Source organism: Macaca fascicularis, chromosome 5, assembly GCF_037993035.2.
Source record: "Macaca fascicularis isolate 582-1 chromosome 5, T2T-MFA8v1.1".
Lineage (NCBI taxonomy): Eukaryota > Metazoa > Chordata > Mammalia > Primates > Cercopithecidae > Macaca > Macaca fascicularis.
In genome coordinates this window covers 59,534,129-59,822,486 of record NC_088379.1, presented here as the reverse complement: position 1 = coordinate 59,822,486, position 288,358 = coordinate 59,534,129, and the positions used below count along the sequence as shown (strand labels likewise).

The window sequence follows — 288,358 nt, the reverse complement described above, 5'->3', positions numbered from 1 at the left end:
AAAAGTACATAAATAGTTTTATTGTATAAAATATTTATTTACACTGAGATCCAATGTGCTATAATCATAACAATTGTTTATTGTACTGTGCTTTGTGCCAACATTGCTCTATGAATTTTTGTTAGTTATCTGGAAACTTTGCAAGAGGTATTTCTAACTTATAAAGAAGACATAGAACTATCAGCATGGTGAATGATTAAAAATAGTCATACATTCCTACCAGCTCCTCCCTTTAAAAGGTAGAATCTATTTTCTAATCCCCTTGATTCTGTGCTGACCTTATGACTTGCTTCGGCCAATAGGATGTGGTAAAAGTGACGTTGTAGATGTTCGAGGTCAACAAGGTAAGGAGGCTAGAAGCTTCTACTCCTGCCCTCTTGGAATGCTTCTGCCACCATATGAAGACAGCCAAGTTCATCTACTAGAGACACTACTCCCAGTCACCAACCAGACACATGAGTGAGAAAGGTCCACTCAGTTGCCAAGAAACTAACTGTACCCCATGAGTGACCCAAAGAGACACCATCAGAAGAAACAACTGAGTCCAGCCCAAGTTGTAGTACCACATAGCCCAAATTAATGACCCTCAGAGACATGAAGCAGAGTAAAATGGTTTATTTTAACTCACTGCGTTTTGGGGAGACAATAGGTAACTGATAGAGTAACTCAGCAGGCCACATAAAGTGTCTGAACACATTTTATACTTTAGTTAGTTGCCTACAATATGCACAATATTATCTTTAGACTATCATAAAGTGGCTCATAGCATGAATGGCTGCTAGTTATTAATTTGTACCCTGAGATTGGTTATACAAATTTTACAAAGCTAATCTTATGACCAAGATTCAAGCTAACACTCTTCAGCAGTCCGATAATAATCTACTTTAAGAACATCACCCTATATTAAATATCAGAAAACTGAATTTTAACCCATTTTTATAATAAAATAGTTTTGTGATATTTGAAAATTCTGTGGTGGTCTTCACAGTCCTTCACAGTCCCATCTATAAAAGAAGAAGACTGTTTTTTGTGTGTGTGAGCTCTCAAGTTTTGAACCAAATTCCTGTCTGGCTGCCGAAGGTTTAGTCCCTAGTCTCAACATTTGATTTGCTGTTTCCTCTCCATGTGATCTGGCTTCATTTTTTAGGCATTTTTTTAAAGCAACAGCAACAATTCCAACTAACTTACACTAAAAAAGGAAAGATTTATCACTTTTAATATGAAAGACAAAAATGTCAGTAGGAGTACTAACCTCTTCACAGAGGTCATGGATTCTCTGGAAGGGACTTATTCTAGTCTTATTGTTATTTTATTCTAATCTAAAACAGAGTCTGTATATATTATAAATATATCCTTAATTAAAAGAAAAGAAAGGGAAAAAGAAAGTGAACATGAGAATTTTTGGCATTAATTATACCTGTCCATAATCTCTTTGATAATAGTCATCACCCATGTAGCCTCAGGATACAAACATATTGATTTCCCATCTTTCAGTGTGACTCTGAAAAGAAGAAAGTGTCCTGACTAAATAACAACTATACTTAATTGAACAATGCTTCAAATTTATTCATTCAAATGTTTGAAACATGAAATGCATATGCTGAAAATGAATACTTAGATTTCTCAAACTATGTTTATAATATATTTAGAGTACAACTTTTAGTCACGTGAGTGTGCATAGCTATATTTTTAATCAATTAAATAATAACATCTTTTTTAGAATCTTTTAATATATCAACCATTCAGCATACATTATTGGACTTACGTGCCAGATATATTTCTAAGACTCTGGAAAATCTGGATTACAGGGAGAAGCCCAAAATTGGGGCTCAGCCTGGGAGACCGCATGGGTTCTTGGCTTCATGCAGGAAGGAATTCAAGAGCAACCTGACAGAGTAAAATGGAAGCAAGTTTATTAAGAAAATGAAGGGATGAAAGGGTGACTACTCTATAGGCAGAGCAGCCCCAAGTGCTGCTAATTGGCTATTTTTATGGTTATTTATTGATCATATGCTAAACAAGGGGTGGATTATTCATGAGTTTTCCAGGACAGGGCCCAGGAATTTAGAAGTCAGGGTACCAATCGCATTCAGACTATACAGGGTAATTTCCAGGTATTTCCATGACATTTGTATACTGTCATGGTGCTGGCGATAGTGTATAATGAGCAGTGAGAACTACCGAAGATCACTTTCTTTGCCATCTTGGTTTTGGTGAGTTTTGACTAGCTTCTTTACCACAACCTCTTTTACCAGTAGGATCTTTGTCACCTGTACCTTGTGAAACCAGTCCTGCCAAACTCTTATCTCATCCCCACCTCAGAGATTAAATACACCCCTTAATCTTAAGGGACTGGAAAAGGACAGAGGTTTCATCATCCATAACTATTTAATTCTGAATAGGGACTGTGCCGCCTATCTGCTCTGGAGGTATAGAAATCTCTCACTACCTGATGTCATGATTTATAGAGACTTGATCTTTCCCACAGTGGCACAGGCTAAAACCCTTGGGAAAATATCCTTGGGCATATTTTTCTGGATCTGTTTTAGTTGGGAAAATATAAACTTTAACTATCTGAACCCCTGTGAACATGACAAATAATTATTTAAAAGGAAAATCCAATAGCACCTAGTGATAATTAAATGTTTAAGTCCAATTGAACAATCCTTATAAGAAGTGTAGATGCCATTTGAAATCTAGTAAATAGACTGGAAAACCAGTTTTCTGATGTATGAAATGCAAAGCAAAACAGACTTTTAATAAGAGACATTTTTATGAGAACAGAAGAAAAACAAAGATTTATGGTGACACATCTATCTATATGTTAGTCTCAAAACATCTTTAGTTATACAGGAGGAAGGTGGTGGCAGTCTGACACATTTTTCTCACCTGTCTCACAAGGAATAAGCTTTAGTTTACAGAGCCTCAAGAAAAGGTAGTAATAATTTTATTTAGTTTAGTTGGAAAAAGAGAAGATAAATTTGAAGACATTAGTTTGGGGACTTGTCAGTTTAAATTGCATAAAAAAATGATAAAAACTAACAAACAATGAACAAGACTAGAATCTAACAACAGGCGTATTCTAGTTTTTTTGAAATATAATTTTTCTCTCTTTAGATTCCCATTTTACCAAACACAAATCATGGCAGGACTGATTTTTTGCATAGTAAGTATAGTTTTATTGTTATACTTGGCCTGATTATTTGTACAAAGTGCAAGAAGAATAATGATTTGCCATATAGGCTCTTTTTGATTTGGCTTTGATGTAACTTTGTTCCATAAGGAATCCCAGATTAGACATTTTCAAGCCTTGAGTCCGGCCACAGATTTACTTGTGCCTTCAAATAATTGTATTTGTACGAGTTGGGTGAATTCCTCTCTTCTTGAGGTCACAGGATGACTTGAGCCTCCTGGGCATGTCAGAATGAGACATTTTTTATTGACCAAAGTCAAGAACCCATACAGTAACTGCATAGACAAGGTATGAGACCAGTTTCCCAAGGGGCTTTCATAGGTTCTGTAAGTCAACTTTGATTCCTTAAAGCAGTGTATTCATATTTGAAAGCGCGCCATTCCAGTCAATACCTTAAGTAAAACAACTAGTGTCTCCAATTGCATACAGCTACAAAAGAAAACAGATTCTTATTGCACTTATACAGATTACTATATTGTCATAAGTTAAGAATATTCACAAATTGTTTCTAAATTCTGGAGAAATCAGGTAGGGCAAAAGAAATGTGCTCCAAAATTTGCTCAGAGGAGTATATACCTTACTTAATTGCTAAAAGCTATGAACAGGTCAAAAGAAAATTTTTCTTGACTCTGAAAAATAAAGCAGAAAGGATCATCAATGTTTAAAACAAAACAATTATTAAAAAATTATTTGGTCTTTTATCAGTTTTGTCCATGCTATTAACTCTTGTTTTGCCTATATTGAACCAACTGTCCTTATGAATATATTAGCATTCTGTGAGAGGTTTTATTCCTCTCTGCTTCAATGGGACATTGTCCAAAGTATCAGAGACCTTCAGTTAAGAGGACTCATCAGAGTCCTATAGCTGATTATCAACCACTTTTTGAAGAGGATCAAAACAAGACAAAAATTGTCTGTGGATGAAAAATGTCTTAGGACATCCACAGTTAAAGACACAATTGACAAGGAAATTTGATTTACTCTGTGGCACACAATAATTGTATATAGTATTTATAATTATTACTGATAATGTACACTAAGTTATATCAGAATTATTGGAGTTTTGCATAGTTTTAGAACATATACCGGTAACACATTTAGACAAATACAGCCTAAAGGAAGCCAAACACTATTCTATATCTGACAGTGCTTCCTGTATGATTTTTAATACAACAAATAAGCCAAATATGCCATTTTTGGACTTTAGGGGACCTGATATCTGAGAGGATTAATCAGGTCAGAAAAAGATTTAATGTAGTCTTTGATTTTGCAAAGTTTGTCAAACATCAATGGTTTAAAATACTTGATATTATAAAATAGGACTCCAGGATGCCATAAGTAATTTATTTAGCCATAATGATAACTCAAATATCTGAAAAAGGCAAAAAAACTTTACCCTTCATAAAGAGGAGACTTACCTTCCAAAGTCTATGTCTCTTTTCTCTCCATGATTTTTTCTATAATTATTCAAAAGCCAAAAAAAAATATTTCATTGTCTCTCATTATTCAAAAATCTTGTTCAAAAAGGAAAATCAAATTTCTCCTTTGCATTAATTCATCATTATTGCTAAAGCTAATTTTTAATAAAACCCCAATCAACTTATCATTTACCCAATTTTCATTTGTTTGACCATAAGGTAATATTTCCATAAATCTTTTGTAATCCTTTATAACTTTGTATGAAACAGCAAATCAATGTTTCAGAAAACCCTGTTATTCTGACATATGGGCCAAGATTCTCATCCTGCATCAGGGTGCTTTTATTTTAATATTCAATTTATGGAAAAAATAAATAATACTCATGATTTTGGTCAACTTGCTTACACACAGAATTCTTTACAAGGTTAATGTTTCATAAACCTTCTACAACTTGCTTAAAACTTCGGTTTTATCCTATTTCTTAAATCCTCTAAATTCGACTAGATGACTTTCTTTTAAAAAAAAAAAAAAAAAACCACATTCTCATACCTTTCTATCAAGAATATATAATTTTTATTTTTTAATGTTGCCAAGACCAGCTTGGCTGGGGAGACCTTAACCCAGTGGCGCTAGAGGAATTAAACACACACACATACAGAAATATAGAGGTGTGGAGTGGGAAATCAGGGATCTCACAGCCTTCAGAGCTGAGAGCCTCAAACCGAGATTTACTCGTGTATTTATTGACAGCAAGCCAGTGATAAGCATTGTTTCTATAGATTACAGATTGACTAAAAGTATTCCTTATGGGAAACAAAGATATGGGCCGAAATAAAGGGATGAGTTTGGCTAGTTATCTGTAGCAGGAGCATGTCCTCAAGGCACAGATCGCTCATGCTATTGTTTGTGGTTTAAGAATGACTTTAAGAGGTTGTCCACCCCGGGTGGACCAGGTATTCTTTGTTCTCATTCTAGTGAACCCACAACCTTCCAGCATGCGTGCGCATCATGGCCATCACGGACATGTCACAGTACTGCAGAGATTTTGTTTATGGCCAGTTTTGGGGCCAGTTTATGGCCAGATTTTGAGGGCCTATTCCCAACATAATGTAATCAATTTTAATTGTGGACCAGGTGCAGAGCCTAGAATACAGGACAGAGCTGCAAAGTCATGCTGTTTCCAGCATAGCTAGATGTCATGGGAAATTCTATATGTCCCCAGGCCTTATCTACAATCTAATGGCTCCAAAGCAGGTAAGTTGCACAATTATCAAAAGTCATCAAAGAAAGTTTATGACTTTAAAGCATTTAGCAATCCTAGTGTCTGACCTGTATAATTTAGATCAAATGTCCAAATCTTGAAGACATTTTTATTTTATGTTACTGATAATCTTTAAGTTGTCTTTATTTTTAAAAGATTATTCGAGACATGTGAACTAAAAGGCATGAAAGGTTTTTTTCTTACAAAATATTTAAGTGTTTATTTTATTTAAGCCAAGGATTAAAGCTCTTTTACATAAACATCACACACAAAACATATATAAATACACAGACTGAAGAAGAACCAGTAGTTACAAGGTTTTTCTTTTGCCAGTATTTAAGTTTAAAGCATGCGGTTTCTAGGGCCAAAAAAGCAAACACAACGGGAAGGCAAAATAGAATCCCCAGAATTAAGATTCCATTTTTGTACTCAATCCTGGATTCACAAAAAGAGGGGAACACTGTGAGACCAGAGAGTGCAATGCTTTTACCATGGATTTCACTGCAATGGCTTTTCTCCAAGGCTGGTGGTCAGCCCAAAGCCAATTAACTCATTGTGCAATCAATCCTTCCCCCATTCCATACCTTTTAGATGTCGAATAGCATGCTTGTTTATGCCAGTGTGAGAAGAAAGAAGTATTGGTCTGTAGTATTAACCACTCACTGTAAGCAACTGCCATTGGCCATCCCTAAAAGTATATTCTAGCTCTTACACACCAAGACTAAAAGTTTTCCAAAAATGCAAAGTAATCTCTGACACCCCTAAAAGTCAAAAGGTCAGGTAACACAAAGTACAATAGAGCAAAGCGTTAGATTTTTAAGAGAAACCTATCTGCTTACAATTTTAGGGTTCCATGAGGAGAAAACAGAGGTATTTCCCAAAACTGGGTCTGTGGCTCCTCCTCTGTTTTTCCCAAGAAGTTCCAGGCTGTTAGAAATTACCTTAGATCCTCTCATGTGGGCGTCAGCAGTGGAAAGAAGAAAGACTGGAGAAACGATTCTGATGATTGAGAGGAAGCAAAAATGATTGTTCTCAAAAGAACAGATTTAAGGAAAGAATAAGCATAAAGGCTGCTTAAATATATGTATAGCTTGGATATCCACTTTTAATTAAGCTGACTTTGAACCATATGAATCTACTTTTTTTTTAATCTTTAAAAAAATATTATTTTCACCAGCATCTCCAGGATTGGATCATCTTAGCACACTCTGAGCCAGGGGTGAACATTCCAGGGTTTAAGAAAATAACAAGATTCAATTATAAAAATTAATAATAATACAATGATAAATCCTTAGCAAATTACTAATACAAGGATAGCCACAAAATATCACACATGATGAAATCTTGAAAGTAATCCCTTTGAAGGCCAAAACAAGAAAAGAGTGTAGGTTATTATCGCAGCCATCTCATCAAAGCTAAAGAGATAAATAAAAGGCACAAGGTTTTCAAAAAAGGAAACCAAACTATCATTATCCTCAGATGATATCACTACCCAAGTTAAATGTTGGTTATCAAACTACTACAAAATTTTATGCTTCAACACTAATAGATGGAAAGTTATATTTTATAAAGATACCCTTTACAATAACATCAAACAATATAGAGTAGCAAGAAATAGTTTTTTTATAATTAAAAAATATGGAAAGACTTTATGGAGAAAATTATGAAATTTTAAAGACATTAAATAAGGCCTCAACAAATTGGCGGCGAGTTTATGTTCTTAAAATGGAAAACTCACCATGATAAAGAAGTCAATAATTTAAAAATTAATCTATAACTTCAAAGAAATTCCATTCAAAATTATAATTTATTTCAGTGCAAATTTGCAAGCTATTTCTTAGATTTATGTGGAAGAGCAGAAGTGTAAGAAAAGACACGCTACTCTTGAACAAGATTAAAGAATTTTCCATCCCAGATATTAAAAATTATTATAAAATATTAATAATGAAGACTGTATATATCTATAGACAAACTGATCAATGGGACAGAAAAGAGACATTAGAAACATTCTTTTATTTGCAGGACTTCACTTGCAGAACACAATTTATGGCAGAAATAGCATTGTTGATCAGTGGGGAAATGATATTTTATTAAATAGGGTTGTAACAATTAATGAGTCATGTAGAAGAACAAAACAAAATTGGGTTATTCCCTCACATAATACAAAAACAAATTCCATAAACAGTCATGTCTTAAACACAAAGAAAAAAATTATAAAAACTTTAGAAGATAATATAGAAGAATATTTTTATGAATTGTAAAAGGAAGATTTTTTTCTTTTTGAAATAAGACACTGAAGTTACTAATCAGAAAAGAGTATATTGCTAAACTCAAGAAGAATAAAAATACAAACTTACGTTCACTGTAGACACTATAAAAAGAAAGACTATATGAGCTGCAAATTGGAAAACTAGTTTTGCTACTTATAAAACTGACAAGGTTCTAATATCCAGAATAAATAAAGAACACCTGCGTGCCAATGGGAAAGAGAGAATATACAAATAAGAAAAGTAAAAAAATATATAAATTTTATAAAATAGAGAACACAAATTCTCCTATGCATATAATAATATTCAATCTAATTAATAGTAAAGAGAAGAAAATTAAAAGAATGGCATGATACCATTACATACTCATCAGATTGACAATACTAGGTATTGGCCAATATGTGAAGCAACAGATAATTTTATACAGGAAGTAGTGTCAATTGGTACAGCTATTTTGTGATACAACATGGCATTACTTGGTAAGATTTATGACATGCACATTAAACACAGCAAGTAATTCCTAGAGAAACTCTTATATAACATGAACCAGGAAACATATAAAGAATGTCAGCAATAGTCAAAATCTGAAAAGAACCCAAGTGTGCTCCAACGCAGGATTGGATAAATGAATTTTGCATTTATTTACTTCATATTCCTGCAATGGAATTACTAAAAATCGAATGAACAGCTAAACATATCGAACTCATGGATTGCAAAACATAATGTTAAATAATAGAATCAAGTCACAGAACAATACATTCAGCATTATTCCATTGATCTGAAGTTTAAAAGCAGGCAAAATACGTAATTGTTTAAGGATTCATACCTAGATGGTAAAACTATAAAGAAAAGCAAGAAACAGACAATTCAAAATAGTGATTAATTCTTGGAAAGGGATGGGTGTATGATTTGAGAGATGTATTTGTTTGTTATGTCTGCCATAATAGTATACCATATACTGAGTGGCTGAAACAATAGAAATGTATTTTCTCACAACTCTGAAGGCTGAATATCCAAGGTTAAGGTCCTAGAACGTTTGGTTTCTCCTAAGACCTCCCTTCCTGGCTTGCAGATGGCTATCTTCTCACTGTCTTCACATGGTTACCCCACAGTCTGTGTGTTGTCTGTGTTCTAATCTTCTCTTTCTAGGAAGACACCAGTCATATTGAATTCAGGACCATGCTAATGAACTCCACTTAACCTGGTTACCTCTGTAAAGACTTCATTTCCACATACAGTCTTATTCGGAGGTACTAGGGATTAGGGATTCAACATATGAATTTAGGAAATGCATAGTTCAGCATGCTACAAGAGGTTCATACATGGAGGCTTCTGATGTATTCGTTAGTTCTAAAATTTAGCCTGCATAACAAGAGAGTGGGTATTTACTAGATTACTGCTCTCCAAACTGTATATATGTAATCATATTCTCTTTTGTATTTGTGGCAGGCAGAATCCAAGAAAACACCCATCAGGCTTCCCACCCACTTCCCTAGGAGTGTGAATATGATGAGATATTACAGCCATCATTACGTTATCTTACATAGTGAAAAGGATTTTGCAGATGTAATTAAGGTTATTGATGAGTAGACTAAATAAAAGAAGAGTGATTATTCAAGTGAGCCTAATGAAATGACTTGTACCCTAAAAGCAGAGGGTTTTCTCTGACAGGTAGCAGAAGAAGAAGTAAGAGAGACTTGATGGGTGAGCTCAGTTCAATGCAAGGCAGGTTGTTCATTGCTTATATCGAAGGAGTCACGTGGAAGGAAGTGAGAGCAGCCTCTGGGAGTGCTGAGTGACCCCAAGCCAACAGCCAGGAAGAATATGAGGACCTCAGTCCTATCCTGTAAAAACTGAATTCTACCAACAACCTGAATTGGGAGTGGATTCATCCCTAGAACCTTCAAATGAGAGCTTGGCCCTGCTGTCACCTTGATTTTAGCTTTATGAAATCCCAAGCAGAGAACCTGGTCAAGTCACCTAGACAGCTAATCTACAAAACTGTGAAATATTACGTGGGTTAATTTTAAACCACTAAGTTGTGGTAATTTGTTACCTAGCAATGAACAACTGAAACAGTCTATATTACATAGTAATACTGTAAGTAAACAAAGTTTAATAAAATGCAGAATTGTTTCCCATAGTCTCTAAGCTCTGTATTTGTAGGCTTTGGCCTCAGAAAATTTGTCTTCAGGGCCATCAGGCAATATTGAATTTATTGAGTTATCCATGTGTTCTTACTGATGAATGTGTATCATTGCTTATTGTACATGTTCAACTACTACAAGGTTAACTCCACTCAGAAGAATTCACACCCTATGTTTCCATTTGAAAGCCTCCCTCCCCCCGCTTCTTTTTTTGTTTTTTTGAGAGAGTACATGATGTTTTCATGAATAGGAGCAAAAAGACTGGGCAATTATCTTCCCACATTGTGCAGGAATCATGTCTACAGGCTAAGTTTCCTATACTCTCCGCTTAGCATTCTTTGTAAATAAATGCCAGCTTTGAAAATCACAGTCCTAGAGGCTTCCATACTCCCCCACATCTTCACTACTTACATGATTGATTTTCTGCTAACTTGAAGGCACCTTCAAGTGTCAACTGAACATTTTTAATAAACTGGGAAGAGATAAAGTCAGAATATATCTGAACACACTCATATCACAAGTCTTGACTCTCAGAGGAATCAACTGTGTGAGAAAGGAATAGAAACGTCCTCAGTGAGAACAAACGTAGCCATAACACTTACTTGAAATTTGAAATCAATGTAGCAGGACACTCAACTGGATTTACAAATTCAGAAATATTCAGGGAGAAGTTTACACAAACCTAATGATATGCTATTATCCTGATCAACAAACACTTACTGAACATCTATTATATTTGAAGAACTGGTAGAGACACTAAACCAATAATTGATTGCTTGAAAGTATTCATATGCATGGTCCATAACTTTTCTAATTACAAAAATCAACTTGATCCTTTCTATGAAAAGTTGTAAAAACAAAGATTATATGTAAAATTTATCAGTTGAACGTAGCAATTTCTATCCGCCTACCATCATCAAAACACCCTAAACCTATTTTCAGTGATCTTCCTACTATCACCTATAAAAATAAAAGCACAACTCCTGCAGCCAAATATTTCTTTCTTTTTTTTTTTTTTTGAGTTGGAGTTTTGTTCTTGTTGCCCAGTCTGGAGTGCAACGGTGCAATCTCCGCTCACTGCATCCTCCGCCTCCAGGGTTCACGCGATTCTCCTGCCTCAGCCTCCCGAGTAGTTGGGAAAACATGCATGCGCCACCATGTCTGGCTAATTTTTGTATTTTTATTAGCGACGGAGTTTCACCATGTTGGCCAGGTTGCTCTCAAACTCCTGACCTCAGGTAATCCACCCGCCTCAGCCTCCCAAAGTGCTGGGATTACAGGCGTGAAACACTGCGCCCGGTTGCGCAGCCAGATATTTCTAGGAAGGTAAAAATGTTTTCTTGTTGTGTTTTTTGTTTGTTTGTTTGTTTGTTTTTTAAACAGTTTTACCCTTGTTGCCCAAGCTGGAATGCAATGGCACGATCTCAGCCCACTGTAACCTCCGGCTGATTTTGTGTATTTTTAGTAGAAACGGGATTTCACCATGTTAGCCAGGCTGGTCTCGAAATCCTGACCTCAGGTGATCCGCCCACCTCAGCCTCCCAAAATGCCAGGATTGCAGGCCTGAGCCACCGCGCCTGGCCATAAACACGTTTTTATTTGAGTCAACAATAAATTCTTTGATGCTCCACAATCTAAATAGTATACAGGTCTGCTTACATTTTAATTTCACAGTTTCTATATTTTGCTTAATGTTAAATACAGTCTCATTGCATCTGGAATCTTTTCTGAGTTTTTCCAGTCCCTAGAACGAAAAGCCATAGTTGGCTTACCAAACATGCACAGGACAAGGAAAGCCATCAGGAGGAGTGCTGGTGAGTTCTGAGTACCCATGTCTGTCCTTCATCTTGATCCTGGTTTGGATGGTGGAATCAATTCTGCAGCCCACTTGCATGTGCTCTCTGTAACCCTGAGAATTTTTTATTGCTCTACTTGTACTCTCTCTCTTTGCTAAAGAATAGAAGGTGAAGTTTATCAAGTGGCATACTTGTCACTCTCAAGCCAATAAGGAAGCTGAGTTTGTTTTTCAAACTTTGTTTTAATTGGGGCTTTTGGGGCACGATGAGATGAATTTGTTAACTAGAAAAATGTATCTATTATTTCCTGGGGTAAATGTGTATCTATATTTCCTGGGGTGAAACTACATAATAGTGAAAGGGTCAATGTTAGTTGCGGTTAATGGTGACTTACAGAATGGAGTCTTGAAACTGTCTTGAAACTGTTTGTACAAAACAGGGAATTAAGATGCTTTTCCTTAGCAAGTATTTGCTTTTGAATTTTGTACCTATTTGTGTAATCCTATTTAAAATCTCAATATAGTTTTCCAACCTAAGTCTACTTGCACAGTCTAGATATACTGCAGAAAAAAATTGAGTTCAGAGTACAACTTTTTCCCTCTCAAGAATTGAAAACTACAATTTACTTATTGTTTGAAGATAGCAATTTCCATGTGCTTCAAGCTTAATTAACTAACAGTGAACTATGAGCTTTCATTTTATTTTTTAAACAGTGTCATAAGTGAATTTAATTATTCCATATTGAGTACAGGTTTTGTTTTGTTTTGTTTTGGCATTAACAAATCAAAGAGTCAAATATTTAAACTAATTTTCTAGTGCTACCATAACAAAGTACCACAGAGTGAGTGGCTTAAATAACAGAACTTTTTATCTTACAGGTCTGGAAGCCGGAATTTCACAATCCAGATTTGACAGGTTGTTTATTTCTTAGGACTGTGAGAGAAGTAGTTGATCCAGGCATCTCTGCTTGCTTAGTAGGTGGTCATCTTTATGATTACATGATGTTCTTCTTGTATGCATGTCTGTCTCCAAATTTCCTCTTTTAATCGGAGCACCCATCATATTGAATTAGCAGTTTACCCTAATAACCTCAATTTAACTGGTTTACCTCTTTAAGGACGCTCCTTCCATATAGGGTCACATTCAGAAGTACTAGGGGTTAGGATCTTGGCATATAAATTTGAGTGGGACATAATTCAGCCCATAACAGCATTTAACTGAAGAACTGGTGATAACTAGAGGGTTGATACAGTCTAAAGGTAAAACTAGCCTAAATAGTAACTTCTCTTTTTCTTTTATGCTAATTCTCATTGTGCATTTATTTCTTGCCAGAGCTTTTGCTTGACACTAGGTATTTGAAGATAACAAAAGTTGAATTTCTGCTGTTGACTGTATGCAGAGACAGACAGGTCAACAGATTTATCTAGAGGTGATCTGTATTAAAACAGGTGTATATCTGTGACACTGTGGAGGGAAGGAGGAGGGAGAACTTCCCCAGGGGAGTCAGGGAAGACTTTTCAGGAGAGATAATATTGAACTTGTGAAAAGACAACAAGAAACTCATTATTATTTTTATTTAAAAGTTTGATATGAATTTGGGATAGAGAAATACACAAAGTGGCACTAAGAAGATCCCAACATGTTAAGAAGGGAATACAATCTATTTCAATCTGAAAAGGAGATGTTGTAATAACCTGACAACATTCAATTGACTGATCAGATCTTGGCCTTTCTACAAATCAAGAAGTAGAACAAAAGCTAGAAGTATTACTCAGAAGCAGCCCTGTTTCCATTGAATCCATTTTCCTTCTGTACAAAGTAAACGTAACAGAATTTTGTGCTAACACTGTGTACGTGTACTACCATATAATAAAAAGTACATTTAGATGTTGTATTCTTTAAAATATTTATCTGTACTGAGACCCAATCATAATAACAATTTTTTAATTGTACTCTTCTTTGTGCTAACATTGCTCTATGACTTTTTGTAAGTTATCTGGAAATTTTGCAAGGGGTATTTCTAACTTAGAAGCAAGAAAATAAAATATGAGAAAGGTGAAAGATTAAAAATACCCATGCATTCTTAGCAGCTCCTCACTTAAAGAGGGAGACTCTGTTTTCCAACCCCCTTGATTCTGTGCTGACTTTATGACTTGCTCTGGCACTAGGATATTTTAAAAGTGATGTTGTAGATGTTGAAGGTGAACACGGCAAGAAGCCTAGGAGCTTCTCTTCTGCCCTTTTAGAATGCTGCTGCCAAGCTCATCAACTAGAGACACTAGAACCAGGAAATCGGTAATACCAACAACCAGACACTTGAGTGAGGCAGCCGCAAGCAAGTCACCAAGAAACTACCTACAGCCCCATGAGTGACCCCAGGAGACACCATCAGAAGAACCACCCAGCTGATCCCAAAGCTTTTTCATCACCTCGCCCAAATTGATGACATTCAGAGTCATGTGTCAGAATAAAATGGTGGTTGTTTTAATGCACTGCATTTTGGAGAGACAATAGATCACTGATAAAGTAGCAAGTCAAATAAAGTGGTGTATTACTCTGTTCTAGCACTGCTATAATGAACTATCTGGGACCAGATAATTTATGAAGAAAAGAGGTTTATTGACTCACAGTTCCACAGGCTGTACAGGAGGCATGGTTGGGGAGGCCTCAGGAAAGTTACAATCATGGCAAAAGACAAAGGGGAAGCAAGCACATCTTACATGGTGACAGTAGGGGGAAGTGAGAGAGTCAAGGGAGAAGGGACCATAAACCACCAGATCTCATGAGAACTGACTCACTATCATGAGGACAGCAAGGGGGAACTCTCCTCCATGATCCAAACACGTCCCATGAGGACCCTCTTCCAACACTGAGGATCACAACTCAACATGAGATTTGAGAGAGAGCACAGAGCCAAACCATATCAAGTATCCTAACCCATTTCATCCTTGAATTGTTTGACTACAATGTGCATTGCTTTCTTTAGATTGTCCTAAAGGAGCTCATGGTATAAATGGCTATTAGTTATTACTTAGAACCCTGACATTGGTTCTACAAATTTTAGAAAGCCAATTCTACAACCAGCATTCAAGCTAACAATCTTTAGCAGTCAAGATAATAATCTACTTTTAATGAAAATCTCCCTGTGTTAAACATCAGAAAACTGAAATCTAGCTCAATATTGTAATAAAATAGTTCTGTGACATTGGGTAACTCCTTGCAGGTCTCTGAGACTTCACAATTCCATTTATAATATAAGAAGACTGGTTTTTTATTTATGTGATCTCATATTGTGAACCAAATTCCTGTCTGGCTATCAAGGGATCAGTGTCTGGCCTTAATCTTTGATTGGTTTGTTCATCTCCCATTCAATCTGGCTTCCTTTTTGGGGATTGTTGAAAACAGCAGGAACAATTATAACTAAATTACAGCTATAAAAGAAAAGATTTACCACTTCTAATGTGGAGGACAAAAATGATGATAGGAGTACTAACCTATTCACAGGTCAACATGAGGTCCGGTATGTAGTTCGGTAAACACTCTTTGCCCAACTTGAGGGCCTTATGAATTTAGATTCCAGGTTTTAATATTAGGTATAGCCAAGGAATACAAATCAGAGGCTGATGCCCTGCTAGTAGGGTGATTTATGACTCTCCTGTAAACACAGAACTACAATTCCTTGGTTTGAGTTGCTTACACAGTTTCTGCAGAAGAATTCACACTCACAACCACCCTTTGTGAGGTCAAGAACTCAATTGTGTGCAGCAATGGCCAGTGTGGTTATGCTCTGGCCTATTAGGAGCTTTCACTATTTTCTGCCCCATTTCCCATTTTCTTTCCTCCTGGTTCTCCTTAGAAAAATAGTAGTCGCATTTGGTCCAACAACCCCATTACTCAGTATATATATCCAAAGCATTTTAAATATTCTACTATAAAGACACATGCATAAGTATGTTTATTGCAGCACTCTTCACAATAGCAAAGATTCGAAACCACCCCAACTGCTCATCAGTGATAGACTGCATAAAGAAAATGTGGCACATATACACCACGGAATACTATGCAGCCATAAAAAAGGATGAGTTCATGTCCTTTGCAGGGACATGGATGAAGCTGGAAACCATCATTCTCAGCAAACTAACACAAGAACAGAAAACCAAACAACACATGTTCTCATTCATAAGTAGGAGTTGAAAAATGAGGACACATGGATATGGGGGTGGGGGGACGTCACTCACTGGGGCATGTTGGGGGTTGGCTGGGGGAGGGATAGCATTAGGAGAAGTACCTAATGTAGGTGATGGGTTGAGGGGTACAGCAAACCACCATGGCTCATGTATACCTATGTAACAAACCTGCACGTTCTGCACATGTACCCCAGAACTTAAAATGTAATAAAAATGTAAGTAAATAAATAATAAAATAGTAGTCATAAGCCTTTGCTGTCAGGTATAATTTCTGGGGGGCCCAAAATGTTCAGGCTCCCCCAAAATGGAGTCTGACACAAAGACTTAAGCGCAGTTTGCCTTAGAGATGATTATAGAAAGGAGTGAGGAAGTGGGGGAATGTGAAATAGGCAAGGAAAAATATCTAATAAAGGGTATGTAATTAATGAGATATCACTGTGGGCAATCAGAGCTCAACCTTGCCTGGAGTCTTACACAAACCTTGTGAAGTGTTCCTTAGAATTGTCCCACTAAGACTTCAATTTGGAGTCATGTTGAAGTAAAACAGAAGTTTTAACTTCCTGTCTTAAAGAACTAGAAAATCCAAAGAATATATGAAGCAACTCCTTTTACACATTAGACAACAAGCAGGGGAACATTAGAATCCCTGAGTAAAGGAAATAAACAAGATGAGATCGATGAGCACCCTGGATGTTTTGCTGGTGCAATTCTGGGCCACTGTGCAGGAGGAGAGATCCAAAGTAGACCATGGTAGTCTTGCTGAGTTGAGGGAGCACAGATTTGAATAGAGGATAACTGGAGTGACTAGAAGTTTAGGAAGAGTTGGAGGAAGGAGAGATCTGTGCAGGAAACCTGAGCTCCAGAAATCTGCCTTGAGGTCCCATTGGATCTGTATGATCAATATTATGTCACGCATGTATAGGATGAAACTCCTTAAGTCAAGCAAAGAGTAACCAGAAAATTGTCGGTGGAGCAAGTCTCAGACACAACATGGAGTGGGGAGATATTTGAGGTCTGGCCTGTCAGAGAGAAGAGAACTCGTGAGTGTTCATGGCATCCCTAAAGGCATGGGAAGGACATGACTTACTACTACAGCTAAACAAACCCTAGAGTGAAGAACATTTCTAGACCATCCTAACGAAGCTCAACAACAAGCCTCACACAATTAAGACTGATGCCCTAGTGACTTAACCACTTGACAGAACAAAGCCCAAGACTCTAAAGAATGAAAACAAATATTGACACTCAGCAAGTTGATTCAAAATTTTCTGCAGAAATCAGCATAAGCCATAATAAGTAAAACAAAATCAAGTCAGTATAGAATCAGGCATGATAAAATGATAAACTAGTGGACAAGAATTTTAAAATAATTATTACAAATATGCTCAGTGGCTTAAAAGAAGGTATAATCATAATGAAGAGAGAAGTGGAACATTTTATATATTTATATATTTATTTTATTCTATTTTTATACTCTTTTATTCTAATATAAAATATTTAAAATATATACAGAAATGTAGGAAGAGAGAAAAAGAGAAAGAAACTTCTAGAATTATCTAACCAAGAGACTGGGAAAATTGAATATTCATCCATTAACTTCTGTCCATCCTCTAAGGGTTTGAAATCACAGGCCATCCTGCCTGTGAGCTCTGTCTGCCAAGCCTGCTTTCCCACCACCAGTTGGAGAAAGCCCTCAGGAAGAGAGGCATTGTAACAGGCAGCTAAAATTGCAAAGCTGTTGTCCGTTGCACCCATTGAACTCATTGGTGAGTGGAGGAGATATGCAGTGGAGCATCACTGGCGAAGACAGGACAGGTCATTTTCTTTATTATTTGTATGGGTAGCCAGGAAAGACAAACAGTGTGATCTGTTTTTCTGGATTGCCCCCACTGTGCTATTGCGGGTCTAACACCTCCACCATCCCTCAATGTCTCTTCAGTTACTTCTGGAACACCTGAGAAGGTGTCTCAGGAGGACTCACAAAGAAGGACTCACAATGACAGAATTAGTGTTAGACACGTCTCCTCCTCTCCTTCTCTAGCTGCCACAGTAACATAGTCAGAGGCGTTCGAACCAAAGTGACTCCGTCTTAAATGAGGGCTAGGAAAAATAAGGCTGGGACCTACTGGGCTGCATTTCCAGAAAGTTAGGGATTCCTAGCCTCTAGATGTTTAGAGTTAAGAGAACATATTGATCACATTTACTAAACAGATTGGAATTAGGAGTTTCCTGATATCCCATTATCCTGAGAACAGAAGCATTCCTAATTTTGCTTTAAAGATACCAATATCAATTCTTGCAAAATACAGTAATTAAGAAAATTAATTATTTATCCCAAACTCTTGTAGCAGAGCACGTTTCCCCATGATCATGTTTTGTCCTATACATAAACAAGCATTGTACCTAGGGTGAACACGGGCCTCCTCTTACTTTTGGGAACACCTTACTCTGCCTTGGAGTAGCTGTTCTTACACCACTTTCTTACAAAACTTGCTTTCACTTTGCTCTGTGGGCTCATCCTGAATTCTTTCTGCCCCAGATCCAAGAACCCTCTCTTGCGGTCTGGATTGGGACCGCTTTCTGGTAACATCTTTCTGGCGACCATGAAGGGACAATACTGAGGAGACCCTCGACCCAAAGGATATAGACTGCAGTACCAATTAGCTGATTCTGGGTATGCATTGGAGTTCCAGGGTAAAGGATGGGATTGGGTTAGAGGCCCTATTTAGAGGAGTTAGTCTCTCCTGACAGAGAGGATTAAAGGTTTCTCTTTTTTTTTTGAGACGGAGTCTCGCTCTGTCACCCAGGCTGGAGTGCAGTGGCGCAATGGATAACGCGTCTGACTACGGATCAGAAGATTCTAAAGGTTTCTCTTAATAAAAGGCAAGGACCCTTGACCGAACCTGGGTTCCTGACCCAACTTTGGAGGTTAGAGCCCTTCTTAAGATTTGTGGGGTTAGAGGACCCTCTCAGTAAAGTTCCTCTTGGCTAAGAATAGGTTTGGCCTCAGGGGATGTTAACTGCTATGGTGTCTGTATTTATCTGCCTTGTCCTCTTTGCTTCATGAATCCATTTTTTGGGCACTGTCTCTGTTTACTGTCATTTTCAGGAGAGTTCATTTAACTGATCTTAGAGATTTTAACTTTCTCTAAAATTGCTGATGAAGATTTGGTATTTAAGCAATAAGATTACATAGGTGTGGTTATGTTTTGTTGCAATCACTAGGCGTGATTGAGAATCACTAGGATAGAAATCAGGGGACCTTTCTCCTTGCTTTTTGTTTGATTTGTACATTAAAAACATTTCTTATCTTTTCAAAATTCGGGCAAATCAGCTTTGCTTGTCCAATCCACAGTGCAACTACTGCCCAGAGCCTGCTTGCTCTGGCCATTTCCATCTAACTCCCCTTCATTTCCTTTGCCTTATTTGACATTTCTTTCATTGGATTCTATGTTGTGGTTTATCTAAGAGTCATGGCTCAGCTCATGTATATTATTTGGCTAGTGTGGATAAGAGAATTCCGTTTTCAGCTGCGATCTCCTCATGAATGCAGCTGGCCTTAAAAACGTCTCTTTTCCTTTTTAGTGGAACTTGGCCAGTGGCAATACAATCTCACCAGTTTGGAACTTTTCTTTCAACATCGGCTGCCTCCTTCATGGGAACCACAACATTGATCCCAAAGGACTTATTACAGGATGTATCCTTCCACACTGAGATCAGTTTAAAATAAATGGGAATAATGGAGAAAATTGGTGAAATTGGTGTTTATGTATAATACTGTTTGGCCTCAGTATTATTTGGAAAAACAAAAGAAATTGTCTCCTATTGGAAGTACAGTCTTTAATATTATAGTATATAATTAAATATATAGTATTTAATATTATAATGTATTATATACTATAATAATATAAGTATAATATTCTATTACACTTCCAGTTGGTTTGTTTTGTAAGTGGGATGAAACATGGAATGAAATATCACGTGTTAAGCATTTTTGCTGCTCAGTCAAGATAAAACCCTGCAACAGTCATGTGCATATTTGATGAAAGGAAAGGAAGAAAAAGAACTAGACACACTAGACAATCCCTTGATGCAAGCCCCCACAGTCCAGCAGACACTTTTGGGTGGAGCAGAACCTCCTTCTCTCAGCTAGGAAGGTTCAGGTATGTCAGCCCATTCTCACCTCTGTCCACCTGAAAGTTCTGCTGAGACCCCTTAGTCCCTTCCTCCTTACCCATCTAGTCCTACTCTATTCCCAGCACTCCCTGAGGAACCTAGCCCTGTGGGTACTACTTGTAGTGGAGCCTCTTATCAACCTCCAAAGGGAAATGTTTGTCCACTAAGAGAGGTGGCAAATGGGGAAGAAGGCACTGTAAGAGTACATGTCCCCTTTTCTATGTCTGATTTGGCTCTACGTAAAGAAAAGTTTAGTCATTTCTCTGAAGATCCAGGAAAATTCATAGATGAGTTTGAGAAATTAACTCTGACCTATAGTTTGACTTGGCAGAATCTGCATGTTGGTGTCTCTGTGTTGTACCGTGGGAGAGAAACTTTGCATTTTGGGGACAGCTGGGACCCACACAGATGAGATATTGGCTCATAGCCCTAACCATAATATATATCAGGCAGGAGATACAGAAGTTCCACATCAAGATCTGGAATGCAACTATCATCAAAGGGGCAGTGAGGACTTGGGGAGGGTACTCATATGGTTCCTTGTTCGTTAGAAGGGATGAAGAAGTAGATGAAAAGCCTATTAACTATGAAAAGATTAAGGAAATTTCTAAGGGTAAAGATAAGAATATGGTTTTGCTTCACAGATGTTTAGTTGAGGCAATTAGGAAATGTACTAACACAAATTCTGACTCAAAAAAAAGGACAAACCCCTTTGGGAGCACATTTTATAACCCAATCTGACCCTGATATCCGCATGAAACTACAAAAAGCAGCTATGGGTCCCCAGACTCCTGTGGATCAGTTTTTGTTGTTGTTGTTGTTGTTGTTATTGTTGTGGTTGTAATAACCTTTTATTTTATAGTAAAATGTAATTATACAATGGTTATCAGGGAAGTTAATTCAGTAATAAGTATGTAAGCTAGGGAATAGTTTTCAAATATTCAGCCAATACCAACAAGGTCCTGTATGATTTACAAAACTGATCAAGCAAACACAAGAAAACTCTGATTCAATTTCTATGAACTATCAAAAGGACAAAATGCTCTTCTATCTCAGATAAACCAGATTTGAAAGACAGCTTTTCAATATAAAAAAGACACACACACACACACTCACACACACACAATAAAGACAAAATACCTCTTCTCATTCTGAAACATTTCCTCTTTTAGTCCTTATATACTTTGAATAATCTTGTATGGTAAATTTTTGCTGCAACAGACAATGTTGCAGATCAATCTCTCCTGTTTTGGTGTTCTAAGAAGCCAACAGCCACAGCAGTAAGAGTATTAATACTACTTCCAGAATCTCTAAAATCCCAATGCTACTGCCAGGCAATTAAATAGCGAGACTGCAAGATAACGAACTGTCTCAAGTTTGTTAGACTCCATCAGTGTTTTTAGGAAGCAATTTCTGCATCAGTTTTATTACTGGTCACTGAAATAATACTTTTGGTTTGGGGATCCGTTTTTGTAAATTCTGTAGTTGCTTTCTTCAGTTGCTTTTCTTAATCTGTAAACGTATCTGTAACTCTGCTCCTTTCTAGGTTGATATCCAGTTTATTATCTGCTCTGATTCAACTGATTTCATGTATTAGTGGTTGCTTAACTTGGTCTAATTCAGTTTTCATTTTCTCATTCTCTGCTCTCAGATTTGTGAATTCACTTTTCTCTAGGATGCCCATTTCTTTCCTGATAGAGCCCAAATGAGCCATTGGCTCTTGTACTGTTATTTTCTGTGGAGCTTGAGTGACCATCTTTTTATTGGTAGTATCCAAGCTGACATTTGATAAAGTAGTTAGTGCTGATACTGTAGTTTCTGCTTGTGTTTTGTCAAATCCATGAGTTTCCAAGTCCTGAACCAATGCATGGGTATCAAAAGTTAATTTCCTTTCTTCTAAAGGAGTTATAGCCTCTGGCGGCCTATCATATCCCTCCTTGCTTGTGGTGCTGAAGAAGTCTCTCTCCAGGCTTTTGAATATGGCATTTTTCGTTTTTAATAACAGGGGCAGAACATAGGAAGCAGAAAGAGCAAAAAGGACCTCCCAAAAGGTGCAGCTCTTGGCTGCAGCCTTAAGCTCACCTCCCACATGGGATTGCCCTCCTGGTTCTTAGCCTAAACAAGGGAAGCGAAAAGGTGAAAAACATAAAACTGGGCATCCAAGTCACCATGCCTTGGGCATAAATCAGTGTGTACATTGTAAAAAAACTGGATATTGGAAGAGGAAATGTCCAGCACTCCAAAGGGAACCATTGGCACCTGAACCAATGATGGCTGAAATAGACAGGGAAGCCCACCAGACCTTCTGCCACATCTCCCATTGGACAATGGAACATATCTCCAGAGGAGCCATAGGTAACCTTTGAAGTGGCAGGTAAGAATATTAACTTTTGGGTTGGGTGAGGTGGCTCATGCTACGTGTAATTCCAGCCCGTTGGGAGGCCGAGGTGGGTGGATCACCTGAGGTCAGGAGTTCATGACCAGCCTGGCCAACATGGTGAAACTACTAAAAACACAAAAATTAGCCGGGTATGGTGGCAGGTGACTGTAATTCCAGCTATTCAGGAGACTGAGGCAGGAGAATCACTTGAACGTGGGAGGCGGAGGTTTCAGTGAGCCGAGATTGCACTACTGCACTCTAGCCTGGGGGACAGAGTGAGACTCAGTCTCAAAAAAATAAAATAAAATAAAATATAATAAAATAAGAAAAAAAGAAAAAAGGAAAAGAATATTAACTTCCATTTGGACATGGAGTCGCTTACTTGGTTTTGACCCATTACAATGGGCTTACATCACCCCAAAACTGTATGGTCACGGGGTAGATAAACAAGTTCATACATGCTATTTTACCTACCTTTTAAGCTGCTCTTCAGAGACTTTAGTTTCCTCACAGACATTTCTTTTCATGTCTGAATGCCCCACTCCCTTGTTGGGAAGGAATTTGATGGCTCAACTGCAAACAGTGGTATGTCTCGGAAATCACAAGGCAGATGAGGGTTTGCTCCTTCTGCTTTCCTATGATAAGGGAGGAAAGACAATGGGAAACTTATCTACTTCCCAAGTCAATCCTATAGTATGGGACACTGAGATCACAGGCAAAGTGTTAAATGTTTCCCCCATCTGTATCCAACTTAAACTTGATGTCCTGTACCACTGGAAGAGACAATACCTCTTCAAGCCAGAGGCACAAAGAGGAATCCAACCATTAATAGCTAATAGAACTTTGGGAAGCTGAGGCGGGCGGATCGTGAGGTCAAGAGATCAAGACCATCCTGGTCAACATGGTGAAACACTGTCTCTACTAAAAATACAAAAAAATTAGCTGGGCGCGGTGGCGCGTGCCAGTAGTCCCTGCTACTCTGGAGGCTGAGGCAAGAGAATTGCTTGAATCCAGGAATTGGAGGTTGCAGTGAGCCGAGATCATGCCACTGCACTCCAGCCTAGGCAACAGAGCGAGACTCTGTCTCAGAAAAAAAGAAAAAAAAAAGAAAAAAAGACTCATAGCATATTCAAATTTATACAAGTACATGCCAGTATAAACATTTATAATATAATCCAACTGCAGTGTGAATGTATGTACATACATACTAATATGATTAATCTTCTTTCTTTCCTTTTCTTGTGTTTCATAAAAGAGCAATTTCGTATAAATACCTATTGTTAGGTATTTATATAGTAAATCTGAGGGACAAGGGAAGTTGAAGTACTGATCAGGATTGGGATGAGACAACCTCATTTGTCATTTAGATAGGGAAATATTAAGTAAAAATACCTAAGAATATGTATGCAAATGAAATTGCCCTTTTAATTTTAGAGTGACAAGGGGACTTGTTTAGCCTAGATCACTTGCTTTTTGAATATCTTGTATGTGCTAGGCACTGTCCTAGGAACTGAGATGAAGTTGATAATCATTGTCCCTGCTCTCATGAAGCTTACATGAAGCTAGAATAGAGACACCCTAAACAGATGACAATAAACACATAGACTCAATAAACTCTACAGTTACTTTGGTGAGAAAACATTATGAAGGAAAAGTATAGAGTGCTAGGAGAGGTTATAAAAGGGGCCTCCTCAAAGGTAGGAGTAAGGGTTGGAGAGGTTTCCTCAAGGAAGTAAAAGGCAAGCTCTTCCAAAAGGAAGGATGGTAGTTACCCTGGTAAAAGTGAGGGGAGGTATTATAGATTGAGAGGATTGTGCATGCCAAACCCCTTGTTGGACTACTGCTAGACAAGGAGAAAAGAGGGTAAACAAGTTATAATTTAATTAAAACCAAGCACGGTGACTCTTGTCTGTGATCCCAGTACTTTGGAGGCTGAGGTGGGCCGATGACCTGAGGTCAGGATTTCAAGATCACCCTGGCCAACATGGTGAAATCCTGTCTACAAAAATACAAAAATTAGCCGGCATGCTGGTAGGTGCCTGTGCTCCCACGTACTCAGTAGGCTAAGGTGGGAGAGTCACTTGAACCTGGGAGGTGGAAGTTGCAGTGAGCTGAGGTCATGCCATTGACCTCCAGCCTGGGCATCAGAGCAAGACTCAGTCTCAAAAAACAAACAAACAAACAACAAGAAAAACACCTATTATGAGCCAGGTTATTGAATTTAGAACAGTATCTGACAGCCTGAAGATCAGGATAACTTGTTAATTCATTAAGTCCTGCATTAATGCTACACTGGGGATGCAGAGGTAGATATAATATGGTTAATGCTCTGGGAGAGCTAGAGTGGATGAAGAAACCTATAAATAAGTAAGAGCAATGCAGTATTTTTGTTGTAATTCAGATAATGAGATGTTATGGGAACATCATGTTGGAAGCCATGAGGTCTACCAAGGAAAACACAAAGGAGGTATTACTTGAACTGAGTTATTAAGGATGAGTAAGCCTCCTCTTATATGCAGGTAGTGGCCCTAGCAAATGCAAAGTCACGGGCCTAGGAAAGAACATGCCCAGTTAGGGAACTGAACACCTGACTGTAGTGAATTTGAGGGACAAGGGAAGTTGAAGTGCTGATCAAGAGTGGGATGAGACAGAAAGAACATCATCTGTCATACTTAGAAACCTCTGTTTTATTTCTAGGAAACAATTTAGATAGGGAATAATTTAGAGAAGAAAATCTTTGTGTTTTCCAAAGACCCCAGAGGCCATTGGGGCTGTGAAGGAATAACTGGAAGGGAACTGAGCTTGGAGAAAGGTTGAACCAAAGCAACGGTGTTGGGGAACGACGGCCTTCTCTGCCAGGCACAGAGGAGCAGAGTTAGTGTTTTAAATTATATAGAACTAAAGATAAGTAAAATGTATTGTAACAGTATAGGAAGGAGAAACAATAAAAGTGAAGTTTACAAATGTTTTAATGCTTATTCAAAGGACAAAATAAAGACTATGAACCAATGAGACACATAATAAAAAAGTACAATTTTAGTTTAGTGAATGTAATACATACGTAATTCGTCATAACAAAATGATCAAAACCTTTAAAAGATACACAACAGACATCTAAAAATCTTAGCAATGCTAAATATATAATAAGTATATATTATATATAAGTATATAATATATAAATACAAACACTTTTTACCAAGAAATGTTTTATTTTTCTTGCAGTAGCTTTGTTAATTGCACAAAATTATTATGTTTTGTTTTTGCCATTTAAGTGTTATCACACAATGCTATTCCGAAAGACAAATGTTCATTAAAAGCAAAGCAAAAATAGAAATTCACATCCATTAATTATACCTAGATTTGTCATTTAAAGGTTTAAAGGAAAAAAGGGAGGAGCTTTCCTTCAAGAGTTTTCACAAGGGTCACATTTTCTCCTTAAAAGGGAAAGATTTGCAAACAAAGGTGAAATAGCTTAAACAGAAATATTTATAAAAAGAAACTTTACAGCATTGTCAAGGATATTAAAACTACATTGACTAACCGGTTTCATTACAGCATCTTCCCCCACCCCACCCTCAGTATGTCCCACCAGGACTAGAGCAGGCTTTGCATTCAGAGAGAAATGCTTCAAAATCCCAGTGAAATGAACTGTGCTAAAAACCCGACCAGCATCTTCCCTGCCCTCCCCGCTGGTCTTCTGCAATCCTCTAACCCAGGTTCTACTCTGTGAAAGGGGCCGAAGCTGTGAGTGAGGAGGGACTGTGCCCCAGTGTGGCCACCTTATATATAATTTTGTATTCCACCATAAATGCTGGCCTTCTGCAAATTATGATTTTGGAAAATCTAGCCCATGCAGAGGGATAAAAAATGGACATCCCTTGGACGACTTCTCCTTGTTTTTTTTTTCAACATTCCAAGCCCTCTCTAGTCCCCTGTCCAAAGAGAAATGCTAGGAACTCGAGGATGTCACTATGTATTTTAAAAACTAAATGGTAAATTTATATTCAAATGTTTGAACAAGTTTCCAAAATTTTCAGCGTACAAATCATTGTTAAGTTTGCCTTTGCTTTAAAAACTGAAAGAATACAATTCAATGTAAAGTAGCAGTCAGGAATGTGCCTGTTTTCTAGCTTCTTCATCTATATAAAATATATATTTAGTTACCAGAATTATAGTATTCCTAATAAAATCATTAATAAATAGCATGTAAAATCAAAGTTTAGAAGTAAATGGTGGCAGTTTGCTATACTAAGAAGATAAAGAATGTCTAAAATTATAGGACAATATTAGCCCCTATAGAACTTAAACTTTTAGAAATTCTGAATAAGGAAATATATTCTACATAGATAAGGTGCGATACACTCAGCTTTCTAAAACAAAATAATTAAATAGTATCCCACGATCAAGAGTAAGGAAATTCTCTGACAAGAAACATTAAAATATTTCCTATTTCTTAAAAAGGTGAAGATAACAGTGTATCTCCATCGAAGAATTCTTATGAAACATCATTTCCATATTAAATCCACAGCCTTCTCAGTTAATACCTTAAGGAATATTTCTTGGAGATATAATAGTCACCTTCAATTCAAGACACTGTGATTCAAGACACCTTCAATTTCAAGACACAATTCAAGACACAACCAGTGATTCTTGGCTCACAGAATAGTCAGTTGCCAAAACCTTCAATAGCATAGCAGATAAAATAACAGCAAATAGCAGAGGTACTATGCTAAACACTTCATTAGCTGAGCTGAAAGCTTAAGGGGCAAACATGGGTTTTCCTCACACTCTTCAAAGTGAGGAATCCAGGAAGAAAGCTAACTACTGGAAAAACAAATACACAAACAAACAACAACAAAATCCTTCCTTCTTGTCTTCCCTGGGTCCAGAGACCTGCAGAAAACTGCTCTGCTGAAGACTGGGAAACGTTTCCATGCCTACTCATTTCTCTTCATCAGTTGTCCTTGTTTTCACTGTTGAGAAAAAGGTTATATTAGTTTAACCATTTTTCGCACTCCTTTCTGCTCCACCCTGGTGTCAACACTCAGCGTTTGTAATGCTTGGTAAAAAAGGAGTATACAAAAATCAATACAAGCAATGGGGAAACACAAAGCATAACTAGCTACAAGCTGTGTGTAATTGCTCAAGTAATTACATGTAAGATTGGTAATAAAGATTATCCCAGGACAATCCAGAAAAATGTTCCCAATTTAACAACCTTTTAATTCTAAGCGTGAAAAGTTACTTAAATAGTACAGAGAGTAAAGACCTTGTGAAGTCTATGGTCTCCCTAGATGAGATTTAAAAACCACAAAGATCAAAGTGACAAGTACCCGTCCAAAATTTTCTGGATAACTTTCTTTAGAAAAGGGGCTTGTGGATCGAGACAAACTTCCGTCCCGTTCTTCAGGGAGGCTCTGAAGGAAAGAAAAGGAAGATACACTCATGAGATAGCAAGGTTGAACACCCAGGCTGCGGGACTTCCCTCTTGTTAAGGTCACAGTGGACAGAGCAGCACAGAACTTACACCACTTCCACCTCGGAGCACTGCGGGCCTATGGCGAACACCTGCAGATTACTGATCATTTGGGGTTGAACTCCCTGCGTGGTCTGTAAACAACTGCAACGCAGCTCTCTCAACGCAGCAGCGACAGGACCAGCTGGGGAAGAAAGAGAGAAACCTTTATAGGGCAGGTTGCTTGGTGAGTTCCCTGGAAGGCAGCTGACCCGCAGAGGCTGGGATGCACCGCTGTACTCCAGTGCGTCCCCTGTGCCAGGCGCTCTCACCTGGGCTGAGGGGCCCTGGCGGAGTCAGCAGCAGCAGCAGCGCGAGCAGGGAGCACAAAGAGCCCAAAGGACCCGGGACACGGGCCGCGCGGCTGGACAGGAGGCTCATAGTGGTCTAGAGAGCTCTGCGAGCAGTCGCGGGTTCTTGAACTGAGTGGAGGAGCAGAGATTGGAGGATCCCAAGCACTGAGGCTTCCTAGTGTCTTTTGCACTCCTTTTATAACATTCATCTCTCCCCACTGACAGGAAACTCAAGCTTTGGGACGCTGGAGAAATTCCCTGAATTCAGGGGGCAGTGTGGAAAGAAGAGGTTGGGGGAGGGGGGCTGACAGTGGGGAGGGTGGCCTGGAGGAGCTGCGGGCACCTCTACCTAGAGGGACATTCTGGACCTGCTCCGTGGTGGAGGGAGCTGTGACTCCAGCCAGAAGGGAGCAGTGATTCAGCAGGGCCTCAAGCCCTGGGCCTGAGGGGGCTAGGGTTGCTGGCGTTTCTGAGGTAGGCAGCCCTCTGGGAGATGCTGCTCCTCTCCTTCTAGAGAGAAAAGGTGGAACCAAAGTAGCAGGAGCCTTGATTTGAGAAAAATTTCTCAAAGTCAGTTTTTCTAATTATTATTACTATTAATCCAGGAAATGTTATGCATGTTTGAATTGCTCTAAATTGAAAGTCCTTCCTGTCTTCCTGGCAAGCAGGTCATTCTAGCTTTCTTGAATGACTTTATAATTCCCTGGACTTCAGCCAGGATTGGAAGCCAAGATAACATGATAACAAGAGACCCTTGTCTCTTGCCACTTGAAGTCAGTGGCCTGAAAGGACCACCACTGAATTTTGTTGACTCCCCCACAGATCACCTTCTTTGGTGAGTAAGTCTGCTTACTGAGAATTCTGTACTTGTAGTATAGCAAGTATATGTGTGTCCAGGTGGTTAAGCAAAAATCTTCCAAAATCACCCAGCAAATTGCCATGGAAGATACCTTGCTGTTGGCAGTTGCTATGCTATTGAATTGGAAGAGGTTTTGGTCTACTTGGGGCTGAGGTGTAGCATGGTGAGCACAGGTTAAAGCTTGCTAGGGATCCCAGGCCTGCCCCAGCTCTGGACCCACCCCCAGGTGTGTATTTGACACCATTTGGAGATGCTGTGGGAGGCCGAGGAGTTTGAGAGGCTCTTGTGAAAGCTTCTTGTATGGGTTTGCATCAATTTGGCAGCACAACAGCACCCAGTCTGTTTTCCCTCAAACAACTTCATTGGGGGGTAATGCTCCCCACAGCCTTCTGGATCTCTCGAGTTTCATGATTACTGGTGATCAAGGCTGTTCCCACAGGCCTACTCTAGTCCCCAGTGAGCCCTGCACTGCTGCCTGAAATTGAAGGGTGAAGTAACTTCCAGCTTCCTCTCCCTCTCTCCTTCTGTTATCTGTGGAGCAGTTAAAGCACTGAAGGTTTAAGGGTCTTCCACTGTCTCGCTCCATGCAGGAATGCCTATTGCATAGGAATGACACATCGGCTTTCTTTCACGGAAATCGAACTCAATCCTCTTCTGGCTGGTTCTCAAAACCCTTGCCCTTATGGCAGAGCAAAGATAATCAGTAAACATGATTGCAATGAGAAACAAGTCATGAAACACAACTCTTTCCCTTGTCTCCTATGATTCTGGTAATTTTTTTAACTCCCCCATCCATCATCTCCATTGGTGAGGAAGAAAGAGGTGTCATAGACCTTTCCAACTTTTATTCTGGAAGGAAACTTCAGAAATTCACTAGCTGAGTAAGGTTGGGTGATATGGGCCTTACTCTGTGGGAAACTAAATGAGAAGTCCTCACAGCTTCCTAACATCATCAGCATCATACCTGACTCGGCAAATGGAATTCTTCATTTTTCTGGGGAGTGGCGATCTGTAGAAAACAGCCTGCAGATTTAGTATATTGACATTTTAGAGATTAGAGTGTATCTAACGACAAAAGTTAAGCCTTGGTGAAGTGATAAGACTTCAAAAAATCTTGGGCAATTAAATTCAACTTAACCACAGGGAATAAACCATAATATAAGGTTTTGCTTAAAAAAAAAAAAAAAGTTTGATTACATAGGTTATTGACTTTTAAACTCTGTGTGTGTGTGTGTTTGTGTGTGTGCTTGGGTTAGTTCTAAATAAACTATTTTAAACATAAGTGAACATATGAATTTGTTTTTTGGCACCAAATGGTGAAATCTGAGATGGATCATGAGACAAGATTGCCAATTCCTCCTGACGGTCTTATAAATGTATATATCTCACCTGGTTTGCACTCTGAATCAATTCACTGTAGCTTATTTATGGAACACAAGAAGAAAAACAATACTTCTTTAGCTGACCAGCAGGTGATAGAAAGTCCCCACTAGAAGTGGGCTGTTGGGTTGCCCAACCTAATCAGGAAGCAATATGTCACTTAAACTGGCTTCCCATGGAAATCACTCTGGCCCACTGCCCATGTCTGGCTCCTATATAGGCATCTTGGATGTTGGCTTTGTACTAACGTGAATGGTCCAAAGGTCCTCTGAGGTTGAGTATGACAGCACCAAGAACCACTGAAGACACAGCACTGTAACAGTAGTTGCTTCTTTATCACCAGTTTAAACAAAAACCATTTTTCTTACCTGCACTGTATCCATGTGGTAGAAAAGAACTCTGTTATTTTTGTTCCCAACTAAAATAGAACAATTCATCCAATGATATCAGCATCCTGATAGCCTGAAGGCTTAACTGTCTGTCTAAAGCAGTCCTATTTTGGTCATTATACCACAGTATAACGTAATATAAACTAATACAGTATAAATGATTTTTGCCTTCTGAAACACTTTCATGTTCATTATTGCTTGAGCCTCACATTGATTCTTAGAGAAGAGAAATTTTCTTCCCATTTTGCAGCTAGGCAAAGTAAGTAGAGCATGAGTTAAGTAGTAGAAAATCCAGCACTGGCAGTCAAGCACCAGAGAATCTGCCCCAGTAATTTTTAATGGTTTCCAGATTACAAACCACTTTCTTCACAGTTGCTGGCAAATAACCCCCAGTGTCTTGCCACAATCTGGCTAACCATTTTATTGTGTTTCCCAACAACCATATTTTAAGCTGTTGAGATCCTCAATCCTTCCACTCCTGTGTTTGAGATTGCAGTAATATCAAGGGTCCTAGAGGCTTCCAAGTTATCCCACCTGAAACCGTCCTCTGCTTTCTAAATCCCTCACTGTCTTCCAGGTAGATTCAAAGTCCTTTCTTCTTTGAAAAGGCTTATTGTGGCAAAGTCATTTGTAGGGTATTCCTTCCACCTTTGCTCTTTGAACATCTAGTGTACTTGTAATAACTACCTCATGAGGCAGAGTTTAATTGTTCCTTAATTTTGCCTTTGTCTTCCTCAAGTCAACTATAAACCCCTTAAATCAGTGGTGATGTCATGCATTTCTCACATAACCTCCCATAATTTCTTAGTATAGCAGTTCGCAGTCTGTGAATCCAGCCATTAATAGCTAAGTTTTTGCAATTTGGGTTGTTAAACCTCTGTGATTCTCCTTGTAATACACCAATCTTGCCAGTTAAAAAACCAAACGGATACTATAGATTTGGTCAAGAACTTCGAGCTTTCAATGAGGCTGTCATTCCCATACATCCTATAGTGCCAATCCCTATATGCTGTTAGCCTGGATCCCATCCCTAGGGATGCCAATTAGTTTACAGTCTTAGATCTTAAAGATGTCTTTGTTTGTTTGTTTGTTTTGCATTGCAGTACTCCCTGATTCACAATTCATCTTCGCTTTTGAATGGACTGATCCTGACAGTCATTTGATTTATCAATGAACTTGGACAGTTCTTCCCCAGGTATTTAGGGGCAGCCCTTATCTGTTTGGAAATGCATTGGCTAGAGAATTAAGGATGTTACACTTAAATAAGGGCATCATTATCCAATATGTGCATGATGTGTTGGTTGCTAGCCCAACCGAAGGAAGCTTGGACGAAAATACCTTTAAGTTGCTAAATTTTCTGTGAGCTAATGGGTATAGGGTCTTACAACATAGGGCCCAGATTTCAACTCAAGAGGCTAAATACTTAGGATATTTTCTAACCCCTGGCACCCAGGCAATAGTACCGGAACAAAAAGAAGCTCTCTTGGGCATTCCATAACCCCAAACTAGAAAGCAGCTGCGGGCTTTTCTAGGGGTGTCAGGATTGGAGTGTATGGTCAAGCCTTTATATGATGCCCTGAAAGGAGTGAATGTAGATTCTTTAGAATGGAATAACAATTGTAAACAAGTTTTTAATGCTTTCAAGGAAAAATTGGGATCAGCTCCAGTCCTAGGGATCCCTAATCTTGATAAGCCATTTTTCCTTTAAGTGGCTAAGAAACAAGGAACCACCCTGGGTGTCCTTATCCAGAAACTGGGAGATATCTGAGAACCAGTGATATATTTTTTTTAAAACAATTAGACCATGTCATTTCAGGATGACCTGAATGCCTCAGGGCAGTTGCAGCAACTGCTCTTTTAGGAGACGAAGTCAATAAAATGGCTTTAGGACAACATCTGGAGGTTTTAACCCCACACCAAGTACAAGGAGTCCTAGAAGCTAAAGGACACCAGTAGATGAAAGGAAATACTTATTTATATATCAGGCTTTGTTGCTAAACATTCCTCACGTAACCCTTAAGATATGCTAGACTTTAAATCCAGCTACCTATCTGCCTGAACCCACCGGCACCCTATATCATTCTTGTATACAAGTAATGGAGCAAGTTTATTCTTGCTGGCCGGATTTAAAGGATGAGCCCCTAGATAATCCTGAAGTAGAATGTTCTATAGATGGAAGTAGCTTTGTGCTCGAGGGACACAGAAAAGCTGGGTATGCCGTTGTCAATCAACACAAAGTAATTAAGTCTCAGGCCTCACCAACTTCTACCTCAGCTCAAAAGGCAGAATTAATAGCTCTTGCTAATAGCCCTGCAATTATTAATAGCTCATATTAATAGCCCTGCATTTGGGAAATGACTTAATAATTAATATTTGTACTGTTTCTATGTATGCCGTTCTGGTGCTTCATGCTTGTGGAAGGAATGGAGACTCCTAACTGCTAGGGGTTCCCCTAAGAAACATCACTTAAACATTTTAAATCTATTAGATGCTGTTTTGCTGACCAAGGAAGTAGCTATAATCCACTGCAGAGGGCATCAAAAAGGAGACTCTAGTGTGGCTAAAGGAAACTCCTTTGCAGATGCAGGAGCTAAGGCAGCTGCATTAAAGCAGCCAGTTGGACTTGTAGGCATGTTAGTGCCCTCTGTCCTGGTAATGACAGAACCAAGCTATACTAAAGAGGAATAAGAATGGGCTAAGGTCAGGGTTTAATTCAAGATCCTTCTGGATGACTTATCAATGACAACAAATTATTGATGCCAGGTGCTAATCAGTGGAAAATAGTTAAGCATTTGCATGACTCTATTCATTTGGGATGAGATTCCTTGTTTCAATTAAGGTCTGTCTTTCTCTCTCTCTTTTTTTTTTTTTTTTTTTTTTTTTTGGACAGAGTTTCACTCTTGTTGCCCAGGCTATAGTGCAATGGCACAATCTTGGCTCACCACAACCTCCACCTCCCGGGTTCAAGTTATTCTCCTCCCTCAGCCTCCCGAGTAGCTGGGATTACAGGCATGCGCCACCACATCTGGCTAATTTTGTGTTTTTAGTAGAGACAGGGTTTCTCTGTGTTGGTCAGGCTGGTCTCAAACTCCTGACCTCAGGTGATCCATGTGCCTCACTCTCCCAAAGTGCTAGGATTACAGGCATGAACCACCGTGCCCAGCCAATGTCTCATCTTTTTATAGGAAAAGGCTTACTTACTTAGAACAGTAAAGCAGGTAACTCAGTCCCGTGAACTCTGTGCCCGGAATAATCCAAATAACCAGTCTTTTCCTTCTCCTTTAGTAAGGCCTGTTCAGCATAGTGGAATGTATGCCAGTGAAGATTGACTAGTAGATTATGCTCAGATGTCCCTATGCAAAGGGTTTAAATATTTATTAGTATTCATCAGTCCTTTACTGGTTGGACTGAGGCTTTTCTTACCTGGTCTGAAAATACAAGATTTCTAACCTCCTATGAAAGGCAATAATTCCTAGATTTAGGCTGCCTAAGAGCTTGCAAAACAATAATGGCTTATCTTTCACAGTGACAATTACCCAAAACATATCTTCGACCCTAGGAAGTAAGTACCTCCTTCATTTAGTATGGATGCCACAGTGTTCAGGAAAATTAGAAAGAGCTAATCAAACTCTAAAAAGTACTATGCCAGGAAACATCAGAAACCTGACTATCTATATTGCCTGTAGCCTTGTTATGGGTTCAAGCTGTTCTCAAGAGAAATCTATAGTGCGACACTTTTGAAATGACGTATGGAAAGCCTTTCTTAACTACAGACTTCCTGTTAGACATAGATACTTTCAACTACAAAATTTTGTAATCAACTTAGGACAAATGCAAAAGGCGCTCCTTGAATATAGAAATCAAAGACTCCCTTCCCCTACTAGGGAAAGATAATATTGTTACAACCCAGCCAGGAGACTGGGTCCTATTAAAAACTTGGAAGGAAGGATCCCCAGCAGATCAACTTTCCTCCAAAATGAAAGGGATCCTATCAAGTTCTCCTTAGTACCCCAACTGCAGTTAAACTTCTAGGAATGAACAGCTGGGTTCACTTATCTCGAATGAAACCTGTCTCTTACAAGGTCCCACAGAACAAAAAAGACTGATCCCACTTATTCCTGTGGACCAACTCATGACCTCCAGCTCCTGTTCAGAAACAAAAGGGATGGGTAACATAAAGATATGGATTGGCATTCTAGTTTTGGGTATAAGCTGGAATCACACAAAGAGTAACTTCTTTGCTAAGTGGGCAGACTGTAGCCTCTCTACATAATCCAACAAACTGTTGGGTATGTAGAGAATTGTCATTTTCCTTCACTTCCAGGTTGCCCTGGCATATTCAACCAGCAAACCTAAGTTTATGGGGATTTTATTATTATTGGGAAACTGAGCATTACACATATCATCCCTCTTTTCTCGTGTACCATAGCCACACAGGCCTTAGCCCCTTCCTCTCTTATGGAGAGACAAGAAGGCACCTTTTTCATCTAATTAGGAAACAGTGAAACGGCACCTTGACTTTTGGTTATACTGTACACAATAGACTTGGGTGGATGACAGTTGTTCAAGCACAGGTATCAGGCAAAACACCTCTATGTTTTGAAAGGTGCAATAATAGTCACCACCTGACTGAAACCCATGATATGGGATGGTTGCCACCTCAACAATGTAATCAGACCCTTCTTTCAACAGACCAAATGTGGGTAGGATGGCAACACAGTTTGCAAAAAATGGATGCCCACCCTTCCCCTTGGGGATGGTTACGTGCTTATGGAACTCACGACTGGTTGTATTTACTTTATAATTGGACTTGAAGGTGTACATGGAGTTGTCCTTATCTCCTGGGACTTATCCTCACCAAATTGGACTCTCTCCCGTCTAACTGGGAAACTGTAAAGGCTCACTATACGGCAACAAAAACAGGCTTCTTGGTGGTTCTACCTGCTGGCTAGGTTTTCCCCACAGGCAGCCATAATCAATACCAAGTTACAAGTTAAAGCCTTAGCCAAGCACATGGCTGCAGCTTTCAATAATACACGCCATGTCCTTACCCTCCTAACTGAGGAAACTTCTCAGATTAGGCAGGTGGCCTTACAAAACCATGCGACTTTGAACATTTTAACAGCAGTCCTGGGGGAACTTGTGCTTTGATCAAAACCGAATTTTGGACTGGGTGTGGTGGCTCATGCCTGTAATCCCAGTACTTTGGGAGGCCATGGTAGGCGGATCACCTGAGGTCGGGAGTTTGAGGCCAGCCTGACCAACATGGAGAAACCCCATCTCTACTAAAAATACAAAATTAGCCAGGCACGATAGCACATGCCTGTAATCCCAGCTACTTGGGAAGCTGAGGCAGGAAACTTGCTTGAACCCAGAAGGCGGAGTTTGTGGTGAGTCAAGATCACGCCATTGCATTCCAGCCTGGGCAAGAAGAGTGAAACTCCGTCTCAAACAAACAAATAAAAAACGAATGGTGTGAGTGTGTATCAGACTATTCACATAATATTGCTAGGGCTATGAAAACTCTAGACACTCATATCTCTGCCACTGATGCACTGTCAGTTGACCCTATATCAACTTGGTTCCAACCACTACCCAGTTCTTGGAAGCCTTCCTGTTTAGTTTACTTAGGATGATTTTACTTATTTTGCTTTGCTGTTGTGGAATATTTTGCAATTGTACTCTTTGTGTGGGAAAGCAAGACTAGCTTACTCAATGCTTTCTTAAGTTGGACACATTGATTTTCCGGATTTCTCCTTTTGCTGGGACTCATTTATGAACCTTCACCATACCGATGCTTTCTGACTGAGTTCCTCTCTAACTTGAATACAAGAGATTCTAACAGTTAGGCAGGAATATCATCGTCCCTGTTCAGCCTAAGGAAGTTACAAAAGACTAATCTTTGTCTATCTGCCACCCTTAGGATTAAGGGTCTTCTTGTAAAGGAAGTGGGGAAATATGTCAGAGGCATTCAAACTAGAGTGACTCCATCTTAAGTGAGGGCTAAGAAAACGTAAGACTGGGACTTGCTGGGCTGCATTCCCAGAAAGTTAGGTATTCCTAGCCTCTAGAAGTTTACAGTTAAGGGAACAGATTGATAACATGTACTAAACAGACCCAGGCTTAGGAGTTTCCTGATATCCCAATATCTAGAGAACAGAAGCATTCCTAATTTTGCTTTAAAGATACTAATATCAATTCTTGCAAAACGTAGTAATTAAAAAAATTAAACCTTCGTCACAAACTCTTGTAGCAGAACACATCTCCTCTTGATCTTTTTTTATCTTATACATAAACAAGCATCGTACCTAGGGTGAACACGTTCCTCCTCTTACTTTCAGGAACGTCCTACTTTGTCTATGGAGTAGCTGTTCTTTCACCACTTTACTTTCTTAACAAACTTACTTTCGCTTTGCACTGTTGACTCACCCTGAATTCTTTCTGCTTGAGATCCAAGAACCCTCATTTAAGGTCTAAACTGGGACTCCTTTCTGGTAACATCTTTCTGGCAACCATGAAAGGAAAATACTGAGGAGACCCCCAACCCAAAGGAAATAAACTGAAGTACCAATTAGCTGACTTTGGTTAAGTGGTTGGGTACCCGGGTAAAGGATGGGATTGGGTTAGAGGCCCAACTTAGGGGAGTTAGAGTCTCCCCTGACAGAGAGAGTTAAAGTCCCCTTTTAATAAAAGGCAAGGACACTTGACCGAACCTGGGTTCCAGGCCTAACTTTGGAAGGTTAGAGTCCTTCCTAAGATTTATGGGGTTAGAGGGCCCTCTCAGCAAAGTTCCTCTTGGCTAAGAAGAGGTTTGGCGCCAGGGGATGTTAGCTGCTATGCTGTGTGTATTTATCTGCCTTGCCTCTTTGCTACATGAATCAATTTTTTGGTCACTATCTCTGCTTCACTGTTATTTTCAGGAGATTTCATTTAATTGGTCTTAAGAGATTTTGACTTTCTGTTCCCCTATATGTCTCCTGATTTACATCCGTTTGCTTGTGAAACATTGGGAACAAAAACACTGAAGGTTCCATCTCTAAAATTGCTGATGGAGGTTTGGCATTTAAGCAATAAGATTACATAGATGTGACTGTGTTTTGTTTCTTAATAAACTTGCTTTGGTTTTGCACTGTGGGCTTGCTCTGAACTCTTGTGTGAGGTCCAAAAACCCTCTGTTGGGTCTGGATCCGGACTTTTTTCCGGTAACACATTGGTCAGGAAACTTCAGTCACTGTGGTCATTGCTGTTTCCTGCTGACGGCCTCTCAAAACTGTGATGTATCATGTAGTAGTATTCCCCTACTTCCTTCACCCTGTGACCACCACCTCAAACTGGCTTGTGTCCCACTTCGTGCCATAACACTTTCTACAGGAGACTGCCTGGTACTTGCAACTTCTCAGCAATTTGGTGTGAAAAACACAATTTTCATATCTACTTGATCTAAGATGGAGACCCAGACAATGTCCATGGAGTTGGTCTTAGGACCATGTTTCCAAAGCCTCCATAACATTTAATTCCTGCAATCCTTCAGAAGGCTCATTCCGTTGTTATCCTCATCCTATAGAAGGGGAAATGAGGTTGAGTGAAGTAAAGAAACTTGCCCAAGATCACAGTGACAGAGCTGGAATTTACTCCAAAGTCAATCTGATCCTTTGAAACTTGTCTTTAATCACTATGTAAATAAAAGCATCTCTTTTATTCTTTTCATGTTCCCTGTTCTATATTAGCAAGAGCTAAGTAGCCAGTACAGCAAGCTCCAATGTTAGAGGGTGAGGACTTTGTCTAGGTTTAAGGAGTGGTTTTATTGAACCCTTGGGTGCCACTTGTAAACATTTTCCAGTGTCCTCTAACTTGGGGTTAGGGAGTGAGGACTACCATTTATGCAGCTTCTCTAATGGATTGCATTTTTTGCTTATGTATAGTTTACAAATATTCTTCTTTCTCATCTCATTTATAATTAACTCACAACCTTGGAATTATTAAGAGATTATTGTTTTAACCTTTTTAGCTGTGAGAAAAGCTCACAGAGGTTGTTTCTTGCTACTTAAAGGTTGTTCCCTTATTTACCCAGCTACTTAGGACAGAACTTGATCTCAAGTCCCGAGGCTGCCAGCCTCACCTTCTTGCCTGTGCTAGAGGCAGTTACCCAGGGTTAAGAATACCTGAATGAGTCCTGAATCAGAGACAAGTAGATACCTCATGCATGCACCATTGTGCTTCCTTTTCAGGTTGGGAGTATGGTTTCTTTTAGATTATTGAGGTCTTTCTTCTTTTTTTTTTTTTTGGGAATGAGTTTATTTATTTATTTATTTTATTATACTTTAAGTTCTAGGGTACATGTGCATAACGTGCAGGTTTGTTACATATGTATACTTGTGCCATGTTGCTGTGCTGCACCCATCAACTCGTCAGCACCCAACTACTTTTTGACATGACAATTGTGTTGCTGTCCTGAAAACCTGGCGTGCTGCTGTCATCCTGGGGCAGCACTGAATACAGAGTTCCCCAGAGGGCAAACGCTCTATGAGGTCCCGTCAAAATTCCACTAGGAAGGATGCAGACTAATGCAGTTAAATCTTAAAAGCATTACATTTGGTATATTGCTATAAAGGATTGAAACAACATTAAACTTAGTGCTAGTTACTTCTATCTGAAGGTTAGAACTTTGAGTCCAAAGTTCAATTAGAAGCTTCCACAGGTTAAGTAGTCAGCCACTCACTTTTTATGCTTCTGTTATGACACAAACTACTTGAGTTTTGAAAAACAAAATATTTTAGCCACCATTTTATTTACAACTTCATTAAGTTGTCAACAATTATATAAAAGATTATTTAGCAAGAGCAAACAAATGAGATCCCTTGTTAAGATAACTACAAGAATTTAATTTTTTTTTAAGTGAAAGCATGTTTATTAAGAAAGTAAAGCAATAAAGAATGGCTATTCCATAGGCAAAGCAGCAGCCTGAGCTGCTGGTTGGCTATTTTTGTGGTTATTTCTTGATTATATGAAGGGGTGGATTATTCATGAGTTTTCTAGGAAAGGGGTGGGCAATTTCCTAGAACTGAGGGTTCCTTTCCTTTTTAGACCATATAGGGTAACTTCCTGATGTTGCCATGGCATTTGTAAACTGTCAGGGGGCTGGTAAGATGTCTTTTAGCATATTAATGTATTATAATTAGTGTGTAATGACCAGTGAGGATGACAGAGGTCACTCTCCATCTTGGCTTTGGTGGGTTTCAGCTGGCTTCTTTACTATAACCTGTTTTATCAGCAAGGTCTTTATGACCTGTTTCTTGTGCCAATCTCCTATCTCATCCTGTGACTTCGAATGCCTAACCTACTGGGAATGCAGCCCAGTAAACCTCAACCTCATTTTACTCAGCCCCTATTCAAGATGGAGTTGCTCTGGTTAAAACATCTCTGACATATTTCTCCCCTCTGTATTTTTAAGGAGGTAAATTTGAGTAGTAAGGAATTTCTTGTAAAAATGGCAATATATATCAGTGATTCTCCCATCAGGGGCAAGACCATAGTTTGGTAAAGCACATTGTTTACTAGGTGAGAGCCAAGGGGAGTGACAGCAATCACCACATAAAATTAGGCATAATTCATTGTTTGATTTATGTGTATAGCAGATTGAAAGCCCAGAAAAAAAATTGAGAAATAAATATTGATGTAAATCATCAGATTTTTCAGCAAAGATAGTCCTTGTTTCCCCCAAAATAAAACAAACATTTTATATTTTTAAATATTTTATTTTCTTGTTCTTTGTGAAAACATCAATAAATATCGAAACCTCTCTGTTCTAACACAGAGGGAAACACTGCATAATTAACATTAAACAAGGCAGTATGCCTTACAAGAAAGACATAAAATGTCCAAGGGATATTTAGAACATTTTAGTTCTTAAAGCTTCAACATGAGAAATGTTGACCACACCCTGTGAAATCATTTCAATAAATAACAACTGACATTCATCTTTACAGTTACAAAAATAGATACACATACATTCCCCTGCCCTCACATTGATCTCACTGGCCATTTTCTTGGATCCCCCAGCCTCTATCACAGTGGCTGACGTTTGATATGTCATCCACTCAGAAATATTAACATAATGACTAGAGAATATCTGCAAACCTTCTACCTTCAAATTAAATATGAATCAGGATTGAACTAACTTGAGTTTAACATAAAATAAACAATAAATATAATGGGAGAGTGTGCAAGTAGATTCAATCATAACCTTATTTTACACGTAAAATATTAACATAGAATCTTCTAAAAGAAACAAACAAATAAATAAATAAATAAATAGAAGACTTCTCCTGAGCAATGCTTAAACACATTAGGCTCAATCCAGGTGGCCTCTGCAGCTGAGTCTCTCTTTCCTCTTCTGTTTCTGTAAGGGCAGCTACGCCTCCAGGAACAGCCACCAATGAGCTTCCTCCTTCCTTCTGGTCAGTTGGATTTGCCACTGTAATGAGAAAATGGGTGCCCTGAGTAGGTGCTCAGGAAAGCTGATTGCACAACACTCTTCTCCTGTCCTGTTTCCCCAGACTCTAGAGTTTTCTGAATGCAGTTTCCCCAGCCTGGCACCCAAGCGGCTACTGCCTGTGATAGCTGTGCTGTGTGGCAAGGACCTCTAGGCTTAGGAATGGGGGTTGGGGGCGGGGGCGGCAGTCTCCACTGTATTACTCGCTAAAACAGCCAGAGCCTATTGCTCTTTCTCATACTGGGCCTCACTTAAGCCTCAAAGCAACCTCATGATGTAGCTACCACTATTTTCCCTGTTTTGCTGAGTCTGAGATAAACTAAATAATATTGTCTTTGAGTGACATGGCTAATAGATGGTGGCAACCAGATATGTACCCAGTGCAATATCATTGTGAAATCTCTGCACTTCATCCCTAAACTTTTACAAAAAAAACAGAGGATCTGCTTTTCAGGTCTGAGGTTCAGTAGGAACTAGGGGAAATGAAGCCTGTGTTTTTTAACAGGTGGGAAACACTCCAGCACAACCGGCAAACTTCAATGAGAAGTTTCATGAAAGCAGTTTTATCTACATTGGCTAAAACGAGGGAAGAACCTGGGTGGTGACCCCCGGCACTGGGAATATCCTCTGGCACCAACGCAGATTAATAACCTTAATGGCAACTTTGTGAAAATTATAATTTTTTCAGTCCTGCAGCTAACTCTTGGGTTTTCCTGATTGACTTTTTAGGGAACAGATGCCGGTAATTTCTGACCAACGGCTCCTGTCGCCTGTGTACATGGAAATTACAACTCACTTGTTCAGCATCTTTCCGATGATTTTCTTAACCATGGGGGATGCGGGATTGAGACAAGCTTTCTGCCCATTCTTGAGTGTGGCTCTGCAGAGAGAACGGAATCTCATGAGACAGGAGGTCAGGCTGAGGACAGGGTTGGGGCAGCGGGAGAGTCGGGGACCCCGGCGGTGACAGCGGCAGCGATTGGCCAGACTTACATGACTTCGGTTTGGGCGCAGTGGGGTCCTGGGGCCTTCACATTCACACTTTGGATGTTCTTGGGGTGAATTCCGTGCAGGGTCTGCAAGCACTGGCAGCGCAGTTCAGTGACCAGGGGCGCTCCTAGGGAAGAAAAGACTCGTTGATTGAGCGGGGCTGTCGGCGCCGGGCGCCCATCCCAGCCGCTTCCGGCCCGGGGACCCCAGGGCTCCGGGACCCACCTGCTGCGCGCCGGCTGGCGGCCACCAGGAACAGAAGCAGCAGCGCCACCCGCAGGAGCCGGAGATTGCTAGGGGCGGTGGAGAGAGCGGGGGAGGCCATGGGGCTCAGCAGGCGTTTCGGGCGGCTGTGCGAGGAGAGGGAGAGTTGGCAGGGAGCTGCTTGTGGCCTGGGTTCTGTGGCTCTCTGAGCATGGTGAACTCCTTTTATGCATGGCTGGGGCTGGAAAGCCCGGAGCCCCGGGCCAGGGAAATTCCCGGAGATCCAGATCGATCCCGAGTCCGGAAGGAAGGCGCAGCCCCGCCTTTGGGGTGGAGTGGGGTGGGGGTACTCACGACTGAAGGCCAAGTCTGGCTGTCTTGCGTAACTCCCGCCAACTGTGGAATGTTCGCTTTCTGCTCCAAATCCCTGGAGGGGGAGCGAGAGCCCACCGCTCTCCGAGATACCGAGATTGCGCCTGCGAGGGGCGCTTGGTGAACCCAGTACAGTGCTTCGCGGGTCTGATCTCTTAGAACCACGTAGGGACCGCGCTACATCCTTACCGGGGGGAGTTACTTCTCTGGAAGACATTTCAGTTGTTGGGATTGAAAGAGTTAGGGCAAGAACTGCAGCATATCTTATCTATCTTGTCTTTAGTTTGGGTTTTGCAGATTTCATTCAGCTTTGAAACAAACGCACTCTTTAACAGTACATCTGCCATCTCAGATTACGCGTAAGAGCTTTTGTTTTCCTGACGTTTTATGATCTTAAAAACAAATATCACATGTGTGCTTTTTTTTCTCTTTTCTTTTTTTTTTTGTTGTTTACATAGTGGAGCCAGGTGTTGGGTGTGGGAACAGACAATTGCCAAGGGTCAATTCAGTGTTTATTCAGTGTTGCAATCCCCTATCGTTTCCCTCTTTGAAATTCTGGAACATCTCGAACTCTAGTAATTCCAGTAGCATCACTTTTTTGTTATATGGGAGGCTGTGTTTTGATCCATGGAAGTCACTGGGGAACTGGGAGGGGCCTGTTGGGCTCAGGAGGTCTGTCTTTTCTAGTAGTGTCCCTGGGCAGAAAAGGCCATAGACACCACCAGAAAAAGGAGCAGGGAATGAAACTCTGCTTGTTTACTCCTCTAAGCACAAGCAGACATATCTGATATGTACATACTAGATTACTAACATAATTGCATTTCCATGCCATCTGTATTTACCAGCATCCTGGGATTGGTTCCCTCTAGAGAAACAGCTATTAAGGAAATTTCAGTTCTAGAGGAATGTCAATAAAGCATTTCCAAACCTGTTTAGCTGATGCCTTCTCACTGGATTATTGACTTTTCGTCATCAATTTCAATGTTCCCTCCCTTTAAAAATTAAGCTGTAGGCCTATAATACTCTGTCTTAATTCTTCCTGGTGGATGCAGACTTCAGGGATATGTGAGATATCCTGCCACTGCTATGAGAAAAGCTGGGAGTGGCAGGAGGATGAAGAAGTGGGACTGCCTTAGGAATAGAGTGTTCCCTGGATGCTGCAGCTGTAGAGATCACTGGATAAGAATATCAGGGCTGAAGTCTCAGCCATACCACTAACTTGCTTCATGACCTTTGGTAATTTATGCTTTATTTGTTCATGTTTCTCCCCTGTAGAAGGGCTTATAATAGTGCCTGCCTCACAGGGTTGTTAGAAGTATTGATTGTGAATATGTGTAAACCATCAGTGCATGTAAAGTGTTATGTAAATATTTGTTAAGTAACAAAATAGAAGTGGTGTTTTACAACCGTACTCTTTCAAATTCAGATGTTGAAGCCCTGATGCCCTTACGTGCTAATATTAGAAGACAGGACCATGGGAAGTAATTAGGTTTAGGTGAGGTTATGAAGATATGGCCCCCATGCTGGGATAAGTGCCATTATAGCAAGAAATCAGTGAGCTTTCAATCTTTGGTTCTCTCTCCCTTTCCGCATTGTGAGGACACAGCAAGAAGGCCACCATCTGCAAAATGAGAAGAGGGCCCTCACCAACCATGAAATCTGCCAGCATCTTAATCTTAGACTCCCCAGCCTCCAGAACTGTGAAATAATTGTTGTTTAAGCCACCTAGACTATGGCATTCTGTTATAGCAGCTCAAACTGACTAAGACATTTACTAAACAGAAGCACTCTGATAAAGCCTTTTGAACACACACACACACACACACAAAGAAAGAAATATTTTCAAAGAAATATCTTCTAATTTATCTTTACAATTTTTCAACATCAGAAATTTTAAAGGAGGGTGTATTTATATCCTTATGGGCTCTTAGCATACTTTTTTGGTCTATTGTTTGTTTGAAATTTTAGTTTCAATTACTTTCCATATAAAATGAGAATAAGAGTAAAATTCTACCCTATCCATTTATCAGAAAAGATTTACAAAATGACTCTGCCTTGGGCATTAACAGCTACCTGCCCAAACTTCTTTATTTTGTGCTAAAGAACTAAAGAACAACATAAAACATCAGCTTATAATGATGGCCAGGCCGGGCGCGGTGGCTCAAGCCTGTAATCCCAGCACTTTGGGAGGCCGAGACGGGCGGATCACGAGGTCAGGAGATCAAGACCATCCTGGCTAACACGGTGAAACCCCGTCTCTACTAAAAATACAAAAAACTAGCCGGGCGAGGTGGCGGGCGCCTGTAGTCCCAGCTACTCGGGAGGCTGAGGCAGGAGAATGGTGTAAACCCAGGAGGCGGAGCTTGCAGTGAGCTGAGATCTGGCCACTGCACTCCAGCCTGGGCGACAGAGCGAGACTCCGCCTCAAAAAAAAAAAAAAAAAAAATGATGGCCAGACCCATCCCAAAGTATTGATGTGAGTAAATCGAGTAAAATTTCTATTACTACAGTAACAGCTCCCCCAAAACTTGAGAAATTTCAAGAATCAGCCCATCATTTATAGAATTATGTATGTTATTCCTAGAACTTCTTTACTAAAAATTATTTGCTTTCAGAAGGGAAGAAGAATTCTTTTTTCTTTTTTTAATATACCACTTTCCATGATTTAACTTGCAACAGCCCTAGACCAAGCTTCTGAAGTTTTGAAGCGCACCAGTGTTATGAAACTTAACATAACAAATTCCTTCTTGTCTTAATATGAGTTGAGAGCCACTGTTACAGGCACAAGTTGTAAACCCATGCAATTACTAACTCAAAGATGCTATCTCTAAAATGGAAGCACAGTTTCCTAAATTCCATTCTCCCCTTTAATTTTTATTATATTTTTCAGATTTGACTAGTACAATCTAATAGACCTGAAAAATATAAACTTACTGCTCCATGCCGAGCACTGACATTCTTGCTACTTGGGCAGCAAAATGAGTGGTGTGGCTCTGCTTTCCTGTGACTTGCCTCGAAGACATTGCTGATATAACTTCCAACATAAAGCTTGCTCCTCTAGAGAACAGACTAGAAAGATAAATAAAGAAGTACAACTGATTTTAGAGATAGATCTGGTGGAAGTTGAGATATGGGGCTCTGGAATTACCGAATAGAAGACAGATAACACTGTTCTGATAAGACTTGATAGTCCTCACACTGTTTATGCTTAGCAGCTCCTTTGCTTTCAGGTTTTCCTGCCACACACACAAAGTGGACAGTGGTGCAACCCCTTTGTTGTGTCTGACTCCATGAAGAAATACATAATTGATTTAGTTACATATTATGTGTATTTCTTATTTTTTTCCACTAAAGAATTAAGGCAGTCTCTCAATGATCAGAACCTAGGAATACTTCATAGTATTATAAACATAGCAATTGACATGTTCTGTGGGGCTTTTGTGATTTTTTGAAAACTGTGGTTTATATCCATTGTGCTAAATTTTTCCTTACTGGCTCTGGCACCCCAGCTTTGGGTTGTGACCCTGTGGAAGAAAAATTCTTGCTTGACTGTGGTTCTTTAGTAGATTGCTTGTTAGCTCAGGGATTGTGTCCACCACTCATCAAAACAGGTGCTCTGGAGATAAAGCGCCAAAGGAAGAGAAGGCAAGTAATATTTATTCATTAGGTTCCAATTTTTTATTAGATGCAGTGCCTGAGTTTTTCAGTGTACTGTCATTTTAATAATTTCAAGAATGCTGGGAGTCTGGAATCATGAGTCTTGTTTTATAGGCAAGGAAACTGGAGTACAAGATCTTAGAGGTGGAATTAAATTCAAACCCAAGACTGTCTGACTCAGAAGCTCATAGCCAGTCTTTCTCTAGACAAGGGAGTGATTGGGGAAGAAGAGGACATGTAAAAGAATCTTAATTAAGTCTACGGAGAATATTTTATTATTTTTCAACACTACAAGAAAATAATGCATTTATTAAAATATGTAATACAGTTTTGATCAGGAACCAAACAGACATGTAGAAGTGACAACTAGTAGCCTCCAGAGCCCCAGCAGCCCAGAGAACCTCCTGCTTATTGTGCCATCAGCCCCCAAATTCACTCCGTGAAGTTCCCAGCAACTCTCAACACCATGTCAGAATCTGATATTAGGATTGAAGGCAGGCTGGGAGTGGTGTCTCACACCTGTAATCCCAGCACTCCGGGAAGCAAAGACAGGAGAATCACTTGAGGCCAGGAGTTCAAAACCAGCCTGAGCAAGACAGTGAGACCCTGTCTCTATGGAAAAAAAAAAAAAATTGAAGGCAGATGGTAGCATAGGTAAAGGATCTAGCTAAGCATCATACCTCTAGAAGCTCTCAAAGTATCTTAGAAGGCACTAATAAGAAGGTAGATACCACTATAAACTGTTAAAGCTTGGTCTGTCATCAAGATACTAGAGCAATACTTCAATACATATAAACTACAAGTCATGATCCACTAGAGGGTCATAAAGTCAATTTTGTGGGTTGTAGCCAGTATTTAAAAATTTAATGGGGCCGAGTGCAATGGCTCATGCCTGTAATCCCAGCACTTTGGGAGGCCGAGGTGGGCAGATCATGAGGCCAAGAGATTGAGACCACCCTGGCCAACATAGTGAAACCCTGTCTCTACTAAAAATACAGAAAAAAAATTAGCTGGCATAGTGGCAGGCGCCTGTAGTCCCAGCTAGTCAGGAGGCTGAGGCAGGAGAATCCCTTGAACCCGGGAGGCAGAGGTTGCAGTGAGCCGAGATTGCACCTCTGCATTCCAGTCTGGTGACAGAGCAAGACTCTGTCCCCCCCCACCCAAAAAAAAAAAGTATATATAAATATATGAATAAAATATAATAGGATTATAATAGGATGGAATTTAAAAATACATATGCCATAATGCATCACATATTGTTAGTTTAACTGTTATTTTATAATACTTCTGTGTCTTATACAGATGGGTAACTGTAAAACAACACTTGGTGCACAAGATGCAAAAAAAGAACTTCCAGGAGTGAAAATATCCCTTCAGAGATGTTCTTATATTGATTGAGGCTGTGACTATATAATAAGTTCCAAGTTTGTAGACATTATCTGATGAGAATTTCCAATCAGGAAAAAAAGAAAGTTGAAGCATATTCCATTTTAATGTCATTACTCCCTAAAAGTTTGCACAACAGGCAGCTACAGTAAATTGCTGAGCTTTTCCCAGCAGGAACGCCAGCTTCAGATGTTCCTGCTGATAAGAGTGGCCACTTGGCAGTGTTCTCAGCAGAGTTAAAAGATTAACTTAGTACCAGTATTGGTTTGCTCAGCAGAATTTGTTTCAGTCCTTTGGTCATTTGGGCCACACCGACGGATTATTATATCCAGCTATGAATGTTACTTGTGGCAGGTATAAAAGGGAAATAAAGAAAATATTAAACCTTAATACTTTACCACTGGCACCCTACTTCCTGGTGTGTTAATTTTTCAAAAAAAAATCAATGAACGAACTTGCTCAATTTTAACTTTCTTTGTTTATTTTTGCCAAAATCTTTGTCTTTGCTAAATGTCTAACTCAACCTGCCAAATTGTCTGTGACAGTACACAAAATAACAATATACTAATATGAAAATTATAATTATGAATAACTAATAATAAGAATGTTATTTTGTATATTTTTATATCTGGAAGAGGGCTGAGATTGAACCTGCATGTGCATATGTGAGTGCATGTCTGTGTGTGTGTGTATGTGCATAACATCTCCTTACACATAGACACCAACTCAAGAGATAGGTATTCAAAATATGCCCATTTTCACATTATGAAGCCAAGGTATCTGCCATACTAACAAAATTGGAACTCAAAATGTAGGTGAAAGAGAAACTTTTAATGTTTATACGTAAGTGAGTGACATGGTTGTATTTGTATTTTAGCAAAATAACTTGTGGCATTGAAGGTAAAATATCGGGGAAATATTTAGGTTACCTGGGATCAGTTTGATTCTTTCCAAAATTGTTTCTAAGATTTCTTATTGTGGGTCCACAATACTCTTTAGTTTTGGATTAATTTGGCCCCCACTACTGACGCAATACCTTTCTGAGAAATCCACATTTGAGCCTGAAGCATGCTTTGACCCTTTCAAGACCTATATTAATTTTATATGCTAACAATGTAACCACATTTTTTGTCTCTATTATAGAATTTTATTGAATTTAATAGCATGTATAAATTATTTGTTGGATACAAATTGAAAGTCTTTGTACTACAGAGGAGTTTCTGTAATAATATATTTATCCGGGATGTAATCCTTTTCTGTTACATCTTTATCGTCATTTTTTCTCTACTTTGCATGCCTATCCATGATAAAAATAGATAGAAAATACGGTTTTGTGAAATACAACATTGTTAGCTCTCTTGTATACCTGCAACCATTACACTTGGAACAAAAGCAATGACGGTGGCTATATTTTAAACTTTATGGTTCCAACAATCCCTTATAAAAGTCTAATCTCAACTGTCCTTCAACTCATTTCCTTTAAATCAGATTAAATTTGACCATATGCCTTCATTCCTCCAAGGAGAAAACTATTCAATCTAAGTCATTATTGTAGCTCCCAGACCACACTGAAAGTACAAAAGCTCCCAGGGGATTTATGCAGAGCAAAATATTCAGGGCTGTCCATCTGTACTTTGACTTATGCTTGGTTTCCATAAAAGGACAAACATTGACATGGTCATTTTAAGTGCAGTACTGCAGCTTTTATCCATTCTATAGCACATAAATCTTTGCTAAGATTGGTAATACCAGTGCTTGCTAATCTCTTAAGTACAAAGTACAGTTTTACTTCCAGAGTCCTGTCACCTCCCTGGAAGGAGAGAGCAACAAGGAGAAACAAAACTGTTAATTTTGGCAGTGCGTGAAACACTGTGAAGGCCCCTTTTCCCTTCCCACTCCTCCATCCCTGAGGCACACAGCCAGGAAGCAGATGAAGGATAGTTCATGAGTTCAAAAAGAAGGGGAGACATTGAGACTGGGACGAAAAATAAAACAAAATAATGAATGATTCTCAAGAGAGGGAAAAGAGAGGCACATCCAAGGGATCTGAAGTTACTTAACTAACTTTGAAAGTTTTGCCAACTGGTAGTCCAAGATTCAGGAATGAAGATTTTGAAATGAGAAATAAAATCAAAATAGCTGAAATGGTGGAATGGAGACCAGGAGCTGCTTCTGTGCTCCAGTGCCCTTCTGGTTCTGTATTTTCTTCTTGCCTTATTCAGATGTTTGCCAAACTAACATTCAGGCCACGTGAGACATTGACTACACTGTCTCTCCTCTTCCTCAGAACGGTTCTAAGGCTACACGTATACTCAACCACTGGACCTATTTATTAAACAGCAACCGTATTTCCAGGATTGAGGGAGACACTGAGATCCATAAATCAAAGTGTCTATTCCTTCTCTCACAAGAGCCACACTCTGGTTGAGCAGACAGGGATGTCAACAGGTGATAATAACCCAGTGTTTATGCCAGACATTATGTATGATTACATATGTAAGGAACTGAGATTAAAAATAAGGGTAAAATACTGAACTTGTTCTTAAAGTGCTCAAATTATAAAATGTAGAATAAACAATTTTTTTTTTAAATGTATCATGTTTGGTCAGTTCCGTATGGGATCCATTACTGCTTTTACACCCAGGAAAGAAGGCCTCCCTGTCCCGAGCCTAAGCTTCAGAAGATCTCACTATCACAACCTTGCAAAAAAAAAAAAAAAAAAAAAAACCCACAAATGTATTAGAGAACCTGGGGGCACTTCTTTCACCTGAGGAACCAGAACCTAGAGTGGGCACCAAATGACCCTTAACCTCCTAAACTTCCTTAACACTAGATATTTACTCTCTTGATTAACAAAGTTCAAGTCCAATGCTGAGATCCCATAGGCACATAGTGGGGATCCTAAAGAATAACGATCATGGCGGTTGAGCTCCCTTCTGTTCTCTTTGGCTCTGGAATGACTATGAGGAGCTCGAAGCATATTTAGAAACCAAATTTTCACAGGGAACTTGGCCTAAGAAGCTTGGAAAAAGTCAACAGGACCACGTATCCTTACTGCCGACTACTTCCACATTTTCCACATCTTTTTCTGAGATCAGTTAATGAGCATAACCCTAAGGAATCAGTCCACCAGATGCTTTTTAATTTATTCTGAAAACTCAGTGTATAGGTAACTTACCACAGATGACATATTATAATGTGTGAATATAGCATCAAATGTATGCTTTGTTTCTGCATCCAAGTAATGCTTTAGGAATCTTAGTGTCACTGAATTAGAAGAGTAAAATGTCTCCAAATTTAAATTAATTATAAATAAATGTAAGAATTGATTGAAGCATCATCTAAAATGGCACTATTGTCTATAGAACAAAAATTATGTGACCATTTCTATTATAAAAATGTAATTACTAATTTTACTGAAGTGAAGAAAAATAAATTTTATATAATAAATATAGAGTAATAGAATAAATCTTAAATTATGCACGATTTTATTTTGTATGCATCCAAACAGTGCCTGCACAATAACAGATATGGAATTCCAAATTCACTTTTCTCTGATATTTTGCTGATTCTCATCATACAAATTCCATAACTTTATATATTTAAAAAATGTTATTAATATATAGTCATGTGTCACATGAAGATCAAAATGCATTCTGCAAAATCTGTCATTAGGCTGTTTCCTCCTTGTGTGAACATCTTAGAGTGCACTTATGCAAATCCAGATGGTGTAGCCTACTCCACACCTATTCTATATACTCTATTCTATTCTCCTAGGCTACAAGGCTGTACATCATGTTACTGTACTGAATACTATAGGTAATTGTAACACAATAGTATTTGTGTATCTGAACACACAAAGTATACAGTCAATATATATTAATAGTACTGTCATCCTATGTGTATCCCATCTGTAGTTGTCCAAAATGTCATTATGTAGTGCACAAGTGTATATCTGTGAAGATAGGAAGATCCTTGGACTCATTTTATTTAACATTTTGTTAGCAAGTTAAGAAAACATTAAATATTTAGACAGAGAAATGTGGGCCTCTCTGAACTCTCTCTCAAGACCCCACAATTATTAGATATGGCCTCATGAAGCATTGAAGGAGTACATATGGAGGAAAATTATGAAAAATTGTCCTAGAACAGATGACTTAAAAGATGAATTTGGGAAAAAACCTAGGTTATTATAACATATTTTAATGTGTGCTAATTTTGACACCCCCTCAGATGAATTTTTTTGTTTTTGAAACAAGAATTATTTCTGTTTTTATCTACACATGGAGTTCATTTTATAAGTGCTTGGAACTCAACAGAGCTTAATGAATTGAATAGGACATTCTTGGGAAAGAAAGGAGAGTGCAGATAATATGTTTCAATAGTTAAGACATCAGGTGAGAAAGCCATTAATTTTAGTTAAAATTAGCATTTTAATTAAAGTCATTTTATGATAACATAGAACAATGGAACATGATTAAGAAAAATGAAGAATCAACATTTCTTGATTCTTCAATGGACCCTTGAAAAACTACAACACAAGGAAAAACCACTGTTTGATGGTTTAAGATCCTATCCCACTATGCTGACATTTGTCAAGACACTTAAATTGTTTGGTTTAAAAAAAAAAAACAAAAAAAACCCTTTTTCCCCCACTACTAATACAAATAATATATTTGTGTTTGTTCATTGAAGAGTTTCTAAGTATTAGAATTTCAGCAGCAGGAAATTCATTTCTCAACTTGTACTGTTCACACAAAAGGCATCAAGTGACCCATGAGTTAATAGCCTGAGAGCTATTGTCATTTCCTGGTGGGACACTTTCACAGTTAGAGGGAAAAAAGGCTGAACACCAGATGCTGTTCATCATGTGTTTTGGGACATGTTCTTGAAGGTCTGAGATCTACATTGAATTTGTAAAGCAATGCCATTGACTGAAGTAGAGAGGAATCTAGATTCTAGAACAAGGTTGTGAAGTCAGATGGTTGTGCCAACAGTGACTGCTGTGCTGAACCTTTAGCTACCACTTCTCTCTCACATGCTCTGAGTCAGAAAATGCGATTTTGTGGTCTGTAGCTGCTTCTCAGGTTTATGACTCAACAAACTGAAATATTAGCCAAATGAAATACTGTTGTGCAATTCAGGCTGCTCACTCATAGCACATACAGTGTTGAATATAATCATCTGTAGCTTCAAATGTGTTGGTCATGAGTCCACTAAGAAATGCAGAAAAGAAGCAAGAGGAGAAACAGTCTGACCTCAGCTGCAAAGGGCACCAGGATGCCAGCATGCTAGAGTCATGCTGGTTTCCCCCTTCATGGAAGTGGCAGGCCCATGACAAATTTATGCAAATATGACATGGAAAATAATTTGTCGAGGAAAACTTATTTTGCCATATGTTTCCTGGTTTTCTTCTGGTTTGGCCTGTGAAAGGTATCAGTTTATTTTAGAGTCTAGCATCCAATATTCCTGGAAGCTAGGGCTAAGGAATGTTCATTTCACAGGAAGGCCAAGGTCTGAGATGCAAGGCTGGGAGTGAGTGAGGCCCCAGGGCAGGCTGAGAACAGGAAGTGTTTTCACTGACATTCCATTCCTTTCTCTCCCAGACCACTCCCATCTCAGAGTGGCCAAGGATCACTGAAGAAATAGTAATTGGCATCTAAACCTCAGAACAGGGGTGTCTGGCACTTGAGAGTTGACCCACTTCAATTTATTCAAGCTCCCCTCAAAAAAACTTTTCTTGACTTACAGGATATGAATACCAATTCCCTAAGGCAAAGCATAGTGAGAATTTCAGTAAAAGAAAAGAAAAGAAAACCCCAGAAAAAGTATTCAGTAATTGAAGAGTCATCATCCCGAGGGTCCTATAGGAGCTCACCCTTGGTCAGCGAGAGCTACTCAGTCAGCCTCACTTACCTCATTGCTCTGGCCAGCTCGTACAGGCTTACAGAGCAGGTTATTAAATGGTCTGGAATTTTGATAGCCAGTTATTCACTGTTGGAAGCACAAATTTGGCCACAGTGGGAGTGTTTATGGAAATCAGCAAATGCTACAAATCTGATTTTTTTTAATTTGAAAGCTGTTTTACCAACACACCACTGCTTATAGCTCTGCATAAACATAATCTGCATCAACTTTATCCCCTTTTTCCTCCCCTTACTGTAGCTTCTGTCCTCTGCTCTCATTATCCTCTGCTGGGATCTGTTGGATATTTTTTCCCCTTTAGCTGGTTTTCTCTTTCACTCATTGATTTTTCCTGGGTTTCATCATCTAGGCAACTCTTATAAACAGAAAATTCTTGGGAGTTGTTCTCACTGGACTGATAGCAATACCACTTTTAGTTATTATTATTATTATTATTATTGTTATTGTTATTGTTTTTATTTTGAAACAAGCAAAGGCTCTAGGAATGAAATACTAGAAGGTGAAGGATTTTTTTCCTCTGGATCATAAATCTGGGCACCCCATGCCTACATGTTCTGGGACACATGAGGCATTCTATTGATCCCCAAATTGCTATTAATAGACACCAAGTGAGACTTTGGAATATCTTTCCATCAGCCCTAATCTCAGAATGCATTATCTTTTCTAAGCAACAACTGAAGCCTGTGTGCCCTAGTAGTTAAATGTGTATCTGCAGGAGGTCTAAATATTCCTAAGTGAATGTGGAAAGTGATAGTGTATTTTGGAATTGAAGGGATCTTAGAAATAATCTAGTCAAATTTGCTTATTAGTCTGGTAAATAAATGGAGTTTCAGACAGATTAGTAGTTAGTGGTAGAATCAGTACTAGAATTCCGATCCCTGGCTTCCTCTTGTGGGCATTTTCAAATCTGCAACAATTTCTATCTCAATTAACATTATAATTAGGACCAAGATAATCTTCATTCAACTCAACAAATATTGTAATATTTTTTGACTACCAGATATATTTCTATGTGCACTTATTTTATACTAGGTACTGTTCCAGGAGTTGAGGCTACTGAGAAGTTCTCTGCTTTTTAGAGCATTCTTTGGATAACTAACACTATTTGTATTACTATGACTTAACTCTTTGTTCCAGGAAATTCTTATGTAGAAAATAAAACTAAGCTCATGGAGAACTTTGCCATTTGTTTCAGGAAATTCTTCTAAGTCAGTTTATTCAGGACATCAGTTTGCACATCTGAGCTAGCAGATCACTCCTCAGACAAGTTTGCTTATTCTAGCAAGACCTCACCTCTTTTGTTCACTAGCTCTATTATGTCAGCAGCTGTGCCCAATTCCAGTTCATTCCTTACCTTGTCAGATCAGTTTTAAACATTTTAAGCCCAATTCTCTGAACATTTTCCTTCTGAGACACTAAAATGCTGTCAGAGCATCATTCTTCCTGTTGAGTAATTCTAATAAATTTAACTTTTCCTGATTGAAAGGGTTTTTTTGGTTTTTTGGTTTTTTTTTTTTTTTTTTTTGGTGTTGGTAGTATTTCTGATGAATTGACAGTTGATATATTCTACTGGAGACTAGAACACAAGAATGGGGAAGATGATACTTATAATAATCTATCTGGGTATAGTTAGGATCTTCACATGCCACACTATGTAGTCACATAATTTGACCTGTAAATGGCTGGTCAAATTGGTCATATTGATAGCAACAGGAGATAGACAAATTCTTAGGCAGACAGGGATGTGTCCCTGGTAAAACCTGATCTGCAAGCCAAAGACAGCCAGGAGCCTGAAAATTGAGCTGCCAGTTCTGGGTAGAGCCCATGACCAGAGTGAGAATTTCCTCGATGCCTTTTAGCCAATATAATGATGCTTTTTCCAGGCCTACCCATAGATCAATCAGCCTATACTCCCCCATTCGGAGCCCATAAAAACCCTAGACTCAGCCTTACAGACAGCCACCTGCTTTTGAGTCTCCTCTCACACAGAGGACTATCCACTTCAAGTTCCCTCTTGTATTAAGAGCTTTTCTGACACTCAGGAAAATTATTCTCTGCTTTGCGCACTCTCCAGTGTCTATGTACGTCATTCTTCTTAGTCACAGGACAAGAACCCGGAACCTGCCAAAAGGGTGTAACACATACTCCTGCTCACTGAGTTACAGGAGTGAAAAAAGCCACTGGGTGCCACATCAACCTATTTAGCAGGAACAAATGAGTCATGACACAACACATCTCCATCCTCTAAGCTGCAAGCAGCAGGGAGAGCTGTAACATGTCTCCATCCTCCAAGCTGCAGGCTCAAAGAAGTGAAGCAGTTAGGCACCATTCCCTCCTGGGTGGCTTGCTAAACTACAAAAGCTGCAACATTTCTTGGGAGCTTAGACCTCGGGATTCCCCGGGCTAGAGCTGTAACATCACTTGGGGCTCCACAGTTGCTGGCATCTCTGAGTTTTCAGGTGCCACTGCATTCCCCTTATCTAGACTCCGGCTCCCAATGCAAAAGCTGCCTGTAGCATGCCCAGTTTAGCCACAGGCAAAACACAGAGTCCCTGTTCAGATGTGGGATCCAGGCAGGTAGCACAAGCTGAGTACAGCCCACCAGGCTGAGTGGGAAGAGTGAGCCCAGCAGACCCTGGCAAGACCACAAGCAGAGGTCACAGCAGCCACAGAGATTTTCAGCTGGTGAAGCAGCACCAAAGGAGTCCTGTAACAGTATGTTAGTCTACAAAACTTAGTAAATTCTCATTCTCTGTTTCCTGTGACATTTTGATTTTAAAAATTTTACTCTCCAATGCATTACAAGGACTGGATATCCTGCCCTCTATTTCTGAAAGTATGGTGTCCAGATTCATAGGAGAAAACAAGGGTAGGTGACTCAGAAGGCACACACAAAAAAGAGAGTCATTGGAGGAACAACCCAGGAAGCCATAGAAGAATGTTATCCCAAACTAGATGGAAAAGTTTCATTTTTATGTAATTTTAAAAAACATTCTTATTATTTATTTGCTTAAAGTTTGTCACCATTTTCTCAAAACTTTTTTATAGAATGCCCTCCTATTTAAACTACTATCCACAGCATGAAATATAGTTACCACAAACATAAAAATAGCCAAGTGGTGGAACGGGGAGGAGGGACCCTGAACTGTTGACCAGGAGGTGGCCTCTGTTAAGCCTCACCATACCTTGATGAAAGAGCCCTCAAAATTCTCCATGTCCTTTGCCTTTAACTCTGCACAGTCTTCTAATTTAGATACTGATATAGTTTGGATGTTTGTCCCCTCCAAATCTCATGTGGAAATGTGATTCCCAATGTTGGAGGAGGGGTCTGGTGGGAGGGGAATGCATCTTGGGGACGGATTCCTTATGAATTGCTTAGCACTATCCCCCTTGGTGATAAGTGAGTTCTTGCTCAGTTAGCTCATGTGAGATCTAGTTGCAGAGTCTGGGACCTTCCCTCTTCTCTCTCTTGATCTTTCTCTCACCATGTGACATTCACTGCTCTTGCTTTTTCTTTTGCCATGATTGTAAGTTTTCTGAGGCCCTCACCAGAAGCAGTTGCTGAAGTCATGCTTGCACAGCCTGCAGAACTATGAGCCAATTAAACCTCTTTTCTTTATAAGTTAGCCATTCATGGTTATTCCTTTATAGTGCTTTATAGTCCTTTATAGTAACTCAGAAATGGCCCAATTCAGGTACTTAACCTTTTGGTTAAAAGATACCAACACATAGGTGACTAGATTGCAAATTAAGAAATTGGCATTTTGAATTTTTTTTTTAAAGTACATGTATTACTGTGGTTTAAGCAAATTGAATCTATTATGTAGAAATATGCCTATAAAACTACTTTCAAATTTGTACAAATATCAGTTTCTCAAAGAGTATATATATATATATATATATATATGCATGTACGTGTATGTGTCTGTTTAAAACGCATCTGCTGGGGATTAGCATTGAGCTGAGAGACAAGGCCCAGCCCTTGCCCTATAAAAGTTTGCAGTGTAGATGGAGACCACCTGACACCTCACTTGATCCCTGAGAGCAGTTCCAGGCCAACTTGCCTAAGTACTGTGGGAATTCAGACTAAGGGCCAGATCACAGTTGCCTGAGATTCTGTTGTGATGTTAGAATTCACACTCTCATTCTTATTCAATAGAACTGACTCATTCACCAGAGCACCTACTATGTTCCAGGTAGTATTTTAAGAACTTGGGAGACATCACTAAATAAAATAGAAAAATCCCTGCCCTTATGGAGCTGACATTCTAGTGGGGGCTTGGTTTTTCTCCTTGGGTACTGGGTTTTTTTTTTCCATGATGAGCATATCCTATGATGCACTACAGCACTCAAGCAAGATGCCTGAAGCGAAGGAGGTGAGTCACCGTAACTGGGATAAAAAAACAGGTCAGGGAAGTAGAAGTTATTTTCTCTTATAATTTTAAATTTTCCCTTAAGCTCTTCTTTTGAAATGTTCTAGGTCAAAGTAATAATTCACGGATTCAGCACACTTTCCTTTGTTGAAAAGCGCTGTTTGTTCCCCCTCAAAGCTATGTGAGAGGCTGTGTAGGAGAGAGTGGAGAGCAGGTAGCGTACTGGACCTAGAGTTAACCATTTCAGCCCTGTAATTGATCAGCTGTGGGACCTCAGATAAGCTGGCTTACCAATGGTAGATGAATATGAAAGCTCCAAACTCTCTCGCAAACATGGGAGATTATTAACATACAAATTAATGTCTAGGTTTGTGGGGCTTGAGGCTGCAGTAGAGGTCATGGGCAAAGCTGCAAAGAGTGGGGGAATTAAAATACATATTGAGTATTTGCTCCAGGATAGGCAGTGTGCTGGCTTTTTCTATGGATTAATTCATTTGATTCTCACACCAACCTCAAAAACAAGGGTTATTAGCCCTTGACAGAGGAGGTAACTGGGACTCAGAGAATTGGTGGAGCCAGGATTCTAGATCAAAGCATTAAGCCTTTGCTTCTGTGCTCTTTCAAATTGGCCAGGCAGCTGCCCTTGCCCAGTAAATGGTACATCACAGTAAGTGTTTTATTAAAATGCCATTTCCCTGAAACAAAGAAATGATGGTATTAGGGGGAGGGCAAGGGAGATATTTGGAGAATATTTAAGTATATATGAGGACTATTTCTTCTTCAAATATCTATCTGGTATAAAACTACTATTCAGTTACTCTAATTATTTTTTGACTATAGGAGAGACTGCAACAGAAATTCCATTAGTGGATTTGAGATTGAGTTTAGAATATTTCTTTAAGTAGAGCTAAGTGTGGCAAAAATAATGAATACCTGTCATATCTATTAGTTTGGAGAAATGAAGAAGCTTTTTTAGTTATAGATCCAGATACCAGTGGTAATAACAAATATTATGGCCAGTGTTCTTCCGTCGCCATAGTTATTACAACTGTTAGAGCCTCCCAAGTCATTTATCAATTCAACTCCCTTTTGGTTTTAATGTTGACACATTAGTTTGTATGAACGATGAGCCCACTAGCTCAGAAGAAGACAACAAGAATTAGCGTGCATGGTTCTTCCCCTTCACAGGGTGCTCTCTCAATATGAATATGCCTTCATGGGCAGAAATTAGGAACCCACTAGCTGTTAATGAAGAGTGCCTTGCTTTCCTTTCAGACAGCATAGTTTCCAAAGTTCCTCTTCTCCTTTAACGGCATTGTCCTTTAGTGTGTATTAACCTGTGGTTTGAAAGAAAAACTCTGTATATTAGCAATGTAAATATAAGTGATTAAATTAAATTACATTTATCAATAAAAATAGCTATTATTGATAGCTGAATGCATAAAGTATGCAGCATCGCATATGGATGAACTCATTGTTTGTCATGCTTCTACAGGTACGTGCTCTACAAACACAGAAATTCTGATATTCTCTGAAACATTATTAAATTCCAATTGAACATGATCATTCCAATCAAATAAGGGAAAAAATATAAAGTATTTATAATCAAAGACCCTGTATTATTGAGTATATTCCTGAAGGGGAGGGTTTTTTTAATCTAGGATTGATATAAAGTGAATTATCTGCTTATGATTTTTCACTCTGATTATTAGAATAATATTCCCCAGACTAGCTCCTGGATCTGTGCATTTCAACCTTGTCTTTTCCATACCTGCACCATTTTCGTATTGTGTATATTAGAACACATTCTGATTTCTGCATCAGAATGCTGAGTGAGTGTGCACAGTAAGCAAAGGAGTATACCTGGGAGCCAGTCTCACACCAGGATGGCTAGTAAAAACAGAACCATTCATAAGATAACTGTCAACCAATAAAATACATATCACTAAAGCTAAACTAAATTTGAGTACCCTCAACTCAACTTCCCCCAGCCACATCTCAAAAACATGTCTAGCTACTCCAACATCACCCAATATAAGGAGAACTGTAAAGAAATAAAGTCAGAGTGAGAGAAACAAAAGCAGTCCTAATCAACTTGATTAAATATATGACTTATCAGCAAATTGTATAAAACCATATGACCACATGAGCACATTCCTAGGGCCCTTCCCAAGGCCCTGAAAAAAGCCTGAAAAAGTGAGGGGCTCTAATTAGCTTAATGGTACATTTATCTATGATTGTGATTATGTCTTGATTTATCTTATTGGCATTGTTTTTTAAATTATCTAAAAGTGTTCATCCTTATTTTTTAGGTTAGCAACTGTGACCCTAGTAACTAGTAACAGTAACAAATGAAAGAAGATGCTGTTGTATGGCCAAAACAATGAAACAGACCTACATGATTTTATGAAAAGTTTTCCTTGGCTTCGGTTCAAAGAGATTTTTCTTTCCTTGACACTAAAGTGGTAGTTTGGACTAGGCATATATATATCTTTCTATCTTTCTGGTTCTCCACTCAAATCACACTCATGTCTGCTACATTAAAATTAGCTTATTAGGTTTTATTTCACCAAATTTATAAAGTAAACCACATATTGTTTTCTCTTTTGTAGATGCTATAAGTAAAGTTCATGTGGGAAATGTCTGGCAATTTCCCTCAGGGTTTTACGCTCAGGGTAACAATATTTATCCTCAGGGTAACAATATTCTATAACTCCTTTGATCTTGAGGCCCCTGTGATGGAAATGCTTGGAGAAAGGGATTTTAAAGGGAGATTCTGAAATCCTTGGGAAAGTCCACAAGTGGATGGGGCTTCATAGCCATGCCAACAAATGACATTGTCTAGGAAACAGTGAGTCATGGCATGCTGAGCTTAGAATGGAGCCAACAGAAGGAAACTGGCCTCGGACACAGGATCTTTTGGCTGCTGAGCCAGAATGACTCTGAAAGACTAACACTGTTCAGCAGATTTTTTCTGAGTGTTTACTATGTGTGAGGTGCTTGGGATTCAGATTCAGCTACTATTGTTAACAGGAAAACAACCAGAAAGTCAGTTGAGAAAAGATACAGTGGGTTTCCAGGCTACAGGGTACAGAAAGGTTCCCAGACCGGCAGAACAAACTTTCAGATCTTAATCTGTACAGGGAGGTGGACGGTGAAAGAATGATCTTTCAGGAAGCATTCAAGCAGGGGTGCTGCTTGGGTTGAGTTTTAAAGAATGCATAGGTTATATGCAGGATCTATATATAGATCAATAGCTTCCCTGAGCACATGTTCAAAGGTTCAAATATTTGGGGTCATTTCTTTGCAAGAAGAATCAATCAGTGGCCTGAAAGTCCATGCAGCAACTTCCCTCAGGAGAGCTGCTTCTGCAGAAGGCCTAGAGCTTCTAAAGGAGAGAGCACACAGATGTAAACACTGTTTGGCTCTGAGGACTGTCACCTCTTCTTTTCACCCATCACTTTTGTCTTAAAAACTCTATGCTCAACCCTAATTCTCGGTTTCTATAGCAATTCCCACCAAACAGATGCAAAGTCCTGTCCATTTGCTTCCATGGGCTCTGTATTTATCCATGATATCATACTCTGCTGACTACATTTTACTTGCCAGTTCATATCCTCACTAGACTGAAAGACCGCTAAGGGAAGAAATATCTTATTTATATATCTTTCTTATATATCTTTCCCATATATCCTATTTGGTGTTGTACTTATAACTCCTACCACAGTGCTTAGTACATAGGATGTTGAAAAAGTGTTTGTGAAATTATGAATAACACTGATTCTATTAAATAACATTATTAAGTTAATGAACAAATAAGTTTAGTAAAATATCAAAAGTTAAAGATATAAAAAACTAAACACTTATAGAATAAAAGTTTGCTTTTCTTGTCTAGTGAGCACATTAATACACATTTTAATCCTCTTTTGTCCTCTCCTGACTCACACAAAAAAATACATAGGCCTGAGCTGTTCATTGGTGCTAGATAAAAATAAAGTACTTATTAATTGTAATTACTGCAAAGGCTCTTCAACAGTGCACATTATACCAGAAACTGAAACTTTTCTTATAAAACAAAATAAATAATAGTAGAAATAGAGCAAAGGCATTTCATTAAGTATTATGGACTGAATTGCATTCCCTGTAAATTCATGTGTTAAAGTCTGAACCCTCAGTACACCTCACAATATGACTGCATTTAGAAATAGGGTCTTTAAAGAGGTAGTTAAGGTTAAATGAGGTCATGTGGATTGGTCTTAATCTAAGATGACCGGTGTCATTTTAAGAAGAGGAAAAGACACCAGAGATGCATATGCACAGAGAAAAGGTCATGTGAGCAAGGGTCCCCAGCCCTGAGCCAAGAGCTGATAGTGGTCCATGGCTTGTTAGGAACCATGCCACACAGCAGGAGGTGAGCCACAGGCGAGGGAGCAAAGCTTCATCTGTATTTATAGCCACTCCCCATTGCCCATATTACCTCCTGAGCCCTGCCTCCTGTCAGATCAGTGGTGGCATTAGATTCTCATAGGAGCGCAAACCCTATTGTGAACTGCTCATGAGAAGGATCTAGGTTGCATGCTCCTTATGAGAATCTAATACCTGATGATCTGAGGTGGAGCTGAGGTGGTGATGCTAGCTCTGAGGAGTGGTTGCAAGCACAGACTAACATTAGCAGAGAGGTTTGACTGCCCAGAGACCATAATAAATCAGTTGCCTGCAGACTCATATCAAAACCCTATCAGTGAGTGGCAGGTGATAATCAAGCTGCACCTGGTGGCTGACTTTATAGTGGCAAGGGAGTTGATGTACTTCAACTGTACAGCTGCATCTGGTGGCAGGCTTTAAGTCAGAATCTGACACTTATTTTAGTCCATGTGTGTCCTGCCCATTATTTTATTTACCACTTCCATCCGCACCTCTTTGCAGCACTGCACACCTGTCTCAATCATAGTTTTTGTAAGCCCACAAGCTAACCCTAGCCAAAATGAATAAAAATAATCTTCACTGGAGAGTTTCTTTGAAAAGAGGGAAGACCCAATGATGAGACAGCAGAAGACTCTAAGACTGCCAACAAACAACAAAAAGAAAGCTGCATTTAAGAGGAAATACTATGAGTCCTACTTAAATTACAGGTTCATTGCACCAGACAATTCACATTCTCCAAGACCTCTTTGTATAATATGTGGTGACTGGCTATCCATTGAAGCCATGAAACCTTCAAGACTGCTTCACTGTGTGGAGACCAAGCACCCTGCATTAAACAAGACTTTGGAGTTTTTAAAAAGGAAAAAACAGTATGGACAAGAAGAACAGAAGCAATTATTGAAAGCCAGCATTTTATTAAAGGTGTCTGTACTGACAGCATCATTTGTAGTGGCTAATCACATTGCTAAAGTTAAGAGGCCCTTTACTATTGGTGAAGAGTTGATCCTGCCTGCTGCCAGCACATATGCCATGAACTTTTAGGAGAGGCTGCAGTCAAAAGGCGGCATGTGTTTCTCATTCGGCTAGCACCATAACTAGATGATTTGAAGAAAAAGCAGAGAATGTGGAGGCACAATTGTTACGGAGAGTTAATGAGCCATCACAGTATGTGATCCGGGTTGATGAGTCTACCAATGTTGGTAAGGCAACAATACTTATTTTTGTGCAATATATTTTTCAGAAGATGTACATGAGGATATGTTATGTGCACTTTTGTTGCCAACTAGTATGATAGCTGCAGAACTATTCAAGTCTTTGAATGACTGCATATCAGGAAAACTCAATTGGTCATTTTGTGTTGGTATAAGCATGGAAGGACCAATTGCCATGACTGGACAGCTTTCTGGTTTCACTACTTGGGTCAACGAGGTCACTTCTGAATGTAACTCTTCACACTGTGCCATCCATAGGAAAATGTCAGCTAGCCAAAAAATGTCACCTAAATTTAACAACGTTTTGCAAGGTGTGATTAAAATTAATAACCACATTAAAGTGCATGCCCTTAACTCATGTCTGTTCATGCATCTCTGCAAGGAGATGGACACAGAGCATACAATCTTCTCTTATACACATAAGTGAGATTGCTTTCTTTTTTATTTATTTATTTATTATTATTATTATACTTTAAGTTCAAGGAAACATGTGCATAACGTGCAGATTTGTTACATATGTATATTTGTGCCATGTTGGTGTGCTGCACCCATCAACTCGTCAGCACCCATCAACTCGTCATTTACATCAGGTATAACTCCCATGCAATCCCCCCATGATAGGCCCCGGTGTGTGATGTTCCCCTTCCAGAGTCCAAGTGATCTCATTGTTCAGTTCCCACCTATGAGTGAGAACATGCGGTGTTTGGTTTTCTGTTCTTGTGATAGTTTGCTAAGAATGATGGTTTCCAGCTGCATCCATGTCCCTACAAAGGACACAAACTCATCCTTTTTTATGGCTGCATAGTATTCCACGGTGTATATGTGCCACATTTTCTTAGTCCAGTCTGTCACTGATGGACATTTGGGTTGATTCCAAGTCTTTGCTATTGTGAATAGTGCTGCAATAAACATACGTGTGCATGTGTCTTTACAGCAGCATGATTTATAATCCTTTGGGTATATACCCAGTTATGGGATGGCTGGGTCATATGGTACATCTAGTTCTAGATCCTTGAGGAATCGCCATACTGTTTTCCATAATGGTTGAACTAGTTTACAGTCCCACCAACAGTGTAAAAGTGTTCCTATTTCTCCACATCCTCTCCAGCACCTGTTGTTTCCTGACTTTTTAATGGTTGCCATTCTAACTGGTGTAAGATGGTATCTCATTGTGGTTTTGATTTGCATTTCTCTGATGGCCAGTGATGATGAGCATTTTTTCATGTGTCTGTTGGCTGTATGCATGTCTTCTTTTGAGAAATGTCTGTTCATATCCTTTGCCCACTTTTTGATGGGGTTGTTTGTTTTTTTCTTGTAAATTTGTTTGAGTTCTTTGTAGGTTCTGGATATTAGCCCTTTGTCACATGAGTAGATTGCAAAAATTGTCTCCCATTCTGTAGGTTGCCTGTTCACTCTGATGGTAGTTTCTTTTGCTGTGCAGAAGCTCTTTAGTTTAATTAGATCCCATTTGTCAATTTTGGCTTTTGCTGCCATTGCCTTTGGTGTTTTAGACATGAAGTCTTTGCCCATGCCTATATCCTGAATGGGTTTTCCTCTAGGGTTTTTATGGTATTAGGTCTAACATTTAAGTCTCTAATCCATCTTGAATTAATTTTCGTATAAGGAGTAAGGAAAGGATCCAGTTTCAGCTTTCTCCTTATGGCTAGCCAATTTTCCCAGCACCATTTATTAAATAGGGAATCCTTTCCCTATTTCTTGTTTCTCTCAGGTTTGTCAAAGATCAGATGGCTGTAGATGTGTGGTATTATTTCCGAGGACTCTGTTCTGTTCCATTGGTCTATATCTCTGTTTTGGTACCAGTACCATGCTGTTTTGGCTACTGTAGCCTTGTAGTATAGTTTGAAGTCAGGTAGCGTGATGGCGTGATGCCTCCAGCTTTGTTCTTTTGACTTAGGATTGTTTTGGAGATGCGGGCTCTTTTTTGGTTCCATATGAACTTTACAGCAGTTTTTTCCAATTCTGTGAAGAAACCCATTGGTAGCTTGATGGGGATGGCATTGAATCTATAAATAACCTTGGGCAGTATGGCCATTTTCACGATATTGACTCTTCCTATCCATGAGCATGGTATGTTCTTCCATTTGTTTGTGTCTTCTTTTATTTCACTGAGCAGTGGTTTGTAGTTCTCCTTTACATCCCTTGTAAGATGGATTCCTAGGTATTTTATTCTCTTTGAAGCAATTGTGAATGGAAGTTCATTCCTGATTTGGCTCTCTGTTTGTCTGTTACTGGTGTATAAGAATGCTTGTGATTTTTGCACATTAATTTTGTATCCTGAGACTTTGCTGAAGTTGCTTATCAGCTTAAGGAGATTTTGGGCTGAGACAATGGGGTTTTCTAAATACACAATCATGTCATCTGCAAACAGGGACAATTTGACTTCTTCTTTTCCTAACTGAATATCCTTGATTTCTTTCTCCTGCCTGATTGCCCTAGCCAGAACTTCCAATACTATGTTGAATAGGAGTGTTGAGAGAGGGCATCCCTGTCTTGTGCCAGTTTTCAAAGGGAATTTTTTCAGTTTTTGCCCATTCAGTATGATATTGGCTGTGGGTTTGTCATAAATAGCTCTTATTATTTTGAGGTACGTTACATCAATACCGAATTTATTGAGCGTTTTTAGCATGAAGGGCTGTTGAATTTTGTCAAAGGCCTTTTCTGCATCTATTGAGATAATCATGTGGTTCTTGTCTTTGGTTCTGTTTATATGCTGGATTATGTTTATTGATTTGAGAATGTTGAACCAGCCTTGCATCCCAGGGATGAAGCCCACTTGATCATGGTGGATAAGCTTTTTGATGTGTTGCTGAATCCGGTTTGCCAGTATTTTATTGAGGATTTTTGCATCGATGTTCATCAGGGATATTGGTCTAAAATTCTCTTTTTTTGTTGTGTCTCTGCCAGGCTTTGGTATCAGGATGATGTTGGCCTCATAAAATGAGTTAGGGAGGATTCCCTCTTTTTCCATTGATTGGAATAGCTTCAGAAGGAATGGTACCAGCTCCTCTTTGTACCTCTGGTAGAATTCAGCTGTGAATCCATCTGGTCCTGGAGTTTTTTTGGTTGGTAGGCTACTAATTATTGCCTCAATTTCAGAGCCTGCTATTGGTCTATTCAGGGATTCAACTTCTTCCTGGTTTAGTCTTGGGAGAGTGTAAGGGTCCAGGAAATTATCCATTTCTTCTAGATTTTCTAGTTTATTTGTGTAGAGGTGTTTATAGTATTCTGTGATGGTAGTTTGTATTTCTGTGGGGTCGGTGGTGATATCCCCTTTATCATTTTTTATTGCGTCTATTTGATTCTTCTCTTTTCTTCTTTATTAGTCTTGCTAGCGGTCTGTCAATTTTGTTGATCTTCTCAAAAAACCAACTCCTGGATTCATTGATTTTTTTGGAGGGTTTTTTGTGTCTCTATCTCCTTCAGTTCTTCTCTGATTTTAGTTATTTCTTGCCTTCTGCTAGCTTTCGAATGTGTTTGCTCTTACTTCTCTATTTCTTTTAATTGTGATGTTAGAGTGTCAATTTTAGATCTTTCCTGCTTTCTCTTGTGGGCATTTAGTGCTACAAATTTCGCTCTACACACTGCCTTAAATGTGTCCCAGAGATTCTGGTATGTTGTATCTTTGTTCTCATTGGTTTCAAAGAACATCTTTATTTCTGCCTTCATTTCGTTATGTACCCAGTAGTCATTCAGGAGCAGGTTGTTCAGTTTCCATGTAGTTGAGCGGTTTTGATTGAGTTTCTTAGTCCTGAGTTCTAGTTTGATTGCACTGTGGTCTGAGAGACAGTTTGTTATAATTTCTGTTCTTGTACATTTGCTGAGGAGTGCTTTACTTCCAATTATGTGGTCAATTTTGGAATAAGTGCGATGTGGTGCTGAGAAGAATGTATATTCTGTTGATCTGGGGTGGAGAGTTCTATAGATGTCTATTAGGTCTGCTTGGTGCAGAGATGAGTTCAATTCCTGGATATCCTTGTTAACTTCTGTCTCGTTGATCTGTCTAATGTTGACAGTGGAGTGTTGAAGTCTCCCATTATTATTGTATGGGAGTCTAAATCTCTTTGTAAGTCTCTAAGGACTTGCTTTATGAATCTGGGTGCTCCTGTATTGGGTGCATATATATTTAGGATAGTTAGCTCTTCCTGTTGAATTGTTCTCTTTACCATTATGTAATGGCCTTGTCTGTTTTGATCTTTGATGGTTTAAAGTCTATTTTATCAGAGACTAGTATTGCAACCCCTGCTTTTTTTTGTTCTCCATTTGCTTGGTAGATCTTCCTCCATCCCTTTATTTTGAGCCTATGTATGTCTCTGCATGTGAGATGCGTCTCCTGAATACAGCAGACTGATGGGTCTTGACTCTTTATCCAGTTTGCCAGTCTGTGTCTTTTAATTCGAGCATTGAGTCCATTTACATTTAAGGTTAAGATTGTTATGTGTGAACTTGATCCTGCCATTATGATATTAACTGGTTATTTTGCTCGTTAGTTGATGCAGTTTCTTCCTAGCCTTGATGGTCTTTACATTTTGGCATGTTTTTGCAATGGCTGGTACCAGTTGTTCCTTTCCATGTTTAGTGCTTCCTTCAGGGTCTCTTGTAAGGCAGGCCTGGTGGTGACAAAATCTCTAAGCATTTGCTTATCTGTAAAGGATTTTATTTCTCCTTCACTTATGAAACTTAGTTTGGCTGGATATGAAATTCTGGGTTTAAAATTCTTTTCTTTAAGAATGTTGAATATTGGCCCCCACTCTCTTCTGGCTTGTAGAGTTTCTGCCGAGAGATCTGCTGTTAGTCTGATGGGCTTCCCTTTGTGGGTAACCCGACCTTTCTCTCTGGCTGCCCTTAAGATTTTTTCCTTCATTTCAACTTTGGTGAATCTGGCAATTATGTGTCTTGGAGTTGCTCTTCTCGAGGAGTATCTTTGTGGCGTTCTCTGTATTTCCTGGATTTGAATGTTGGCTTGCCCTACTAGGTCTGGGAAGTTCTCCTGGATGATATCCTGAAGAGTGTTTTCCAACTTGGTTACATTTCCCCCCTCACTTTCAGGCACCCCAATCAGATGTAGATTTGGTCTTTTCACATAATCCCATACTTCTTGCAGGCTTTGTTCATTTCTTTTTCTTCTTTTTTCTTTTGGTGTCTCTTCTCACTTCATTTCATTCATTTGATCCTCAATCTCTGATACTCTTTCTTCCAGTTGATCGAGTCGGTTACTGAAGCTTGTGCATTTGTCACGTATTTCTCATGTCATGGTTTTCATCTCTTTCATTTTATTTATGACCTTCTCTGAATTAATTACTCTAGATATCAATTCTTCCACTCTTTTTCAAGATTTTTAGTTTCTTTGCGCTGGGTACGTAATTCCTCCTTTAGCTCTGAGACGTTTGATGGACTGAAGCCTTCTTCTCTCATCTCCTCAAAGTCATTCTCCGTCCAGCTTTGATCCGTTGCTGGCGATGAGCTGCGCTCCTTTGCTGGGGGAGATGCGCTCTTATTTTTTGAATTTCCAGCTTTTCTGCCCTGCTTTTTCCCCATCTTTGTGGTTTTATCTGCCTCTGGTCTTTGATGATGGTGACGTACTGATGGGGTTTTGGTGTGGGTGTCCTTCCTGTTTGTTATTTTTCCTTCTAACAGTCAGGACCCTCAGCTGTAGGTCTGTTGGAGATTGCTTGAGGTCCACTCCAGACCCTGTTTGCCTGGGTATCAGCAGCAGAGGCTGCAGAAGATAGAATATTGCTGAACAGCGAGGGTACCTGTCTGATTCTTGTTTTGGAAGCTTCCTCTCAGGGGTGTACTCCACCCTGTGAGGTGTGGGGTGTCAGACTGCCCCTAGTGGGGGATGTCTCCCAGTTAGGCTACTCAGGGGTCAGGGACCCACTTGAGCAGGCAGTCTGTCCCTTCTCAGATCTCAACCTCCATGTTGGGAGATCCACTGCTCTCTTCAAAGCTGTCAGAGTCGTTTGCGTCTGCAGAGGTTTCTGCTGCTTTTGTTGTTTAGCTGTGCCCTGTCCCCAGTGGTGGAGTCTACAGAGACAGGCAGGTTCCCTTGAGCTGCTGTGAGCTCCACCCAGTTCGAGCTTCCCAGCGGCTTTGTTTACCTACTTAAGCCTCAGCAATGGCGGGCACCCCTCCCCTAGCCTCGCTGCTGCCTTGCGGTTAGATCAGAGACTGCTGTGCTGGCAATGAGGGAGGCTCCGTGGGCGTGGGACCCTCCTGGCCAGGTGTGGGATATAATCTCCTGGTGTGCCTGTTTGCTTAAAGCACAGTATTGGGGTGGGAGTTACCCGATTTTCCAGGTGTTGTGTGTCTCAGTTCCCCTGGCTAGGAAAAGGGATTCCCTTCCCCCTTGCGCTTCCCAGGTGAGGCGATGCCTCCCCCTGCTTTAGCTCTCGCTGGTCGGCCACAGCAGCTGACCAGCACTGATTGTCCGGCACTCCCTAGGGAGATGAACCCAGGACCTCAGTTGAAAATGCAGAAATCACCGGTCTTCTGTGTCGCTCGCGCTGGGACTTGGTGACTGGAGCTGTTCCTATTCGGCCATCTTGCTCGACATTGCTTTCTAAAGTTAGATCACTGGCCAGAGTGTTTGAGTTATGAGAACCACTCCAGAGATTTATTTTAGAAAAACAGTCACCACTGGCAGCATGTTTCAGTGACACAGAATGGGTTACAAAACTTGCTTACTTGTGGACATATTCAACCTGCTCAGTGAACTCAATCTTTCACTTCAGAGAAGAATGACAGCTGTGTTCAAGTCGGCAGATAGAGGGACTGCATTCAAAGCCAATTTGGAATTATGGGGGCAACAAGTGAACAGTGGGATTTTTGACATGTTCCAAAATTAGCAAAGATTTTGGAAAAGATTGAGCCATGGCCTTCTTTCTCCAAGCTAGTGCATGATCACCTATCTCAGCTTTCAAAAGAGTTTAAGCATTATTTTCTAACTACAAAAACCCTAGGACTGTGAAGAAATGAATCTGTCCCATTTGTGAATAAGCCAAGTGAACTGACTTGTCCGTGCTAGAAGAGGATCAACTGTTTGAGACGGCAAATGACAATGGCCTTAAAAGCATATTTGAGACAACTTCGAATCTCCATACATTCTGGATTAAAGTCAAGGTGGAATATCCCGAGACTGCCACAAAAGTACTGAAAATCCTGCTTCCATTTCCAATATCCAATCTTTGTGAAGCAGGGTTTTCTGCAGTGACAGCAACCAAAATGAGATTATGGAGCCGACTGGGCATAAGCAATATACTTCAGGTGTCACTGCCTCCCATCACCCGCACATGGGACTATCTAGTTGCAGGAAAACAAGCTCAGAGCTCCCACTGATTCTACATTATAGAGTTGTATAATTATTTAATTATATATTGCAGTGTAATAATAATAGAAATAAAGTATACAATAAATGTAAATGCGCTTGAATTATCCCTAAAGCATCCCCTTACCCCAATCCACAGAAAAATAGTCTTCCATGAAATTGGTCCGTGGTGCCAAAGAGGTTGGGGACCATTGCATGTGAGGACACAATGACAAGGCAACTATCTTCAAGCCAAGGAGAGAGTCCTCAGAAAAAATCAAAGCTATTGAAACCTTGATCTTGGACTTCCAGCCTCTAGAACTGTAAGAAAATAAATTCCTGTTATGTAAGCCACCCAGTCTAAGGCATTTTGTTATGGCAGCCCTAGCAAACTAATATATTCAGCAATTTTTTTTCCAGGACATAAACATATTTTAATATCCTACTTCCTGGGGAGAAATCCTTTTAATTATTTTTGTATATTTGGAAATAGGGGTTGTATTCCAAATTGGAGTCTACTATAAAGAACTACCTGAGGCTAGGTAATTTATAAGAAAAAGAGGTTTAATTTTCTCACAGTTCTGCAGGCTGTACAGGAAGCATGACTGGAAAACCACGGGAAACTTATAATCATGGTAGAAGGGTGAAGGGGAAGCAAGCACCTCTTCACACAGTGGCATGAGAGAGAGAGAGAGAGTGAATGGGGAAGTGCCACACACTTTTAAACCATCAGCTCTCAAGATAACTCACTATCATGAGAACAGCAAGGGGGAAATTATCCCCATGATTTAATCACCTCACAGCAGGTACCTCCTCCAACACTGGGAATTACAATTTAACATGGAATTTGGGTGGGGACACAGAACCAAACCATATCAGGGATATATTATAATAAATTGTACTGAGAAGTACACAACAGCACCCTGGAATATTGCTGCCAAAAATGGACCTAATCATAAGGAAACATCATATAAATTCAAATTGAGGAATTACTCCAGAATAAAGAAGACTAAAGAAACATGACAACTAAATGCAATACTTGAACGTGCATTGGACCCTGAAGCAGTTTTATCTACCTATCCATTCATTTATCCACCCATCGAAGTAAAGGATATTATTGGGATAATTGTCATAATTTGAATAAAATCTATAGATTAGGTATTAGCATTGTATCACCATTAATTTCCTAGTTTTGATAGTTGTATTCCGCTTTTATAAGAGAATTTTCTTGTTCTTAGGAAATACTGGAAAATCTGGGCAAAAAACATTCTGGAATTCTTTAGACTCTTCTTTCAACTTTTCTATATAAGTTTTAAGTTTGTTTCAAAATATAAATGCTATAATATTAGAAATTCAAATAAAAATAACAATCAAATTGAGAGGTGTGTACATTTAACAAAATAGTTATACTAAATCAGGTTAAATTTTAAGCATGCTGAAAATTTACTGAGACCTGGGAGTGTTTGTTTCTGTCAGGGTTGGTTTCAAAGTGCATAGTGGCATATTGAATTTTGTGTAATTTCCAGTAACATAGTGCAAGGATGACTATCCATACACATTTAGTGTTGCAATAATATAAAAAGCGTCAGGAGCACTCCAGCCAGCACAACAAGTCCCCAGGGACAGCTAAGCACTCCAGTGTCTAGGGGCTGTGGGAAACTGGAAAGAAACAATCCAGTGTAAATATGACTTCCAAGCTGGCTGTTGCTCTATTGCTCTCTTGGCAGTTGCATGCTTTCTATAGCACTGTGTGAAGGTAGGCTCATCTTTCTAATCAATAGAGTTTTCTTTTATCTAAATATGATTATCCGAAAGCAAGGCTATCCAAAATGCTTTCAGATTTGCTTATTAAAAAAATTAAAACAAAAAAGTTCTCCATTTGCATTCATTTGATGTTGGCATGAGTACAAAATAACTTTTGTGGGCCTTAGACATTTTTACCTTTGTGGGACTCTGCAGCCATCATAATATCAATACTTAAAATCATTTTTGGTGTAACTTAAAATACTTCAACATTTTTCCTGTTTTAGGTAAAATGTAGGAGATTTTTGTGGGTCCTAAAAATTTTATCTTTATTTCTGTTGTGAGAAAAAATAACACTTTCTTAGACTGTAAAACTTCATGTTTTTGTTCTGACTTTAAAGGCAATTAAAACAACTTCATGGGCCCCTAAAATTATTGTAGGCCCTAGGCACTATGCCTACTGTGCCTAATGCATAAGTCAGTTCTCATTTGCATTAAATTTTGAATTATTTAGGTTCTATCTCTATACCTCTCAGAAAAGTGTAATATTTGCATTGATGTAGACATTTAGTTGCTAAAATTCAGAACTTGCCTACAGCACATATTATATATCACTGTATATACTTATATTCATTTATAATTTATATCCCATTCCATTGGGGGGCATTGCTGGTTAATACTGCCTATTAAAATTGAACTAGGTAACCATGTATTTTTACTCAGTGTTCTATTGACAGAGACTCAGATAGTAATCATTTTCTGCCTGTTTTGAAGGCTTCCGATGGGCCTTAGATCATCCTAAGATCCTGCTGCATAACAAATTGTTTGTTTTTAGTATGTGTTTTCTGTATTTGCTTTTTTGTTTCATCACCATTAAAAGATTTTTTTAAAAAATACAAGACATTTCTGTAAAATAGTCATGTTTCTGTTGATTCTTTCTGAAGGTGATGTATCTGTTGATAAGATCATTGTTTGTCTCTTATATATAGCATTTTAGCATCACGAAGAATACTGCAAAATGAAATGGAAGAAAAAGTGCCATATGGACATAAAATATTAATTGTAATAAATATATAGTTTTATATATTTATATATACTTATATATTAGTTTTTATATTGATATTCAAAATAGTCAGTGAGAATCATTTTGAAAGAAAGGAAATTAATTTCAAGGGTTGTTCTAAAATTAGCTTTTCTATTTGTAGCAACCTGTTTCTTTAAGACATTTCCCATGGTCCTCAAAATCATCATATTCAAATTTAAAGGGTATCTAGCAGAGTTGTGCCCTTTTGATGAAAGCAGTCCTTACTTCCTTGCCGTGTTCACTGCTTCCATTGTGCCAAGCATTAGTACAGTACCACAATGCCAGCACATGAGGACACATTTTATACCTTTGCATACCAAATTTGTTCAAGAACTCAGAATTATTCAGAGTGGATTATATTATAAAAATCAAGAAATCATGGAAGTACCTTCAGAAGTTCTTAGTTATTTTGCTTCTGTACACGTAGAATGTTTAGTTGCTGAGAGCACAATGGTGAACAGAACAGCAAAAACAAACAAACAAACAAAAAATTCTGTCTTTACAAATAACATGGTACTGACATCTGGTTAGTTTTAGCTATTGTGTCTCCCTTGCTTCTGAATTCCAGAGCAATACTTTCATTTTTTGCTATAAGCAAATTCTAAAACACAGTGTGGGGAAGTAGATAATCTGACATTTTGCATAATTAAAATAATTAGAGAAGCACAAGAAAGTTTCTAAAATGATAATTAAATTTGAAATGGGAATTAGCACAAGTGAAGCAACTCCAGGTTCATGTTGATTAACATTAACCGTGGGTTAATGTTGATTAACCCATGTAATATGACTCCAGGCATCCTGGGAATTCCTTTTACTGTGAAAGTTGGATTCAGTGGCCTTTGGCAAAGTAAGTGGGGTTCCTGCAGCTCCCAGAAAATTGTGAAAAAATCCTGTTGAAATCATTTTCATTTACCACTGAGCCAAATGACCATGATTTCCAAATGCAAACGGATATCTAAAACCAGATAAGTAATTTACCTCAGTAGTCTTTTCCTCTCTTTAGAGTGAAGCTTATTCATGAAGAGACCGCCTGAACATACAGCAAATGTAAGAAGGTTGTGCAGATAGTCTGAAGGAGGTGAGTTAATTTTTCCCAATTTCTCTAATTTCTCAAATTTCATTTGTCATGAAACTAATAGGAAAGATTCACAAATGGCAGTTGAAGAGTTTTACCTAATGGAAAACTCTTCTTTTTTTTTTTTTTTTTTTTTTTTTTGCTTCTACTTAAAGGCTTTTTTTTCAGTGATAGAAAAAATACTAGCTATAGTAATTTGCTTTTTTAATAATTGAAAATGTAGAGCAATATAGCAAACCTCAAAGAGTATTTCTCAAAACAAAAGCATAACAAAATTTGTTTATTCTCTCTTAATTTGTTTTAAAAATTTTACTTGTCTTTAGAAATAAGGAAAAATGCAAATGAAAAAATCAAAGAGCATTCTTCCATGGTTTCCAGTACTTTCTTATTAAATATGCTAACAAAACTTGAAGTGAATAAAATTCAGAGCTATAGCCTGTGCTATTGGATACCCACCCATATCCACCTGATCTGCACCACTTCAGTGCTCACTGTTTATCTTCCAAGGGCTTTCCCTGGTTACCAGAGTCCACTATACTAGTAAGGCCTAGGTTGGAAATATTGGAAAATTAATGGCCTTGGGAGAAGACTTTGACTAATGACCCACTAAAGCAGTGTACTGTAAGACCTCACTTAACCTCATCAATAAATTCTTAGAAACTGTGACTTTAAATGAAATGAACAACAAAACAGATTTTGCTATAGACTAATTGATAGAAGTAATAGTTATTTTCCTAAGGCATATTTCTGGTCACAAAAACATCATCAAACTTCTAAATAAAGATCAAAATACTTCTAATATTAAACACTGAAATATATGTGAATTATATATACATTTCAGAAAAATTAATGAAAACAAGATAAGTACCCAATTTTTGGTGAATCTGTGAGTGACAGAGGTCATAGTGGTGGTGGGTAATGTGGGGAGGGACGTTTACTCCCTATCCTAGTGAGGGGTAAACATGAGTCTTCCAACATCCACACCTTGCTGTTCATCATCAAACCTCTTTAAAATGTCTAGTTTTGTTTCTAATGTCACACTTTTTCTCTGGGGTGTGTGTGTGTGTGTGTGGCCATAGATGTAAGAGGTGCAACCTTTAAAGTTTATCACAATAAAGTTAAGTCAGGGAATGAATATGTAAGATGCACCCCTTACCAGTATATAATCCAAAAACAAACATAATAAATATGGTACCCTCTCTGAACTTGTACTATATCATTTATTGTCATGTATTTGTATGATTATTGTATACTTTATAATTTTTAAATTTTTCATTAATACATAAAAATGTACAAATTTTGGGGGATACAAGTGATAGTCTGATACATTCATGATATGGTTTGGCTGTTTCCCCATCCAAATCTCATCTTGAATTTCAGTTCCCATAATCCCCACGTGTCAAGGGAGGGAGCAGTGGGAGGTAATTGAATCATGCGATTTCCCCCATGTTGTTCTTGTGATAATGAATGAGTTCTCATGAGGTCTGATGGTTTTACAAGGGGCTTCCCCTTTCACTTGACACTCATTCTCTGTCCTGACGCCCTGTTAAGAGGTGCATTCTGTCATGATTGTAAGTTTCCTGAGGCCTCCCTGGCCCTGCTGAACTGTGAGTCAATCATGCCTCTTTTATTTAAAAATTATCCATTTTGGGGCAGTTTTTTATAGTAGTGTGAGACCGGATTAATACAATCAAATCTGGGTAATTGGGATGTACATCATCTTAAATACTTTTCTTTGTGCTAGGAACATTTGAATCATTCTCTTCTAGCTGTTTTGAAATGTGCAATAGATTGACTCACCCTACTGAACTATGGAACACAATGTCTTATTTCTTTCAATTAACTGTATACTTTTACCCACTATTCAATCTCTGTTCTTCCTCCTCACTCCCAACAATTCTTGGCCTTGGTAACCATCAATCTAGTCTCTATCTTCATGATATCTACTTTTGTGTCTACCACATATGAGTGAGAATAAGCCATGTTTGTCTCTCTGTGCTTGGCTTATTTCACATAGCATAATGACCTCCAGTTCCAGCTATGTTGCTGCAAATGACAGGTTTGCATTAGTTATTGTGGTTGAATAATATTCCATTATGTATACATACCACAGTTTCTTTATACACTCATCCACTGATGGACACTTAGGTTGATTACATATTTTGGCTATTGTGAATAATTCTACAATAAACGTGGGAGTGCAGATATCTCTTTGATATATCAGTTTTATTTCTTTTGGATATATACGCAGTAGTTAATTGCTGGGTCATGTGTAGCTCTATTTTTAGTTTTAGGAGGAACTCCATACCATTTTTCATAGTGGTCATTTTAATTTACATTTCCACCAACATGTATGAGGGTTCCCCTTTCTCTCCATCCTCACCAGCATCTGTTATTACTTGTCATTTTGATAAATGCCATTGTAAGTGGGGTTAGATGATATCTCATTGTGGTTTGGATTTGCATTTCTCTTGTGACTAGTGATGTTGAGCATATTTTCATATAACTGTTGGCCATTTGTATGCCTTCATCTGAGAAATGTCTGTTCAGATTTGTTGTCCATTTTAAAATCAGATTAATTTGTTTTACGCTATTGAATCGTTGGAGCTCCTTATATATTCTAGTTACCAATACTTGTGAAATGGATAGTTTGTAAAAATTTTCTCCCATTCTGAGCTGTCTCTTTACTTTGGTGATTGTTTTCCTTGCTGTACAGAAGCTTTTTAGCTTGATGTAATCTCAATTGTCAATTTTTGTTCTTGTTGCCCGTGCTTTGCCCAGACCAATGTCCTGGAATGTTTCCCCAATGTTTTCTTCTAGTAGCTTCATAGTTTCAGGCATTATATTTAAGTCTTTAATTCATTTTGATTAAATTTTCGTATACACTGAAACATAGGAGTCTAATTTCACTCTTATGCATATGGTTGTCTGGTTTTCCCAGCACCATTTATTAAAGAGACTGCCCTTCCCCCATTGTCTGTTCTTGGTGTCTTTGTAAAAACTGATCTATCTTTAAATGTGTTTACTGATATCTGGGTTCTCTATTCTATTCTACAAGTGTACATGTCTGTTTTTCTACTAGTCATGCTAATTTGGTTACCATACCTTTGTAGTATGTTTTAAAGTTGGATAGTATGATGCTTCCAGCTTTGTTTTTTTGTTTGTTTGGTTTTTTGTTGTTGTTGTTTTTTTGTTTGTTTACTCAGGATTGCTTGGGCTATTCAGGGAATTTTCTAGTGTGTGGTTCTATACAAATTTTGAGGATTTTTGTGTGTGTGTGTGTGTGAAGAAAGTCAGAATTTTGACAGGGATTGCATTGAATCTCTAAATTGCTTGTCATTCTTGAAGGCAGCATGTACTTGGGTCTTGTTTCTTTACCCATTCAGCACCTCTACAACGTTTAATTGGAGAATTGAGAACGTTTGTATTTAGTGCTATTATTGACAAGTAAGGACTTACTACTGACAATTTTTTTCTTATTTTCTGGTTGTTCTCAGACTCTTCCTTTATTACCATCTTCCTTCATGGTTAAGTGATTTTCTCTGATAGTAAGCTTTTAATTCATTGTTTTTTGTTTTTACTGTACTATTATAGGTTTTTGCATTGTGGTTACCTTGAGGCTTACAACAAACATCTTTAAAATATAACAAGTTATTTTAAGGAGATGACAACTTAGAGCACAATAAAATAGAAATAAAAGAAAAAACTAAAAAACAAAACTGCTCACAAGGATATTCAGGACTTGAACTCAGCTCTGGATCAAACAGACCTAATAGACATGTACAGAACTCCCCACCCCAAATCAACAGAATATACATTCTTCTCAGCCCCAGATCGTACTTATTCTAAAATTGACCACATAATTTTACTGAGAAGTAAAACACTCCTCAGCAAATGCAAAATAATGGTAATCATAACAAACAGACTCTAGGACCACAGTGCAATCAAATTAGAACTCAGGATTAAGAAACTCACTCAAAACCACACAACTACATGGAAACTGAACAACCTGCTCCTGAATGACTAAACAAAATAAAGGCATAAATAAATAAGTTATTTAAAACCAATAAGAAGAAAGACACAACATACCAGAATCTCTGGGACACAGCTAAAGAAGTGTTTAGAGGAAAATTTATAGCACTAAATGCCCACAGGAGGAAGTGGGAAAGATCTAAAATCGACACCCTAGTGTTACAATTAAAAGGACTAGAGAAGCAACAACAAACAAATTCAAAAGCTAGCAGAAGACAAGAAATAACTAAAATCAGAATAGAGCTGAAGGAGACAGAGACACAAAAAACCCTTCAAAAAAATCAATGAATCCAGGAGCTGCTTTTTTGAAAGGATTAACAAAATAGATAGACCACTATCCCAACTAATAAAGAAGAAAAGAAAGAAGAATCAAATAGACACAATAAAAAATGACAAAGGGGATATCACCACTGATCCCACAGAAATACAAACTACCATTAGAGAATACTATAAACACCTCTACACAAATAAAATAGAAAATCTAGTAGAAGTGGATACATTCCGAAACACATACACCCTCCCAATACTAACCCAGGAAGAAGTCAAATCCCTGAATAGACCAATAATAAGTTCTGAAATTGAAGCAGTAATTAATAGCCTACCAGCCAAGAAAAGCCCAGGACCAGACAAATTCACAACTGAATTCTACCAGAGGTACAAAGAGGAGCTGGTACCATGCCTTCTGAAACTATTCCAAACAATAGAAAAAAAGAGACTCCTCCCTAACTCATTTTATGAGGTCAGCATCACCCTGATACCAAAACCTGGCAGAGACACAACAACAACAACAAAAAAGAAAACTTCAGGCCAATATCTCTGATGAACATTGATGCAAAAATCCTCAATAAAATACTGGCAAACCTAATCCAGCAGCACATGAAAAAGCTTATCCACCATGATCATGTCAGCTTCATTCCTGAGATGCAAGGCTGGTTCAACATATGCAAAACAATAAACGTAATTCATCATATAAACAGAACCAATGACAAAAACCATATGATTATCTCAATAGATGCAGAAAAGGCCTTCGATAAAATTCTACACCCCTTCCTGCTAAAAACTCTCAATAAACTAGGTATTGATGGAACAAATTAAAAAACAAGAGCTATTTATGACAAACTCACAGCCAATATCATACTGATTGGGCAAAAGCTGGAAGCATTTCCTTTGAAAACTGGCACAAGACAAGGATGCCCTCTCTCACCACTCCTATTCAACATAGTATTGGAAGTTCTGGTCAGGGCAATCAGGCAAGAGAAAGAAATAAAAGTATTCAAATAGGAAGAGAGGAAGTCAAATTGTCTCTATTTGCAGAAGACATGATTGTATATTTAGGAAAACCCATCATATCAGCCCAAAATCCCCTTAAGCTTTATCAGCAACTTCAGCAAAGTCTCAGGATACAAAATCAATGTGCAAAAATCACAAGCATTCCTATACACCAATAATAGACAAACAGAGAGCCAAATCATGAGTGGAATCCCATTCACAATTGCTACAAAGAGAATAAAATACCTAGGAATACAACTTAAAAGGGATGTGAAGGACCCTTCAAGGAGAACTAGAAACCACTGCTCAAGGAAATAAGAGAGGACACAAACAAATGGGAAAACATTCTATGCTCATGGATAGGAAGAATCAATATTGTCAAAAAGACCATACTTCCCAAAGTAATTTATACATTCAATGCTATCCCTATCAAGCTACCATTAACTTTCTTCACAGAATTAGAAAAAACTACTTTAAATTTCATGTGGAAACAAAAAAGAGCCCATATAGCCAAGACAATCCTAAACAAACAGAAAAATGCAGGAGGCATCATGCTACCTGACTTCAAACTATACTACAAGACCACAGTAATCAAAACAGCATGGTACTGGTAACAAAGCAGATATATAGACCAATAGAACAGAACACAGGCCTCAGAAATAACACCACTCATTTACAGCCATCTGATCTTTGACAAATGATAAAAATAAGCAATAGTGAAAGGATTCCTTATTTAATAAGTGGTGTTAGGAAAAGTGGTTAGCTATATGCAGAAAACTGAAGCTGGACCCCTTCCTTATACCTTAAACAAAAATTAACTGAAGATGGATTAAATACTTAAACATAAGGTCTAAAACTATAAGTACCCAATAAGAAAACCTAGGCAGTACCATTCAGGACATAGGCATGGGCAAAGTCTTCATGACTAAAACACCAAAAGCAATGGCAACAAAAGCCAAAATTGACAAATGGGATCTACTTAAATTAAGGAGCTTCTGCACAGCAAAAGACTCTATCATCAGAGTGAACAGGCAACCTACAGAACGAAAGAAAAATTTTGCAATCTATTCATCTGACAAAGGGCTAATATCCAGAATCTACAATGAACTTAAACAAATTTACAAGAAAAACAAACAACCCCATCAAAAAAATGGGTGAAAGACATGAACAGGCACTTCTTAAAAGAAGATATTCAGGCAGCCAAAAAATATATATAAGAAAAAAGCTCATTATCACTGGTCATTAGAGAAATGCAAATCAAAACCACAAGAAGATAACACCTCATACCAGTTAGAATGGCAATCATTAAAAAGTCAGGAAACAACAGATGCTGGAGAGGATGTGGAGAAACAGGGATGCTTTTACACTGTTGGTGGAAGAGTAAATTAGTTCAACCATTATGGAAGACAATGTGGTGATTCCTCAAGGATCTAGAACCAGAAATACCATTTGACCCAGCAATCTCATTACTGGATATATACCTAAAGAATTATAAATCATTCTACTGTAATGACACATGTGCAAGTATATTTCTTGCAGCACTATAGCAATAGCAAAGACTTTGAACCAACCCAAATGCCCATCAATGATAGACTGCATAAAGAAAATGTGGCACATATACACAATGGAATACTATGCAGCCCTAAAAAAGATAAGTTCACATCCTTTGCAGGGACATGGGTGAAGCTGGAAACCATCATTCTCAGCAAACTAACACAAGAACAGAAAACCATACACCACGTGTTCTCACTCATAAGTGGAAGTTGAACAATGAGAACACATGGACACAGGGAGAGGAACATCACACACTGGGGCCTGTCAGAGGCTGGGGGGCTAAGGGAGGGATAGCATTAGGAGAAATACCTAATATAGATGACGGGTTGATGGGTGCAGCAAACCACCATGCCTATGTAACAAACCTGCACATTCTGCACATGTATCTCAGAACTTAAAGTATAATAATAATGAAAAAAAACCACTCTACGCTTTAACTCCATACCCTCACAAACACTTTGAATTTTTATTTTATCAGTTTACATATTTAAAAAATATCTATTTTGAACAGGTTGTCACTATTATTGTTTTTGATAGATTTGTCTTTATAAGCTTCATACTAGAGTTATGATTGGGTTGCATACTACAATTAAATTATTGGCATATTCTGGGGTTGTATTCATACTTAATTTTACCATTGGATTTTATACCTTGAAATGTTTTCTTTTAATTAGTATACTTATATGTTAGCATTTTAAAATTTCAGGTTGAAGAATTCCCTTTAGCATTTCTTGCAAGATGGGTCTAGTAGGGGTGAATTCTCTTAGCTTTTGTCTGTGAAAGACAATTTCTCTTTGCTGATGCTGTCCTATTTCTTTCTGGCCTACATGGTTTCCATTGTGAGTCTATTGCCAGGTGAACTGGAGTTGCTTTGTTATTTTACTCTTTTGCTGCTTTCCGGATCTTCTCTTTGTCTTTGATATTTGAAAGTTCGATTATTATATGCCTTGGTTAGTGTTATTTGGGTTGAATCTATTTGGTGTTCCCTGACCCTTTTATATCTAGATATTTCTGTCTTTCATGAGTTTTGGAAAGTGCTCTGTTATTATTTCTTAGGATAAGCTTTTCTTCCCTTGCTCTTGCTCAGCACCCCCTTTAACACCAATAATTTTAAGATTTGGTCTTTTGAGGTTATTTTCTATATCTTATAGGTGGCCTTCTTTTCTTTTCATTGTTTGTTTTTTCTTTTCTGTCTTTGAACTGTATTTTCTTAATAGCCAGTCTTTGAGCTCACTGATTCTTTTCTCTAACCCATTCTGTTATTGAGATCCTCTAAAGAGTGTTTCAATTCAGCAAGTGTGGTTCTCTGTTCCAAGATTTCTGTTTCATTTTTAAATTATTATTTCCATTTTCTTGTTAAATTTCTCGGATAAGTATCTGAATTGTTTTTCTATGTTATCTTGTAGGTCACTGAGTTTCCTTAAAATTGCTATTTTGAATTCTTAGTTATAAAGTTCACATATTGGTTTTCTAATCCCAAATGGCAGCATAGAAGCAAGCTTGCTTCTCTTCCCTACACCAGAAACCAAAAAGAAATACACAGCAGCAAGATCTTCACCAGCAGCAACCCAGAGATCCTGTATGAGGATGAGACAGTCCCTGTAGCTAGGGAGAAGTGGAAAAATTCTGAGCAAATGGTAGGAGAACCAGATTCTACATCCATGATGCTTCTTCCCTGCATTCCGCCACGCATCGGCAGCATGAAAAATCTGCCCTCAACTCGTGGTTTCTGCACTGAAAAATGTGAAATTGAGATTGTCAATCAGTTTTATCATCTTCTTTGGTTTTCTACCAAGAGACCTGCCTTTGCCTTAAACCACAGGTAGCATTGTGACTACCTGGAGGGAGAAATGTCCGTGACGGCTGGCAGAGACAAATAGGGAAGCCAGGACTACCATCCTCAGCCGTAAAAACTCCTTGTAACTTGACCAAAGGATGCCAAATCAGTAGAAATCATGTAGCAAGTATGTTCCTAAGGTCCCCTGGGCACACACCCGCGGCCGGCCTTCCCACAGTGCTAGGATAATCCCTTTAGACCTCCTCCTTATGGGACAGGCAGTGCTCTGGCCATTTCCTAAAGTCAAAGTAAACATAGGCTTACCGCGCCACCTAGAGCCGAAAACAAGGCAGCAAGCTAGCAGTGAAGATTCATTAAGCAATCGTATTCAATAAAAACCAAACCAAACCAGACAGAAAAAGCTGGAATAAATAACTAATTATTCAATACAAATACATAGATGTATGCCCACAAGAAACAACAGCAAACATGGAACCATAACCTGCTAGACAAAGCAAAGTTCCAGCAACTGACCCTCCTGAGACGGCGATTTGTGAACTCTCTGACCAAGAATTCAAAACAGTTGTTTTAAGGAAACTTTGTTATCTCTAAGATAACACAGAAAAGCAATTCAGATATTTATCAGAGAAATTTAACAAGGAAATTGAAATAATCATAAACAGAAATCTTGTAACTGAGAACTACATTTGCTGAACTAAGAAACTCTTTAGAGGGTCTCAACTGCAGAATAGGTCAAGCAGAGAAGAGAATCAATGAGCTCAAAGACTGACTATTAAAAAATACACGGAGGAGAGAAAAGAAAAAAGAATGAAAATGAGAGAAGGCCACTTAGAAGATACAGAAAATTACCTCAAAGACAAAATCTAAAAATTATTGATGTTCAAGAGAGAGCAGAGCAGGAGCAAGGGTAGAAAGCTTATTCAAAGAAATAATAAGAGAATACTTTCCAAAACATGAGAAAGATATAAATATTCAGGTACAGGAAGGCCTCAGAGCATTACATTAGTCAAATAAGACTGATGAAGGTATTTAATAATCAAACTGTCAAAGATCAAGCACAAATATAAAATTGTAAAGGTAGCAAGAGAAAAGAAGCAAATAGCATATAAAGGAGCTCCAAATCATCCTTAGCCAGAATAAGAAAAAAACAGAGAAGACCCAAATAAATAAAAGTAGGAACAAAAAAGGAGACATGACAACTGAGACCTCAGAAATACTAAGAATCATTAGAAACAATTAGGAACTCTTACATGCCAACAAATTGGAAAATATAGAAGAAATAAATAAATTCCTGGACACATGCAACCTACCAATATTGAACCATCAATAAATAGAAAACCTCAATAAACCAATAATAAGTTATGAAATCAAAACCATAATAAAAGGTCTCCCATCAAAGAAAAGCAAAGGACCTGATAATTTCACTGCTAAGTTCTACCAAACATTTAAAGAACTAATACCAATTCTATTCAAATACTTCAAAACGATTAAAGAGGAGGGAGGGAATACTTACAAACTCATTATACAAGGCCAGTGTTACTGTGATACCAAAACCAGACAAGGACATATTTTTTATAAAAAAAAAAGAAGCTAGAGGCCAATATCACTGATGAACATAGATGTAAAAGTCCTCAGTAAAATACTAGCAAGCCAAATGCAACAATACATTAAAAACATAATTCACCATTGTCAAGTAGAATTCATTCCAGATATACAGGATGGTTCAACATATGCAAATCAATGCATGTTATACACCACGTTAACAGAGTCAAGAACAAGAATCATATAATTATTTCAATAGATATCATAAAGGTAAAGGCATCTGATAAAATTCAACATTCCTTTATGATAAAAACCCTCAACAAACTGGGCATAGAAGAAGCATACCTGAAAATAACAAAAGCAATCTATGACAAACCCATAGCTAACATCACACTTAACAGGAAGAATTGAAGACTTTTCCTCTAAAGGCTAGACCAAGACAAGAATGCCCACTTTCAATACTATTTTGCTGTTATTCAATATAATCCTGGAAGTCCTGGACAGAGCAATTAGATAAGAAAAAGAAATGAAGGAAAACCCAAACTGGAAAGATGGAGGTCAAATTAGCTTTGTTCACAGATGACATGATCTTATATGTCGAAAAACTAAAGATCCTACCGAAAAAAAAACTGTTATAACTCATACAGGAATTTAGTAAAGTTGCAGGATACAAAATCAATGTACAAAAATTAGTAGTGTTTCTATACACCAAGACTGATCTAGCCAAAAATGAAATCAAGAAGGCAATCTCATTTAAAGCTACAAAGAATATGCAATACCTGGGAATCAATGTAACCAAAGATGTGAAACACTTACACAAGGAAAACTATAAAACTCTGCTGAAAGAAATAGAAGAAAGCACCAAAAAACTAGAAAAATATTCTCCACTCATGGATTGGAAAACTTAATATTGTGAAAATGACAATACTACCCCAAGCAATTTCCAGATTCACTGCAATCCCATCAAAATTCCAATGACATTCTTCACAGAAATTTTTTAAAAATCTGAAATTTATGTGGAACTGCAAAAGATCCTAAATAGCCAAAGCAATCCTGAACAAAAAGAACAAAGCCGGAGACATCACACTACCTGACTTCAAATCTATTACAAAGCTATAGTAACCAAAACAGTATGGTACTGGCATAAAAAGGGACACAGAGAGAAATAAAACAGAATAATAATCTGGAAATATATCCATGCATTTGCAGCCAGTTCATCTTCAGCAAACGCATCAAGAACTTAAAATGGGGAAAGGCCAGCCTTTTCAATAGGTGGTGCTGAGAAAATTGCATAACTATATGCAGAAGAATGAAACTAGACCCCTATCTCTTACCATACACAAAAATTAAATCAAAATGAATTAAAGACTTGAATCTAAGACCTAAAACCAAGAATTACTAGATGAAAACTCTGAGGAAATACTTCAGGACAATGATCTGGACAAAGATTTATTGTGTAACCTCTAATGCACAGGCAACCAAAGCAAAAATAGACAATTGGGATTACATCAAACTATAAAACTTCTGAATAGCAAAGGAAATAATCAACAGAGTGAAGAAACAACCCAGAGTGGGAAAAAACAATTGCAAGCTATTTATCTGACTAGGGATTAGTAACTAGAGTATGTAAAAAGCTCAAACAACTCAATAGGAAAACAATTAAAAACTCAATTTAAAAATGGACAAAAGATCTGAATAGACACTTCTCAAAAGCAGATATACAAATGAGTAACAGCTATATTAAAGTAATGGTAAACATCACTATATATCAGATAAATGCAAATTAAAACCACAATGAGATATCATCTCATCCCAGTTAAAATGGCTTGTATCAAAAAGATAGATAATAACAGATGCTGGCAAGGATGTGGAGAAAAGAGAATTCTCATACACAGTTGGTGGGAATTAGTACAGCCGGTACAGAAGATTATACAGAGGTTCTCCAAAATTGAAAATAGAACTACCATTTGATTTCACTACTGAGTATATATATTTAAAAAATCAATGTATCAAGAAGATATCTGCATTCCCATTGTTATTGCAGCACTATTCACAATAGGCAAAATATAGAATCAGTTTAAGTGCCCATAAATGGAGGAATGGATAAAGAAAATGTGGTACATATACACAATGAAATATTATTCAATCATAAGACATATGAAAGCCTGCCATTTGCAGCAACATGGATGGAACTTGAGGTCATGTTAAGAGAAATAAGCCAAGCACAGACAAATATGGTATGTTCTTACTCTTATTTGGGAGCTAAAAAAAGTGGATATTATGAAGATATAGAATGATGGTTACTGGAGACCAAGATATAGAATGATGGTTACTGGAGAATGAGGGAAATAGGAGAGGGGGGAAAAATAATATAAATATATTTATTACCAAGGAGCTTTACACTTAAAAATGGTAAATTTTATACATAAATTTATATATATATATAGACAGACACACACACACACACACTGTCTTTTATTTTAAGAAAAATAAATAAATAAGTAAATTCAGCCTTACCGTTCAAAAAAAAGTTGACATATTTCTGTCTTGTTAGGGTTAGACAATGGTTCCTTGCTTTGTCTGTTTGGGTTGGTCATGGCTCCTCCTTTGTTATTATTTCTTTTGGATGTACATCTATGTCTTCACATGGAAGGATCAATTATTCCAGTCTTCTCTGTCTGGCTTTGTTACAGGTGGGTCTCTGTTCTCAGAGCTCCCAAGATGTAGCAGGCAGCACCCAAGATGGAGGCAGGCCACTCTCAATATGGCAGCAAGCCTTTTGTCCTCTGACCTGGGGTTCTTGGCCTCACGGATTCCAAGGAATGGAACCTTGGGCCATATGGTGAGTGTTATAGCTCTATTAGAAGCCATGGGTCATGGTAGAGAACCATGGAACCCAGTGACCAGTGTTCAGCTCAATTAGGACGAACCTGGGCACTTAGCCATGCAGGAACAATGGCGAGCCTTTAGCCCAATCAGGAGTGGCAATGGGCGCCTCGCTGGATCAGGAGCACAGTAGACACCCTGCCGGATCAGGAGGTGTGGAAGTCAACGAAGGGTCTGAGAGGGCAGCAAACAGCAGTGGTGGATGGCGAGCGAAAGCGCAGTTTGAGTCATAACAAACATGGACCAGAAGAGTGTGCAGTAGCAAGATTTAAGAGTGAAAACAGAGCTCCCATACAATGAGAAAGGACCCAAAGGGGGTTGCCGCTCCCTGCTCGAATGCCTGGCTTTATATCCCGATCATTGTCCTTCCCTCTGTGCTCTCAGGCAATATACGATTTGACTATTTCTTTACCTCCTGCTTTAGCCTAATTCGTATTTTAGTGAGTCTACTTTACTACCTGATTGGTTGGGTGTGAGCTGAGTTACAAGCCCTGTGTTTAAATATAGGTGCGTTCACCTTCCCCAGCCAGGCTTAGGAATTATTAGTTGGCCGAGGAAATCCAGCTAGCCCTGTCTCTCAGCTTGTTTTTGTGTTTATTGGGAATGTTTGCATAGAGAGTCTTTGAAATTTACCTGTTCAATTTCTTGTTTCCTTTTCCACTAGGTCACTTTCTCCTATTTGGCACTAGAATGTGTCTGAAGCTCAGGTTTGCCCTAGCTCTAGAAAAGGATTAGGAGAACCTGAGGAGGTCCCAAAAGTGATATCCTAGGGACTGGCTAGTGAGGATTCATAAGGAGGGAACCTGTGGATGGTACTTCTTACAGCATGGTACTAATGAACAGTTACTCTGATTTGGCATCTCCTTTGGCCAAGTTGCACAGCAGAGTATCCAGGGCTAGGGATGGTAGTGCTGCCTTCTTCGTTTGTGTCTGGCTGTCCTCAGGAGTATTTCTCCCTTCAGGCACTTGCATGCTTCCTGTGGGTTGAAGCAGGAACTGATCTCAGGTAACTTATAATCATGAGAGAAGGGGAAGCAAAAACGTCCTTCTTCACATGGCAGCAGGAAGAAGAATGAGTGCCCAGTGAAGGAGGAAGCCCCTTATAAAACCATCAGCTCTCATGAGAGCTAACTCACTATCACGAGAATAGGATGGGGAAAACCGCCCCCACGATTCAATTATCTCTGATTGAGATAATTGTGGGATTCCTCCCCCAACACATGGGGATTATGGGAATTACAAGATGAGATTTGAGTGGGAATGCAGCCAAACCATATCACGCATGAACATATTTGTGGGTTTTTACATTTATATTGTTAGATGACCTTACCAAATATGACAAGACTCATATTCTCAAAGTTTTATGCTAGTTTTTATGATAGTTTATGAATATACTTAGTGTAGCTTGTTTTTGCCCTAACTTCAAAGATGAAAACAAAACTTCATTATGTGGCAAATTTTCTCATTTTATTAGGGTAGTTTACTGGTGCTCTAGGTAATAACTGAAATATGGTGTTTTCAAGAAGGCCAAAGTTGCTCAGCAAGAATTGAGATAATTGGCTTAAGCAGGGTTGATTACTATTGTAGAAAGGATCAGAGCTAAATAATTATCCATAGGATAACATGAGATAACAGATAAAGTAGTAATCCCAGAAAAACTCACATTCAAAGGCTGAAGTACTAATGCTAGAGAAAGTCAGGCCTGCTGCCAAATGTGAGCTCTCACATTCAGTCTGTCACTAGATTCTATTGCTCTTACCTCTTTAATGAGTTTAATCTGTCTCCTCCTTGCCATCCACAGCGACATAGCCTTAGTTCTGGCCCTTATTGTTTCTCACTTTGATTACTAAAACAGTCTTCTAAGCCTTCAAGGTCTCCCTTCCTTTAGTCTGTTTACTTATTCATTCATTGAGAAGCACTGACTCGACACAAAATTTCTGGCTCTACTCTCTTGTCACTCACTTGACCTCAAGTAAATTACCTAACCTTTTAGTGTTTTAGTTTCCTCATCCATAAAATAGGAATAATAATTTTTGAAATAATATTATTCTTGTAACTAAAAGGGACCAAGAAGCTTTAGGACAAGTTCAAGATTTCATGGAGCAGAAGGGAACAAGGCTGCCCATAAAAAGAGCTTGGAGGACAGTGGAAAAAAAGAATAAAGTTGTTTTATGGGATTATCCCATCCATTAGAGCTTAATTAGGAAAGCAGTTACACAGTTAAACAAATATGTAATGAAATGATGTGTGTTGGCTTTCATTATGAAAAAAATCAACTTAGATGTGAAATGAAATATGTAAATGGGGGAGTCTCAGCTTGAGCCTAAGCTGGGCTCACATTAGAATTTAGGTATGTCTAAAATTCATGGAGTCTCTGCATAAAGAACCAAAGATTCTCCTATGAAAAACTCAGCATAATATCCCAAAAGGCTGAACTGGGTGAGGAAGTGAGGTCATTAGCTAAGAATGTTTGGAGAGCATAGCTGCACTACAAAATTTCCTTGAAGTCTTATGTTTTGCCTTTTAAAATATCCCAAATTTTACACATTTTAAAAAATGTTAGTTAATGTTATGAGCTGAATATGTGTGTTCCCCTAAAATTCATATATTGAAATCTAATCCTTAATTTAACAGTATTTTGAAGTGGGGCCTTGGGGAGGTAGTTAGGCTATGAGAGTGGAGCTCTTATGAATGGGATTAGTTTCCCTCTAACAACAGATCAGTGGGCTAGATTGCCCTCTTTCCACTATGTGAGAATACAACAAGTCAGAAGTCTGTAACCTAGAAGAGATCTCTCACCAGAGCCTAACTATGCTGGCACCCTGACTTCAGAATTTCAGCCTTTAGGACTGTGAGAAATAAATGCTTGTTATTTAAGCCACCCAGTCTGCCATAATTTGTTTTAGCAGCACAAACTAAGACATTTAATATTTTAAAATATTTACTATGAAATAATTGACATGTATTATGGGAAACTGATGTATCAAGATAATGAACATGCTTATTCCATGGCTCCAAGTACCTCCTTGCACATTTCTGCCACCCCTATATGCATTCCAGTTTTAGGAACAATTACATGGTCCTGCAGAATAGGAGAGTCAAGAGGCTTGTTCAAGGTATTATTCAAGGATAATGGGTCAGTCTTAGACCAAAATTCCCTGAATCTTCTTAGTAGATTCTTGGTAGACTCTGCCACTCAAGTAATCTTTCTGTTCCAACCAATGACAGAGGTCTTGCAAATTTAAAAAGTATCAATACTTGAAAGAGGTGTTCGTCTGAAATCACCAATGATCGTGGAGGATGAATGCGTGGGTTACTGGTTCTAGGAGCTTTTGTATGGTGTCAGGGGTTAAGGTGGTAATAGAAGATGATGTCTTTGGTGTAGATGTCCACACTATCTATATATTACCAGCATTAAGGACCTCTTCAAATACAAAAACAAACAAACAAACAAACAAAAGCATCAACGGGGGTATCACAGTAAGTTGGAAAAGAATGCAGGAAAAATTATATGAGCTTAATGGTGACCAAGAGGAGTTGGAAAGCATATGTGCACTGATACCTCACAACCTTCAGAACCATTTGGCTAGAATTTGAGTGTAGAATGGAGTTTTCATATGGCTGGTGACAGTGAAGTCAAAGAAATGTACTCTTTGAGAAAAATATTTGTGACCTTATTCTTTTTGTCTAGGCTGGTGCAGCATGGAAATACAGATTTGAGCTCATTACTCCAGTTTTCACGCTGAGTTTGGAAGGTTCCTAGAGGGTCTGTGGAACTGTCTCAGGGGCCATGGACGGAAGGTGCAGAAGACTAAACAGGCACAGTCCCCTGGAACCCGTGTCAGCCAAAGCAGCTCCATTTTCTATTTTCCTACTTTCCTTTTATAAATTTGAAGTAAGATTTTTCATGTGAAATTTGGTTTGAAAAATGAATTTTGCTGCTTAGAAAAGAAAATCATTTAAAAGTTATAATACTAGAACATTGGCAAGAAAATGGAGAAGAAATTTTTTAGGTTGTGGAAAATAAGATAAATTATACCCAGCAAGAGGACAGTCAAAAATTTTGAGCCCTAGAAGAATATCTTAAGATTATTTTGTGCTCAATAATATATAACTTATGACAAGAAAGAGAAAAGCATTATGTTCAGATAGGATAAGGAGAAACATTTATATGAATATATTTTTAAACTTCTAGTATGTAATTTCAGCGCCAAGTTAGAAGCTGTGCCTAGAATTTTGTTTTTGAGTATGGAATGAAATGGGAAGGTAGAAATTGGAAAAGACTAAATCTAAGAATCATTCCTGGAGAGGTATGGCAGAATAAGTTGGCAATATGCCATGAGTACATGGATTTGTGTATACCGCTCTGTATCCTGCCACTATGCTAAACTATCAATAAATCTGCTGTCCTTATCTGTACTCCTCAGTACATAAGATTTTTTATTCTCTCTGGTTGTTTTTAAGAATTGTTAGATGGCTGGGTGCAGTGGCTCATGCCTGTAATCCCAGCATTTTGGGAGTCTGAGGCAGGTGGATCACCAGAGGTCAGGGGTTCAAGACCAGTCTGACCAATATGGTGAAACCCTGTCTCTACCAAAAATGAAAAAATTAGCTGAGCATGGTGGTGGGTGCCTGTAGTCCCAGCTACTCAGGAGGCTGAGACAGGAGAATTGCTTGAACCCAGGAGGCAGAGATTGCAATAAGCCGAGATTGTGCCACTGCGCTCTAGCCTGAGTGACAAAGTGAGACTATCTCAAAAAACAAAAAACAACAAAAACAAAAACAAAAACAAAAAAGAATTGTTCATTTAGTGGTGTTGGGTAATTTGATTATGATACGCTTTGGTATAGTTCTCTTTATGTTTCTTGTGCTTGGCATTCATTGAGATTCTTAGAGCTGTAGGTTTGTACTTTTCATCAAATCCAGAAAGTATTTTACTAATTTTTCTCCAAAAATTTTTTGGTTTCCACCTCCCCACTTTTGAGAACTTTATTTACATGATATTTGGTGTCTTGGAGATGTCCCATGGCTCACCGTTGGCTTTTTTTTTTTCTCTATACATTTCATTTTTTATAATTTCTATGTCTTCAAGTTCACTAATCTTTATTTCTGTCATGTGAATCTGCAAGCACAGTAGCAGATCAATACCTATATAGAGACTTCCTATAAGAAAGAAGTAGAATTGTAGACAAGAAGAAATGAATGAATTAATAGTAAGTGCTGAAAGTGGTATAATATTGATTATCCATAGCCAACAGCAAAGACATCTGATTCTCACCTCACACTGTTCATTGGAATCATTAGAGGTTTAAATAAGAAAGTCAAAACCTTAAAAGCTCTAGACTAAATGAATGAGAATATATCTATATAAGCTTGAAATAGAGAAAGATTGCTTCAACATTACAGTAGGTTCCAACCATAAAAGATTGATAAACTAGACTACAGTCAACATTCCATATTTGGAAAAAAAAAAAAAAAAAAAAAAAAAAAAACAAATCATTCTGTATTTGCAGGTTTGCATCCTCGAATTCAACCAACTGTGGGTCGAAAATATTTTTAAAAGGCAATAAAAAATAATACAAATAAAAGATACCATACAACTATTTACATAGCATATACATTGTGTTGGTATTATAAGTAATCTAGAGATGATTTAAAATATACAGGAGGATGTGCATAGGCTCTATGCAAATACTTCACCATTTTATATAAAAAGACTTTAGTATCCTTGAGTTTTGGTATCTGTCTGGGAGGCAGGGAGGTGGTGTCCTGGAGTCAGTCTCCCAGAATACCAAGGGATGGCTACACTCTCCAATTAGGAAACTCTAAAAGGTAAATAAAAATAAGCTAAGAAAAAAATACTTGTTATAGATGCACCTAACAATATATTGACATTTGGACATAAATAATTCCTATGGCAATAAAAAAGATACAAACTGATATGGTTTGGGTCTCTGTTCCCCACCCAAATCTCATGTCAAATTGTTACTACCAATGTTGAAGATCAGGCCTGGTGGGATGTAACTGGATCATGGGGGCAGAGCTCATGAATGGATGAACACCATCCCTCCTTGGCACTGTATAGTGAGTTCTCACACGATCTGGTTGTTTGAAAGTTTGCAGCACCTTTTCCCCTGCTCTCTTGGTCCTGCTTCTTCTCCTGTTTTGCCTTCCACCATAAGTAAAAGTTCTCTGAGGCCTCCCGAGAAGGAGAAGCTGCTATGCTGCCTATACTGCCTGCAGAACCTTGAGCCAAGGAAACCTCTTTTCTTCATAAATTACCCAGTCTCAGATATTTGTAACAGTGGGTTTGTATTAGTACAATACAAATTAGTACATTTACACCAACCCATTTAAAAAGACACATATTTCACAGAACAAAAAACTAAAATGATTAATAAATAGAGAGAAAGACGCTTCACACATTAGTAGTCAGGAAAATTTAAATTAAGATTTCTGCAAATACTATTTGTTCTTCATTAAATTGGCTAAAATTTAAAAAGATTGACAAATCAAAATCTTGCTAAAGATGTGACTCAATAATTTATTTCCTGACACTAGGAGTAAACATTTCTAAGTTTTCAAACAAGATCTGGTGTGTTCACGGTGGTCTATGACTCCCAAGTTATCAAGAAAACATTTATTATTAATTTTTAATTTTTAAAATTGTGATAAGTTATACATAAAATAAAGTTCACCATCATAATCATTTTAAGAATTTAGTTTAATACTGTTATGCATATTCAAATTAATTTGTAAGCAATCTCCAGAACTCTTTTTATCTTGCAAAACTGAAATCCTATATACGCATTAACAAAAAGTGGCCAAGCCCCTCTTCCCAAGAACCTGGCAACCACCATTCCATTTTCTCTATGAATTTGACTACCTTATAAAATTAAATCATGCAGCATTTATCTTTTTATACACCTTGGGGTAATCTTATTTTGGTCAAATCCGTTTGGTGTTCTCTGATCTTCCTATATCTAGATATTTAATCTTTCTCATGTTTGAAAAGCTTTTGTTATATCTCTTGATGAGCTTTCTACTCCCTTCTCTTGCACAACTTTTTTTTTTTATATTTCTTTTTTTTTTTATTATTATACTTTAAGTTCTAGGGTACATGTGCATAACGTGCAGGTTTGTTACATATGTATACTTCTGCCATGTTGGTGTGCTGCACCCATCAACTCGTCAGCACCCATCAACTCATCAGGTATAACTCCCAATGCAATCCCCCCGCTTCCCTCTCCCCATAATAGGCCCCGGTGTATGATGTTCCCCTTCCCGAGTACAAGTGATCTCATTGTTCAGTTCCCACCTATGAGTGAGAACATGCAGTGGTGAGTTTTCTGTTCTTGCGATAGTTTGCTGAGAATGATGGTTTCCAGCTGCATCCATGTCCCTACAAAGGACACAAACTCATCCTTTTTTATGGCTGCATAGTATTCCATGGTGTATATGTGCCACATTTTCTTAATCCAGTCTGTCACTGATGGATATTTGGGTTGATTCCAAGTCCTTGCTATTGTGAATAGTGCCGCAATGAACATATGTGTGCATGTGTCTTTATAACAGCATGATTTATAATCCTTTGGGTATATACCCAGTAATGGGGTGGCTGGGTCATATGGTACTTCTAGTTCTAGATCCTTGAGGAATCTCCATACTGTTTTTTCATAATGGTTGAACTAGTTTACAATCCCACCAGCAGTGTAAAAGTGTTCCTATTTCTCCACATCCTCTCCAGCACCTGTTGTTTCCTGACTTTTTAATGATTGCCATTCTAACTGGTGTAAGATGGTATCTCATTGTGGTTTTGATTTGCATTTCTCTGATGGCCAGTGATGATGAGCATTTTTTCATGTATGTGTTGGCTGTATGCATGTCTTCTTTTGAGAAATGTCTGTCATATCCTTTGCTCACTTTTTGATGGGGTTGTTTGTTTTTTTCTTGTAAATTTGTTTGTGTTCTTTATAGGTTCTGGATATTAGCCCTTTGTCAGATGAGTAGATTGCAAAAATTTTCTCCCATTCTGTAAGTTGCCTGTTCACTCTGATGGTAGTTTCTTTTGCTGTGCAGAAGCTCTTTAGTTTAATTAGATCCTATTTGGCAATTTTGGCTTTTGTTGCCATTGCTTTGGTGTTTTAGACATGAAATCCTTGCCCATGCCTATGTCCTGAATGGTATTACCTAGGTTTTCTTCTAGGGTTTTTATGGTATTAGGTCTAACATTTAAGTCTCTAATCCATCTTGAATTAATTTTCATATAAGGAGTAAGGAAAGGATCCAGTTTCAGCTTTCTGTTTATGGCTAGCCAATATTCCCAGCACCATTTATTAAATAGGGAATCCTTTCCCCATTTCTTGTTTTTCACAGGTTTGTCAAAGATCAGATGGCTGTAGATGTGTGGTATTATTTATGAGGACTCTGTTCTGCTCCATTGGTCTATATCTCTGTTTCGGTACCAGTACCTTGCTGTTTTGGTTACTGTAGCCTTGTAGTATAGTTTGAAGTCAGGTAGCGTGATGCCTCCAGCTTTGTTCTTTTGACTTAGGATTGTCTTGGCAAAGCAGGCTCTTTTTTGGTTCCACATGAACTTTAAAGCAGTTTTTTCCAATTCTGTGAAGAAACTCATTGGTAGCTTGATGGGGATGGCATTGAATCTATAAATTACCTTGGGCAGTATGGCCATTTTCACGATATTGATTCTTCCTATCCATGAGCATGGTATGTTCTTCCATTTGTTTATGTCGTCTTTTATTTCACTGAGCAGTGGTTTGTAGTTCTCCTTGAAGAGGTCCTTTACATCCCTTGTAAGTTGGATTCCTAGGTATTTTATTCTCTTTGAAGCAACTGTGAATGGAGTTCATTCATGATTTGGCTCTCTGTTTGTCTGTTACTGGTGTATAAGAATGCTTGTGATTTTTGCACATTAATTTTGTACCCTGAGACTTTGCTGAAGTTGCTTATCAGCTTAAGGAGATTTTGGGCTGAGATGATGGGGTTTTCTAAACATACAATCATGTCATCTGCAAACAGGGACAATTTGACTTCTTCTTTTCCTAACTGAATACCCTTGATTTCTTTCTCTTGCCTGATTGCCCTAGTCAGAACTTCCAACACTATGTTGAATAGGAGTGTTGAGAGAGGGCATCCCTGTCTTGTGCCAGTTTTCAAAGGCAATGCTTCTAGTTTGTGCCCATTCAGTATGATATTGGCTGTGGGTTTGTCACAAATAGCTCTTATTATTTTGAGATACGTTTCATCGATACCAAATTTATTGAGAGTTTTTAGCATGAAGGGCTGTTGAATTTTGTCAAAGGGCTTTCTGCATCTATTGAGATAATCATGTGGCTTTTGTCTTTGGTTCTGTTTATATGCTGGATTACGTTTATTGATTTGCATATGTTGAACCAGTCTTGCATCCCAGGAATGAAGCCCACTTGATCATGGTGGATAAGTTTTTGATGTACTGCTGGATTTGGTTTGCCAGTATTTCATTGAGGATTTTTGCATCAACATTCATGAGGGATATTGGTCTAAAATTCTCTTTTTTTGTTGTGTCTCTGCCAGGCTTTGGTATCAGGATGATGTTGGCCTCATAAAATGAGTTAGGAAGGATTCCCTCTTTTTCTATTGATTGGAATAGTTTCAGAAGGAATGGTACCAGCTCCTCTTTGTACCTCTGGTAGAATTCAGCTGTGAATCCATCTGGTCCTGGAGTTTTTTTGGTTGGTAGGCTATTAATTATTGCCTCAATTTGAGAGCCTGCTATTGGTCTATTCAGGGATTCAACTTCTTCCTGGTTTAGTCTTGGGAGAGTGTAAGGGTCCAGGAAATTATCCATTTCTTCTAGATTTTCCAGTTTATTTGCGTAGAGGTGTTTAGACTATTCTCTGATGGTAGTTTGTATTTCTGTGGGGTCGGTGGTGATATCCCCTTTATCATTTTTTATTGCATCTATTTGATTCTTCTTTCTTTTCTTCTTTATTAGTCTTGCTAGTGGTCTATCAATTTTGTTGATCTTTTCAAAAAACCAACTCCTGGATTCATTGATTTTTTGAAGGGTTTTTTGTGTCTCTATCTCCTTCAGTTCTGCTCTGATCCTAGTTATTTCCTGCCTTCTGCTAGCTTTTGAATGTGTTTGCTCTTACTTCTCTAGTTCGTTTAACTGTGATGTTAGAGTGTCAATTTTAGATCTTTCCAGCTGTCTCTTGTGGGCATTTAGTGCTATAAATTTCTGTCTACACAATGCTTTAAATGTGTCACAGAGATTCTGGTATGTGGTATCTTTGTTCTCATTGGTTTCAAAGAACATCTTTATTTCTGCCTCCATTTCGCTATGTACACAGTAGTCATTCAGGAGCAAGTTGTTCAGTTTCCATGTAGTTGAGCAGTTTTGATTGAGTTTCTTAGTCCTGAGTTCTAGTTTGATTGCACTGTGGTCTGAGAGACAGTTTGTTATAATTTCTGTTCTTGTACATTTGCTGAGGAGTGCTTTACTTCCAATTATGTGGTCAATTTTGGAATAAGTGCAATGTGGTGCTGAGAAGAATGTATATTCTGTTGATTTGGGGTGGAAAGTTCTGTAGATGTCTATTAGGTCTGCTTGGTGCAGAGATGAGTTCAATTCCTGGATATCCTTGTTAACTTTCTGTCTCATTGATCTGTCTAATGTTGACAGTGGAGTGTTGAAGTCTCCCATTATTATTGTATGGGAGTCTAAGTCTCTTTGTAAGTCTCTAAGGACTTGCTTTATGAATCTGTGTGCTCCTGTATTGAGTGCATATATATTTAGGATAGTTAGCTCTTCCTGTTAAATTGATCCCTTTACCATTATGTAATGGCCTTCTTTGTCTCTTTTGATCTTTGATGGTTTAAAGTCTGTTTTATCAGAGACTAGTATTGCAACCCCTGCTTTTTTTTGTTCTCCATTTGCTTGGTAGATCCTCCTCTATCCCTTTATTTTGAGTATATATGTGTCTCTGCATGTGAGATGGGTCTCCTGAATACAGCAAACTGATGGGTCTTGACTCTTTATCCAGTTTGCCAGTCTGTGTCTTTTAATTGGAGCATTTAGTACTTTTATATTTAAGGTTAATATTGTTATGTGTGAACTTGATCCTGTCATTATGATATTAACTGGTTATTTTGCTCGTTAGTTGATGCAGTTTCTTCCTATCATCGATGGTCTCTACATTTTGGCATGTTTTTGCAATGACTGGTAATGGTTTTTCCTTTCCATGTTTAGTGCTTCCTTCAGGGTCTCTTGTAAGGCAGGCCTGGTGGTGACAAAATCTCTAAGCATTTGCTTGTCTGTAAAGGATTTTATTTCTCCTTCACTTATGAAACTTAGTTTGGCTGGATATGAAATTCTGGGTTTAAAATTATTTTCTTTAAGAATGTTGAATATTGGCCCCCACTCTCTTCTGGCTTGTAGAGTTTCTGCCGAGAGATCTGCTGTTAGTCTGATGGGCTTCCCTTTATGGGTAACCCGACTTTTCTCTCTGGCTGCCCTTAACAGTTTTTCCTTCATGTCAACTTTAGTGAATCTGACAATTATGTGTCTTGGAGTTGCTCTTCTCGAGGAGTATCTTTGTGGCGTTCTCTGTATTTCCTGAATTTGAATGTTGGCCTGCCTTACTAGGTTGGAGAAGTTCTCCTGGATGATATCCTGAAGAGTGTTTTCCAACTTGGTTCCATTTTCCCCCTCACTTTCAGGCACCCCAATCAGACGTAGATTTGGTCTTTTCACATAATCCCATACTTCTTGAAGGCTTTGTTGATTTCTTTTTCCTCCTTTTTCTTTAGACTTCTCTTCTCGCTTCATTTTATTCATTTGATCCTCAATCACTGATACTCTTTCTTCCAGTTGATCGAGTCGGTTACTGAAGCTTGTGCATTTGTCACATATTTCTCGTGCCATGGTTTTTATCTCTGTCAGTTCATTTATGGCCTTCTCTGCATTGATTATTCTAGTTATCCATTCTTCCATTCTTTTTACAAGATTTTTAGTTTCTTTGCGCTGGGTATGTGATTCCCCCTTTAGCTCTGAGAACTTTGATGGACTGAAACCTTCTTCTCTCAACTCGTCAAAGTCATTCTCCATCCAGCTTTGATCCGTTGCTGGTGATGAGCTGTGTTCCTTTGGAGGGGGAGATGCACTCTTATTTTTTGAATTTCCAGCTTTTCTGCCCTGCTTTTTCCCCATCTTTGTAGTTTTATCTGCCTCTGGTCTTTGATGATGGTGAAGTACTGATGGGGTTTTGGTGTGTGTGTCCTTCCTGTTTGTTATTTTTTCTTCTAACAGTCAGGACCCTCAGCTGTAGGTCTGTTGGAGATTGCTTTGAGGTCCACTTCAGACCCTGTTTGCCTGGGTATCAGCAGCAGAGGCTGCAGAAGATAGAATATTGCTGAACAGCAAGTGTACCTGTCTGATTCTTGCTTTGGAAGCTTTGTCTCAGGGGTGTACCCCACCATGTGAGGGGTGGGGTGTCGGTCTGCCCCTAGTGGGGGATGTCTCCCAGTTAGGCTACTCAGGGGTCAGGGACCCACTTAAACAGGCAGTCTGTCCGTTCTCAGATCTCAACCTCCTTGTTTGGAGATTCACTGCTCTCTTCAAAGCTGTCAGACAGGGTCGTTTGCGTCTGCAGAGGTTTCTGCTGATTTTTTTGTTTGTTTGTTTAGCTGTGCCCTGTCTGCAAAGGTGGAGTCTACAGAGACAGGCAGGGCTGCTGTGAGCTCAACCCAGTTCGAGCTTCCCAGCAGCTTTGTTTACCTACTTAAGCCTCAGCAATGGTGGGTGCCCCTCCCCCAGCCTCACTGCTGCCTTGCTGTTAGATCGCAGACTGCTGTGCTAGCAATGAGGGAGGCTCTGTTTTAGTGGGACCCTCCCGGCCAGGTGTGGGATATAATCTCCAGGTGTGCCATTTGCTAAGACCCTTGGTAAAGCACAGTATTGTGGTGGGAGTTACCCAATTTTCCAGGTGTTGTGTGTCTCAGTTCCCCTGGCTATGAAAAGGGATTCCCTTCCCCCTTGCACTTCCCAGGTGAGGTGATGCCTCACCCTGCTTCAGTTCTCCCTGGTTGGGCTGCAGCAGCTGACCAGCACTGATTGTCCCGCACTCCCTAGTGAGATGAAACCGGTACCTCAGTTGAAAATGCAGAAATCACCAGTCTTCTGTGTCACTGGCGCTGGGAGCTGGAGACTGGAGCTGTTCCTATTTGGCCATCTTGCTCCGCCCCGAGACAACTTTTTCTTGAACAGCTGTAATTCCAGATTTGGTCTTTTGAGGTAGTTTTTTTATATCTTATAGTCAATCTTCATTTGTTTTCATTCTATTTTCTTTTTCCTCCTCTGACTGTGTATTTTCCAATAGTCTGTCTTTGAGTTCATTTATTATTTCTTCTGCTTGACCTATTCTGCTGTTGAGAACTTCTAATGAATTCTTCAGTTCAGCAAATGAATCTCTCAGTTTTAAGATTTCTGTGTTCTTTTAAAATTTCAATCTCTTTGTTAATTTTCTCTAATAAATTTCTGAATTGCTTTTCTGTGCTATCTTGGAGAATACTGAGTTTCCTTAAAAACGTTTTCCTGTTTGCTGTTGTTTCTTGTGGATGTACATCTATGTATTTTCATTGAAGGATTAGTTATTTATTCCAGTCTTCTCTGTCTGGTTGCTTTGGGTTTGTGTTTGATATGTTTGCTTAGAGGTTCTTTTATTTTTTTTTCTCCCATACTCTCCTGAATAGAGGTTCTTTACCAGTAAGTCTTTGTCTCCTTTTGGGTTCTAGGTCTGCTCTTCAAGTCCAGGTTCCCCTTGGCTCTAATAAACTCAGAGCCCTGCCCCTCTATGATAGGAGTTCAAAAGGTTATGCCCTGGCAGTGTGGGAAGACTGGCTAGGGGTTCTTGTCTAGGGGATGTGTGGGAAGAATCTTCTACCACCTTGTGGTGCTAAACAGCCACTCTAATTTGGCATCTCCTTTGGACGAGTTCCAGAGCAGAGTTTCTACATCCCCACTTTTGTCTTTGGCTGTCTTCAGGGATATTTCTCCATTCAGGCATTTATAATGCTTCCTGCAGGTTAACTCAGGGATATGTCTCCTGCCAGGGAATCCAAGATGGTGAAAAATCTGGTTGTCTGCCTCAATCTTATCTTTCCAATTTCTCCACATGCTCCCAACACTTGTTGTTTTCTGTTTGTTTGTTTGTTTTTATAATAGCTATCCTAACGGACCTGAGGTGGTATCATATTGCAATTTGGATTTGCATTCCCTTAATAATTAGTGATGTTCAGCATCTTGTTTTATTGGCCATTTGGAAAAATGTCAGTGTAAGTCCTTTGCCCAATTTTAATTGAGTTGTTTTCTGTTGAGCTATAAAAGTTTTCTTTTTAATATATTCTGAATATTAACCATTTATCAAATATATAATTTGTTAATATTTTCTCCTGTTCTCTTGGTTGCCTTTTCACTCTGTTGATCATGTCCTCTGCTGCACAGAAGTTTCTTGTAATCCATTTCTTTGATCCATTTTAAGTTGATTTTTGTATGGTATAAGGGTCCAACTTCATTCTTTTGGTTATGGATATCCAGTTTTCCTAACACTATTTATTGAAAAGACTATCTTTTCCCCATCAAATGATATTGGCACCATGTCAAAAATCAATTAATCATATATGCAAAGGTTTATTTTTAAGCTCTTTGGTCTATATGTCAGCTTCTATGCCAGTGCCACTCTGTTTTGTCTAGGGTAGCTTTCTGATAAGTTTGAAATCAGGAAGTGTGAGACCTCCAACATTGTTCTTTTCATGATAGTTTTGGCTATTTGTTTTCCCCCCCACTTTTTATTGCCTTTTCCCACACATTTTATTTATTTAGACAGAGTTTTGCTCTGTCGCACAGACTGGAGCGCAGTGGCATGGTTTCTGCTCACTGCAACCTCTACCTCCCAGGCTCGAGTGATTCTCCTGTCTCAACCTCCCCAGTAGCTGGGACTACCATGCCACCATACCCAGCCAATTTTTGTATTTTTTGTAGAGATAGGGTTTCAAATTCTTGGGCTCAAGTGATTCACCCACCTCAGCCTCCCAAAGTGCTGGCATTATAGTCCCTTAATATTCCACATGAATTTTAGGAGAGTGCTACTAACTTTTAAAATTGAGTATGAACATATCTTATGACCCTACAAATCTACTTACAGAGAAACTCTTGCATAAGTGCATCAAGAGTCATATACATGAATGCTCATGGCCACATTTTTATTTTTACTGTCATAAATAACTGGAGAACTCACTGGATCTGGCTTGTTTACATTTAGATTAATCCCATTGCCTTTCCCTTACCGAGTCTTTTCTGTGTCCCAAAAGACTATATTTCTTAGGCCTCTTTGCTTTTTGGTTTCCTGGTAGGTTTGACCAATGGGAAACAGTAGCCAAATATTGGAGCGTGGGAGAAGGGGAAGCCCAGTGTATTTTTCTTCTTATCTTTCTGCTGTCTCCCTTGTGGACGTAGCTTTCTCTGTCCATCATTGCTTAGATAGTTCCAGGTCCTGCAAGGAAGACTTTGCCATGATTCCAGCTCTCATTAGATAGTTTTATCTTCTCAGTTCTGACAGTGTCACCTGCTCCATCCAGTTGTCTCACCAGATTTAGCAGTTTTAGTGCTTTCCTGCTGTTGGGTTATTTTGTATCCTTTTTGGCTTCTAAGTTCTTCCATTATCTACATAATTAAATCCCTATATTACATTTCTTTTATTTGAAGTACCTACGGTGGTTTCTGTTTCCTCCTAGATTCTGCCTAACACAAACTCAGACATTTGTTGATAGGCTGGTGAAAAAATAATGCCCCCAATTTAATAACATTTAGCAGAAAAAATGAATGAATTATAGCTACATGCAACAAAATGAATATGTTTTGGAAACACAGAGTAAAAGGGAAAAAAACAAGTGCTTGAAGACTGCATCCAGCTCAATATCATATCTTAAAGCTCAAATAACAAAAACCAAGCAAGACTGAGCATTATGTTGTTAAAAGATGTATTTGTGATTAAATTATTTTTAAAGCAAAGGATTAAACTACAAAATTCAAGACAATGATTACTTCTGATTAAAAAAATTTGGGGCCGGGCGCGGTGGCTCAAGCCTGTAATCCCAGCACTTTGGGAGGCCGAGACGGGCGGATCACGAGGTCAAGAGATCGAGACCATCCTGGCTAACACGGTGAAACCCCGTCTCTACTAAAAAAATACAAAAAACTAGCAGGCGAGGTGGCGGGCGCCTGTAGTCCCAGCTACTCGGGAGGCTGAGGCAGGAGAATGGTGTAAACCTGGGAGGCGGAGCTTGCAGTGAGTTGAGATCTGGCCACTGCACTCCAGCCTGGGCGACAGAGCGAGACTCCATCTCAAAAAAAAAAAAAAAAAAAAAAAAATTTGGGATATGAAAGATGGATTTATTTATTGAGATCGGAAAGGTCTTAAGTTTTAATTCTTACATTGGGTGGTAGGCTCAGGAATATTCTTCTTGTTGTTATGCTTCATAATTTGCAAGGGTGTTGTGTGTTGTGGTAGGTAGAATAGTGCTCCCCCCCAAAAAAAGAGTTTATATCCTAGGTTTCGAAACTTGTGAATATATCACCTTACATGACAAATGGTACTTTTACAGATGTGATTATAGTTTGTAACTTTTGAGATATGGAGATTTTCTTGAATTAACCTAGTGGGCTCAATCAAATCATGAGGCCTTTAGAATAGAGACCGTCTCCTGGCTGTAGTAAGTAAAAGAGAGAGAGAGAGAAAAAGAGAGAAATAATGGAAGAAGAGTAAGAGAGGGATTTCGACATTGTTGGCTTTAAAGATGGGGGAAGGGTGCCAACAAGCCAAAGGAAGTAGGTAGGTTGTCTATAGAAGATGCAAAAAGGAAGGAGATGGATTCTCCTTAGAGGCTCCAGAAGGAATACAACCCTAATTGACTATAGCCCTGTGAGACCCACACCACACTTCTAACTTAAAGAAATGTAACACCATAAGTTTTTGTTTGTTTGTTTGTTTGTTTTGAACAGAGTTTCACTCTTGTTGCCCAGGCTGGAGTGCAATGGTGCGATCTCGGCTCACTGCAACTTCCACTTCCTGGGTTCAAGTGATTCTCCTGCCTTAGCCTCCTGAGTAGCTGGGATTACAGGCATGTGCCACCATGCCCGGCTAATTTTGTATTTCTTAGTAGAGACGGGGTTTCTCTATGTTGGTCAGGCTGGTCTCAAACTCCCGACCTCAGGTGATCCACCTGCCTCGGCCTCCCAAAGTTCTGGGATTACAGGCGTGAGCCACCGCGCCTGGCCAAGTTTGTATTATTTAAACCACTAAATTTGTGATAATTTGTTATAACAGCAATCGAAAGTCAATACATATATATTATATGCATATTATTTTCTGCTCCAAACATTATCCAATAACTTAAAAAAATTAACATATGTTGTTTTAAATGACACACATCAAAACAAAATGAAACAAAATTTAAATGTAAAAAGATACAGGTATACCTATGTATATGTATACGTGTGTGTGTGTGTGTATATATATATATATAGAAAATACATGTGAGACTTTTCATATTAAAACTAAGCAAGGATAGGAGTAGTAATGTCTAACAATTACCATGGAAAACAAGAAGCCTTAACAAAATAAAGAAGACCATTATATAATGATAATAGATAAACTATATGGAATCTGTTACAATCATCTTCTCATATTCACTGATGAAATAATGATATAATATGTGATAAAAAAATAAAGAAAAATTGAGTTCTTTACATCATTCTTAGTCTTTAATAAGTTGAGCAGAGGAATTAGAAAAAAGACAATCATTGTAACATTGATTATATATTGACATGTATATAGACACATACAGTATATATAGTGAACATTATATTCTAAACCAGGTGCACTTTTTATGTAGTTAATGGCATTATAAGACCACAAATAAATTATCAATAAGTTATTAAAATATGAAATTGGTAGTCACATTAATTGATAATCATGAAATAAAACTTGGTAATCAATTTTTCAATAGAATCCACCAGTCATTTGAAAATTAAAAATTGTTTTCTCCTTATTACATAGATTTAAATCAAAAATCAATTTTATACTTACAGAAGATTGTATAAATGACTAAAATGCAGACACTTGGATGAGTTCTCTGTATCTTAACGATATAGCATGCCAACTTTTCCAGAAGAACATTAGATTTAGAAAAGCACTGCAGTTAGAAGTGTGGGCACTGGTTTCACACTACCTGGGACTTGAACTTCACTTTTATCACTTGGTAGCTGTAGGTCTTAGCAAGTAATCCAGCCTATTTTACCTGGTTCCTCATATCTTCATTGTGATGAGGGGTAAAAGAATAACTTCTGAAAAGTGTTCGGCACAGCCTTGGCACAAAGAAAATTCTGGGAAACATATGCTGTTATTATTATATTAAATATTCCCCCATTTGACTAAAAACTGAAATATTTTATTGGGTATTGGATTAATAGATTATTTTAGTGAAAGGTGACATATTTACAATATTAAGCATCTTGGGGCTTTCTATTAATTCAAGTCTTTGCATACATTACTCATCAGAGTCTTAATGTTTACTTCATAGGTTTTCCAGATTTTTATTGGAATGTCTCTACAGGTTGATTGTTAGGAATGCTATTGGCTGTTGATATGAAATATTTTTATATCTAGTTTATTAAGTGTTATTAGGAAAGGTTATTGAATTTTATCAAATACTCTTTTATTTTCCATATTTATGTGATATATTAACTGACATATTTCCAATATTATCCTAATTAACCTGTCTTTGTATTATCATTTAGTTGTGGTAGTCTTTTGTTTTATAATGACATCAAATTATATCAACAATGTTTTCTTTAATATCTTAATAATTACATTTATCAGTTATATTGTTCAATAGTTTTCTTTTTCTGTATTCCTTTAAATCGGGTTTGAATATAATACTTGGGAAATTCTTTCTCTATGATTTGGAAAGATTTTTAAGTATGAATTATACTTTGAGGGCATAAAAAAACTCTGCTTTAGGAAGCTTTATAGTTATTTTTGATTCATAGCTTCTTTTCCATTTCTGTCTGTTTTGGTTTTCTACTTTATGAATCAGTTTTAATAATTTATATAAATATCAGGTTTTTAAAAAACATATGCTGTAAAGTTGTTTATATTTTTATTGAGAATTCCCTTACAGAAAATATCATTTGGAAGAGCTCATGGAAAATTTTGTTTGATAGACAAGCACAATATTTTTTTTTCTTTTTTTTTCTTTTTTTTTACTTTAAGTTCTGGGATACATATGCAGAACATGCAGGTTTGTTATATAGGTATACATGTGCCATGGTAGTTTGCTGCACCTGTCAATCCGCCATCTAGGTTTTAAGCCCTGCATGCATTAGGTATTTGTTCTAATGCTCTCCCACCCCTTATCACCACCCATTGACAGGCCCCAGTGTATGATGTTCCCCTCCCTGTATCCATGTGTTCTGATTGTTCAATCCCACTTATGAATGAGAACTTGCAGTGTTTGGTTTTCTGTTCCTGAAGCACAAACTTCTTTAAGAGCAGCTAGTGACAAGCAGGATACATCAATACATACATTATACAATATAATGAATCAATATTTATACATTACTATTAACAAAAGTCTATACTTTATTCAGATCTTCGTTTTTATGTAAAGCCATTCATCTGTTCCAGGATCCAATCCAAGATAGCACATTATATTTAGTTGTCATGGTTTTCTAGGTTCTTCTTGCTTCTGACAGTTCCTTAGACTTTCCTTGTTTTTGATTATCTTTATGGTTTTGAGACATATTCTTCAGGTATATTGTAGGATGTCCCTCTATTGGGATTTGTTTAATTGTTTTTCTCATTACCAGACTGGGGTTATGGGTTTTGCAGGAAGACTGCAGAGGTAAAGTACAATTCTCATCACATTATATCAAGTATCCATCCTATCAGTATGATGTGTCAGTGTTGATGTTAATCCTCATCACTGTCTGAGGTAGTGTTTGTCAGGTTTCTCCACAGGCAAGTTACTCTCATTTTCTAAACTGAACTCTGAAAGAAAGTCACTATGATCAGTTCCCATTTAAGAAGTGAAGAATTCTACTCCTCCTTCAGAGTGGAGTATCTACAGAAACTGTAGGAATTCTGCATCATGTTTCTTCTTTCCCCCATTTATTTATTTATTCAATCACATATTTATTTATATGAGTGTGGGCTCATGGCTATTAATTTTATACTTTGGGTTATAATCCAATACTACAATATTTTGCTACTCAAATTGTTCCATCTTTGGACATTAGGAACTCTTTCAGTTGGCTCCTGTCCCTGACACATCCCCATCAATGTGGGATTTATTTGAGTTCCTTACCTTCCAGAATTACACGATGCTCTAGGATCATCTAATATATTTCCTGAGCCTAGAATCAGCCATTTTTCCAAGGAGTCCTGGTTCCTGTTATTGTAGAATGACACTAGAAACCAATATCTAGGCTGAAGATGTGCTTATTGCTTTCAGGTGTTGTTTTAGGCATTCTCAGCTGGCAAAGCAAATAAATATATATATATAGGTAAACTAACTCCTGAATATTCATACATCCATAAATATTTCTATACGTAACCATCCGTATTTATATTAAGCTAAAACTGATGTTCCCAACTCTAATCTATTATCATAAGGATTACATCCTCCTCTCATTGCTTATCTGTATATAGCCACTTCAAAAATGAGGAACCTGGCTCCTATCATCCACTTCCATTTAAATAACTGTTTAATTGCAGTATACATGTATAGCCATGTCAGAATTGGTAATGTAAATCAACAACTTTATTAACTAGAGCACAGCGCCTATGTGCAGTTTCTTCTATTGTTAGATTTTTAACCTTGCAATTCCAAAGTTATTTAGGTCGGCACCTTTTCCCTAGCCTTTCCAGTGAGATTGTTTCATATAAGTGTAATGCAGTTAGATTCTCTTCTCACAACCTTCATTCCTTCCTGGTAACCACCAACCTGCTAAATAACATATTTTTTTCCATTCTTCACAGCACATTTATTTCAGTAATTTTGTTATATCGGTTCTTAGCATGAGCATAGTGTTACACGATTTTTGTACCTATAATCACATCCAAAACAAGTTCAAAACTTTAAATTGTAAACATTCTCATCATATGTAGAAATATTTTAATTAGTGTATTAAGTTTTGCTAACTGATAAAATTTGGAAGATATCATAAAAGAATGTCTATTCTTAATTGTGTAGTGAGAATTATTTGTTAATTACATTTCTACAATGTTAAATAAAGAGGCAAATCTGTTCTGAAAGCATGTCAAATTTTAGGTAAAACGTTAAAAACAAACAAATCTGTTAACAAATGAATGTCTGCAATAAAGAACATTAGATTTTCAAAATATATTGATACAAAAATGTAAAGGGTAAATAGTATCTTTGTTGACAAAATAGGAGGCAGCACGGATTCACCACTTTGTCTGAGAAATGCAACGGGAGTGAAGAATATTTCCTTACCACAAATAATTTTCTGGATGATGTACATATTACTTTTTGAAATATTTGTTTAAGCAAATGTCCCTCCACTTTTTAGTATTGAAAAAGCCATTCCATGTGATTTTTTAAAAAACACTTTTACACATCTAGATAAAATGTGTAAAATGTTTGTATGTATTTAGAACATACAAACAAAATATAATAGCTTATTTTTCTATGCAAGTCTTACGGAGAATAAACAGAGCCCTGATTCTGGTAACACTGCAGAAAACATAATTTTCCAATGTGAATAGTATTTTTTAATATGGTATACATTGTTTCCCTCTTTGTGTTGTAAAGTTCTGTAGGTTTTGACAAATGCATAGTGTCATGTGTCTAACATTACAGTATCATATAAAATAGTCGTACGGTCCTAAAAACCCTCTGTGCTACACTACTCAAATCTCTGCCCTATCCTCTGAACCTTTGGCAACCACTGATCTTTTAACTGTCTCTATAATTTTGCCTTTTGTAGAATGACATACAATAAAAATCATGCAGTATGTAGCCTTTTCAGACAACCTTCCTTCACTTATCAGTATGTATTTAAGGTTCATCCATGTCTTTTTATGGCTTGGTAGCTTGCTCCTTTTGATTGATGAATAACATCGCATTGTATGGATATTCCACGATTTGTTTATCTATTGCTTCTTTAAGAACATCTTGGTTTCTGGAGAATATGAATAAAGATGCTATAAACATTCATATGATGGTTTATTGCAGACATGTTTTAAAATCAATTGGGTAAATATATAAGAACATGGTTGCTGGATTGCATGGTTAAATGATATTTAACTTTGTAAGAATCTGCCACACTGTCTTCCAAAGTGACTGAACCATTTTTTATTCACCAACAATGAATGAAAGTTCCTGTTGCTGCACATCCTTACTAGCATTTGGTATTACCAGTTTTTTGGACTTCAGCCGTTCTAATGTGAGTGTAGTGGTATCTCATTGTTGTTTTAATTTGTATTTCCTTAATGATAAAAGATATTGAACGTTTTTCCTTTTCTTTTGACCTCTGAATATCTGCTTTGCTGGGTGTTTTCAGATCTTTCGCTCACTTTTAACTGACTTGCTTGTTTTCCTTTTATCTTTTTTTAAAATTGTTGAGTTTCAAGAGTTCTTTGTACACTTTGGGTGTAAGCCCTTGCAAAAATGTTTTGCAAATATTTTCTCCCAGTATGTGATTTGTTTCTTTATCTTAAAAGTGTCTTTTGCATGGCAGAAGTTTAAATTGTTTTTTCTTTTATGAATTGTGATTTAGGTGTTGTATCTAAAGTCTCCTTGCCAAACCCAAAGCCACCTAGATTTTTTTCCTGTATTTTCTTCTAGGCTGCTTATTTGTGTTAAATGGATTTAGATCAGCCAGGCAAGAGTAGGGTATCCCATTCTTGTTGATATGATTTTAAAGAGAAAACTTTCTGACAGTCTATGATTTAAAAAAAAAATTTTTTTCTCAGTAAAAGTGCAGCTATGAAAGAGGTTGTTCTGACTCAACAGCAGCAGCCTGACCTTGGGAGAAAAGTTGTTTCCTGTTAACTTTGCAGCTGGTTTTATCTGTGACTGTTTTTTGTGTGTCTGCTTTAATTTGCACAATGAAAGGACAGTCTAATGTTTTACTTTTCCAGAGGGAGCAGATATTTTGCTTCCTCACCACACAAGCTCACCACACAATGCAGGGTTCTTAGCCTGCATCGACTTGATCATAAACTCCGGAAAAGACAGATATTGGTCAATATTTCCTTCCAAAAGTGGAGATGATAAAGTAGAAGTATAGAAATCCTAAAGTCCAGACCTTCCTTGTTCAGCCAGGTTTTGCTCCTTCTCCACACACCTTTGTTCTTTTCTCCAGCTTCCAAGGAATCTCACAAAGGGAGTGGGACACAATGAACCTATTCTTTCCTGCTTTAAATCCAATTCCACGTAGTCACGGACACTGCTGGGCAGGATCTCTGGCTTGGTGGAAAGTGGGGCGTGCTGCCTAAAGTGATTAGTTTGGAGACCTTCTCTGTGCCGTCGGTATGGGAATGCCAGCTGTGTGTGCTCTGGGTGCGGAGCGGAGTCGCCAGGCCACACGCAAGCCTCCACATCCTCAGCTGGCCCGGGGCTTGGATCCTGGCCCCGCCCCCTGCGGACCCGGCGCCCCGTCAGTTCCGTCCCCGGCCCTGGGAACTGCTCTTGACCCCTCTCTGCGTATCTGCCGGAACCTGGCTGGCAGCGCTACTTGCTGCCCCGCCAGGCCGAGTGAGGGCGGAGCCGGGCCTCCAGCCGCGAGGACTGGAGCCGCGGGAGGTGGAGCCCCGGTCCGGAAACCGGGAATCCGCGGCCATGACGGTGCCGGTACGCGGCTTCTTGCTGCTCCGGGGCCGCCTCGGCCGAGTGACGGCGCTGGACAGAAGCACAGCACCCTCCGTAAGGGCACCGGGAGAGCCCGGGAGCGAGTTCCGCGGCTTTCGGAGCAGCAGTGTGAGGTACGAGGGCTGCCGGCGCCGGTTGCAGAGCCGCTGGCGGTGGGAGGGCGGCGGGGGCGCGGGCGGCGATAGCGCGCGTGGGGCCCAAGGCTTGTGGGCGGCCGCGCGGCGGCGGGCTGGGTGGAGGACCGCGTTGGCTATGAGGTGGCTTTGCGGGTCGCGCGGTCAATTCGCGGATACCTCAGCTCGGGGAACGAAACCGTGCTCCGCTCTGGGCTCTCGCACCAGAATGTGCCATCTTTGCAGCAGGTGCAGTTGATTTAGGAAGACATTTGAGGCACTAAGAAAAGGTACCGTAAAAACACGTGGTCGGCTTTGGCTAAACATTTGTTTTTGCTTTGGTTATTTTAGTGTTTCGTAAATAAAGGAGTAGACGTTGTCCAGATGACTTACTAATGTTTGCGTTTCTGAATTCCTTTGTTAATGGTTTTGTCGAGGTCTTTTCCAACCCTAAAATTATTTATGGTTTCACAAAACCAGGTATCAATGCAGATTTCTCAGTCTTTTCATGTATGGCTGTCCCTAAACCTCTGTCAGGTGATGAGACTTAGATTCATTACATCTCTTGGGACTTGGTTGCTGGGGAAGAACCATGCAAATACAAAAGGGTACGCACTCTTCTGTCTTCTACTTTGCTTGTTTTACTTGCAAAATCCGTCTTAACAAGATGAAAATATATCTTCTTGACCCAGAGCCTGTGAGTCCAGAAGAACCTCTGTTTTCAGACTTTCAGGGCTTCCAGAAATGCGCTTTCATTGCTATTTTATGTCCGAAGATTGTATCTCACTCGAGTTTTTGTATCCCCCAGTGCCCAGCACAATCCCGAGAAAAAAGCAATGATAAACACACTGTTTATTTAATTTAAATCAATTAGCTCCCTATTGTGTACATTTAGATCTTAGTCTTGAGTGGCTGAATTTAAAAATTACTTCCTATAGCGTTTGCTTCGGACATAGTTTCTAGTGACTAGGTCCTCCACAAGGATATGTGAGAAAATAACTGAATCAGAGTTGTGTAAGCTGTAGTAGGGTGGGTAAGAATGTGCCACTTAGTTTGGAACTACCAGCTAGCTCTACTACCTAGGAAAAGCAGATTCTGTAGAATTCTATTTGTATTAAAGAATTGAGGGAGTTATTTGTCGTCACTCTAAATTACTTGTTTGTATTATTATTTTTTGAATTTCAGTTGTTTTAGGGGTGCTTTTCAGGGTGAGGATAACTTGTTTCAAATAGTACAACTTGATTAATTTCCCTTTGTCAGCTTGCTGTAAACAACTCCATCTCCCCATCTTCTCCATGACCTGCATACATTGAATGGAAGTCATTACAAACAACAGTTACAACCCCAAAATTTGGTTGTAGCCACTTGCTTTGTACACACACACACACACACACACCCCCTCAACTCATGTAGAATTCAGAACTTTTAAGTAATACGTAATGACCTCCTTATAATTTAAGATAGTTGAGTGCAAAGGTTTTGGAAAGCTATTATCCCCGTGGACGATAACAGTTACTAATTTCAGCCCGGCTGCTTTCAATTCCCCTTGATGCGTATTATAATTATAAAAATAAGTAATATATTTTGATAGTTTTTATTTTTTAAAGACGGCACTAGGCAAGTTAAGATAAGGCAGGGGTTTTGACGCCCTCTTTGTACTGAATACCATCTCCGAAGGTGAGGTTGGCCCCAAGGTTGAGAAACACCTGTGGACTTGTGGGTCTCGGGTGGGGAGGAATTCGGACAGTGTGTTGATGCTTATTGGTGTCTCTTTTCTCTTCTAGGACCAGCAGAGAGAAGAGATTCCATCTTCCAGAGGTTGCCACTGTCTGCCTCCCCACTTGTCCCCATCCACAGTCATCTTTTTTATATATATAGACACACATTAGTTGTCTAGTTCTTCATAGTTAATGTGATTTAAGTCTGACATCATTTCTTTTGCCATGAAATTTACACCTTAGTGTTACTCTCACTGAAAATTGCCTTTAAGTTTGATAAACTCTTATCCCAGTGATATTGACTGTTTTAAATTAACAGATTTGTCACGATTTCTGAGCTATGTAGAGCCTTAATTGAAAAAGTATCTTTGATTATTTTTTCATATTTTGGCCACATACCTATAATAATGGAATATTTACAATGCTTTTTAGTGGAGAATTTTTTTAAGTAGAATTTCAATAAATAATGTTTGATGGAGTTTGGAAGTTACCGTATTTTGAAGTATCATTTAACATTTTCCTCTCAATGAGTTTTCCTTTAAAATTTGCAATGAATTTGTTTTCCTGTTTATGCATGAGAATTTAGGTCTTATTAATTGGAGGAAATTAATGTTAAAGTAGTAAATAAGCCCTTCTTGTTGCAGCTTATTGTTTCTTGAAATGAATTAACTATCCAGGCAAAAGGTTAAAAATGAAAAAAAAAGTCTTTGTAACTAAATTCTTCCCATTTTGTTGTGGTGTGTGAGCAGTTTACAAATCAAAATGTCCTTGGTTAAAAGTCATCACCTGAGTTTGTGCGCAGTGCTTTTCAGTGTGAGAAGCCTGGTAGCAGCCCATCCCATTTGGGTGGGAAGGTTATAGACCTTGCCATGCTCAAAGCAGATTTGTAGGTATCCTGCAATATGGGCACTTTCACAAACCCCGCTTTGGCTTATTCTACCTGAACTACTTATTTTAATTAACTAAATGGATATCTCAAGCATTCCATGTTTATCCTGTTGCTCAGTGAATCCTCAGATCGTTAATTTGGTAGATTCTCTTTTTTCTCCTCATCCTATTCTTTTAGCTTTAAAAAAAACTGTGTACTGCCTACAGGTCTTTTGGAAGTTTCACCTTTCTCTTTGTCGCACTGGCATTGGCTTTATAATTTTTGCAGCTAGACCACATTTTTAAAAAATCTACATTTTTGGACCTAGTAAAAGATACTTATTTGTTTTATTTAAGTATTCATGTCTTTTACCATGGGTAGTTAAGTTTAATAATTAAAAAAGACACACTTTATCAGTAACAATGTTCATTTTTTTTCAGACTCTTCCCTCTACTACTTACTCTGTATTTCTGTCTCTTCTAATGACTAGGAAAGGCTGTTTCTCAAAATCATCTTCTATTTAGTTGGCAAATTTGATAATGTGGTGGTGTTCCTATCTTCCTGCTATACCTGTTCTACTGAAAATGAGATATAATAGCCATCTGGCTACAATTTTGATTTCCAAGAAATTCTTATGTCATTTTAAATTCAAAAACTAAATATTTCAACATTTGGTCTCATAAGTTTTCTTTGTTCCAGCTGTTTAGAAATAGTGTGTTCTAATATTTCCACAATCAAGATTTTTGACTAAAATGGATCAGTAGATGAAAAAGAGGGACTAGTAGTAATTTTAGATCTCGTTAGTTAATCATGATCTTACTAATAATTTGGCAATTTATTTAATGACCCAAATCTTTGTTGTTCAAATGCCTTGAAGTTGTTATTCTTTCATATTAGTACTCTGATGGGAGGATGAAAACAGCAGAAAGGAGCAACACCAGATGATCTTTCCATGGGCACATACTCTTTCAAGGAATCCCACGGAACTTGTGAAATTACGCTTTGGCTTAGAGATAATTAAGTTGTGGAGGGAGGTTTAAGAGAGGAGCTTGGGTGAAATTTGAGCTGTAAATGAGTATGCTAAATTAAAGAAATGATTAGTAATAAGTGATATTTGCTGTTAAGAAATTCACTTGGGATTTGAGAAGACATTGTACATGCAAGGTAGAAAACTTTATGGTCAGAATAGAACACAATCTGAACCTAAATTAACAGTAGTGTTAAAGAATTCAGGGCAGGGTATTATCCAAGAAGGCTTAGCCAGCTGCTCCACTTAAGGTTACATCATAAGTGGTTTCTGTGTTGCTATTGTTTTTATTAACATTTCAATGACTGCATCATGTTATATTAAATCAATTGGCCCTAACTTACCTAACCATCTTGCTGTTTTTTAATGTCTAGTTCTTGGAAAATATGTAATAATTTACTCTCAGATTGAGGTCATGTTCTTGTCAACATCATACCAACCAGGTTTGTTCACTTCATCATCTGAACTCTATGTAGGTTTCTATAATTAGGCTCATTAGAGTGTTCCTAGATCCAAAGACTATCTAAAGATCTAAAGATTCATAATTCTAAAGTGAGGGCGTGAGTATAGTTTGCAACAGATGTTCTCTCCCCACTTTTTTTTTTTTTTTTTTTTGCTGTTTGTAATTAACTGGAACTGCAATGAATGCCATCATGCTTTTAAGGAATTCAGTTGTATTGTTGAAAAAGACATTTTTCTTAATATCTAAGGAGCTCTTGATGTTAAGCACTTTGCTGAGATTTTGCACATACAGTATGTCCTTCCATCCTCACAACAACTAAAGGAGGTAGATAGACACTATCTATTTCCAGTTAACAGATTGAGAAATTGAGGCTTAAAGAAATTAAACTTGTCCAAGTTGACACAGTAAATACATGGTGAAGACAAGGCCTGAACCCACATCATCTTTCCAGTGTTCTTCTCTACAGGCAGTTTATAATTATTGACTTATCTCACTTTTGCTTTTTCTTCTTTTTGAAACATTTATTAATATTAAATCTCATAGAACTTTTGTGAATCTCGAAAGCTAATTTGCATGTATATTTTACAAATTATTTTGTTAGATTCCCTCAGTTTGAGATGTTCTTAACCTAGGACCTTATGGATAGAATTCAGGGGATTCATAAACTTGGATTGGAGGTGACTAACTTCTAATAAATTTAGCTTTTCTTTTTTCCATTGTCAGTGTTGGCAACAAATACATAATATCATTAGTACATGTGACTTGCTAATATAATTTACAAATACTTCAGTATCACGAAGTTGAGGCAGATACCACAAAACATCATCTGCACATCACTATTTTGTTATGGTAGTTAGACCTACCACTAGATTCTGTTATTTAATACTTTTTAAAAAAAGCATTTGATAGTATTTCAGTAAAATTGGTTTTCCTTGTACTTTGTATTTTATATTGAATGTTTAAAGGGATTGTTCTGGGAAAGAGTCCACAGGTTTCAGCAAACAGGCCAAGAGCTTTTGTGGCACAAAGCTTAGCATCTAAGGTTCTTTCTGACAAAGTTCGTTTGAAAATGAATGGATATTGTTTAAGTAGTACAGAGTCAGAAAGTTAACTAATTAAAAAACTGAGTATCAAGAAGAGTCATATTTAATGAAAATAAGTTATTTTACTTTTTATTGATTTGCAAATGTAATTTCTAGTAAAATTACTTCCAGATGTGAATATGGTACTTGGGGTATGAAACGAATTTTTTTTAAAGAGGCCATAAACGTAACATAGGTATACATTTATTTTAACAAGATACCTCAAAAGACTCCCTATACTGGTGATTGGTTTTATTCCCTATGGAATTTTGCCGTTTTTGGGGGGTTTCATTTCTCTTGTGCAAACTCAAAATACCAAAGATATGCCCTAAGGTGTAAAGCAATTAAACTGTATGTTAGGTCCTGGGTAGAGCTTGGAATTGTCAGTCATTGTATTAGGATTTTTCATCTTTATAGAGATAAAATGGTTCATTGCAGCTCTAGTTGAAGTTGTGAATAAAGATGAGATTGAAACTAAGATGTAGATATTTCAAGTATACGAATTATAAAGATGTAGATTTTTCAAGTATACAAATTAAATAAACTATTGATCTTGACTAAGTTTTATTTGTTGTTATGCTACTTTTTTGTGGAAGAGTATTTTGATACATAGAAATAATCCCCCCCCTTTGTTACTTTGCTCTAGTTTATTAAATACATCATTTGATTCTAACAAGCATAGATAAGGTGGTTAGTTTATTTTCTGGAAGTACAAGTAAACAAGCCCATGGAAACAGCACTAAGTGCTGAAGACTTTCTGCCTCATAATGTTTCTGGTTATCGAAATATGTTTCCATCTGTTATTTAGCAGAAACTAGCAGAGAGAGCCACTTTTGCAAACCAGCCAATGAACTTTTAGCTAAATCCTCTTATGTAATGTAAGGTCAACAAGAGAGTATTCCTATTAAGTAGATGAAGAAATTGCATGCCGTTGAGAGAAGCTAAGTTGCTTGCCTAACTTTATTATTGCTACTAATGGTGACCCAGAGCTCTGATGCTCAGGACTTCTGATTTCAGGTGAGTAATTTGTACTACATAGTGCTGCCCTGCTGCTCACTAGCTGCCACCTCCCTTCTTTAATTTTTGCCTCCTGATGAAGCCATATTTCATGGCTAGCCCAGCAGTAGGCAGGGCTCCTTTTCTTGCAGCCTTTGGGGGAAGGTCGTTTCTGCCTTTGTGGGAAACCACCTGAGCAAGTAATGACAGGGCACATCATGTAAATAATATCTAAGGGGTCAAATGGATTTTGTTTTGATATGTCAAGGTCACTATATAATTTGTTGACCAAACTAGCACATTTTTTAGAGTAAAAAGGGGCATGAATGTAATGAAAATTATATATCTGGAATATTTATTGGCTTACAAATATATTAATGAACTTATAGTTTCAAACCATTTTCAAAATTAACATTTTAAGAGATAATTTATGTCCTTATATGCTAAAATAAAAATTTATATTACATGAATATTCAGCATGAATAATTATTCCTGGTGCATATTCACTTACTTGAATCAATTTCTTAGCTGTATCTTTTAACACCTTGATACTGATAATTTTCTGAAAAAAGTTAATAAGATCTTATGCTTTATTATTATTATTATTTTTGAGATGCAGTCTTTCTCTGTCACCCAGGCTGGAGTGCAGTGGCGTGATCTCGGCTCACTGCAACCTCCGCCTCCTGGGTTCAAGCAATTCTCCTGCCTCAGCATCCTGAGTAGCTGGGACTACAGGCGTGCGCCACCACGCCCAGCTAATTTTTGTATTTTTAGTAGAGACAGGGTTTCACCATATTAGTCAGGCTGGTCTTGAACTCCTGACCTCATGATCTGCCCCGCCTCGGCCTCCCAAAGTGCTGGAATTACAGGCATGAGCCACTAGGCCCGGCCCTTATGCTTAATTTTAAAATTAAATTTTCTGCAGTTTTCTTAACAGTTGCAAATAGAGTCTTTGCTTTAGACAATGGTTATTTTAGTTTTAAAAGTACTGTCTCTATAGATGCTGAAGCACACATAAATTGCTAAATGGAACAGTCTTAATTCTACGTTTTGCACATTGAAATGGGAAGATATTTTAGCCTAAATATTTTCAAAGGTGCTATCTTGGTGTATCTTTTCAAAGTACTTTTCTTTGACAAATACCTACATAAAAGTCATCAAATAAGTTGTTTTTGTGTACGGTTTTAAAACTAGTTTGCCATATTTAGATATGGGAAAATTAAAGTTTTTCTCAATTATATTCCAACATTTTGCAAAATAGTAATTTATTCAATGAAATTTTATTCAGTAAAAAATATGAGCTCCATTAGAAGATTCTTTTCAGACATTGAACTATTAATTACCATTATAGATGTATTTATTTACTAATTCTACTGTACACAAAGTTCCACAAACTAGCTGGCTTGAAACAGCAGAAATCTGTTTTCACACTTCTGGAGGCTGGAAGTCTGAAATCAAAGTATCTGTAGGCCCATGCTCTGTCGACTAGCTTCTGGTTATTGCCAGCAGCCCTTCGTGTTCCTAAGGAGTTTGCAGCTGCATAACTCCAGTCTTTGCTTTTGCCTCTGTTGTCAAATGGTTGTCTTCCCTCTCTGTCTTCACTTCCCTTCTGTGTGTATGGGTCTCTGTGTCTCTTCTCGTAAGGACAGAAATTAAAATTACTTGTGCATTGTTTGAGCTATCATTTTTTAAACTGGTTTACTTCTTCCCTTCTTTTTGAAGAGATAACGTTTCTGTTTGTAAGCTTTGGTTTCACTGATTACAATTCAATAAAAACTTTAAATCTGAAGGTGTCCTTACCCCCATTTAGTCTATTTGTTGAATATGTTGCTTAATAGTTTCCAACAACTTTTGAAAAAAATGCAACCAGTGTTGCCCATCCCAGTGCTAGGCCAGCCCCCACAGACACAGCCTGTAGGCTACTCCTTGCAGACCCAGGCTCTAGGCCTGCACTAATGCCGGGGCAGCATCCTAGGATTCCAGCTTAGCCACTGCAGACTTAGGCATCAGGTAGAAACTCATGGACCCGCACTCTAAGCCTGCCCCAGTACCAGGTCAGCCTCCATAAATTCAGGTCCAAGCCTGTCCCCAGGGACCCAAACTCGGGACCCAACCCCATGGTTCCAGGTACGAGGTCTTCCCCTGCAGATCTAGGCACCAGGCCCATTCCAGGGGACCCTGTGCCAGCCAAGTCCCTACAGACTTGGGACCAGGACCATTCCAGTGCCAGGCTGGTCCCCATGGGCTCAGCCTCAAGACCTACCCCAGTGCCGGGATGGTCCCTTTGAACCTAGGCTTCAGGTCTGTGTTTGCAGGCCCAGGCTCCAGGACTGCTCCTATATACCCAAATGACAGCCCATCCCAGTGGACCCACACACCAGATTAGCCCCCTGTGAGTTGAAGTATTAGACCCACCACCTGCTGACCTAGGCATCACCTGCCAACCAATCCAAGGGATTTAGCAACAAGCCCACCCATGGACCATGCCGGATGGCCCATCAAGAATCTCTAGACCCACTGACTGTGAAAGGCTTTCCCTACTGAAGCCAGCTTATAAAGACTGGAATAGATGCCTACTTCTTCAAGTGATAGACACCAATGAAAGGCCACAAAGATTATGAGCCATTAGGGAAACATGGCACCACAAAAAGAACAAAATAAAGTAACAATTGACATAAAGAAATGGAGAGCTACAGGCTGCCTATCCAGAGAACACAGACAACTAGACAATATCAATGATTTAAAATACTTCAAAAGGGTAAAAACAAGGTACTGTGGGAGCTCATAGCAGAGTCCCAGGGTACAGGGTTCGGAAAACATTACCAGAGTGTTTTACGAGCTGAGACTTGAGCAATGTGTGGGACAGACTTGGAAAAGTGGTTGGAGAGGTGAGAAAGAGAAGAAGGAGTTTCAGGCAGAGGGAAAATTATATGTGAAGGCCCAGAGAGAACATGGTGCAGTTCATGAATTAAAATATGACTGGTGTGTAGTATGCGACTCACTAAGCATAGTGTTCTTTAGCAATGAGGCTAAAGTAGCTTATGCAGAACTTTGTAACCCATAGGGAATTTGGATTTTAGTTAATTTTCCCAATTTCTCATGTCAAAAATGTTGGAGTCATGTTTGCCTTCTGTTTTTCTTTTTTTCATATCCTACACCCAATCTCAGTAACTCCCAATGGTTCCACTCTCAAAATAGATTCAGAATCAGACTACTTAGCTCCTCCAAGGCTACCCCTTTGCCTAACTCCCCATCATCCCTTGCCTGTTATACTATACTAGCTTCTTAGCTGGAGTCTCCATTTCTCCACTTGATCTCATAGAGTCTATCCTCCATATTTTCACCAGTTATTTTAAAAATGAAAGTCACGTCAAAATCTCTGAATGGCTTCCTGTCTCACAGTAAAAGCCAACATCCTTTCAAAGGCCTGCAGGGCCTTATGTAATCTGATGTCCCGCTCCTTCTCTGACTTCATGTCTTATCCCAGTTCACTTGTTCTTTCCACTGCAACCATTGACTTGTTGCTATTTCTCAAATATTTCAGGTATGCTCCTTGCTAAAGGCCTCCATACTTGCTGTCCACTTCCCTTGGCTTAGAATGCTTTTCTCCCAGAAATCTACATGACTTATTTCATTTCCTTCATTTCTGCCCACATGTTACCTGATTTATCAGAGAAGTGATACCTTAACCCACCCATATAAAATAACTCTGGCCCTCAGATAAGTTGTTTCTCTGCCTCATGTCACACATGATATATTAAATACCTGTTGTTTTTCAATATGCTTATATCTTCTTCAACTAGAATATTGTTTCCATAAAAGTAGGTAATGGTTTTGCGCCCTATTATTTATATGCCCAGTGCCTAAAATAGTTTTCAGTGAATAGGAGGCTTTCAACATGTGTTTATTAAGTGAATAAACAATTAGCATGTGGAGAGGAGTTTTAACCAGGGAGATGATGTAATTGAATTAGAAAACAATCACTCTGGCTGCAGTATGGAAAATGGATTAGAGGAGATCAAGACAAGCCAGAGAGAAATTTTAGGAAATGTATTATTCAGTGGCTGAACATTTGAATTGTTGCTGATGTTTAACCTATTTAGCTTTTCAAGAATTTTCATGTTGAAAATCTAATTTGTTTATGTGCTAAAGTAATGAGAATGTATGAGTTGACCAGTTCTTCCAGCACATGGACTGATACAGGCACTCTCCCATTGGACCTGCATTAATTTGAGGTTGCTTCATTTTTCTTCTTATAGTGACTCCTACGGAGCTAGGCTTGCTGAGTTCTACAGTGACTGATGGAGTCAGCTGGAGGGGCCAGTTGCTACTAAAAATGCTCAGAAACCTAACTCCTAATTTACCCATAAACACCAGCTAGCCAGGCTGTATCACGTCTGCTATAATTAGTTAGCAAGCTGACTTAGCACCTCAGTGCTATAATTTAAAGTAAACCCTGAACAGTCTTAGACATGAGTATACATGGTACAGTTAAGTTTAATCTGTATAAAGGTGTCTCTTTGGAGTCTGGGAATCCGTTTATGCTACTGGTCTTCTCTGACACTCTCCAGGTCATGCAGGTTACTGTCTAGGTCATAATTAGCCTGGATTATATTCAGTGATTGCCAGCTTCCCAGTGGCCTGTGAACAAATTATTTTGTTTAATAGTGAGTGAATCAATAATGTCAGCAGTAGCATCACTACTCACATGCTATAAAATGCAAGACAGAGTTCAGATGTTTTTATATTTTAAAATAAAATGTATATTCCTTACCGTGTTAGGTGATTTCTAGTTTCTTAACAGATAAATCTGCTTCTATAATAGTGTTCTACCCTAAGAAAATATTCCTGACACAAATTGATTTATGGAAAGTTTTTTTTTTGTTATTACTTATAAATGAGTTGTGCTGGAATTTGTTGCTGTGTCTGCAGTACTTAGTATTTGCTAATATACAAGGTCCTTGTTTTCTTAGTGCCAAAAGGCTGCTTAAATGAATTCATAAAATGTCATCACCAGAAATTCATAGGAAACAGTGAAAAAAGTTTGTTACTTTACTTTGAAAAATAAAGACCTCAAAAGTTTTATTTTATTTTAACTTGATTTATCTATAATTACACACAAAGTGTAGGAAGGTACAAAGCAGAAACTACAAAAGATCACTCAAGAAATAATAGCTAACCTGAATAGCCCTCTATATTAAGGAATTTAAGTTTGTAGGTTTAAACCTTCCCAGAAAGAAAACTCCAGAATCAGATAGCTTAATGGGTGAATCATACCAAACATTTAAGGGAGAAAAAAATGCCAATTCTTTACACACTCTTCTGGAAATTTGAAGAGGATAGAATTCTTCCTAACTCATTCTATGAAGCCAGCATCATCCTGGTATCAAAGCTACTTGATAACATTATAAGAAAAGAAAACTACAAAGACCTCTTACGCACTTTTATGCAACAATTTTAACAAAATTTCAGATGAAATCCATGATAATCTGGAAAGGATAGATACATAATAACCAAGTGGGATGTATCCCAGGAATGCAAGGTTGGTTTAACATTTGAATATTATTCAGTTACCATATTAACAGACTAACACTCGAGAAAAACATATGATCATCTCAATAGACATAAAAAACATTTGGCAATATCCTCATACAAATTCTCATCAAACTAAAAATAGACATAAATCATAAACTGAATGTATGACTTAGGCCCATAAAATCTAGAAGAAAACACTGGAGAAAACCTTTGTGACCTCGAGTTAGGCAAATATTTCTTTTATACAACACTAAAAGCATGGTCCATAAAAGGAAAAATTAATAAATTGGAGTACTTTAAAATTAAGAACTGTTCTAAAAACACAAGAGGATAGAAAGGCAAAGTGCAGACTGGGAGACAATATTTCAAACCCCATATCTGATAAAGGACTTGAATCTAGGATATACAAAGAACTTCAAACATTCAAAATAGGAAACAACCTACTAAACAATGGGCAAAAGATTTAATTATTTAATTTACCAAAGAAGATCACAGATGGCAAATAAGCATATGACAAGATCTTCAACATCAGTATTCATTAAGGGAATGTAAATTTAAAGCACAATGACATACCACCATATGTCCACTAAAATGTCAACAATTTTAAAACCTGACCATCTTAAGTGATGACAAGTATATGGAGCAACCAGAACTCATGTACTGTTTGAAGGAACACAAAGTCATACAGTGTCTTTGTAACATGGTCTAACAGTTTTTAACATATTTCAACATACACTTACAATATGACCTTGCCATTCTACTTTGAGATATTTGCTCAAAAGAAATTAAAGCAGCCAGGAATGGTGGCTCACACCTGTAATCCCAGTGTTTTGGGAGGCTGAGAGGGGCAGATCACTTGTGGCCAGGAGTTCAAGGCCAGCCTGGCCCACATAGCGAAACCCCATCTCTACTAAATATACAAAAGTTAGGCATGATGGCATATGCCTGTAATTCCAGCTACTCGGGAGGCTGAGGCATCAGAATTATTTGAACCCAGGAGGCGGAGGTTGTAGTGAGCTGAGATCTTGCCACCGAACTCCAACCTGGGTGATAGATTGAGACTCTGACCCCCCACAAAAAATATATTAAAACATATGTGTTATAAAATTACAGCTGTATTTGTCATGATCAAAAACTGGAAAGAACCCAAATATCTGTTAATAATTACCATTGAATGGATAAACAAATATTGGTATATCCATACAGTGTAATACTACTCAGCGATAAAAAAGAAATGAACCATTCAAACATGCAACTACGTGAATTAAAAAATAATTATGCTGAGTGGAATTAGCTGGCCAAAAAAGAGTATATAGTATTTGATTCAATTTTTATAAAATTCTTGATAATACAAACTCATATATAATGAACAAAAGAGATTGATTGTTGCCTGGAATGGTGAATTGAGGAGTGGAATCTGGCAGAGACAGGTGAAATGGCAAAATTTTAAAGGTGCACCTGGAAAGTTTTGGGAATGATAGACACGTTCATTTTCTTGACTATAGTGATTTCTCAGGCATATACATATATTAAAACTTGTACACGTTAAATATGTCCAGTTTATTTTACAGCAATTATACTGAATAACACAGAAATGAGACAGCAGAACAAGATTGATATATTGAATTTATCATGACATCATGTCTTGAAAGCTATTAAAATTTTAAGAGTAGACAAAATTAGAATCAAAAGTAGAGTTTACTTAGAATGTCTAGTTGTGATTGTATTGTCTATCCAATTTGCTCAGTTATTTACTCATAAATTATGATTGTTATTAAAATACACTTTTGTGTTAAACTAAAGTGGTTTTCAAACATGGTCATACACAAGAACCACATGTAGGAAATTATTAGATGTGCAGATTTCCAGGTTTTACCCCTACCCCCAGGAATTCTGAATTGTAGATGAGGTTGTGGGGTCTTGAAATCTGCTTGTTGGATATTTATAGCACCTGCCCTCATTAGAAAATTAAAAGTGTACAGGTACCACAAAGAATTAAGGTTTATAAGGCTTCCTTTCCTCCTCCTCTTTCTCTTCTGCGTCCTACTCTTTCTCCTTTTCTTCTTTTTCGTAACATTTATTGACCTACATTTGTTGTTTTTTGTTGTGATCATGTTTTCACCAGGCCGTTCAATAGTGAAAGGACAGGGGCAGAAGGAAGAAGGGACCACCTTCTACTTTATCAGATACCTTTAAAAAATAAACACACAGTAAGAGCAATGTAACTCACCACTTTCAAGTTTGAGGTCATGGAGAGCAGAAAAGCCTTTCTGGGAAGTATTTCTTTGTGCCTTTCCGGAGATAGTTTATATCATCTATCAAAATATAGCACTTCTTACCTTCTGAAATACATATAAACTGCCAGGAAGTAACCTTCTGTGGAAACTTATTCCATTAGAAATGATGCCATTGCATCGGGGAGGTACTGAACTATCTGTTTACTGACCTGATCCCCACCATAATCAGTGACAAGCGTGGCAAGACTCACAGCTGTTGTCCGGGGCCATGCCTGGGGCCATGGAATAACATTTTTCTTTGAGTAAGTTATAAGAGTTGTGTAGTATAAAGCTTATGACTTCAGCGTCTTTTGTAGGATATGCTAACCAAAAACGAACTGATTTCACCTTAGGGTCGCAAGATTGTGGGGCTACGTGTATACACAGTGGAGTCCAGTCTTCAAGATGGTTACCAGTTTTAACTAGGCTGTACTGATCTGCCTCTTTAGAAAAAATAGCAGAACTTTAAATTTATGCAATATTATAGTCCGGATTTTGGGTATGTGGTTTGATAATTTATATGAATACATAAATGTGTGTATATGTATATGCATATGTATGCATATGTGTGTATAATATATATGTTTTATATATATATGTAGTACATAAGTGAAAGTTGTGAAGAAATGTACACTGTAGTTAGCATCTTAGTCTATTTGAGCTGCTATAACAATACCATAGACTGGTTGGCTTATACAAAAACAGAAATTTATTTCTCATAGTTCTGTAGACTGGGAGGTCCAAGGTCAATACACCAGAAGGTTCAGTGTCTGGTGTGGGCCTACTTTTTGGTTAATAGATAGCTGTCTTCTTGCTATGTACTCACATAGCAGAAGGCACAAGGGAGATCTCTGAAATTTCTTAAAAGAACACTAATGTCACTTATGAGGGCTCTATCCTCATGGTATAATCACCACCCAAAGGACTTGCCTCCTAATATCATAACATTTGGGGTTAGGATTTCAACATATGAATTTTGAAGAGACATGCACATTCATTCTACAGCAGATAGATTATACTGTAGAACTAAATAACAGAGTTGCAATCCTTCACAAAATTATAAAATATTTATGAACCTGAAGAGTAGGTGTCACTATAATTGAAAAAAAAAATCAAACTTTGGGTGCTTGGAGAATCATGGTGGTTTTGTTGATTTTTGTACCTTAAATTTGCACAGTTGAATATTTCTTATTTTCTTTTAAGTATTACATTTATTGTTTTGCTTTCCACAGACATGAAGCCATTATTATATCAGGAACTGAAATGGCCAAGCGTATCCAGAAAGAAATACAGCGAGGTGTGGAATCATGGGTTTCCCTTGGAAACAGAAGACCTCACCTCAGTATAATTTTAGTGGGAGATAACCCAGCAAGCCATACATATGTCAGGAATAAGATAAGAGCTGCCTCTGCTGTAGGTGGGTATGTGTTTTAGTTGTAATTACTACTAAATATGTTTTCTGTTTTTACTTCAAATTGTGATAATTATGAATGATAATGATCAAATAAGTGCCATTTGAATTGCATGTGTTATTATTAAAGATTATTCAGTTACCAAAGCTTTATGTTAATTTCATATGATTTTTTCTTCCAATTTCTTGTAGGGTTAATTCAGTGTGTTTTATATTCTATGGCAAGATATGCAAAGAATAGTTTACATCTAAAAGGCCTGCTTTCATTATATTTGCTTTAATTAAATAATAAACCTGGCTTGTTCACTCTGTTAAACTCGGCCTAATAGTTGTGTGGTAGCGATATTTTTATTCTCTTCAAATCTACTAACAGTAGCTTATCTCAAACAAGAACAAATTGTCACCTGGCATTCCAGGTCAAAGAATGCATGTGAATCAAGAGAAAACACTTGTACTATTGGAACAATCCTTCCTGGTGATGCATGGAACATCAGAACCTTTCATTGCAGTAGAAACAGTCCCACACTGTGTTAGACACTATTGATGAAAAACCATATTCAGTTAGTCAAGTGACCTTCTCTGCCTGTTTTTCTTCTAGGTATTTACAGTGAGCTCATTCTAAAACCGAAGGATGTTTCTCAGGAAGAGCTTTTGGACATAACTGATCAATTGAATATGGACCCAAGAGTCAGTGGTATATTAGTTCAGTTACCACTACCAGGTACATAATGCTCTTCTATTTATCTGGTTTTGTTAAAAGTGAAACAAAGGGCATCTTTCAACATCATATCATGATACTGCAAGTAATTTATAAAATACATTCAGAAGGGGACTAGCTATTATACTAGTAATAGGTGTAATAGTGATTTCTGAATGATTTGTGCTTATATTGACAAAATCCTTGAAAGTAAAATATAGGCATTGGCAATACATACACTCCTTGCTTTGCACAGTAGTATGGGACCCTAAAAACCACGATGTAAGATGAAACCAGGTAATGTGATCTTAATAATCAAAGGTAAAAACGACAATTTTCTGTGACCTTTAAAACTTCTTATCGAAGCATTAAAAACTCTCCTACTGTGGTTCATAAATGTATAGGGAAATGAATAATTAGTAAAACTAAACTAATGTTTTTTAGTACACTGTAATTTAGAACATTAGAAACATTGAGAAAGTGTATGATATCATTGCAAAAACTTGTCAGAAGTAGTTGGAACAGTGTTTGCCTTCTATCTAATTCTATAACTTATCATATGGAATGAGCATCTTTTCTATGTCTTGGTGAATTGAGCTGTTATGTTCCTTTCAAAGTTTAGATTAGTTCCCAGTATTTTGTCTGTTGTACTTTAAATGTTGTGAAATTTCTCTGAGAGTTCCTTAACATTTAAAGGAACTTCAATGTGAAGTTTCACGTTGGTGTCACTTCCTCTGAGATGTTGTCGTCTTTTTTGTTTCGATCACTTTCCTCATTTGTGTGGTGGATTCACCCTCATTAAGTTCCTCTGGCTGCATAACTACATCTCTCCAAAGGATTCAGTGTCAGCATTCTATGGTCAGCTATTTCTCCTACAACTCCATTTACATTAAATTAGAATCCTGTTGAAATGACTTTGTTTTTTATATTTATCAGGCTTTTTCAACACAGTACTTACCTTCGCTTTTCATGTGGGCCTAGGTTTCTCTTGTCTTTGTTTGTTGTTACCATTTTCAGATCTCCTACTCACATCCAGTTTCCATCCCAGCATTATCACATTTTTTTTCTTTGCTATACTTTCACTTTTATAGGCTAATCCCCTTTGTCTGTTATCAACTTTTGTAAAATATCATGTGGGTTTATCTCTGGGAAACATGGAGAAAACACACTTTCCTATCTATGTTTGAAGATTGCAAATGTGCAGTGACCAATCATTTGAAAGAAGTGCTATGATTGGTCACTGATCATCATGTCATCTGTTATTTCTCTAGTGATTTGTGGGCTAAAGAGCCAGCAGCTCTTGTGTAATTACTATGAAATTTGAAATGTGTTATTGGAGGACTAGTACCATTTAACTAAATTGTGGTTCTGAAATTTGTGCATATTTAAAGTGCACAAAATGAGGACTGCAGGTATAGTATAGGTTACAATAGCTTTGTAGTTTTGAGTTCTGTAAGCTTTGATTAACAATCATGTGATGTGCAAAAAGTAAAGCTATATAATTCTATTATATGGGGTCTTTATGTGGTATTAATATTTTTCTTTATCCAACAATATAATATCTTAGCGTATGTTATAGCTTTTGTGCTGTTTACATTATATCAAAAATTCATACTTCTAATTCTTTTCCTCCAATATAGCTGCACTGACAAAAATCATCAAGTTGATAAGAATCTTAGAAGCTATCAGAGTTTCCCCCAAGAAAAACACTTTGACAGATAATGCTTAGATTAATGATGTTAAAGTTAGTATAGTGATAGTATCACTTACCTTTAAAACTAGAAAAAAAATTCAATACATGCAGCACTCTCGTATCATTGGAAAATGAGGTCTAGAGAAGATCAGGAGTTTATTAACATCACAAATCTGTCCAAAAAATTTTAACAGTGTTTCTCAATTGTTTGACTCACGCAAAATGAGTCTCTTTTTGGTACTGTGTTTATCAAGCAATCTTCTTATAGTTTGCAGTTTTTGAAATTTTCTCTACTTGGCATTTGCATGACATTTCGATAGCTGTATAAACATGTCACAACCTTAATTCTTAACATGTCCTTTCTACACAAAGTGACCTGAAAAGACATTTCTTGAGAGAAGACATACAAATGGCCAACAGGTATATGAAAATGATAAACATCACTAATTATCAAGGAAAGGCAAATTAAAACCACAATGAGATATCACCTCACACTTGTTAGGATGGCTGTTATCAAGAAAATGAGGTAAGTGTTGAGGATGTAGAGAAAAGGAACCCTTGCTCACTGCTGTTTAGAATGTAAATTGGTACAGCCATTTTAGAAAACAGCATGACAATTCCTCAAAAAATTAAACATAGAACACCATATGATCAAAAAATTCCATTTCTGTGTATATATCCAAATGACATGATATCAGTCATGTCAAAGAGATACCTGCATCCTAAAGTAATGCTGCACATTGTGGCATTACTTTAAGATACATAATCAACTTTAGTGTCTATCAGTGGCTGAATGGATAAAGTAAATGTTGTTGTGTATATACGCAATGAAATAAGAATCAACTTTTTAAAAGAATGAAATCCTCTACACACTGCTTTAAATGTGTCCCAGAGATTCTGGTATGTTGTATCTTTGTTCTCATTGGTTTCAAAGAACATCTTTATTTCTGCCTTCATTTCGTTATGTACCCAGTAGTCATTCAGGAGCAGGTTGTTCAGTTTCCATGTAGTTGAGCAGTTTTGATTGAGTTTCTTAGTCCTGAGTTCTAGTTTGATTGCACTGTGGTCTGAGAGACAGTTTGTTATAATTTCTGTTCTTGTACATTTGCTGAGGAATGCTTTACTTCCAATTATGTGGTCAATTTTGGAATAAGTACGATGTGGTGCTGAGAAGAATGTATATTCTGTTGATTTGGGGTGGAAAGTTCTGTAGATGTCTATTAGGTCTGCTTGGTGCAGAGATGAGTTCAATTCCTGGATATCCTTGTTAACTTTCTGTCTCGTTGATCTGTCTAATGTTGACAGTGGGGTGTTGAAGTCTCCCATTATTACTGTATGGGAGTCTAAGTCTCTTTGTAAGTCTCTAAGGACTTGCTTTATGAATCTGGGTGCTCCTGTATTGGGCGCATATATATTTAGGATAGTTAGCTCTTCCTGTTGAATTGATCCCTTTACTATTATGTAATGGCCTTCTTTGTCTCTTTTGATCTTTGATGGTTTAAAGTCTGTTTTATCAGAGACTAGTATTGCAACCCCTGATTTTTTTTGTTCTCCATTTGCTTGATAAATCTTCCTCCATCCCTTTATTTTGAGCCTATGTGTGTCTCTGCATGTGAGATAGGTCTCCTGAATACAGCAAACTGATGGGTCTTGACTCTTTATCCAGTTTGCCAGTCTGTGTCTTTTAATTTTAGGGAAATTTATAGCACTAAATGCCCACAAGAGAAAGCTGGAAAGATCTAAAATTGACACTCGAACATCACAATTGAAAGAACTAGAGAAGCAAGAGCAAACACATTCAAAAGCTAGCAGAAGGCAAGAAGTAACTAAGATCAGAGCAGAACTGAAGGAGATAGAGACACAAAAAACCCTCCAAAAAATCAATGGATCCAGGAGTTGGTTTTTTGAAAAGATCAACAAAATTGATAGACCGCTAGCAAGACTAATAAAGAAGAAAAGAGAGAAGAATCAAATAGATGCAATAAAAAGTGATAAAGGGGATATCACCACCAACCCCACAGAAATACAAACTACCATCAGTGAATACTATAAACACCTGTATGCAAATAAACTAGAAAATCTAGAAGAAATGGATAATTTCCTGGACCCTTACACTCTCCAAAGACTAAACCAGGAAGAAGTTGAATCCCTGAATAGACCAATAGTAGGCTCTGAAATTGAGGCAATAATTAATAGCCTACCAACGAAAAAAAGTCCAGGACCAGATGGAGTCACAGCTGAATTCTACCAGAGGTACAAGGAGGAACTGGTACCATTCCTTCTGAAACTATTCCAATCAATGGAAAAAGAGGGAATCCTCCCTAACTCATTTTATGAGGCCAACATCAACCTGATACCAAAGCCTGGCAGAGACACAACACAAAAGGAGAATTTTAGACCAATATCCCTGATGAACATTGATGCAAAAATCCTCAATAAAATACTGGCAAACCGAATCCAGCAGCACCTCAAAAGCTTATCCACCATAGTCAAGTGGGCTTCATCCCTGGGATACAAGGCTGGTTCAACATACGCAAATCAATAAACGTAATCCAGCATATAAACAGAACCAAAGACAAAAACCACATGATTATCTCAATAGATGCAGAAAAGGCTTTTGACAAAATTCAACAGCCCTTCATGCTAAAAACTCTCAATAAATTCGGTATTGATGGAAAGTATCTCAAAATTGTAAGAGCTATTTATGACAAACTCACAGCCAATATCATACTGAATGGGCACAAACTAGAAGCATTCCCTTTGAAAACTGGCACAAGACAGGGATGCCCTCTCTCAACACTCCTATTCAACATAGTGTTGGAAGTTCTGGCTAGGGCAATCAGGCAAGAGAAAGAAATCAAGGGTATTCAGTTAGGAAAAGAAGAAGTCAAATTGTCCCTGTTTGCAGATGACATGATTGTATGTTTAGAAAACCCCATCATCTCAGCCCAAAATCTCCTTAAGCTGATAAGCAACTTCAGCAAAGTCTCAGGATACAAAATTAATGTGCAAAAATCACAAGCATTCTTATACACCAGTAATAGACAAACAGAGAGCCAAATCAGGAATGAACTTCCATTCACAGTTGCTTCAAAGAGAATAAAATACCTAGGAATCCAACTTCCAAGGGATGTAAAGGACCTCTTAAAGGAGAACTACAAACCACTGCTCAGTGAAATAAAAGAAGACACAAACAAATGGAAGAACATACCATGCTCATGGATAGGAAGAATCAATATTGTGAAAATGGCCATACTGCCCAAGGTAATTTATAGATTCAATGCCATCCCCATCAAGCTACCAATGAGTTTCTTCACAGAATTGGAAAAAACTGCTGTAAAGTTCATATGGAACCAAAAAAGAGCCCGCATTTCCAAGACAATCCTTAGTCAAAAGAACAAAGCTGGAGGCATCACGCTACCTGACTTCAAACTATACTACAAGGCTACAGTAACCAAAACAGCATGGTACTGGTACCGAAACAGAGATATAGACCAATGGAGCAGAACAGAGTCCTCATAAATAATACCACACATCTACAGCCATCTGATCTTTGACAAACCTGTGAAAAACAAGAAATGGGGAAAGGATTCCCTATTTAATAAATGGTGCTGGGAATATTGGCTAGCCATAAGTAGAAAGCTGAAACTGGATCCTTTCCTTACTCCTTATACGAAAATTAATTCAAGATGGATTAGACACTTAAATGTTAGACCTAATACCATAAAAACCCTAGAAGAAAACCTAGGTAATACCATTCAGGACATAGGCATGGGCAAGGACTTCATGTCTAAAACACCAAAAGCAATGGCAACAAAAGCCAAAATTGCCAAATAGGATCTAACTAAACTAAAGAGCTTCTGCACAGCAAAAGAAACTACCATCAGAGTGAACAGGCAACCTACAAAATGGGAGAAAATGTTTGCAATCTGTCCATCTGACAAAGGGCTAATATCCAGAACCTACAAAGAACTCAAACAAATTTACAAGAAGAAAAACAAACAGCCCCATCAAAAAGTGGGCAAAGGATATGAACAGACATTTCTCAAAAAAGACATGCTTACAGCCAACAGACGTATGAAAAAATGCTCATCATCACTGGCCATCAGAGAAATGCAAATCAAAACCACAATGAGATACCATCTCACACCAGTTAGAATGGCAATCATTAAAAAGTCAGGAAACAACAGGTGCTGGAGAGGATGTGGAGAAATAGGAACACTTTTACACTGTTGGTGGGTTTGTAAACTAGTTCAACCATTATGGGAAACAGTATGGTGATTCCTCAAGGATCTAGAACTAGAAGTACCATATGACCCAGCCATTCCATTACTGGGTATTTACCCAAAGGATTATAAATCATGCTGCTATAAAGACACATGCATATGTATGTTCATTGCGGCATTATTCACAATAGCAAAGACTTGGAATCAACCCAAATGTCCATCAGTGACAGACTGGATTAAGAAAATGTGGCACATATACACACCATGGACTACTATGCAGCCATAAAAAAGGATGAGTTTGTGTCCTTTGTAGTAACATGGATGCAGCTGGAAACCATCATTCTCAGCAAACTATTGCAAGAACAGAAAACCAAACACCGCATGTTCTCACTCATAGGTGGGAACAATGAGATCACTTGTACTCGGGAAGGGGAACATCACACACCGGGGCCTATTATGGAGAGGCGGGAGTGTGGAGGGATTGCATTGGGAGTTATATCTGATGTAAATGACGAGTTGATGGGTGCAGCACACCAACATGGCACAAGTTTACATATGTAACAAACCTGCACGTTATGCACATGTACCCTAGAAGTTAAAGTATAATAATAATAATAATAAAAAGTTTGTAGCAAAAAATAAAAAAAAGAATGAAATCCTGTCATTTGCTATAACATGGAAGCTGAAGTATATTATACTAAATAGAATGACCTAGGCACAAAAAGAAAAACCCGCATGATCTTACCTGTAGAATTTTTAAAATAAACTCATGGAAACACAGAGTAAATGGTGGTTACTGGGGACTGAGGACTGGGGAAGGGATCGTGGAGATGTTGGTTAAAGGATGCAACAGTTTAGTTAGAAAGGAATAAGTTTTGGAGGTTTATTGTACAACATGGTGACTTAGGTAATAACAACATACTGTATACTTGCAAATTGCTGAGAAAGTACATTTTAAATGTTCTTACCATGAAAATACATATCTGATGTATTATATATGTTAATTAGCTTGACTTAGCTATTTCATAATGTATACATATATATATCAAAACATATTGTATACCACACATATATACAATTTTTGTTTGTTAATTTTCAACTAAAATAGTCATAGTTTTCAAACTACATTATATTTAGTTTGTCACAGATTTCTAACTACATTAGATTGTTTGTCTTAATAAATTTATATCTGTAGAAATTTTACCCCTTTTTAGCAACATTCCTTATTTGGTGAATTTATTAACAGCTTGCTGCTTAGATGGCACTGGTGATTTGTCTGTATTAAATACTAAATTGCTTGAGTCCTGTACTAGAGACTAAATTGTTTGAGTGTCTCAAACAGAGAGTGAGAAGCATAGAGCTAAAATGACCATGGTAATATGTATATATATGTTCTGAGAAACAGCAGTTTTCTATGTAGCCAAAAAACCAATAATGCCAAAATTGTGGCTAACGTTGATTACATTATGGCACTTTATATGCCATGTATATTACACATGACACTTTGTATTTATTAACCCATTGGATCCTCACAATAATCCTGCGAAGCTGGAGCTATTACGTATTTTTTACTGATGAGAAATTTGAGGCATGAAGAGGATAAGTAACTTCTCCCAGGTTCACAGAGTTGCTAAGTAACTGAGTTGGGATTTCAATCTGGGCAGACTGGCCCCCATGCCAGGAATACTCTTACTTACTATGTTAGCACCCTCACTGGCACATCAATGTTAGCTAGTGAGTCATGTGTGCTTACTATGTAGCAGGTACTCCCTTACATGGATTATTTTATTGAATCCTACAAACACCCTTATATGATAAGAATTATCTTCTTCATTTTACAGATAAGGAGACTGAGACACATGGAGGTTAAGTGAATTGACCAGTATTACCTGTTAATAAATGGTAGAGCCAAGACCCAAATCCAAGTCAACTGATTTCAGAACCTACCTTTTAAACTTCTCCTTACGTTACACTATCTCTCAGAACATAGTAAGGCATAACATAAGCACATATATTTCAAACATTAAGATACAAATTTGTAGCACATGTAACCACCAAGTTGCTGATCATCTGGTTTCCCTGTTTCTACACTTGTAACCTATATTTTTTTTATGGTTTTTACCTTGCTCAATAATAGAATTCCTACTTTGATTCATAATTTCTTTTTGGTAAGGTTTAAAAATGATAGCAATGGGATTAAAGACATAGTAAATATACTGTTCCTTTCAAAGTAACCTCTATTTTAGTAATTGAGCTATGGTACATTTTTGCTAGCAGAAGATATTCAAATATAGGTATATACAGTCTGAATTTGTAATGTGGCTTTGTGATTTACTGACTGTTACTTAACTTTGATGAGTTTTATTTTCCTCATAAAAAGAGAATTGAAAATCGATCTTTTATACTACATATTGGGAACATATAGTTTGTTAGTTAATAGAAAATGTTAGTTAAAGTAGAAAATTGTAAAACAATACATATGTACCTTAAACATTGTATTGTATAATAAATAATTTAAATATCCATTCATCAATCTTTAATGTAGATTAAAAGCTTTCTGGAGCCCACTGATTGGACTTCTGCATCATCTTCTGGCATTAATAATACTTATAATTCATTGCCTGTAATTTTCAGGTTGCAGTGAAACAGTGAAAATTCATCTAGAATTTCAAAATGTCTCTCAGTCTTCAAAGTTGCCTTACTGTTATCTAAGTCATACTAATTCTTTTTAGTTCTTGAGAGTCTTTCCAGATCATTCAGCTTAGTTTTCTTACAAATAAGAACTGTTCCCTTTTGCACTCAATTTTCATTTATTTATATCATTTTTACCTGTGTTATAGAATTTACTATGAAAAAACTGGCAAAGACAGGCTGGGAAATACAAAAATTGTCTCATGGTTATGAAATGCAACCATAGGATTAGGAATAGTTTATTAACTATTCTCTGATATGTCCAGCAAGTGCTGGGCATCAGCCTTCATGTTTTACGGAATAAATGGAGCTCATTAGTTATTTTGATAGATTGGCTATGTAGAAGTAGATGAATACAGCCTCTCCTATGTATATTTCATAGGATTGTTATAATGAACAAATTAAACAATAAGCAAATGAAAAAATGAATGAGTCTAGTTGATTTAACCTTCAAGCTTAATAATATAAAATTATTTTCTATAATTTGGTTAGTAAGTGTGTATTTCATGATTAGAAATCTGAGATTATTTCTCACAATTAGGGCAATGTCTTGAGTAAAATAAATCCCAAGTTAGAATTATAATTCTCATGTTTGAAGGCAGGTTTGCATAAGGATTAAACAGAATGTGCAAGGAGTTTCCATGCATGTTATTTGGGCAAGAAGCAAAGAAATGAGATAGAATTCTGTCCTGTTTAATGGTACCGGGCCTGTCACAAGCTAAGCCTTGTTTATGTTCAGAAGCTGTGCAACTTTGTTCAGGATTTGAAATACTCGGGATATAACAGTACACAGCCTTGCTGTTTGTCCAGTAGCTAACCCTAAAGCTAAGGAGAAATAAAAATGACCAAATGCAGATGCTTTCCTACTCCTGTCCTGACTGTGCATAGATTCTTATCGGTAAGTGATCACTTTGTCGAGGTGAGAAAGAGATCTATTATTTATGTTATATTCTTTTTTTCTTCTAAGTAGGCATTTTATTTTTTTTTAGCTTTTATTGAGTTATGTGTATTAAACTGATATCATATTAAAAGTTAAATTTTTTGGAATATGTATCTTTATATAGAGTAAAAAAATTAGAAAAATAGTCATTTAAAACTGGAACCAGTGGCATCTTTTTCAAACTAGAATAATAAAAGGGAAATTATAATATTCACAGACTTGAAGCACACTGGAATTCTGCTATAAATATTTGTTATATAATAGAATTTGGTGCAGGATGAATTTGATTTAAGAGGGTTTAAATTATATTAACTGTGTGAAAACATTTAGATCTAAGCCTGAAAAACAGTTATCAAGTCAGTGAAATTTTAATATGGTATTTTACAACTGTGACTTCATGATAGCTGTTACAAGTGTCAGGAATGGTAAATATGTACTATTTATTAATGCCAGCACTGTACAAAAGTGCTTTATATACAATAAATCATTTAATACTGACAACAATCCATACCAGTAGATGCTATTTCTTTTGAGATTTGTGGTTAAGGAAAAAGAGTGAACTGAGTAACTTGTGTGAGTTCACTCAGTGAGTAAGTACCAGAGCGTTGTCAAGAGAACCAAGTATAGCATCCTTTGTACCATAGTCACAGTCCTATAGCAGAAATTTAAGAGAGCATAAGGAGAGATGCTTGCTTACCCACTTTGTATTTACTTGCTCTTTGAGAAGTCTACTTCTCATTTATTTCTGGAACACAATTAGATAAACTCTATCTTATCTATCTTTTTCTGAAATAGTTTTTCAAATGTTCCCTTCAGTTGTCTAGTTTGAAGCCTTTGAGGATTAACACCTTCCAGTTCGTGCAAGGGAATTGGACAAAGAAATGAGAATGAACTATAGGATTAAAAGATAAAAGTAAAGAAGGTGAGTTAGAAGAATTTGAGTTCAAGGTGCAGATTTAACATAAATAAAATATTAGAGTAATTAGTAGGCATGAAAATGTGGATATCGACCTAACTAATAAGCATGGAGATATGTGTATTTGTCTAAAACTCATTTTTTCATTTGAAGAAAAAAAGTATTGTTATAATTACTTTTCATGAGAATTTACCAAATTTATGTATCCAGAATACTGATTATTATTAAAATGTTTGACCAGAGTGAGAATTTTTTTTATCATTCTAAACTCTTTCCTATTTTATTCTGTTTAATTCAATATAAATTTTAATTTGACTTTGTTTTAGAATTTATTTTTCATTTCACTATGGGAGAAACCCCAGTTCTGTGTTTGAGTGTATAGAATAATTCCACATAGGGAGAATTGCAGTAAACATTATATCCCTGTAATCTACCTTTTATCTGTTAGACAATTAGTGAATGCTGTTGAAGAAATGAGTGAATCCTGTAGTTTCTCAGCACCACTTTTTTTGTGTTAAGTCTTATCTTTCTGCATATATTTCTACATGTAAGAGATTAGTGCATAAACAATTTAACTGAACAAGATTGGTGAAGATCTCGTGCCCGCACCCATGAAAGTTTTCTATAGCTCTATAGTATCTATTATATAGAGCCCACATTACGAATGCATATTTTATTACTTCACTAATGTGTTAGCCTCTGACCTCTTCACTATATTGGTTATCTTTCAAACATACAAGGGCTGAGTTCTTTTTTCCCTTTAGATCTTAGCATAAATGTCATTGCTTTGGGGAGCCTTTTCCAGCCTATGCCCCCTAAGTTGTTTTCATTCTGTTGTTCTCTATTTGGAACCGCCTTTCTTGTGTGACAGAGACAATTTAAGTTCTCCAAATACCCACATGTCCTCTTATATTTTGGGGCTTCTCTTAGCAATTAGATTGAGGTCATGTGACTACTGGACAATAGATTGTAAAAGGAAGAGATTTTTGGAGCCACTTCCAGACTGAGATGGTTAAAAGCTGTTGTGCCCTCCTCCTTGACTTCTGTTTTTGTTGCATTGTTCTTGGAAACTAGGTGTTACAGATGGTTGTAAATTACAAAAAGTAGGGCAATAGAATTCTTATTGGACTTGGCATGAATAAGAAATAAACACCCTTTTATAAATGACTGGGATTTCAGATTTTTTTAAACCTATAAACTCACAGATCAAAGAAGCTCACCAAACTCTCAAGGTCATGAAACATGAAGAAAACTATGCCAAAGAACACCATAATCAAATTATTCAAAACCACTGATAAAAAAAAAGAAAAAAGCAATGAGGGAGTTGGGGGAGGGCATTACATACAAAGGAATAAAGAGGACAGTGACAGAATATTTATTGATAGAAACAATGCCAGCAAGAAGACAATGGAACAATATCTTTAAGTATTAAGAGGAAAAAACAAAAAACTCTGCAAACCCAAAATTCTATACCCAGGGGAAAATACCTTCAAAAACAAAGACAAAAAGTCTTTTTATCAGACATGTGAGGAAGAGAGCTCAAAACTAAAAACAATTACTTACTAGGAGACCTATGCTATAAGAAATATTTAAAGACCCGGGTGTGGTTGCTCATGCCTGTAATCCCTGCACTTTGGGGTGGATCACTTGAGATCAGGAGTTTGAGACCAGCCTGGCCAACATCGGGAAACCCCATCTCTACTAAAAACACAAAAATTAGCTGGGCATTGTGGTGCACACCTGTAATCACAGCTACTCAGGAGGATGAGACAGGAGGATTGCTTGGACCTGGGAAGTGGAGGTGGCAGTAAGCCAAGATCATGCCACTGTACTCCAGCCTGGGCAGCAGAGCAAGACTCCATCTTAACAACAACAACAAAAAAGTGATGTTAAAGGAAGTCCTTCACCTAGATGGAAATGATACTAGATGGAAATATGGATCTGTCCAAGGAATTAAGAGCTCTGGAAGTGGTAACTACCTGAGTAAATACATACTATTCATGTATATATATGTTATAATATATTGTTCTTATTCTTATTACTCAGATTATTTTAGAAGATAATTAATGTTTAGCCAAAACCAAAAACAATGTAGTTTTTGGTTTGTAACATACAATTAAAACATGTGGCAACAATAGCACAAAAGTTTGTATAGAAGAAATGCTGGAATATTATTGTTTGATTCATGTAATATATGTGAAATGACATAATATTGCTTAAAGGTAGCCTGTGATAAGTTAAACATGTATAATATGAAACCAAAAGCAACCACGAAAATAACACAACAAAGAGTTGTAACTAATAAGCCAACAAAGAAGAAAAAGTAGAATGATCACAGATATTCAGTTAATCTAAAGGAATACAGAACAATGGAGAAAAGACAACAAAGATGTTAAATTTATTCCTAGAAAATGTAATGTAAATAATCCAATTAAACATCAGAGGTTGTCAAATTGGATAAAAATCAAGTCCCAACTGTATGTTGCTTACATGAAACTACACCTTAACTATAGGGACACAGGGAGGTTAAAGCAAAAGAGTGGGAAATCGAAAGCTGGAAGAGCTATTTAATGTGAAAGTATATTTCAGAGCAGAAAGTATTACTCGGGATAAAGAGGTCATTTGATAATAATTAAGGAGCTGGTTTATCAAAAGTAAATAACAATCTTAATATCTTATATACCTAATAAGAAAACTTCAAATTATGTGAAACAAAAGCTAATATAATTGCAAAGAAAAATAATCAAATAAAAAATTATAGCCATGTTTCAAAACCTCTTAATAATGGAGAAAACAAGTAGACAGAAAATCAGTAAAGATATAGAATACTTGTATGATATCAACCAATTTGATATAATTAAAATTTATAGAATACTCTCTGCCAAATGGCAGATAATACCCTTTCTTCAAGTTAATGTAGAATATTTACCAGTATATACCACATTCCAGGCCATAAAACTAATCTCAATTTTAAGAGAATTCATGTCACATAAAGCATGTTCTCTGACCACAGTGGAATTAAAAATGAGTAACAAAAACATCTGGAAGGCCGGGCGTGGTGACTCATGTCTATAATCCCAGCACTTTGGGAGGCCGAGACGGGCAGATCACGAGATCAAGAGATCCAGACTATCCTGGCTAACAAGGTGAAACCCCATCTCTACTGAAAATACAAAAAAAAAAAAAAAAAAAATCAGCTGGGCGTGGTGGCAGATGCCTGTAGTCCCAGCTACTCCAGAGGCTGATGCAGGAGAATGGCGTGAACCCGGGAGGCAGAGCTTGCAGTGAGCCGAGATCACACCACTGCACTCCAGCCTGGGCAGCAGAGTGAGACTCCGTCTCAAACAAAACAAAACAAAACAAAACAAAAAATCTGGAAAATCCCTAAATACTTGAAAAGTAAATAGCACACTTCTAAATAACCCCTGTGTCAAATAAGAAAGTAAAAGAGAAATTTGAAATTGTTTTGAACTTTTTATGAAAATGTAATATCAAAGTTTGTGGGATTCTATTAAAGCAGTACTTAAGGGAAATGCACAGCACTAAACACATATCTTAGAAAAGAGGAAAGGTCAGAAATCAGTAATCTCGTCTTATACTTTAAGATGGTAGGAACATCAGAGCAAAACACAACATAAAGACAAAAAAAGAGAAATAATAAAGATCAGAGCAGAAATTAATGAAATGTAAAATAGAAAATTAATAAAATCAGTAAAACCAAAAGTTGGACCCATCAAGGAAAAGAATAGATACAAATGACCAATACCAGGACTTAGGGAGGTAGTATCACTACAGATTCTACAGATGTTGAAAGGGCAATAAGGGAATATTCTGAATACTGAATAACATTATGGCAATTAATTTGACAAGTTAGATGAAATGGACAACTTCCTTGAAAGATATACATTACCAAAGCTCATTCAAAAAGAAATGTCTTAATAGCACTGTTAAGCAATTGACTTTGTAGTTCAAATCCATTCCACAGTGAAAGCTCTATGTCCAGATGGCATCCCTGGTGAATTCTACCAAATATTTAAGGAAGAATGGTGATAAAGAGGAGGGAATGCTTTCTAACATATTGTATGAGCCAGCATTACTCTGATACTAAAAACCTTGCAAAGACATTACAAGAAAGGAAAATTACAAGTCGGTATCCTTCATGAAGATAGATTCAAAAGATATTAGTAAAACATTAACAAATCAAATCTAACAATTTAGAAAACAATTCATCATGACCAAATGTGTTTTATTTCAGGAATCCAATGTGATTTAACATTAGAACAGTAAACAATGTATTTCACCATATTAACAAGCTAAAAATGAAAATCATATAATCATTTCCATAGATACAGATAAAGTACTGAATAAATTTCATCATCAATTCCTGATGAGAAACTTTCAAGTAGCTAGTAATAGAAGAGAACTCTTTCAAGCTGATAAAGGGAATGTATGAAAAATCTGTAGGCAACATCACAATTGATTATGGAACACTGAATGTTTTCCTCTTACAATCAGAAAGGTCAAGGATGTCCACTATTACCATGTCTATTTAACATTGCATTGGAAATTCTAACTAGCACAATAAGACAAGAAAAGCAGATGACATGATTGTCTATGTGGAAAATTCAAGGGAATCCATGAAAAAAAAAAAAAACAGGTACTAGTACTAATAAGTGAGTTTAGCAAGATTGAATGATACAAGCTTAATATAGAGGAATTGATTTTCTGTATACTTTCAATCAGATATTGAAATTTTAAATATACAGTTATAATAGCATCAAAAATATGAAATCTTTAGGCATTAATTTGACAAAAGATGGGAAAAATCTGTATATTAAAAACTACAGAACTTCCTGAGACAAACTAAAGGAGACTAAATAAATGAATCAATAAACCGTGTTATGAAACAGAAGATTAAATATTGTTAAAATACCAATTTTCCTCAAACTGATTTGTAGGTTCAAGGTGACCTTAGTAAAAACTTGGGAGAAACCGAGTAAAATTCATATGGAACTGCAAATGACCTAAAATGGTCCACACAATTTTGAAAATGAGTAACATGGAGGATTAACACTGCCTGGTGTCAAAATGAGTTATAAAGCTACAGTAAGCAAAGTCATGTAGTATTGGAATCAAGATAGAAAAACAGATCAATGAAACAGAATAGAAAGTCTAGAAAGAGATTCACACTTATATTGATAACTGATTTCTGACAAAAGTGGAAAGGCAAATAGTACAGAAAGAATGTGATTTTCAACAAATAGTGCTGGCTGGAACAATCAGATATTCAAATGCAAAAGAATATCTAGAAAAGAAATGCTAGAAATTAAAAACGCTCCAACAGAAATGAAGAATGCTTTGATGGGCTCAGCTGTAGACTGGAAATGGCCAGGAAAAGAATCAGTAAGCTTGAAGTTATGCCAGTAGAAATTTCTCAAAATGAAATGCAAAGAGGAAGAAAACCCCAAACCCCTCCAGAATAGAATGTCAAAGAACTGTGGGATATTTTCAAAAGGTACATGCATTTGGAATAGCAGGAGAAAACAGAACAGAAAACACTTTTGGAATAATCGTGGCTGAAACTTTCTAAAAATAATGACAGACACAGAGAATATCAAGAGCAAAAATGGTAAAAGTATTTGAACAGACACTTGGAAGAAGAAATACAAATGGTAAATAAGCATATGAATAGATGTTCAACATCATTAGTCATTAGGGAAATTCAAATGAAAAGTATTAAGATACTACTGCAAACCCATTAGAATGGCTGAAATTAAAATATCAACTGACTATACTATGCGTTGGTGATGATGTGGAGGGAAAGTAACCCTCATGTTCTCCTGTAGTGGAGATGCAAAATGGTACATTTTGGAAAATTGGAAAATAGTTTGGCAGTATCTTAAAATGTTAAATACACACACACACACACACACACACACACACACACACACACACACACACATGTTGGTCCAGCCATTCCATACCTGTGTATTTCCCCAAAAGAAAATGAAACATGTCCATACAAGTATTTGTATATGAATGTTCATAGAATCTTTATTTGTGATAACTAAAAACTAGAAACAACCCAAATGTTCATTAACAGGTCGATGGATAAAGAAACTGTGATATTCCATACAATAGAATACTACTCAGCAATATTAAGGAATAAAATATGGATGCATATTATAATATAGATTAATCTCAAAGTAATTATGCTGAGTGAAAGTATCTAGACAAATAAGAGTGTATATTCTATGATTCCATTTAAATAAAATTCTGTGAAATGAAAACTAATGAAGTGATACCATATCCATGGTGTATTAGTCTGCTTGATCTATCATAAGAAAATACCATAGAATGAGAGGCTTAAACAACAGAAATGTATTTTCTCACAGTCTGGAGGCTGAAAATGTGCGATCACGGTGCCAGCATGGTTGGGTTCTAGTGAGAAGTTTCTTCCTAGCTTGCAGACAGAGCTTTCTCATTGTGTCCTCACATGATGAAGAAAGCCAGCAAGTTTTCTGGTTTCTCTTCTTATAAGGACACTAAATCATATCACAAAGGCCCTACCCTCATGACCTCGTCTAAACCTAATTGTCTCCCAGAGGTCCTATCTCTAAATACCATCACATTAAGTGTTAGAGCTTTAATATATAAAGTTCGGGGGGACATAATTCAGTACATAGCAAATGTTTATAGGTAGTTGGGTCTGAGGGGATAGGAAAGGGCTAGGAAAGGATTATGAAGAGAGTAGGAGGAAAGTTTTCAGAATGGTAAATATGTTCATTATCTTGACTAGGATTATGGTTTTATAGGTATATATACGTATATATATGTGTATATATTTGTATATATCTGTATATGTATATATCAAAGCCTATCAAATTGTACACTCTAAATGTATGCAGTCTATTATATTCAAATATTCTTCAACAAAGCTGTTTTTTGAAAACCCAAATTTACTGGAAATAGAAAAAATGCAATAAAACTATACAGTAAAGGACTCAAAAGAATGACAAGCACAGGACACAGGATGCAGTTTACATCTGTTTGGAGCAGGACAGAGGATAAACTAATTGGGTAGACTATAAGGTTAACTATAGATTAAGGTTAAATATAGATCAAGGTCATAACTTTTGTTTGGGGTAGTAGATTTGCATATGCCTAATTTATTATGAAAAACTAATTTAATTGCATTGTGTTTGGACCAATATTGAGGTTGTGTCATAAGCCCATGAATTACGATTAATCCAATTTCTGCATTTGAAGTTCATTCAAAGAAAAAATACCCGATATTTTGTTTCAAATTCTTTTTGACATTATTTGTGTAGTCACATAGAAACAAAGACATCCTCACAATATTATTTATCCAACTTAAAAAAAAAAACTTTCTCAGAGGGAGGTTTATATCAAAGAATTTATGAGCAAGGGGAAGAAAAGTGGAACACTCTCTTGCATGTAAAGTATGTTAACCACATGATGGCAGCATTGAGCAATCAGTGTTTCTCTTCCCTTTTTTTTTTTTTTTTTTTTTTTTTTTTTTTTTTTAAAGATTAATGGTTTACACTGGAAGGTGAGTAAATCACTGAGATATAATTTACATAACAGTGAGACTGGTTGGTGTCCGTAGCCACTTCTGTCTCTCTCTGTCATTCATATTCATGTGGAAACCATGCCCAGAGATTTTTAGTCACTCAACTCTATAGAATTACATCTTTTTGAACAGTTATTATCAACATTTTGTTCGTTTTGTTAAAATGAACTTGTGTTCCAGCATAGTTATTATTAATGAGATGAATTTGACATTACAGAAAAAAATTACTTGAGGTTAGCCCAAATTGGTAGTTATTTTTAAAAATATATATACGCAAACATAATAATTCTTTTCATAAAACTTAAAGTGAAAGTTCTGAAATAAACTATCTACATATTTATTAAGACAAAAAATCAGAAGTGATTATTAAGAATTCTCAAATAAGGCCGGGCGCGGTGGCTCAAGCCTGTAATCCCAGCACTTTGGGAGGCCGAGGCGGGCGGATCACAAGGTCAGGAGATCGAGACCACAGTGAAACCCCGTCTCTACTAAAAATACAAAAAAAAATTAGCCGGGCGCGGTGGCGGGCGCCTGTAGTCCCAGCTACTCAGGAGGCTGAGGCAGGAGAATGGCGTGAACCCAGGAGGCGGAGCTTGCAGTGAGCCGAGATCGCGCCACTGCACTCCAGCCTGGGCCACAGCGTGAGACTCCGTCTCAAAAAAAAAAAAAAAAAAAAAAAAAAAAAAAAAAAAGAATTCTCAAATAAGCCCATGTAACACGGTGAAACCCTGTCTCTATTATATCATCTAACTTGAGATGATTTACTTTTCACAATGTCTTCAAAATCATGAATTTTTTGAACAACAATAGTTACTTTTTTATTTTTCATATTTTGTTTTTTCTTTACCATTATATCCTCATCTGTTTTTGAGTGTGTTCAGCTTGAAATGATGACAAAGCATTTATCCAAATAAAAAGGCCCTATGGAAGATGGATATTTCTCTGTAGAAAGTATTTTAAAATATCTAGTTATATGATAGTTTTCTGACCCTCATCATTCATTTACCAGGTCAATGAATATTTACCTAGAATTTATTTAACTCTGTAGTAGGTACTGGGGGGAAAGGTACCTTTTAGTCAGGGTACTGACCAAATAGTCAGAAAGCAGTTTGAGACTAAATCACTGTCCTTGAAAAGTTTGCAAACACGGTTCTCAAAACAACATCTTTTCTTTCTCCTTGTGTGTTTAAAAGACGCTTATTAGAATTGGCATGTTCACTAATCTCAGTGTTTTCCTGTATAGAATATACACTATTTCAAGGACAGTACTGTATATTTGACAGAAGTTACCAAGGGCTCAATAAATCAAGCTGTCCTTAACATTGCTTACAAGAACAAGATAATTTTAAGGTCTCCATATACTCTTCAGGTCACTTAAGAGAATTATATAGGGTAAAGGTTAGCAACCTTTGCATGATGTGTAGGTTCCAACTTCATTAATTTTTTTTTTTTTTTTTTTTTTTTTTTTTACATCCTATGAACTAAGCCTGCCTGGGGACATCCTGGGGTAGTTTTCATGGCTATAGGAGAGGCTCAGCAGGGTGGAGAGCCAGACCCACCTTTTTCCGGCCTAGAGAACACCTTCTGGTCCACCTCCAAACTTCACTATGTTCTCAGATTTCAGGGTGGAGTAGCTCAGCAAGGTTAGAGTCTGTTCCCATTCCTTTTCTGTCCCCTTGTCCCTTGATGATGAAACAACTCTTAAATAATATTGGGAAAGCGGTAGGCATCTGATAAGTATTTGCTGTCTTGAAATCTTGATGTAGATCCTAGAGGGTGTAGCTTAAATATTTATTGACTTGAGAATAGTGAGCACAGTTTCCAAAAGTATCTCTCATTTACTCCTAGAAAATAAACCATGAGAAACTGTAGGTAGTTTGAGTAGGCAGACCTTTATTCCATTAAAATATAAATTCCAGAGGCAAGAATTTTGTCTCTTTGCCTCACTTATATATTCATTTTTGTTTTCTGTTTTTTTGAGACAGAGTCTCGCTCTATTGCCCAGGCTGGAGTGCAGTGGTGTGATCTCGGCTCCCGGGTTCAAGTGATTCTCCTGACTCAGCTTCCCGAGTAGCTGGGATTACAGGTGACGGCCACCATGCCCATCTTAATTTTAGTATTTTTAGTAGAGATGGGGCTTCACCATGTTGGCCAGGCTGGTCTCGAACTTCTAACCCCAGGTGATCCTCCAACCTCAGCCTCCTGAAGTGTTGGGATTACAGACATGAGCCACTGCACCTGGCCCTCACTTATATATTCTAAACCCCTACTGGTAATATGGTAGACATTCAGTAAATATTTGTTGAGTAAATAAATGAGTGAATTTTCAAGGGCATTGTATACACACTAGGGATGTGGACTTTGATCTATTAGCATAAAGCTTTACCTGTATTTTTTTTTTCATGTCCAGAAAGGAAGAAGTAAATGAAAAATAAGAAACATGAATCTTTCACCTTAAATTTATGTTGGAGGATGTAATAGTACCAGATAGCCAATAAGGTAGATGCAACAATATAAAAAAAACTATGATTTTAAATGTAAGCCACCTTTGGTTTTTCTTTATATTTATATTTTTATTTATTTATTTATTTATTTATTTATTTATTTTGAGATGGAGTCTCACATTGTTGCCCGGGCTGGAGTGCATTGGCTTGATCTTAGCTCACTGCAATCTTTGCCTCCCGGGTTCAAGCGATTCTCCTGCCTCAGCCTCCCGAATAGCTGGGATTACAGGCATCTGCCACCACGCCCAGGTCATTTTTTTGTATTTTTAAGGTTTTGTATTTTTAGGGTTTCACCATGTTGGCCAGGCTGGTCTCGAACTCCTGACCACATGATTCACCAGCCTCGGCCTCCCAAACTGCTGGGATTACAGGCATGAGCCTCCATGCCTGACACCTTTATATTTTTAAAAGGAGAATGTTAGAGGATATAGAAGGATCAGACATGTTTTCCTTATGGCAGCCTGTTTTTCTAACTGTGTCCAGCTGCCCACTAATTTTGTCTCAGTTTCTTCATCTATAAATTAGAGTTAATAGTAGCCATGTATTCAATAAGTATTTATTGAGTGCCTCTATGGTCCAGGCAGTATTATTTGTACTGCGGATCAGTGAAAAAAAAAAAAAAAAAGACAGGAATTTCTGTCCTTGTGAGTAGCAGAGGAGGCGGTAATAAAAAATAAATATAATAAATAAACAAATATATTTACTAGATGTTGATATGCTATCGGAAAAAAGAAGTATAGCATGGTAGGAGGGATCAGGATGTTGGAGGAGAGGTTGTATTTTTATCTGACCCCCTCCCAACATGTTGTTATAAAAAATTCAAACTTACAGAAAAACTGAAAGACTGGTACAATGAACACTCATGCCTTCAAACTAGATTCTGTAGTTGTTATGCTATATTTGTTTTGTCACATTATGCTATATTTGTTTTGTCACGTACCTGTCCATTTATTCATTCACCTATCCATTTTATTTTTGAAGCAGTTAAAGGTAAGAACACTTAATGTACCCCTAAAACTTTAGTGTATACATAATTAAGGTTCATTATTTATGTTATGTGAAATTTACATGAATTGAAAGGTATGCGTCTTATATGTACTATTCCATAAGTTTTGAAAAATGCAGACTCTCTTGTAATCTAAATCCCTATCATATTATAGAACATTTTTATCAACTGAGTTTCCTCATGCCCCTTCCCAGTCAGTTGCTATCTCTGTCTTTCATCCTCACACTCAGGTAACCACTGTTCTGATTTTTTTTTTTTTTCTTTTTTTTGAGACGGAGTCTCCCTCTGTCACCCAGGCTGGAGTGCAGTGGCCAGATCTCAGCTCACTGCAAGCTCCGCCTCCCAGGTTTACGCCATTCTCCTGCCTCAGCCTCCCGAGTAGCTGGGACTACAGGCGCCTGCCACCTCGCCCGGCTAAGTTTTTGTATTTTTAGTAGAGACGGGGTTTCACTGTGTTAGCCAGGATGGTCTCGATCTCCTGACCTCATGATCCGCCCGTCTCAGCCTCCCAAAGTGCTGGGATTACAGGCTTGAGCCACCGCGCCCGGCCTGTTCTGATTTTTTTTTATCACATACATATTCCATTTGAATATCTTACTTTGTAAAGTGGCTGTTTAAGTATTTAGCTTTTCTAAAAATGTTATTTATCTTTTAATGATTTAACTTTGAGTGGTTTTTTTTTTATATATATATATCTGGTTACAAGTTCCTTAACTGATAGGTGTTTTGCGAGTCTTTTCTCGCAGTCTTTGGCTTACCTGTACATTTTCTTAATGGTGCCTTTTGATGAGTATAAGATTTTAATTTTTCTTAAGTTTAATTGGTAATATTTTTATTTTATACTTTATGTGTTTTGTGTTATTTTTAAGAAATCTTTGCTTACACCCAGCACACAATGATATTCTTCTAAATTTTCACCTAGAAACTATATAATTTTAACTTTTATGTTTAGATTTCTAATTGATTTCTAGTTAATTTTTCTGTGTAGCATGAAATAGTCATCATAGTAAGTTTTGCCTCCCAACCCCTACAATATAGCTGCCTAGCTGTTTAAGTACTATTTGTTGAAAACACTTTCCTTTCACATTGAATTACTATGGCATTTTTGTAGCATTCACATTTTATAAGCGTGTCTCTAAAGCTGGGCTCTCTTTTCTTACTCCATTGCTCTATTTGTCTGTTCTTATGCCAGTATCACACTGTCTAGATTACTGTAGCTTTGTAGCAAGTCTTGAAGTCAGGTGTAGTAAATCTTCTAACTCTGTTTTCAAGATTGCTTTGGATATTCTAAGTCCTTTAAATCTTCATATACATTTAAGAATCTAACAAAAAACCATATGGGATTATGATTGAGATGATTGCAATGACTCTGTAAATCAGTTTGGGAATTGACATCTTACCATTATTGATTCTTCCAATCTATGAACATGGTATGCCTTTTATTTATTTATGTCATTTGTCAGCAATCTTTTGTAGTTCTTATTCTCAAATTTTTAAAAATTTACTCCTAAGCATTTTATGATTTGTCAGCTACTGTAAAGAGTATTTAGAATATTTCATTTTTCTGAGAGTTACTGCTTGTATCAGGAAATCAATTGTTTTCTTATATTGACTTTGTAATATTGCTTAATTCACTTTATTAGTTCTATTAATTGTTTTATAAATTTTTAAGCACGCTCTGCATAAACAACTATGCCATCTGTGATCAGAGAGTTTTACTTTTTCTATTCTGATCTCTATGCCTCTTTATTTTTTCATTATCTTGTTGCACCCACTAGGCCCTCCAACAAAGCATTAACTAGAAATTGTGGGAGTGGACCTTATTCAGATCTTGAGGGAAAAGGTTCAGTATTTCAGTATTAAGTAGGATGTTAACTGTAAAGTTTTTTGTAAATGCCTGTATCAGATTCAGGACTTAAAGATTTGTTTCTCCTCTGGTGAACCACAGGTAGAATCTCTGGTAAGTTCTCTTATCCGTAGATGAGCTCCTTGGGATTTGTTTCCTGTGTGTTTGTTCAGGGGTCATTCAGAGATACAGAATTTGTATACAATGCATGGGTCTCCTCTCTGTGGCTTTCTCGTTTCCTGGATATACTGCTTCAATTTTCAACTATGATATTAGCCCCAAACTTCATCTTTTGATTTCTTAAGCAAGTAGGACTGAATATTTCTGTCCAAATTCTAGCTGTCCTGTGGCTAGAAAAGTTTTTAAAGTGGAGAACTCTTTCAGTGATTTTTTTTTCTTTCAGCTATCTACTTTCCTCTACATCTGTTTGTTTTTAGTGACTTTCCTTTTTTTTCAGATAGTTGTTTTTGTATTTTTTTCAAAAATGATTTTACTGAAGTTTGCAGTTGTTTTCTGTAAGAAGTTTAGTCCAACATAAGCTACTTCATAATCACTAGAAACTGAACCTATAGTTTTAAATAGTGTGGTCAGAATTGTCCTCACTGATGATAAGTTTAGCCTAAAGCTGCCTCCTTACATATTTAAGTTCAGCCTAAAGGTTTTTCTGTATATTGTGAACTATACCAAGTGGAGGTGTAAACCAATCGTGGCCCACACCTGTGCCAGTCGCTGAGTTTTAGTCAATCAAATGTAGCCAGCTGCACGAACCATGTTCAAATAAGGCAAACACTGAGCTGTAACCAATCCAGTTGTTTCTGTACCTCACTTCTGATTTCTGTGTATCATGTCCCTTTTTTGTATATAAATCTTCTTCTACCACGTGGCTATGCTGGAGTCTCTCTGAATCTGCTGTGATTCTGGGGACTGCCCAATTCATTAATTGTTCATTGCTCAATTAAACCTCTTTAAATTTAATTTGGCTGAAGTGTTTCTTTTAACAGTGAGAATGTGGTATTTAAGAAAACATTTGAAAGAAGGGAGGGATTTAGCCCATGTGACAGTTCTTTTTTAGAAAAGCCTTCCAGGCAAATAGAAAGCTATAGCTAAGGTGGCAAAATGCCTCATATTTTCAAGGAGCATCAGCTTGATGTATACTAACAGCTTGATGCTCACAGACTGAGAGAAGAGGAGAGTAACCAGTGATGGAATTAGACACATAGTTATAGTTTTGGTGTAGTAAAAATCATGTAGAGCCTTGTTTGCAATTGTTAAGGTAATAACATTACAGGGTTTTGAGAAAAGCAGTGTGATCAAATATGCATTTCAAAGGTATAACTCTATTGCTGTTTTGTGAATAAATTGTATGGTTGCACATATAGAAGAAGGAAACTAATTAGGAAGCTGTTTCAAGAATTGACAGGAAGAATAATGTTCACTCAAAGTAGAGTAGTATCATGAACATGGTGAGACTGATAAAGTGCTAGATATATTATTATGAAGAAAGCCAACAGATTTTCCAATGGTTTGGTTGTTAGGTGTAAGAGAAAGAGGGATATTTAAGATGACTCCAGGTTTTCTTGGCAAGTAGCATAGAAGGATGGGTTTCCCATTGTGAACCCTGAAAATTTGAGACAAGTCTCAGTTTATTTTGCCAAGGTTGAAGACAGGCATCCATAACACAGACTCAGAGTCCTGACAACATGTGCCCAAGGTAGTTGGGCCACACCTTGGGTTTATACATTTTAGGGAGACATGAGACATCAATCAACATATGTAAGAAGTACATTGGCTCCATCCAGAAAGGCGGGGACAACTTGAAGTGGGGGAGGAGTCTTCCAGGTCACAGGTAGGTGAGAGACAAATGGTTGTATTCTTTTGAGTTTCTGATAAGCCTTTCCAAAAGAAGCAATCAGAACATGCATCTATGTCAGTGAGCAGAGGGATGACTTTGAATAGAATGGGAGGCAGATTTGCCCTGAGCAGTTCCCAGCTTGAATTTTCCCTTTAGCTTAGTGATTTTGGGGGCCCAAGATATTTTTTTTTCACACCGTCTACTGAGATGGAGTAGTTATAAGTGAATCAGTTTAAGACAGACTGTGTCCTAAAAGGCTCACATTCATAAATGATAGAGATAATTAAACAACTAATATCATTAACTGAACTAGTGTGCTAAGTATTTTTTATAGCCATTCCATGGGAAAACAGAGGAAAAAAATATTATTTCTATTTGTGATCATTTCAAAAGGGAGCAATTGATCAATGCATTGAAGAATGAATAGGATATGAAAAAAACTGAGAGGAGAGAATTACTAGTGAAAAAAATCATCATGAGCAATAACAGTGCAGAAGTTAATGGTAAGGGCTTGGGAAAAGGACATGGTTTGGTGTGACTAGAGTGCAGAGCATGTGATGATGATGGTTGGTAAAGGTATGGAACACAGAGAAGAGACTATAGGAAGAATAAGCTAAAGGACACAATATTTACTATACTGATGAGCTTGCACTTATCCAACAGATGTGGGGGAAGTGGAAGGTGGTATTTTTAAACAGTAATGTAAAAATCTATAGGTGGAAAATAAGCCAGTAATTTGTTTGTTCCTTTTTTTTCTGTTCATTGTCCAAAGGCAATTAAGCATATTATAAATAAATCACGAAAATATGTATTCAGTGGCCAGGTGCGGTGGCTCATGCCTGTAATCCCAGCACTTTGGGAGGCCGAGGTGGGTGGATCACAAGGTCAGGAGTTTGAGACCAGCCTGGCCAATATGGTAAAACCCCGTCTCTACTAAAAATACAAAAATTAGCCAGGCATGGTGGCACGTGCCTATAGTCCCAGCTGCTTGGGAGGCTGAGGCAGAAGAATCTACTGAACCCAGGAGGCAGAGGTTGCAGTGACCTGAGATCACACCACTATACTCCAGTCTGGACGACAGAGTGAGACTCTGTCTCAAAAAAAATAAATAAATAAAATAAATAAATAAATAAATAAATACCCATACAAAATGTATATTCATGCAGCATAGTAAATCTACAGTGAAGTCCCTGAAGGTATTATATCTAAGCTGTTTTATTGCAGTGGTTCATATTTTGATTTGATGAGTTCTGTTTTTCCTATCATGATTTAATGACTTTTCATAACTTTAAATAGAAGGGGGAAAAACACAAAGTGAATAAAACCAGTTTTATCATTCATTTGGGTAAGATGTTAAGTGGTGTGTCGTTTACCATTGTATCCTGTGAATTGCAGGGGCCTTTGAAAACAGTATGCTGAGAATAGATAGGGCTCAAGGACAGTATCTCCAATTGAACTTTTAATGAACTCCCGTAGGCGCCAAGAAGGCGGGCAGATAAGGAAGAGCATAGAAACAAGGAACTGAGTAGAAGGTTACATGTGGGAAAGAAAGTTTGTTTTGCATTGCATTCTTTCTGCTGACGTGGGGTTTATGGGGTATAAATAAAGTGAGGCGGAGGCTCTGAGTGCGGCCGCCATGTTCTCTGTGTGTCTTTGTCTTTTGTGTGTTCTTTCATTCTCCACCACCCCCGGCACGGACCCCAACAGTGAATCAAACATGTTGTATAACTGTTGTGAGAAAATTATGCTATTGAGTCTCGCGATTGTTTTTTCTGTTCAAGTCATGTGCCCCAAGGGTGAGATTTTGGGAGACTTTTAGTAACAGTCAGTCACAAACAGGAAATGTATTTATTTCTCTTACTCATATAACAAAAGGAAGTAGGATTACCTGTAATCCTAAATGTAAAATGTTTGATGCTTTTTTGTATGTGTTTAGACAAGTATTCATCTAGGAACAGTGTTATATTTGGAGCCCTAGGAGAAACAATACATTTCTTGGGATATTTTAGAGCTATCAAATGTCTTATTAGGAGTTGGGAGGGATGCCTCTGTGATTTAAATTTTTGAATGGTATTTAAAATGATTAATATTTATTATGACTTCTCTATAATACAAAAGGAAAAACTGATCTTAAAAGGATATGGATTTAAATTCTGGATTCTTAGTAGTAATGTGAGATTGACTGTAACTGCTTGAGCTTGTCTTTAAAATGGGCATGATCATATCTTTTTTACTTTCATCCCCAGTAACTATGAAGATTAAAAGGAAATTGATATAAAACTAATATAATCATTGTAAAGCACTTTTTAAATGTTAGAGTAGTTCAGATTATTGCTATATACTGTATACTATATAATAATAGGTAGATCTCTCCTGGAAAAAGATATATGTTAGATTTAATATACTGCTGAGATAACAGAGTTACATAAAAATGATAAATGAATTGGTTTTCTTGACTTTTATGATCTTCACTTTTTTCATCTACTCATATGAAGCTCTTTTCCTTTTAGATTCAGGTTTTATGAATCCACTGTACCTTTTGTATGTCCACTCATCTGTCTTTTAAACTACTAATACTTAAATACTTAAGACAAACCAAAATGGTGATCTGAATTATGATCTGGGTTGAAGTTGGCATATACAAGAGGACAGATCTGTACCACTAGTCTCTAATTCTGGCTTCCGGATTTTCAGATGCTTACACTTCTTCTCAAGTATTTCAGCTGGTGTGTGAAATGAAATATTTGTTATAGCTTTAATGTTATTTCCCTGAATGGGAGCGCAAACAATGGTAGATGGCAAAATTCAGTGTAATTCAGGCTTATTATTTGGAGAATGGTTCTTAAAATCTACAAAGAGTCCTTGTTGAGTTCTTTTCAATCAGTAGCACAGCCCATGCATATATTTGCCAGTTTTGAACTTAGAAATAAACTAATTTGAGTCCTAGCTGAAAATAGATACTTCAAATATGGTTGTTTTTCTTTTCATATATACAACTTTTCATTTCATTGTAAAAAATATCCATGTCATGAAGATTCTGCATGAATGATAGGTGATTTAAAAATGACTTATCATCATCATCACCTAGATTTTTTTATAAAAGAACCACTATTTTTGCCCTTATGTAATAAGTTAAATATGTATTCTTTTAAAAGTTTGACTAGAATCTATATGATGATCTTGTAGCTATAGAGAAAATAGATGGAGGCCCTGCTAAAACATTATAGACTGAATGCAGTTATTACAAGTGAAAAACTATTGAATGAAGAGACTTTCCAAAGACTCAGTTTCTATTTGAATAAGATTCAAATGAATACTTTTATATATTTAAAGGACTTTTGTCCTTTAAAATTAATTAATTAATTAATTATGGTTAATTGACTTGACTTATAGTAAAGTAGCAGTAGCACACTTTTAGAATACAAAATATATAAAGCCCAAGGCATAGCTCTCTGAAAAGTTTGAACTTGGACTTTTATAATGTTTTAAGGAATTATGTCTAAATCGCATTATATAATGGCCAAAGAAACTTTTACATAGAAAATATACTTTTAATATATTAGGCACATGGCTTAATTGTTAGGTTAGTGGTAAGTTAAACTACTCTGCATAGAGTAATAGGAGGCTGTTTTATATTTCTATACTTGCTTTTAAAAAATGAGATGACTGGCATCCCATATTTCATTTGATGAGTTTATTACTCAGGTTGTGTTATTTTTCTTCCATATAGCAAATCGTAGTAATATTTTTTGTTTTACTGTGACAATGCTTTAGAGAAAAGATGTGTGTGTATGCATATGTTTTATATTAACTTTTTTGTTAAGTCATTTAAGAGGAAGCTATGAACTCGTGATGTTATGACTATTCTTAACACTAACAAACCCCTTTTAATCTCCAGAGGTCAAAGTATTTAATAGAAGGTTATTAGTATAACTGTTTTGTGTCAGAGAAATGTGGATTCAAACCCTGTAAATATACAGACTTACTGAAACAAAGACATGACACCTGGCTATTACCAGATCTTATTGGTATTTTTTAATTCACAATTTTTTTTCTTTCACTGGTCCAGCCACTTTGACTCTGGAATAGCATATACTCCAGCTGCAGTTCATTACAGGTATCAGTCAAGAGCACTTTGGCTTACTATTTTAGTGGCAAATAGTAATAATAATAGTGACTTTACACCTTTCTTGGAACTAAATTATAAGTGATGTGGCTTTAGATTCTCAGATTTCATTTTTCAGACTACCAAATAAATAACGATTTTAAAATTAGACAAATTTTATTCATTTTTCAGACCACGTTGATGAGCGAACGATATGCAATGGAATTGCCCCAGAAAAAGATGTAGATGGATTTCATATTATCAATATTGGAAGATTGTGCCTTGATCAGCATTCTCTCATACCTGCCACTGCCAGTGCTGTTTGGGAAATAATAAAAAGAACAGGTTGGTAACTTGTGGTCTGCAGGACATGGATGCTAGGTGCTGAGCTGAGCATTTGTGCACTGAGACTTGATGGGACCACCTCAGTCCTGTAGAGTGGCAGAAAATCATAAGCCATAAAACATCAGTCTATAGAGAGATATAAAATTATAGAAGTCAAAACATAATCCAATCCTGGCTAACAGGGTGAAACCCCATCTCTACTGAAAATACAAAAAATTAGCTGGGCATGGTGGTGGGCACCTGTAGTCCCAGCTACTCAGGAGGCTGAGGAAGGAGAATGGCATGAACCTGGGAGGTGGAGCTTGCAGTGAGCCGAGATCACACCACTGCACTCCAGCCTGGGTGACAGAGCAAGACTCTGTCTCAAAAACAAAACAATCAAACAGAAAAAAAATCCAAAATAAAATGAAGAACATTAGCCAGGCTATATATAACTGCAGTTGCAACTTATAGGAAGTGAATTTTCCACATAGTGGTGGTATATATCTACCTTTAAAATATAAACTTCATGCATTATGATGAAAACTTTTCTAAAATATATTTTTCTGTACCTTTAAAAATATGTGCTGATCACATAGTTATCATTTCTATTGACTTGGGTTTTCATTTTAAACATTTACTCTTGTACTGTACTGGATCAGGTAATGCTCTTACAGTGTATACAGATGTTTACCTCTATGTTAATTAACCCAAATTGCCTTATATGTTAATGATTTTCCTACCTCCATCATTGTTACTTCTATTTTTGGCAGCATTTTCTCCTTTCTAATCTGTTTTCTGAGAAAGAAAAACTTCCAAGAGAAAACTGATCCTAGAATCATACTCTTACAGTGTTAGTATTGGAAAATCCTTAGTTCTAACTTCTTTGCTTTACTTCTGAAGAAACTTAGTGGAAAAGAAGTAGAAGGTTCTACAGGCTTTATTTTTTAAATCTTTCTAAGTCTGTAAGTTTAATGCTTCTTTCCTATGGAGTAAAATGCATGAGCTTTGTGAAAAATGCCTGTTTTGTTCCAGTGTTGCTCAAAATTTGATTGCCAATTATGTTTGACATTGTTGTACTTTGCTTATTTTATAATTAGCGGTTAACATAGGTTAAGACTCTACTCTTCTAACTCTTAATGTGAATCTCAGTGTTTAATAGTAACTTAACGTCAACTTAAGAATGTCTGTGTTTTTTAATGAGGACATAATCAGAGAAGTGCCAAATCAAAGAAGCATAAAATGAATTATTTATAAATAATGAATGTGCTCATATTATAGATAAGTCACATAATAATTCAGATTCAATTAGAAATATTTAAAAGAATGTTTCAGTTGACTGTACAAATGTTTAATTTACTTCTTGTTATCAATTCTGTATTTAAACCTAACTCTGTATTTTAAGGAATTCAGACGTTTGGAAAAAATGTGGTTGTGGCTGGAAGATCCAAGAATGTAGGGATGCCCATTGCCATGCTTTTACACACTGATGGAGAGCATGAACGGCCAGGAGGTAGGTAGGACCTTGCAGATTCTACACTCTCTCGCAATGTTCTTCTTACATCATCAAGAAAACACTTTTGATAATGCAACTTATTATATTTGTGGGTTTATGCAGTTCAAAGTCTCCTTTATTCCTCATTTAGTGATGTGAGAGTCTTGAAAGTGACTATAGGAATTACTGAAAATATGTGGCCTTTTTCTCTATTTCTTTTCTTTTGGCTATATGTACTTTGTCTAAATAATTAATGATCAGACATTAAGAAAGGTGCAAAGCTACTAGATACAAAAAATTCACGTGCCTCAGGAAATAGAAAACAAGACATCTCTTGGATGTAGAATTCCTATAGTGGCAAGGTCTTAACACTTTAGAAATTAGCTAGTTAGTTTATTTTACAGACAAGAAAGCTGAGGCTTAGAGTTGTTATCTGATTATATAGGTTAAACAAATAGTCATTGTCCTATGAGTAGTAGTGACACTCCAAGTCACTGACAAAGCCCAGGAATATGTGTTAGCCTTAGAGAACATGCAGCCATTCCAGGTGTTGGTCATCTGAACATCATCCCAAGACCTTGGTGTCTTCAGCAGCCTAATAGCTAGATACAGAATAGCTCCCCAGAAATGTGTGGGGGTCTATCCTACAGACCCTGACCCAATGATGGATGAATAAAGTACACTGACACACAGATATTCTGCTTTGCCAGTCCAGCTGAGCATCTGGGCCGCTTACAGACTCCACGCAAATTGCTGTAAACAGTTTTGACTGTGATCTCAATCAGTCAGCAAGACTTGCATTTATTCAGTAAAGATTAATTGACAAAGGCTTGAGTCAACACCACCAGAGTGTAATTGACATTGTGGACTTCCCAAGTAGAAGGCAATTAAGCACCCACGTTAGATCAAAGGTTAGTCTTAGGACCACATGAGTAAACAAGCTAGTTAGGTAAACTCTCCACATTCCTTTGTTTCTACTCTAGTTTACTTAACTAAAGGTAAGGGGACAAGGTTGCCTTCAGACAGATTTATTACTGAAGTTATGCAAACCCTCAGACCTTCCAAGAGGGTTTGTGGCTATTAAAACTAAAATTTTTTCCACCAGCCTGACTGAACCACCACAGAGATGGAAATGGGGATGGAATGAAAAGGAAATCCAGCAAAGAGGTGATGGGGCATTGTTCGTGGTTGTCTGAGCCAGTGCTGTGGGAGGAGGGCACAAGGGTAATTCACCTCATCACTGTCTGCTAAATTCTGCATCTTGTTCTAATCTAGGTAAAACACCAAGTTCATGTTCTTAATAGAAGTAGTTATTGGTCTATCTATGTGTTAGAGACGTTTTGTACTTTCTTTACCATTTATTACTTCTCATCTTTCTCCCCCTAATTTTTGATACAGTACTTCATTGGTTTCTCTAATTCCAAAGAAGAGGATGGGCTACTTTTTTGCTTTCTAATATTTAACCAGAATGATCGACACCTATGTGCTCATCATGTACAACACATGCACACATGCATGCACATATACAGCATATATAGATATACAGATTTATTATTAACCTTGTTGAATTCGAGTTTCCTGATCTCAAACTTGCAATAATACTTGTTTTAGGATTTTGATTGACATGATACTTACAACATAATTTTTAAAACACAAAGCCCTGTAGAAAAATAATCCCAGTAATAACATCTAAAATGATGATGACACTTTTGAATATTATTTTCCCTTTCTATGCCTAAAGAGCTAAATATTGCCAGAAATCAATACATATATGTATATGAATCACAGTAAATTAAGACTTGATAATGACTCCAGATAACTTTAAAAAGCCTTAGTTTTGAAGAGCTCTTAGATATCCCAAATCCAGTGGTATGACAGTTTTCATGGTACACATCTCCAAAGTTGCATTCCTAGTTTCACTGTTCACTTCCAGCTTAGTCTATTGTTGCTTATCTCTTTCTCTCTCTCTGTATAATAAAGATATTGATTCCTATTTGCCTTTATGTAATAATTTCTGTGTCTTACCTAAGCAAGGTGCATTAGTCTGTTCTCACATGACTGTAAAGACATACCTAAGACTGGGTAGTTTCTAAAGAAAAGATGCTTAATTTGCTCACAGTTCTGCAGGCTGTACCAGAAGCTTGGAGGCATCTCCTTGGCCTTTATGAAGGCCTCAGGAAGTGTATAATTGTGGCAGAAGGCAAAGGGGAAGCCAGTATTTCTTATGGCTGGAGCAGGAAGAAGAGAAGAGGGAGGTGCCGTACACTTTTAAACAACCAGATATCATGAGAACTCACTGTTGCAACAACAGCACCAAGGGAGATGGTGTTAAATCATGAGAAAGTGCTCCCATGATCCAGTTAACTCCCACCAGGCCCCACCTCCAACACTGGGGATTACAATTGAAAGTGAGATTTGGGTGAGATTCCTGCTCCAGTCATATCACAAAATAAAACAATCATTAATGTTTACCTAAGTAAACTATTTCTTCTTGGAAAATTTTGACCAAGAGCCAATTTGCAGGGTTTTTTTTTTTTTTTTTTTTCCATTTGCAACGTTGTTTTTATCTGTAACATGACAAGCAACAGTGTATTGCTCCGTGATTTGCTCAGTACTTTCTCTTAAACCATCCTAATTAATTCTCAGTAATTCTAGCATGTATTAATGTTATTCCCATTTTACAGCTAAAGGAAATGAGCTTTAGAGAATTTAAAGGACTCATCTAAGGCCATGCAAGGCAACAGGCATTCTGGGGAGCTGGATTCTGACTTTGTAGTTAAGAGGATAGACATGGAGTCAAACCCCCTCCATTATCAAACCCTGTGACCTTGAGCAAGTCATTTAATCTCTGTAGGCCTCCCCTTTCCTCATCTATAAAATGTCAATAATATTAATATCTCAACTTGGTTATTGTGAAAAGTAAATGAAATATTAATGTAAATTACTAATTACTGTGCCTAACATATAGTAAGTTAAATAAGCTATTGGTGCACGTAACTGTGGCAATTACCATTATTACTATTATTACAGTTAAGTCAATAATAATCTGTAGCTGTTCTAACAATGGTGTGTGAAGTAACATGATCTGAGATTAATGATGTGATTTTTACCTTTATTTGAATTTTATTCTCTTCTGGTGGATTTTGTATTTGCATTTTTTGGATCATATCTGATCTTTTCTGTAAAAGATTGAATAAACTCAAAATTTATAAAAGTTTATAATGTATTTGATTAGAAATAGGACATCATAACTATCCAAATATTACTTTACAATGTATTTTTAATAGGCATCAATATATTGCATGCTAATTTCTTGATAAATTTCAATCTTGAATTATATATTTGTCTATAAAATACCTATCAAAATTAATTTACCTCTTTTATATGCAATTTTAAACTAGGTTATCCTGTGAATTAAACATATTACTTTATTTTTTATCATCTGTGATTTATTTATAGATACATACATATGCAGTAAAAGCAGTAAAGGAAGCATTAGAAAGATAAACACAAATTCATGGTGGCAGTGACCTCTGGGGAAAGAATTATAGGATAAAATCATATATACTTTAAAAAGTATTATACTTTGTGTTATGAAATATTCTCATTTGAATGCATGTTAAAATGGAATAAAAGTGGAATAAGTTATAATACTGGTTACTTAGAAACCAGATAATTAAACTTACCTTTATTATAGTGGTACCTGGTTGCCGTTAGAATTACAGTATCTAAAAGGTAACAAATTATACTAAAAATGATATTGGAAGATTTGCAACATGGGTGGTTTTTAATCTCATGCATATTTAAGAGGAGTATGATGACATATATTATTAATGTAATGAATCATTGAGAGCTGCTTACTGAAGGTTTGGAGTCTGTGGGAAAGTTAATATTTCAAACATGCATGTCTGTTAGGGCAATAATTATGGGCAGTGACTCCATGTGCATTGTTAGCTAATGAAGATAATGAAGGAGGATTAACTCGGCAAATGCATATCTATAGAACTTGTTCTAATGACACAATGTTGAGCATTCAGCTCACACTGTGTATTTATTTCTTTGCCAGAAGACATGCAGAACGCTAATGATTCATTTTTGTCTTAAAGCCAAAGGTAATTGTACTAGAAGAAAAATGGCCATACTGTAATTTAGCTCGATTAATATGTGTCTACCTATGGCTAGCTTTTAGTTTTGTTATTAAGGACATGGATCCTAGCTGTTTTTTGAGTATTTTTTTTTTTAATTCCCCAAGGGCTTGAAATATTTAGCGGAGTGAGAATGTGCTAAAATCTTAAAGTAAAGGGGTAGTGCTGACACTCAATACAACAAGGAGGCAAGGAAGGAGTTACCTTCTGGTGAGAACAGACTGTCACAGAAGGCTTTGCAGAGGATGTAGCACTTTAGCTGCTATGTAGCTTATAAAGAGTAGGTGAGAGATGGTTCCTGTCCTCCTAGTGCTATAGTCTTGGTGGTGGTGATGGGGGAGCAAGGGGATATGATATACAAGTATGGGTAATTTAAATTTTATATAGTCAGTGGCACAAAATAAAATTTGGCATCCCCAAGTAAACATTCTATGTGCTTCTCAAAACTCATGGCTAATTAAGGTAACATAAAGAGAATGAGCTCCACTAATTATTAGAATGTTTGAGTACCATTGTGACCACCTATAGATCATTGTATATTTGTAATCAAACACAAGTCCAGATGCTCTCTGCTTGTATAGTCCGATTAACAATAGCAAGACCTTGTAGAAAGACAGTAACTTTATTAACCAAAGCTAGTAAAAAAAAAAAAAAAAAAAAAAAAGAGAGAGAAGCCGCCAGATTCCTATCCAAAGTAACTGCTCTGATTTGGGGTGGGGTGGTGGTGGAAGGCAGAGATTTAAAAAGGGAAAACTTGATAAAGCAGGCATGCAAGAATTGGGCAGAGTAAATGTCTATGTGTCTTGTTCTGATGGCTAACTTGGGTCCCAGTCCAGCTGGAACATGGGCTGATGTCATTTCAACAATGACTGGATTGTTAACTAGCAGCCTTGAAGTAACCTCTGGAATTTTGCGGCTGGGTCTCCAGACTTGGTCTATCTGTCTCAAGATTAGCTCCTGGGATTTCTAAGAAGGCACATAATTAGATATTAGCATATGGTTAGATAGATATGAAGGGAGGATATACCATGAGAAAGGGAGAGATGTGGAGTCTTTTTTAAGGCTAAGTAAAGGCTTCTGCAGTTTTCCTCAAGGTTGTATCTTGAAACCCAAGAGAAAGAAAAAGAAGTTGAAAATACATTTTAAAGTTAAGCTGCCCAGTTGCATTTTTTTTTTTTTTTTTTTTTTTTTTTACTTCTTTGTATGTAGCCATCTACCAGTTTCACTTTCTTTCAGAATGAAAACTGAATACCGTTGGTTTTAGCATAGTGTCTTTATTTTTAGATTTAAAATGGGGAAGTAAGAAAGTCTCCAATTTCTCTAAAACATTTTTTTTCCCTTCAAGATTACAAAGTGCCATAATGATCAAGGCATTATGGTTACTAACTGTCATGAGAGGATATAGAATCAGATTTTATTTCTAATACTTTTATTTTAATTTTGAATTTTTATTTTTGAGACAGGGCCTCACTCTGTCACCCAGACTGCAGTTAATGGCATGATCACGGCTCACTGCAGCCTCAACTTCCTGGGCACAAGTGATCCTCCTGTTGGGAGCACAGTTGTTGGGACCACAGGCGCACACCACCGCACCCAGATAATTGTTTGTATTTTTTGTAGAGATGGGGTCTCCTTATGTTGCCCAGGCTGGTCTCGAACTCCTGAGCTCAAGCAATCTGCCTGCCTCAACCTCTCAAAATGTTGAGATTACAGACGTGAGCCACCGCACCAACCCTCATATTCTTAGAGTAAGTTTCTCTTGGCATACTTTTATTTCTAAGTAGGACATGTCATCTAATTAGGTGAGATTTCCTTAATTAGCCACAACATGGAATTGTATGCTGCTCCTTTGACTAAAAAGTTCTGGCATCATTGGAGTAACATTGATGCTGGCTCATTTTTAAAGAGTATTTTGACAGGGCCAGCAACCACCTGGTTTTGCTTAGAGTCCAGTGAGTCTGGTGTTCTTGATTTCATCCAGCCAGTACTCATCTAGTACTTATTCTCTGGGAAACACTGTGTGATACAGCTGCATCCCACAGAAAAAGACTTAGTCCTGCCTCTCCAGAAGTTGACAGTCTGAATCATCAGGATTCATCTTTGCAGTGAGTGTTTTCTGAAGGCACTGCCTCTGCATTGGCATTCAGTTTTCACACTCGAGCTGTGCTGCTACAGCAACTTACTCTATCTCAGGTAGTTTTTCTTCAAGAGGCACCCTATCTAAATGGAACATGACAATAATTTTTGCCAGTTGAATGCCTTCCCTTTGTGAGAATTAACCCCAGTTGTGAAAAAGTTTTTTTTTTTTTTTTTTCCCCAGCCTGGAAGTTTTATCTCCCACCTACAGGACATAATAACACAGTAGTGGAAGCTTGAGGCAGTGCAACGTGATGTGAGTGGTATGCGTGATTAAGCTCAGCCTGGTGGCAGGTTGGGCCAAGCTCTTTTAGGTTTCAAAGAGAGGAGCCAAATAGGAACGCCTAGGAATGCAGGAGTCATGCAAAGTGATCACACCACTGAGACTGACACTCTTAGTCTTATTGGCAGTGGAGTGGAGTGGGATGTTTGCTGCCTCTGAGGAAGGAACCATTGTCTAACTGGGGCCGGGGATGGCAAGTATTTAGTCTCTGCCACTCTCATCCCACTACCCCCAGCTTAGAAGGAAAAGATGTTGGGGATATTATGTTCTGTGATGTCTCTACGTTGATTAGACTTTACTGCATTACATATTTGAATTTGGGTAGTGGAAGACTGTAGAAAAGACCAAATGATAGTTCTATTCTCATTTTCTAAATTGAATAATAGAAGCACTGTTTCATTTTCAGTGTCTTCTAAATTCAGCCATTTAGTATCTGCACAGCACTGCACCTGGAAATTACGTATTATTATCAGACAACTGGGACTATTACACTGTTGAAAAGAACAGTAAAGCTTATTTTAAATGGAGAGTGGAGTCCAAATCTTTTTCTTTCAATTCCTCTCTTTCTCCATGACTTCATAGTATTGTAGGACATTTTTCTTAATTCAGCTAAAAGCCAAGTTCTTGTCACACAACCAGGAAAAATTAGGTTTGTGGACACATAAAAGGGTGAGAAAAATGGAATTTACTGAGTGAAAAGGAAAAACTCAGCAAAGTGAGAAGGATTCCTGTTAACAGGCCCAAATCTCACCAGTTGAATCCCAAGTTACCACCCAGGAAAAGAAGAGGCCAGACTCCTCCCATCTGCAAACGACATGAACTTCCATGGCTCCAACCCATTCCCCCAGAGCGCCACCCAGTAAGAGGTTCTCCAAGGAGCCCTTTTTGCTTGGCTGATTCATTTCCCCCTCTAAAGTACATCTAACTGCCGTTAGAATAAGGATAGTGATAAGGGCAAAGACTGATCTTAACTGCTTGCTGCTGACAGGGGGTGCTGTTTTGAGGAAATGTCAGTCCAGTCTGCCTCAGAAGCTTATCTAAGGGTCCCCAGCAGAAGAGACCATTGTATGAGGCTCCAGTTGCATGACCGTTTAGAGTTTGATGGCCTGCAGGGGAAAAGAGATAAACTGGATTATTAGAAAACATGTATCAAAACAAAACAAGTGGGGGCAAGGACAGCTCACAAATCCTAGACCTTTTACTGGTTTGCACAGGGAGAGTGAGGCCAAAAGCCTGACATTAAAAAACAAAAAACAAAACAATACAAAAACACCCTTTAAGTTCTGGGATACATGTGCAGAACATGCAGGTTTCTTACATAGGTGTACATGTGCCATGGTGGTTTGCTGCACCCATTAACCCGTCATCTACATTAGGTATTTCTCCTAATGTTATCCCTCACCTTGCCCCCCACCACCCAACAGGCCCTGGTGTGTGATGTTTCCCTCCGTGTGTACATGTGTTCTCATTGTTCAACTCCCACTTATGAGTGGGAACATGCGGTGTTTGGTTTTCTGTTCCTGTGTTAGTTTGCTGAGAATGATGGTTTCTAGCTTCATCCATGTCCCTGCAAAGAACATGAACTCATTCCTTTTTATGGCTGCATAGTATTCCATGGTGTATATGTGCCACATTTTCTTTATCGAGTATATCATTGATGGGCATTTGGGTTGGTTCCAAGTCTTTGCTGTTATGAGTAATGCTGCAATAAATATATGTGTGCATGTGTCTTTATAACAGAATGATTTATAATCCTTTGGGTATATGCCCAGTAATGGGATTGCTGGGTCAAATGGTATTTCTGGTCCTAGATCCTTGGGGAATCGCCACACTGTCTTCCACAATGGTTGAACTAATTTACACTCCCACCAACAGTGTAAAAACGTTTCTATTTCTCCACATCCTCTCCAGTATCTGTTGTTTCCTGACTTTGTAATGATCTCCATTCTAACTGGTGTGAGATTGGTATCTCATTATGGTTTTGATTTGCATTTCTCTAATGACTAGTGATGGTGAACTTTTTAAAAATGTTTTTTGGCCACATAAATGTCTTCTTTTGAGAAGTGTCTGTTCATATACTTCACCCACTTTTTGATGGGGTTGTTTTTTCTTTCTTGTAAAGTTGTTTAAGTTTCTTGTAGATTCTGTATATTAGCCCTTTGTCAGATGGATAGATTGCAAAATCTCCCATTCTGTAGGTTGCCTGTTCACTCTAATGACAGTGTCTTTTGCTGTGGAGAAGCTCGTTAGTTTAATTAGATCCCATTTTTCTGTTTTGGCTCTTGTTGCCATTGCTTTTGGTGTTTCAGTCACGAAGACTTTGCCCACGCCTATGTCCTGAATGGTATTGCCTAGGTTTTCTTCTAGGGCTTTTATGGTTTTAGGCCTTATGTTTAAGTCTTTAATCCATCTTGAGTTAATTTTTGTATGAGGTGTAAGGAAAGATTCCAGTTTCAGTTTTCTGCATATGGCTAGCCAGTTTTCCCAACACCATTGATTAAATAGGGAATCCTTTCCCTATTACTTTTTTTTTTTTTGGTCAGGTTTGTCACAGATCAGATGGTTGTAGATGTGTGGCGTTATTTCTGAGGCCTCTGTTCTGTTCCATTGGTCTATATATCTGTTTTGGTACCAGTACCATGCTGTTTTGATTACTGTGGCCTTGTAGTATAGTTTGAAGACATGTAGTATGATGCCTCTAGCTTTGTTCTTTTTGCTTAGGATTGTCTTGGCTATACGGGCTTTTTGTTGGTTCCATATGAAATATTTTTTTGTCTAATTTTGTGAAGAAAGTCAGTGATAGCTTGATGGGGATAGCATTGAATCTTTAAATTACTTTGGGCAGTATGGCCATTTTCATGATATTGATTCTTCCTATCTATGAGCATGGAATATTTTTCCATTTGTTTGTGTCCTCTCTTATTTCCTTGAGCAGTGGTTTGTAGTTCTCCTTGAAGAGGTCCTTCATATCCCTTTAAGTTGTATTCCTAGGTATTTCATTCTCTTTGTAGCAATAGTCAATGGGAGTTCGCTCATTATTTGGTTGTTTGTCTATTATTGGTGTATAGGAATACTTGTTATTTTTTCACATTGATTTTGTATCCTGAGACTTTGCTGAAGTTGCTTATCAGCTTAAGGAGATTTGGGGCTGAGGTGATAGGGTTTTCTAAATATATAATCACGTCATCTGCAAACAGAGACAATTTGACTTCCTCTCTTCCTATTTGAATACCCTTTATTTTTTTTTCTCTTGCCTGATTTCCCTGGCCAGAACTTATAATATTATATTCAGTGGGAATGGTGAGAGAGGGCATCCTTGTCTTGTGCCAGTTTTCAAAGGGAATGTTTCCAGCTTTTGCCCAATCAGTATGATATTGACTGTGGGTTTGTCATAAATAGCTCTTATTATTTTGAGATGTGTTCCATCAATATCTAGTTTATTGAGAGTTTTTAGCATGAAGTCATGCTGAATTTTATTGAAGGCCTTTTCTGCATCTATTGAGATAATCATGTGGTTTTTGTCTTTGGTTCTGTTTATGTGATGGATTCTGTTTGTTGATTCGCATATATTGAACCAGCCTTGCATCCCATTGATGAAGCCAACTTGATTGTGCTGGATAAGCTTTTTCATGTGCTGTTGGATTTGGTTTGCCAGTATTTTACTGAGAACTTTCACATTGATATTTATCAGGGATGTTGGCATGAAATTTTCTTTTTTTGTTGTGTCTCTGCCAGGTTTTGGTATCAGGATGATGCCGGCCTCATAAAATGAATTAGGGAGGAGTCCCTCTTTTTCTAGTGTGTGGAATTTGCACATGAGATGGGTCTCCTGAATGCAGCACACTGATGGGTCTTGACTCTTTATCCAATTTGCCAGTCTGTGCCTTTTAATTGGGGCATTTAACCCTTTTACATTTAAGTTTAATATTGTTATATGTGAATTAGATCCTGTCATTATGATGCTAGCTGGTTATTTTGCCCATTAGTTGATGCTATTTCTTCATAGTGTTGATGGTCTTTACAATTTGGTATGTTTTTGCAGTGGGTGATATTGGTTTTTACTTTCCATATTTAGTGCTTTCTTCAGGAGCTCTTGTAAGGCAAGCCTGGTGGTGACAAAATCTCTCAGCATTTACTTGTCTGTAAAGGATTTTATTTCTTCTTCTCTTATGAAGCTTAGTTTGGCTGGGTATGAAATTCTGGATTGAAATTTTTTTTCTTTAAGAATGTTGAATATTTGCCCCTACTCTCTTCTGGCCTATAGTGTTTCTGCAGAGAGATCTGTTGTTAGTCTGATGGGCTTCCCTTTGTGCCTTTGTGGGTAACCCAACATTTCTCTCTGGCTGCCCTTAACATTTTTTCCTTCATTTTAACCTTGTTGAATGTGATGGTTATGTGTCTTGGTATTGCTCTTCTCTTGGAGTATCTTTGTGGTGTTCTCTGTGTTTCCTGAATTTGAATGTTGGCCTGTCTTGCTAGGGTGGGGAAGTTCTCCTGGATAATATTCTGAAGAGTGTTTTCCAACTTGGTTCCATTCTCCCTGCCACTTTTAGGTATAGCAGTCAAACATAGGTTTGGTCTTTTCACATAGTCCCATATTTCTTAGAGGTTTTGTTCCTTCCTTTTCTTTTTTTTTTTTTTTTTTTTTTTTTTTTTTGAGACGGAGTCTCGCTCTGCCACCCAGGCTGGAGTGCAGTGGCCGGATCTCAGCTCACTGCAAGCTCCGCCTCCCGGGTTCACACCATTCTCCTGCCTCAGCCTCCCGAGTAGCCAGGACTACAGGCGCCTGCCACCTCGCCCGGCTAGTTTTTTTGTATTTTTTATTAGAGACGGGGTTTCACCGTGTTAGCCAGGATGGTCTCGATCTCCTGACCTCGTGATCCGCCCATCTCGGCCTCCCAAAGTGCTGGGATTACAGGCTTGAGCCACCGCGCCCAGCCAATTCCTTTTCATTCTTTTTTCTCTAATCTTGTGTTCTTGCTTTATTTAATTAAGTTGATCTTTAATCTCTGATATCCTTTCTTCTGCTTGATCAATCTGCTATTGATTCTTGTGTATGGTTCACAAAGTTCTCGTGCCATGTTTTTCAGCTCCATCAGGTCATTTATGTTCATCCCTAAATTGGTTATTCTAGTTAGCAATTCCTGTAACCCCTTTTCAAGGTTCTTGTCTTCCTTACATTGGGTTAGAACATGCTCCTTTAGCTCAGAGGAGTTTGTTATTACCCACCTTCTGAAGCCTACTTCTGTCAATTCGTCAAACTCATCCTTCATCTAGTTTTGTTCCCTTGGTGGTGAGGGGTTGTGATCCTTTGGAGTAGAAGAGGCGTTCTTGTTTTTGGAATTTTCAGCCTTTTTGCGCTGGTTTTTCCTCATCTTTGTGAACTTATTTACCTTTGGTCTTTGATGTTGGTGACCTTCGGATAGGGTTTTTGTGTGGACGTCCTTTTTGTTGATGTTGGTGCTACTCCTTTCTGTTTGGTAGTTTTCCTTCTAACAGGCCCCTCTGCTGCAGGTCTACTGGAGTTTGCTGAAAGTCCACTCCAATCCCTCTTTGCCTGGGTATCACCAGTGGAGGCTGCAGAACATCAAAGATTGCTGCCTGTTCTTTCCTCTAGAAGCTTCATCCCAGAGGGGCCCCTGCTAGATGCCAGCCAGAGCTCTCCTGTATGAGGTGTCTATCGACCCCTGCTGGGAGGTGTCTCCCAGTCAGGAGGCACGAGGGTCAGGGATCCACTTGAGGAGGCAGTCTGTCCTTTAGCAGAGCTCGAATGCTATGCTGGGAGATCCACTACTCTCTTAAGAGCTGGCAGGCAGGAATGTTTAAGTCTGCTGAAGCCGTACCCACAGTCACCCCTTCCCCCAGGTGCTCTGTCCCAGGGAATGAGAGTTTTATCTATAAGCCCCTGACAGGGGCTGCTGCCTTTCTTTCAGAGATGCCCTGCCCAGTGAGGAGGAATCCAGTGAGACAGTCTGGCAACAGCAGCTTTGTTGGCTCCATCTCAGTCGAACTTCCCTGTGGCTTTGTTTACACTGTGAGGGGAAACTGCCTACTTAAGCCTCAGTAATGACAGAATGCCCCCCTGCCATCCTGAACAAGCTCGAGTATCCCAGGTCAACTTCAGACTGCTTTGCTGGCAGTGAGAATTTCAAGCTAGTGGATCTTAGCTTGCTGTGCTCTGTGGGATGGGATCTGTTGAACTAGACCACTTGGCTCCCTGGCTTCAGCCCCTGCAGAGTGAACGGTTCTGTCTTGCTGGCATTCCAAGCGACACTGGGATATGAGAAAAAAACTCCTGCAGCTAGCTTGGTGACTGCCCAAACGGCCGCCCGATTTTGTGCTTGAAACCCAGGGCCCTGGTGGTGTAGGCACCTGGGGGAATCTCCTGGTCTGCAGGTTGCAAAGACTGTGGGAAAAGCATAGTACCTGGGCTGGAATGCACCGTCCCTCACATCACAGTTTCTCATAGCTTCCCTTGGTTAGGGAAGGGAATTCCTCGACCCCTTGTGCTTCCTGGGTGAGATGACACCCCACCCTGCTTCAGCTCACCTCTGTAGGCTGAACCCACTGTCTAACCTGTCCCAATGAGATGAGCCAGGTATCTCAGTTGGAAATGCAGAAATCACCCACCTTCTGCATTGATCTCGCTGGGAGCTGCAGACTAGAGCTGCTCCTATTCAGCCATCTTGCCAGTTACCTTCTTGTTACTGTTCTTAACTTAAAACTAAAAATTCCACCCTCATGAGCACATAGCAATGTTTAAAACACAATGCAAATGAGAATAGTGAAGAAAAAGGGGAGGGGAGGGCTGGAACTAAAAGTAGAGCCAAAAACTTCTACTAAAGATAGGCATATTATTAGGTCTGCATGGATATATTCCTACTGCCAAGCACACTGCATTTTATATAATGGTGCTGAATGTATGTTTGGTGAATTTATTTAATTGAGTTTAAACTAGATGTGCTATGATTGGGTCACTAATTTTATCCTGAGAACTTGTTAGCAGGAAAATAAATGACAGTTATCCAATGAATTGTCTTTAAGATTAAAAATAAACATGTGCTCAATAAAAATAAAACACTTTTCTAACATTAAAACTAAAAAAGTATTTCTCCTGAGGGATTTTATAAACAGAAAACTATAAAATAAATTGAATAATATTCATAAAATGCTTGTTAAGTTAACAAAAGGGCCACATTTTAGAGGGTAATTTCTTTTATCATTTAAGCATAGATTAAAGCTATTATTGGCAGCATTACTCTTACCTCACTAAACATTTCTTCTCATTTTCCGTTTCTGGGACATTCTTAGTCTCCCAACTTTTAAACCAGTAGTTCTCAAGCTTAGCTGCCCACTAGAATCATCAGGAGGCTTTAAAAATAGAACTGCCTATGCCCAACACAGATAAAAATTAAATCAGAATCATTAGAAGTAGAACCTGAGTGTCAGCAAGTATATTTTAGAAGACTCCATGGAAAAATCCCAGTGTGGTCAGTGTTGAGAATGATTTCTCAAGGAAACATTGGAATGACACCAGGACTTTTTTTATTCATAGCAAGTCCCTCAGTGGGCCTTTGCAGCCCTATGGCTTTAAATATCATTTCTGTCTCCTGTATGCTTTAGACCCATATAACCATGAAGCACTTGAGAACTCCAGTTGCATGGCTAATACCCATTTCAATCTTATATGCAAACCTTCACTCATAATTTTACTCCCCTTAGTTTTCCCCATCTTAATGAGTGGTACCATCAATTTTTCTGATTGATCAGTCAATCCTTGACTTCTTTCTTTCTCTCACATCCTTTGTCTAACATTAGCAATCTGTGTAAAATATGCCTGTGATATCACCACCTGGACTAATAAGATCCTAGTTGAGACAACTTCTGTTTCTCACTTGGAACACTGAAATATTTATGAACTAGTTTCCCTTCATCCACCCTTGTCCCATCTTTCATTCACAGTCTGTTTTCCACATGGTAGGTCTTGATCACCCATGTCTTCCTGTAACACCCATCACAACATGACACCAGAATAACATCCAGGTTCCTTACCATGATATGCAAGACCTTATATGGTCTGTCCCTGGGCTGTATCTCCTAAATCACTTCCTAGCATTCTCATGCCCCATCACTGCCCACTGCCCCACCATATCTGCTTTCCTGGAATATGTCTTATGTGCTCATGTCTCAGTGTCTTTGCACCTGATTTCCTTTCTTCCTGGAATACTTTTTTCCCCAAGTTACTTCCTTCAGGTTTTTGTCCAAATGTCACCTCAGGTTGCCCCTGACCACCTTACCAAAATTGCATTTAATGTCTGTAGTAGAAAGCTTATTTTTAGTTTGTTTTTATAATTTATTTATTCATTGCTTAAAGTTGCAGTAGTAGCTTGCAGAGATCAAGAAATATTCAAATCTAGAATTTTTGGCTTCATTTGTCTAAAACAGAACTCAGGCTTGTTTTTTTCCATTGCTGTTCTGTGCATGATTACTGAGTTTTCCTTCCTGTGATTTTCTCTCACTGATTTCTCCTTTAAACCAGACCATGACATGAACTAATATATTGGGAATGACTCAGATTCTCCTTATCCCGAGAAAGAGACAAAACAAAACTCTACATGTGAGGTTCTAGCTCAGATTGGTTTGCCGTTTTGCTTTACCTCCTGATTCAGGATCAGGCAGATGTTTGAAGATTTGCCTCATGGGAGAGGAAGTTGAGACTTATTTTGTGTTTCTGTTGAAGACAGATCTAGAATCATGATAGAAGCAGCAAAAAGGTAGACTTTAGCTCTTATAATGAAGAAATTTCTTACAGTCAAGACTAAGTAATATGCTCTCCTCATATTTTTCTGGAAAGTAGTTTTATCAATGGGAAAGGATACCAAAAGTATATTTAAAGGGGAATTGAAGAAGCAAAACAAATCTGTACTCACATTAACAATCTGTCTTCTCTGACACCTTCAGCTGCCCCATGCCCTTCTCAGATGGAGTAAATAATGATGCTTTTGACAACACTGTAACTTCTACCTCCTTCTAACATGAAGCCTAGCACACTGTATTATGATTCTTATTTGTGTATCTGCTTTCCATATGATAACAGAGAATTGTGTATTCTTGTTGCCTAGCATGATTCTAGTATGCTTTCTATAAATTTTTTTTTAGTCATGATTTTTAGTTCTTTATTCTTCAATAAAATGAATTATTTTCCAGAGAGAATAGTTAGAATGCTTGTGAAATCTTTCTATAATTAAAACAGAAGAATCATGTTTTCAGTGATGGCTGTAGAGTTGCAGAGGAAAACATCTTACTATAGGAGTAAAAGACACAGAACCCAGAGTTGAAAGCTGGCACATGGACAGTGCTACTCATTGCCAGTCTTACCAGGAACGTTCCTTAGGGGCTGGTTTTTTAGTTTACTCAGCAAATAACTATTTCATTCTGCTCGGAGTGAGGCTAGAGAGCCACTGAAAAAGTATATGCAAGTTTTTCAAGGGCGCGGCCAAGACACAACCAGAGAATCCTGTTTAAGGGATTTATAGGATCATTTATTGATTATTGAATAAATGAAGGTAGAGAATGGCCCAGAAATGTCCAAGAACAGTGAATTCCTCATTAAGGTAATTTCAAGCTCCCCCTCACCCACCTAAAAAAAAAATGATACTAACAAATGAAGCACATTGTGCTGTTTGTTCCAGCTTTTTTTTTTTTTTTAAATAGCAAATATTATTTGCTTCAAATTGGCATTCTGTGCTAATTACTAACAACTGTTTGCTACAATATGTTTTTTTGCATAAACTACAGAGGTAATGATAGCCTAGAAAACTGCTCAGGTGGGTCCTAGTTGATAATTCTTGGTTGAATCTAGATTTTTATACAATAAAAAAAACACATTTTGTCTCTCTATTAATTATTTATTTCTAAGAAAACTCTAAGATTCTAGAAGATAGAGTCTAAGTACAGAAGGCCCTCTGTATCTGTGGGTTCCACATCTGTGGATTCAACTGTCTATGATTAAAAATATTTAGAGAAAATAATATTAAAACAACAAAAATAATATAAAAATAGTATAAAACTGTTTACATAGCATTTACATTGTATTAGGTATTACTTATAATACCTAAGTAATAAGTAATCTAAAGATGATTTAAAGTATGTGGGAGGGTATGCATAGGTTAGATGCAAATACTATGTTATTTTATATCAGAAACTTGAGCATTTGTGGATTTTAGTATCTGCCAGTGCATCAGGGGCCCTGGAACCAGTCCCTCCCAGATACTGACAGATACTGAGGGACAACTGTATTTTATTCTTCCTGTGTCTTAGAAACTTATTATAAAACACTAGGCACAAAATAGTTACTTATAGACTCTGCTTATCTAGTTCTGTGTGATAGAAAATGAGGCCCTAGCGCACACTGTTCTCATATGTACTCTAGAAGGATATAACTGAGAGTATGAGAAAAAGTCATCTGAAGGTCAGAGATATGCATCATTCTTGAGTACCTGCTGTGACTTGCTAGTACTAGCTGCCATTGGGAAAAAGCTGAGAAGACAGAAAAAAAATAGGTGCAGCAAGCCAGAGGATTAGTTGAAGAAAATTAATGGACAATAAGAATTGAATATAGGAATGACAAGAATTTTCACATGCCAAGGAAGATGAGTTAAATAAGAATAGGTTTAACAGGAAAGCTAGGTGTCAGGACCAGGAACAGGCATTCAGGTGCTCACCAGCAAAGGTCAGAAGAGTCTGAGGTATTATTTGAACACATTTGCTTTTAGCTGTTTGGTTCACCTCTCTTCATCATCAGGTCTTCCAAATAACAGGCTGAATGCCTTTCCGTGGTTTGGTATTGGTATAGTCATAAACTCTGATCAATCAAGTTCAAATATGACTTCGATAAGTTTCCATAGACATCAACAGCCAAACTCACTGAGGAATATCAAGTTAACCTGATAGTATTGAAAAGGGAATGAAATTACCTACAAGGATTTTCCATGCAGATTGAAATTTATCCTGATATACTTTTCTTTTGCCTGAAATTTTACAGATTGTTACTTATATGTGTGTACAAATCACTGGATTTCATGTCTCTGTCAATTTCTTGATGAAATAATCAGTACCGATAGAAATGGGAAGTTTCAGTTTCATTTTGGTTTTGATTTTTTTTTTTTTTGGTGGGGATTTGGGAGGCTCTCATTTGGAATTAGAGAACACTTGAGTGAGTTGTTAAGGTATTAAGGAACCTTTTCAAATGTAGGAGACCAGGACTAAAGCAGAGATGGGTGGGTGTTTTATAACTTTGATAACCTTGAGGTGGTTGTAAATGTATACTCGACATTCTTGATGGTTTATAGTGAGTGAAAGAAAGAGAATAACCAAGGAGACTTTTAGACTTTTACTGTAAATAACTGGGCAGAAGGTGGTACCAACTAAAATAAAAAAGGCTGCTAGTTGCCTCTCATTGTTCTTCCTTTTCAAAGTTTTCCTGATTATCTTTTATTTTTCCATATTAAACTTAGTATCAAATTACATACTTCCAAAAGTCCACTTTTATTGGACTTTAATTATATTTGTAATGAATATAGGTAGAATTCTAATCTTTATGATATTAAACATTCCTATCCAAGGACATGGTTTATCTTTCTAGTTTCTTGGTCTTATCTTGGTATTATTCTGGAGATTTTCTTTTACTACATGGATTTTGCACATTTTTTGTTAAGCTTATTTTAAGTATTTTACCTTTTGTACTGCTATTATAATGGGGCCTTTTCTTACAATGTATTTTCTAAGATGTTATATATGAAAGCAATTTACTTCTGTATATTTGATTTTTACTTGATTAATTTATGGAATTATCTCAATGTTTCTTATAGTAGTCTAGTTTTTTAGATTTCTCAAATACATTTTAACTTTTATAGTTTTTTTCTAGTTTCATTTGTTTATTGTTCTTTAATTTCTGAAGTTAAATGATTCATTTTATTATTTCTGTTTTATTGATATAATAATTTGTCCACAATTTTTTTAACATATTTATTTCTATATTTACTTTATAGGATCTAATATGAAATGTCTTCATTATAAATCTTTCTAAAACTTTTGCAATTTTTTAAATTTTGACCCAGTAATTATTTAAAATAGAATTTTTAAAATCTTCCAATAGAAGGGTCTCTTTATGAAGGATATTTTTTCCGATTTTGTCAATAATTATAATTTTGTTGAGTTGTAATCAAATAAAATTATAGTCTATCTAATTATTACTTTTTGGTATTAAATTTTCTTTGTAACCAAGTTTATACCATTTGCATGAGAAGAAAATGTATTATTTTCTGCGTTTGATATAGTCATATATCTGTCATTCGCTAAGTTATTGACATTTTCTGTAGCCTTGATCTGTCATGAACGGAGAAAGTTATTCAAAAATAAATTAAACAAATACAATATATTTTGTTTCTATATGTATCTCCTGTAATTTCTGCTTATAAGAATTCTATTTCTTTTTCTTATGTATTTATTATTTTTCTATCTTTATTTGAATCACTCTTTTACTTTATAATATGTGCTTCTTTGTTTTATTTAGTGCTGACTTTTTGTTTGACAAAAAGCATTATTTTTTGGCATTTTCCTGCTACATGTTTGCTTTCAACATTTCTGAATTCTGAATAACTTTGTTTTATGTGTATAATATATATTGTATAGAATTAGCAAAACATATAATTAGATTTGGCTTTGTAAGTCAATTTGAAAATATCGTTCTTTTACATAAATGACTTAGGGAAATTTATATTTGTTTTTAAGATAAGTATATATGGTACAACTATTATTATTTTCTGTTCTGTTTATTGTTTTTTTTTTTTTTACAATTTTTTTCTTTGTGCATTTAAAAAATATTTAAGAAGGTTTTCCTTACCTTAATAATTACAACATTATATAGTACTCTTAATTCTCTATTTATTTATAGGGTGGCTACTGATACTCTAGTAAAATAAATAAATGATAAAATTTTTTATTTTCTCCCCTCATTCCATTTCTTTTGTCTCCGACCTGCTATTTGGCAGTAAAAATTATTTGAAAATATATTTTTTAATTTTTTACTTTATACTCTTAAATATTCTTATACTTTTATTATCTGGTTGGTCAGCTTTTAAACATTTGTTGATTCCTATTATTATATATTAGGGAATCAACAAACTTTCTCATCTTTGCCCTTTCTCATTCTAATTTTGTTAGTTGCATTATTTCTGCATAGTGAAAGCAAAGACCATTTACATTTGTCTGCATTTTAGTCTGTTTTGTTCTGCCATAGCAGATTATCACAGACTGGGTAATTTATGAAGAATAGAAATTTATTTCTGAACAGTTACAGAGGTTGAAAGTCCAAGATCAAGGTGCCAGCATCTGGTGAGGGCCTTCTTACTGCATCATCTCATGATGGAAGGCAGAATGGAAAGAGAGGGCAAGAGCAAGACAGAAGTGGGCTGAACTTGTTCATTTAGAAGGAACTCACTCCTGCAATAACAGCATGAATCCATTCATGAGGGCAGAGGACTGGTGTCCTAATCACCTCTTAAAGGTTTCACCTCTTAATATTGTTAGATTGCAATTCCATTTCAACATGAGTTTGGGAGAGGACAAACATTCAAACCATAGCAGTCTGTCACCCCAATCCTCACACTTTTTTAAAGTCTTGGTCCTATAATTATAATCAAAACGTTCAGCAGTCCTTTTGCTAGTTTCCTCAGACATATTTTGATTAAGTAAACCGTGTCTTTTAGCATGTTCCTTAGGAAATACTTATGGGAACAATATTTCCTGAGTTCTTGCATTTTCAAAATTGTTTGCAACTTTTAATCTTGGAGGCAGATTTGACTGGCTATAAAATCCTTTACTATCATTTTTTTACATGAATCACTTGTAGATACACAATGAGATGCCATCATCTCACACCAATCAGAATGACTATTATTTAAAAAGTTAAAAAATAACAGATTTTGGCGAGGTCGTGGAAGAAAAAGAATGTTTATACACCATTGGTGGGAGTGTAAATTAGTTCAACCCTTGTGGAAAACAGCAGGGTAATTCTTCAGAGACCTAAAAACAGAACTACCGTTGGACCCAGCAATCCCATTCCTGGGCATACACCCAAAGGAATATAAATTGTTCTATCATAGACACATACACACATTCATTGCAGCACTATTCACAGTCACAAAGACATGAAATCAACCTAAATGCCCATTAATGGTAGACTAGATAAAGAAAATGTGGTGTGTTTGTGTATATATACACACACACTACACACACACACACACACACACACACCATGGAATACTATGCAGCCATAAAAAAAGAATGAGATCACATCCTTTACAGGAACGTGGATGGCCATTATCTTTAGCAAATTAATGCAGGAACAGAAATCCAAATACTGCATGCTGTCACTTATAAGTAGGAGCTAAATGATGAGGGCAGATGGACCCAGAGAGGGGAACAACAGACACTGAGGCTTACTGGTGGGTGGAGGTTGGGAGGAGGGAGGGAATTAGGAAAACTAATTAATGGGTACTAGGCTTCATACTTTAGTGATGAAATAATCTGTACAATAAACCCTCGTGACATGAGCTTACCTATATAGCCAACTTGCACATGTACCCTTGAACTTAAAATAAAAGTTAAAAACACATAAAAATAAATAAATAAGTATTTTTGTATAATATTTGGTCATAATGTTCAACTTTTCCATGCCATTTTTTGAGTTTATTGGTACATTGCTAAGTTCTTAAATTTTTTTATCTTTATTTTGCCTTTTGTCTTGGTTCTGACACTTTTTAAATGTATCTTTTTATTGAATTTTTTAAAATTTGCATATGGTAAAATTTACTCTTTTTGGTGTGCAGTTTCATTAATTTAGACAAATGCATATAGTCATCTATTAAATTAATTAGTCTAACACCACTAGAATCAGAACAGCTTCATCACTCCCCAAATTCCCCTGGGTTTGCCCTTACATACTATCCTTTTGTTGATGCTGTGTCACATCCATTTTTATTACTCATCATTGAATGAGTTGGATGTTTTTAGATCTACTATTTACAGGACACTTCTGCTGGGGGTTAGAGGAGGTCCTGTGCAGCCTTCTGACTCCTTTATTACTTTCACAGAGTCAGATTGCTTTCTTCTAAAATAGCCCCTCTATGTAAATGTGTTCCCACCCACTCTAAACTCTACTGGGTCCCGGAAGTCTCTTCTGTCTTTATTTCTTTTCTCACTGCCCCAATTAGGAAAGCTATATTTTTTTGCACTTTGGGATAAACTTTTCATAGAAGTGTATTTTTGCAGTCAATTTCAGAGATATGCCACTGCCGGCCTTGTTGTCATTCTCCTCATTTCTTAGATGCCTTTCTCCCTGTATGGTATCTACTAATTGTTGCTTTTGGTAACTCTTAACATGTTTTTGGAGTCTGTAGAAATTAGGTCTTCCAGTTTTTCTAAAAATGGGGATCATGTAACTTTTGTTGTTTTGGTTAACTGTGTAGCATTTGCACATCTTCCAGAAGATAAGATGCAGTCTTAGCCATATTCTTACCAGAAGTCCTCTTGACTGCTCTTTACCACCAACTTTCCCTCACTCCCCTTTCATGGCTCACACTTTAAATATTGGAGTCTCTTGCCTCTCTTGTTCATTCATCACTTCCTTAAGGTTTTCATATAAAAACTTCCTGTGATGTACCTTAACCTATGACAAAAAATTTCGCTATATTCTAAATACCCACTTTCAAAGTTGGTTAGTTTTTTCCTACTATTCTTTAGCTTGGACTGCCTTTTTCTTCCTTACCTGATTGGAATACTTCTGCTCATGCATTAAGACCTAAAAAATGTATTTCCTCCTTTAGGAATCCTTCCTAGACACCTTCTCAAGACAATTAATCTCTCAGTTATGCTCCCATAATATATTTTCCCATTTTTTGTTCACTTATCTTGTTGCTTTTAGTATTTGTTTGCCTGTCATTATGAAGACAGTGAGTATCCCGTATCCTAATGTATTAACCAGTCAACACAGAATTTTCAAACTCTTTGTTTCAGGGACTCTACTCATAGCTCTCCGATGATGATCGGCACTTACCCTGATTTGGTCTCATTTGATTTTCCTTTCATTTAATTGAAGGGTACAATATTTTGGTTCCTCTTGGTTTTCTGGTCTAGCTTTTGTGCTCAATGTGATTTAGTCATGTCAAAGTATCTTTTCTACTCTTAGGAAATAAGGGAAACTCTTATAGGTTTAGAGCATTTGTAAAATTTTTAAAAGTTCAGTAATCATTGATAGAAATTTTTCTGTATTCCAGGTGATGCAACTGTGACAATAGCTCACAGATACACCCCCAAAGAACAACTGAAGATTCATACGCAGCTGGCAGATATTATCATAGTTGCTGCAGGTAAGTCCTTAGTGACTGTTATTTTTTGGAATGTCATCAGCAGAATAATTCCTGTCCTAAATGCTGACATGTTTGAAAGCTTTTTGAGAGAGTAAGGTGTATGTATGACTAACTTCTGTTGATTGGATTGTGTCTCTTGGCAATCATTGTATCAGTCCATTGTGCCTATGTTAGCATTTGTTACTTCATTATGGAAAACCCAAACAGCTTTTGGGATGACAGATTAAGCACAAGAACAATGTGCACTTTGCTAATTGCTTTGACAAACATGGTTTAACAGCATTTACAGAAAAAGGTTGGTGCAGGTAAATAATACATTATAGCTATGGAGAACAATAAAACTGGTACTTTCAAGTTGTATCAAGGAACATAGAATGTTCAGGTGAGGGTAACAGATAGTCACTATGCTGCCCTAAACACAGTCAGGCTGAAGAATTATGTTCTGAAGTCTAGACTTTAGGGGAAAAGTTGATGGATGAGACCATGTCCAAAGAAGAGTATCTGGGATAAGAATCTTTCCAAAAAAGATGACATGAAATTTGGTCTGATGAGCTGAGGATGTTTGGTCTGGAAGAAAGAAAGAATTACCTAAGGAGATACAACAACTTTTTTTTTTTTTAACATAAAGAAAAAAACTCAAGCCCAAACTTTTATAATAATAAAAGCTGCCTCAAAGTCACCAGTTCTTGAGATAGTAAGTTCCTTGTCTCTACAGTGATTAACAAAATAGATAAAAACAAGTGGGATTTCATAGAGCATTATTTGCCAACGTTTATTGGATTTTGCCCCATTTTGGTTGACAAAAAAATCATCCTCTTTCAACATTATCAAAATATTTCAATAAATTCAACAACATAGCTAAAAATTCATGTAAACAGTTGTAATTATTTTGAACATATGTTCTTTGGAGAAGGAATTACTTCTTTCTTTACTCCCTACCATTTAAAGGACCATTGTAGATAATGTCTATGTACTGAGTACTAGGTTGGGTTCATTGCATTTTAATGCTTCCTTCAATGATGAAACTCGTTCTCTATTTTAATATGTAAAAGAAAGCTTTATGAAATATATGTATATGTATACTTATATTTCATAAGATTAAATTTATTTAAATTTATTTGTGTTTTCATACAGGGTAAGTTAACAAGAAAGATATTTTAGAACATAGAAAAGGCTGGAATATGGGGCTTATGTATGGATAATTCACTTACAGATATTTGAGAGTTTATCATGTGCTCTGATTTTAATTAAACGTGTACTGTTGAATAGCAAAGATAGTACTAAATTCATTCATTCATTCAATAAATATTGGACCCTTCCTATGCAGCAGTATCTGTTTTAAATTTTAGGAATATAGCAATGAATACAAATGATGAAGTGCTAGCCCTTGTAGAACTTACATCTTAGTGGGAGAGAGAGCAAATAAACAGTAAAATATAATATCAGATAATGATAAGTGCTATAATGAAATTGGCTGAAGAAATAGTGTTTTGGGGATACTGTTTTAGATTGATTGATTGGTGAAGATCTTTTTTGGGAGGTGACCTTTTGAGTAGAGTTCTTGTCCTGGCCATTCTCCATTTGTCCACCAACCCCAGTGTTTGCCTTTCCCTGTCCTGGTCTGGCCCTGAGAGGCTGACTGATGAAGATGGACTCACCTGTGTTCCTTTGACACTGGCTCCCAACAAGGTTTGGCACTAGTAGGATATCTGAAGGAGAATAAGAGAAACGTCAAGTCATGGTGTTTCTTCTCTACTCTCTCCTTCTTCTACTCTCTTTCTCCTTTCTCCTGCATCGATAGCTTTTGCTCAGCATCCTTTCCCCTACAGCTAAGGCTCTCACCGGGCTGCAGTAACACTGTTTCTTCCCTTACCCCTACAGATCTAGGAATGGTACAAGCTTCCTCCAGTTTCTAATCTCTAAGAGTAGCAACAGCTTTTATTTTTCTCTTACCCTGGATATATCCCTGTAAAAATTATTTCATTACTGTATGTGGTAGATTCTGCTTGCCATGGAGATACTGACAGAAGCAGATCTGTATGAAGTAAAGGCACAAATCAAGAACCATTCCTGGGGAAGAGCATTCCGAGCAGAGGGAACAGCACATACCAAAGTCCTTAAGCAGGAGCATGCTTGATGTGTTCCAGAACACAGGTCTTTGAGGATTTATTATATTACTCTGATTTTACTTAAATATTAATAAATTATGAGGATACTAGCAGGAAATGTTGTTGGGAAGGTAGCCAGGGTTAGCTCATGTAGGACGTTGTTGGCATGGTTAGGATTTTGATATAAGCCAAGAACGACTGACAGCAGATCAACATGGTCTGACTTAGGTTTTAAAGGAGTGATCACACCTTTAGAAACGTGTCAGACCTTATGTCTGCAGTTGCGTCAAGAACTGACTCTAGGGGGTGAAAGTAGAAACAGAGAGGAAAGGTATTGCAATTTCATTTAACGGATCTAGATTTTGCTGTAATTTGTTTTGTATTTGAACACATAGTTTCAATCAAATTTAATAAAATATCTGATTCTTCTGTAGGCCCTTTTCTGGAACCTAGAATGTGTACATGACTGCAGGAACAATAATTGGCTCCTAATAGAGTAAAAATAGAAATGTTCTTTTTCCCAGAAAAAAAAAAAATCAGTAAGCTGGTACAGATAACCATACCACATTTCCTCTTTTTCTGAGAAATTATATTTGGGTGATATCAAATGCAAATTTTTGAACTGCATTGACAGAAGTCAGGCATGTTTAGAGAATTAGTAAACTTTTTCAGACCACAGATCAACATTAAGTGAAATAGTGTTTCAGCTACTGATGCCTTCATGGCAGATAAATACTATACTGATTTCTTTTTATAGACACTTGTGTTCACACACAAGACACAGAATTTGTTGAGTAAAGAGGAATTTGAATGCTCATCTTTATCCATTTCTAACCTTAGGCAGAATGAAGTTTACATTATCCTTAAAAGGTATTATTTGACTAATGTTAACAACTTATACAGAATATTTGACAATTACCCTTAGATAACATTTATCAAATATAATATTGAATGAATATTTTATGCTAGTGGAGGAAAATGTCTCAGCATGCCTTCCTACTCATGGTTTGTTTTATTATTATGACAAATGGCACATGGGTGGTCACAATCCACTTGCAAGAAACACTGATATTCTCTTGTGATTAAGTCAAAGCTTACACCATAATGCCAACACTGTTGTCCTCCTTGAGTTTATCCTCTAGCTTCATTTGTAAAGACCTAAATCAGCATTGAGTCCAGATATTTAAAAAGAAGACAGGAAAAGGAAAAGAAAAGGAAAATAAAGGAAGAGAGGGACAAGGAAGACTCAAGCCTATATAAAATAAACAAGACAGAAGCCAGGAGGTACTCAAGCCTCTAGGTGTGGTGGGTGTTGAGGCTCTCCCACAACCATCCCGTGAGGGTATTTTCTTACCACCAGAGGGCGCCAGTCAGGTGAGCCGCTACTTTAGATGTAGCCAAGTTGGCCACACACCATCCTAATCCTAGTTAGAAGACATTTTAAACAAAGGCAGTGGGAACAAGTCCTGTTCCTTGCTTTTTTATTTCACCTTTAATGCCTCTTACTAAATACAAAAGTATGTTGAACGTAGAAGACAGATTTGTATATAGTTCTGCAGTCTTCTTGAAGAAATAAATATTTAGCCAATGGGAAATTTAGGGCCAGAAAATTGAGAATTTATAAGAAATAACTAAAGACTGCTATATGTCCAGTTAATTAATAATCACCTGGAAAAGTTAGGGATAAAACATGTAGATATTTATAAATTATAGAAAAAAATGTGAGTTAATATAAAAAAGAAATCCCATATAACCAGACAATAGGAATAAAGTATTACCAGAATGACCATATCATGCATTGTGTGTGGGAAATAAACAAATACAAATAGCAGTGGGTATTTAAAAAGGAGATAGTGATCTAATGGCAGAGGTAGCCAGAACGGGGAGGGCTAGATCACTGTCATAATGAGAATGTCAGCATATATGGAAACAACCTCATCTAGGAGAACTCAGAGTAGAAGGAGGAGGATTGCGTGATATATATCAGAAAGAATAATGTCTGAGACATGAGAATGAAGAATGTGGTGATGAAATCTTGATGCGAGCTTGAAAAAAGTAAAAGAGGAAATCCTGTGTGAAGATCCTGAGACATGAATAATATTAGCTTATGTTAATATTAATGTCATCCCTCCAGTTTCTCATAGTACTAATCCTACAGGCTTAACTATATATCACTCACCTTTTTAAACTTGCCCCCCAAAATTGAGATTTAGACTCAGTTAGCAGCTTAGATCTGCAGAATCAGACCCTGTCACACTATGCAATTAGAAGTAAGAAGCTTCAAGTCCCTACTCAAAGCCACATCTCTGAGTTCACAGAGAGAGTTAACAAGTTTCCAGGGTACTTTAGTGTACCATGGTTATAGCACATAGTACCTGTTTATAGTTGTTATCTTCATCAGACTACAGCAGGGAAAGGGCTGTTTTTTTTGTTTGTTTGTTTGTTTTTTAAGTTTGCTAGGTACGTACTTAGAACAATATGTAACACATAGTGGTTGCCCAATAAATGTGAGCTGTGTTGATTTTGAGATTATAACTAAAATAAGGACTTTTTCAAATTGATACACATTTAGTCGATATATTTTAAATATAATATAATTTTTTTAAGATGGAATTATTCTAGTTGTTGGATTTACATAGTGTAGCATTATTTTTGGGAACTACCAGATATTTCCAGTTGGTCATAAAGTAGTTGCTAAAGCAATAAAAAGTGAAATATTCATTAATGAAAGAGTAGTTCATGTCATTAAGTGTATGAATGGAGTGATTTAAGTGTAAATGTTAAGATTAAGAAATGATGGGAAAGGGGGCTGCGCACAGTGGCTTACACCTGTAATCCTAGCACTTTGGGAGGCTGAGATGGGTGGATTGCCTGTGATCAGGAGTTCAAGACCAGCCTGGCCAACATGGTGAAACCCTGTCTCTACTAAAAATACAAAAATTAGCCAGGTATGGTGGTGGGTGCCTGTAATCCCAGCTACTCAGGACGCTGAGGCAGGAGAATCGTTTGAACCTGGGAGGCAGAGGTTGCAGTGAGCCGAGATCACACCACTGCACTCCAGCCTGGACAACAGAGCAAGACTCGGTCTCAGAAAGAAAAAAGAAATTACAGGAAAGGTGAAGAAAGAGTAAAGAGACTATTACTGACATCTAAAGCACAGTCAGAGTATTGGATGGTTGAAAGGGGAGGAGCAGTTTAGGGAAAGGCTAAATCAGCTTTGTACAAGCTACTGATGAAGAAGGGAAAGCTGGCCAGTATCAGTTCTAAGATCATCCTGGAGATCATTGGGCTTTGTCATATCTCATGCTGTGAGGAAACTGTAGGCTATCCTAAGTCTGTAAAATTCTAGGAATCTTCATTATTCAGCAGGATAGGCAAGTTTTTTTTGACATTGTCCACATTACCCTCCACCCATCTGAGTAAACTCTGAAACTACCTATATTCAGGAAATGAGCTGCTGAGTCAATGCCACTTGCATGTCAAGCTCTGGATGCAGTGTCACGGTGGTGAAAGCTGGCGTTTTTGGCCACTAAACCATCCCTTCCAGCGTGATGAATGAACCTTCACAGTTGTAACTTTAGAGTCTCTATTGCAACACTTTTAATGACAGATACCATGATATAAAACAGGATAAATGGGCAATTTAGTAATTCAGAATATTCATACTTACTTGTCATAAAGTACAAAGTGACCAACTAATTTCCTTTCACCACTTCTCCAATCATATTATCAAGTCTTAGAAACGCTTCCATCAAACATTATCCTAGGGCTCAATAGGGTTTTCCCCCGGGTGTATTTCCTCCTCCTTGAAACAGGACTTGTAATTTTCAGGAAACCAGGACATTGAGAAGTTCCAAGGGGTGGGGCGTGGAAATAGCTCCACCATCCCCACAGCTCATGCAACCCGGGAGTGGAACTTGCTCACTTACAGCCCTGAGTGCTTCCTGAGTGATGCCAGCACATTTCATGGCTTCACTCATGCTATTGTCCTTTCTGTATCTCACTTCTTATTTCGTTATTGTCCAGCTTGTCCTCTTTTGCTAGCCTCTGCTACTCCACTTACGAGTTCCTTCCCTCCTTCCTAAAAGTTGCCATTATTTTCATGGTACAGAGTAGTGAAAATGCACAGGCCTTTCTAAAGTAAGAATTTCGGGATTTAAATTCCAGCTCTGAGGCTTGCTAATTGTGAGCTTGTTCTCATCTCTGAATCTCAATTCAGAGATGTGATTTCAATGATAATAATAAAAATAACCTTTCATAGCAATGTCTACTTTATATGTTTGATCTTAACTATGCTGATCTAAGTAGAATTTCCCATGTCTAAAATGATGCCTTTTACTTATTGAAAGGCATTTTAGTGTGGTTTATGTGTAATACCAAGTACAGAATATTTAACACTTCTCAAAAAAAAAAATTTTGCATAGTGCAATCAAGCTAGCCCATCCATGTAAAGAGCACAGCACAGTGCCCAGTATATGGCAAATATTCAGTAAGTGTTATGTGTTAATGTATTCTATGTTAGGCATTGCATGTGAATATTTAAACAATTTAGAAATGATAAATCAGTTGATTATTAAGCCACAACTAAACTAAAAGAATATACTTCTTGGTTGCTTTAGATACTAATATAGTATCAGAGTAGAGTAGTTATTATAAGTATAAATAAATTAAGAAGTGACTTACACATGAGGGACCAACTTTATAGAAACTTTATTTTTACACTTAAGATGTATGGCTTCTCAGGATGACATCAGCACTTGTTCATAGATGTGTATTCTGTTGTTCCCTGGATGAATTCCTTATTGCCTCTCCCTCCTTTGGAACAACCTGACTTTGAGAGGGGAGACAGGGAAGGTTGAGGCACTTAGATGAAAGGGATTTTTTTCTCTCAGACCTTTATCCGCCCTCCCAGTCTCCCTCCTTCTCTGTTTCTACCTCATCTTCCCACCTCAGTCTATTCTGGCCCTCACAACCCAGGCCCAAAGCCTAAGTTACTAAGTAAGCAAAGCTCCCCTGGTCTGCAGTGAACTTTGTCAATACCTGAGAGGGCAGCTTGACTACTGATACTTTTCTTGGTGTCAGCAATACATCCTTACTGCAAAGACTTAGAAAACTTGGACAATAGAGAGGGAGGGAAAGAACCTTAATCCCAACCAAAGTGAAATATGGTAAACAATTTGATGTTTGACCTTGTAATGTTTTATATTTATACACGGATCTAAATATTTAAATAATTATTTTGCCTTGTATATACTGTTTGTATTTAGCAGCTCTACACTGTATACATGTTTCTTTATAAAATGCTTTCTTCCAAAACAGACTTCTTCTAATGACTCCATAGTATTGAGCGCTATGGATATACTATAATTTATTTATTCGGTTCTTGACTGTTGGACATTTAGATTGTTCCCTGAGTTTTACTGTTACGATAATGAAGCAAACAGCTGTAAACATCTTAGATTATTTGTACAAGTAACCTATAATATTTATCATATTGGTCTTAAGTTTATTTTCTTAGTAATTGTTACTTATATTCTAAAAACTAATGAACATTTAAGCTTGGTGTATGATAAAAGCTCACATGTGTATTTAATATTAAAGCATATTTCATACCTTACCTGTGCATTTATGTAAAGTTTTAATAGAAAGAGGAGATAGATTTGTCTCGTTTGTAACCCATTCTCTAGGCCTTTTATCATTACCAATCAGTATACTATGAAGCTCTAGATCCTTATCTTTCCACAAGAGAAGATAGAAGCCTGGTGTATGGGGAAAGGGACTCAAATATGAAGTAGGGTGTCGTATCAAAAGAAACATGGTCTTTAAAGTAAGGAGGATTTGGTTTTAAATTCAATTTTAACTTTAAAAATCACATCTAACTCTCTGGGCTTTATTTTCAGCTATTGCAAAATGGAGGTAGTAATACTAGTGTTTATAAACTGTCATAAGGATTACATGCTTAGCACATAATGGCTACTAAGTGAATGTAGTTTCCCTTCCCTTCGTTCTCCTATTGTGTGGTGAACCTATCACTAAAATTACAATATGTTTTAAATGAAAATATGTAAAAATGTATTATCTATTACGAAAAGTCTTTGTCTTTAACTTTCTGATACTTTGGTAATACAGACTGTACAAAAACGTGTACAAACTTTTATCTGTTTCCTTGATGCTCATTAGCCTCAAATAAGCAAAAACATTTTCCCAAGATTGATCACCTCAGAACCATCCCAAAGTTTTATTTTTTTTCTTCATTTGCTGAGACCCTTGCATTTTTCTCCTCAACTTGTTCTAATTACAGAGACTTTTGAAAAGGGGGGTTTAATCTTTTCATCTCTAGGTGTTTTCAATCTATGGTATTAGTACATGGTTAGCTGAGGTTGATTTTTTTTTCTTTTGAGGCTGTTCTCTCAACACACATATATATATGTGTGTGTATGTGTATATATATATGTATATACATATGTGTATATATTATATGTGTGTGTGTATATATATACTACTTCTGATTTTTCATGAGTAAAACAAGCATTGATAGCAATATCCAAAAAAACTTCAGTAAAGAACAGTTTAGATCAAAGATATTTCACTGTGGAGAATTACAGACTTCCTTGGAAATATACTTTAGATGGTCAAATGATACATCATTTAAACTTAATTCTACTTGGGTCCATGCATGTATAACATGGGCTTAGGAAGAAGTGAGGTTCCTCCTTTCAAGTTATGTCTGTAGCTTTTAATATTATCACTTTGTTATATTTTTATGTCAGGTCTTTAAAAGGTTTATATTAGGAAATATTTAAATATACCCAAAAGTGTATAAAAAGAACATTAATAAAAATGTTAACACTTATCAGTACCTAAATTTGTCAGATATGAATACTATGTATATTTTCATTCTACCTGTTTTATATTTCTATAACTTGCTTTGTTTTGATTAATGTTATGACTTGAAAATTTGCCCATGCTAATAGATGTAGCACTCAATTGCTCAATAATACTCAATTGCTGAGTATCCATTTTCTGTTGATGAATATACATGTTATTTCCAATTTATTGCTATTATGAACAGTTCTGTAATGTTTAAGTTTATACATATTTTCTTGAAGACTTATTCATTCATCTATCCAACAAATACTATTTTTGCCACTGGTATATATTAGGCCATATAGCAGGCAATAGAAAAAAATATATATATAAATTTGGTTCAGCTCTTGAGAAGTCCAGACACTAGTACACTAGTAGAGGAGAAAGATGTACAAACAAATTAGTGTAATACAGCTTGCCAGTGCAATATTAGATATATGTGTGTATACATATGTATATGTCTGTCTAGAAAAGGAGCCTCTGTGTGTGTGTGTGTGTGTGTGTGTGTGTCTGTGTGTGTGTGTGTGTGTAAGAGGCACAGATAGGTTGAGAGAGAAAAACAGAGACAGAGAGAGAGCATCATTGGAGAGGTTTTCCTCTGACTCTGAAGAGTAAATGAATGAGTTGGGTTCCATCCCACAGAATGAACAGAAATTCACTATACAGAATAAAAGGTAATGAGACTTCTGGAAGCTTAGAGCTATAAAATCCTATGCATATAGCAAAGAAAATATTTACTCTTTCAGAATGACAGGTGCCTGTGTGTGATTTGTGAAAGATGAAGCATAACATTTAGGAAAAACCAGACATCATAATAAATTTAAAAAAATTAATTTTATCCTGTAGGTCATGAGCAACCTTTAAATAATTAGAAGCACTGGAATAACTTCATATTTGAATTTTAGAAAGATCACTTGGATAGCCCCTGTGCGGGGATAAAACTAGAAGTAGCATTGATGTGGTTCTACAGTAATACAGGAGTAGATGAAAGTGAGAAGGAAAAACAGGAAGGAAAGACTTACCGGCTTTAGAGACTAAGTATATGGTGTTGCCATTAACAAGGAAGGGCATATAGAAAGGAAGCAAGGTTTGGGAGACATAAAGATGAGTGGGTGGGAGGAGATAATTAATTCAATGTGAACGTGTTGAGTTGATGACACTAGGTGTTATATTCAGGCGGAAAAGTCCAGGAGAGGGATGAGATATGTCGGCGTGGGGTTTGGGAGAGAGCTCTGTTCTGGAGTGGTAATTTTGGAAGTCATTAATATCCGGGGTATTGGACACAAATGCATGGATAAAACCATCTAGAATAAGTCTGTTTATAGTGCATGGACTGAATTTCTGTTTCAGATATATTTGAAGTGTTTTGGTTGACATGGTTACTTCTATAACATTGCCTTCTTTCTTCTGTATAACTAGTGCCAATGACAGCCTATTCTTATTCCAGCATTGACTTTGATTGTATAAGAAAAAACTGGTATTTTTTTGAAGCTTTGTTGTTTCATACCTGTTGTTCTTTTGTAACCCCAACCTTTATCACCTTTAAAGCATTGTTTGAGCAACATGAGAGAATGTATTTGATAAACCAAAATGTACCATATAGTGGAGACAAAATTGTGTCCTGAAAATAAAATGATGGACTTAACTTCATAAATATTAAATTTTTTTCATGTAAAAGATTAAATTTAACTTCTTTAATGTAATGTAAACTTCTTTAATAAATGTTTCCAGCAGGCTGAATTTTTTGTTTATGCTTGCATTTGTAGTCTTTGCATAGTGGATTTACTGTGACCATCTAATGCTCAGTTAATTTCCATTATCTGACTTGTCCAGGTTACCAATTTGACCTGATTTTTACAGTTTTATTGCTCACAGCCTATTGTATCTTCACAGCATTTTTTTCTGTGACCAACAGCCTGATTTTAGTAACTCTGGATTTCCCATGTCCATTATTTGATTATGTTAATGCTTTCTAAAGCACAAATAAATTGTTTTCTCAATCCCTTATGCCTTGATTATTTGATTTCTAAACCAAATTGCCTAAATTTTGCTTGAAACATCTATTGACTTATTCACTCTTATTCTTTAAAAACTAGGACCTCAAAATGAAAGTTCTGCATGCTATGGATGTGCTTGGTAGATTTTTCTAGCCATCCAGTGTATTCCCTATGGTCTTACCTTGTCCTTTATTCCTTCACACTTGTGGTGACCATTCAACTTCCCTGAGTCTCTGGTCAGGGAAGGCAACTTATGACATGCCAGAGTCTACATTGCTACTATGGATTGAAAGCTTTCTCTCTCTAGCTCAGTCACGCCAGTAAACGATTATCTCCGCATGAAAAACAGGATAGACTTTAAATATCTAATAAAGAGTGGTGTGTAACGCACATATATTTTTCCTAGCATGTCAGTAGATGATTTAAAATCATGCTTTAAGTTTTATGTGCCTTTTGGGATATGTCCCATGAATATTATCACTCACTTCCTCAACAGACTCCAATACATGCTATCTGAACCTACACCAAAGAGGAGGTATAAAGCATTTTTCCCCACCGTACTTTCAGTGGATGTACCTCTTTTTAGTTTTTTTTTTTAAATAAACCTTACTTTGTATGGGATTATATGAAGTTGTACTATATAGTTGTTAAAAAACCGTTTAATAATATCCATGTCAGGCATAAAATATGCCTTTACATTTTGTAAAATTTAAATATGTTGTGGTAGCATGGGATGACAAGGGTGCTGTCATATAAAGTATAAAAGTCCTCACTCAAAAATCATATTGTGAAGTATACAAAATAATAAAAAGGAGAAGGAAGAAGGAAATACAAAGAAAGGACCTACATGACATATGTGATGAGTAGGGAATAGTAAGAATTATAGTAGGACAGCACTGGAGTGAAATCCACTGTTCTGTGATCTCCAGCAGCCAGGACCATGTCTTATTTATATTTGTGTTTCTTGTACCTGGTTAAGAACCTGGGCTTTAGGACTAGAAAACTCACTGTTCAATGAATGAATTCCTTTCTTCAGAAGTCAAGTGCTTAACCGGTCAGGCACCATGGCTCAAGCCTATAATCCCAACATTTTGGGAGGCCAAGATGGGCAGATCATTTGAAGTCAGGAGCTCAAGACCAGGCTGACCAACATGGTGAAACCCATTCTCTATGAAAAATACAAAAATTAGCTGGGCATGGTGGTGCACACCTGTAATCTCAGCTACTTGAGAGGCTGAGGCACGAGAATCGCTTGAGAGAATGGCTTCAACCCGGGAGGCAGAGGTTGCAGTGAGCCGAGATCATGCCACTGCACTCCTGCCTGGGTGACAGAGTGAGACTTTGGGGGGAAAAAAAAAAGTCAAGTGCTTATCTTGGTCTTAGTTTAAGCTTTTTTCCTAGAAGGTAAGGAAGGTCTTCATAGGGGGAGATGATCCTTTCAGGACTCATTCAGCCTTAGATTCTCTTTCATACCTTGTTTGGGGCTGTTCCACTTCATGAAAGCTTAATATGGCATTGCATCAGCACCACTGACTCAGAGCTTGCACCTGCAGAGTTCAAAGAAAGGTAGGGAAGAGGCAAAGAAACAACTGAGAAATTACTGTCTTCAATGAAAAAACTAGAAAATACCATTGCTTTACTTTCTACTATGGGTAGGAATATAAGCCTTTCTATAGGTGAAGTCATCATTCCAATAGTGTTTTCAGAGCATGGTATTGTCGAATGTCTGTTCCAGACATGTGTTGACTATCAGAAAGTGAAACAATTTTATTAAATCTATAGTCATTATTAGTTGTGTCATTTAAATAGCATCAGCATACCTAATTAATACCTAGGAAAATTAATATTTAAAAAATGTAATGATCAAAATGTTACATGTCAGTGCTTATGTAATAATCCACACAGAGGTGGTGTTTGAAATGTACTTTGGAGACTCTGACGGAGCACCTGGCTACCTGCTTTAGGTGTGGCTTTGGTTCTGAAGGAGAGCAGTGAGAAGGAAGGAATGTGTATTGGTGGTGTCTGTGGCAACACCAATATATCTGTGGTGTCTTCTAAGGCAACTTTCTATGAAAGGCCTTTCGTTTTACTCATTTATGTAATTAAAGACTTAAATGTTAGACCTAAAACCATAAAAACCCTAGAAGAAAACCTAGGCAATACCATTCAGGACATAGGCATGGGCAAGGATTTCATGACCAAAACACCAAAAGCAATGACAACAAAAGCTAAAATAAACAAACGGGATCTAATTAAACTAAAGAGCTTCTGCACAGCAAAAGACACTGTCATCAGAGTGAACAGGCAACCTACAGAATGGGAGAAAATTTTTGCAATCTACCTTTCTGACAAAGGGCTTATATCCAGAATCTGCAAGGAACTTAAACAAATTTACAAGAAAAAAGCAACCACATCAAAAGGTGGACAAAGGATATGAACAGACACTTCTCAAAAAAAGACATTTATGCAGCCAACAGACACATGAAAAATGCTCATCATCACTGGTCATCAGAGAAGTGCAAATCAAAACCACAATGAGATGCCATCTCACACCAGCTAGAATAGTGATTATTAAAAAATCAGGAAACAACAGATGCTGGAGAGGATATGGAGAAATAGGAACACTTTTACACTGTTGGTGGGAGTGTAAACTAGTTCAACCATTGTGGAAGGCAGTGTGACAATTCCTCAAGGATCTAGAACCAGAAATAAGATTTGACCCAGCAATCCCATTACTGGGTATATACCCAAAGGATTATAAATTATAAATCATGCTACTATAAAGACACATGCACACGTATGTTCGTTGCGGCAGTATTCACAATAACAAAAAATTGGAACCAACCCAAATGTCCATCAATGATAGACTGGATTAAGAAAATGTGGCACATATACACCATGGAATACTATGCAGCCATAAAAAAGGATGAGTTCATTTTCTTTACAGGGATATGGATGTAGCTGGAAACCATCATTCTGAGCAAACTATCACAAGGACAGAAAACCAAACACTGCATGTTCTCACTCATAGGTGGGAACTGAACAATGAGAACACTTGGACACAGGATGGGGAACATCACACCCCGGGGCCTGTCATGGGGTGGGGAGCAGGAGGAGGGATAGCATTAGGAGAAATACCTAATATAAATGACGAGTTAGTGGGTGCAGCAAACCAACATGGCACACGTATACCTATGTAACAAACCTGCACGTTTTGCACATGTACCCTAGAACTTAAAGTATGATTAAAAAAAAGAAAAAAGAAAAAAAGGCTTCTGGCTCTATCTTTTACTGAAGCACATCTCTCCTACATTTATTTTTGTTTAATTCCTAATTGCTCGTTTTAAAAATGACTTACCTTTGTTACAAAACGTGAGAAGTAACGAGTACTGTGCAGAAGTGTTGGCTTTATGACTGTGGTTGGAACAAATTCAAATAACTCATAGTTTTTCTCTGAGTGTGCAGATTGCAGGCAATTCACTCAATATTTTATTAATATGTGCCTTTCAAGTGAAGATAATAATATAAGAATCAGATATTACATTGTAAAAAAGGGCAAGTGCATTGCAATAATGTTTTTGTTAAGATTCTATTATGTGTTTCATAATTCCTGCTTATATTTATTTTAACAAAAATCAGAAGGATTCCTTGTCTCTGTAAAATAGACATACACATACAACCCCAAATCCACATTACCATATATATCTTTCCCAGGGTAGTTGGTCAGGATATTCTTAAAAATAATGTGGTGCACCATATCAAAAGGAGTGAGAATCCCTCCGTGTGTACTAAGAGTAACATACATCCTTGTAGGTCACTAAGATAGCACCCCCAAATTTACTTCTCTCGAATAAAAAAATTTGAAGGGGTTACCCCTCCTCTACTTAATGATGAATTTTATAACGTTTTCATGAAAGCTCTGCAGAAGGGTTTTGAGCAGTTTGGAAAGAACTCTGGAAATGGCATTAGTTTTACTGCAGCCTAGCTACAGAATTAGATAGTAAACATAAGTACATTTCTGCAAATACAAATAAATAATTTTTTAAACTTTTTTAGGAGACGAGCTTGTTAACTAACATTATCGCAGGTCCCAAAATACTACATTTAGAAATTTATCCTAAAGAGAATTGTATTGAGGCTTACAGAGATAATATACAAAGATATCTGTTATAAATTTATTTATGATAGCAAAAAGTGGAAACACTCTAACCATTCAACAGTGTCGGAACATTTAATGGATGATGGATGATGTTGTATATCTATAGGAATTCTATAGATCCAATAAAATTATATTTTTAAAAACATATGCATTTGATTATATTCATTATGGAAAGAGATATGACCACATACAGTCATGCATACACACTCACAAATAGAAAACAGATAATTAAAAAATACAACTTGAGACGTTATCTCTGATAGATAAATATAGATTCCTTTTTATCGTTTGCTGAATTCTCTAAGTGAATTTTCTAAAATGTATTGATTTCACATTACAAAGCAAAATAAAGAATATTTAGATGACCCATTTCCAATCACTGGCAAGATTCTGCCTGCCGTCATGTTGTTTTCTGCAGCTGTTACTTTTTAATATAGAGGAGCATGGAAACAATGTATTAAACTGAAATGGCTAGTCTCCTACAAACTACCAAACACCTTGAATTATTTGGCTTTTCTTGGGACAAAGAAGAAATATGAATTAAATGGATAAATCATGTAGTATGTGAATTATTCCTCAATAAAGCTTTTTAAAAAAGATATGGGAAACTGGAAGCCCTGGGGATACTAAAATAGAGGATAATTTCGGCTTTCAAATTTATTTCCATATATGTAGGAGGAAGAAGTCATCTACTTTTTAATTAGCATCAAGAGGAAGGAGTGGTGCAAGAATATGAGGGAAAGAGAGAGAAAAGGAATCCCTCTACCTGCTCTCACTTTAGTTCCTTACTTTTACCATTACCAAATGACTTTTACTATTCTCTGTCTTGGACATTCCTTATTGCTGAGCTCTTTCCTCAAGCCCGTAGAATTATCCAGATGACATTAATAACTTGTTCTATAATGTTATGGTCTGCCAAGGATAAATCTATATTTTAACTGAAGCATGTTTTGTAATAAATAGGTCCAGATTCATTTTCCCCCAATATCATTATTTAATTTTTAATTTTTTGTTTTATTTATAGGGTCTCTCTCTGTTTCCCAGGCTGGAGTGCAGTGGCACGATCATGGCTCACTGTAGCCTTGACCTCCTGGGCTAGAGTGATCCTCCCACCTCAGCCTCCTGAGTAGCTGGGCCTGCAAGGTGCACATCACCATGCCCAGCTAATTTTTGTATTTTTTTTGTAGAGACGGAATTTCACCATTTTGCCCAGGTGGTCTCCAACTCCTGAACTCAAGCAATCTGTCTGCCTCAGCTTCCCAAAGTGCTGGGATTACAGGCATCAGCCACCACATCCGACACTATATAAGTATTTTAGACCTTATAAAAACCTATCTACTTTAAAGTTTGTCTTATTAATTTTCTTGACATTGCTAAAAAAAAAAAAAAAAGCATGTATATCCATTCATGCAATGTTCCTCAGCAATGAAAAGGAATGAACTATGATACAGCAACCTGAATGAATTTCCAGCAAATTATGAAGTAAAAAAGCCAATCTCACATGTTCCATGTTCAATTATAGAATATATGATTCCATTTATATAGCATTCTTGAAAGTGACAAAATTAGTGGAGTCAAGGATGGGATGACATGGGAGGGAACTGGGTGTGGCTGTAATAAGGCAACATGAGGGAACCTTATGATGATGGAAATGTTCTATATCTTAACTGTATCAATGTCAATATCCTGGGTATAATATTGTCCTATAGTTTGGCAGGATATTACCATCGTATAGTATCTTGTATTATTACTTACAATGGCATGTGAATCTATAATTATTTAAAAATGACAATTTAAAGCATATAGCAAATAAGTAAAAGAATAAAATAAAAACAGACTACAAAAATGGTCAGAAATGGCGGGCGCCTATAGTCCCAGCTACTCGGGAGGCTGAGGCAGGAGAATGGCATAAACCCGGGAGGCAGAGCTTGCAGTGAGCCGAGATCCAGCCACTGCACTCCAGCCTGGGTGACATGACAGAGCGAGACTCTGTCTCAAAAAAAAAAAAAAAAGGTCAAAAAAGCATGTATAGGGACATTTAATAATCTTTTCTGTATGATTAAATAATTAAAATATTCTCATTTTTGAGTATCATGGTACATTATTTTTAAAAACTTAGTGGTTGGTTGCAAACAGATTTTAATGTAATCTTTCAGTATAGAGTTTTAGTATAGGCTGATCATCATTTCTTTATTTAAATATCAGTGTTTACAATGTTTATTATAATAAGGATGACTAATATTTTTTGAACATTTCTGAAACATCATCTTATTTAAATCTTACAACATTCTTATGGGGTCAGTAAGGTTATTATTTCTATATTATAGATGCAAAAAGTTGAGGCTTAAAGTGAATTGATTTGCTTATGATCATATAATAAAGTAGCTTAATTAGGACTGGAAACCAAGCCTGTCTTACTCTAAAGCTCCTGGTATTGATTCTTTATTCTGTTTTTGGCTATTGCTGCCATGATTTTGGACAGTGGGATGTGCTTTTAATTTTTCTTGTTTGTTTGCTTTATATCAAGTGTAAGTGTTAACATATTTGAAAGAGTAGGCATCAGCCTTAGATAACTGTTGCTTAGGAATTTATAGTTATGTTGGTCACATGTCTCTTTTTCCTTGGCAATACTTTTTAATAGAACCGAAAGGGCATATTTAAAGAAAACAAAAAACCAGCATGTGTTTAAATTTACAAAAAGTTTGCAAAGTTCTAACTACAATTCTATAACTGTCTTCTAATGTATAACGTTTCACATTCATATTTTTAAATAGAGCTTATAGTCTAATAGACACTAATCAAGTAACAACATACAAATGTAACAGCAAAATTTGAAAATTGGTGAGAGAAAGAGGTGCAGGATGCTATAGGTACCTATAGAAGGGGACTTGGTCTAGTGTTAGGATTGCTGTGGCACAGAAGGCCTCCCAAAGGATGTGGCCCCTCAGCTGCCATATGCTTTTTAAGGGTTTATGATTAATAGCCAAGAAAGACTTTTGTAGTTTTCTTTTACCGGTTTTAACTATGCATAAATCAGATACATTTTTATCACAGCGCATTTCAGTTATGCCAGCCATCTTCCAAATAGTATGTTTCAAGCTCCCTGAGGACAGGAACTCTGCAGGTTATCTTTGTACTCCCAAATGTGAGGATACTATCTCATCACATTCATATTAGGCTAAATGGAATGGGATTGTTATGGTAGCCAAAAAACTCTGCCATGAAGACCTTTGACATATTTGAGGCAAAGTCTTGAAGTTTTCTTAAATCCACATTTGTAAATTTTGCTGATTTTTAAAAACAAATATTTGGTTTATTTTGATATTTTATTGTTTTATTGATTATAATAAACATTTTTTTTACTTTAAAAAATTATTCCTTTGATTTACAAGATTCCATCTCAGGATTGTTCAGAGTATCTTTCTCTGCATGTTTTTCATATTGCTAAATGAATACGAATATGTTGTTTTATTTTTTGTTTGGTCCTTACATCACAAATATATCATAAGCACCTATGAATTCTCCCAAAACAAAGCTTGTAGGCAAGGTAACAGAGCCACGCGTTAAATCCCTAGGAGTAAAGAGAGCTTTTTTATTTTCTCAAAGCACCCATTCTTTCCTGACTTTGGCTTGTACACAGACCTCACCTATTACAGTGGGCTTTGTGAGATTTGGCCCAAAACACTGTTGTTTTTATGCTTTGTGGAGGATCAAAATGATAAATAACACTGCTCAATCTGTTGGTAGGTGTGACAGAACAACCTCTTGTTACTATTTGTTCCTACTGTTGTTATGTGATTATTATATGTTTAAGGTTGAGCCTGTGGGAGAAAATGCCACTCCCTGTTTGTTGGGGGTGGGGTCTCAAATGAAGAGTGAAGTCATTTGTTACATTCATCACCACAATCTTTCCAGTCTTCTGAGAAGTGGTATAATCCTCAGATCAGAAAGATAGATGAGTGGGTAGTCTTCGCTTGAGGGCAGAGATAGAGCCGTCTATTGGCTTTGCAGGAAATGGCTCAGAGTGCCGAATCATCTGCTTTTGTCAATGGGAAGAAAGATATAAAAGCAAAGTCTAGTAATAGGTGCCAAAGGCACCCAGGTGAGTTTTAGTGAATTTATACCAGCCCTCTGTACTACACTATAGTTTGATTTCAAGCAAAAGCAGTATCCCCGCTGTGAGCTTGACAGCTTTCCAATACTTAATGTTTATTTCTCATGAGGTCAATAGTGCTATTAATGAATGTAATTTTTATATTGTATAATGATAGGTGGCAATGTGGAATACCCACAAAACTCAATGAAGTGCTATTTTCCAAATATGTAATACATAATGTCATGGAATCCATTCAAAATGCAAGACAGACCAATGGATTTTAGCATCACAGATTATGGAGTATGAATATTACAGAGTTCATTGAAGTGGCTTCAAATTCTACATTGCAATTAACCTTTAAGAAACTATCACTTGTCAAGTTTTGGTATAGAATCAAAAAAGATATCCCCAATTATCATAAAAGACTATTAAAACACTCCTGCCTTTTCCAACTACATATGTATGTGAAACGGAATACAGAAGAAGATTTAAGAATCCTGCTGTTGGCCGGGCGCGGTAGCTCACGCCTGTAATCCCAGCACTTTGGGAGGCCGAGGCGAGCGGATCACAAGGTCAGTAGTTCGCGACCATCCTGCCTAACACAGTGAAACCCCGTCTCTACTAAAAATACAAAAAAATTGGCCGGGCGTGGTGGCGGGCGCCTGTAGTCCCAGCTACTTGGGATGCGGAGGCAGGAGAATGGCGTGAACCCAGGAGGCAGAACTTGCAGTGAGCCGAGATCGCGCCACTGCACTCAGCCTGGGCGAGACTCGGTCTCAAAAAAAAAAAAAAAAAAAAAGAATCCAGCTGGCTTTCTGTTAAGTTGGACCTTAAAGATTTTCAAAATTGTAAGACAGTTCTTTTTTTTCTCATTTTTTAAAAATTTAGGAATATATAGTTATTTGAAATGTGTTATTCATTTTAAAATGTAATAGACATTGTTTTTCAAAATATTTAAATAATTCATCAATTTTAATTGCTTATATGATATCATTAAATATAAGTCATTAAGTAATTATATGTTAATATCATTAGATATAATTATTGGATTTTCAATAATTTTTGAGAACATAAAGGAGTTCTGAAACCAAAAAGTTTGAAAATCACTAACTTGCATAATCACAATCTCTAATTCATGTCTCTGTTTAAATGGTCTATGTGTAGAGAAGCCTATTTGAAAATAGCAGACTTTTTTGTTTTTCTAACACTTATCATTACCCGACATTGTATTATGTATCTATTTATTTGTATGGTTACTGGTCATCTTCCCTATGAAAATGTAGACTCCATTACGGAAGGAATTTTTGGCTGCCTTGTTGATGGTTTTATCCCTCACACCTGCTATAGTACCTAGCACATAGTAGCTATTCAGCAAATTTCTACTGAAATAATGGAAATATTTTTCTGTCTGGATATTGTCCTACTATTTCCTGGATAGTGCTAAAACTTGAAAGGTTCTGTGTGCAGTTCCTCTTAATTATGACTTGCACCTTTGCTAATGAAATTTTTGAGAGCTTCTAATAGGTTGCTTCACTCCCTAGCAATCCAGTCATTTATTACATGGTGTTCTCTTCTCTTGCTTCAGCCCCTTCATAACTGTTTCCCTACAACACACATCCATATGTGTGTGTTAAGATGAGGTTCTATTATTGTTGCCAAGAACAGCTGCCACTGCAGCCAGACACAGTCTCCCAACTGCACACTCCATTTTAGGTATGCTGAAGCCCTTTTAAGTGGAGCTGCCTAGAGTTCTGTGGCAAAATGAGAAAAATGCCTCTCCTTCATGGTATTCCCTCTCAGAGTTGCACCAACATATTACAGAATTTTAGGGAAATCGCCCTTGTATTTTTTATTTTTGTCTTCTCCTACTCTGCAACTTCAAATTGACTCCGTAGGAGCCCAGAATAGAGTCCAATCTAAGTGATGAACTCTAAGATCTACTCAGACTCATCTCCCCTCTAATAAACAGTATGCTGGGTGAAGCCTATCATGTGGATTTCTGTCATGTTCATTTCTTCAAAATCATTAGATACATTCAGTCATGGTTTTTTACAAGAATTCAGTGTAATGCAAAACTTGCAGTTCTTGACATTTTCATTGGATAAACGAAGTCTCTTGTAAATAGAGGATGTACCTGAACTGTAATGTGGTCATTTGCACATGAATCAGCCTTTCTCTTCTCCTAAGTACATGATGAGAATGAAATGTCTCTATCGTTTCGTGGTTGTGTTTGTACTCCAGCATCATCACCAACCATTGTCTTCAACTTATATTCTATATTCTAATTATCTCAAACTCTTTTTAGCTTCCTAAACCTTTCCAAGTTTATTGGAAATCCCTGCTTTTTTGTGTAGTAAGATTTTTCTGTTCAGAGTGGTTTTTTCACCTCATTCATCTGATGTACTTATAGCTCTCAAGAATCAGCTCATGCCCTCACTTCCACAAACATGCCTGAAAAACATGCCCTCACTGCCACAAGCCAGGCTAGGTATCCCCCTCCCTAAACCCCATTGTGCTTGATTTCTTCCACACCTTGGGCATTTCTATATCATAATGCCATATTCTGTTATAACTATCTGACTCTCTTTTGCGACAATGAACTTCTAAAACAGACCATATAATTTTCTCAATTTCTGAATTTCCAGTAGCAAACAAAGCTTTGCATAATAAACTAGCAATAAGTGCTTGTTAGACAGATGAACAGACAAATGGATAAGTATATTATATATTGTGAAGGGTTAGTGAATATTCTATGAAATACTCATATTTGAAGTGTTCTCATGGGTTAGGTGTCCATAACTCTAATGTTATATATAATCCCCAGAGTCACATAACTAATCTTGGATCATACTCCTAATTGCTGTGTTCCTAGCACTAGAACTAAGAATTTCTAGCTTCTAGTCCAGTTCTCTTGCTGTTTAAAATTTGCTGTAGGTTTTGTTGTTGATTTTGTGTTGCTTGGCTTTAATGTGGGTTGATTAGTAATGATTTGAAAAGTGTTAGGTGAGAAAGCACATTCCTGAGTATAGGTGAGACATTTCAGGGAAGTGCTTAAATTCTTAAGCTGTTTATTTACCATTGTCCAAGCTATCTTCCATAATGTTGAAACCATTGCCTGTGGCTATCCCATAGTAAATGCTCAAATAGTTACTTTGAAATGGAGCAGAGATTTTAATATGTCTAAAACATGGTAAGACAAGTTGCATAGTAATTATACTTAACCTAAAGTTTTAAAGCAATAGCAAAATAGAAAAAAAGAGCCAGAAATAGTAATTTAAATAATGCAGGGTATGTTACCTGACATTCCACTTAATTAGGTTATGTTCAGGATTGAACACGAGATGGGAAATATAAATATGTTCATCCTTCAGACTGTCTTAGTTCCTGCATGTCTCTGAGAATTCAAGTTTCATGCTGCATTGTGTGTGAGTCTAGAGTTGAAAGATATGATCTACTTTTCATTCAGTATGGCCTCTAAACCTGAGCCAGCAACCTCTGGTATCAACCAGAGAAACTGTGATTTGATCAAATGCTGGAGAGAGAACTGCCAATGTTGGATTTATTGAAAGGCAATTATTCTCCTTTTAAAGTCTATTAACTTTAAAACCTATCATTCCATTGGATATGATTCTGTATATGGGAAAATAATATATCTGCACATATTGTAATATATATTGCATGTCATCCATACTGCATATATTATATAATATATAATATAGGACATTATATGTAAAGAAATTATTTTCATGGTTTCCTTGTCAATAATAGTGATTGAGCACATACTGGCACATATTCCATTCCATCTGTTCCATACTCAGACATAAGAGTAAACTATTTTTAAAATTAATACACATAGTTGTTCTAGAAAGCAAGAAAGAGAGGTCTCTATAGACTAGAATAAGGATGTCATCTTAATAAAAAGCAGTGGGGGACAAATGAGTTCAGAACACCCTGAAGCTGTGAAGCTAGTCCACAGGCAAGGTGGGTGATGGGACCCAGGTGAATGCTTGGAAAAACTATTCTTTATGCCCACACAAGTTGGGCATATAGCTCAGAGCCATGTGTGCACAACTTGTATGGAGCTGGGTGCTGAGTGCTGGGAAAGATGCCACCTCTTTTTCTACTCTTGGCTACTTGGAATAGCAGCACCTTCTGCCATATAGCTTGGGGCTCCTGCAGCAAATTTTGTACAGTTATGGGAGTCTAAAGCTAAGCAAGGACAAGTCTAGAAATGAATATTTGAAGATTGACAGCCATGACTGCAAGGCCTCTTCTGTACCAGACCATTATTGGAGCCTTGGCTAAGGCCACTGCAAACTTACTGCAAGAGACCAGGATCCCGTAGGATGAGATATCTCAGGGGTCATAACAACATAGGCACTTAACAAAGACGTGGACAAACAACAAACTTGACAAACAGAAAACCTGAGGGTGAGGAAAATAGGCATACAAGTGCAAACAAAATGGATTTTAAGTATTTTAATGCCATTATGAAAATTAAAAAAAGGGATTACAGCAATGAGAGAAAAATAACAGTTTATAAAACAAGAATATGGGGTTATATAAAATTGATAATTATGAAAATGAATGAATTAGAAATGTTTAAAATGAAAAATATAATTAAAGTTAAAAAATAAAACTTTAAAGTAACACTAAATAGCAATATGAACACAACAGAAAAATAAATCTTCTGGAGTAATAAACTGAACTCATTCCAGAATTCAGCACAGAGAAATAAGTATCTGGAAAACATGGCTTGTGATATGGAACGTAAGAAATTCTGACATAAGAGTTTCAGAAGGTGATACTAGAGATTATTAAGATGAATATAGACATAACATTTTAAGGGAAAGCACTGATAACTTCACAAAGCTAAAAGATGTGAGTCCTGAAGTGAAAAAATTTATTTCTGAGAAATATTAAATAATTATTTTTAGATACATATATTAAAATTTCAGAACATTAACAATCCTAGAATTTATAAGGGGTAAGGAGAATATCTACAAATAAACTAAGATCTAAGTGAAACCTAATACTTAATGATGGCTTTAGATGTTAGAAGATGATAGAGTAATAGCTTCAAAAGTTTGAGGAAAAAAAAAATAATTTAGAATTTTATGCCCAGCTAAACTGTCACTCAGTAGAATGGTGCAATGAAGAAATTTCCAGCTATAGAAGGAAACAGAAGTCTGATTTCCTTTAGAATGATTCTAGTAAGCAGTAGTAGAAGAGAAGATGCAAAAGTGAGCCACTCCCCCACCAAAATATATATGTTCATCTGAGTGCTGACTTGTAAAATAACATTAATAATTATATTTGGGGTGACATCTACAAGATTTCAAGATAGGAGTTTCTAGTACTTGCTTCCTCACAGAAATATGAATTTGAACAAACATCCATGCAAGAAAATATCTTCATAAGAGCTGAGGAATGTGGGTAAGATGTTATAGCACATCGGTGGAACATACAAATAAGAAAAGACAAATTAGAGAGGGTAGGAAGGAAATTTTTACATTACCCACATCACATCTTCCCCAAACCTCCCTCTCTATGGAAGAAGGAGAGTGAAGTGAGCCCCCAACTTTGCTGCAAATCCCAGCACCAACCTCACCCCAGTGAACCCCAAAGCTAGGCCACCTCCCACAAGCGTCAGGCTTCAGGCCACCACCATGGCCCCAGGCTGCGGGCAAGCACCAGAGGACCATAACTCAGACTTGCTAATGCTGACATAGGTTTCATGCCCACCCCAGAACCATGCTAGCTCCTGTCGACCTAGGGTCCAAGCTACCCCATGGCCCTAGGCTCGAGGCCAGTACCAGAAGACCAGGACCTAGGCCTGCCCATGTAGACTCAAGTCCCAGGTCTACCTCACCACCATGCTGGCTCCCATAGACCCAAGCCCCTTGCTTACCTCTGTATGTCCAGACTCTAGGCCTGTCCCCCTAGTCATAGGCACCAGATCTGCCTTGTGAACCCAGGTGCCAAGACTTCCTCAGTGGACCCCAGTACCAAGACAGGGTTCATGGACTCAGGATGAGGTCCATGCCTTCAGATCCAGGCACCAGGACTGCCATACAGAAAACCAATAAATGCATTTGGGGAGGTCTAGAAGGAACAGAAAACAAAATTTGGGCAGAAAGCTTATTTAAAGAAATATTAACAGACAACTTCTAAAATCTGCAGAGGGAAATGAATATCAAGATCCATGAATCCTAAGGAACCCCAAATAAATTAAACATAAAGAGAAATATTGGGTGAAAAATTTTCAAATCTGCAGAGGGAAATGGGCATGCAGTTTCATGAAGCCCTAAAAATCTCCAAATAGATTGAACCAAAAGAGGTCTATACCAAAACACATTAAAATATAATTTTCAAATGTCAAATGTAAAAAAGAAAATCTTGAAAACCACAAAAGAAAAGTGAATCATCTTAAACAAGAGAACCCCCATAAGATTTCTCAGCACTGGATTTCTTAGCAAACCTTGCAGGCTAAGAGAGTGTCATGGTATATTCAAAGTGCTCAATAAAAACAAACAAAACTATCAACTAATTATAATATATCAGCACAACTGTCCTTAAACAATAAAAGAAAGAAAAAATTCCCCCACCTCCAAAAAAAAAAAAAAAAATGCGGAGGGAGTTTATCACCAGTAGACATGCCTTAAAAGAAATGATAAATTGAGTTCTTCAAGTTGAAATGAAAGTATACTAAGAACATAAAAACAAGTATAAAACTCATTGTAAAGGTAAGCATATAGTCAAGTTCAAAATACTCTAATACTCTAACAGTGGTGTGTAAATCACTTTTAACTTCAGTATGAAGATTAAAAGAGAAAGGTATTTAAAAAGTAAAAGTAATTATAGCTACAAGAATTAGTTAATGGGCTGGATGCAGTGGCTCCTGCCTGTAATCCTGGCACTTTGGGAAACTGAGGCAGATGGATCACCTGAGGTCAGGAGTTTGAGACCAGCCTAGCCAACATAGTGAAACCCCATCTCTACTAAGAATAAAAAATTAGCCAGGCATGGTGGCAGGCGCCTGTAATCCCAGCTACTCGGGAGGCTGAGGCAGGAGAATCGCTTGAATCAGGGAGGCAGAGGTTGCAGTGAGCTGAGATCATGCCATTGCACTCCAGCCTAGGCAACAAGAGTGAGATTCCATCTCCAAAAAAAAAAAAAAAAAAAAAAGAATTAGTTAATGGGTAGTATACAGTATAAAAAGATGTAAATTGTGACATCAATAACATAAAATGTGGGGTATGGAGAAGTTAAAGTGTGGAGGTTTTGTATACAGCTAAAGTTAAGCTGTTATCAGCTTAAATACACAGTTGTAACTGTAAGATATTTTATGTAAGCTTCATGGTAACCACAAAGAAAAAACCATGTAGTAAGTAGATATAGAAAAGTTAAAGGAATCAAAGCATAATACTACAAATATCATTAGTCACAGAGGAAGACAGCAAAAAATGGAGAAAGCAGAAAGGAACTAGAAAACAGTAAGAATATATATTTTTTTTAAACAGTAAGTTTATTTTTTAAATAATTTCAACTTTTAGATTCAGGGGATACCTGTCCAGAATTTTTACGTGGGTATATTGTATGGTGCTGAGGTTTGGGGTATGAAATGATTCCATCATTCAGATAGTGAGCATAGTACCAATAATCACTTTTTCAGGCCTTATTTCCCCCTTCTCTTCCACTTCTAGTAGTCCCCATTGTCTACTGTTGCCATCTTTATGTTAATGATTTTCTAATATTTAACTCCCCCTTTTATTAATAAATAAGGAGATGTGGTATTTGGCTTCCTGTTCTTGAGTTAATTCACTTAAGATAATGGCTAAAGCTTCATCCATGTTGCTGCAAAGGACATTGTTTCATTCTTTTTTTATGGCTGTGTACCATTCCATGGTGTATATGTAGTATGTTTTCTTTATCCAGTCCATTCTTTATGGACACCTAGGTTGATTCCATGTCTGCTACTATGAAGAGTGCTGCAATGAACATATGAGTGTATGTCTTTTTACTAGAATGATTTGTTTCCTTTTGGATAATACCCAGTAATGGAACTGCTGGGTCAAATGGTAGTTCTGTTTCTGTTTTAAGTTATTTGAGAAATCTCCAAACTGCTTTCCACAGTGGCTAAACTAATTTACATTCCCACCAACAGTATATAGGTGTTCCTTTTTCCCCCCAGCCTCACCAGCATCTGTTGTCTTTTGACTTTTTAATAATAGCCATTCTGTCTGGTATAAATGGTATCTCTTTCCTCTCAGCCTCCTGAGTAGCTGGGACTATAGACACGTGCCACCACACCCAGCTATTGTTATGCATTTTTAATAGAGATGGGTTTCACCATGTTGGCCAGGCTGGTCTTGAACTCCTGACCTCAAGTGATATGTCTGCCTTGGTACCTCCCAAAGGGCTGGGATTACAGGTGTGAGCCACCACACCCAGCCTTTTTATTAATAAAAGGGGGAGTTAAATGTTTATTTTTGTTGCAATTGCTTTTGAGGACTTAGTCATAAATTCCTTCCCAAGGCCAATGTTCAGGATGGTGTTTCCTAGATTTTCTTCTAGGATTCTTAGAGTTTGAGACCTTACATTTAAATCTTTAATCCATTTTGAATATGGTAAAAGGTAGCCAGTTTCATTCTTCTGCATATAGCTAGCCAGCTATCTCAGCAACATTTATGGAACAGGAAGTCCTTTCCCCGTTGCTTATTTTTGTCAATGGGGACATCTATAACCATTTGTCGTAATCGAATGATTGTCAGTGGGGAAACGTATAACTATTTGCGATAATCAAATGGTTATATGCGTGCAGCTTTATTTCTGGGTTCTCTATTCTGTTCCATTGGTCTCTGTTTTTGTACCAGCATCATGCTGTTTTGGTTACTATGGTTGTATAGGTTGAAGTTGAGTAATATATAGTTTGAAATCAGATAATGTGATGTTTCTGGCTTTGTTCTTTTTGCTTAGGATTTCTTTGGCTATTCAGGCTCTTTATTGGTTCCATATGGATTATATATATATATTTTTTCTAATTATGTGAAAAGGTGACATTGGTAGTTTCATAGGAATAGCAATGAATCTGCAGATTGTTTTAAGCAGTATGGCCATTTTAATGATAATGATATTTCCAATCCATGAGCGCAGAATGTTTTCCCATTTGTTTGTGTCACCTCTGATTTCTTTCAGCAGTATTTTGTAATTCTCTTTGTACAGATCTTTCACCTCTTGTTTATATGTATTTCTAAGTATTTTGTATGCAGTGGCTATTGTAAATGGGATTGCATTCTTGACTGATTCTCAGCTTGAATGTAATAGTAAGTTCTTACCTATAAAAATTACTTTAAATATAATTGACTTAATCCAATCAAAAAACATACAGTGGATGAATAAATAAAAAAATATAAGTTCAACTATATTCTGTCTGCAGGAGACTCACTTTATCTTTAAGGACACACAGAGGCTGAAAATGAAATGATGGGGAAAGATGTTTCATGAAAATTGTACCTAAAAGGGAGCAGAATGGACTATCTTAGTAACAGAAAAAAATAGACTTTAAGTCAAAAACTTCAGTTAATTATATCAAGAATTGGGATTCCATTAATTAGAGGATATAACAATTATAACTATGTATGTATCAAACTTTAGCGAACCTAAACATGTAATATAAAGCAAATATTAACAGAACTGAATGGATAAATATAGTTTGGGAAAAAGCTTCTAGATTTTGGTTTGGGCATTAATTTTTGGGATATGACCTCCAAAGCACAGGCAACAAAAATGAAAATAGACAAACGGGATTTTATCAACTTAAAAAGCTTCTTCACAGCAAAGAAGACACTCAGAATGAGAGATTTTTCAAATCATATAAGAGGTTATAATCTGATAAGAGGTTAATATCCAAAATATATAAGTAATTCATACAACTCATTAGCAACAAATTCACATACACACACACACACACATAATGTGATTTTCTTAGTGAGCAAAGGACTTGACTAGACATTTCTCTGAAAAAGGCATACAAATGGCCATTGGGTATATACTAATTAAGGAAATACAGATCAAAACTGTAATGAGATATTACCTCACTTCTGTTAGGTTGGCTATGATGGAAAAAAATAAAAAAAAGATTACAAATGTTAGCAAGGATGTGGAAAAAGAAATCCTTGTTCTGTTAGTTTAAATGTAAATTGGTTAAGCCATGATGGAAAACAGTATGGAGGTTCCTTAAAAAATTAAAAATAGAACTACCATATTAACTAATAATCACCCTTCTAAGTATGTAGCCTATGGAATTGAAATCAGTATCATGAAGAGATAACTGAAATCCTGTGTCCCTTGCAGCATGATTCACAATAGCCAAAATATGCCATCAACTCAGACATTAACTGATGGATGAATGTATAAAGAAAATATGAGATAGTTAGCTAAAAGGTAGATAGGCACATACACACACACACACACAGTTGACCCTTAAACAACATGGTTTTGAACTGCACAGGTCCATTTATACAGATTTTTTTTAACCAAATGAAGATTGAAAATATGGTATTCTTGGATGTGAAATCAACAAGGGCTGTTTATATATATATGGGTTTTTCAGGACTAACTGCAGGACTTGAGTATATGAAGATTTTGGTATACGTAAGGGGTTCTAGAACAAATATTAGATGTGTTTCAAGGGATGGCTGTATATATATATACACACATAAAATTTATGGAATCAATATAAAGTTTTTAGAATTTTGTTTATAAAATATGAAACATCTAACATCATATATATTATAGCAAATTTGATTTAAACATTCATTAAAAATGAAATAATTAGTTGGGTGACAATATGAACATAAATATCAGTGCAGAACAATATTTTTATTAAGTCAGGAAAACTATGGACAGGGAGATACTTCCAGAATGGTGGTGTAACCAGTCTGTGAACCCAGTCCCCAGTAAAAAAAAAAAACAACTTGTGAAAAATATTTTAAAATCATTTTAAAACTTTAGAAATTCATCATGGTCATATACCAAATGCATAAACATTTACTGAAGAAAATCTACTAAATCTCTGTAAGATAAATGTAAGTCTGTGGCATTTGAGCCATGACCCACTACCTCTTTCCACCTATCCTCTACCAGCACAGCGTGACAAAAACTTTATTCCAGGCAGTTGCATCTAAGAACACAAGGCTCTCTCTCAGATCCCAGTCTGGTATCTCTCCAGAAGGAGCAGGCTGCCAGAACTGTTTATCTCCCAAGTCTGTGTTACAGAAGTTCCTATTTAAACAAAGCAGCTACATCTAGCGCTCCATTTTCCCACCCAGCGTCCACTCATAGGGTAGAAGTTATACGTTACATGTTGCAAGCCAATAATGTTGGGTCTAATTCATCCTCATCTCAGCACATTGGTAGGGTAAAGGTTTTGTTCCAGAAGACAGAAGCTGGGAAGACCAGGGGATACCACCATTCATGCCCACCCCCCACACCCAGCATGAACTAGTAACAGGATTATCATTATAGCAGCACTGGGCCACTGCACCTGCCCCTGAGGCACAGATCTGCAGAAGTGTCTAAGAGTTTTGCTTTGAAAAACAGGTAGTCTGCAAAAACAGAGAGCTCCATAGTTCTTCCTAAGAGAAGTTTCTTTATTTGAAACAGACCATAGGTACATTCAAGCCTGAGGACCCTGTCAAAAACAATGACAATTTTGATATAAGATAATTTGGAGGAGACTGGCAGTCCGTGAGCACAGCAAGCTAAACATTTAACAGAGAGAAGTAGGGAATGAAAAAGCCAAGAAAAACCCTCTTTGGGTTAGAAAAAAGACTGACCTCAAGGATTGCCCTACAAAGAAGCTTGAATACAATTGTTAGACATTGGAGCCATTTATCCCCTAAGGAATTGTTGAAACAGTAGAGCAATCAATTGACAATGGAGCCTAAAATTAGGTGTGATACCAATAGAGTTAGACTAGCTAGCATCTTACAGAGAGAACAGGGAAAGATAAAACCACCTTGAGGAGTATGATGAGCCTTGGGGAATGGGCACTCATGATCATGCTCCACTGCAGCCATTCCCATGCCAAACCCTCTGGGCTCTAGACAGACCGTAGTTCTGGCTCTGCCATCTCTCCTGGCAGTTCTCTGTGGCAACTCAATTGCCTGTGGAGATTGTGGGGCCTCCTATAGCTAGGATCCCAAAGGTCTGTGGCAAGAGTGGGCCACTCTATGTCTGTTGTATTCACTCCTTCTCTTGGAGCCACTTGGGGCCAGGAATGAGTCTTGGTGTTAGGGCAACTGGATTGGGAGTTCCCAGTTTTCTGCACTGTAAACCCCCGGCTCTGAATCCTCCCTGTGTCCCCTCTCAATGCCTTCTTTCTGCAAATCTGTTTGGAGTATGCCAGCCTACTTGATGGTCTTGTCTCTCTTGGTGGAAGAAGCTCTTCCTGTCTGTCTAGTCAGCCACCTTGGCTCTCTGGTCTCTAGGTTAAATATTAAAGCCTAGAAAATATTACCAAATTTGGCCCAAACAGTACGAAAGCTATTAAGGCACTCACTATGGAATGAATTAAAATAGTAAGCAGAATACTTTATGTTAAAGACATAAATACTAGGTAGTTTCAAGATTATTTGTATTGATTCTTCAAACAATAAATTATTTGTGTCTTATGAAATGTGATTCATGAGAAGTGAAGGAGGAGGAGGAGCAGAAACATTATTTCATTCAATTTATAAAACTAAGATAGTCATATCAAAACAAGACAGGGACATCAGGAGAATTTAAAAACCTTTGTTCTAGTGTTATTACATATATTAGCAAATTTAAACCATAGTGTATGAAAAGAATACAAAACAAGAATTCAAAGTTTTTAAAATATTACTCTTATAACCTTCTATAATGCAGAAAAAAAGCAGTTAGTAAAAGTGTATACCCATTTGTGTTTAAAAAAAAAAAAAAAAGAAACAATTTTTAAAAAAATCTCATTTCAAGTATCAATATTTGGTGCTTTTAAAAAATCTAATAAAGGGTATCAACTGAAAATAAATAGAAAAATATATATAATCTATTATAAAACACTAGAGTTATTCCCATTTATATAAAGGTGGGACAGAGATAACAACTATTACTTGTATTTTCCAGCATTGTATTATTGGTGTTCCTGGCTAATACAACAAGTTGACAGACATGAGTTAGGAGACAAAGACTTGTAAGAGGAGACGAGGTGGTGTTCTTTGACGGTATGATAATTTATCCTTAAAACTCAAGATAATCAACTGATAAAATATTAGAACTAATGAGAAAGTTCAGGAAGGTTGCTGAATACAAGAACAAATATAGGTAGTATCTACAGATATCAATAATATATAATTAGAAAATGTAATAGAAAATAATATTCCACTCACAGTAGTAATAAAACTATAAAATTCATTGGAATAAAACTAAACAGAAACAAGAATATAGAAAGAACTTTTCAAATATATAATCAAAGGGAAAAGTCTGAGCAAGTAGGGATCTAGCCCATGTTTTTGCATGGGGGAATTTATTCACATAAGAATGCTATCATTACCAAATAAAGCAATAAATTCCATACCATCCAAAGGCTCACGATTTTGCACAGGAGTGGAAAGATTTATTCCACAAAAGCATTATCTTACAAATAGTGTGACCATATGTCACGATTTATTTGAAATAGTTCAAAATTATGCCTAGCAACTTGTAATTATTATTAGCATCCACATATTTATAAGAATAAAGATTAATTGGAAGGAAAAGCATAAGATGACTTTTTTTTCCTTCTGCTTCTTAGCTTTCCTACTTTCTAGTTGTGTGAGCTTACTACCTAAGTTATAAGTTACTCAACCTCTCTGTTCCTCAGTTTCCTTATCTCCTAAGTGGGGATAATAACATCTGCATCATATATTGTTCTAAGGTCAAATAGAGATAATACATGTAAAACACTTAGAACGCTGACTGACTCAACAAATGTTAATTATTCTGAACAGGAGTACTTTATTCTGCCTCAAATCATATTATAAAGAACTGGGTAATTAAAATTAAAGCATAGACATAAGAAAAGACAAATATATTAATGGGAAAGGATGGAAAAAAACAGAAACACATTCATATGTATGAATCTGTGTAAATAGGGTAGTGTCATTAAACACTGGGGAAAAACTAAATACTTCAATCAATTTGACTTCCCATTTAGGAAAAAAATCTAATTAAATTCCTACCTTACCCCGTACATACAAATCTATTTCAGATGAGATAAAGAACATAAATTAAAAACAACAAAAATAAAAATTATTGGAGAACTTAATAGAACTTGGTCATAAATTTAGAGCAGGTAAGATTTTCTTATAAAAGATACACACACACACACAGACAAATATGTGAGTAAAAATAAGCAGAAAACCTGGACATAAATACATCTAATTTTCTAAAATCTATAGAACAAATAAGTGCCTGTTAGAGTTAAAATTTTTGCATTTTATTGGGGGAAAATATTTGCATTATACATAACAAAGAATTAGTATCCAGCATATATAAATGTTTTTAAAAATATGGTTAAATATACAAATACCTAACTTTTAAAATAACAATTTATAGGAAAGGATATTTAAATGGCTAATACACATATAAAAATTGCTCAGTGTCACTAATAATCAGACAATTGCAAATTAAAATGAGACACTGTTTGCACACATCAGATTGGCAAAAAATGAAAAGCTTGATGATATCAAATGTTGGCAAGGATCTGGGGAAGCACATACTTGCATACACTGCTGATGAAGTTATGCTTTATTATAGTCCCTTTAGAAGGTAATTTGACAATGTTATGAAATCTGAAAATGTGCACTTCATATGACCTAGAGATTCCATTATTTTTCTAGATGTCTAAAAAAACCTGGCCTGTATTTTCAGAAATGTTTATTAAAGCTTGTTGGTGATAGTAAATAATTGAAAGCAGCTAAAACATTCACCAATAGAGGAATAGAGTGTGTACTTATCTCTCAACTCACCAAGTTGTTTACATTAAATATGGACAGCTTTTTGTATGTCAGTTACACCTTATTAGTTTCAAAATTTCAATCCAAATGTAATCCTATATATGTGTGTGTATGTATACATATATATGTATATTTATGTGTGTGTGTGTGCTGTCTTATTTCTAGGATCTCTATTCTGTTCCACTGGTCTGTGTGTCTGTTTTTATACCAGTACCATGTTGTTTTGGTTACTGTAACCCTGTAAATATAATTTGAAGTCAGGTAGCAAACTGAAACAAACAAAAATAAAAATACATTAATAATCTCAGAAATCACATTTGACAAGATCTATCATCCATTCCTGATAAAAAAAAAAATTCTCAACAAACTGGGAATAGAAGGGGACTTCTCAACTTGATAGAGAGCATCTGTGTGGTGAAACCCAGTCTCTACTAAAAATACAAAAAAAATTACGCAGGTGTGATGGCAGGCCCCTGTAATCCCAGCTACTCGGGAAGCTGAGGCAGGAGAATGGTGTGAACCTGGGAGGTGGAGCTTGCAGTGAACCAAAATAGCACCACTGCACTTTAGCCTGGCCGACAGAGCGAGACTCCGTCTCAAAAAAAAAAAAAAAAAAAGAGCATCTGTGAAAACCGTACAGTTAACATCATACTTAATGGTGAAAGAATAAATGCTTCCCCCTAAGATCAGGAATAAAACAAAGATTTTCCTTCCCACCATATCTGTTAACATTGTATTGGCAGTCCTATTCTGTACCATCAAGTAAAGAAAAGTAATACAATGTATACAGACTAGGAAGGAGGAAGTAAAACTGTCTTTGTTTTCAGACATGATTATCTATGTAGAAAATCTAATGGAATCTATGAAAAAACTACTAAAATTATAAATTAGCAAGCTTACAGAATATATGATCAACATAATGAAGTAATTATGAATATCTATGTACTCAACCCCTCCAACCCAAGAACTAGACTATTCCAAGTAACTTATATCTAGTGTGTGCTTCTCCCTTATTCCATTCTCATGCTTTAAAAACATCTCAGTATTTCATATATATATTTCATGGGTGCATAATATAGATAAAGGAATGAGAAAAAATTAGAGTGTTAGAATATATATCCGCTTAGTAGGAGATAAGAATGGGGATTAAGTTTGAGAGATGCTTTATCTATATCTGTTATTCTAATATTTTTAAGGGCAATGAATTTATAGTTCAATTGTTTTAATATTTTTAGGTACAAACTTAAAAAAAAGACTTGAGGTAAATATTCCCAAGTGCTTATTATTGGTTGAGTTTCAGCAGTGTTAATATTAATGGATTTCTTTTTTTTTTTAACTAATTTCTGTGTTATTTATTTGTTTCTATACCTTAATATGTTATTTAATTTTCTAGAAATAAAAAGTAAATTGATTTATTTGGGATTATGAATGAGAAGTTCTTGTGTATAGTGATTTGAAGGAGTAATAAGAAACCTTCCATATTATCACATGTGGCGATATTAGGATCTATTGGAAAACAAATTCACTGCACATGTGTAACACCTTACAATTGATATAATATATATCAATTTATAACCCGTATTTCAAGTGTTTTAGTTATAACTGATAGAATTTTTTTTTTTTTTTTACTTCATGCTGTTGCTGTGGAAGAAATCATGTCAAAACTCAGTGGCTTAAAACAATAGTCATCATTATTCTAACCCACAAGTCTATAGTTTGGTGGGGGATTGACACATTGGGCTGAGCTCAGCTAATCTCAGATTGATTCATTCATTTGTTTATAATTAAACTGGTTTATTTATGTATCTGCAAATCTGCCAGGGCTCTGCTCTAACATGGGTTTGTATGATGCATTGTAGCTGTTCCATAATTATCCAGAGACCAGCATACAGGCCCAGATATGACCTTCTCATGGCCATGGCAGAAATGGCAGAGGGCAAGTGGAAACATGCAAGACCTCTGAATAATGTGTGAATAACTGTAGCATACTCTGAATATGGATTGGCTATGATATTTTTGATGTGCCAGGCAATGTGCTAAGTACTTTATATATATTATTCATTTACTTCTCTATCCAGTCTTATGAAGGACTGCTATTATCCCAATTACACAGAGAAGGAGAGAGGATTACATGGACACTTGTCCAAGGTTATTGAGTTATTAAGCTGGAAAACCTGAAACCTGAACTTAGGCCTTAGATTTTAGCCAGGGAACAAAGGTACCTAGGCAAGTACTTAAAATTGCCATGGCTAGTATTTTTATCATGGATACTATTTTTGTCATGAATAATATTAAAATACATTGTAAAATAGTACTTTGGTATATCTTGTGATTTGCTAAGCTTAATATTCTCTATATCAACATTTGTCTAGCAAGATTTCAAGGGCAATATTTTGTATGATGGGTGCAGAAGAAATGAAGTTTTCCTAATTTACAGATGTGGAGACGTCATTACTTTTTTTCTTTTAACAAACAAAGCACCATTTAATTTTTCTTTCAAAGTACTTTAAATATGTTGAAGTCAATTATTTATGTGTTAGATTCTGATATTTGTAGATCTGATTTAATTTTTAAAACAGTTCAGTAATTTGGTAACCAATTATTCAGACCATTGTATCTGTATACATCCATTAAATATCCCTCTCAAACTTTATTGACTTTTTCATTAAAATCTTTGAAAGTTACTTGAACATAGTAGAAACTCAGACTTATCTGTGCAGACTCTTCTGTTGCTCCAGAGATTTCATGTAAGTATCAAGACATGGTAGGGGCATTTAGTTTTCACTATTATGTTTCTAAACTCCCATCAAATGATTGGTCCTTATCCAACTGCCTACACATGCACTTACAGAAGTGCCCCTTTTTGCCCAATTGCTTTAATCTCTCTACTACTTCCCTGTCATCCTTAGGTATATAGGAAATGCTAAGACAGTGTCTAAGGCATCTGCCTCAGCCATCCTTCCATCTATTTCATTATTTGGGACCATACCACCTTTCCAACCACTACACAGGCTATAGGAAAAATATATTTTTGTTTTTGGATTTCTGAAACCAAAACTAGGGATTTTGCCAGTTCTCCAAGACACAGTCCAGGGAGCATTGACTAGCAACATCTCCCTGGGAACCTCTGACATCTAAGATCTCACCACTTCTCCAACTCTCCTGACTTTTCTAACTCAACCCTTCCATTTTCTTGTTTGAGTCTGTTCTTCTGAAGTACTAGGCTTTAGAAATCTTGAAGCTAAGAAGTAAGGTCTCCACTTCTCTTTCCTGTCTCTGTTACTTTTCTGAGTCAATCAGCACTGAATGCCTTAGCTGCTGCTAGAATGCTTAACGTTGTAGGAGAAGGGAAAATCTAAGACTGCCTAAGAAGGGAATACTAGGGATAGTAAAAAAGTAATTCACTTTCTAAATATCAGGCCTCATTTCTTTGTATTATCTAGACTATGTGGCTTTCAGGAAGTACAACTTTAAAAGAAAGAAATTGGACTAATTGGTTTTTCAAGTTGAGCTCTGAGGAACCTAAGGGGATTTGGCTGGTAGCAGAGCTCCCCTCCACCTCTTTTCAACTAATATGTTTCTCCTTGCTTTGATTCTTTTACATACTGAGCTTCATAAACAATTTTCCTTTAAATAAATGGTTCTAAAATGTTTGAAACCCATTCCATTCGACTTTAATACTCTGTGAATAACGTGGCAGTTGGTAATATAGACCCGTGCCTATTGTCCCCACTGGCCTGCAGGCTCTCCTCATTCCCCAAATGCACTGGTGTCTGTTTGCAGGAAATTCTTTTTTATTTTTTCTTTTCTTTTCTTTGGTTTTCTTTTCTTTTCTTTCTCTCTTTTTCTCTCTCTCTCTCTTTTCTTTCTTTCTTTTTCTTTTTTTTTTTTTGACAGCATATCACTTTGTTGCCCAGGCTGGTGGTACCGTCATGGCTCACTATAGCCTCAACCCACCCCCCACTCCCGCCCACCCTGGCTTAAGCAATCTTCCCACCTCAGCCTCCCAAGTAGTTGGGACCACAACCATGCACCACCATGTCCAGCGTTGTTTGCTTGTTTGTTTGTTTGATTGTTTTGTGGCAACAAGGTTTCTCTATGTTGCCCAGGCTGGTTTTGAACTACTGGGCTCTAGCGATCCTCCCACCTTGGCCTCTTGAAGTGCTGGGATTACAGGTGCCCTCAGAGAATAAAGTTTGATTGATGGGAGGAAGAAAAGAGAAGCACACATTTGGACCCCGCAGGTCCATTGACTCTGAAGAAATATGGTCCAAGGCAGAAGGTGATGGAACTACTTGAATGATCATATGAATTTCTGAATATAAAAGGATTCCAAAGTCCTAGATGATCAAATATGGCACAGAGCAGGGCCCTACTGGCCCTGAGCTCTGTAAGGAACCTAGCATCATCCTGGTACCACAAGGAGTAGAAGCTTTGGGGGCATTCAGATATTGTCCTTGGCGTGAATATTATTCTCATGACAGGCATCGTAGGCATATCAGTTCAGATAGGAACCAAAGAAGCCAGGGGAAAGAAAAAGAACAGGGAATGTTCTGTGGTCACTGCCACTGACTCACTGGGTTGTAAACACTTCTTGAGGATTTCTAGAAATAACAGGAGGATAACTGGGAGAAGACACTGAGGTAGTTGTACTATTAATGTAGGCTCTATTTAGCTAGGATGCATTTTAGCCATTATATTACTGTCTGCAAAGCAAATAATGCTGAAGAAACTTTTTCTAATCTAGAAAGAAGCATACATTCATACAAATTCCATTCTAATTATTATCTTTATTTATGTAGTAGGATAATTTCCAGCTGAAGAAGTGATCCACCTGAGTAAGCATTTCCATAGTGTTCCTTTTATACCTGAGTTAGAGTTCTGGTTTTGTTCCCAGCCTTACCTCTGACTCATCATTGTGAAACTAAGAAATCATTTAGCCTCTCAGCACCTCAAAATCTTTCTTCTGTGAATGAGGATAATGGGTAAACCTTTTCTTGCTTCACTGAATTGTTGTGAAGTTTAATTAGATAATGTTTACACAGCCCTTTGAACTCTACTAATTAAAGTGATGTGTAAATATGGTGCTTCCTTTTATCAGGATGGCTTGACTGAGCCATTTCATGAAGAGTTACAGATGACTATGATAGGAGTATCCATGGGGAAGTGATTAATTTTTTTTTAATTCATGTGAACTCAATTCTGAGATTATCAAATACACATATGAAAATACTCAGTTGGGGCTGTAATTAGTGAGAATAAGGACATAGCCTCCCACTAGCTGAAGAGCTAATGGTCACACCTTCACTTTAGGGAAAGCTTAAAGCTTAGCTCCTAGGGTGTAGACTAGTGCTCTGTTTGCTTTAGGTATTGCTATCATTTTTTTCTATGTTACCTTTATTCGGTCTATTTTTGTCTAGGCAATATTGGTGATTTATTTTGTATTTGTCATATAATGAACCATAAAATAGCATATTTACAGTCCTTTGATGAGAAAGACATAAGCCTTAAAGTAATGTGAATCTGTTTAGATTATCCATTGGTTCATTTACTTATCAAAGAGATTTTCACCTGAAACAGAAAAATCTTAGATAAATCAGAAATCTTCTTACTAAGTTTCCCAAGGAGACTATTTGACCCTAATATTATCTTCTCAATTACTTTTGAAATTCTGCATTAATAAGAGACCCTTTCTTTTGCCAGAAATAAGTTCATAAAAGGATTAATTAGCTTGGAGGGAAAAAACACAAGTTTTTCTTCATAAGCCTTCTTTGTGTGTTAGCGTATAATATTTTTGTTAGATAGAATTTTCTAAATGATAATATTATAAGTATGTAGCAATTCAATTTCGTATGCTACTGAATGACTCAGAATTTAGAGTTAACATAGTTTATTGGAAACTTAGAAAACTAATGGGGAGTTTTGAAAACTGCTAAATATCAAAATTGGAGTTTATAGCAGGAAATGTTTCTGTACAATCTAGTAGCTAGTTTTTAATACTTGTATTGCATAATGAATACATTATATATAATAATAAATAATATATAAATAATGTATGAATAAATTATGTGTACTTTCATTACCTATGTACTTCAGGGATATGTCTGCTGATGGACCAGCATAACATAAAAGCCCTTTGAACTGTTTGAAACTTCAAATTCAGAGTCTTGATTTTGTATCTTCTGAAATATGTTTTCTGCCTCAAATCCTCACCAGTATGATATGAGTAGAATTGCAGAAAAATTTCAAATTATTTAGGTCCTGGTTAAATACTTGTGAAAAGTGTGACTTTGCTTTAGTAAACTCTAAGGCATAATAGCAGGAGGTATATAATTGGATATTTCTAGAAGAAGGCAGATAAGTATAGATTATTTTGATCTAAGGAGACACTAAAGAAAACAAAATACAGATCCAAAACTGTAAAACATATAGCCTTAGGGTACACAAAGATAAAATAGAATTCAAATTTGCTACCATGGAGAATGAATATTCTATTTATAGATCTAAGGTCCTGAATGAATCTGTATCCCTACACAATAGGGTTTTTAGGTATTCTTTTTTAAAATAGAAAAATAAATGTTAGTTTTCATCATTAGCTAGTGGTTTTAAGAGGGTATTATGTAAGTTCAGATACAGGTCAATCTGAACCTGGATAGGTGTAGTCCCAATAATGTTGATGATAATATCAAAGTTTTACCCACAAAAATTCTGGCATCTCTTTGATATCTTCAATTTGGGCTTGATTTGGATACAAAGGCATTAGTTAAGTCTACGTCCTTATCCAAACTAGCTATGAATAGGGCATCCTAAGGGATTTTAAGAAAGAGATAATCAGGACATCATTTAATCTGGCAACTCCACTCTCAGAGTATCAAATTAACAGGTGTGGAATCACAGAGGAGGAAAGACTGTATTTCTGTTCTAGGCCTGGACATAAGGAATGTTTAGGAATTATTAGAAATGCCCACCACCTGCATAGTATGTTTATTCCAAGGGGAATGTTGAATAAGAATAGAAGAGTTTAAGGCTAATATGGTTGTACCTGTATCAATCAAAATGTTGTTCTTTAACATTATAAGAAATTTCTCCTTGTGAATTTAAGGGTAAAATGAGAAACTGGGCATTTGATTTCCTTTAAAGCACTTTCATTTTTACATCCTTCATTTTTTTCCTTTATTTTTAATATACTAACTTTTTTTTCAGTGTTCTTTCTGTTTACAGTATCTGTAAATGTCTTTACCGAGTGATTCCCTCTTTAGGGGGTGTTTAATGATTGCTAATGTCTGATTGTTTTATCTGTAGGGGCCTGAATTTGATTTAAGTCTTATTTGATTTTTGTGCCAAGTCCCTTTCAAAATGTTCAAGAGGATGCTAGAAGTCTGGCAATGGCTGTTTCCCATTTCTGCTTTTTCTTGTGTTTTAATTCTTTTATTTCTGGCTTAAGGTTATTCACAAGAAAATGAGAGGAAGCGAGGCTTCATCTGAATCAGTGTTTACTTCTGAATTTTGTCAAAAGGTGTCAAATAACCTATCCTTGAACTCCCTAATGAATTGATTCTTTTTTTGCTTATAGGACTGAATCAGAGTCCAATCTATGTTCACAGGAATGATTTGGGGGATAGCCAAAAGGCATTCAAAATCTACAGCTTGCAAAATACCTCTGATTTCTTATGCAATTAAGAATCTTTGTGTTATGCCTTTTTTTATCCAGTTCTTTTGTATCTGAGCATATGAGCATAATAGATATCGATTTGAGAAGTATGGGTTGTACATTCCTGAAACTATTCCTGATGTCTCTGCAAATTTTATCATGGTGAGGCTTTGGGTACATTTTAATAGTGGCTTTTAGCTCAGAATCGGATGAAGTCTTAAAATTAACAATAAGAGTGTTTTTTTCTTTTTCTGTTCTGACAGGGGCTTAGCTTTATAAGATAATGCACTTTAGGGGTTTCTGGACAGCCAGAAGAAAGGGGGAACAAGCCAGAAGGAGAAGGAGAAACAGGCTGGGAGAAGAAGAATCATAGGATAAAGGTCATTAAGTTTCTGTTGAAGTTTAAAGGAATCTAAAACAGATTAAGTATTTCACTTTTATTTTTTTGCCTCAATAAAGGCATCTTTTAAGGGAACAATTTTGACGTCTGAATAATTTTAGATACTTCCTCAAACACATTAACAATGCAGATTATTGCATGTTTAGAATTTTATTCCTTTATGTTCTAAGGCATCTCTCAAATGAACACTTTTGTTCATACCCAAACTCCTTGAAAATGTCTATTATAATTCTAAATTATCTTTAGTGAAACCAAGCTATTTAGAAAGATAATATAAGAATTTGGGTTAGGGCATAAATACATGTGCAAAGCAAGAGTCTGTCAGAAGGGGAATGGTCTTTGGTTTAAACTGAGCCAAGTCCAGCAGAGTCTAGGAACCATCAGGTGAAAATACCGCTGTGTACCTCCGGCCTCAGCCCCGCATGGCCTGATGGCTGGGCCTTCTCCAGCTGCAAACCTCACACATGTGCAGTTTTCACAGACAGTAAAGTTTGGAGAAATTTCACAAGACACACTGAGAAAAGCACTCATAAGATTTTGGTAAGTGACCTGAGACAAAGTTTTTCCAGAGTTTTGCAAAGTTCAGAGGAGCTCTCTGAATTTCTTGGTCCTCAAGATCAGTTTGATTTTTTTTTTCTATTTTTTTTTTCCAAGTAGAAATGGGGTATCACCGTGTTGGTCAGGCTGATCTCAAACTCCTGACCTCAAGTGATACACATCCTTCAGCCTCCCAAAGTGCTGGGATTATAGGCATAAGCCACCATGCCCAGCCTGTCAAGGTCAGTTTGAGGATGGATTTGTCTGGTTTACATCCATTTCCTTTCTGTGAAGTTTGCTTTTATAGAGATACAAAAAAAATGATAGGGATAGAGATATATAGTGTAGTTAGTAATAAAACTGATTTCTACCAAGGATAAAACTTATTCAAATCTGATCAATCGAAGGATTCCTTAAAAAGGGCTTTTTATTCATAGAAGACAAAATAAATGCAGTGCATGGGGAACTTTATGTAACAAAATATGGAAGAGGTCAGACTCAATGTGAGCCATACCTCATCACAACAGTCAGAGAGACCAACAGCTCCTTACCCTAGCAGGAATTTCAGTAGACCACAAGGCACTCATGCTTTTTGACTCAAGGTCTGGGATCATGTACAAGAGAAGTTTTTGACTAGATCTTTGTGGATCTTTAAGATTATTGAATGCTGGTTCCCCAAAAATATTACCCGAACAATTCAATGATATGACAAATCTTAGTTTATGGTTACTGTAGCATGGGTGAGAACTGCATTGACAGAGTCTTAGTAGCAGTGGTATGCTGAAGCTTGCTCCACCAGCCTGTGAGATTGTTTCTGAGCATCTCTTCCCCAATCCATGTTCAGTGAGTTCACATTAGTAGCTTGAAGTCAGCCATGGTAGGACTATTTATGTTATAGAAATCATCAAATTCTACACATCAGAGGTATTTTTTCTCTTGGAGAACCAGTTAAACTTAGTAACATGTTAGGGTGTGGGGGCAAAGTTGAAGCATTTATAAGATGTTAGAGTTTGTTTCAAAGCAAGTCTTTATTTTTTTTATTTGTCTACTTTAAGTTCCAGGATACATGTGCAGAATGTGCAGATTTGTTACATAGGTATCTGTGTGCCATGGTAGTTTGCTGCACCTATCAAGCCATCACCTAGGTTTTAAGCCCTGCATAGGTTAGCTATTTGTCCTGATGCTTACCCCACCCCCAACAGGCCCCAATGTTTGTTGTTCCCCTCCCTGTGTCCATGTGTTCTCATTATTCAACTCCCACTTATGAATGAGAACATGCAGTGTTTGATTTTCTGTTCCTGTGCTAGTTTGCTGAGGATGATGGCTTCCAGCTTCATCCATGTCCCTGCAAAGGACATGATCTCTTTCCCTTTTGTGGCTGCATAGTATTCCATGGTGTATATGTACCACGTTTTCTTTATCCAGTCTATCGTTGATGGGCATTTGGATTGTTTCCAAGTCTTTGCTTTTGTAAATAGTGCTGCAATAAACATACGTGTGCATGTGTCTTTATAGTAGAATGATTTATAATCCTTGAATATATATCCAGTAATGGGATTGCTGGGTCAAATGGTATTTCTGGTTCTGGATCCTCGAGGAATCACCACTCTGTCTTGCACAATGGTTGAACTAATTTATAGTCCCACTAACAATGTAAAAGGGTTCCTATCTCTCCACAGCCTCACCAGCATGTTGTTTCTTGACTTTTTAGTAATTGCCTTTCTGACCGGTGTGAGATGGTATCTCACTGTGCTTTTGATTTGCATTTCTCTAATGATCAGTGATGTTGAGCTTTTTTTTCATATGGATGATGGACATATAAATGTCTTTTTTTTTGAGGAACACCTGTTCATATCCTTTGCCTACTTTTTGATGGGGTTGTTTTTTTCTTGCAAATTTTTTTAAATTCCTTGTAAATTCTGAATATTAGACCTTTGTCATATGGTGGATTGCAAAAATTTTCTCCTATTCTGTAGGTTGCCTGTTCACTTTGATGATAGTTTCTTTTGTTGTGCAGGAGCTCTTTAGTTTTAGATCCCATTTGTTGATTTTAGCTTTTGTTGCAACTGCTTTTGGTGGTTTAATTATAAGTCTCTGTCCATGCCTGTGTCCTGAGTTGTATTGCAAGGCAAGTCTTTTAACATGCCTTATGGAGGCTTGCTTAGAATTGGATGATTATAATATGAAAGTTTAGGATTGGTGGATACAAAGAGAGGATTTTGAAGCAAGGGTTTCAAAACATCCTACAGAATCAGCTATTTGATGCTACCTACTGAAAAATCAAAAGGTTTAATATTCATTAAATGAGTTTTTCATAAGTTCCTGAGACAAAATCACTTTCAGATTTCATCTTTCTGAGCAAGACTTTCCTGGAGTAAGAAAGTTATGTAGATGAAGACAGCTGAATAATAAAATAATGTTAATATTACAGCTTATAATATATAAGCTATGTGAGCGGAGATGGTTTTGGTTCTCACATATAATGCTTGAGCCCTCAAATTATGTATAAAAATTAAGAATTGGTTCCCATGGAATTATGACAGCAACAACAGAAAAAGTAAACTCATAGGAATCATTCACTTGAAATCATTCATTTTCAACTCTAACAAAAAGAAAAATATCCTGACTGTGCATCCTAATGATATATGTCTTTTATTTATCTAATATTTAAGTAGATTTTAATTCTATGTTATCACATGACAAGAATTTATATTGCATTTGTATACTTGGGAAATTAAACACATCAAGTCTTAGAAATTTCTTTTCAATATCTATAAAAATACACTAATTGAGCAACTATGTGCTTCCAATCATTTGCCTGTACAAGACAGCAATGTAAGTGGACTACTCAGTGTATTTAGCCTAACTAAAATAGAGATTTTGAATGTTTGTCATAATTCCAACCATTAAATGTAATTTATATAATTTCTCTATCTTCTTAAGTAGAATGAATGATAGAGTCAAAGGTCAACACAACTTCAGAGATGAATTACTTGGAAAAAGAAAGAAGAGATTTTTTTTTTATTATTTGAAAGGACAAAGGAGAATGTTTAAGTCATAGAATTGAAAGGCATAACTAATGCAGAAGTTTATAAGTCTGACAGAAGCTTAGAGAAGACCTAGATGCTTCCGTAGTCCCAACACCATGACGACAGCATGGAGGAGCAAAAGGGGTCCCAGTACCTCTATCACTTGCATAAGAATGGTGAGACAGAACACTCACACAAATCAACCAATGCAGATATGCAGCAAGAATAAACAGAAGCCTAGAATCCTTGGTGAGCCAGCTTCCCAAGGCTCAGGAAACTGCCCAGGGCGAATGGAGTGTCATCGGTGCTTGCCCCATTGTGACACAGCTGAGGGAACTCAGTACACCCTAGACACCACTTGAATTGCTGAGCTCAAGCACTGGGGAACATCCCATTCTAGGAGGGAGGAGGACATAGCCTAGACTGTACCCAACACTTTCTCTTTATCTCAAGATGCCCCATTCTAGAACTAGAACGGGATAAAGAGAAAGTCTCTGTTAAGTGGCAGGGGAAAGAGCTGCGGCAGCCAAGGTAATCTGGGGACTTGTCTTCCTACAACTAACCTTCCCAGTTCAATCCCTTCTTTATTTTGAATATTGCTGGTAAGAAATAAGGACACTTTACAGTTTCTCTTTGTGGTATATTATCCTTAGAATATCTTTTACTGAGCTAAAAGATCCTCCCTCCCTTTGTGTTTTTTCCTTTCTTCTCTCTGAAACCATATAGAGTAAAATCTTCCTGATTTGCAGTTTTTAGCATATTGAAGAAACTACTCTAGTTATTGGGGTTTTCTTGTTTTGTTTTTAGGTGTATGCATTTGTTTGTTTGTTTCTGAGATAGGTAGCCTAAGTTCATTTAACCATTCCTCTTGTGCAGAGGTTTTCACTGTGTGGTCAGTGCACTGATGATGGTCAGTGACTATTTCTTACCCTCTGCTCACTGTATGTTATAGGTCTGCAAGAAGATAGGAAGCTTGCACCAAACTATAAATCAACACACCACTTATTTCATTGAAAAATTCGGCCGGGCACGGTGGCTCAAGCCTGTAATCCCAGCACTTTGGGAGGCCGAGACGGGCGGATCACAAGGTCAGGAGATCGAGACCATCCTGGCTAATCCGGTGAAATCCCGTCTCTACTAAAAAATACAAAAAACTAGCCGGGCGAGGTGGCGGATGCCTGTAGTCCCAGCTGCTCCGGAGGCTGAGGCAGGAGAAGGGCGTGAACCCGGGAGGCGGAGCTTGCAGTGAGCTGAGATCCGGCCACTGCACTCCAGCCTGGGTGACAGAGTGAGACTCCATCTCAAAAAAAAAAAAAAAAGATTCTTCCTACAAAAAGTATAATAAAGTTAGCTGAATTAAACTGTGTTTACTGAGATAGTTGCTTTATATTGTGGCACAAGATTTTATCTTATTGCAGATCAGTAATAATTAATTGAGCCAGCTAGTTTGATAGCAAGTGATAAGAATTTGACATGATTTCTAGACTGGTTCTAATCATTCTTCCCTACACCAGCCTCTGAAGTACAACCAACTATTCCAGAGAGTTTGCTAAAAATATAATGGAAAATATTACATCCTTGTATCTGGAGGCCATCTTAGTTTTGTATTGAGTTTTTAATCAAGTACAGCACTTCATGAGAATTATACATTGTTCCCATTCAGATTATTCTTGATACTTATAATCCATCATTCCAAAATTACAACCCAGTAGCCATTCTGTCCAATTTTGTGTCATTTGCAAATATGGGCTATGTAGCTACTGGTATGTTAAAAAAAAAAAAATAATAAGTCACTTAGACACCACCTTTAAAAAATTTTTTTCCTGAGTCCATGGTTCAGCTGATCAGTTATAGTAACCTTGACTCACTCATTTCTGATGATCTTTCTGGGGCCTGATCAAGCATCTGCCATTACTGGTTGTTGACAGGGAACTGATCAGTCTATTATGGCCTCAGCTAAAGTAACTCAGCTTTCCTCTACAGTACTTGTATCCTTCAGCAGACTAGCTTGAATTTGTTCTCATGGCCGTGATGTGGTTCCAAGAGAGGCAAGAAGCACACAACACCCTTGTAAGGATCAGTCCCACCGCTGGCCTAGAGTAAAGCAGAAAAAAGGTGAAAATGGATCTGGAGGAGAACAAAGATAAAACCATCACAATGCCAATGTGTTCTTCCAAATTATTTATTAAAATTTGAACATGGTATTGACAAATACTTTTCACAGAAGATCTCAATAGACCTTACAAATGCATTGGTCAACAGTTTCGTAATATGTTATTTAACTACCTATGATTCTACCAATAGATGCTTTCATCTAACTTATATTTTTCCATTCATAAGAGTGCAGTGAAAAGTTTTCTAAAATTTGATGCTGTAATTAAGAAGTTGCCCATCGTTTTCTGAACATAAATGACCATCACTGCATTATTTATAATAGCAAAATATTAGAAACACTGCAGGAATGAATACATTTTTATGGTAATCCATATAATGAATTAGTTCATATAGCTTCTAATTTTCAAATAAAATGAAATGGGAAAATGCTCACATTTTAATGTAAGAACAGAGTGGTGAGATACATAGTGAGACACAACATTAAGGAAATGCAGGTTTCATATTTTATATTTAATATGTAAATATTTTGAAATCCTAGAAAGGAATACACTAAAAATACAAATACTTATTTTCTTTGGAGACTAAGATAATAGTGATTTTTATTTTCATATTAAATTTTTACATATTTTCCAAATTTTCTACAGTGGACATATAAAGCATCACTATCCAAAAAAGATAAACATTTAAAGTTTTTTTTCCATATTGTAATTTCCCTGGGAATTAAAATCAAGCTCACACTTTCCTCTATTTTGAAAATTTTGCCATTTTTTCATTGCCATTTAATATTCTCTGAGATGTTATAATAATCAGAGGGAAATTGGGATCTTTGCCATTAGCATAGAGGCTGGACAATAATAACTATTTTATGAATATTTTTATCTTGAATTTTTTTTTCTGCAGCTATACTCAATGTATGTCTTCTTTTTCTATTGGATACCAAGAAGAAAGAGGATTTTATGACTATTTGGAGCGAGGCATAGTACCTATGTCAGAACCAATAAAAAAGATAAGTTCTATATCACAGGATAGGAATGCAAGGGAAAAATACATCTCAAACATTGGTGACTCTTCTGTCACATCATTATGAGACTAAAGAAGCTATCCCATAGCTACATCTATGTTGACATTGACCATTTGTTTATAGCCTTTAAACTCTTGCTAGCAGTAAAAATCATGTTACAAGGTGACATTTAAGCCATCCGTAATGCTTAAATGGATAGTACAGGTGCTAGAATGTCTCTAACAACACAGTGGGTAGGCTTTTCCCGCAAGAGATCTAGAATCCGAATGTGAGCAAATAACCTACCAGACACCATGTCCATCAGAAGCATTGTGATAGAATAATAAAGATGAGCACAGAGTCTTTGATTCTCCTCCCACTGAGAAGTGGAGTCTCTGTTCCTCCTCCTGATCTGAGTGGACTGTGTTACTTCTTGACCAATAGTATATGACAGAAGTGACATTATGCTAGTTTCCCGGTCCAAGCATTAAGAGGCTGGTAACTAATACTTCTTGTCTCCTGGAACACTCACTCTTGGAAACCAGCTGCCAGTCTGTGAGAAACTAAGCCCCATGGAGAGTTCATGCATATGTGTTCCGTTGACAGCCTTAACTATGCTCCTAACCAATCACAAGCATCCTCTGCAACCATGTAAGTGAGTCCTTTTAGCCTGTCATGTCTTTAGATGACTCTAGCTTCAGACACTATCTGACTCCAATTACATGAAAGATCCTAAGCTAAATACATCCAGATGAACTCAGTCAACCCACAGAATCATAAGACATAGTAAAAATTGTTGCTTTAATCTACTAAATTTGTGGTTGGATTGTTCAATGTTATTTTTTTTAAAACTGGAACATTAATCTTAGCCGGTACTGTTGTACTTGAAACAAAATTTTAAAATAATTGCAGGAAATAGATGATGACATAAGATCTCTGTAGATCTGTCTTTTAAACTGGAACAGACCAATAGTGAGGAGAGCTTACTATACATTACACCTTTCAGAATCATACAGACATCGTGATCCAAAGAAACCAAGAAAAAATAAAATGAAAGCTCAAGATAGCACTTAGAACTTCATGTTTGGAGTTGATGAGATGCCATTATGAGTATGGCACTTTACTGTTTATGACAAACCTGGGGAATATGAATTATTATTATCCTCATTCTTTTCTTTCCCCCTCCCTTCCTTTCTATCTCTCTCCCTTCCTCCCTCCCTTCCTCCCTTTCTTTCTTTCCCTCCTTCCAATTTCCAAGTTGCTTTCACTGTGCTCCACTCCACCACACCTCAGCAGGAGCCTGTCTCATGTCCGCAATCTCCCCATGCCATTCATAGTATGTGACATACAAAAGGATGCTGCTCAAGCAGGTATCCCTGCGATGTCAGGTGAGCGATCTCTGAGGTGAGAGGGTAACTCCTGCAGGATTTCATCCTCAGAAGCCCTTATGTGCTGCCTTAATCATCTTTGTTCTTCTCTCAGATCAGAAATGATCAATGGCCTGTTTTTTAAGGAACAACGTATTACACACACATATATATGTGTGTTATACACACATATATACACACATATATATACACACAGATATATATACACACATATATATGTGTGTGTGTGTATATATATATAAGCCTACCAAACATATTTATAAACATGTGTTATGCTGAAGGACAAACAACTCTTTTTGTTTTCAGGTATTCCAAAGTTGATTACGTCTGATATGGTTAAAGAAGGTGCTGCTGTAATTGATGTGGGTATCAACTACGTCCGTGATCCACTGACAGGAAAGACAAAATTAGTTGGAGATGTGGACTTTGAAGGTAATAAACCAATATCTTTTGATAAGTGAAGATTTAAAAAAATTCCACCTTACATATTTTAAAAATAGAGAAGTTTCATTTATGGGGGAATTATTAACTTATTAATCATCACCTCTTTCTTCTGAGGGAAAAGAGTTCAATCAGACTTAAATATTTACTCTCTCCCTCCCTCTCTCTTTCCCTCCCTTTTATCCTTCCTTTCTTCCTTTTCTCCCTCTCTTCTAATTGTATCATTAATATTTGGTTTAGGGATCAAATTTCTTGTAGTACAGTTTTTGTTGATAGAATACAGCTGGCCTTTTATAGACCTGGGCATTGTTTTGAATTTTGGGAGTTGTCATCTTACTCTACGCTTAGTCAAATATGCTCTATTCTCAGCCATTCACTCTTAGAGCCAGAAGGCACCTTAGGATGTGTCTGCCAACCTTAACTATATTTCAGATCTAAATAGTTATCTAGATAGTTGAAGTCAGTGTTTTTCACTTGTGTTTTAGAGAGAATAAAGAAAAGGAACTATGCTAGTTATTGTGGTCAATGAAAGATATAAGGCAACAAATACGTAGCAATAAAAAAAAATTCTAACCCAGTCTTCTCTTTACAAAAGGGGAAACTGGGCCCCAAGACTGATGTATTTCTAGGTGCCTGACCTTCTAATCTGATTTTACTTCCATTATCTTTGTCAGATGTTTACCTGCATTCAGATTTTCAGTGTCACCTAGGAATCTTAGATGTCTATGAAGGCACAAATATGGTTAAGCAAGTGGTGACATTTTTATGTTAGAAATATTTTTTGTATAAGACTGATTATTCTGGCCAAAAAATACAGTGCCACATCAAGAACTTCGTTAGTTATAGGTGTGCCCTTCTTACAGGGAAACTGAAAAGAATGGGTGGTGCCATTTTAAAAATAATTTAGATTTTGAATTTTCACTTAGAACCTGCTCATCAGCTGAGAGTTTACCCAAATTCTAGCATATCGTTGAATAAAATAGAAAATGCAGTTAGAAGTGTCCTAGGATACTGGCCTTATATATGTGAGATTCTAAGATACATCAGGGACCAGATCCAAGTAAGCCATTTGAGCCTAAAAGAAAAAGAAAACCCTGAGGACACATATGTGCAACAATGCATTCTAGAGACAAAATGGTGTAAACAAGAGCAGAGTACAGATGTACCTTACCAAAGAAAACACTGCTGCCCTCATTGGCTCTAATACATAGCGTCCCTGACATGGTTGGAACTCTATTCTAGCAGTGATGGCTCTCGACATGAACATGTGTATCTGTATGCGTATACCTATGTATGTGTGTGTGTTGTGTACATGCTGAAATCAGTAGGGAATGACCTCATTTATTTATTTAATCTTTCATGTTCAGTCACTTAGGTCAAATATGAGTAACTTATTTGAATTTCTCAACTTGAAAGAGTAAAGTGCATTTTATTTTAAAACCTGGCCTTATTTATTTTCTTTACTGTCATTCTGTTTCTTGATAACATTATAGTTATGCGTTCATTGCAAAATTACCACATTTGTGATGCACCCAGATGGCATTGACAACATGAGATAACCAGCTTGAGGCAAGAAAAGCAGGGATGTTTGCAGTTCACAGCCTTGACCGCCTGTAAGGCAAGCTTACCCAGCAGTTCAGTTTAGCACGTTTTATAAGACTCTTCTCTCATAGAGTATTTTTTTGGTCTCATATCACTTCCATGCTTTCTTATTTTTAAGTTAGAATGTTTTTTGCTGAAAGTAAAAAGTATTCTGAAAGCAAATTTTACATAAGCATTTTTGGTGGGTGTGTACACTTAGTAGCACGTATAGATACTCCATGTCACATGAAGTCTAACTTGGTAATGACTATTAAATCAAGTTGTAGTTCTGTGTATCTAAGTATATATAAAACATTTAAAAAGGAAATGGAAAAGAGACAAAGATATGAGATGAACAGGGCTGGGAGACCTAGCCTGTTGCCCTATAGCTTTACCACCTCACTAGCTGTCAGTGTTATCAGTTAAATGATAGCAATTATATTAGTGGCTCCATTCAGCTCTGCTGTTTGAGGTATCTTGGACATCCAACAGAGCATTACCAAATAATCATGTAAAAGCACAGAAACTTTCACCTGGAAGGTCAAGATTTTCTAATCCTATCATAAAAGACACCCATATTATTAGTTGTATCTAGCTTGCCAGCTTGCTGGTTCATGGAGCCAGAGTACTAATGAGGACCTGGACTTGGTAAAGAAGGCTTTGCCAGTGAGGCCATGACTCAGCCACCCATAGGAGCAGGCAAGTGATAGGTTTTGACATGTTGCTCTTCAAGTTGTTCATCAGGACTTAACCTGAGGTGAGGGATGATCCCCCAACTGAGAGGGAAGAACTTTAAGATGGGTTATGCTACAAAACTCGTAAGTAACATTTGGCTTCAAATTGCCACAGGGAAATTGTGGTGGCTGCTTTGTGAGTATCGGTGAAAAGTTTCACTATAACTATAGCCAAGATAAACAAAATAGATGTAGATAAAATCAATCGTTGAAGTAAATTGTCCTTGCAGAAATATTTGTTTCATTAGTAAAGAAAACTGGGTGACCCAGTTAAAGTAGATAACATTGATGGGAGTGATTTATCTACATAAATGAGCAAAATGGCTGTGATGGAAAGGATGGCAATGTCCCAGAGGATGTAAAAAACTTCACATTAAAGGAAACTGCAGAGAAATTTCATGCCATTGAAAGGGCAAAGGATAAAATGTTGGAAGCTGATTCATACTTAGAAAGGAATCTGCCAGTTCACCAAGGCATAGAAAAGATGCTTGCTCCTAATCATCAGTTGTATGACCAAGAAAAGGCAAGAACCATTCAAACTATACTTCGCAAAATGTTTACAGAGAAAAAAACAGTTCAGTTCTCAATGTTTTCAGCATTTTAAGTTGCATTCTTTTTTTAAATATTAGTTTAATTTTGCTAGTAGTTTTACTATTAGTGGATACTAGTTTTACTATTAGTTTTACTACTAGTAAATAGTAATATTTGTTTTACTATTATCAGTAATATTAATTTTACTGTTATTTTTATCCACTATATATTTATAAAACACAGTAAGAGAACTTTTAATGTTTTGACAAAATAATTTTAAAGGTCACTAAACAAATATAATTTCTCCCATTGACTATTAAAATTGCTTTGCACTGTTTCAACAGTCATCTTTGTGGTCTTACACCCCTGTGAAAATTGAGCACTGCCTGTATTTTTCTCTGTGTCCAATTAAGTCTCATAAAATTAGTGATCATATAGTTCAAATCAATATCCAATGCCATAATCACTTCTACTACATGATTATTCAGTTGTTTGGTTACAGTTTCTCACTATTACTATTACTGTCCAGGTAGGTTGTTCACTGTGGAAGGTAATGTGTGCTAAGCACCTTGCCAACCAGTATGTTCTTTTCCTCAACACATATCCAAGTTAGGCCTTTCCTGCAATGCCATGCCTCTCTGGATGTTTTGGGAAATAAATAGGGCTTTAAAGTTATTACTAAATTGAAGTGCTATTTTGTTTTGTATTGATTTCCAATTAAGAACTTGACAGTTCATCAATATGTCCAGCTTCTGACAAACGCTTAACATTCCTCTTCTGTTACTTGAACATACTTCCTCCCTCCTAACTTATGACATTAAAAGAAGAAACAGTATTTAAAAGCATCTGTGATAAAATTATTTTGCATGTCTAAGAATTATTTTTCATTACTAATAATCATACAGTGAATAATCTATTAATTTATAAATTTATATTTGCTATATAGATTATTACTTTTTACATTTAGGTATACCTACTTTCATGGGCATTTTTTTTAAACCATTTTCTATTGTAGCTTTGAAAGAAACTTCATACACTTCTGACAAAGACGGCTGTATTCTCAAAAGATATAAATGAGATTATGTGCTATGAGTAGTAAATAGCTTCTTATGAATAATACATCGGAAAATAGTGTATAGTTCTAGGCTCAAAAACTCGTAATTGTACTGTTCTTAATTCATCAAATGGATTTGTTCAGCTGAACAGTCTAATTAATTACTTCCATGCTGTTAATTCAATTAACCGTGCTCTTATAGGTGAATTCTCGGGCCTCATTTATTTCTCATAACTAACACAAAGACATTTCTCTACACTTTTGAAGCTTTAGTAGCTTTGCTTCAATTTTATGATGCTTCCTGCAGGGATTGAGGTGGAATAAGAAGAACTGGAGTGTCTATTCCCTGTTGTCTGCCATCTCTCCTCCCTGTCTTCCAACTCTGACAATGCTTTTCCACTCATTGGTTTATACTAAAACAAGGAATAAAATAAGACAAGAAAGAATTGGTGTTGTAAAGAAAGCAAAAAGATAGGAAAGAGAAATGGCATGTAGGCATTTTTGTTAAAATCAAAATAGATGAGATTAATGTCTAAGAGTGACTTTCGTCTCTCTACTGTCTTAACATAATTGGATAGTAAGATTTAAAGTGATAAGTCTTTGTAAAGGTGGTAAGTCTAATGTAAAGGTACATTATATTGTTGATGACACTGGTTTAAATTACAAAAGTAAAGAAGTCACACTTTATGGAAAAGAATGTCTACTCCTCTAACGCAACTGACATTATCATTATATTTTGTACTAAAGTTGCTTCCAGATATTTTATGTATGCATCAACTATATAGTTTGAGGAATATATATGACTTATGCACTTAAACTTGTTTTACTGATTTGCCTTGCTGAGGTTCTGGTTTATGGTTATGTTCAGTGAATATATCATTATTTGGTTCACCCTTTCTCTATTGTTAAACTCTTAGGTTGTTTCCTTTTTTTTCCTTTTAAGTATTATACTTGAGTATAGGTGAAGGGCTGTAACAAAGGGAAACCAAAATGCATAGCCAAGATAATTTGGCTAGCCAGGCATGGTGGCTCACACCTGTAATCCCAACACTTTGGGAGACGGAGGCAGGTGGATCACTTGAGTGCAGGAGTTGGGGACCAGTCTGGCCAATGTGGTGAAACCCCGCCTCTACTAAAAATACAAAAATTCGCTGGATGTGGTGGCGCACTCCTGTAATCCCAGCTACTCAAGAGGCTGATGAAGGAGAATTGCTTAAACCCGGGAGGCAGAGGTTGCAGTGAGCCAAGATTGTGCCACTGCACTCTAGCCTAGGTGACACAGTGAGACTGTGTCTGAAAAAAAAGATAATTTTGCTATTTCCCACGAAAGTCTGAATTAGGGAGGCAGTCAATGGAGTTAGGCAGCTATGCATCATTCAGGGATACTGTTTTCTCCTATCCTACTGTTTCTATTAGTTTGCCATAGCTGCCATAACAAAGTACCACAGACAGAATGGTTTATACAACAGAAATTTACTTCTTAAAATTCTAGAGGCTGAAAGTCCAGGATCAGGGGATTCGTAGGGTTGTTTCTTCTGAGGCAACCTTGCCAGGTAGATGGCCATTTTCTCCCTGTGTCTTCTCATTGTCTTCCCTCTGTGTGTGTCTATGTCCAAGTTTCCTCTTCTTAGAAGGTTGGATTAGACCCCATGCTAATGACCTCATTTTAACTTAATTTTATTTTTAAAGACCATGTCTCCGGAAACAGTCACATTCTGAGGTACTGGGGTTAAGACTTCAACATCTGAATTTAGAGGGGATGCAATTCATCCCATAACATCGTTCCACCTGAGTGTTGTCCTTATCCACGTGGTTGAAGTTGAATTGCCTCTTCATTTATGTTATCTTCTAAGGAAAAGTGAAAGAGAGAGCCCAGAACAAGAAAATCCATCTTTAATAAAGTTCAACTAGAAGGTACATGCATCACATCTGCTAGCTTTCTACAGACCCGAATGTAGTCATGTGTGGAGTACAAGGGATGTGGAATCCATAGTCGCTGAATGGGAGGCTATACTTTGGTAAATAATAATCTACCATTTACATAAGAACTTGAAGACTAATCTCTTACTTAGGATAGAAAAGAAAGATATTTATTTATCTTTTTTATTATAATATCCACATATCATTCAGCTTACCTATCTGAATTCATTTTGTTCTGAAAACCTCAGGGAACTATCTCATCATTGTATGATTGCTTTCTAATTGGTTTCAAAGCATACTCCACTTACTAACTTTTTTCTGGGGTTATGATGAAATCCTGGTGTCACTGAAGTTATATCTTGGCTCAAATCTTACCCTGAGCTTTCCATAGATCTTAGATACACAGATTTGCAATAAAATTTGTGCAAGTATTACAACTTCACCTAAATGTCTTTAATTCTAACTAAACTGTTTATTATTCAATCATTGATAGAGATTTGATACTTTTTGACCATGTTATACAATTTTGACAGTTGTGTCAGGTCCCTTTGTGACTTTCATTTTTTATATCTCTATCTTCACTGGATTATTTTCAGTCTCTTAATTATTACTGTTTTTAGGGTAGCCCTTCAGATGCTTCAAATTTGGTTCATTCATTTAGTTGTTCAATGCTATTAAGCATTTGCTATGTGTCAGGCATTTTTATAGTCACTTGGGATACAACAGTGACCTAAAGAGACAAAGTACTTACCCACCAGTAGCTTCCATTTTGGTTAGAGGAGACAGATAATAAACAAATACATACATATCTATGTAACAAGGCAGTGTCTTAGTGATACAAAAATAAAACAAACTAAGAGGGCTAGAGAATGATGGCATTGAGTTTCTTAGAAAGGGTGGTCAGGGAAGGCTTATGCTAACCTGAACAAACAAAGAAGGGAGTCATGTGGACAGGTGAGGGAGCAGCATTCCAGGCAAGTGGAGAAGCAAATGCAAAGACCCTGAGGAGGGCCTGCTTGGTGGTTTTTATGATCTGCAAGGGGGCCATTGTAACTGAAACAGTAAGTAAGGAAGCGAGTGATAGAGAATAAAGTCAAAGAGGTAGCAGCAATCCTGTCTTATAGACCAAGGAAGTATATTTGGATTTTACTCTAAGGCAGTGAAAATCCATTGGAGGATTTGGGGCAAAGAAATGACATTTGGCTTGTATTTTAACAACGCACTGTGGCTACTGAATGACACACAGGCTGTATAGAGGTTAAGGGTATAAATAGGGATAGCTGTTAAGAAGCTATTGTAATTATCCAAGTAAGAAATGATGGGGCGTGGAGCAGCTTATAATGGGTGAAGATGTTAAGCGGTGGTTAGATGGTAGATATAATTTTAAAGGAGAGTTGAAATGATTGGTTAAACAATTAGATATGAGGGAAAGAGAAGAATCAATCAAGTATGACTCAAAGGATTTTGGAATAAGCAAGAGTGGAGGCGCCAGTTCTGGAATCCTCTTGAGATGAATTTTACTCAAGTATGCGTATTTAGGGTAGAGAATGGGCAAAAGAGAGGAAGGGGCTCTTTCCTGGTAGAGGGAACAGAGAATCAAAGGAAAGGAGGAAACATTATAAAAGGCTTTATGTGCTCAATAGCAGGCCCAACGTGGTCTGTTGAAAAAGGGAAGTATGATATTGTATACAATTGTGAATTTTCCCCAAATATCTGGTGCCTTACTTTGAATTTTTCAAAAGAATCTCCACCAGGCAGGAAATCTCCCCTATAAAGGGACCTTTTAATTTGAGACTCCATCTGGCCAAACCATTCCTCAAAATTCCAACCCAATAGTCAAACATAAGGTCAGGAAAGGGTTTGGAATTAAATAGAAGCTCAGTATCATTCTCCTGAGAAATTACTAGAGATGGGGTGAAAACCGCTGGAGTGCTTTGTAAGCAGCTTTCCGTTTATGTTTTCTTTTAATGCTCTGCATTTGAAAGTCTGGATTCATCTTTTACTCCCTGCTCTTTTTGTATTATGTTCAACCTTTCATAAAAGACTATGCTTTGGAGTCAAGCTAACTTGGATTTGAATCCCAACTCTACTGCTTAAAACAATTGTGATCTTAGGTAAATCATTTCACCACTCTGAGACTCAATTATATCATCTGAAAAATTGTGATAATTCTATCTTATAAAGTTGTTGTGAAGATTAAATGAAATAATCACCTTACATAAGCTAGTTAATGTAGGTGAATTGCCAAGCATAATGCCTGGTGAAAAACTGTGTGTGTGTGTGTGTGTGTGTGTGTGTGTGTGTGTGTACGAGCGAGCACACATTGCTCACGTTTTCTCTCCATTCCCACTAAACTACTAACCCAGAAGTATACAACTTCACACTTCAATTACCACCATCCTCCTCATTACTTTTCTGGCCTAAACTCTCTTCCAGTGTAGTCTGTTCTTTGCCCAACTCTTATATGAATCAACTTTAAAGCACTCATGCTTATTCCCATCTTTTCCAGACTCTCCTTACAGGTTTCATTTGCCTTACTCATCTTGCTCTTAATCCTATCCTTTCACTTTTACTTAGTTATTCCTAACTAGATTGGATGCCTCTGTAAGGTTAGCTTCCTATCTTACATTTATTTTTCCTTTATTTATTTATTTATTTATTTATTTATTTATTTATTTATTTTTGAGATGGAGTCTCACTCTGTCACCCAGGCCGGAGTGCAGTGGTGCAATCTCAGCTCACTGCAGCCTCCACCTCCCGGGTGGGAACAATTCTCCTGCCTCAGCCTCCTGAGTAGCTGGGACTACAGATACACTTACCACACCCAGCTAATTTTTGCATTTTTAGTAGAGACAGGGTTTCACCATGTTGGCCAGGATGGTCTTGATCTCCTAACCTCGTGATCTGCCCTCCTCGGCCTCCCAAAGTGCTGGAATTACAGGCGTGAGCTATCGTGTCTGGCCCATTTCTTTTATATCTCTGTCCCACACCAGATTTCAGCCTTCTTATTCAGGCCACTGGTTATCTGTATGAACATTCTCTGTATTTAAAAACCTATGGTATCATTCTTACATTACAGAAATACTCCCCTCAAGTTAACTTAATGGGAACAAAAGCTTTCTTGCAGAGTAACAGCAAATACATCATTAATTCAACAACACATATTCATTAATGATACATCCATTGATTCTTCATTGATTTACTCAGCACATATTTTGTGAGTGCTGCTTCATACTAGGCACTATTTGAGGTCCTGGTGTATCGTGCACACAACAAATAATTCCGGGTGTACACCCGGAATTTATGTTTTCCAGATTATGCAAAGTAAGCTTATTTGGAAAGTAGTTTAGGCACTGCTTACTCCCAATTGTGTGTTCTACAACATGGGAAAGTACGTGTATATAATCAGTTTCTAAGTAAACAAGGATGGTTTTTAATTGTATCACTTTCACAAAACTATTAATCTGTGATTACAAAGAACCAAATTAAAGTGACTCCCAACCACCTCAGTTTTCAGTGTCAATCATTTAGTTTGATGATATGGCTAATCAGTCTGACTCAAAACATCTACATTTTGTGGTAGATAATTATAAAGTAGTTCAAAGCTCTAGCTTTTACTATAAGAGAAGATCTTATACTTTAACCCAGAGGTAACTTGTTCCAATCATTTAGAAAAGTTGATGAACACTGTAAAAGCCCCTCTGGGAGATTATTATTAACACTGTGATCATAGAATCCACACAGATCATTTCACGAAACAGGTAGAACCACTGATGGTCACTATGAGATTCCTATCATCAGTAAGCCAGCTGCCTCCATTGTGGCTTACAACATGGACAGAATATTTACTGTGAAGTCTAGGGCTTTGAAATCAAGTCAACTTCTAGAGACCTCTATTTAGTAGAATGTCCTTGACATTGGATCATCTACCTTTGTAGAGAAGAGTTAAAGTTGAGACACAAAAAATACTTTCATAGGAACAAGAGAGGTGACTAATACCTCTGCAAGTTTTTCTTCTTTGCTTGAACTGTGATGAGTTGTTTTTTTGTTGTTGTTGTTTGTTTGTTTGTTTGTTTTTAATAGTTGTTTCTCAGTGATCCATATTAAGACCAACTACGTACGGAAGGGAGATTTTTATCTTCTCCTATCTTGGGTTGATTATGGCAGACTATAGAAATTAAGGCCCTGCCAAGAGATTTGGAAGATACTCCAGAAAGCTTTATCTAGTTTACAGATTTGCCACTCTGATACGAATGTTCAGTGACTTGAGGAAAAAGGGATTGGGGGTAGAGGAAAGGATTGGAGAGGATGACAAGAGTGTATGATGATCTTGTATTTTTAAAGACATCATGAAAGGGAGATATTTTTAGTAATTTTCCCAGCTCTCAATAGAACTACCAGAAATATCAAGGCAGTATTGTTACTCCTGCCTACTAAAATAGAATCTGACAATGACAGCTGGCAGCATCCATGGTGAGAAAGAAGGTTTCACTGATATGTCATAGCTAGAGTTCACAGAAAGCAATTTCAAACTCTCTCCAGGTGACTGACTTGCTATTTGGTTCCACTAATTGTCTTCTAAGTGGTATGAGTGGTATTTTTTTTCTAAGTGGTGTGAGTGGTATGTTTTTTCTTTTTTTATGGTTTTTTTGAATAGGTTTTTAAATTATTATACTTTAAGCTCTGGGGTACATGTGCAGAAAGTGCAGGTTTGTTACATAGATATACACGCGCCATGGTGGCTGGATGCACCCATCAACCCATTGTCTACATTAAGTATTTCTCCAAATGCTATCCCTCCTCTTGCCCTCCACCTGCCAACAGGCCCCAGTATGTGATATTCCCCTCCCTGTGTCCATGTGTTCTCATTGTTCAACTCCCACTTATGAGTGAGAACATGCAGTGTTTAGTTTTCTGTTCCTGTGTTAGTTTGCTGAGAATGATGGTATACATCTATAACATATATTACCAGATATATATTTAACTTAATATAAAGGAAAATAAAACTTAGCCACCCTACAAATACAAGTTGCAAAGTAAATAGTTGAGAGAAGTCCTTGTAGGTACAGCTTACCAAGGTAATGAAGTCAACACAATTTGTACAGAAATATAGATCAGTCTCATACATTTCTACCACATTAGGGCAATAATCCTCTCTATTTCATTACTGACCACAGGATGCCATGATAATGAACATCTCAATATATTTAAAAAACTTGTAGAAGCCTAAAGATTCAGCAACCAGATGAATGTAAGAAGAAATATAGTAAATTCCCTTTGGAGCACTTGATTCCTGGTTACCTTCCAAGTTTAGTGTCAAACTACTGACTTGTTGAGGAGCCCTTTGCTTTCTGGTTCACCATGTTTTTAAGTGTCATTTTTCTATCAACCATATGAGAAAGTGGAGTGTTTTCTGTATTATCTCCTGAGTCATACTATTTCTCCCGTCCTATGTCATTCAGGTTTTTCTGGTTGTTATTCCTGTACTTCATTTTCCTGAAGCTTGTCTCCCCTTCATTAGAGTGGATGTTTGAGAGGCTACGCTTAAGTGGCTTGCATTTAGAAGCATGGGAAAATTCTTCAAGCATTTAATTTAGACAATTACATATGTATACCAGGAAGATGAAATTCACATGAGAGAAGCAAGAAATTTTTGTTCTGCTGCCTTGCCACAGATAAAGAATCATCCATCTTCTTTTTGGGGGAGGGTGTTGATTTTAAAAAATAATTATAGCATTGTGGAGAACTGACATGGGCCATAGAGTACTTCTTTAAAAGAGACAGTGGATCAGACAAAATAGAAAGACAAATAAAACAATACTATAGGAACATGAGACATCAGTTCTTCTTTCTCCACTCCAAAAATAAATTTATAGAGCACAAATGTATTCTTTAACTTTGCCAGAATATACAATTTCAAAAATATACTAGCAAAATTAATTCTGTTTAGATACATCTGGAAATGCCATTATTTGGGATCTTTGGAGTATGTATAATCTACTGAAGTAGAAATTTACTATTTGCCAAGGAATTAGAGAGTATTCCAACCAAGTATCTTAAATAAGAATCTGAATTGTTCGGTTCTTGACCCTGGGAACCTGAGAACATAAAGTTTCCAAATGAAGCAATGACAGAACACACCAGCTGGAAACACCCTGTCGTGAAGGATGGATTGATGGTGCCAAAAGATTCATGACCACATACTTTCTATTTTATTCTTACTTAAGATTTTAAAGGGCATTTTAGTGTCCTTTATGTTGCTATTAGTATCCTTCATGAGTAAATTTTATGCACCCTGTCATCTATGCCACCCTTGGATTTTTTTGGAGGCGTTCATAAAAACTGGATGATTAGTTTATTCCATTATCTCTGTCATCACCTCAAATTTTAAATATGAAAGAGCCTCTGCCCTGTACCTATTGTTCTTATACTGACGTTGAAAAATGGTTGTCTTCAAGTAAGAATAATGTAAATGATGTCAAGCCAAGTCTTAGTTCTTCCTTTTAGAAATCTGAAGCCAATAACGTAGAGGGGGAAGTCATCAGCCACATAGGGGAGAAGAGAGAACACAGATTAGACATGCATGCCAGGCTGAAAGAGGATTTCTTGAGTAATGATTTAGTGGCATGCAATAGCCTGAAACTTTATGAAAATGCAAGATGAATTTCTCCTTTACTACTTTCTTCTAAAATTATTTAGTAGTATACATTTTTCTCACAAGTTTTTCATATTACAAAAGATCACTCCTAAATATGTAAATAGCCAAGTTTATTCATGAAAGACTCTTTAAAAAGCTTATTCACCCTGAACACAGTAACTACAGCTACCATCACCCAACCTAAGTTTCTTGACCCCATGTGCCCATGACCACCTCCCCAGGCTTCTCTCTCTCTTCTCGCTGTTTTCATCATGTGCTTTGGTCATAATGAACTCATTTTACCTCCTCCATTATATTAGATTTATTGTCAAATCCAGCCCACTTTTGCTTTTACTCTTCCCTGTGTCTGCATTGCTTTCTCTCTCCCTTTCTTCCCTGCTCAGGTGTCCATTAATCTTGCAGCTTTTCTGCAACTTTACAATATTTCTCTGATCCCCATATCTGATTTATATTTTCTCTTTGAGGTACTCCTACAAAAGCCTGAATTTATTCCCACCTTAGAATCTCAATTTATTTTGTAATTTTTGTGTTTATCTCCTTTCCTTTCACCCCAGATATTAAACTCACTTCATTAGAGAAATGTGCAAACACAGAACAGTTTCTTCATTTAATTTTATGCTGCCTCAAAATATGTTTTTCTAAATGTTAAAAATACTTTAACCATTGCTCTTAAGTTAATATGCAAAATGCTTGATATTTTTTATGAGTCTCTACATAACCAGACACTGCCTATCTCTTCCATGTCATCTCCTGCAACTCTGCTTTACTCCTACATCTCAGCTATACTGGCCTTCTTACAGTGTTTCCGAGAGTTCAGGCTGCTTTCTACCTGAGGGAAGCTTCTTGCCACCTTTATCACATTGTCTCCCCTACACAGAACACTGTCTATTCTACACCTCTCTCTTCCCATGGAAAAACTTGGCATGGATATGCCACATGAATACACAGTGCTGTTCAGACCCAGATCCTCTTGACACCTTCACAGTGCAGCACACATTTCATGTGTAGCACACATCACTGCCGTAGCTCAATTATTATTTAGGCAATTGCCTTTTTAATGTCCATTTTCCCAACTAGGCTAAAAGCTCCACAAGGCAGTAACTATGTCTTGCTCAAGGAATATTTGTTATGAATCTTGCTCAAGGAATATTTGTTATGAATCTATCTGGTCCAGTTTATGGCATGTGTGGGAACAGTGACTAATTGAGTATAGGGCTAGAAAATGATACAAAATAAAGATGTTGGGTCAGAAGATAAAAGACCTTGATTGCCATAACAAAGAATTTATATTTTATCCTAGAGACAGTGAAGATCCATCAAATGTTTATAAGCTAAGATAATCAAATCTGTGTTTTAAAGAATAACACTGGCAGCAAATTATATGGCTGACATGGTGGACTGGGAGCCAAGAGGCTACTATAGTAGATTATAAAAAATGGCCATACATTTATTTTGTCCCCATGTGTATGCCCCCTTTGCTGGGTGACTTGGCCACTGTTCTTACTCCAAGTCTTTGAATTTCAACTTGATCATGTGCCCTGCCTTGGTCGATGGCACATTAACAACTCTTATGTAAGCAGAAGTGTGAAAACCATTTGCACATTGGGGTTTGACTGGTACTTTCCTGGGAACCTGAGGCCATCATGTAAAGTAGCCATAGTACCGCAGTGAATTCCAACCAGATTTTAAATTTTCTCCATCCCATTTATATGTATAACATTCCCTTCCCACTATTAGAAATACCTCTCACTTCAAACATTAATTCTCAGTGGTGCATACTGACAATGTGCAATATTGGGGTAGGAGGAGGCATATGCAGTATGACTTAATCTCACAAGAGATTCCAATATGCTCTATGAATGCAAATTGAAAATCACTCTACTAAGTCTCACTGATACATGAATGAACAGTTAACTTAGCCTGGGGAGTTAACAGGCTCCACAAAGAAAGTGACATTTACCCTGGATCTGAGAAGGAAGAATAAATATTCATCAACTGGAAAAGTGAAAGAAGGGCATGTTAGACAAAGAGAATAGTATGTACAAAGGCAAATCTTACATCCCAAATGGATGATTTTAAATCTCTTTTATTTCTCTACAACTGAACACACACCCTAACGTTCTTAATCTTGCTGACAAAGTTATAGCACTTTCAAGGAAATCTATGGAATTACTTTACAGAGTCTGAAGTTTGCAAAGAGATCATCCAAATAAATTATTATGATAATTATTTATATTTATTATAAGAATAATAAAACATTCTTATTTTCAGGAACTTACTTTAAACATTTCCATGTCATTTTCATCTAAGTCTCATTCTCCAGAGCAAGTTTAATGTGGACAACAGGATTTGGTGATTGTTTATTTGTCTCAATTGTCAAATAGTTTCAGTAGGTCTAAAATCACGTTGATTTTATGAAATTGAATCTAAGCCTGGTTTTACCATATGTGTTCATTAATCTCATATGAAAGGGCTGATATCAATCAAGATCTCGTACCTGATTCCCATATATACTGAACTTCTGGAATTCCCTTAAACAGACACACATATGCCCTCACACCTACACCCACAGTAAATTAAGTCGCTGAAGGAAATTAGTGTCCTATAATGCTTCTATATTTTTCTTTAATGGAGCAGGTAGAACACCTTTTCTCTACACATAATAGGATTAATATTTAAAAGCATCATCTTCAACTAAGTGCAAACCTTTGTCTGCCCTCAGGGAAAGAATAGCCAATGAGAGGTTATTCTGGTGATGTAATGCTTGTTACCTTGCTCTCTTTCAGACATGATTGGGGAAAATGCTTTTCAGAGCATCGAATATGAATAAAATGTAATTCTTTCTCACATGACTAATTTTAGCACATAAGCCACCTTCAGTATTTCATAAATGTGTTGCTTAGGATTGCCCTGAGATATTATGCAAAATCATTAGAGTAGACAATTTTTGTTAAGCATTGACATCTGTATCCACTGGCACTTGCCAATAACTCCCCACATTTCTTGAGAGATCACTTACTTCTGTATCCTGATCCTTATGTAAATAGACAAAGAATATATTAACACTAGCCAGCAGCAGATAAGCTTATTATTTCTTTCTCAGACGTAGATACTCATGAAAGTCAAATCAAAAGGAATAGAAACCTAATATGTGTTTTCTAAAGTCAGATTAATCACTCTGTCTCTCATGAGCATGTACAGGGTTTAATCTTCATATCCATATACTTTATTTCAAAAACAAAAAAAAAAGATTAAAGCAAGTATTTGAATAACAAGGTGTGTTTACAATGATATTATAATCTTCTGCCTCGTGAATAATTTTCAGGTCTCTATTGATGCTACTATATGTTTATTAATGTTCAGAGAAGCCCTAGCCCAGGTCAGGTGAAGACCTATTACGCCTTACATAGTCTAATTCTATGAAAACTGATAGGCAGGACACGGTGAATGTGTGTTGGTTTCCACCAGCAAAGTATGCAAAAATGCAGACACTGAGCTAAAAAAATTTCAGGCAGATATTATTTCATGCAGTATCTCATTCACATTCCCTCCTCCTCTACTCAAACCTCACTTTTTGAGCAAAAGAATGCAGTAGTAAGCATGTTGTCTGAAAAACATAATTGGGAGGAGGAAGATAATGATGCCTGAGCAGACCAGTGGTTTATCTGATCTGACACCAGGAATAAAGTGACTCCAACTGCTAAGCCAGCTGTGTAATTTAAAGTGTAATATGTAGTTCAGAGATGATGAGCTATGGGAACTCATAGTCAAAATGTTGGAAAATTAATATATTAGAACCTTTTCCTCTTCATTTCTTTTTTCCAGAATATCCTGCTAACACTTTGAGAAAACTGAGTTAATTTCTGGCACTTGAGCCATTCTTTGGACTTTTCTACTTGTTCAGGTCATGATAATACAGTTGCATTGGAATGGGGTGAAAGTATGGAATTATAGAATATTTCAAACCTGGCTGTGAATAATGTCTCTACCATATAGGAGAGTGATAAGTCACTGTAACTTCACTGAGCCACAGTTTCCTCATCTATTAAAAGGAAATAATTAAATATTAATTATTAAAACAATGTATATAATTCTTGGCAAGTAATTAATAGGTATTCAATTGATAGTAGCTATGTGTTTTACTATTTTTTCATAGACAAATAATATCAAAGCCATTTTACCTTTCGAAGTTAGAAACCAAACTATATAAAAATAATTTTATACCCACAATAGATTTTCTGATATAATAAATTGTATGCCACTTTTAAATTTTGAAATAAATCATTTTGTTTTCCATTGAAGATTCAATTTGTACTTGATTTTTACTTTCCCATATTATTTAGCAGAATTTTATTTTTATATATGAATATTTCAGAGTTAGTGCTTTACAAATATATGACTTTATGTTCTATTAGTATAAATGGTAGTAGTAGTATAAATAGTAGTCGTATGGTAAGGAGGAGGAGGAGGAGGGGGGGAGGAGGAGTAGGAGGAGGAGGAGGGGGAGGGGGAGGGAGGGGGGGGAGGAGGAGGAGGAGGAGGGGGAGGAGTATAAATGTTTCTTCTAAAGACCTGCCAAGTTTTAAAGGCATTGCTTCTCCAATGCTTGAGAAAAGGTCCTGGAAGGCATTTCTCAGGCCATTAAGTCAGCTTATTGAAAAGTAGAAAATGCAGTTTATCACCCTAAAGCAAAATGAGTAGCTCGAGTTTTTCAGTAAATTAGCTTAAACTAAATTGATATCGTTTACATCCAGTCAAAAGCACATTTCTGCCAATTGATTTTAGATTTTAAGTAAGGGCAATTTAGGTTCACTTTCTCAAAATCTGCTGAGTGCCTAAGCTGTGCACCTTCTAAGAATTAAAAACAACCACCACAGTGACTTGGCTTCTGCCTTCTAGACGCTGGTGTCTAGTTAAGGGAACAGACAGTGCACAGTGTATTAAGTTCCATAATGGAGGTAGGTATAAAATTATTGGAAATATAGATGGTGGGACTTTCGATTCAACACTGGAGGAATGAGTTTTTCAGGAAAATTATAGACAGGTGACGTTTCATTGGCTTTCAAAAAATAATGAGTTTCTTGTTTGGATAAGATGGAATAATGATCCGAGTAGAAGGAACAGTTAGAGCAAAGGAAGAAAGGACTAAAAATTCATAGCTATTTGTTGAATGACTATTGACCCATTCTAATGTTTGTACAGAATAGAATGCATTAGATGTAAATGTGGCAATGGAAAGGTTGTGCTTTCTGTATAGAGAGGCTGTCTGAAAAACTGAAATATTACCTTCCAAATCACAGTATTCTTATCTTTTCTTTCTAACATGCCATCAGAAAATTCATAACACATGTTAACTATATATATTTGTGATATATTTAAGCTTACTGGACCTTTCTTCAAGTAAAGCAATATTATTCCTTTGCTTCTCCTCTAATTTAAAAAATTATTCCAATGTACTGTTCACTTCAAATAAAGTAAAGGCAAATTCCACAAATCATCTTCCAAAAGGACGACATAAGTTGTGCAAAAATAATACTAAAGATATAGACAACATCTATTGATTTTGATTCATGCAGAAGCCTATATGAGCTAATTGTAAAAGGCAATACATCTAAATAGCATGTGGTTAATAATGTCAGATTATACATTAAAGAAATACTGTCTATGCTAACTTTTTACTAAAAGTTATTTAGAAAAACTTCATTGCTCTTATTTCACACACACACAGTAAACCACCATACCATCAAGTAAATGAATGCAGTAAGTCATTCACCTTTCATACTGTGGGTGTGAAAACATTCTTAAATATAACTTGCTGAAAGTTATCTGCCATTTTCTTTAAGTATACAGATTCTCCATGATTTATGATGGGATTACATCCCGGTAATCCTAAGTTGAAAATATCATTAGGTCAGAAATGCATTTAATACACCAAACATCATACCTTAGTCTAGGCTACCATAAACATGCTCAGAACACTTACATTAGCCTATATTTGGACAAATAATCTCATAATGCAGTACATTATAGAGTATTGGTTGATCATGGTTGATCATTGGTTGATCTCATAGCTGACTGGGAGCTTTGGCTTATTCCCACTACTCAGCATCTTGAGAAGTATTCTATCACATATCACTACCTGGGAGAAAGGGCAAAATTCAAAATTTGAAGTATAATTCCCACTGAATCTGTATAGCTTTTGCACAGTTGAAAAATCAAAAAATTTTAAGTGAAACCATTGCAAGCTGGGGACGATCTGTATTCACTGAATAAGTTTCCATACCTCTGAAGGGGACTATGTATGTGTTCATAATTCACGTATATTTAATGATACTTATTAGACTTGAATTGAAATGTATTATCCACATATACATTGTGATATTGTTTTAACAGGAATAATTCTACTTAATAAATGGTATGTGCTGAACTTTCTATATTCTGTGTCCCTTTTGTGACCAGTATCATGTATTTTAGAATTAGTTAACTAGAATTACAGGTAACTGGGTCAATTATGGGTTTCATTATATAAAACAAACTGAGCTGCATGGAGCTTGAACCTACAGTGTTGGTCCATTGTGGTCTTTCTGTCCACCTTAGATACCATCCACAGAATTTTTCGTCTAAGTGAGCGTGCTGTTTGTGTGTGTGTGTTTGTCTGTTTATTACAGCCTACTTGATTCTAAAACTTAGTTGAATATATAACGAAGAAAGAAGCACTATATTCAGCATGTTTAAAAATATTAAAATCTCAGATAATTTTAAAATAAAGAATATTCTGTTTGTTTTTTTTTCCCTCATCAGCTGTTAAGAAAAAAGCTGGCTTTATCACTCCAGTTCCAGGAGGTGTGGGACCCATGACAGTGGCAATGCTTCTGAAGAACACCCTTCTGGCAGCTAAACAAATCATTTACTAGATCACATGAAAGGATGAAGCAAACTGAAGTCATGCTATTTGTTTATTTGACAAAGGGTAAAACCTTTATATTTTACTACAAAGCTATTTATTTCTACATGGTATTTATTTTTTCATGGGTGAAATCATTGTGAATCAAATGATTCACATAATTTTATGCATTTCCTGCTAATTTATTTTGAGTTTTAAGAAAACAACCAAAACAATTCCAATGAAAATTTTAGTAACAATTGTTTATTTTGAGGATATTTGTTCTTAACATTAAAACAATAAAGGGCTCATAATAAATAAATATATTTTTGACACAATTAAATATTACATATAATATGTTTTCAACAAATGTCCTGTCAGCCAAATGGGTACCCATATAAAATGTAATTTAGGTTTCGCTATTTGCATGCTCACATTTTCAGTATATTTTATGATCTATGTCATATGCTGAAAAAGAGCTTGCTTGCTGCAAGAAAAATAGAATATTGAAAATAAAATATTGATCTCAACTATCCCCCAAATGCATCCTATAAGTCCATCCTAATGAGAAATGATGTTCTATTTAAGGAAAGGAAAATATTCCAGGAAGGCAAAAAATGCAATGCTATTTGGAAGGGTAATGATTTTATCACATTGTGAGTGACTACTAAGAGTAATGATTATATCACATTGTGAATGACTACTTGCCACAGTAAAAATACATGAAGAATGTCTTAGGCTTAAATGTGGTTTATTTCTTCTTCTAAAAAATATTTGGATAGTACCTTCACTGAGAAATAATGGAAAAATCAAAAAATAAGTAAACAGACAAAACTAAAGTTGTATTTTCCCACAAATATCGTATGAATTAGGTCATATTAAAGAACAGCAGCTGTTAATGTTTGTTCACAAATTCAGAAATCTAATAGGAAAACATGATACTTTCAATGTGCCAAAACTAAACCTTAGTATACAACTAAAAATCTCCTGCCTTCTTGCCTACATGTCTTCCCTCTTCTGTTACAGCATTTGTTCCTCAAAGTAGACACAACGTTTCTAACACAATTTAAATTAGGAAATATATATGAATGTCATTGAAGTCTATTTTGAGACTGCTAAAGCTGTTTAATTGATACTGTGTTTTCATGCCCAAATCCCAGTATGTTTATGTACCAATAATGACTCTTACCCAGCGCATGTCTTTATCAGTGTGTACTCATGACTATTTGTGTGAAAATAGACTAGATGTTTATAATTAATACCATTGCAACTGTATAATAAAAGCAATTTGAAGAAAAGCTATATTCTTTTTTTCTTCAGATAGATATAAATTTCTTACCCATTTCCTTACTACATCCTGGAGAAATGTACAAGTTTCTAAAATGTGAAAGAAAAGGTTATATAGCATATTCCACAGTCAATTCAGACCAATTGTTGTCTGATAACCCTGACAGAAGTTTAAATTTAAAGCTTCCAAGCAAACATTCAGAAAGGGCCTCTTTAATTTTTAAGGGTTCCTAACTCCCAAAACAAAGTGACTAAAATACATGTATGTGGAAAATGTGAAGACTGTAATTTTGAGCTCTACCCCAGCAGAGGTGCAGGAATAGTTCCTTTGGAATAACATTCAGAATTTAGACTTCCTGTAAACTAATTAAAATGCTGTAGAAGAAAAATTACTCTGACACTTGTTTAAAACAGTCAAGAAGATGTGAAGACCATTGCAGTAGATGAAAGAGATCTAACTAATTCTGAATACAACATGGACAGCTAGGGATTTATAGCCAATGAGCAGAGCTAGGGGATTGGTGGATGGAAAATTACTAAGAGGAACTTTAGATATTCAGGGCAGGGGGATTCTCACTGAACTGGCTTGTCAGGATGCTTGGTAACAGCAGGCCAAATGCTTAGATATCAAGGGAAGGGGATCAGAAACTAGATAAAATAGCAAGGGTGAGGGACTCTCTATAAACTGACTTAGCAGGATTCTTTGCTAAAACTGGGCTCGATGGGTCTAGATCAAGATCTGATCAGGGAGAGAGCTCAGAGGAACCTAAGGTTTGGTGACAGAGTCAACATATTACAGAGGTAAAGTCAATTTATTGGAATCATAACTTCATAGTTATTTGATGTCCTTGAAAGATAGACATGTCGGCCTTATGAAGTAGCATAGAGATTGTTTTCTTCTCCTACCACATCTGTATCTGTAAAGTATCTGTAAAGAGCACCCTAAAGAACATAATAAAGTTACAGAAATTATTATGAGTTAGCATATATGTATGAAAGCAAGAGTTGCAATTAGACAAAGTGAAAGGTTTGTTTTGGAGAGTGATACAGCTGGATAAGTAAGCAAAAATAAATTAGAGGAGTGGATAAATCAGAATTTGGCAGTATTCAGCAAGTTACGAGAATTGTAGTTAGAGATCAGAAGTTGTTATCATTGACTAACATGAGGAAATTGTGAAAGGGAGCTGACTTTGGAGTAATGATAATATGTTCAGTTTAAAATATGTTAAGTTTGAGGTGATGACATAATACATAGATAAGAATTCTGAAGTAGTATCAGTCTAGGAAGAGGTTAAGAATTCATAGTTAGTGATAAGAATTTAGGACTCGTCCGCATATACTGTCACACTAAATTCCTGGCCTTGGTGACCATTATACACACTGTGTGTCTTTCTACACTTACTCAGTAGTAACAACTATCCTTAACTGAGCACTTAGCATGTGCTAAATACTTTCCTCTTCTGTTCTTTTTTTTTTTTTTTTTTTTTTTTGACAGGGTCTCGCTCTGTTTCCCAGGCTGGGGTACAGTGGTGTGATCACTGCTCACTGCAGCCTCCATTTCTGAGGCTCAAGCAATCCTCCCACCTCAACCTCAAGTAGCTGGCACTGCAGGCGAGTGCCACCATGCCCAGCTAAGTTTTTAATTTTTTGTAGAGAGGGGTCTCACTGTATTGCCTAAACTGGTCTCAAACTCCTGGGATCAAGCGATTCTTCTGACTTGGCCTCCCAAAGTGCCTTTTTTTTTTTTTTGTCTTTGCTCATTATTGACAATCTCCACTTAATAGATGAGAAAATTATTGACCCTCCTGATTATTAAAAAGCCTCAGCCAAGGCCAAATAGATAGAAAAGGTGGAATTTGAATTCACAACAAAATCTATTGGGATGATGTGAGTCAGAAGCCACTCCTTTTACTACTCCACTCTGCCTTCCCTCAGATCCCACCCCCAACCCCAAGTCCTTTCTCTTATCACTGGGTGTCTAAATCCTACTTGTTACTTAAGATTCACTTCAAATGAAACTTGTCCATGAAAAATGCCATCCCTTAGTTCTCAGAGCCCTTTATGCACACATTCATGGCAGTTGTCACTCTCTACCCAGTACTGCAGTTATGTATGTACTTTGCCTAGATCCCTTTAGTTCCTTGAAGTCAAAATCTATGCATGATTTATCTATTTGTCTTACAAATATCATCTCACCCAGCCCAGTGCCATGGATATAGTAGTCATTCAATATTTTGTGAATGAATGCAACTGAATCCATGAAAGTGACAGAATATACCTAGAGAGAGAATCAATGAACTGATCACCATTCTCTGCCAATGACCAGCAATAAATTTTGGTTGAGTTAGTGAAACAGCAAGGAAAAAAAGATAGAAAGGGGAGGGAAGAATAAACTTTCAGATATTCTCTCTTCTAAAATAAACTTCTAGAAGAAGAAAGATAAGTACATTTAAAAACCCGAAAACATGGCCTGAGGGAAAAGTAATAGTGGAGCTCTTAGCCTTTCATTTCCTTCTCCTTTCTCACCCTAACCTACTTTAATGCATATTAAGAATGAATAAAGATATCAGAAAAACCACCTTACAGTATCCATCTCCCGTATTCTTTAGGATTTAGAGAAAGGACTTTTGGGTGAGAGGTTTGAAGACGTGAAGGGAGTGGACTTTCCTGTAAAGACTGTGAGTGGGAGCCATGAGTACGGACCCCAGAGGAAAGGCAACATGTTTGATGACTTAGAGTTACTTTCTAGTGTACACCATAAACTAAAGCAGAAGATGGGTTTCTATATTAAGTGGCCCAGTTTATCAGAGAGGCTGCAGTTCCATCTCTCAGCCCAGATGTGAGTGAAAATCACAGTTTATTAAATATTTAGTTTTTTTCTAATAAAGGTAATTTATTTAAAGCTTGATTTTAGGAGATAATTAAGGGAATTCTTTTGAGATCACTTCAACAACTCAAAGAGGACACAGCTAGGAAACAGTATATGATTTAGAATGTGAAAATATAGAATTGAAGTCCTTTTTTTGTTTGTTTGTTTTGTTTTGTTTTGTTTGAGACAGGGTCTGTAGCACAGGCTGGGGTGACATGATATAATCATGGCTCATTGCAGCCTTGACCTCCCAGGCTCAAGTGATCCTCCTACTGAGCCTCTCAAGTAACTCAGACTACCATGCCCAGCTAATTTATTTTTTGTAGAGTCAGGGTCTTGCTCTGTTGCCCAGGCTGGTCTCAAACTCCTGGGCTCAAGCAGTCCTCCTCCCTCAGCCTCTGAAAGTGCTGAGATTACAGGTATGAGCCACTGCACCTGGCCAGGATTGAAGTCCTGACTCTAGAAATGTCCTTTGGCAAGTCACTTAATTCTTTTGAGCCTCAATTTGTCATTTGTCATGTGAGAATAGAAATAATGCCTGTTATTTATTTCCTTATTCTCTGAAGACAGATTCATTAAGTATTTACTAGATGTTAGGCACTGGATTTGTATGGGCCAGGGTTACTGAAGAAAGAATTGAGATGTGTGGGGAAACCTGTAAAGTGCAAAGGACTGCACCAGCTACAGTTAAGAGTTTTTACAAAGATAATCTTTGTACCTTGGTGTCTCAGTCTTAGAAATAAAGTATTAAATCCCAGCACTTTGGGAGACCAAAGTGGGTGGATCACAAGGTCAGGAGATCGAGACCATCCTGGCTAACATGGTGAAACCCTGTCTCTACTAAAAATACAAAAAATTATCGGGGCATGATGGTGGGCACCTGTAGTCCCAGCTACTCAGGAGACTGAAGCAGAAGAATGGCGTGAACTCGGCAGGCAGAGCTGGCAGTGAGCCGAGATCGCACCACTGCACTCCAGACCGGGCAACAGAGTGAGACTCCATCTCAAAAAAAAACAAATAAATAAATAAAAATAAAAAAGAAAGGAAAAAAAGAACTAAACATCTCCCTAGGAGGGAGTCCTAACATCTCCCTCCAGAAACTACAAAAAGAATTGTGATGGTTTATTTAATCTTTTGTAAATGATTTCTTCTTAAATACTCAGCAATGGTGCAAAGAAGATGGTTCAATTTATAATTCAAATGTTATTTGCCTGGGAAATATATTATCGAGAAATTGACTTAGTAATCAACAGGTTTTAAGAAACCTACAAAAGTAGAAATGCAAAATGTAGACACATTTAAAGTGAGTCAAGTACTATTATTTTAACTTTAAAATGATGACTCCTGTGGTAAGTGATTGCCCAAGTTATAATGAGTTCAACAAGCTTGTTCTTGTGTGATTTCTAACACCGCATTTATATTCGAATAGTGAAAGGGCTCCTTTCTGGTAAATCTAATTTGCTGGCTGGACATGATGCAAAAGATAACCTATCTTGACTTGAATATGTTTTTAGGGTTTTGAGGTTTCAAATTTCAAGAAAATACAAGCAATTGAAATTCCAGGCAGAAAGACTCAATGCCTCAGGAAGATATATTTATAAATTATTTATAGTAATTTGGGGCAAGTGAAAATTTCTGTAGTTGTAAAATATAGTAGCTGTAATGGCATATTTTGGCCTTTAAAGTGCCACTTTAATCATTACAACTAGATGAACATTGAGAAATAATTTGAATGTCGTATTAACTTAGAATCTTTCTAGTCATTGGATGTATCCAAACTAAATGTCATCTTAATTTTCTCTTAATGGAGAATTTTAATATTATTATTATTGCTATTATCATTATGTTGGTACTTTACTGTTCTCTGTAGCTTAATCATTGGGATGCAGATTTAAGCATTGTTGTTTCTGGAACATGGTAGCCCATTTCATTTGCTCATAAAAATGTTAAATAGCAGGAGGACAGAAAGGTGAATGTTACACTATTACAAATAATTTTATTTACAGCACTTATCATAGTAAAACTAAGAAACAAACACTAAAATGGAATATGAAATGTCCGTGTTTTCACAAATGTAACTGTTCCCTGCAACTAAATTAACAAGTTATCTTGATTTGAAATAGAACTCATAGTCTGTAACAAAAGGTGGTATAACCAACTACAGTTTCAGGGATGTTTCTTTTAGAAACAGGTTATGCTGCTTCCTAATTTGCAGTTATGTTTGTTGAACTCCCGTATAGGTTTCTAGCATTGTTGGAGCTGGTATAGTTCTCTTCACACCAATTGGAGCCTTTCCTGAAATCACATTTTGTTCTTGTTGTTTTAAGTACTTTTACATACATGATTATGCCCACAGGTAACAGGAAACCAATGTTTCAAAAGAAAAGTTGATTGCATTGCTAGATAATACAGGTATCCTAAACAAGTGCGTGAGCGCCCAGAGGCTTTCTGCTGCTGCCAGAAGTACATATTTTTTTGATTGGTAAGAACTGCCAGATGACGCTTCATGAAATATAAATGCCACAAAGACTCAGAGCTCAATAAAAACCTTCCACTCGTCAGTCTAGAAGGATAAGAGAAGGAAAGTTAAGCAACTACAGGAAATGGCTTTGGAAGTTCCAATATCAGTCTATCTTTTATTCAACGGTAGGTAATTTCCTTTTGTTTTGTTAACTTTATATCAGTGTAAAATGTGAATAGAATTTATTTTCTCTGCATTAGAGAGAAGTTGGCTTCTAATAGTTGTTCTTTACGGCAAAGATCAGAGTAATGAATCTGTGACTTAATTTAGTTTCTTATGTCCTGTATGTTTCTTTCCTAATATATTTTGACACCTTTTTTGAGACCTCCAGAATGTTTGCTTTATACAATTGAAGAGTGATTGATACATTTAGTTATTATACTATAGTGTTCTTATTTTTGGATTAATATGTAAATGTATCAATGGTCTTAAAAATTGGGTTTTTATTTGCTCTAAGCCTAATATAGTCAATGGAATGGATGAGAAACTCTAAGGATGTTGCCCTAGTCACATTATGGATTTCAACTGAAATAAATTAAAAAAAAATAGAAATAGGAATAAACAGAATAAGAATACTTTCCATCTGTTGCTTGTACATAGAAGGAGGCTCTCTGTTAAAGATGCTTTTGCCCCCTTAATACAGCAATGACAGCACTGACTGAAGAGGCAGCCGTGACTGTAACACCTCCAATCACAGCCCAGCAAAGTAACTGGACAGTTAACAAAACAGAAGGTATTTTCTTCCCATTTTCATATTTCACAAGACTTTTCTGAAACTTGGGAGAGAAATTTGGAGTGTGATAAAAGCAACATTGGCCATTTTTAATACATATTTTATTATTAGATAATCAACTCTTTTAGCAGGATGCTATTAAATTGAAGTGACAGATAAATGTGCCAGCAAATAATTGCCCTTTTAAAAGGAGGAAGTGAAGCAAATGAGACAAAAGCTGTCTTCAGTTACTGTCTTGAATGTGAAACAGGCCACATTTTCTGCTTCATTTCTGCTTGGTTCCCAATAACCCCTGTGTGTTCAGAGACAGTTTGTCCCCATTTTGGCATTCTTGATGAGCAACATTATATTTTGATCTGTGATTATAAGCTTTGCTGCCAAAGACATTATGGCTACAAGATGAAAAGCACTTTCCCTAATCTTTGGAATGATCTTTTTTTCTTGTTTGCTTTGGGGTTTTTGTTGTTATTTTAGCATATGCTCTACTTCCTAACCACTTGTACCCAATTTTTGTTATTGATGGTGATGATATATTTTCTTTCATATTTAATTATTATCATGGTGGCTTCTGGATGCTCTTGAGCATCAGCGTTCTTTCTCAAATCTGTTTAAACTCTTAGAGGTGAAACTTGGAAAGCTTGCTGCTTACCAAGTGACTGAGTGGTTATGATTCTTTCGCAAATTGCATCCTGATTGTTATGTGAAGGCTGGCAATGTGATTTAGGACAGAGGAAACAATATCTTGTACTCAGAGTCAGGCAAATAAAGGAAGATTGTCATATGTCAGTGTTCTTCATTTCCTCAATAATTTAAAATTTTAAATAACTGTCTCAAAATATTTTACCCATTTGATTTTGTGAATATCTGTTGATTTGCAAAACGAGATCAATGTGGTTTTTAGAGCAACTTTTAGCCAACTATTTGTCTTCTAAGCCTTTGAACAAAGAGGAAACAGCTTATTAGAATATAATATACTGGCCTGGCGCAGTGGCTCATGCCTGTAATCCCAGCACTTTGGGAGGCTGAGGCGGGCAGATCATCTGAGGTCAGGGGTTTGAGACCAGCCTGGCCAACATGGTGAAACCCCGTCTCTACTAAAAATACAAAAATTAGCTGGGCATGGTGGCACATGCCTGTAATCCCAGCTACTCAGGAGGCTGATGAAGGAGAATTGCTTGAACCCGGGAGGGGGAGGCTGCAGTGAGCTGAGATGGGGCCATTGCACTCCAGCCTGGGTGACAGAGCGAGAGTCCGTCTGAAAAAAAAATAAAATAAAATAAAAAAAGAAAAAAGAATATAATATACTGCAGAAAATTAAAGAAGCATAGTTTTCTCTCAATGACTGACTTCGTAATAGCATGCTCAGTACTATATTTTTGTTCTTCCTTAATGGTGAACAGCAAATAAAATTTTTTGAGTTACAAGTAATAATAACATTAAAAAGGAATCCAATGCAGTCATCCTTCATAATTGGTTCAACATTGGTTCCAAGACCTCTTCTTCCTGCCCAGAGGGTACCAAAATCCACAGATGCTCAAATCCCTTATATAAAATAGCAGAATATTTGCATATAACCTATAGACACACACCCATGTACTTTGAATCATCCCTTGATTAGTTATGCCTAAAACATTGTAAACACCATATAAATAGTTGTTATACTGCATTGTTTAGGGAATAATGACAAGAAAAGAAGTCTGTACATGTTATGTACAGATGCTTTTTTTTTCAAATATTTTCCATATGAGTTTGGTTGAATTCACAGATGTGGAGCCTATGAATATGGAGGTACAACTGTATATCATTTCTGTATTTTTCCTTTACTTTCTTGATGGAGAACTTTAATTTTTCCTTTTGCTTTTTATCTAACTTAAAAATATCAATCTAGTATCTTAGAAAAATTTTTATAAAGTTATGATCATTCTCCTCATTCTTAGGGGAAAGATGAGTCTGGTATAACTTTTCTTCAGAAATGGCTTAATTCTCACATTTTTCTGCAAAATCTAGTTTCAGGCTTAGTTAATCGAACTTGTTTAGTCTTGAAATAGAAAGCACCCAGCACAGTTTATAATGGAAAATTCTCACTGCCTGAGAATTAATTATTAAAATGATAAATTGTATTCATCCTATTCAACAAAATGAATGTGAATTAGAAGGTAATGTGTGTTCTCACCAAAATAAAGTAATACAGCATAGTATCTTGTCTGTAATCTTCGAATGCCTCTTAAAACTGTTTTTTCCCTAAAAACAAGTAAGATTCGCCTAATCTTAGCAAGGCAAATATGGTGTACCTTTATCATAATGATGAGGAAATACGTTTATTTCTAAAAATGACAAGTAAACTGCCATTGATTCTGCTTGAGAAAAATTTAAGAATCAAAAAGTATACCCCAAAGGACTCAATTATGCAATTTTACCCAAGGGTCATTCCCACTGCATAAACACCAACAATGGCATAGGTATGTCTTTTGTACATCAGAGAATCAGGAATAAGAATCTTGTTTATTATCTCACAAGTGTAAATTCAAATCTTCCCAAGTGCTGACTTCTCAGGTGTAAAGGAAGAAAATGGAAATATTATGTGAGACCTTCTATATTAATTAGTACTCAGGCACAAGTCTGGGAAGCATTGCTCATAATAACCTGCTAAGACTAGAACCAATGCTGCCACCTTTTGGCGAATTTGTTGCCTTTTCTGTCTTACCACGCTGCTTTAAAAAATGAAACAATCATCAATCCACCTCCATCCCCTAATTAATTAATAATATGTCGTATGTCTAGATGATATTAACCCAGCCCTTGTGAATACAACCTGCTAAGAGAATCAGTAGTTTAAAGGACACAGCACCACCCCCAAATATCCTTAAAATTAAAAATTTATTTACATATGTATTAAAATTTTACCATAAAAGTAAGACACATTTCATTTGCTAATATTGTATCTCCTTTTCCTAGCTGACAACGTAGAAGGACCCATAGCCTTGAAGTTCTCACACCTTTGCCTGGAAGATCATAACAGTTACTGCATCAATGGTGCTTGTGCATTCCACCATGAACTAGAGAAAGCCATCTGCAGGTAAATGCAAAGAACTTTCCAAGTCCTAGAGACAGGAGATGATTTTATGCCTCTGTTGTTTCATATAGTACATTTCCACACTTTTCTCTCTTTAGTTTAAAAGGGTGCATAATCTGAACATGACTTGACAGGCCTCTACATATTTGAGTATCTAAGGAGTCTTTTGTCTAAACTATTTAATCCTCATTAATTAAAAACATGGTTGCCAGATTAGAAGCATCTCTTGAACCTGGTGCTTTTTAGAAATGCAGGATCTATGCTCTACCCCAGAACTACTGAATCAGAATCTGCATTTTTAACAACATGCAAAGGTGATTTTAAGTTTTGGAGTTGTTTTCAAGATGAAATGAAGGAAACTAAGGCAAAAACATTACAGGAATATGAAGTTCTAGAGCAACTAAGATACTATTTTTATGATCATGATTTGCTCAGTATTCTCCTATGGAAGAATAGACTAATGATTTTGCTAGAGTAAATTGTGCAAGCATACTACCTTTTCCCTCTACTAATGAAGGGAAAATATGGGGCCTTCATGATTATTGGAAAATTCACAGCTGCTTCATTGCCCTTAACAGATTGGCTTTCATTTGGTATTTGCCTCTTCAAATTAAATTCCTTATTTCCATTTATTTTTTTAAATTTATTGAAACAGCTTATTTATTTGTATTTCTACCACCATAGGTTTTAAAATTAAACTTTTTTTCTTTTTTTAAAGGTGTTTTACTGGTTATACTGGAGAAAGGTGTGAGCACTTGACTTTAACTTCATATGCTGTGGATTCTTATGAAAAATACATTGCAATTGGGATTGGTGTTGGATTACTATTAAGTGGTTTTCTTGTTATTTTTTACTGCTATATAAGAAAAAGGTATGAAAAAGACAAAATATGAAGTCACTTCATATGCATTCGTTTGACAAATATTTATTCAGCCTCTATAATGTGCCAGGAATTGACATGTAAATTTTTTTTTTAATTAAAAAAGAGCTGTAAATCTGGCAAAAAGTTTCTATGTAATATTTTTCATGCCTTTTCTCATAAACCCAGATGAGTGGTAAAAATTTGCTTCAGTTGTAATAGGAGAGTTTAAAAGTACAGTCTCCCTTCATCCTATCTCTGTCTGCCCACATTAAAATTATAAATGACGAGGACAGCAGGCCCCAAGAAAGTAGAGACTAAGTATATCTTGTTCAAAATTGTGTATTCAGTGCCTTACACTATGCCTAGCACACAACACACTCTGAGTAAATATTTGCTGAGTGAAATAAAATTAAGAAACAAGTAAAAACTGAATAAAAATGTGTGACAAACACTAGCCATTTCTTCCCAGACATCAACTGGGGGTATCTTCAGAAGATACTGTCTTTTGCTAAAAACCTAAGAAGATAATCTACAAATAATTGTAATTATTTACATATTCATTCTTAATTCTTGTTTTTTTCCACATAAGTAATTTTTCCTTAAATCCGTGTAACTAGGATAAAGTCAAGAAATAAAGTGAGATACCCTAACAAAAAAATACAAATACATCATTTCCCTTGCTGTACTCTAAAAAGTTGTCATTTCTGAATGACCAAAACTGCCTGTTCAAAATTAGAAAAGTTTATTTTGCTTAACAAATACATCTTAGAGAGAATCAAATCTATATTATATCAGTTGTAGATTTGCCTAACAGACCAAGAAATGTAATAATAAGGAGGAGGAGGAGGAGGAGGTAAGACTTTTCCACATTACTAAGGTGGCTCTCTGAGGTCAGATTTCCTAGGAGCAGAGCCTTCAGATGGAAATTGCTGTGCATATGATTGGTTGAGGGAGTACTCTACCTTTATTTTAGGTGAAACCCGTAATAAAGTAAGGAAAGCAGATGGAGCACAAGAAGAAGCTAAGCAAAGATGTGGCTTTAACTGAAGTGTAGCCCCAGTCTGATTCCACAGGGAGATCTAGAATGTGAATAGCAGTGTAGACTTCTCGCAAGGAGAAGAGGCATCTGGATTTCAATATCCCATATTATTCAATCATGGACTCATGTGGGGTAAGGAACAGGGGCTTGTAATCTCCCAGCAATCTCCTGCCAGGGCGCTCAGTTGGCCATGCGCAGACCCTGGGAGAAAACTGCTGCCAATGAGCCTGTTAATGCCCACAGCTGCTGAGGGATGGGTTGACCAATGGGTAAAGGCGATCTGGGAGGGACACCAAGAGCAACTGCTGCAGGGTGCATTTATGTAAGCTTCAATGACCTATATGAACCACAGTCAAATTCATATGGAAACCAATGCTCTGTTTCAGGTGTCTAAAATTGAAATCACCTTACAATGTCTGTTCTGGAGAAAGACGACCGCTGTGAGGCCTTTGTGAAGAATTTTCATCAAGGCATCTGTAGAGATCAGTGAGCTCAAAATTAAAGTTTTCACATGAAACAACAAAACTTGTCAAGCTGACTAGACTCGAAAATAACGAAAGTTGGGATCACAATGAATTGAGAAGATAAACTTCAGCGTTGGCCTTTAGACTTTGCCATCCTTAAGGAGTGATGGAAGCCAAGTGAACAAGCTGCGGTGACAGAAGTCAAGTTCATTGTTTCACTCTGGGTTTTTGTTGTTGTGTGGTTATTATTCTCACTACAGAAAGACTGAGTTTCATGTCCCTGGCTGTGTCAGATGTGAATTTTCATGGGAATAATAATCAACTTTGCAGCAAGCCAAAGCAATGCCTTGCTTGGGTTCTTCATGTTCTTACTACCCAGCATTTTTTACCACCTAGATGGACCTAATTCTATTTGCTCAATGAACCTTATCCCAAACTTGTTGTTTTCATGGTGTCTAAAAGAATGTGATGTCAGCTTTTAGAATGAAATCAGTGTTAAGGTACCTCCAGTGAACCAAACATGTGTCTTAAATCTAAGCCACTGAAAACAGAATGGAAATTCCAAGGCAAATACAAATCATACACAGCTTGTAACAACATACAGCCTTTATATGTAAAATATGGAATAAACTAGAGTTTCTGAAGACTGAAGCTATCTGGATATCAAGCCTGGAGTAGGCAAAGCATTTCCATTTCTACATGGATTATAAAACTTTGTGTTGGACTCACTGGTCCCTAATGCTTTTGTTCATCACTTCCTCCAGTTATCAGTGGAATTACCCGGTGACCGATTCATTTGGACCGAGATCCTAGAACTCTCCTACTGAATAAAAGTCTACAATTGGCCCTAAAATAGAAACTGAAAACAGGATATAGAATTATTTCACCAGACCACAGCATGTGGAAACTTTCTTTATCATTTTTGAACACTTGTTAACAGATTTGCACATAAGAGGGAGAGGGAAAAAAAATGGAGTAACAGTCAAAATAATAAGAATCAGTATCCAGGCCAAGCGCAGTGTTTCACGCCTGTAATCCCAGCACTTTCTTTTTCTTTTTTTTTTTTTTTTTTTTGAGACAGAGTCTCGCTCTGTAGCCCGGGCTGGAGTGCAGTGGCCAGATCTCAGCTCACTGCAAGCTCCGCCTCCCAGGTTTACGCCATTCTCCTGCCTCAGCCTCCCGAGTAGCTGGGACTACAGGCGCCCGCCACCTCGCCCGGCTAGTTTTTTGTATTTTTTAGTAGAGACGGGGTTTCACGATGTTCGCCAGGATGGTCTCGATCTCCTGACCTCGTGATCCCCCCGTCTCGGCCTCCCAAAGTGCTGGGATTACAGGCTTGAGCCACCGCGCCCGGCCAATCCCAGCACTTTCGAAGGCCGAGGCGGATGGATCACCTGAGGTCAAGAGTTTGAGACCAGCCTGGCCAACGTGGTAAAACCCCATCTCTACTAAAAATACAAAAATTAGCTGGGTGTGGTGGTGCATGCCTGTAATCCCAGCTACTGTGGAGGCTAACACAAGAGAATCGCTTGAACCTGGGAGGCAGAGGTTGTAGTAAGCCGAGATGGCCACCCTGCGCTCCAACCTGGGCGACAAGAACGAAACTCCATCTGAAAAAAAAAAAAAATCAGTATCCTTCCTCTTAGTTATATTTCTGCCACTTAATTCAAACAGTCATATGCAGGTTGCTTAATTTATTTGGGCTTTGGTTTCATTTTCTACAAGGCCCTGGTAGCTCTAAAACTTGACAGTGGAATAAGGAAATGTTTTTCCAAATGTGCATTGCCGGTGAGATCCTCAACATCAGTATATCGAGATGGACCTCAACCCCACCTCTAACCCTGAAACACACCACTCGATATTATCTAAGGTGTATATTTTAGTGTTTAGTTTGTGAAATAATTTATTTTTGAAGGAAATATAAAATATTAAAGAGTAATAATAGCTATCATTTTTTAAGATTCAATCTAAAACAATGGACTCTTTTTTTTTCCATTTGTGATGTAGATAAGCAAGACAATTTTGATCATGAGTGGTGAAAACAGGACCAAACTTGACTATTCTTGCAATGACAGTCCAGCAACAAGCCTTTCATTTACATTAAATTATAACTTTTCATTCATTCCTAAACCAAACTTAAAATTCTGCTTCCCTTTGTGTAGAAGGTATTTAACTTGTTTTGTTTTTCCTTCAGAAGGAATTTAATGCAAATGGACTGCAGTCAGCACTTTCTGAATGTTTTCACACAGTATGCAAAGCTTACATCATACCAAGGAGTGGAGAATTGAAGTTTCCTCCCAATGACTCCAGTGACAGACCACACCTAGAAAGCGATTCTCTTCCTGAGTATTTCAAAAAGATGTAAAATAGCTGGGGAGAGTATGGGAAGAAATAATACAGGATTGCCTTTAATTAATTAAGAACTGCCTCCTGATAAAAGGAGAAAGAAATTAATGCTGGAGTCTGGAGGGGTGATAACTTTAAAGATTATAAATATTTGTTGTCTATAAATACTTATAAATTACAAACACAATATAATTAAAATTAGAACATCAGGAAGAGAATTAAAATCCTCAGGTTGCAAAACCAAAATGTTAACCAAAACAAATACAGAGATTCAACTTTTTTCATCTATAGAATAGCACTTATTTAACAACATAAAATCTAGCCTGTGAGATTGTATAGAAACTCAGAGTGTGGCTTGTGATAACCATCTGTTTATGATATTTCATATAAAACAATCTTGTGATCCTGTAGTTCCTAGCATTAATTTTGTAGGAAGGCATTTCTGACATTCCTATGGAGCTAGAGCCACATCTGGCAATATTTAAGTACCTAAGCAGAACTTAAGTGGGAAAATGCATAAGTATAAGATATTTGGAAATTGTTTCATTTTTTTTTCTATATGCAAGAAGACCCTAAAAAGAGCCTTTCAGTAAAGTTTGTGCTTCAGAACTACACTTTCAGCTATCAATCAATGTATCATTAACTGGGGGTGGATTATTTAGGAAACAAATGCCAACATGTTTCTGGCATCTTTAACTGCATTACACTAGCCAAGAGGTTCATCAATTTCTTTCATTCCCCATTTTGTCTCTTCCCTTTGTCTATCCTTCAATTATTTGAGAACACATTTTTAAGTCATCAATATTCATGAGTGCTTTATTATTTAGCATTTCAGAGTATAATGAGGACGGGGCACAGAAAATAATCTCAGCCATCCTGGAGTCAGTAAATTCGCAAAAAAAGTAATTGCAATGCTTGTCATTATATTCTTATATTCATTATATTATATTTCCCAAGGTAACTTTTCGTATAGTTGTGTTTTCATAAAGTTTGAAAAGGATGAAATTATAACTTAGTTCATCTTTTAGTCTTTCCTGGCACAATATGAATCTAATCCTTTAATTTTAACATGTTCATTTTGGTAATGTCAAGATTTCCATTCATTATATTTAATTGAGAAAAAAGTCATAAGAAAATAACAAACATCAGCAATTTAAGCTTTTGATTTAAACATGAAGACGATTCATCTATGCAGAGGACCATAAGGAAGCCATTTAATGTCTCTGCATTACAAAATGTAACATGCTTTCTCTGAAGTGATATACATATTGATATCCTGCAACCCACACTCATGGGAAGGGTTACCAAAATCCCTCTATTGCAAAACATCACTCTTTCTCGCTTACATCATGGCTGCATGACATCAGGACATGAGCAGCTGCCAAGATGAACTATAAATGTTGAAACTTAATTTACCAGTGTCTAGCACTGCTAATCTGGGTGAGCCCACATTTTCGTCCAAACCTTTGGCTCAGACTTATTCAGTAGCACATTCACAAATGTCTTTTCTAAATTCTGAATTTTTATTAAGTATTCAATTTTTATTAATTATTTAATCCATCAATGCCCAGTTCAGAGTATAAGAGCTTAAACAGTTAATTTTCTAAGAATTGTAAGGCTAGGCCCCTTAAGAATATCCATGTGAATACATGCATCCCATCATTATATTTTACTTCTCTTCCAAAACTAAACATGATGGATGTTCCAGATTGTCGGCAACACCCACAGCTTCCAAAGAAACATCTCATAAAGATGAGAAATGTGATTATATGTTTAAGTTCTTTGTAAGTTCTAGATATTAGCCCTTTGTCAGATGAGTAGATTGCAAAAATTTTCTCCCATTCTGTAGGTTGTCTGTTCACTCTGATGGTAGTTTCTTTTGCTGTGCAGAAGCTCTTTAGTTTAATTAGATCCCATTTGTCAATTCTGGCTTTTGTTGCCATTGCCTTTGGTGTTTTAGTCGTGAAGTCCTTGCCCGTGCCTGTGGCCTGAATGGTATTGCCTAGTTTTCTTCTGGGATTTTTACAGTTTTAGGTCTAACATTTAAGTCTTTAATCCATCTTGAATTAATTTTTGTATAAGGTGTAAGGGAGGGATCCAGTTTCAGCTTTCTACATATGGCTAGCCAGTTTTCCCAGCACCATTTATTAAATAAGGAATCCTTTCCCCATTTCTTGTTTTTGTCAAAGATCAGATGGTTGTAGATGTGTGGTATTATTTCCGAAGGCTCTGTTCTGTTCCATTGGTCTATATTTCTGTTTTGGTACCAGTACCGTGCAGTTTTGGTTACTGTACCCTTGTAGTGTAGTTTGAAGTCAGGTAGTGTGATGCCTCCAGCTTTGTTCTTTTGGCTTAGGATTGTCTTGGCAATGTGGGCTCTTTTTTGGTTCCATATGAACTTTAAAGCAGTTTTTTTTTTCCAATTCTGTGAAGAAAGTCATTGGTAGCTTGATGGAAATGGCATTGAATCTATAAATTACCTTGGCAATATGGCCATTTTCACTATATTGATTCTTCCTATCCATGAGCATGGACCCCATCAAAAAGTGGGCAAAGGATATGAACAGACACTTATCAAAAGAAGACATTTATGCAGCCAACAGACACATGAAAAAATGCTCATCATCACTGACCATCAGAGAAACGCAAATTAAAACCACAATGAGATACCATCTCACACCATTTAGAATGGTGATCATTAAAAAGTCAGGAAACAACAGGTGCTGGAGAGGATGTGGAGACAGAGGAACACTTTTACACTGTTGGTAGGACTGTAAACTAGTTCAACCATTGTGGAAGACAGTGTGGTGATTCTTCAAGGATCTAGAACTAGAAATACCATTTGACCCAGCCATCCCATTACTGGGTATATACCCAAAGGATTATAAATCACGCTGCTATAAAGATACATGCACATGTATGTTTATTGTGCCACTATTCACAATAGCAAAGACTTGGAACCAACCCAAATGTCCATCAATGATAGACTAGATTAAGAAATTGTGGCACATATACACCATGGAATACTATGCAGCCATAAAAAAGGATGAGTTCATGTCCTTTGCAGGGACATGGATGCAGCTGGAAACCATCATCTGGGCAAACTATTGCAAGGACAGAAAACCAACACTGCATGTTCTCACTCATAGGTGGGAATTGAACAATGAGAACACTTGGACACAGGGTGGGGAACATCACACACTGGGGCCTGTCATGAGATGGGGGTAGGAGGGAGGAATAGCATTAGGAGATATACCTAATGTAAATGACAAGTTAATGGGTGCAGCACACCAACATGGCACATGTATACATATGTAACAAACCTGCACATCGTGCACATGTACCCTAGAACTTAAAGTATGATTTAAAAAAAAGAAAGAAAGAATTGTGATTATATGGTAATAAGGAGAGCTGAATTGTTCAGTCAGTCTTAACTAAACACCTCATGGCCTTTCTTTGTCATTTTTATGTCTCAGATATTATTGGGGCATAAGTTATCTAGATTAAAATTGGGTTAAGTTCACAGTCAACCAGCTGTCAAACTAGCCGTATTACTGATCTTTAAGAGGGTAATTTTTTTTTTTTTTTGAGATGGAGTCTGTCTCACTCTGTCACCAGGCTGGAGTGCAGTAGCGCAATCTCGGCTCACTACAACCTCCACCTCCCGGGTTCAAGCGATTCTCCTGCCTCAGCCTCCCAAGTAGCTGGGACTACAGGCGTGTGCCACCACGCCCAGCTAATTTTTGTACTTATAGCAGAGACGGGGTTTCACCATGTTGGCTGGGATGGTCTCGATCTCTTGACCTTGTGATCCGCCCACCTCAGCCTCCCAAAGTGCTGGATTACAGGCGTGAGCCACCACGCCTGGCCACAAAATAATAATAATATTTGTCATGGATCAACCACAAAATTCCCCTGCTGTCATCTGCAAATTATTAAGATATGTATAACACCCTCAGGGTGGGGTCAGATCAATGTCAAGTGCCTGCTCACAGTTGAGTGCGCAGTCTGGGGAGAGACTGTATACTGTAAAGGAACTCTGGCTTATCCTATGACTCAAGGAATGAGGAGTATTCTCTTAGAGTACTCTCTTGGAATATTGGGAATATTCTACTCTAGCCTGTAGTCAGTATTCCTAGAGAACATTGGAAATATTCTAATCTAGCCTGTAACTGTTGGCTATAGGCTATTTCCCAATACTTCTTAGCTTTATTGAGACATATCTGACTCAGGTTGTTTTTGAGATGAGGAGTGAGGAATCCAAGTGGTTTTCATGTCTACAGTCAAATCTCATCAACCCCCTTCTCTCCACATTATCCTCAATCCTACCTCAACCCCACATGCACCTTGCAGAAAAGCAGTAAGTAGTGGTCCAGTAAGTAATGGTTCAGCTGAAGAAAAAAATTGCAAGATAACATTTTACAAAATGTGCCCAATAGTTTGGCACTAAAATGACCTGTATTCTAGTTCAGCTGTGTGATTTGAACTTTGCTGGGACCCTTTGGATATGATATCGTTGCCTGTTAAGTGGAGAAGTTAGACTCTGAAGATGACCTCCACATTCCCTTCCTGGTTGGTAGTTGTACAATGGAAATGTGACACCTATAAGCAGATCCAGTCCACAGACATACTCCCTTTAGCTTTCATGGTGTTTGTTTTAAATCAAGCCCATGTTTAAAAACCAAGCTGTTTTATTACTTTAAAAAATCTAGCCTCTTTTGAAAAATAAAAAATATAGAGCTCTGGTCCTATTTTCTTTGTGCCAGCACTCTATAACTTTTGTAACTTTGGTTAGAAGGAGCATGACTCAATACCCAACTGCTGCTGATGCTTAGGCTGCCAGTCCAGGGTCCTATGGGCCTTTAAGTCTGCAAACTTGCTTCTTTGGTTTAATTTTCATCTTTTCTCATCTAAATTCTCCTGAGTCTAATCATTAAGATGACTGTAGAGGGCCCCATTGTACTACAAACCTCATAAACCATAAAAGAGTCTCAGATCAAAGAGTTGCCCAGGAATGTGCTTATTAGGAAAACCCACACTCACCTGGAAACCGGCAGGGGTGGCATCTGGTGACTCAGGCACTGCCCCGCCCACACCTTCAGTCACTCTCTGCTATAATCCTTGTCAGATCTGTCTTTTCAGTGCACAGGCTTGCTTATGTTGCCTCCCAGCTTAAGAACTGACACCGACTCGCCATTGTGCACCAGGTCTAGTAAGGACTGCTCAGCCTGCAGTGTGAAGCCCTCTCCAGGCAGGCTCGGGTAGTCTGTCTTTCTCATCCCCCCTCGCCCTATGCATATCATCAGCTGTGGCCTACTGCTGCTCTATGCTCTGCAAATGAGCCACACAATCCATCTCTGTGTTTTACGGTCTCCACTGTTCCTGCTACATGTATTATCCTCCCTCACCTCTGTCTGCCAAGATCATATTATTTTTTTTTTCAAATGCTGCCCCTTCCTTAAAGAATGGTGTTATTTACATATGTCATTTCTCCTTCTTTTGAATTTCCTTGACATCTTTCTTTTTTTTTTTTTTTAAACTTTTCAAATACTTACATTCTGCCTTGTATTATAATTACTTATGTTCTTGGCTAAGTTCCAATTGTAATAATAACAATGAACTTCATTTATTAAATTCACATCATAGACTGGGCACAGTGCTAAGTAATTTGCAGATAGTATCTCCCTCAATCCTCAGAGACATCCAGGAGAAAGGTTTTATTAGGGGTTGTGTTCAATAGTGGTTAAGAAGACAAGTGTCTGGAGTTTAACAGACAGGTTGAAATCCAGCTTCACTCCTACCGACTGTGCTACCTTAATCAAGTTTTTTTTGTTGTTTTTTTGTTGTTTTTTTTTTTAACTTTTCTAAGCCCAAATTTTGTCATTTGTAGAAATGGGACAATATTTATATCATAGATTGTTTTGAGGTTAATAATAAGTGATCAATGAATGTTAGCTATTTTATTACAATCTAATTCCATTTTTCATATTAGGACACTAAAATTCAGAAAGTTTAAGCAACTTGTTCAATGATATGCACCCAGTAAGTGGTGGAACCTAGATTTGGATGCAAGGCTGTCCAGTTCCCAGGCTTTATGGTCTCAATTAGTGACAGGCAGGTGAGCACATGGCTGCTGGTCTCTCTGAATACAAGTCCTGCTGCACTTAGCACAGTATGGCCATAGTTGAGTTTGCCCAGTGTTGTTTGAAGTGGGATCTGCATTCTCAGAGAGCTGGGTTTCGAATTCCAGCTGTTTATTAGCTTTGTGGCTTAGAATAAATTATCCCTCTAATTCATAGTTGCCTCCATTATAAAATGGGGAAAATAATCACACCCACAGGGTCATTTTAGGATTAAGTTAAATCAGGTAGCTAATACAGGTAAAATTCATAGAACATAGCACTCATTCAATAAATATCATTTTAATTATAGAGCATCTAAAACTCCATTGAAACTCTTATTGATACTCAACATGGTAAGTTTTGTTACAAGGTGACATACGTTCCTAAAAATCATTACACTAAAAAATTGAGCAGGATATCCCACAGGACTCATTCAAAAATGGGGGTTTGAGAAACAATACTCAAAAAGCTTCATCAGTAACATATTTTAAAAAAAACTCTAAAAATGGTAACACAGTTTTATACATTTTAGGTGGTTAAAATGTACATAAACAGTACAATAAACATGGTACGTTATCTTTAAAAAGACCTGCGGTTTGCTTGTGGAAGTGGGTATTGGCAGGGTTTAGCTTGTGAATTATTATCAAGTGATGGAGGAGGGGTTTTTAAAATTGGGTGGAAAGTTATAACAGCAGATGTGGTTGAGTGTGGTTTATAACTCAAACATGAGCCAAGATTGCTGGTAGATATTTGAGAATCACACACGTGTGTGCTCTCTCCTATGCTGCTCTGCTCAACAGTTCTCCTTATCATCTAGCATTTCTCTCTGGTGACATTATACCTAAGCAAACACAAAGTTCCTGTTATGTACAAATTATTCTTTATGTTGGAAAAAACTCACGCTTTAAAACAAGCATTAAAACAGAATTGACTGTACCTTGAAATTATCATAAGCCTTGTATCTCAGCCTAAACCTTCATCATAATTATTAAACATTTGAAATATTCTGATATTAGGCACTCAAGACCTTGGGACCTGGGGGTTATCATAACCCTCATTTCTCCACCTAAATTTAACAAGTGTCAAGGACAAAATTCCAAAGCCCCATATTACTGTGGATTCAAGTTCTTATCATATTACTTGTACTTTTTGTCAAGCTATAAATGAATAGAAACCTTTATGACTATATTTTCCTTGTTAAATCAACTAACATTCAAAGATGTTTTTCATCCTAACATTATCGACTTACTGTACTAATATGAATAGCTCTAATTCTTCTTATTTTCCTCAAGACTTATTCTCCTCTGTTTTACCCTCTGAGCAAACTGTTACTTTTATTCAAAAGTGTTTAAATGGTGTGGAAGAAAAACAATTTTGCTTCCTTCAGCAGAATATATTAGGCAGTATATTAGCCCAAACTGCAGATCTTACAGCAAGAAATTGCTTAAGAATTGATGAAACATTTGATTAAAAAAAGGAACCATTAAACAAAGGAAATCTATAAGAAATAAGACAGTCAAACTTGGTATATACAGGTATTAGGGTCCCCAGTTTGAGTCTAACACATGTTACTGTCAGGGGTTAGGCCTGTCTGGGTAGGCTGAGCAAACACGTGCATCTGCAAACTGGTGCTTTGGGTAGACTGAAGTCCATTTGCTTGAGGAACTAGAGAGCTTCTGGTAGGTGAGCATACCTTCAGCTGTTCCTTAAACCTAATTAGAATCTATTTATCTTCCAGTGGTTTGTATTTGCATGTTGCAAAAATTAGAAGTTTTTTGTTTGTTTTTGTGCCTTTCCAGCATCCATGCCCCTTCCAAAAACCACACCAATTTTGCTGTGGACTACCATTCTCCATCACCTTCACTGCACCTGGTTTAGTTGTACATCCCTCAATTCTAATTCCAGAAGTGATCAAAGCATTCCATTACCTCCAGTACTACTGCTATAGAGACAGGAACAATACAGGATGGTCCAAGAGAATAGAAAATTCCAGGCAGCAGTTTTACATAACTAGCAAAAAGAAGCTGTTGAAATAGCTGCAGAGGCTAGGGGCTGATAAGACCCTGAAAAAAAGGGTATGGACCAAGCTGCCTAAGAAAAACCGGACACAACGTGGTGGATTTGACCTTGCTTTTACCTGGGACCTCATTATATGCTCATTAACATACTAAATCACACACCCACAGGTGCCACGACAGTTCCAGGAACACACCTATTTGGTGTAAAAATGGGTGGCACCAAAGTTCAGAGAAATCTTCACCTTTTTCAAGGAACATACATGAATATTCTGTTCCTTGGTTAAAGAAACCCATAAAGGCAGAAGTCTCAAATTCCGCTATACAACTCTGAGTACACCCACACTCCCCTTTCTTGAGTGTGTACTTTTCATTTTGAAATAAATCTCCATACTTCCCCTATTTTGTAGCTCATCCTTGAATGTTTTCTTGTGAAGGTGTCAAGAACCTGAGCACCAGCTGGGTTCAAAGTCCCACCGACATTTGGGAACTTCCCCCAGCCCACAGGTATTACTAACATTAACTGAGTGGCATGCATTCCGCCTAAGCTAGATCAATGAAAATCAGACCTGGGACTTTTATTGATACTCTCTCTGGGAAGTGATGGGGAGTTCTCTCTTTCAGATTGCATTGTTAAATCAGCAGAATCACATCTTAGATTTGCTAAAGCCCGTCAGTGCTACTACAGAACAATAGGCTACCTGAGAATGAAACTACCACAGAGAGAAGCAGTGAGAAGCAGGGAAGATAATCAGGTTCCTAACAACATTGTTTGAGCCCTGATTTGAGCCATGTTTTGAATTTCCAGCTATGGCTTTGGACTTCTTTAGATAAATTAGATATTAGGGTTCATCGTTATCTTAAACATTAACCATCTTCCTAGGCTATCACGTTTACTCAAAGATTAAAGTAGAAAGTTCTGAAATTTTTGCTCCTTAAAGGTTCTTTAATACATATATGCAGTCTTGCATTTTCATATAAGCCCAACTCATTTTAAATGAAAAGTTCAAAGACTAAAAAATTTGCACATACAATGAATAACAAAAAATATGGCACTTTTTTTCACATTTAGAGGATCTGGATATTAACATTGCAGTTAGTAACCCGTACGATTATGCTGTTTATAAAGTATGCTTTCTAGATGCATCCATGAGTCCTTTACAGAAAGGTTTTTTTTCAAACATTAGTTTGTAACCTTCTAAATCAGTAGCAATTTTTAATTTTTGATTACATAAAACCACTGGTTCCCACAAATCAGTTTTACCATATTCCAGGCTTGTGTAAATAACAAATATTTTTCTTACTTTGCGTGCAGAATACATAGCAAAAAGAGTTCCAGCGTTCTGCAATAAGTCTCTAGATAACAAATAAACTGAAAATTCTGTTTTTCTAAAACATCATTCTTACTTACTTAAAACAAGAAATTTGGTTTATAATCTTATACAGAGAGTATTTAAGATGAGAAAAATTCAGAAAAACTTGAAATCATGAGGCATGTTGAAAAAAAGTAATTGCCCATTACTGCACTGAACTTGAAAATGAAGCAGTTAAGGCAGGCTTTTAACCACAGCTGGTGAACCAGTAGTGGTAAGCAACAGCAGATTTGTAAATTTTTTAAAATAGTGAGATAATTAATTAACGATCAGTTTATTGCTGTGAAGCAAATGACCCAAAATCTTGATGTTTCTTTAGTGAGACTATCCAAGAAATACATTCATAAAAGTCATCAGGCTCACTGTATATTTAAAAACTACCAGCCACATTGGAAAGAAACTCATGTCTATTTTGCAACTTCAAAAAGAGAAATAACTAGGTAGAATGGAGAATCCAATTAGAGGACCAAACTGAAAATGGCTTAAAGCCTCTTTCAATGTCAATGTCAGAATCACCTTGGATAGCAAAGTGGATCTAACTGGAGAATATTTTATGAGACCCCACTTTATCCTGTGACCAGAAGCTGAAATCAAGCTGAAGAAGGTGTCTTTATAGAACTCTCATTTGAATATTAAATGAATAATTGAAAGATTGAGTTTAATCTAAATTTGTTTAACCTTAAAATTGAATGGGAGCCAATAATTTAGTTATTGCCTTTAATGTAGTTATTAAATTTGCCTTTTTTATAAAGATGGTGTCTGTGATGACCTAGATTTGTTAACCATGTTATGTAAAACAACTGAAGATATTTTAAAGCAGACAAGTGAGTTTTTGGCATGCTTGGAATTGATTGAAGAAATGATGCAGTATTTAGACGTATAGGTAAAATTTATGGCACAAAGGTTTCTGATGGGATAGCCCACATCAAAGCAATTGTGCATTGTAATTGGACTCTAAGACCTTACTTCAAAGATTTTGGTTGATAGTTTTCTCAACGTGTATAATGGATTGGCATAAATGTTAAAATTAAAGTAAGCAAATCAAAAATTACAGTAGTTTGTTCTATTTTAGAGAAATCTGTAATAAAATAAAAATAAATTAACATATAATAAAGTAAGATTTTGAAAACTTGTACTTATATGCTGGTATTGAAGAGCATAGGTACTCATCAGTCTTCAAATTAAAAACTGAATAATTATTTTCTATATGAACAATAATAATTAAAAAGTAGTAGCATCACAACAAAAAATTTAAACAATAAAACTACAAAGTGACAGTAAATCCATGGCTTATTTTAAAATGATGCTTAAAAGTTGGCTAAAACAAATAACATGTTTAAGACAATGCTCAGGCAACTAATGTGAATACTTTTGTAAATGATGAATTTAACTGTGCGTACTTTTGGCCATTCATTTTAGGATTACTTCTACCGATGATATACTAGTAACCAGATTACTTAAATTACAAACCCTAGTAATTTTTGTATTTCTTAGCCAAATCATGAGAAAATTGTAAGCAATTCTCATCAGGTATTTTAGGGTTACTTTATAATGAAACCCCTCAGTAGTCCTAAACTCTTTAAATTCATTTATATTTCAATCACCTCTATGTTGCCATCTCTCCTTGAAAAACTGCCTGCATTCCTGGACTTTTCTTAATGAAATTCTATGGATCCAGTTTATAAATTTCAAATTCCATTATATATATATATTATATATAAAAATATATAAAAAATATATAATATATAAAGATACGTGTGTGTGTATATCTATATATATATCTCATAAAATGTGTATACACACACTTACACACTTTCTTTTTTTAAGAGACAGGATCTCTCTCTGTTACCCAGGCTGAAGAGCAGTGGCATGATCACAGTTCACTGCAGCCTCGACCTCTTGGGTTCAAGCAATTTTCCTGCCTCAACCTACCATGTAGCTGGGACCACAGGCATGTGTCATCATGCCTGGTAACTTTCTAAATTTTCTGTAGGGATGGGGTCTCCCTATATTGCCCACACTGGTCTTGAACTCCTGGGCTCATGTGGTTCTCCCACCTTGGCCTCATAAAGTACTGGGATTAGAGGTGTGAGCCACCACCCCCAGACACATGACATATGTTAAATTTCACTTGCGTTTGCTATGTGTAGCAAGAATAAAACTGTTCACTGAATTCTAAGTATCAGTTGTTCTACAAATGAATGTGGCCTTGAAATAAAGGAATGACGAGCCTCCGCAGAAATCTGCATACTCTGGATACCTTTCTTGGAATGTTGACTGCCATGCTCTTTCATCCAGCCTCATATCAATGGCTCTCAATATTTAACGTGAAAAGTAATCATGTACAGTTGGTGTTTATTAAAACAAAAATTTCCAGGCCTTAATAGAAATAAAGAAAATCAGAATTCTAGTAAGCAGTGCCTAGGAGTCTGTATTTTCAATAATAGTATATATCTTTCTTATCCCAATTAGTCATAGACACACCCTGTTGAAGATCTTTGATAGTAGAAATGAAAAGCAAACAAAATAATAATTTTCTTTGTAAGGAGACTATTACTCCTAACTCTGCCATTTTAAAAACTTGATGCTTTCAAAAGATGGGGAAAAATCTGAAATATTGAGCACCAGAGATTTTCTAACAGATTGCTTTCAAAATATCCTATTCAAAGTACGTGGATAGAGTGTTGATGTAAAATTTAGCCACACAAGTTTTTTGGCTTCAAACTTACGTAGGAAATTTGTTATAGCTTGTTGAAGAGCAGTGTGAATAAAACAGGAAGCACAAAAAATGATTCCAGCTAAAGTTATGTGTCATGGCTTTTCCTGTGTGTCATCCATGTAAAGTTCTTTATGTGCAAGTTTTTATTAATGAGAGACTGCCACACAAAAATGAAAGTCATTCTCACAAAATGTATGAGAAAGAAAACGTTCCCTGTTAGGATATGTCTGAAAATGTTCTGAAATGTCAGATGATGCCAACTCCTGTTTCTGTCCTGGCACTAGTAAAGTGCTATCCTTTCTTTCTCTTCAGCATACTCATTTTGATAATTTGCTGTTCACTGCCTATTATGTGATTCAAACAGCATCTTTTGAAAATTGCAGATGGCTATTCAAATATCAGCTCTATTGAAAACCTTGGAGTATAAAATGAGACAGCTTGAACCTCAACAATATCACTTCAGCAGAAATGTTCATTTAACACTAACGCAACTCTGTCACAACAAAACGATGTATTACAGACCTGGTGTATTTTTTTTTTAGTTAGCAGAGCAATAAAGCTGATGCCATCATTGGGATTCATAACATAATTGTGTAAAGTTCTTTTTCTATGGTTTTTGATATCATCATAGTTATAACATTTTCCTGCATACATTTTAACCTGGAAAACTATTTGAGTGTCAGAAGTTGCTACTAGGTGACTGAACTCAAAGGATAGAAATAGAATCTCTAGGTGTCAAAAAGAGAATGATTCTAGAGTCATGGAGCCGAAGTTGAAGCCATCATGTGGGAAAAGGAATTGTGGTTGGGATTGTATTAGATAGATGCCTCAGGGCATGGTTAGCCTTAAGATGCTTAGAATGGTTATGATCTCATGAGAAGATGAAGCCCTGAGCTAGGAAATTTCTATTCTATTTAAGATCAAAGACCAGAAAATCTGCACTGGACAGTCAAGATTTCAATAAACGGGAAAAAATTGCACAGGCTGTGGGTAGAAACAGAGTCAACTCCAAAAATCAGAACTTGAGTATCTACCAAGAAGAAGCAGGGGCCTGAAATCACAGTATTCATATGGCATAGTAAACTAAAAGAAGTGTGTATGGCAGTGTAAAATATACATATTTTACACATGTAAAACACAGTGTAAAAGAAGTGTGTATGTCAGTGTAAATTAAAAGAAAGATTCAGAACTAGTGTCCCTCACTGCACCTAAGCAGAGTTATACATAGTCTTATGGAGAAGTTCTATAGCAAATGGTATGTGATGACCTTCCAGAGAACACATTTCCAACTTAAGATGACCTCATGAATAAAAATTACAAAAAACACACAGGTGATTCCAGAGGAGAGAGTGTCCATAGATCCAACTAGTGTGGAATTCATACCTAAGTAATTAGAGAAATTATGATCTAACTGACCTTCTGAAAAGTGGAACTTAAAATATTCAGAGACAAGAAAGGAATCATCCCATAAGATAAGAGCATTATATGAATAAAATAGGCAAGTGAAAATCCTACAGTTGAAAAACACAATCTTCAGGATTTAAAAACATATCTTGTAAGTAGAATAAGTACTACAGTTGGCACAGCTGAAGAGAAGATTAGAAATATGGAAGATGATCTGAAGAAATTAGCTAGAATGTGTCACAAAGTAAAGAGATGTAAAGCATGAAAATTAAAAAACAAAACAAAAAAACCCAACATGAGTTCCAGAAGGAAAGGCTAGGTTAGAGGAAATATCTAAGAGATAATGGCTGAGAACCTTCAGAATGAAAGCAGGATGTAAATCTTTAAATTGAAATTGTATTCATAGTCTTAAAACTTAGTTTAAAAAATATAGTTTACAAACTTCAAAGCCATACACCAAAAATAAATATTACTAAAAAAGAAAATCAGTTAATTATAATGACAGTAGATTTCTCATCAGTGAAAGTAGATGCCGTACTATAATGGAATAAAGTATTCAAAATACTCTGGGGAAATCCCTGTTAACATCGAATTCTACCACCTTTAATAGTAAGAACAAAAAAATAGACATTCAGACACAGCCACAAAGGATCTTGATATTTCTAACAAGTGAACTCAAACCACTTACGTATAACTGAAGTTACAAAAATTCAACCACGGCCTATATACAATGAGTTAATTTCACATTTTTTCAATGACAAAGTTTACGAGTTTAAATTAATTTTTCTAGGAAAAATATTTTAACAAACATAGTTTTTTAAACAAACATTTTGTGACTCAGGATTATAAATCAACCAAATTTATAAATTATTTTATTCTTCTTAGCAGCATATGTAAAGAGAAACTCAACTTTATGATGATAATATAAAAAACAAAGACTTACTACAATGGTTCATGCTTATAACTTCAGCTCTTTAGGAGGCAGAGGTGTGAGGATCACTTGAAACCAGGAATTTCAGACCAGCTGGGCAACAAAGGGTGACCTCATCTCTGAAAAAAAAAAAAAAAAAAAATTGTTTTAAATAAATTAGCTCAGTGTGGTGGCACACACCTGTGGTCCCAGCTACTGAAAGGGTGAGATGGGGGATGGCTTGATCCCAGGAGGTCAAGGCTGCAGTGAGCTGTGATTGCACCACTACACTCCAGCCTGGTGATGAAACAGGAATTAAAAGAAATTAAAGAATGTGTAAGCAAAAACTCAGTTGTATGTAAAAAAAAAAAACCAAAAAAAAAAACCAAAAAAAAACAAAATTCCCCCTGAGAAAGAAAAAGAGATGGAGTTCTTTAAAAATTAACTGCCTGTTTTTTTATCTGTGGCTAGTGAGCCTTATCTCTCTCTCTTTCCCAGATATTGTGAAGACCCTGTTTCTCTAGCTGTGTAGCCGCAAGGTTACTAGACAAGTAAACTCAAGTCGTAAAACATGTTTTTCCTTGAAAAGTAAAAAATAATGTAATGCATGTCTCAGTTGAATAACAGTCTTTTTTTCTCACTTCTGTAATATGCTTCCCCCTGCACAGATCTCCCCCTGCCTCATGAAATGCTTAAAAGGTAACCTGGCTCTATGTTTGGGGCTCAGTCTTTTGGATGTTAATCTGACTGGGCCAGTGCATCTAAATAATAAATAATGTATGTCCTCTTTAACCCCTCAGTCTCTCTATTCCTAAATTATCCCACTGCAGTGACACAGTGAGATTCTGTCTGAGAAAACAAACAATAAATTTAATGTAATTTTGTAATAATTCACCAGTTAATGTTTGCTTACTTTCTTTAATCTATATAATCTATGTTTTAATCAAAGGTTTACCTTTACAAAGACTAACGGTAGTTGTCTTCTAATATTTTTCAAGTTTCCTCATTAAGCTCATCCTTAGGGCTTATAAACTCCTATTGTCCTTCCCAGCAAAGTCTAAGTTAAAGAAATAGAACATATACTATTCTGTATCTACAAAAGACTAAGAATTTAATATCTCTTATATTGGTTCATTCTCACTCTGGTGTAAAGAATTACCTGAAACTGGGTAACTTGTAAAGAAAAGAGATTTAACCAACTCACAGTTTCATAGGCTGTACAAGAGGCATGTCTGGGGAGGCCTCAGGAAAGTTACAATCATGGCGGAAGGGTGAAGGGGAAGCAAGCATGTCTTCACATGGTGGCATGAGAGAGAGAGAGAGAGAGAGAGAGAGAGAGAGAGAGAAGGGGGAGTGCCACTCACTTTTAAACCACCAGATGCCATGAGAATTCACTCACTATCATGAGAACAGCAAGGGGGAAGTCCGCCTCAATGATCCAATCACCCGCCACCAGGTCCTTCCCCCTTGGGAATTACAATTCAACATGAGATTTGGGTAGGGAGACAGAGACAACCCATATCACCTCTAAACGATACTGAAAAGACTGCCAATGAATATATTTCAGCAAGATGAAACAAGAACCCAGGAGAAAAAAAATACCATGCAAGTATCAGTGATGAGCAAGGAAGTCAGAGACACATGTTTGTAAAGTACCCAAAATAAATATTGAGTAGAAATTAAAAATAATTTGTGACAACATTTACAAATTAACAACGTGAAACTTAAACACTAGACAACAATAATAAAGGAAGATTGGAGAGAGAATTTCGAAAGGCATTACAGTGTGCTAAATTGTTGTCTTGTTCAAATAAACCAAGATATTGACTACAAAGAGACCATGTTACAAAATTACAAAAACTAAGAATGACTGTAAAAGATATAGTTGGCTATTAATATAATTAAATATTTATGTCTTAAGGAGAAGTACTATGCATCACTTTTAAAATAGGAGAGAAACTAAAAGCAGGGACTCCAGTGCTACCAAGCTTGGGTTTTTGGTGCTACCATTTACAATACATGAACCTTGGAAAAATTATGTGAGCTCTCTTCACCTAAGTTTCTTCATTCATAAAATGGGGATAATAGTAGAAGCTAACTCATAAAATTGTTATGAGGATTAGCTAATAGGTGATTTAATATACTAGTTACATATGGAGTTATGAGGAATATATGGAAAGCACATTGAACAGAATACAGTAAGAAAGAAATCCTATGTAAGTTTAGGTATTCTATCTATATTATCTAATTTCATACATTAAAAAGGACTGGAAGCAAATATTAAAAATTTACAATTTACAAAGTGGGTATATAAATATTGAGTAGATAAATCTTTGGGCTGTTCTAAGTTTTAAAAATTTATCCAAAAAAAAAAAAAAAGTAAGAGTAAAGAAAGAAAGGGAGGGAGAGAGAAAGCTGGGAGGAAAAAGGGGAAGAAAAAATTTAGGTGACTACACAGTCAAGAGCAAAAGACAGGAGATATTTCTGTTATTGTGACTCAAAAGTTGTTGAGGCCTATAAAATGCAGATTACACGTGGATTAAATAGAAACATATTAACATAACCAAGCACTGTAATGATTTTAAGGTGAATGTTGCAAAATGGAGGACACTCACCTAGAAATACCCAAGTATAGCTGCCTGTCTCTTAAAACTGCCATGAAAAATATAGATCGCAAAATTGAAACATTTATGATAATTATTTCTTATATCTATGTTGCAAGGTTACATAATGAACAAAGACAAGTAAAACTGTCATCTCAGATTGGAATAAAATTAGCTGCATCTTCTATTTCAAGTAAGATTGAATATTTTCCTTTGTTTAAGGGACATTGGTCGTTCTAGTTTTATAAAATGTCAGTTCATCTTCATAGCTTATTTATCTATTAGGTTGAACAATTTTTTATTTAGATATAAAAAATTGAAAACACTTCAAATATTAACCCTTTAACATTTGTGTTGCAAATGTTTATTCCAAGTCATTTCCCCATTTTTATTTAGTCTATATTTCTCCTTGAAATATATAATTTTAAAAGTAATATTTTCATATAGAGAGATCTTTACCACAAGTTATTTTTGCTTTAGAAGGTTTTCCATTCATATAAAAAAAGTTGATTTATTTTATTTTTAAAAGATTCCGTGTATAGCAAGATGCAAATTTTAGTTCTTTTTAAATTTATCATGACTCATTTGTCTCTTATCTATGTATTATATATAGTAAGGCAAAAAAATTTACATACTATATATTTACTTTATATTCATATTTTCAAGATAAAATCCTATTTTATTGCTCACTTTTCCTCTTTTAGAACCAGTCCAATACATGTATTTAATAAGTACAGGTATATAAAATGCTTGGAGTTCAGGTAAAGTTAGAATATTATTATTAAGCTTAATTTTCAAAATCGTATGCCTGTTAAGCTTCTGAGAAAACAGAGCCCGGCGCAGTGGCTTACATCTGTAATCCAAGCACTTTGGGAGGTTGTGGCAGGTAGATCACTTGAGCCTAGGAGTTTGAGATGAGCCTGGCCAACATGGCAAGAGCTCCTCTCTACTAAAAATATGAAAATTATCCAGGTGTTGTGGTGCATATCTGTAATCCTGGCTACTTGAGAGGCAGAGGCACAAGAATCACTTGAACCCGGGAGGTGGAGGTTGCAGTGGGCTGAAATCTTGCCACTGCACTCCAGCCTGGGTGACAGAGTGAGACTCTGTCTCAAAAAAGAAAAAAACAGTTACCTTGTAATAGATCGTATATGAACATGATATAAAGATTAATAAAAAGCGTATTCAGAGAATAGTAGTACTTCTTTCCATTATTGTTCCCTAACCACTAGTTCTACTTTTCAGAGGTAAAAATTATTTTGTGTCACTTCAGAGATTTTCTGCACATAAACTAGTGACACAGGGTTCTGTTGTTCAGCACGCAGAGGGAATGGCACCCAAGCAGCTTCTTTTCTTCCGTGTGGCTCCACCAACAGGAGGGAGCGGTTACTGTGTTACAGGAATTTTGGGGGGTACTTTGCCAGCTGGAAATCTCCATAGCTAGTGGCGCCTCTGCCCCGGCTTCGCTCTTGACCACAGGGCTTGCTCTGCCCACTCAACCCAGTGGGCTACACTCACCTAACGCCACCGGCCCAGAACCTGCTCTCGCTGCAGCTCTGCACTCAGCCGGCGATTGGTCCAGGCATTTCGCAACTAGCTTCCACCTTGGGCACCGGTGTCTGGATGAGGGGGACGTGGTGGTGCCCCAAAACTTGGAGTGGCAAGCAACTGCAGAGCTCCAAGGGGTATTACGGCTCTCACCAGGGGAGTCCTGAGGTCTGGCCACAAAAAAGTGTTACAGCTCCCTCTCGTTCCTGCCGCCTGCAACATGGCAAACGGGGATGTGTTACAGATCGTTCGTTTTACAGTTCATTTGTGTTGTATCTCATTTAATCCCGCTGCCCACAGGGCAGTGAGTTCTGGATTCTTGTCCTGCAACCAAGAGGAATTAGGTACGCAGACACTGGACAGTTAGCAGCCTGGAGAATTTTATTGAGCAACAGAAGGAAAGCTCTCAGTGGAGAGGGGACCCAACGGAGAGGAGTCATCTGCGTGAGAGGGGGCCCAGAAAATGAGTAATCCAATGTATGGCTGAGTTCAGGGTTTTCATTGGCTCAGAGGAGGGGAGTGCATTCTGACTGGTCCATGGGGCGGCTAAAATGCGTTGAGGGTATTCTCACTCTGGTCGTGGACTCTACCCAGAACTGACAGCTGGGTTTTCAGGCTTCAGGCTGTCTTTGTCTCGAAGGTAGGCCTTCACCGGGAACCTGTCCCTGTCCGCCTAGGAATCTGTCTGCCTTTTTGCTATCAATCCCCTCTCTGAAGAGGTACATCTAACTGCTGTTAGGATACAGACAGTAACCGCTCTTAACTGCTTCATGCTGACAGGGTGCATTGTTTTGTGAAAATGGCAGTCAGGTCTCTCAGAGGCCTAAGTGTTTCCCAGGTAATGGAAACCATTGCCCCTGGCTCCATTTGCATCACCATTGGAGTTTGATGGGTCTCTAGGTGAAAATAAACAAATTTTACAAGGAGGTTAAATATGCATGGACCAAATATGTGTAGTATACAATGAGGAGCTAAAAGGAAAAGCTCTATTGCCAACGATAACAGAAATGAGAAGTAAAATAGACTAATCATTCTGAAAACAATGTTGTGGCCACAGATACTTCACCCCAGTGAAGGAAATTAAATCTTGTATGGGGGAAGGCAATTAAACTTTAGAGGAGAGATAGCTGTTTAGGAGGGTAGATAATCCCAGGGACATTCAGTATTAAGGGGTCCTTGGCAAAGATGCCTTATGGTGAGGAACAGAACAAAGGCGAGTATAGCAAGCATAGGTGAGACTATAAAGAAGATCTCCATTAGAGGCTAATTATTGACACTTATGATTTGTGATTTTTAGCTTGACATCTCCGATTTCTTCACACTGTTGCTTCAGGTGCTCCTCTGTGTCAACAGAGGTAATTCCATCAGTT

The 288,358-nt window shown here is 37.0% G+C and overlaps 4 protein-coding genes and 1 pseudogene across 24 annotated transcripts; 2 read left to right on the top strand and 3 right to left on the bottom strand.

The window, feature by feature from the left end:
* Positions 1 to 21,741: 21,741 nt before the first annotated feature.
* On the bottom strand, positions 21,742 to 22,202 carry LOC135970791 (coiled-coil domain-containing protein 90B, mitochondrial pseudogene; annotated as a pseudogene).
* A 5,578-nt stretch (positions 22,203 to 27,780) lies between these two features.
* Positions 27,781 to 28,778, bottom strand: LOC102118339 (C-X-C motif chemokine 5-like). The gene is made up of 4 exons (XM_045391919.2): positions 28,614 to 28,778; positions 28,354 to 28,486; positions 28,160 to 28,243; positions 27,781 to 27,799 (listed from the first exon to the last, which is right to left on the bottom strand). The coding sequence occupies exons 1-4, from the start codon at positions 28,720 to 28,722 to the stop codon at positions 27,781 to 27,783; spliced, it is 345 nt and encodes a 114-aa protein (XP_045247854.2). The 5' UTR covers positions 28,723 to 28,778.
* Positions 28,779 to 40,996: 12,218 nt separating this feature from the next.
* LOC102123272 (C-X-C motif chemokine 2) lies at positions 40,997 to 43,148 on the bottom strand. Its single transcript, XM_005555077.4, has 4 exons — positions 42,970 to 43,148; positions 42,748 to 42,871; positions 42,551 to 42,634; positions 40,997 to 41,736 (listed from the first exon to the last, which is right to left on the bottom strand). The coding sequence occupies exons 1-4, from the start codon at positions 43,067 to 43,069 to the stop codon at positions 41,721 to 41,723; spliced, it is 324 nt and encodes a 107-aa protein (XP_005555134.2). The 5' UTR covers positions 43,070 to 43,148; the 3' UTR covers positions 40,997 to 41,720.
* Positions 43,149 to 73,292: 30,144 nt separating this feature from the next.
* Positions 73,293 to 259,715, top strand: MTHFD2L (methylenetetrahydrofolate dehydrogenase (NADP+ dependent) 2 like). 18 transcript variants are annotated; one of them, XM_065545094.1, is made up of 9 exons: positions 73,293 to 73,377; positions 75,452 to 75,526; positions 127,870 to 128,054; positions 128,647 to 128,769; positions 158,311 to 158,463; positions 159,848 to 159,955; positions 182,839 to 182,931; positions 233,605 to 233,730; positions 253,019 to 254,398. In XM_065545094.1, the coding sequence occupies exons 3-9, from the start codon at positions 127,901 to 127,903 to the stop codon at positions 253,129 to 253,131; spliced, it is 870 nt and encodes a 289-aa protein (XP_065401166.1). In that variant the 5' UTR covers positions 73,293 to 73,377; positions 75,452 to 75,526; positions 127,870 to 127,900; the 3' UTR covers positions 253,132 to 254,398. The 18 variants fall into 18 exon arrangements, 12 of the variants coding, with proteins under 12 accessions (XP_065401166.1, XP_073895981.1, XP_005555121.2 ...); XM_074039880.1 differs by having other exon boundaries at positions 127,870 to 128,058; XR_001490778.4 differs by lacking the exons at positions 73,293 to 73,377; positions 75,452 to 75,526 and adding exons at positions 112,509 to 112,672; positions 259,613 to 259,715 and having other exon boundaries at positions 253,019 to 253,187.
* A 94-nt stretch (positions 259,716 to 259,809) lies between these two features.
* Positions 259,810 to 266,676, top strand: EPGN (epithelial mitogen). Of its 4 annotated transcripts, XR_006698221.3 has the most exons (6): positions 259,810 to 259,902; positions 260,421 to 260,510; positions 263,466 to 263,586; positions 264,302 to 264,454; positions 265,419 to 265,616; positions 265,871 to 266,676. XR_006698221.3 is itself a non-coding variant. In XM_005555072.5 (5 exons), exons 1-5 carry the CDS (start codon positions 259,860 to 259,862, stop codon positions 265,926 to 265,928), a joined length of 465 nt encoding a protein of 154 aa, XP_005555129.3. In that variant the 5' UTR covers positions 259,810 to 259,859; the 3' UTR covers positions 265,929 to 266,676. The 4 variants fall into 4 exon arrangements, 3 of the variants coding, with proteins under 3 accessions (XP_005555129.3, XP_065401168.1, XP_005555130.3); XM_005555072.5 differs by lacking the exon at positions 265,419 to 265,616; XM_065545096.2 differs by lacking the exon at positions 265,419 to 265,616 and having other exon boundaries at positions 264,302 to 264,328; positions 265,871 to 266,073.
* Positions 266,677 to 288,358: the final 21,682 nt, after the last annotated feature.

Excerpts from the sequence above, each read along its gene's own strand:
- LOC102118339 (XM_045391919.2), bottom strand. The coding sequence starts at position 28,722 with ATGAGCCTCCTGTCCAGCCGCGCGGCCCGTGTCCCGGGTCCTTTGGGC. Across the intron at positions 28,487-28,613 it reads GCCAGGGCCCCTCAGCCCAG|CTGGTCCTGTCGCTGCTGCG; the intron begins GTGAGAGCGCCT and ends TTTCTTCCCCAG. Across the intron at positions 28,244-28,353 it reads TGCTCCGAGGTGGAAGTGGT|AGCCTCCCTGAAGAACGGGA; the intron begins GTAAGTTCTGTG and ends TCTTTCCTTCAG.
- LOC102123272 (XM_005555077.4), bottom strand. The coding sequence starts at position 43,069 with ATGGCCTCCCCCGCTCTCTCCACCGCCCCTAGCAATCTCCGGCTCCTG. Across the intron at positions 42,872-42,969 it reads CGCCAGCCGGCGCGCAGCAG|GAGCGCCCCTGGTCACTGAA; the intron begins GTGGGTCCCGGA and ends TTTCTTCCCTAG. Across the intron at positions 42,635-42,747 it reads TGCGCCCAAACCGAAGTCAT|AGCCACACTCAAGAATGGGC; the intron begins GTAAGTCTGGCC and ends TTCTCTCTGCAG.
- MTHFD2L (XM_005555064.4), top strand. The coding sequence starts at position 112,530 with ATGACGGTGCCGGTACGCGGCTTCTTGCTGCTCCGGGGCCGCCTCGGC. Across the intron at positions 159,956-182,838 it reads AGAGCATGAACGGCCAGGAG|GTGATGCAACTGTGACAATA; the intron begins GTAGGTAGGACC and ends TCTGTATTCCAG. Across the intron at positions 233,731-253,018 it reads TGGAGATGTGGACTTTGAAG|CTGTTAAGAAAAAAGCTGGC; the intron begins GTAATAAACCAA and ends TTCCCTCATCAG.
- EPGN (XM_005555072.5), top strand. The coding sequence starts at position 259,860 with ATGGCTTTGGAAGTTCCAATATCAGTCTATCTTTTATTCAACG. Across the intron at positions 260,511-263,465 it reads GACAGTTAACAAAACAGAAG|CTGACAACGTAGAAGGACCC; the intron begins GTATTTTCTTCC and ends TCCTTTTCCTAG. Across the intron at positions 264,455-265,870 it reads TACTGCTATATAAGAAAAAG|GTGTCTAAAATTGAAATCAC; the intron begins GTATGAAAAAGA and ends GCTCTGTTTCAG.